At 50.1% G+C, this 244,437-nt stretch overlaps 1 protein-coding gene and 3 long non-coding RNA genes across 20 annotated transcripts, besides 13 other annotated features; 3 read left to right on the top strand and 1 right to left on the bottom strand.

Moving 5' to 3' along the window:
• Positions 1-17,818: 17,818 nt before the first annotated feature.
• Positions 17,819-205,381, bottom strand: ADGRD1 (adhesion G protein-coupled receptor D1). 16 transcript variants are annotated; one of them, NM_001330497.2, is made up of 26 exons: positions 204,757-205,381; positions 204,628-204,664; positions 192,742-192,825; positions 190,216-190,311; positions 187,708-187,830; positions 177,225-177,404; positions 171,939-172,193; positions 168,210-168,274; positions 166,896-167,051; positions 158,846-158,905; positions 155,986-156,103; positions 154,992-155,102; positions 153,241-153,316; positions 144,948-145,089; positions 82,414-82,487; positions 74,625-74,748; positions 54,354-54,457; positions 53,423-53,534; positions 50,411-50,564; positions 40,837-40,903; positions 38,375-38,441; positions 27,472-27,563; positions 23,125-23,251; positions 22,274-22,315; positions 21,059-21,151; positions 17,819-20,120 (listed from the first exon to the last, which is right to left on the bottom strand). In NM_001330497.2, exons 1-26 carry the CDS (start codon positions 204,820-204,822, stop codon positions 20,025-20,027), a joined length of 2,721 nt encoding a protein of 906 aa, NP_001317426.1. In that variant the 5' UTR covers positions 204,823-205,381; the 3' UTR covers positions 17,819-20,024. The 16 variants fall into 16 exon arrangements, with proteins under 16 accessions (NP_001317426.1, XP_011536506.1, XP_011536507.1 ...); XM_011538204.2 differs by lacking the exon at positions 21,059-21,151; XM_011538205.2 differs by lacking the exon at positions 177,225-177,404.
• Positions 26,502-27,134: an enhancer, noted in NCBI's record as "H3K4me1 hESC enhancer chr12:131616699-131617331 (GRCh37/hg19 assembly coordinates)". NCBI's record gives its function as "activates a minimal SCP1, AML or CMV promoter by ChIP-STARR-seq in naive H9 embryonic stem cells {active_cell/tissue: H9 hESC(naive)}" and the evidence as "EXISTENCE:reporter gene assay evidence [ECO:0000049][PMID:30033119]".
• Positions 54,184-54,253: an enhancer, noted in NCBI's record as "active region_7357". NCBI's record gives its function as "activates an Ori minimal core promoter by ATAC-STARR-seq in GM12878 lymphoblastoid cells {active_cell/tissue: GM12878}" and the evidence as "EXISTENCE:reporter gene assay evidence [ECO:0000049][PMID:35858748]".
• Positions 67,190-67,349: an enhancer, noted in NCBI's record as "active region_7356". NCBI's record gives its function as "activates an Ori minimal core promoter by ATAC-STARR-seq in GM12878 lymphoblastoid cells {active_cell/tissue: GM12878}" and the evidence as "EXISTENCE:reporter gene assay evidence [ECO:0000049][PMID:35858748]".
• Positions 67,810-67,909: an enhancer, noted in NCBI's record as "active region_7355". NCBI's record gives its function as "activates an Ori minimal core promoter by ATAC-STARR-seq in GM12878 lymphoblastoid cells {active_cell/tissue: GM12878}" and the evidence as "EXISTENCE:reporter gene assay evidence [ECO:0000049][PMID:35858748]".
• LOC107984452 (uncharacterized) lies at positions 85,053-85,651 on the top strand. The gene is made up of 2 exons (XR_001749406.2): positions 85,053-85,163; positions 85,549-85,651. It is a non-coding gene; the product is annotated as an uncharacterized LOC107984452 (long non-coding RNA).
• Positions 87,471-87,972: an enhancer, noted in NCBI's record as "H3K4me1 hESC enhancer chr12:131555861-131556362 (GRCh37/hg19 assembly coordinates)". NCBI's record gives its function as "activates a minimal SCP1, AML or CMV promoter by ChIP-STARR-seq in naive H9 embryonic stem cells {active_cell/tissue: H9 hESC(naive)}" and the evidence as "EXISTENCE:reporter gene assay evidence [ECO:0000049][PMID:30033119]".
• Positions 101,599-101,768: a silencer, noted in NCBI's record as "fragment chr12:131542065-131542234 (GRCh37/hg19 assembly coordinates)". NCBI's record gives its function as "represses an EF-1alpha promoter that drives an FKBP-Casp9 reporter gene in an ReSE screen in phorbol 12-myristate 13-acetate-treated (for megakaryocytic differentiation) K562 erythroleukemia cells {active_cell/tissue: K562(+PMA)}" and the evidence as "EXISTENCE:reporter gene assay evidence [ECO:0000049][PMID:32094911]".
• Positions 110,929-111,433: an enhancer, noted in NCBI's record as "H3K4me1 hESC enhancer chr12:131532400-131532904 (GRCh37/hg19 assembly coordinates)". NCBI's record gives its function as "activates a minimal SCP1, AML or CMV promoter by ChIP-STARR-seq in naive H9 embryonic stem cells {active_cell/tissue: H9 hESC(naive)}" and the evidence as "EXISTENCE:reporter gene assay evidence [ECO:0000049][PMID:30033119]".
• Positions 130,453-130,954: an enhancer, noted in NCBI's record as "H3K4me1 hESC enhancer chr12:131512879-131513380 (GRCh37/hg19 assembly coordinates)". NCBI's record gives its function as "activates a minimal SCP1, AML or CMV promoter by ChIP-STARR-seq in naive H9 embryonic stem cells {active_cell/tissue: H9 hESC(naive)}" and the evidence as "EXISTENCE:reporter gene assay evidence [ECO:0000049][PMID:30033119]".
• Positions 147,617-148,816: an enhancer, noted in NCBI's record as "CDK7 strongly-dependent group 2 enhancer chr12:131495017-131496216 (GRCh37/hg19 assembly coordinates)". NCBI's record gives its function as "activates an origin of replication core promoter dependent on BRD2, BRD4, P300/CBP, MED14 and CDK7 cofactors, with strong dependence on CDK7, by STARR-seq in HCT116 cells {active_cell/tissue: HCT116}" and the evidence as "EXISTENCE:reporter gene assay evidence [ECO:0000049][PMID:35650434]".
• Positions 156,683-156,892: an enhancer, noted in NCBI's record as "active region_7354". NCBI's record gives its function as "activates an Ori minimal core promoter by ATAC-STARR-seq in GM12878 lymphoblastoid cells {active_cell/tissue: GM12878}" and the evidence as "EXISTENCE:reporter gene assay evidence [ECO:0000049][PMID:35858748]".
• ADGRD1-AS1 (ADGRD1 antisense RNA 1) lies at positions 165,312-168,662 on the top strand. Of its 2 annotated transcripts, NR_131950.1 has the most exons (3): positions 165,312-165,468; positions 166,820-166,939; positions 168,151-168,662. It is a non-coding gene; the product is annotated as an ADGRD1 antisense RNA 1 (long non-coding RNA). The 2 variants fall into 2 exon arrangements; NR_131951.1 differs by lacking the exon at positions 166,820-166,939 and having other exon boundaries at positions 165,312-165,380.
• Positions 169,331-169,500: an enhancer, noted in NCBI's record as "experimental_25923 CRE fragment used in MPRA reporter constructs". NCBI's record gives its function as "activates a minimal promoter by MPRAs in K562 erythroleukemia cells, with activity observed for the non-introgressed 12:131474418 variant allele {active_cell/tissue: K562}" and the evidence as "EXISTENCE:reporter gene assay evidence [ECO:0000049][PMID:34662402]".
• Positions 178,752-179,742: an enhancer, noted in NCBI's record as "H3K4me1 hESC enhancer chr12:131464091-131465081 (GRCh37/hg19 assembly coordinates)". NCBI's record gives its function as "activates a minimal SCP1, AML or CMV promoter by ChIP-STARR-seq in naive H9 embryonic stem cells {active_cell/tissue: H9 hESC(naive)}" and the evidence as "EXISTENCE:reporter gene assay evidence [ECO:0000049][PMID:30033119]".
• On the top strand, positions 187,830-189,112 carry LOC124903054 (uncharacterized). The gene is made up of 2 exons (XR_007063527.1): positions 187,830-187,920; positions 188,190-189,112. It is a non-coding gene; the product is annotated as an uncharacterized LOC124903054 (long non-coding RNA).
• Positions 200,270-200,564: an enhancer, noted in NCBI's record as "tiled region #4789; K562 Activating DNase matched - State 6:EnhF". NCBI's record gives its function as "activates a minimal TATA promoter and a strong SV40 promoter by Sharpr-MPRA in K562 cells {active_cell/tissue: K562}" and the evidence as "EXISTENCE:reporter gene assay evidence [ECO:0000049][PMID:27701403]".
• Positions 205,382-244,437: the final 39,056 nt, after the last annotated feature.

The following is a 244,437-nucleotide window of genomic DNA, read 5'->3' as shown; positions in this document are numbered from 1 at the left end:
TACTGCTAAAACAGAATACCACAGACTGGGTAATTTATAAAGAACAGAAATTTACTTCTCGTAGTTCTAAAGGCTGGAAAGTCCAAGATCAAGGTGCTGGCATCTTGTAAGGTCCTTCTTGCTGCATCCTAACATGGCAGAAGGCATCACATGGTGGAAGGACAAAGAGAGGGTGAGAGAGAGCAAAAGGGGACCAAACTCCCCCTTTTATAATGAACCCATTCCTGCAATAATGGCATTATCACTCATTCTCCCCTTGGGGCCTAATCACCTCTCACTACACCCCACCTTTCAGCACTGTTGCTTTTGGGATTAAGTTTCCAACATGCTTTTTGAGGGACACATTCAAACCACAGCAGAGCCATTGACTCTTGTCCCCTCTCTAGGACCATCCAAGCGCTTAGGTTGAACGTATCAGGAATTCTACCCCCAGCTGGAAAGCATCTGTGGGGAATATTTTTACATATTTAACCTTTGACAATCATAGTGCCCATCAAGTATATCCCCTACAGGGGAGGGCACAAGACCCCAGGAGCCCCCATCAGAATTTCTGACCAGGGGTTTCAGACCAGAGCTATGGGCCTCTCTGCAATGGTGTTGGCTGGCTAGGCCAGGAAATGCCAAGCTCTGTAGGTTGATTCTCACAGAAAAAAATTGGTCTGAGAGTCACATTGACATAGAGAAGAGGAAGGAAGAAGGCCTGGTGAGTTTGTGGGTCCCTTCCCATTGAGGCCCCATAGCTTAATGGCACCCCTGCCTCCAACAAGTTTTGGTGAAGTTCCTGTGTCGGGAATCCCCAAGACCACCCTCAGGTTTAATAATTCACTAGAAGGACTCACAGGACTCAGAAAAGCTGTTATACTCTTAGTTATGATTTACTTTCATGAAAGGATACAGATAAAATCAGCAAAAAGGAAAAGTGCATAGGTCAGAGTCCTGGAGAAGCCAGATTCAAACTTCCAGGTGTCTTGTTCCAGTTAACTCAGATGGACAGCACTTAATTCTCCCAGCAACAATGTGTGACAACACACATGAAGTACTGCCACCCCGGGAAGCTCCCCCAAGCCTTGGTGTGTAGAGCTTTTGCTAACAAGGCCCAGTGCAAAATGAAAATGCAGGGCCCCTCACTCAAAAATGAATGAAAAAATGCATTTTCTTCAAAAATGAGTAAATGTTAGTAACAACAGAGCATTAAAGCAAGCATGGATCTCTTCAAAATGCAGGGCCCTGAGTGTATGCCCATGAAGCTGGCCCCGCCCTCATGAACACAGCCGTTTAGGAGTGGATGTTGTTGGAAACAGCATGTGCAAAGGCCCCGAGGCAGGAGCCTGCCTGGAGGGTGAGGAACTATGCATTCAAACAGTGTGTGCAGAACAGAATAAATGCAGAGAAAAAGAGAGCTGAGGCCAAGAGAAAATGGGAACCAGACCACATGGCCCTGTAGGCCATTCCCAGGAGGCAGGCTCTACTATGAGACGCAGGCCAGCTGCTGGAGCATTGGGAGTAGAGGGGTACCATGGGCCTAGCTAGCAGGGCCCCACTTCACCAAGGCATGATTTACTTACAGTAAAATTCACCTATTTGAATGTACCTTTGATGAACTGTAGCCACTGTAGACAGTCCCCATTCCCATGTGCTCTCCCTCCTGCAGACCAGTTGTTCCCTCAGACGCTCCCCCTCTCCAGAGTGCAGTGAGTGTCAGCTCCTTAGGGAAGCCCATGCTGACCTCCTCGACCAGGTCAAATTGTACCACAGGTTCCCACAGCATCACAAATCTCTCCTCATAGCTGTCCCAGCTTCCTTCACATGAGTGTTTGTGGCTATTGGATTCAAGCCCATCTCCCACTAAACTGTGAGCAGCACAAGATCAGGGGCTGTGTCTGTCTTGAGTCACCATAGAGGCCCTATCACTTGAATGAACATGGCCCAGAGTGGTTGAGCAAAATAGAATTACTGAATGAGTGAATAAATGACTGAACCTACAAAACTGGAAGATAGTAAAACCATTTAACACCCAATGCTGGCTAAGCTGTGGGCAGATGGGCATTGCCACTCCCTACTGTGCACTGCTCACTGGTCTCTTCTTTCTGGAGTGTCAGTGACAGTTTGCATTAGATATGATAAAGGTTCTTTGGCCCACTGATGCAGTTTCCAGAATGCATCCACAATACCTGACGTATACAAAGATATATCTATTAGTATGTTATGTACTTATAAAGGCAATCATACTCCATAGATATCTATAAAGGTGAAAATACCCATTTCCAATTACGTGGCCATGGTTAAAGAGGGACTCAGACATCCATAAAATAAGATGCTATTCATTACCACATCAGCATGACTCTATCAGCCTCCTGGGAGAGCCCAGGGTCTGGGTGTACCCTTCAAGCCTCCTCAGGTGACTCTGAAGTTCAACCAGAGGACAACTCATGCTAGACTGTATTGTTACATTGTATTGTTAAGAAAAAAGCCCAATATTTTGTAGCCTTTAACCCCATCTCCCCATTTCCCTCACCCCCCAGCACCTGGCAACTACCATATTATACTCTCAGCTTCTATGGGTTTGACTATTTTTGATTCCACATGTAAGTGAGGTCATGTGGTATTTGTGTTTCTGTGTTTGGCTTATTTCGCTTAACATAATGTCCTCCAGGTTCATCCACGTTGTCACAAATGGCAGGATTTCCTTCTTTTTAAGGCTGTATAATATTTTGATGTGTGTGTCTAGATAGAGAGACAGAGATAGAGATAGTTTATATTTATCCACTCATCCTTTGAAGGACATTCATGTTGTTTCGTATCTTGGCTATTGTGAACAATGCTGCATTGAACATGGGAGTGCAGATCTCTCTTCAAGATCCAGATTTCATTTCCCTTGGATATATACTCAGAAGTGGGATTGCTGGAGCATATGGTAGTTGTGTTTTTAATTTTGGAGGGAACTTCTCTGGCAACTTTAGTTAACAACTTCTGTATTGTATACTTGAAATTTGCTGAGGGTAGATCTTAAGTATTCTCACCAAATAAAGGGAGGGAAGGAAGGAGGAAGGGAAGGGAGGAGGGAAGGAAAGAAAGAAAGGGAAAGAAGGAAAGAAGGGAAGACAGTAACTGTGTGAGGTGATGAATATGTTAATTACTTTGTGGTGATCATTTCACAAGGTAGACAAAACATCAAGTTGCATACCTTAAATATATATAATTTTTGTTTCTCAATTGTACCTCAGTAAATCTGAAGAAGACAGTTATAATATAGGATGAATCCATTTTCATGAAGACAATGCACAAATGTGTAAGTGTATACACAAGCTCTCACATGCACAGAACCTGAAAAGCTATGAAATATTCACCACAGTTTTCTCAGTGGCATAATCATAGGTGGTTCTTTTCCTTCCTTTTGGTTATCAATAATTGACATATTTTCCATAATAAAAAAATTGCTTCTAAGCTTCCAAACACAGTTGTTGGCACGTGGATATTTCAGAATGGATATGTAAGATATTGTCAATACTAATAATACTATCACAAGAGGAAAAATCCCAAAACTCATGATTTTATAGACTGATATAAATGATTAAGAGTTGGAAATGAATAGAAGCAAATATGTATACCTGGAGTCAAACCGCCAAATTTTTTTCTAGTAGTTGCTCAAGAAAATGCTCTTTAAAAATTAATAAATGCACACCAATAAATAGATGATTTCCTGGAATAAGGCCAAAACTTGATTCACTGTTAAAAAAAAAAGTGATGAGTGGAAATGTTTCATTCAGGAAGGGGCAGAAATCTTTGAGCAATCAGGGGAGACTTCACGAGAACAAGTGGAAGGTCTGAGGGTTCATCATGAGAACCAGCTGATTTCCAGGCTGGTTCCTTGCAGGGATGTCCTAAGAGAGGACACTGAGGATTACTGGGCCCAAAGAGAAACCGAGTTGACAGTTCCTCCAAGCCTGGCCCTCCAGCCCAGCACTGCAGCTTCCCCGTCTGCGTTTATAGCAAGAGTCTGTGCAGGAGCCAAAGAAAGGATGGGAGGAGGTGTGGGAGAGTGATCCCTTCTGATTGCGGGCAGACGTGCTGCCTTGAAGAGTGCTTGGCATCCTCAGGTACAGTCAGGGTTCCTGTACCACAGCCTCCAATTTCTAATCAACCTTCAGAAGACAGAAGGGAAGCCAATCTTAAAACCCAGCAAAATGGCTGATAAAACCTACTTCACAGACGCGGAGAAGCATGAATGGAGACTATTAACTCATCATCTGGATCTTCCCCAGGCCTCTGATATCACAATGGTGCCACAGTCTCCTGCTATGGAATGAAACTCACAGAGCAGCCAGGTGAGGAAAGGTAATACATTAACTGTCACTTGCAGCTGAAGAGTAATGGGGCGGTCTCCAGGACTCACAACATTGCAGAGCCCTCACTCTCTGCCAGGAACATCCATGTTAGATTCCTTTTTGCTGATTGCTTTTCTCTGAAGGCTGTTCTTGCAGGTGGAGCTGGACAGAAAGTGTCCTAGGTGGGGAATGTGAGACGCCTGGGCTGAGACCCCAGAAAGCATGTAAGCCCCTGCTACTCCAGGTGTGGAGTAGGACCTACAGCACAGAATCCTCTGGGAGCCTGTAAGAAATGCAGAATCCCAGGCCCCTGCCCAGACTTAGGAATCAGCAATTGCCATTTAACTAGTGCTCTGAGGAACATGGGGCTGAGCCACAGCCAGGAGGGAAGCTGCTTTCTCCAGTAGCAGCACCGCACAGAGGGTCAGGAAATGCACATGCTATGGCCATGTTGGTTAAGGTGGGATCAGCTGTGAGCCACGGAAAACCACAAACACAGGAGCTTAAACAAGACGGGAGCATACTTATCTCTCACAAAACAGTCTAGAGAAGTGTAGTCCAGACCTGGTGTCGTCATTCATCTCCGTAAGGGAGGGGGACTCCTCCATCTTGCTTCCCACACATCCTCAATATTTGATCCTCCTCACGTTCCATTATGGCTGCTTGAGCTCCAGCCCCTGCACTGCACTCCATCAGCCTGGGACAGGGAGGCCACCATCCTTATGTGACTCTACTCTCCCACGTTCTCCAGTCACCTCCACACTTGGGCTCAGCTTCACACAAAGCAGCCTTCACACAAAGGCAGCCATGGCCTGCATCCTGGGATGAGCCCTGGGAAAGCCTAAGTAATTCTGCCGTGGGGCCAGGCAGGAGGAACTTTGTGCCCTGTGTCCCCCACCCCACATGGAAAGAGCCTGACCAGCATCCGTCTACAGGACCCACCGGGGAGGAGAGAGAGAGTCACTTCATTTAGGAAACATCTCTCAAAACCCAGGAGATCTGCAGGACTGGGAATAGAATGGAGGGAAGGTACTGTTTGCAATCTCACTGACAAACACAGCTTGTTAACCTAATAGGAGCAGAGGAGTCTCCAGAATATGTGAGCAGGCTGGGCAGCAGGCATCAGTCTGGCCATTATCTCACTCATCTAGACAGACTCCATTAGACCATTGCTCTTTCTTTCTTTCTTTTTTTTGAGATGGAGTCTTGCTCTGTTGCCTAGGCTAGAGTGCAGTGTCGTGATCTCGGCTCACTGCAACATCCGCCTCCCGGGTTCAAGCAATTTTCCTGCTTCAGCCTCCCGAGTAGCTGGGATTAAAGGTGCGTACCACCCTACCCAGCTAATTTTTTATTTTTAGTAGAAATGGGGTTTCACCATGTTGGCCAGGCTGGTCTCGAACTCCTGACCTCATGATCCGCCCGCCTTGGCCTCCCAAAATGCTGGGATTACAGGTGTGAGCCACCGCACCCAGCCTCCATTGCTCTTCCTTGATTAAATCTTCTCTAACGATGTCTGTCCAGGGAGGGAGAGAATAACCACATCTGCTGGAGGAGATGTGAGGGTGAGGGTGGCAGGTGGTGCCCCTTCCAGACCTGCCCACACAGCACCTCATTCTCCCTCAGCCCTAAGTCAGAAGCAACCAGTGCATGGGCCTTCCTGCTGTGGGGGGACATCCAGGAGACCCCCAGCTGTGAACAAGAAACACTGCCCTGCTGGCTGAAGGGAATGAAGGAATTGTTCTCGTCCCGCAGTGGCCCTAAGGGGGTTTCCAGGGCTGGTCCATAAAGCAGCTCCACCCAGAATCAGGAACCTCAGCTCACTCCAGCTCCGGAGCCATTCTTAGTAGTTAGCTGTAGCCTGACTAGATCTCCTGCATCACATGATGGTTCCTGACTTCCTGGGTAAACACCACGGCATCTGGGGGAGAGACAGCGAAGATACCCTTATATTGTCATGGGATCCTTGGAGTGTCACTTCACCAGCCAGAAACCTCTGTGACTGGTAGCACCTTCTGCCTGAGTATTGTTCATGCTCACTGGGCTTATTATGTCCACTCAGCCCAGCAGGCTGCACCCGGCTGACACTACTGACCCAGATCCCACACCTGCCAAGGGCGAGCCAAACGTAGAGCAGCAAAGGATGTGTTAGCGAGCAAGTGTGGGGTCTGGCCACTGTGTACAACCAGGCACACCAGCTGCTGCGGTGGGGTGGGCAGCTCCAGGTGTCAGCTCCATGTGAGGCAGCAGCTGGACCAGATGTACCACATGTGGTTTCCATTGCAGGCACCTGTGTCTGGACAAGGAATGTGGTGGTGTTCAGAAACTTGGAGACACCAGGAACTACAGAGCCACAAAGAGGGTGTCACAGCCCTGGCTTGGGGAGCTCCTAGGTCTGCACTCCCCAAAGGGCTACAGCTCTTCTCTCCTCATCCTCCACAACATGGCAAGTCGGGGGGGTGGCATGTTTCAGCCCTGTTTGTGTTACAGCTCTTTCAGTTCCACCAATCAGCAGGACTGAGTTCTGGTCCCGCCAGGAAGCATTAAGTACTCAGACAACTGGAAGGTCAGCAAGGCAGAGATGAGCTTCATTGAGTAACAGAACAGCTCTCAGGAGACCTGAAAGGGTAGCTTCTTTCTGCAGGCAGGTCATCCCAAGTGTCCAGCTCTCAGTAAACAGGAGAGCCACAGTGGGTAGCTCCTTTCTGCTGGCAGGTCATCCCAATGACTGTACAGCTCTCAGCGGAGAGGAGACCCACAATGGGTAGATCCTCTCTGAAGCTGGTAGTCCCAACATCTGTGTGAGTCTGACGGAGTCAGGGGTTTTTATGGGCTCAGAAGGGAAGAAGTGTGTGCTGCCATGGGCAGGCCCAGAAAAAGCACCATGAGTTCTCACTCCAGGCCACGGACTCCACCCGGCACTGGCAGCCTGGACCTCATGCTTCAGGCCGTCCATCATTTTTCCAGAGTTGAGTCCAAGTTCCAGGGAGCTTCTGTAGCACCAAAGTATCAAGAAGTGGAATCGGATCCCCACTTCTGTAGCTGAGAGCCTGCACACTGCTCATTCCTCTCTCAGTATTCTCCAAGTCCCTAGAAAGACAATAAAGAGGGAAGAGAATGGGGGAAGAGAACATTTCCAATGTAGTTAAAGCGCACCTTGGTGACATGCCAGGAGAGAGCTGGCAGCCAGAGAATGGGAACTGTAGCTTGTTCCTGCCATGGTGCCAGCAGGCAGCCTATCTTCCAGGGTGAAGTATTCACCAAAGCTTCACCCCACCTGGGGGAGGGTGGTCCCTCCTCCCAGCTCCCTCAGGTCTTTTTATCTACACTAAGCGGGGAAATGCTGTCACTGGAGTAACTTGTGAGGGTTACCACCCTAGACACAAACCCACTAAAAGGCTGAGATTTATTGTAAGATGATAGAACATTTCTCCTACCCCACACATTACCCCCATGACAACGAGAATACAGAACAACAGGAACTGACTACAGCTGGAAGAGATGCAAGATGCAGACTCTATGAGGAGTGTACAGGAAAAGTCCGAAGTCAAGAATAAAGACAAAAGCAAGGACACTAGAGGAATTTGAAGCCTCTGGCACCTACAGCTACAGCAAACATTAAACAGCCCAACTCCTAGCCAGGTAACGTAAGCCTTGATGTTAAAGTCCTCGTTACCTCAGTTCCTGATACCCAGTACAAAATGTTCAGCTTCTAACAACAATAACAACAAAAATTGCAAGACTACAGATGACAAGAAAAAAACCAACCAAGCATTAGAACTAGGTTCCCATATGACACAATGTTGAAATTATCAGACAGGGAATTTAAGATAACTAGGATTAATATGTTAAGAGCTATAATGGAAAAAGTACACAACATGCAAGAACAGATGGCTAATGTAAGCAGAGCTGTAAAGACTAAGAAAAAATCAAAATGAAACACTAGAAATAAAAAACCCTTTAACAGAAATGAAGAATGCCTTTGATAGGCTCGTCAGTAGACCAAATGCCGCTGAGGAAACAATCAGTGAGCTTGAAGATAGGGTCATAGAAATTTCCCAGACATAAATGCAAAGAGAAAAAAGATTGGAACAAATAACACCCAAGCCTGTGAGGCAACTGTTAAAAAAAAAGTAACGTGTAATTGGAGCATCAGAAAAAAATTAGAGGAAAGGGTTGGAAGAAACATCTGAAATAATAGTAACTGAGAACTTTCCAAAATTAATAACAGATACTAAGCCACAGATCCAGAAAGCTCAGAGAATACAAAGCAGGATAAATACAAAGAAAATCTTGATGTTTCATATTAAAATTGCAGAAAGCAAAGACAAAAAGAAAATCTTGGTCAGAGGAAAAAACGCCTTACTTATAGATGAGCAAGAATAAGAATTATAGCAGATTTCTTGTCACAAACCATAGAGGCAAATAAAGACAGTGGAGTGAAATATTCAAGTTATTGAAAGAAAAAAATCACCAATGTAAAATTAACATAATAGCCAGCAAAATGATTCTATAAAGGTGAATGAGGTTGGATGTGGTGACTCATGCCTGTAATCCCAGCACTTTGGGAGGCTGAGGCAGGTGGATAACTTGAGCTCAGCAGTTAGAGACCAGCCTGGGCAACATAGTGAGACCCCATCTCATAAAAAAATAAATAAAATAAAATAAAATAAAATAGTGAAGGAGAATAAACACTATTTCAGACAAAACTTGAGGGAATTAGCCAGCAGAACTTCCCTGTAAAAAATGTATAAAGAATTTCTCCAGAGAGAAGGAAAATGATACAATCAGATGTAAACTTAGATCTACATAAAGAATGGGAGAGTATCAGAGAAAAATAAATGGAGGTGAAAGAAAATGTTTACTTTTTTTTTTTGTTCTTGATTGATCTAAAAATAGCTGTTTAAACTTATAGCATCAATGTATTAGATAATTATATACCACATAGACAAGTGAACTGGATGATAACAGGGCATGGGGCCAGAGGGAATTGAGATACAGTGTTGTAAGATACCTGTATATCTGTGGTATACTCTTATTTGAAGATGGATTTAGATTAGTTAAAATCTATATTACAATCTCTAGGGCAATCACTAAAAATAAAATAAAAACTAGTTAAAAATAGACATTGGGCATGGTATCTCATGCCTGTAATCCCAGCACTTTGGGATGCTGAGGTAGGAGAATCACTTGAGTCCAGGAGTTTGAGACCAGCCTGGTCAACAGAGTGAGACCTCATCCCTACAAAAAAAAAAGGTCAAAACTTGCCAGGTGCAGTGGTGCACACCTGTAGTCCCAGCTACTTGGGATGCTGAGGCGGGAGGATTGCTTGATCCCAGGAGGTTGAGACTGCAGTGAGCTGTGATCATGCCATTGCACTCCATCCTAGGTGACAGAGTGAGACCCTGTCTCTAAAAATTAATTAATTAAAAGTATACACATTGGAATTAAAAAGTAAGTCTAAATTCTACCAAACATTTAAATAAGAAATTATTCTAATTCTAAAAGTCAAAATAGATGGAGACATATTCCATATTCATGGATGGGAAGACTCAATATTGTTAAGAAATGAATTGTTTAAGATTGACCTGTGGATTCATTGAAATCCCAATCAACATCTCAGCAAGGTATTTTGTAGATATTGACAAACTGATTCTAAAATTTATGTGGAAAGGCAAAAGGCCTAGAATAGCCAATACAATTCTGAGGAAGAACACAGTATGGGGACTCATACTTCCTGATTTGAACAATTACCATAAAGCCAAATAATTAAGACAGTGTGGTATTGGAAGGAAAACAAATAGACACATATGTCAGTGGAATAGAATGGAGAATGCAGAACTATAACGATACAAGTATAGTCCATTGATCTTTGATGAAGGAGCAAAGGCAAGTCAATAGTGAAAGGAGAGATCTTCGAACAAATGAGGCTAGTACAACTGGATGTCCATTAAGACATCCACAGGCAAAAAGAATGTGTCTTGACTTCAGCTTCACACCTTATGCAAAAGTTATTTTTTAAAGGATTCTATATTTAAATTTAAAGCTGAAACGATAGCCCTTTTAGAAGAAGATCTTTTGGATCTAGGTTTTGCTGAAGAGTTCCTAGACATGATACCAAAAGTACAATTGACAAAAGACAAAATTGATAAATTGAACTTTATTAAAATAAAACTTCTCTTTGGCAATTTCTCAAAAGAAGTCAAAGCAGAATTACCATTTGACCCAGCAATCCCTTATTGGGTATATACTCAAAGGAATATAAATTGTTCTACCATAAAGACATGTGCACATGTATGTTGATCACAGGACTATTCACAATAGCAAAGACATGGAATCAACCTAAATGCTCATCAGTGGTAGACTGGATAAAGAAAATGTGATAGATATACACCACAGAATCTTACGTAGCATAAAAAAGAGTGAGATCATGTCCTCTGCAACAACATGGATGGAGCTGGAGGCCATCATCCCAAGTGAACTAACAAAGGAACAGAAAACCAAATACCATATGTTCTCACTTATACGTGGGAGTTAAACACTGAGCACACATGGACACAAGGAAGAGAACAGACAGTGGGGGGCCTACTTGAGAGTGGAGGGAGGGAGGCAGGTGAGGAGTGAAAAATTACCTTACTGGGTACTATGCTTAATAATCTGTATATCAAACCCCTGTGACATGCAGTTTACCTGTAACAAACCTGCATTTGCATCCCTGAACCTAAAATAAAAGTTAAAAACATAAATAAATAAAACTTTTGCTCTGTGAAAGACTCTGTTAAGAGAATGAGAAGGCAAGCCACGGACGAGAGGAAAATAATTGCAAAACACATATCTAATAGAGGAAGTGCTCCTCTCTCACACACACACACACACACACAGTGGCATGTCAGACGGACACAAGATCCAACTGAGAAAGCTCTCAATGGCCAAAGCTGGAATAATTTGAGCAACAAAATCATTAAAGTAGTATTGGATAATAATCCATCAAGTAAGTATCCATGAGTCTGTACTGATATCAATGGCTGAATTAATTAATAAATGGGGAAGAATAGACATGTCCCATGCAGAAGAATTCAAAATAATTTATGCAGAGCCTCCTTCCTTGAGGAGGTAGAACATAACTCCACAATCCTTTAGTGTGGGCTGTGCACAGTGGCTTCCTTCTAAACAGGATGGAATGGGGAGACAGGGAGGGAGTAATTTCCCATTGGAGAAACCAGACAAACACTACCTCAGCTCAGTGATTAAGGTCATCATCGACATATAAGTCATATGTCAACATACAAGTCAACATATAAGTCATGTTGATAGTATGTACATACCCTTGACATGATGCGATGAGAATGACACTTTACCTCTATAGTCTTCCTCCCCAAAACCCATAACCCAAGTCAGGCATGAGAAAAACATCAGATCCATCCCAACTTAAGTACATTCTACAACATACCTGATCATTAATCCTTAAAACTGTCAAGGTCATCAAAACAAGGAGAGACTCAGAAACTGTCACAGCCAGGAGGACTGTAAGGAGACATGGCTACTAAGTGTAATGTGGCATCTGAAATAGTATCCTGCAAGGGAGAAAGGATACAAGGGAACACCTGGAGAAATTGGAATAAAGTACTACTTTAGGTGATACAGTATCAATACTGGTTCATTATCTGTAACAAATGTGCCATATTAACATAAGATGTTAATAATAGAGAAAACTAGGTGTGGGTTACATGGAGACCTTCTGTATTATTTTCACAATTTTTCTATAAACCTAAAATGTTCTAAAATAAAATGTTTATTTTTTTAAATGAGACACGGAGAACGAAACACAGGAATCCAATCTGTGGACAGCAGGAATTCTTTATGGAGACAAAACCATCAGGTCAATAATGGGATCGATATGCAGCCAAGTCTCACCTTTTGATTTACACAGAGCTGATTTTAATTGCTTATGCTGGAGGGCCCTGACTTTCACTAATAAAAATGACTGGTTGAACTCTCTCTCCTTCCCATGAGAGGAACTGTATGATAAATATTCACCAGTTAAAAAATACACAAGGTCAATCTACAGTTATGACTGCAATGAAGCTTTTAAGTGATCTTCTTATTAATTACAGCATGATCTACATTTGGAAAGACAGGCACCTAGATGTAGGAGACACATTGCTTATTCAAACTGTAGACAATGCTTAGGGTAGATATTGATTAGCAGATACCCTGTTTAAAAAAGCAGCTCTGCATGGCCCACCACAGGCTGGGAACCACGGATCAGTACCCTGGAGGTCTGCCATAGAGTTATTTCCACTCAACCCACAATCTAGTCCCATCCCTGTATTCCAGAAAGTCTAATTAATAGCCACCCTAGCCATGGGAAAATCCACTGAGATTCAGGAAAACAATCCTGATCTCCAGAGTAAACTCATGAGTAAGAAAAAAAGTACTGGCACTGCAAAAGATTTGCAACGCAAACACATCATAAAAAGAAGAAAATGTTCTTCTTGGAAAAGATTTTCTTGTGAAGCAAGTAAAATTCACAGCATGGCTGTTTTCTTTTATCAATAAGATAAAAGAACACACTGCATCACATCAAGAAGAACCCATCTGGATAAAATGTGCTGTGCAGCAGAATGAAAACCACAGCAGACTAAATAAAACCTTTGTTGAAAGCAGGAAATGGAGAACTGACCCCGAAAAAAGTATAAACTTGGTAAGTAACGATTATTTTATAAAATATATCCAAAATATCAAGAAAATGTAAAAATAAAATAAAGAAAAATAGGCTGGGCGCGGTGGCTCATGCCTGTAATCCCAGCACTTTGGGAGGCCGAGGCAGGTGGATCACGAGGTCAGGAGATCGAGACCATCCTGGCTAACACGGTGAAACCCCGTCTCTACTAAAAATACAGAAAATTAGCCGGGTGTGGTGGTGGGCACCTGTAGTCCCAGCTACTCGGGAGGCTGAGGCAGGAGAATGGCGTGAACCCAGGAGGCGGAGCTTGCAGTGAGCCGAGATCTCGCCACTGCACTCTAGCCTGGGCAACAGAGCCAGACTCCATCTCAAAAAAAAAAAAAAAAGAAAGAAAAAAGAAAAATAAGAGATGATGATAAACACAAAGGACACAGCACAGATTCCCAACTCGTGAACAACGGGAGTCCCTGATAGAGATGAATGCACATCTCAAATATGCCATCGGAGCTGCAACTCAGAAGGGATAGCACAAAAGGCCTGGGATTCGAAAGAGTGGCATGTCTATATTCTACTAAAAACTGAGAATGAAAACAATATCAATACATAATCTGGTTAAAAATTAAACTAAGGGAAAGCATCTTGAAATTTTCCAAAGAGATCAGACGAGGGTAAGTTGACTTTCACATAAAATTATATTATTAACTTCTGAATTTCTCTTCATTAAACAATCATACCTACAGATGTTTCTGGGGAAAAGGATGTGACATCAGAATTGTGTATCTTGATTTACAAAGAAAAAAAAACAAAAGATACTCTCTTTTTTAATAAACTTAAAATGTTCACATGGCAAGTGTTCACTCAGCAAAGTACTTCAGAACAAATTTCAGAATCACCAGAGAACCAGTGAACAAAGAGGGTGCAGAGATAAGGAGAGGCATTAGATGATAAAGCAATCAGTTCTCCAAGGAGACATAACAGTCCTCACTGTGTATGCACCAAACAACACAACACCCCAATACATGAGGCAAACTGATGAACTGCAAGGAGAAATGGCCAATTCAGATACTGACTGGATTAGAACAAATACCCAAAACTTGGGGAGTAGTGCTCAATATCATATGCCATTAGGGAACTGATAATTCAAACAATCAGATGTCACTACACACATATTAGTATGGCTAACATTCGACACACTGACAACACAAAATGCTGGTGAGGATGTGGAACACAGAAACTCTCATTCATTGCTGGCAGGAATGCAAAATGGTGCGGCTACTTGGCAGTCTCTTATAAAACTAAACATTTTCTTACCATACAATCCAGCAATCATGCTCCTTAGTATTTATCCAAATGGGATGAAAACTTATTTCCACACAAAAACCTGCACACAAATGCTTATATTAGCTTTACTCATCACTGCCAAAATGTGGAAGCAACTAAGCTGTCCTTCATAGGTGAATGGATAAAGTGTGGCACCTCCACACAATGGAATATTATACAGCAATAAAAAGAAATGATCTGTCAAGCCATAAAAAGATATGCAGGAACCTCAAATGCATATTGCTATGCAAAAGAACCCCATCTGAAAAACATACGTACTGTATGATTCCAACTATATGACATTCTGGGATAGGCAAAGCTATAGAAACAGTAAGAAAAAAAAAAGAAAACAAAACAGTGGTTGTCAGGCTTAGTTGGGGAGAGAGAGATGAACAGGTGAAGCCCAGAGGGTGTTTTAGGGCAGTGAAGCTACGTGATGCTGTAAGTCAATACTTTTGTCAAAACCCATAGAACAGTACAACACAGAGTGAGCCCTGGTGTAAACTATGGACTTTTGTTAACAACAACGCATCAACATTCATTCGCCAATTGTGACAGATGCACCGCACTGATGCAAGACATTGATAATCGGGGAAACTGCAGGAGAGGGATGGGGAAAAGGAGGTATGAGGGAGCTTAGTTGTTCTATAGACTTAAAAGTGCTCTAAAAATAAAGCCTATTAATTTTTAAAAAGTAGATTAACAATTTAAATTTGCTTAATTTATAAATAAGATTAAAATAGCATGAATGTGTACAACTTTTAAGAGTAAAAACACTAATATGAAAATCCTTTTATTTTTTATTTTTTGAGACAGGGTTTTGCTCTGTCACCCAGGCACAGTGGTAGGAACATGGCTCACTGCAGCCTCAACTTTCCAGGCTCGAGCGATTCTCCGGCCTCAGCCCCACAAGTAGCTGGGACTACAGGTGCACACCACCACACCCGGCTAATTTTTGTATTTTTAGTAGAGACGGGGTTTTGCCATATTGCCCAGGCTGGTGTCAAACTCCTGAGTTCAAGTGATCTGCCTGCCTTGATCTCCCAAAGTGCTGGGATTACAGGCAGGAGCCACTATGCCTGGCCGGAAAATCCTTTCTTTAAATACCAAACAGAAACAAAGTTGCCAACAGTAAGTGCACACTAAACACTAAGCTTTATGGGCCTGTATTATGGCATTAGTGCAGATGTAGTCAGGGAAAAGGCAAGATAGCGCTGAAGCAAATTATTGTAAAAGATTGAAAGATTGCAACCCAGACACCAAAAAGCAAAACAAAAAAGAAATAACAGAACAACACTCCCCACAACCCCTCTACCACAACCCCCCACCACAAAAAAACCCAGGAAGCATGAATAAAATGACGGATGCAAAATGTTACAAATAGATCACATAAATATCAAGATGTCAACTCCCCAATTAAATGCAGAGATCCTCAGACTGGCTTCGAAAGCACAGCCACGAATACGCTCTTTAGAAAGAATCATCCTAGCGCAAACTGGCATAAAGGCTAAAAATAGACGCTGGGCAAAGAGGAACCAAATGCCATTCAGAAGCAAGCAGGGAATCAGACAATGGTGCAGACTGCCCACATCTTCTTTGTTCACATCCAAACTCCCTGAATTTAGCTGAAAAAAATATTTTTAAAGGCCTGTTGGAGCACGAAAATAATGACTCCCATTTGTGGACTGTAATTTCTGATGCCTCTGAAGGAAGTCAGAGGGCGGCAGGAGCAGCTCGCTGTGGAGGAGGGGCCGGGATGCAGGAGGGCACTTGGGACGCCCTGCCTTCCAGAGTGGCCCCTCTGCCTCATGCTTGCAGCTCCACCAACCTGACTCGTCCCCTCATCCCCGGAGGCTAAAGGGAGAGGCCTGGCCAAGGCTGGGCGTCCAGTGGCTTGTGGGAGAGGGAGGGCCCTGCACCACCCTGGATGGGTGGCACCGGCTGAGGCATTTCTCCAAGCACCCAGGACGGCCACAGCTGCTGGCTCCTGTCACCATGTGTGCGGCTCCGGTGGGACCTGGTCCCACCATCACCACAGGAGAGCGCAATGGGGATGGTTGCAGGGCAATGAGTGATACTGTAAACAAATGAAACATCTCCCCTATATATTCAGAATTGTAGCCACCTTCCTAAGAAAATGTAAAGACATATGAAACACTGTTCAAACTCAGTAGTAATCAAGAAAATACAAATGATAAATTTCACACATACTAAGCTGGTGATGAGAACACTGCTCACCTTTCCTGTAAAAGTTTTGAGAAATGAGAGTATCAATAAGTTCTCACTGAGAATATTAATAAGTTATCACCAGCAGTGAAAACTGACCCGATAACTCTTTACCAAATTCTTTTGGTAAAGAATTTGGCAGAATGTTTCAAGAGTCATGGAATTCTTTACTTTTTGACGCATACCCATTTTTTTTCAGATTTTTAACCTAAAAAATAATCAAAATAAAAAATAAGGAAAAAAGTCATAAGCACAAAGACATTATATCTATTCCTCTATTATATATTATGGATATAAAAAATATTGAAATGTTACATAAATAAAAATATATATACGATAAATATGTAAATGTTAATGTATGACACAGAAGCATAGAAACAATCCAGTTATAAAACAGTGCAAGATTTTTGGTAAAATATAATATGTAACGGAACACTTTATATTACAATCATAATTATGAACAATAGAGTAATATGGAAAGTGGTTTATGAGTGCACATTAAGTTTAAAAGCAGACGGTGGGCCTGGTGCAGTGGCTCACACCTGTAATCCCAGCACTTTGGGAGGCCGAGGCAGGCAGATTACCTGGGGTCAGGAGTTCAAGACCAGCCACGCCAACATGGTGAAACCCCATCTCTACTAAAAATACAAAAATTAGCCGGTTATGGTGGTGTGTGCCTGTAGTCCCAGTTACTTGGGATGTTGAGGCAGGGGAATGGCTTGATCCTGGGAGGCGGAGGTTTCAGTGAACCAAGATGGCACCACTGCACTCCAGGCTGGGCGACAGAGAGACTCTGCCTCAAAAAAAAAAAAATAAATAAAAGCAGACGGCTGCACAGCAGAGACAATGTAGGACCATGTAAATTACATCCCTGTAAATTCTGTAAAGAGTGGAAAAGCAGCATGGGTAAGGAATGAATGAGTATATCTGGGGGTGTGGCATGTGGCTGAACTCCGCCTCCTTTGAAGCAGCAGCCGTGTATTTTGCAGTAAATTACCCTGGGCAGACAAAGGCCTGTGCACGTCCCTCCAGGCCTCCTTCCCACGCTTCCTCCCCAGGCATGCTGCTTGCCCCCGGTTTGTGTTCATACCCCATCCCTGGGACACAGGCTCCCGGGGCATCCCCAGAGCAAGAATGTGTGGGGCTCACAGCAGGTGCTGAGTGAATGTCTACTGAGTAGATCCCAGCCTGGGATTTCACTGATGCGTTAAGAGACTCACGGTCCTGTTCACATTCCACCAGCAACAGATTTTAAGGAGCACACTTTCTTTTCAGGACATGAGTTTATTTCATAAAAATCACAACATATTTTCACAACTTAGTGTCATCATCTTTCTTCTACTATAAACTAAACATTTCATTCTTTCCAATTTCTTATTTTTGGCCAAATTATGTATAGATAATAAAAGTACTGCAGAAGCCAAAACATAGAGCCTATAAATAAAGTGCATGACTTTCATTCATTGGAAACAAAAGGTTTAGACAGGTTTTGTTCATTACTTATCTTGAAATATTAGCTATATAGATGAATACGGCAACAATTAAAAACAAATAATTCCATCTAAACTAAAGATAGTTCCTTACTTGATTTGTTTCACTAGAAACTAAATAAGGAGAAATATCCAAGTGTACATTGTAGGAATACAGTGTTCTCACTTCTAGGTGCTCACCGGCGTGATGAGGATCTGGCACTGTGGTCCATGTGACCTGGTTTCTGGGGTCACGGGAGCCTGGGGCAGTGGCTAAACATGGGACTTTAGTCCATACTAAACATGGGACTCTTCACTGAACAGCGGCCTTGGCCTGCAGCAGCCAGGTGTGCCCGCCAGAGCACGGTTGCAGGGGCCATACGCAGGGCCCGTGGCACTGTCACCATGTGGCAGGTGGCTGGTGCAGCCTGGGCCTCGCCTGACAGAAGAGCAAAGGTTCACCCCTGCAGACATGCTGCTCCCTGCCTACCCTCCCCATGCAGGAGAGGCCTGCAGATGAGTGGTCCACTCCAGGCGACCAGGGGAAGAGTTACATTAAGAAGCCACCAGGTGGGCTGCAAAAGGGCCACAGGCTCCATAGAAAACTCACTCTGAAACAAGGCAGACATAGGGGTGTGGAGGGGCTGAATGAAATCATGGTCACAGTTTTAAAGGAAGAGTTTCCAGTATCAAAACCAGGTTTGAATGTCTTACCCACATTTCACAGACACCACGAGTGCTATCAGCACAGTATGAACCTCACAGCCCGTATCTCGGTGGTGTCTTAATTCACATCTATGATCCCAAACCTGTGTTCCACAGGATCATGCCCACACATGGGTCCATAACAATTATCCCATCTCCTCTGGGGCTGAATCTGAGTCCATAAATTTCCCTCAACACAGAAGACACGGCTGTCACCAGCCCTCCCTCTCCAGGTCAGTGGGGACTCAGCGCAGGTCGGTCTCATGGTGACCAGACGGAGCGCACTGTGCTACCTGCCGCGTGGTCTGCCCATTAGAAACTTCGTAGAGTGCCTGTGAGCCATGAGGAAGCCTCTGGGGAAAGCAGTGCCCTGGAAAATGCCCTCCACTTTCCACCTGGACACCAGGCACTGCGGGGACACGGCCAGCTCCTGTGGCCCAAGAACAACCAAGGAGGCTGGCACACGAGGGAGGAGGGCATCTTAAGGCCGAATTGGGGTCCAAAGAGGCAAAACTCACAGCGGATGGCCGAGAAGCTCCCCCAAGCACAGGCACCATCAGGCAGCCTCAAGGCCCAGAGCGGCTCTTCACGTGAGCAGAGGGGACCCCCCCAAGGACAGGGCAGAGGGGTCGCCCTCACCTGGAGAGTCAACGACTCCCGCCCACGGCTCGAGCTCGGCTTGGGCAGGGGCCCCCAACTGATGACACAGCACAGGTTGGCCCACGCCGGCACCACCTACAGAGACACACACCACGGCTAGCGCCGGCTGTGGGGAACTCACCACTCAGTGGATTCAGACACTGGGGACTCCGCATGCTCTTCCCCACACACCCCCAGCTGCCTGCGCCTGACTGAGGGTGCGTGGGGACCTGAACCACCTCTTTGGCCCTGAGTCCCCAAGCCCCACCAAGGCACAGAGGCTGAACATCCCCTCCTGGTGCTGCGGGACCGGCCCCGAGTGTCCTGGCCTCGCTGGGTCTGATGCTGAGTGATGAAGGGAGGCTCAAGGGCACCATCACAGTCAGGCCACTGTGTCCTGGGAATCCCCCGAGGAAGTCACTCAGCCCACGGGTGGATGCAAGGCAGGAGGGCCCACGCTGGCCTGGGCATCAGGCTGCTGGGCTGAGCAGTGTGCTCCGACAGCCAGAGTCACAGGGGAGGACAGCTGTCTCGGGGCCACAACACCCATGTCCAGACAGCAGCAAGGAGAGGGTCCATGGGCAAAGGTGGGGCATTTCATTCTGTTTGGGGGGGTGTGTTCTGAGCGCAGCCTGGCCTGGTTGGCAGCCTCCCGGCTCACACGGCTGACAGGTCGACGCGGTGGGCAGAGTGGCTGCTCTTGTCCCAAGGGCTGAGCTTGGTGGAGGCCATGCCTGGCCGGGTCCCATTCATCTGCAAAGCATAAAGGGATGAGCAGTGAAGGGCCTGCTCCCAGGGGGAGAGCCATAAGCCCAGTGAGTGCGGGGAGCATTGGGCCCATAGCTGCCCGAGGATTCTCCCTGCGGGAGGAAAGGTGCAGAGAGAAGGGAGCCCCCATGCTCCTGGGGGAGATGAGGATGTGCGCACTGTGGCGTCTCCAGCCGCACGGTTCTCCACGCTGACTCCCCTTAAGGGCACTGCAGGCGTGCTGTGCTGAGCGCTCACTCCCTCCTCTGCTCACCCATCTGCCCGGCACCCACGCTTTCACCCCCATGCATCTGTCCACGCTGCGTTCATTCCACGGTGACTCATGGAGCGTGCCACACACCCGGCGCAGCTGTAGCCGTGGGGCTAGAGCAGCCCATGAGCCAGCCAGCTCCCATGGAGCAGGGCAGACGTGGTCCCTAAGCAAATGGAAAATCACACAGCTGCGGGCGGGGGCGGAGTGCGAGAATGGGTGGGAGCGCCTTCATTGAGCACCGTGTGCGGGGAAGGACTTCCTGAGGATGGGACACCTGAGCAGGGCTCCAGCAGGGGGGAAGCAGCGGCACAGTGAGAACCCTAACAGGGCCTGCTCCAGACTGCCTGGGGGCCTGCCTGGGCTCTGGAGGGCGGCGGGGATGGGCCACCTCACGGTCAGTTGATCTCTAAGTCCTTCCATCCCTAAGTGAACACAAGAAGCCCTGACTCTTCGGGGTCAAGGGGTAGGGCTGTGGTGACTTCATCAGGACACAGGGCACTGTGTGGGGGACACAAGCCCAGAGCACGTGCAGCCTGCAGGCATGAGAGGGGGACAAAGACTGCTGGGCACCCGAAGCCACCTCTGCTGCCTGCACACCCCATCCTGCTGACAACCGAGCCTGGGGAAGGAGGATGGGCTGGGACCCTCGGTTTATGGAGGCTGCACTCACGAGGTCCGAGTGGAAGGGCTTCGCGTTGGAGGTGCGGGCAGAGCTGCTCGTGAGCGACCAGACCTTGGTTTTGTGCTTGAAGGCGGCTCTCACCTTGAAAGCGGGGAAGGGATCGTGAGAGCAATTTCAGAGGCTGCAACAGCCGTAACCAGAGGAGTCTGTGCCGGTGCAACTCCGGAACCAGATGTGCGAGGGAGGTTGGGATTTGGAAATATGAGTCGGAGCTGCTGGCTCCACAGCTGAGCTGTGCATCGCTGCTCTGTGGGGCAGAGCCAGGTTGTATCGCAGGCCAGGGAAGCTGGGTGTGGAGTGGCCTCTGCTGGGCTCCTCACACTCAGCAATGAATGTCCCGGGGTGAGTGTGAGAGAGAAGCAAATAAACAAATGCGTGGTGGGCAGGCAGGCGGGTGGGCGGGCGGGCTTCCATGGCTGCACTGCCTTCCTGCCACCGGGATCCACCTCAGGCCTTGCAAGGGGTCACTGGGCGTTGCGATCAAGGGGTCACTGGGCTTTGTGATCATGCAGCCCTTCTGCCCGGCCACCATCCTGCTCAGCGACTCTGCTCTGCCCTCCTTGGCCCACCTGGCCTGTCCTTGCAAACGGACACCGCCACTGAGATGGACCGGGCAGGACGGCCCCTCTGCCCTGGGCCCATTCCCCATCCCAAGGCAGCTCCCACAACCTCAGCCTGGTAGGGGCTCAAAGCTGACTTGGGAAAAGTTCTCCCACAGGAACAGAAGTCCTTGGGGCAGCCCCTACCTCCCCCCAGCCAAGTACATGGCAGGTGCCAGGCCCAGAGCAGCACCGAAAGAATAAGCCTGCGCTGGCTGCCCCAGAGTCCAAGGAGGCCACATCACAAAACTCCTCTTCCCAGCTCCCGTGGACAGAAGTCCTCCTTCTCACAGCCAGGCCAGCTTCCCCAAGGCCCTCGAGGAGGACTGTGGGGAGCACGCCTACATCTCACTCTCCCTAAGATGCAGTCGCCAATTCTCCAGGGAGAGAGGATGCTTGCATATCGCTTAGCAACTAGGCGGGGAGAGAAGAGCTGCTCAGCAGCAGGCCCCAGGGCACACAACTTGGCATCAGGAACGTGGCTGGCTCAGGATTTGAGTCCCAGACACCACCCTGACAGGGCAGCGCTGTTCCTGCTCCTGTGACCTTTCGGAAAGGAAAAGCCAGCTGCACCTGCACCTGCCAGCAAGCAGAGCGGACGTACCTCTGAATTCAGGAGACAATGAAAGAGGAATATGAACAGTCCCTGGGAAGAAAGGGAAGAAACGCAGAGATTAGAGCCCTTTGCACGTAGTTAGGAACACTGGAGGTTCCTCCCATGCAGCCTGGGAGTGGCACTGGCACCGCACACTGTGACACCAGGTCCCATGACCTGGGGCCCGTGAGGACGGAGAGGCGTCCTGGGTCCCACCATGATCCAACCTAGAATCAGGCAGCTGCTCGGACCGAGTTCAGAGAGGGGGTGCTGCGTGGGCATAGGTGCGGCAGCAGGTGGGTTCCCAGGCAGGCTCAGCGTGGGCAAGGGCAGGCACTTCCGGAAGACGTGCCACTGGCCTGCAGACACAGACGCAACTTGAGTAGCCCAGGGAGGGCTGGGAGGGCCATGGATGGCGATGGGGACCCATGCCTGCCCTTCCTTGGGGGCCTGTGGGTCTGAGGGCCCTGACCCTGCGCATCCCAAGTCTTTGGTTCCCAGATGACCCTCCCTGGCCCTTCACACAGAGGGCAGCACCTGGGGGACCGCCCTGGCCACCTCTCTGCCTTTCTTTCCAGAGCTGCCACAGGCAGACTGTCTTACTGTCCTCCATTCCCAGCCAGGACATGCCAACTACAGATGCTGGCCAGAAGCATAGGCAGCCCCGCCCTGAAGGGGTCAGGATCCTGCAGGCCCCACTTTCTGAGAGTCCTCAGGCTTCGGGGATGCCCCGCATTACAGGCTCCTAAGGTGTGGCCGGGAGGGCAGGCCTCCCTCCTGCCCCTGCAGCCCTAGCTCCCTGCAAGCCTGCTCCTGATGGCTGGCGGCCCTGCCTCCCCGCCAGTCCCCGCGGCTCTCACCTGCAGGGAGTTGAGCGTGGCAAACATGTACTGGAAAACCACAGCACAACCGTTGACAGCAAGCACGCCAAAGACCCACGAGGTACCCAGGATGGGCAGCAGCACGGCCACTGCCTTGGCTGTCAACCTGGAGAGAAACAGTGACAGTCACCCTGAGTGGCAGGAGGGCAGGTGCAGGCTGTGAGGACTGCCCTCGAGACGCCAGGCTTCCAGATGGGTGCAGGCACCGCCCTGCCGGGAGCAAGACCTGGGGTCCTCCCTGCAGGTAGCCCTGGTTGAGGCATTTACCTGGGAGGAGCCTCGGTGTTTCCACACCTCCATCCCCTTACAGCTGGTGGGTGGGAGAGAGCTCTGGAAAAGTTCAGGTAGCACCCAGGGCTCACCTAGGCCATAGGGAGAATCTGTCCAGGCCCAGGGCTTGCATTTGAGCTGTTTGCAAAGATGAGGAGGAACCAGGACGGAGGGGAGAGATTCGGGGGACTGAAGCAGCAGAGCATCCCCCGCAGCGTCCAGAACCCAGGCCTCCTGTGAGACGCTTGGAAGGGTGCAATGAGGCCTGGGCCTGAAATGAGGCCATGGCCAGGAAGATTTCTCCAGGCCTCACTGGGCTGCAGCCCGCGTGTCCCCCGCTGATCACCCGAGCCCTCCTGTGACACTGACGGTGAGTTCTCAGAGGGCAGGGCCAAGTGGTCATCTTCATGGCCCTGCTCATGCTCAAAGGACGTGCTAAACAAGGGCTTGCTGAACTGCACTGTGAACTGACAGAGCCCCATCGCTGAACACACCAGCCCCATCAGCATGCGTTTTTATCTCCCTAGAGCCCATGGGCCCTCTTGACACAGGAGAGGCAGGTTATATATTGACCCCATTGTATAATAAGGAAACTGAGGCCCCACAGCCCCTGGTAATGGCTAAGGTGATACAGGGTTTCATCAGGGGCAGAACCAGAGGGTATGCAGACGTCCCCACCTGGGCCAGTTAGCACCTGCTCTGACTGGGCACACCAGCTGCCTGCCTCAAAGCCATTCCTGATGTGCTGTGTCAATCATGGCCAACTACCTCAAGCCCAGTCCATCCTGACTTCTGAAACAGCTGGGCTTTCCACAGCAGGGACCTTCTGCCTTTGAGCTTTAGAGAAAAGTCTAGAGACTAGCGGAGTTCCTGCTGCCCAGGTCAGCCACTGTCACATGCCTCGGTTTACCCCTCATCACTCAGGCCAGTGACTGAGATTGTCTCCCTCATAGACTGTGGGTTCCTTAAAGGCTGGAGCTTGGTCTTTTTGTCTCTGTAACCCCAAAGTGCATCCCAGCACCAGGACTCAGAGGCTCTCAGGAAATAAACATTGAATGAATGAATGAATGAATGAATGATGAACAAGTGGACGGCCATGCAGCAGTGCTGCACACAGATCTGGCACCTCCCCGGAGGAGGTGAGATGCGGCCATAATGAGCTTCCTTGTCAAGAGACCAAGAGCCTGGCACTGACAGCTCCGGGCAACCGGTGCCTGTAAAACCCAGAAGTGTTCCAGCACTTCAGCTCTCAGAGAAGCCGCAGCCAGCTTGTTCTCATAATGCTAATGCAATAAAAATAAAACACCTGTTTCTGGGAAACAACAATATCATGCATTATTCAGCTACAATCTTTAGGTCCCGGGAAACCGTATCTGAAAGGATCAATCACTGAGAAATAAGTACCAAAATGTGCTACTTTTAAAGTGATGGTTTGACTTTTCTTAAAATGAACAATAGAAGAAGATCTTGGGGGAAGACGCTGAGCTGAAGCTCTGCGGACTCTCAACACGGCCAGAGCTGTCAGTGTCCCTGGTCAAAAGCAGAAGAAGAGGGGTCCCTGGATCTGAAGGAGGCTCTAGGCAGGGGGTGTGCTTTCCTCTCTGATCTATGACCCCCTTCTGCTCCCCCAAGGTTGGCCCTGGCCTAGGGGGCTCAGGCCCTGAGTCTCCAGGCCCCACAGCCCACCTGCTCGTGGGTGCACTTCTGTGGGGGTCTCACCCTCACGCCCCCGCCCCCAGGGTCCCACTTGTAAAACCTGACCATTCTCTGCTTCTTTTTCAGGAGTCTGGAATCACAATCAATAAACAGAGACTTTTTTAAAAAGTGAAAGCCAGGCTTCTCCCCCTGCTCAGACCTCACTTATTCTATTCTCCACTTTTCTTGGGGTAGGGGGGTGGCAGGGAAGTGAAAGCCAACCCTGTGGAGGGCCCCTGAGGAAGAATCTTATCTTGTTATTCACTGAGTACTGGGCTGCTTGGCACTAAGAAAATCACTAGAATAAAACCAGAGGATGAAGAATAGCAAGGTGCTGGGGAAGCTTCCTCACGATGCAGTGACTGCCTCTTCCTGCCTGGCGCCTGCTCCCTGGCTGTGCTTCCTCAGCCCTGGGAGTCAAGTGTTACACAATCCACACTAAGAAGATTGTGAGGAAGCATCCCTGAGGGGCAGACCTGGCCGCCCAAAGGAGAGGAGCTGAAGGCATTGGGAAATGTGCTGGGTTGCACAATGGAGAGGGACCCAGAGCGGTCTGTCCCCAGAGATGCCTGCCTGCACCTCCCCGGAAGGGACGCATCCCTGGGCTGCCAGGTGCAGACGCAGGTGGGAAGGATGGGCAATGCCTTCAGCTGTGCCCTGCAAAGACCTGGGCATGCTCTCCCGGGGCACGCTACCTCGAGCCTTCACAAGAGCTGCAGACACAGTGCCAGCCTGTCGCTTGGAGGACATTTCCATGGAGAAGCAAAGGCAGTGGACAGAAGCTGCTTCCTGGGTGGGCACTGATGGGAGGATGGGGCGCAGTGGGGTAGAGATGGAAGGCGGTGCACAGGTGCGGGGCAGGTGCACAGGGGTGTTCTGGTGACAGTGGAAGTAGTGGCCTCATGGGGCTCAGACAGGGGATTGTGAGCTTTTGCTGGAGACAAGCTGGCAACAGACTGGCTGACCCTGAACGCTGAGGTGAGGGCCTGGGGAGCTGAGGGCTGGGGTGAGGAAGGGACAGGTCCCTCCCCAGCCAGGCCATGAGAGGTCCAGGAGACCATCCTGGTCTCAGCAATGGAAGAGGAAAGGACGTGATCTCTGACCCCACGAGCATCTCTTCTCGCACGGGGCACAACCCTTGAAGGTTTCCAGGAGCTGAACAGCCCAAGGAGGCTGCAGCCTCTTGTCAGGTTAATTTATGGTGTTTGGAATTCATTACAGACTAATTCTCTCATAGATTCGCTGCTGACATATTTGCCACTTTTGCTTTCACATCAGAACAGATACGCGGTGGCTGAAGTAACAGTACAGAATGTCAGCTGCCTGGTACCCACGCCCTGCTTTTCACAAAGCCCCTGAATTCCCTGCGAGGGACAGCCTCCCCAGCTTTCAGCCCTGTGGTTTGGGGGTGCTAACTGAACAGTCACACGGTCATATGAGTGAATCCCCCTCTACAGGGTCTGGCTCAGGGAGGGCACAGGTCCAGCCTGAGTCCCCATCGTCCTCCAGGCGCAGGCCTCCGTCTCAGCAGGTGGGACAGGGACTCCCCCGTGGGCCTGAACCCCTGCCGCAGCCATTCGGCCACCAGGGGGCAGAGTCGACCTCGGCCTGAAGCCAACACTAAGGATGCGAAGGCGAGCTGGGCCCGGTGCTGCAACTGCCAAAGAATTCCTGCAACGCCAGGGCTTCTGAGCTCCGGACTTCACAGTCAGCTGCGTCAGTGAGTCCCCCTTCTGCTTAGGCCAGTGCATGCTGGGATTTCTGTCACCTGCAATCGGCTGGGCCGTAAGAGATGCAGGTCAGGACACCCCCGATGGCAGTGAGTTGTGTGGCTGGAATCCCTCCCAGAGACCCCGCCCCTTCTCCAGGCGGGGCAGCCCAGAGCACACCAGGACACTGCTCTCCCTTGCACCTTCCCTGATGTGCCAGCTGAGGGGGAACCTGTTATCATCCCGTTCTGCACGTGAGGAAGGCGAGGTGCTGAGGGGCTAAACTCGCTGAGCCCAGCAGATGGCCAGGGCAGATGCGGGACTGGCAGGGGCTTTCTGGCTCTAGAATCTTCCCCGTTGCCGCCCCCCAGCTGCTCATCACCCTGGGGTGAAGAAATCCCTAGGAGAACTCCGTAGACTCCGTTCTTCTACACATGGGAGCTCTGGGGCTGGGTAAAGGCCCTGTCCTGGGTCACGAGAGCCAAGCGAGGGCGTGAAACCAGAGCTGCCCTGAGATGGCAGGGACACGGAGCAAGTGGAGGACTTTGGTGCCGGCCACAGGAGGCAGGAGTGGCTATCTCTCCTGTGACCTCAAAGCATCCTCTGGGGGCAGAAGGGCCGTGGCACTGCTGGCAGCCTGAGGTCAACTTACTTGAAGGCACTGGGGTCTCCATGGATCTTGTAGTTGTCGGCGCTGATCTGTGAGATGACTCTGGTCACAGCGATGAGGATGCCAATGTTGACCTGCACAAGAAACCATGGAGGAAGGTGAGGGGGGCCTGGGCTGCACCTGCAGGAGAGCTGCGTCCGCCTGGCCACTGCCCTCACCACAGGCTACCCCTGCCCAGCCAGGGCTCCTGGGACACAGGGGCATCACTGGGACAAATCTCACCCTGTTCCGTGGGCTTTTACCAACACACACAACATGCAAGCTTGCCTCTGAGAGCACCTGCACTGAGAAGACAGCAGAGACGAGTTCTAGTCCCAGGAACACATCCGGGCATGAGGGCATGAGCCTGGGCCAGACCTCATCTTAGCATTTGCTTCGTTAGTGTGACCCTGGGCAACTCACCCAGGTCCTCGGAGCCTCAGTGCCCCAGGTGATGAGAAGGATAGTGCCCACTGTGCAAACGACTGCTCAATGTGCCAGGCCCCGGCACAGGAGCTGGCTCTCATCTCCCGCCCCGGCCCAGGCCTGCGGCTGTGCGAGCCACAGAAGCTGCGGCAGAGGGGCATCATCTCCTGCCAGCACCCCTCCTTGCTGGGAAACTGCTGGAAGGCTCCTGTTGGGACCTATGGGGCTGGGCGGGGCACTGAGGGGCCCCGGCAGAGGCTTCAGCACAACCTGCCCCTCACCTGGGCAGCTCCCTCAGTAGGAGGCTGGCGAGGCAGGCACAGCATGGGGAAGAACCCCCTAGTGTCCTCTGGCTGCGGGGTTAGGGTGAGGGTTAGCCTTCTCCCTTGTGTCTGAAAAATTCTGAGGCCGTGTACAGAGTCAGCAAGGAGTCCAGTTCCAGGATAAAGTCCTCTGTGTGAACTCTCAGGCTCGAACTTTCAGGCAATGAACAGGGCTCTACCTCGCCGGCCTCACAGGGCAGCTGCTGTCCCCACGCCAGCCTGGGCGCGGCCAGAGCCTGGCAGTCTCTGAAGGGAGCTGCAGTCGGAGGGCAGCCACTGGGGCCCCGCACGGGATGGCCAGCTTCGCTCTCCCCCCGCACGGGATGGGCCGGCCTCGCTCTTCCCCCGCACGGGATGGGCCAGCATCGCTGTTCCGCACACCTGCACCCCTCGCCTAGGTGCCCGCGCCAGGCCTTTCTGAAGCAACTGCTGAGCCCGCCTCACCCTAGGGGCCTTGAAGCCACCTTCTGTGCCCAGGACTTTTCCACTGTGAGCCCTTCCCCTTCCTCCTCGCGCAGCTCCCGAGCCCATGAATCAGCAGGAGCCCTCCGCCCAGGGCTCTCTCAGCAGGAGACCGGCCCTGTCTGCACGGAGGCTTCAGACCCTCCTGGTGCTGTTCTTTGGGAGAGAGTGGTGCGTGGTGGGGCCGCCCCCTCCTGCCTAGCCCCTTAGGACACTATTGTGGCAGTGAGCACCCCAACTGTTCCCTCCTCGGCTCCTGTCTTCACTGACCACCTCAACACCTGGAAGCTCAGCTCACGCCCAGCTCAGCTGACAGTCGGATGCACCTTAGTTGCCCTTATTTTCCCATCTGTAAAGTGAGGCTAATAACAGAAGTGTCCAAAGGCCAGGGAAGGGAAAAGAAGTCAACACATTAGCCACCCAGCATGGTGTCTGCACAAAGAGCATGTCCAGAAACGCTGATGCCCCCCAGCCAACCTCACTGTGTAACGACGAGAAGAAAGCCACACTCAACTAGGAGCAGCAAGCGGGAGCAGCGTGGATGACAGGTCAGTGGTTTTCAAATGCAGTGATGATTCAACTAGGACAGTGACAAACGCGTGACTAATGTGCAGTTATTACTTCGAGTGGGGATTTCAATTGCAGATGGCTGATGGTCACTGATGTGTGAGTGCGGCCCATGCCCTCGGGGCAGGCTGGCCTTGGCCATCTGCCTGGGAAGCACTTTCGTGCCTCCAGTGGTGGCTACAGCATCACACAGAGAGGGAGGTGGAGATGGAAGGTGCCCCAAGTCAAACTGCCACAGACCCTGCCTGCTCTTACTGAGATTCAGAAGTTTTTCTTGAATAAATGCTTTTAGTGTGCATGCCTTTGTTTCTAGAATTCCGACTATTTTTTCAAAACAATTCTTCCAGTTCTTTCCTTGTTTTGGGAGTGGAGATTTCCCCAGGTCCTGACTCTGCCATTCTGCAACTCCTGCCCCTTTCCCTTGAGGGATTTCTATTCCGGGTACCTCACCCACTGACACAGGCGGGGGCCTCATCTGTAACAAGATTGGAAACAACCTGAACGTCCACACCGAGACAGCAGGGCGGGGCTGTCACTCACACCCAGACAGCAGGGCGGGGCTGTCACTCACACCCAGACAGCAGGGCGGGCCTGTCACACCCAGACAGCAGGGCGGGCCTGTCACTCACACCCAGACAGCAGGGCGGGCCTGTCACTCACACCCAGACAGGAGGGCCAGCCTGTCACTCACACCCAGACAGGAGGGCAGGCCTGTCACTCACACCCAGACAGCAGGGCGGGGCTGCCACTCACACCCAGACAGGAGGGCCGGCCTGTCACTCACACCCAGACAGCAGGGCGGGCCTGTCACTCACACCCAGACAGCAGGGCGGGGCTGTCACTCACACCAGACAGCAGGGCGGGCCTGTCACTCACACTCAGACAGCAGGGCGGGCCTGTCACTCACACCCAGACAGCAGGGCCGGCCTGTCACTCACACCCAGACAGCAGGGCGGGGCTGTCACTCACACCCAGACAGCAGGGCCGGCCTGTCACTCACACCAGACAGCAGGGCGGGCCTGTCACTCACACCAGACAGCAGGGCGGGGCTGCCACTCACACCCAGACAGGAGGGCCGGCCTGTCACTCACACCCAGACAGCAGGGCGGGGCTGTCACTCACACCCAGACAGCAGGGCCGGCCTGTCACTCACACCCAGACAGCAGGGTGGGGCTGCCGTCCACACCCAGACAGCAGGGCAGGGCTGCTGCCCACACCCACTCTATGGAACACTTTGTGGGTCTGAGACAGACTCAGGCAGCTCTTCCTTGGCGAAGAAGCCACACCCCACATACACTGAAGGCCGCCATGGGGTGGGTATGTAGTTACAGTCCCCCTATCTGCACAAAACCCCAGGATACCCATGAAACCAGCATCACGGGTTGCCTGTTTGGAGGGAGGGTGGAAACCAGGGAATGCAAAAACATACATAGGCAGACACATTTATGCATAGATTCTTAAGCTTTTCCTGTAAATTTTGTGTTGCCATTTCATAAATCAGATTCTTTAAATTTTAGTTTTAAACAATTATAAATTAAAAGGAAATAATATGAAACCCATTTCCTGTGAATGACGGAGCAGTGTCCTTGGGGTCAGGTGGAATAGAAACTCAGCCATGCAGTGTTCCAGTGATTCAGGGGATGGAGAAACCGTGAAGCCTGGGACCCATGAGAGGGATGCCTGGAGATGCTGGAGAGGATCTCGAGCAACTTGAGTGAGTGCAGAGTTCCCATCAACCAACACCCCACCTGAGCTCAGGGTCCCATCACAACCAACCCAACCAACACCCCACCTGAGCTCAGGGTCCCATCACAACCAACCCAACCAACACCCCACCTGAGCTCAGAATCCCATCACAACCAACACAATCAACACCCCACCTGAGCTCAGAATCCCATCACAACCAACACAGTCAAACACCCCACCTGAGCTCAGAATCCCATCACAACCAACACAACCAACACCCCACCTGAGCTCAGAGTCCCATCACAACCAACCCAACCAACACCCCACCTGAGCTCAGAGTCCCATCACAACCAACCCAACCAACACCCCACCTGAGCTCAGGGTCCCATCACAACCAACCCAACCAACACCCCACCTGAGCTCAGGGTCCCATCACAACCAACCCAACCAACACCCCACCTGAGCTCAGGGTCCCATCACAACCAACCCAACCAACACCCCACCTGAGCTCAGAATCCCATCACAACCAACACAACCAACACCTCACCTGAGCTCAGGGTCCCATCACAACCAACACAACCAACACCCCACCTGAGCTCAGAATCCCACCACAACCAACACAACCAACACCCCACCTGAGCTCAGAGTCCCATCACAACCAACACAATCAACACCTCACCTGAGCTCAGAGTCCCATAACAACCAACCCAACCAACACCCCACCTGAGCTCAGGGTCCCATCACAACCAACCCAACCAACACCCCACCTGAGCTCAGGGTCCCATCACAACCAACCCAACCAACACCTCACCTGAGCTCAGGGTCCCATCACAACCAACCCAACCAACACCCCATCTGAGCTCAGGGTCCCATCACAACCAACACCCACATGAGCTCAGAGGTCTCATCATCACTCCTGCTTTGCCTCTGGAGGCTATAAAGCGTGGTTCTGCCCCGGACCTCTCAGCTGTAAAGCTGAAAGATGCACACATGACTGTTCCCAGACTTTTCTGACAAGGCCACCGAAAGGATGATCAACTTGCAGCAAAATGTTTTGCCAACATGAAACACTACGAGTGATTAATTTGAGATTTCAAGTCCTTTACTTTATCTTGACCGCTTTGCGTTAAGATGCACTCTAAGTGTTTCATAACAGTTAAGCTGATCACATTATTACTTGTCAGAATTCATCATCTTTCCTTTTTCTCCAAAGATTTTGCTGGGTCTTTTTTTTTCTTTTAGCCTGGGTCAGTCTGGTTTCATTTTCCAGGCACATTTTTTCCATCTTATCAGGATGATACATTTGCTGTGGCTTCCTAAGAGGAGGAGCGGCTCACCATGGCCTCCAATCCTGCATCGGTGCGGTGGGGGACTTTGGCTGCGAGTGGCACAAATCTGACATTTCATGAAAATATAATACAGAATCAGGCCTGGCCCCCCTCACTCCATTTCACTCATCCTCATCCATGCCTTGCTGTATGGTACACCCACACTCGACTACAAATCGGAAAATGCCCTGGGACTGAGGCATGTACAGTGTGAGTACCATGGATATTCCAGCAGCTAAGCATCTCCCCACTAAAGGCAGATGTCAAAGAAACAACTCACAGGCCTCACTGCAGAAGAAAAACTGGAATGCACATGGAGGCAGTAGAACTGTAAAGCAAAGGTCTCGTGGCTACTATGAAGGCCAAGATCACGGTGATCTCTGGTGGGAGGAGGGAGGCAGGACTGCATAGGAATCCTGGTGTTCTGTTTCTTGACCTAGCTCAGGGTCACCAGAATGTTGATTTGTGAATAAACACTGAGCTGGACACCACTATTTCACAATGAAAGGGCTATACAGGTACATACACACATACAAATAGCTAGTTTACACAACAGTGGGTGCCTCAGTCTGTTTTCTGCTACTATAACAGAATACCACAGACTGGGTAATTTATAAAGAACAGAGATTTATTACAGTTTGGGAGACTGGGAAATCCAAAGTTGAGGGGCCTGCATCTGGTAAGGGACTTCTTGCTACACTGTCCCATAGCAGAAGTCGGAAAAGCAAGAGAGCACAGAGAGAGAGAAGGGGGCAAAACTCATCTTTTCATCAGAAACCCACTCGTTCAATAATGAAACCACTCCCACAACAGCAGCATTAACTTATTCACGAGAGCAAAGCCCTCACAACCTAATCAGCTCCTAAAGTTCCACCTCTCCGAACCTGTCGCACTGGAAATTAAGTTACATGAACTTTGAGGGAAACATTCAAACCACAGCAGTATGTCTCTGTCTGCCTGTATTTAGGTATCCGTATCTATGTATCAGTATCTACATGTATCTACAGGCAGTTCCTAACTTAGGAAGGTTCGAGTAATAATTTTTCACCTTTTCAGTGGTGTGAAAGCAAGACATGTCAGTACAAACTGTACTCTGCAAACCTATACAACTAGTTTTTCACTTCCAGTATTCAACTCATTTGATATTCAACATTGCATTATAAAGAGGCTTTGTGTTAGATGATTTTGCCCAACTCTAGGCTAATGTAAGAGTTCTGAGAATGTTTGAGGTAGGCTAGGCTATGATGTTCTGTAGGTTATATGTATTAAATGCATTTTCAATTTATGGTATTTTCTGCTTATGATGAGTTTATCAGGACTTAATCCCATTGTAAGTTCAGGAGCATCTGTATATATCTGTATCTATATTTATGCTTATCTGTACCTATGCATCTATAGCAATGCATCTGTATCTATCTCTGTATTTGTATCTGTATCCATGTATCTGCCTATATCTGTATCTACATTTCCATCTGTGTATCTGTCTCTATGTATCTGTTTGCATCTATACCTCTGTATATATATCTGTAACCATATCTCTGTCTCTATGTAGACACATAGCTACCCTGGCTTCTCCCCAAGGGAGACAAAGATTTTAAATCAGAGACTCCTTCTCTTCCCCAGACCTGGAGGCACTCTCCTTCTTTCCTCGGTGGGGCCAGCACAGAACAAGCCATTTTGAAGGCTCAGGCTAAAGTGCCCCTGACATCCAGAGTCCCTGTTCTTTGGGGGAACGGGGTGTCTAGGCTCTGTGGCTTCTGGAAAATCAGGCGTTATGGGCTGAACTATGTCCCCTCAAATTCATATGCTGAAGCCCTAAGCCTCCGTACCTAAGAACAAGACCACTTAGAGACAGGTTCTTTAAAGACATAATTATGTTAAAACGAGGTCACTAGGGTGAGCTTTAATCCAATGACTGGCTTAGGCAGTCACTTATTTTAAGAGGAGATTAAGACGCAGACATGCACAGAGGGAAAAGCATGTGAGGACACAGGGAAAAGACAGTTATCTACAAGCTAAGGAGAGAGGCCTCGGGAGAACCAACCCTGACGACACCTCGATCTTGGACTTCTGGCTTCCAAAACTGTGAGAAAATAAATTTGTTTAAGCTGTGCAGCCTGTGGTCCCGTGTTACAGCAGCCCTATAGACTAAGACACCAGGGAATAACGGGCCTATGGCCATGTTCGCATTTTGTGTAACTAGAATCACCGAGTGAATGAAAAGCCATTTCCCTGCCTTATAGCCAAGAACAATTCGAGAAGGGGCAGTGGGCAGTGTGTGTTAGAGCCGAGAACAATTCGAGAAGGGGCGGTGGGCAGTGTGTGTGTTACAGCCGAGAACAATTCGAGAAGGGGCGGTGGGCAGTGTGTGTGTTTGGCTGTAGACGCCTGGTGGGGGGTGTTACTGGAAGTGGCTAGGCTCTGCCCTTTTCTCCTCAACCCTAGGCCCAGCAGGCCCCACAGTGACCCTTTACTGTCTCCCAAATTCTTGCCTTTTCAGGATGAACCTTGCCAGGACACAGGGAAGCTGATGTTCTAATGTAAACACACAGCTTCCTAAAAGTTTTTAATTTTCAAATTATGCAGGCAATACATGGGTGTTTTTAGGTGCATATAATCTTGAAGCACATACTCCCCAAACCCAAACCTCTCCTTAGGGAACCATTATTTTGTGTGCATCTGTCTGGGCATTTTCTTATTCAGTTATATGTTCACATGTGGGTGTGTACCCATATAGAGCTTTTAACTTTTTAAACAAATGGGGTCATGCTATACTTGTTATCCCAAAACCTGCTTTCTTCATCTGGAAATAAGGCTGATGACTTGTGGGTAAATGAGGAATTGGCCCAGATGGCACAAACCCTGGGATCCTCTGAAGACGTGAGAGGGACAAGACCCCCAACTCCCCTCCACGGCACTCCCCGCAGGGGTAGGCTGGAACCTCCACGGCACCCCCTGGCCCAGAGGTTGATATGCCTTCTGCCAAGAGCCAGTTAGTATTTTTGGCTTTGCGGGCCACGCAGTCTTTGTTGCAACTATTCGGCTCAGCTGTTTTAGCCTGAAAGCAGCCACAGACAATGTGCAAATCAATGGACGTGGCTGTGTGCCAAGAAAACTCGATCTACAAAAGCAGGTAGTGGGCCACACTGCTGCAGTTTGCTGGCCTCTGCACTTGAACCTGGAACCTTTTTTTTTTTTTTTTGAGACGGAGTCTCACTCTGTTGCCCAGGCTGGATGGAGTGCAGTGGCGCAATCTCGGCTCACTGCAAGACCCGCCTCCCGGGTTCACGCCATTTTCCTGCCTCAGCCTCCCGAGTAGCTGGGACTACAGGCACCCGCCACCACGCCCAGCTAATTTTTTTGTATTTTTAGTAGAGGCGGGGTTTCACTGTGTTAGCCAGGATGGTCTCGATCTCCTGACCTCATGATCCGCCTGCCTTGGCCTCCCAAAGTGCTGGGATTACAGGCGTGAGCCACCGCGCCCAGCCTGAACCTGGAATCTTTTAAGGCTGCCCCATTCAGCTCTTGCCTCCCTTCCAATCTGCCTGTTGCTACCAATGTCCCAAGAGGGCATGAGGACCTCAAGCCAGCTGTGCTGAGAGTCACCTGGAAGATTCTAAAGGCCAACAAGCCGAAACTTCAGGAGGTGGAGCTTAGACAGGAATACTCTTAAAGCTTCCCAGGGCCGGGCGCAGTGGCTCACGCCTGCAGTCCCAGCACTTTGGGAGGCCGAGGCGGGTGGATCACCTGAGGTCAGGAGTTAGAGACCAGCCTGGCCAACATGGTGAAACCCTGTTTCTACTAAAAATACAAAAATTAGCTGGGCTTGGTGGCACCTGCCTGTAGTCCCAGCTGAGGCAAGAGAATTGCTTGAACCTGGGAAGCAGAGGTTGCAGTAAGCCAAGATCGTGCCACTGCACTCCAGCCTGGGCGACAGAGCGAAGACTCTGTCGCAAAAAAAAAAAAAAAAAAAAAAAAAAAAAAAAAACTCCCCAGGTAATTCAATTATGTAATGAGTTTGAGGGCTCATTCTGTCCTCCAGGAATGATGGCCACTGACAACAAGGAGTGGGGTAGGGGGTGGGGCCCTGAAGGTAATGTCCCCTCAGGAATGACAAAAGGGACTCTAGTGAAGCTGGGAGACACAGGGGTGCTGGGTTCCTGGCGCTCGGCCCCACGCCGTGTGGGTGGTGAAGGAGCCAGGCAGAGCCACCTCGGAACCCCAGCTGTCACTGACCACGGTCAGACATGAAAGCCAGATGACCAGGACAGTGTCTGACACAGGGGCCTGTTCTGCCCAGGCCCTGCGGTTCTAGAGGGTTTAAGTCAGTAGAGAGAAAGGGAGAACAAGGAACAGCAGAGACTTGAATACAACTTACCCTTCCCACCCTCTGTCACTAAACGTCCTTTAAAGCCCCTCCCAACTGGCCATGCTCCGGCCAGGAGTTTGATGACTGGAGTCCGCTCTGAAAGCGTTTTTGCATGTTGGTTGGCAAAATGAATGGTCCTCCCAGACCCCCAGAGAGCGCGGGGACCTCTCCCTGAAGCCTCTGACACTCTTTAAAGGGTAGAGTCGGTAAAGCGATGGCAGGTGATCCTCACGCAGCCCCGGGGAGGCGCTGCGGCCCCCAGACCCTAAGAGCTCAAGCGCGCAGCCCCAAAGGCGTCCCCTCTGCAGCTGACAGCGATTCACTGAAAGAAAAACCAGCCCTGCTCGGAGCTCTGTAGACGCTGTGAGGGAGGCTCTGATGCCACAAGCCTTTCCCTCGCGACCACCTCTGCTTGCACAAAGATCCCTGCCCTCGGCTCGTGGCGCCCCGCGCAACACCCCTGGGCCCCTGACGCCCCTCAGTCCAGGGAGCTGCTCCAGTTCACTGCGGGGCCCTGACCCAGCCTGCAGACGGGAAGCCTGGGCCAGGACGCGCAGCCCGGGCCCAACCAGCCAGGGCCCTCAGAGACAGGCACGTGGAAGTACCGAAGGGAAAGCACAGACTCTGCTGAGGTCACACCCTCTGATCACGACCCCACCATACCAGCAGCTCCTGGTGTCCACCGGTGCTAACTGCACAAAGAAATCATGGGAGGCAGCCCTGACCAACATTCGACTCCATCCCATTTCCCTGATTGGTTCTGGGACGGACACATGACTCACCGCAGCCAATGAGAACCAGCCTGGGACTTGCGATGGGAGTGCTGGGAAAAAGCCTCCGTTTCCATCCGGGGAGGCAGAGAAGATGAGGGACGAGCCTCATGCCAGTGCAGGTGCAGGAGCCCTGGGCCCAGCCTCCCCACAGATGGTCCTGACTCAGGAACCTGTAAATCCCCATCCGTGTTTAAACACTGAGTTGGGGCCAGGCACAGTGGCTCACGCCTGTAATCCCAGCACTTTGGGAGACAGAGGAGGGCAGATCACCTGAGGTCAGGAGTTCGAGACCAGCCTGGCCAACACGGTGAAACCCCGTCTCTACTAAAAATACAAAATTAGCTGGGCGTGGTGGCGCATGGCTGTAATCCCAGCTACTTGGGAGAGTGAGGCAGGAGAATCGCCTGAACCCAGGAGGCAGAGGTTGCAGTGAGATCGCACCACTGCACTCCAGCCTGGGAGACAAAGTGAGACTCCGTCTCAAAAAAACAATAACAAAAACAACAACAAAAAACTCTGAGTTGGGTTTTCTGTCACTTGCAAACCACTGTAACTGTAACTGTTATGTGTGGTTCCCAGGAGGCTTCTGCTGAGATTCCCCTCTGCAGCCTTGGAGTCCTGGTGACTCCTGAGCAAGGAGCTAGCCGGTGGGTGAGAAGGCACCGGAGGATGGGGAAGGACGAGCCCGCGCCTGTGCTGTTCTCAGGGCTGTGTGCCTGCACCTGCCGCCTCGACTGGAAGAGCCCTGGGGCCTCGAGTGGACCCGCCTGGAAAGCACCGCCTTCCTGAGCATTCCGGGAAATAAGACCCTCAGTCACTGGCCCAGAGGAGCCCTAGCGAGGAGTGACCGAGGAACGACGCTGCATCCTTCGGAAGCTCCTCAGGGAGCCCCCCGCCATCTCCAGAGCCCCACACCCTCTCCTCCTGCCCCTCCCCAGCCCCGCTCTGCGCCCACAAGGGTAGGAAACGTACCACGATGACAAACAGGGCAGGGGCTACAAAGGCCCAGATGGCGCCACTCGCCAACGACAGCCAGCAACTGCGGAGGGAAGCAGAGCCGTTACTTCAACAACCTCGTTCCACCTGCCAGCGTACCTTCATCCAAAAGTAGTTGCTAAGGTGATGTCTTTCTCAGCTACAGGGTCCACCTGGGGCAGTCATACAACATTCCTAATCCCTGCAAATGTATTTTTATCCATGATGATCCCACGTCTCATTCTTGGAAAGGATTTTCCAGGTTTGAAGACCAGGACAGCAACCTCTGGAGAGTTTAGCCAAAATCCAGAATAGATTTCAATTTCATTAGGAAATAGACCTTTGCTGGGGACTGGCTTTCCTGCAGAGCACTTCAAGTATGACCCAATAGGGGCCTTCTGTGAGGGATTCCCATCCTGATGAGTCGTCAGCGATGCAGCACCTGACCATTCCCATATGCCCAAAGCTCGAGGTCAGTTCCCCTCTCTCCGTGCCCTCCAACTGAGAGGAAAGGTTCCAGAGGGTCCTAGTGATTGCTCTGATGTCCTGAGAGGAGGGTCCAGTTTGAGGATCTGGCCTCTGAGAAGTGACCCCAAGAACTCGGGCAAAAAAAAGCCAGCTCCTCCACAATTTTATCTCCAGAGCCTACGGCACTGTCAAGAGCCGAAGAGTCCCTAGGACCTCTCATCTTGACTCCTGGACACTGTTTCCCAAGGACCTGGAGTGCCTTTAATTGGATCTGGGCAGGTGCGTGGCGCAGTCCTCACTGGCACCCAATGTGGTGTCTCCCCGGGGCTGGCTTATTTCATCCCTCCGTGACTGCTCACTGAGCAGCAGGTCTGCCCCACAGCACAACAAACTCCATCATCTCATTTAATCCTATGCTGCCCCTGAGGTGGGCGCTATGATCACTCCAATCCTGCAGATGAGGAATCTGAGCCCTAAATAGCTCAGGTGACTTCAGAGATCACTGTCAGCACACTGCCTCCCTGCCCCCATTCCTCCCCAAAGCCTCCCGGACCAGGAGATGGCAAATGCCCCAAAACAAGAGACAGCACCTGCAAGAGGCTCATTCATGGCTGCACACCCAGAGCACGGAGAGGAGAAACCTCTCATCTGAGGATGCACTGTTTAAAAGGAAAATGCACTGCAAGTCTGAATGGTACCTCTGCAAAGGTGCGATTCAAACCAGGCTCTCCGGAGAGTAGGATGCTTCTGCAAAGAGAGAGATTGTGCTTTCCAGCACTTCATGCAGAATTTTAAGTCGACGAGGGGCTTCTGGTAGATACTCTATCCTGTTCAGAAACCTGGTGAGCTTCCTGAACCTGGCTGGTGCTGCCTGGCTTTCGGGCATGAGTGTGGGAAAAGGCTTGTATTACGGTCAGACCCCGGGACTCAGGACTGTGGGTCCAGCATCCCCAAGCTCCAGATGGGATAAAAGGGAACAAATGCCATTGAGCTGTGTTTGAGGAGAACATTCTTCTTCTAATTAGTCCCTCAACTTCTAACAGCATCCAGAATGAAAGGAAGGCCAGAACAGTGGTCTGCGTAACCATGCTTGTTTCACTGTGCGCTCAGACACTGCCTTCTACAAATGCTTCGCCTTCAGGGAACCTGCACCAACGTGGAAAAGGCTGGATTTCTCCCAGTTTCACTATTCGTCTGTACTATTATCTCATTCTGAAGCTGTGAAAATGCTCAACTTCCTTTCTGTTTGTAAGCACCGTCAATATTTATTTTCCATGTTTTCACTCAGTGGTTTCTCAGCGTGGCTAGGACAGGTAGCAGCTTCCAAGAAACATTTGAGTGAAAGCTCTTTTACTTGTAAGGAAAGAAAATCATCTTTCTGGAACGTGAACAGCTGATCTGGTCCCTCAGCACCATCCCATCCTCTTCCTGACACAACTGTGGACCCATGAGCTGCATTTCAAGTGGCAACAGGAGATACTGGACATCATAAGGTCCATCCCCTACTACCCAAGCAATGGGACCCTCAAGACCACCTGCCTGGTGCACAGCAGGCCCCACTTACTCCAACATGCATGTGTCTGCTCCCTGTGAGTTACTGGGCACACGGTCTGCACAGTGCGCTTGCTGGCCACCCCAAGAAAGGGTGAAAGGGCCACAATTCAGCCTCCGTGGATGACCAGAACTGTGTCTGAGAAGACCACGTGGGTGAAACATTTCCAAGCAGAAACTCCTAGCAGGCCCCCTGCTATTCCTGGAGGCGCTCTGTGGTCTTTGTTGCTAGTTCCGAGGCCCCAAAATGTCCAGAGCACAGCTGGGTTGTTTCTCCCTCTCCCTGGACCACGACTTTCTCACCGGCTGGGCCTGTGGGAGCCAGCTTTGCACAGCACCCCTGCACCCAGAAGAGCACAGGAAGGCAAGAGCCACGGGGCTCTCGCCACAAGCTGTTCCATGGAACGCCTGCCAAAAGCAAGGCAAAGCCCTGCACTTACTTGTTGCTTGTTCCGTAACTGTCCATGGCAAATGACAGTGAAATGATGCAGATCAGAAGAGGAAAACCTGCAGAAGATTGGAGAATATCATGTTCACTTGCTCCAGTTTTCTTCCCTCCCTCCCGCCTCCCCCATCCCTCCCTTCCTTTCTTCATTCCTTGTACACCTCATACATGTATACAGAGGGGGAACTATGTGCTAATTGTTGGGACACAGAACAGCCCCTATCCTCAAAGAACTTTTAGTCTAAACAAAGGAATAACACACACACACTCATACTCACATGTTCACACTTCTGTACTAGACAACAAAGTGTATGAGTCTTCATCAAAACAAACCATGTGGGTGAGATGTGGCATTGTGACTGGCAGGAAGGTAAGCTCAGCTTGGTCTATCTAGACCTGTGGTTCTCAACCAGGGCCAAGGTGGCCCCACAAGAGACAACTGGCAATGGCTTAAGTCATCTAGGGTTGTCATAACGGGATGGAATCAGGCAGGCAGAGGCCAGGGCTTCTGTTAAACACCCTACAATGCACAAGACTGCCCCACAAGAGTCACCCAGCCCAAGTATCCATAGTGTTGGTTGAGAAGCCCTGTTCTAGAGCGGCGGTGGAAAGGTGTGAGATCAGCTGGGACTGAGGGGACATCGGACATGGCTGACTTTGCCATGCACACAGTCCACATTCTTACAGTATTTGAGCCCATAATTTCCTTAGGGAACCTATCACACTCCATCTTTCCATGAGGTCCAGGTGGGCTGGTTCCTTCCTGGCTCTGAGGCATGTGACCCAGGACTGGCTGACTGGAACATCAAATCCCCCAGCCACAGCTATTGGTTCAAAGATGGGCATGTGACCCTGGCTGGCCCAATGAGACTCAATCAAGGGCTTTCTTCGAAACTGCTGAGAAGAAACTCTCTTTTCTACGGAGCCCCTAAGAGGATAAGGATGTCAGTGAGCTTGGGGTCCAGGCAGCCATTTTGGCACCACAAGAGATCAGATCTGAGAGACGGAAAAAGAAAACAAAATCTTGATTATATTACTTAAGCTCATGGATCAAGCCATATCTGAAGTCCAGCATCTTAGAACTTTTTTGTTATATGAGCCATCACATTCCCTTTTTGCCTTAGCCAGTTCAAGTTGGATTTCTATTACTTGAAACTGAGTGTGACAAATTAAATGTGTTTAATATTTGACAAAGCCAAGTGAGACTTTGGGGGTGGTGATAGAAGGGAGGCCCACGAATGAGGTAGAAAGCATCTGGATCACAGCAGTCCCCAGAGCTTCATCATTCTGCAACGAAAACACTCTATGGCCACACTACTTGTAGGAATTGACCTAACCCAAATCTGAACTGGCCTCTACTTTCACTTTTAAAGTGCAGAGGTTTTGTATGCTAATGTGTCTTATGACTCTCCAAAAGGAAGATCGCATTGCAACACTCCTCAAGCTCAGCCATCCACGGAATTTGTCTGGAAACATGGCTCTGCTTCCACACGCACGTGTGAGCTTTGAAACAGATCCTGCACGAATGGGAATCTGTTTCTGAAAAGAACACACTTCTCGTTATTCAGAAAGTGGGGCATCATCCACGGGGCCTGCTCTAGTGCAGCCACCCTGAGCACAGCAGCCTCTGTCCTCTGCTCCCTCTGCAGGGAAGGATGGGAGAGAGATGAGAGACTGCAAAGGACCAGCTCCTTACTCCACACCTGAACCTTTTCCCCAGGAGGATGCTCAAGAGACACAGCTCCTGGCACATCTCGGATCCCTGGGATAGCAGGGTGGGGGATGGAAGTGCACGAAGAGCATGTGGCTCTCTGCCTCCGTAGCTGAAGTCACACAGGTTCTGGGAGATTTCTGCTCCAGAGGAAGGAGGAGGAGGGAAGGTGGCTCCTGGCACCCACCCGACCGCCTCCAGGCCGCAGCCCTCCAGTGCCCTCTGGGGGCAGAGTACACGCCGTGCCTGCCCTTCCAAACATCAGGGTTTGGGTTTCAAGTTAATTACCCTGGAAAGACATTTCCTGGACAGTCTTGTCTCTGAAATACTTGGTTTTAAATGTCAAAAGGACTTAAATGCATTGCAGAATGTCTGGGCAATAAAGTTGTCCAGAAGGAGACCAGGCAGCCTCTGTGGAAGAGGCGCACAGTTGGGGCCCAGCAGTGACTGTGGGCCTTTGTCATCCTGTCACTTTGAGTTTCCCTATGTGAGCTCCTCTGCCATTTCTTCCCCTGCATCTACCCCTGTGTCCAGCAGAGGCCAAGCCATGGGTAAGGACAAAGGGTCTGAGAACAGGGTGGGGCCCACTGTCTGCTTTCTCCAAAATGAGCTGCAGGAGCTATGAAGTCTGGGTGAGTGCGTTTGTGGGGCTTTTTAAGAAGAAAACATTCCTAAGTGGGAGGATAAGGAGAGGGGCAGTAAGATGGAGAAGACAGTGAGTGGGAAGAGCGTGGGCTTTGGGGCCAGAAGACACCTCGTTCTATTCCTGGGGCTGCCCGGGACCAGCTGTGCATCTACAAGGAACCAGCCGAAATTCTGTGCTCAGACCATGGGAACGTAATGAGTTGCCTTCCTCACTAGGCTGTGAGGATGACATGAGCTGTCTATGAATGATGAGCCCCTCGATGATGAAGCTGATCTTGCAATAATCTGTATCATCAACCAGCTCAGACCTCACCCCTTTCCCACCACTGCTGTCATCTGAAACTCTCACACGGTAACCTGGGCAGACCTGGAACATGCTTCTGCGGACAATGTGAAGTCCCTCTGGCCCTGTCATCAGAGACATTTACTTTGGGTGCTCCTCTTTGCAACACGGTGACCTTCAGAGGGACCAGACCGGTGCTGTCCTTGGCATCTGCCCCCTAAGATTGAGGGGCAGGTGAGGAGCATGGGTTATGAGAGATTAACCGAGGTGGGTGAAGCGAAGGCCTGGGAGGATGGGCGCATGGGCAAGGGGTCTCGACAGATGGGGTGGAGGGAGACAATACCAGGGAACTGTGGAAGTCACTGGTGCCACCTATTTCCAGATGCCCCACACGCGGGCACAGGGGAGGTCCACACCCCTGCCCCTCGGGGCTCTTGAGGCCACGGGGCTGGTTCTGGGCACTGAGTTGTGTACAGAAGGGACATGTGTCTTATGGGCTGAGCACATGATTTCCAGTGCAGTGTCCTCTCTGACCCCTTCCCTCACATAGCTCGAGGCGGTGCCTTCTCCGTCAGCCTGGGCTCTTCACTGTCCACCACCACGGGCCACCATGGACATGTAGCGTGCATAGGAAAATGACGTTTGTTCTTTAAAACCAAAGAGGGATGGAAGCTGTTTGTTATTGCAGCCTTGCCCGCCTACCCTGACGGATCCCCCTCCTGTGATCATGGCATTACGCAATCTCTCTGGAATGAAAGTGCAGCTTCAGAGAAAGGGGGGGCCTGGAACTAAGATTAAGTTTTGTCCCTAGAGGAACAGGAGCTCACAAAAGAAACTAAGTTGCAATAAAGAAAAATAAAACGAGTTACATTCTCTTCACCTCTGAGTTTGCAATCAGAGTTTCTTGTCTGCTTCAGTGATGTGTAAACTCTCCAATGCTTGTCACTCTGCCCTCCTGGCTACCTTGTGGGCTCCTTGAGGACAGAGGTTATCTGTCCCTCCCTTCAGAGTTCCTAGCACAAGTCTCGCAGTCAACAACACCTTAAGGTAAGGTGTGGATTTGATGCCCCCCCACCCCACCTCAGTTTCCAAAAAATAATATTGCTCAAAAACTAGAGTAAGGCCAGGATGAAATCTGCAGGAAGAAGCCACCTCCCAGGGGCTCCCCCCACCATGCTCTGGGTGGGCCTCCAGCTCCTTAATTAAAAACTGAAGGTCGAGAGAGCCCAACTGCCTGCAGACCCCCCCGACTTCAGCTTGTAGCCAGCTCCAATCCATTTGGAATGAAAGACACAGTTCTTGGGCTCCTGATGAAATTAATTAAGGGAAAGCTGACAGGGAGATAGATGGAGGTTGCAGGACTCACAGAACCAGCCAGCGCTCCATTTGCAAGAGCTGTGTCAGGGACTACAAGCTCAGTCTCCTACTGGGGCTGCATTGGTATCAGAAACCACACAGTTCTGGCCACTGTTGTCAAGGAGGAATATAAACTCAGGGCGTCGGATCTCCTCATTTTTCAAAAGAACTTTGTAATCTTGTGTAAAATCCCTCAATCTTAAAATATTGGCAAATAATTCATTTTTTCCCTCCAGCATTGTGCAGATCAAATAAAACATCCTTCCAGGCTGGATTGGTTTGGCTTAGATTCTCTGTCTGTCAAACACACACACCCCAACCCCATCCTATCGGCGACACAGACAGCCCCGCTACATACATTGCTCTCACTCTAGCAACAAATCCTGCAGACACTTTTCGTTCACCCAGCTGTCTTTTCTGTGGCTTATGGAGAGTGTGAGTGTGTGTGCGTGTGTGTGCGTGCACACATGCACGTATGCCTCTAAATTACATGACTGTATCCATAAAGAAACTATAATAAACTCTAGATAGTTGGCCATCAGTCAGCCTCTAAATCCTCCCTGATGAGGTCAGATATCATCAGAAGGAGCAGCTCTCCTCTCTGGGGCGTCACAGAGGCCTGAAGAAGCAGGTCATGCGTGACCTGGAGGGAGGGCAGAGGACACGGGCCTCAGGACCAGCGTGTGCAAAAGCATCCTCGTGATGATACAGCATGAGCAGTGAGGCAGGACGGAGGACGTCCGTGGTGACTCGGGGAGCTCCCTGCATGACCAGCCGCAGTCTGGAGGTGGCTGCCCAAGTGGCCTCTTCAGTCTCCCCAGGGAGCCACGAGGGGAGCACAATTTACCTCCACTTAATCCTCAGATAAATTACATTTGCCAACTCAAAGCACAAAGTAAGCCTGTTTACCTGCTACTTGCATAACAAAGACTGTGAAAATTAAACGTATTTGAAACAAGTAGCAGGTCCCTCATGTCTGGTCAGTGTTTTACAACAACTGCGAGAATGCTAAGTGTCAATGCACAGCCCAACCTAGAGCCTCCAGTGCTCACTGGGACCCCTTGGGATGGGCAAGGGCAAAGCTCAGCAAAGAAGCCACATCACTGGGGAGCTGACTTCTAGAATGACAGCACAAGTCGCTCAGCAGACCCCTCCCCAGAGACAGCTATCACTGAAAAAAAAAAGTTTTAAAAAACATAATCATTTAAAGTCTCTGTACATTTTCCTAAGGGTTTACAGCAAATTGAGAAAAACTGGCTCAAGAAAATCTACTAAATCTTGTTAAGAAGACTGAGTCTGTGGCACTTCAGCCAAAACCTGCTTCCCTGCCCAGCTTGGTGTGAGAGAGGCTCTGCTCCAAGTAGGTGTGGGCAAGAAGACAGGGCTCCACTCCCTCCAGCTCCCAGTCCAGGGCTACGGTATCTCCCCAGGCTGGGGGAGGTGGGGAAGGCTGCCCGCATTTCTCATTCCCCCCAACTTTGTGCTTTAGAAGCTCTACTCCAGATAAAAGCAGCTGAAAGGTTGGGACTCCCTTCCTCCTCCAACTCATAGTATGCAGGGTGTGGCAGGCTCAGAACACTGGGGCCTCACTGCCCTCATCTCTGTTGACTCATTGGGCAGAGGTTCTACACTGGGAGAGACAAGCTCTGAAGATTCGAAGCGATTTCCCCCACCCAGTGCCCTGCATGAGAGGCAGACATGTCACTCCACAAAAAGTGGGCCACTGTCCTTGCCTGCAGCTCCAGAGCAGTGCCTCAGGAATTCTTCCCAGGAAAAGAAGCTACCCATTAGGTTAGAGAACTCCAAAGTGCTCCCCATGGGAACTGATTTAAAGCAGAGTGGAGAAGTTCAAGCCTAAGGTAGTCTGGGAAAGAACGGAGCTTTGCAGCAGGGAACGAAGAGGAAGCTGGTGGCTCCGCGACAACACCAAGATAAACCATATTCCGGCTGGTTTACTGGAGACAGCCAGGGAAGAGACAGCTCAGAAGAGCCTTCCTGGGGTCAGAACAAACCTCAAAGACTGGCCTCAAAAATACCCCTACGAAGGGGCCTGGATTTAATCAGATCAAGCTGTAGAGCATCATGTGCCCCAAGCTATTGTTGGGAACAACAGAGCCATAGGCTGGCAATGAGTGGAACCTAACAGATGGTGTCATACAAACATAAGTAGAGAGCTTGAGAGAGAGGCCATGGAAAGAGACAGAGAGAGCCCTGCTAAAACCACTGCCATCCCAGGGTGACTGTACATGCCTAAGACTGCCCTCTGGGGAGTGATGTCAGAGGAATCACACCACAGGAGAAACAGACTGTGCTAAATAGTCCAGCCAAGTTACTAAACAAATAAATAAGCAAGCAAGGAGAAGCCATGGAAGGAGGGAATCAGAATCAAGGGTGGCTACAATGTGTCATCTAAGATGACAAGTCTTCAACAAAAAACTATGAGATATACAAAGAAACCAGAAAGTGTGACACACACATGGGGAAAAATCCAGGCAATGGAAACTGCCTGTGAGAAGGCTCAGTTGTCGTATTTATCAAAAAAAAAGAGACTTCAAAACAATCACTATAAATATGTTCAAAGAACTAAATGAAACTGTCATTGAAAAAGTAAAGGAATGCATAACGACCCTGTCTCATCAAACACAGAATAGCAACAAAGAGATCAAAATTCTAAAAAAAGAGCCAAATGAAAATTCTGGAGTCGAAAAGTATAATAACTGAAATTTTAAAAATCCACTAGAGGGGTTCCAAAATAGATCCAAAGTGGCAGAAGAATCAGTGAACTTGAAGAGAGATAAAGAAAGATTACGCAATTTGAAGAACAAAGAAAAAAAAAACAATGAAGAAAAATCAAGAGTCTTAGAAGCTGTACTGTAAGTGTACTCTAAATGTGGAACACCATTAAGCACACCAACCTACTCATAATGGGAATATTAGAAAGACAGGAGATAGAGAAAGGAACATAAAAAGTATTTCAATAAATAATGGCTGAAATGTTCCCAAATTTGATAAAGAGAATTAATCTACACATCTAAGAAGCTCAATAAACACCAAAAAGTGGGCCAGGCATGGTGGCTCACGCCTGTAATCCCAGCCCTTTGGGAGGCTGAAGTGGGCGGACTGCTTGTGCCCAAAAGTTCAGGACCAGCCTGGACAACATGGAGAAACTCTGTCTCTACAAAAATACAAAAATTAGCCAGGCATGGTGGCCTGTACCTGTGGTCCCAGCTACTCAAGAGGGTGAGGTGGAAGCATCACTTGAGGCTGGGAGGTGGAGGTTGCAGTGAGCCGAGATGGTGCCACTGCACTCCAGCCTGGGTGATTGAAACCCTGTCTCAAAAAGAAAAAAAAAAAGTAAACACAATGAGATACACACCCAGACACATCAGAGTTAAAATGCTGAAAGACAAAGAGAAAGTCCTCAAAGAATCAACAGAAAAACAATTCTTCAAATACAAGGGACCCCAGTAAGATTAAGTTTTGACTTATTATGAGAAACAATCGAGCCAGAAGGCAGTGAGATGACATAATCAAAGAACGAAAAGCAAAAAAGAATCTTATATCTAGAAAAACTACTTTTTAAAAATGAAGGTGAAATAAAGGGATTTCCAGATAAACAACAAATGAATCTGTTGCTAGCAGACATGCCTTACAAGAAATAACAAAGAAAGTTCTCCAGGCTGAAAGCAAATGACCCCAAAAAGTAATCTTAACACACACAGAAACATACATACACATAGCAAGCAACACCACCAGATGGAAACTCAAATTCACAGGAAAAAATACAGAGAACCAGAAATGGAAATCAGAAGGTTAATGTAACTCTATAAATATGTACTTGCTCTCCTTTTATCCCAGCTTCTTTAAAAGATACAAGATTAAAGAAATAGTTACAAAAATGTATTATTGAATTGTGCCTTATACAGATGTAACATGTATAGCAATAATCAGAGAACAAAGGAAAAGAGAATATGCCTATATAAAAATAATGTTTATATCTTATAATTTAGTATAAATTTGGAATAGATTCTAATATGCTAAGATGTATATAGTAAGCATTAGGTCAATCGCTAAGAAAATAACCAAAAAAAAAAAGTGAAAAAAATCATTAAGAGAATTAAAGTGTTACACTAGGAAATATTCACTTAATTCAAAAGAAAGAAGTAAAGGAAGAATAGAGAAACAAAACAGATAGTAGACATATAGAAAACAAAGAGAAAAATTGTTGATGTGAATCCACCCTATGTGTCATAACATTACATGGGAAAGGATTAAATGACCCAGCCAAAAGGCAGAAATTGCCAGACAATTTTTTAAAAATCCAGTTGTATTCTGTTTACAGGAGATATACCTTAGGTTCAAAGATACAAATAAGTGGAAAGTAAAAGGATGGAAAATATATATGCTCTGCAAACAGCAACTGCAAGAAAGCTGGAGCGAGTCTACTAATCATATGGGACGAACAGACTTTAAAACAAAACATAATACTAGAGATGAAGAGATGTTTTATAAATGTAAAAGGGTCAACTCATCAGAAAGATGTAAGTATAAACAGAACCCCAAGCAACAGGAAACAACATCAACAAATTGAAGGGAGAAATACACAATACAACAAGTGGTGACTTCAATACTTCAGTAATGGACAGAACAACTAGAAAAAGGATCAGCGATGAAATAGAAGACTTGAACAACACTATAAACCAACTTAGGCCTAACAGGTATCTGTAGACCACTCCATCCAACAGCAGAATATACATTCTTCTCAAGGGCATATGGAACACTTTCCAGGATAGATACTTACTAAGGCATAAAACAAACCCTAATACAGTTAAAAGGACTGAAGTCATACAAAATATGTTGTCTTTCCACAATGAAATAAAATTAGACATCAATAATAGAAAAAAGTGAGAAACTCATGAATATGTACAAATTAAACAACATAAATAATCAATGGGTCAAATAAAAATTAAATAAATTTGAAAATACTTTGAGATGAATTTAAAATGAAGACACAAAACATACAGGATGCAGCTAAAGCAGTGAGTAGAGGGAAATATATAACTATACATGCCTATATTAAAAAAGAAAATCTCAACTCAGTAACCTCAACTTTCACTTCGACACACTGGAAAAGAAGAAGAAACTAAAGCTAAAATAAGCAAAAGAAAGGAAATAATGAAGATTGAAGCAGAAATTAAAGAAACGGATAATAGAAAAACAAAAAAGAAAATCAAACCAAAAGTTGGTTCTTTGAAAAGATCACCAAAATTGATAAACCAAGTCAGGAATGTTGGAAATGTTTCCAAGTGATGGGGACTTTTTGCCTTTGATTAGCCAGTGGATTCTCCTTCCTATTTGGGTCTCTAGGAGGCACCAAGAAGGATAATATGAAGATGAAAGCACATCTGACTTTCCCTGTCCCATCCGATCAAACCCCATTCCCACCTCCCCCCATCCCCACCTGCCCCTTCTGTCCCCACTTCCACCTGTCTCATCCTGTCCTACCTGCCCCATCCCCACCTGTCTCTTCCTGTCCCTCCCGCCCCGCCATCCCACCTGCCCTGCCCCACCTACCCCATCCCATCCCATAGTAGTAACGGTGCTTGCTGTCCTCCGACCCAAAGACCTTGATCACCATGCTGTAGAGGTGCAGCCCCTCCACCAGCATCCATGCGAAGGCACTCAGGAAGAAGTAGTGTAGGAGCACGGCCATCACTTGGCAGGGGGTCTAGGATTTAACCAGAGATGGGAAGTGAGACAGCTCTGGGGTGGGCCCTGGGCGTGGCTATGATCCCAGCCTCCCAGTATCCATGTCCTGGGTGGTCTTTTGGTCATGTGACCATGTTTCTTCCCAGGGTATCTTCCTGTTGCTCAAGCCCAGGGATTTGGGTGTAGCGCTTGACTCAGGGCTAGCCAATTACAGCACCATGTTGCCCCCAGGGATGGTGATTGGTTCAGGAGAGGGCACAGGACTCAGGCCCAACCAATCAGCAAAACTATCCATTCCTTGCAACAGGATTGGCTCAGGGATGGGCACATGACTCACCTGGTCCAATCAGGGTGGATTCTGGGGCTAAGGCAGGGACTATGGAAGAGTTTCCCTCCCTTCAAGTGAGGACTGGAGCAAGGAACTTTGGAAGCCACGTGGCTCCCAGAGAGGTGTGGAGCCTGCCGCCTGCCATGTGGCTGAACCCTACATGCTGGGACTTCTAGTTCTAACTAAATTGACTGCAGCTTCCAAGTTGTAGTTACCCAGAACTGAAAGGGGCTCAGGCGACCATGCTGCTCCATAGGCTTCCCCTCAATAGGGCTCAGGGACAGAAAGGCAGGGCCTTGGGAACCTCTCCATTCCTTGCCTGGGGCCTGGAGGCCCCAGGTGCCCAGGACGGAGAGAGTTGGGCCCTGCACAGTGCAGCCTCAGATCCTCCTGGGGCTCCACTCCTCTGCTCCCTGTGAGTCCAGGTGCTGGGAACAGCCAGGGCGTGTCCCTTAGCTCTAGATAAAAGGTCCAGGAAACCAGAGCCCAGGAAGGAACACAAACCAAGGACCCCAGGACAACCCAGCTCTGCTGGCGCTCCAAGTTCTGTCCTTCAGATACGCCCAAGGCAGTTAGTTCTCAGAGAAGAAATGTACAAGCCACTAAATGTGTTTCTTGTCATCATGATCTGTTATATCTAGATACAAAATAAGACATACCTATTATTTTTGTTGGCTCAGCAACCCCTGGCCCTGTGTCTTCCAGGACCAGCTGCCCCTTTTCCTTGGGGAGCAGCCCCTTCCTACCCCAGAGGCTCTGGTGGGACCAACCATTACAATCATCCTCTCCCATCTGGGCACAAAGGTTTACCCTGTAGGCATATCACTCAAACAGGACCAACTGGAGCCCTTCCCTGGGATTCTGACCCAGGTCTCTGGGAGAGCGGGACCCATCAGAGCCCTTCCCTGGGATTCAGACACGGGTCTCTGGGAGAGCGGGACCCATCAGAGCCCTTCCCTGGGATTTAGACACGGGTCTCTGGGAGAGCAGGACCCATCAGAGCCCTTCCCTGCGATTTAGACACGGGTCTCTGGGAGAGCGGGACCCATCAGAGCCCTTCCCTGGGATTTAGCCACAGGTCTCTGGGAGAGCGGGACCCATCAGAGCCCTTCGCTGGGATTCAGACACAGGTCTCTGGGAAAGCAGGACCCATCAGAGCCCTTCCCTGGGATTCAGACACAGGTCTCTGGGAGAGCGGGACCCATCAGAGCCCTTCCCTGGGATTCAGACACAGGTCTCTGGGAAAGCGGGACCCATCAGAGCCCTTCCCTGGGATTGAGACACAGGGTTCTGGAGGAAAGATGCTCTCCCAGTCCCCTAGGGCCACCAGCTGGGATTATAGACACCTGGAGCTGCTGCAGACCTGCCTCCCCTCCTGCTGCCAGCACACAGTGGGACCTTGCTCCCCAGTATGGACTTGAACAGGCAGCGTCAGCATCACCTGAATGATTGATAGAAATACAGCATTCTGAGCTCCACCCAGAGCTCCTAAACCAAAATCTGCACTGTAAGGAATCCTCATGGGAGGTTTCACACCGGAGCCTGAGAAGCGTCCAGCAGGAGAACATGAGGCCAGTGCACACCCCATCCATTCCACGGTGCATCCAGGAACTTCTCAGATGCTCCCGAGTCTGAGGTGGGGTGCCCTGTGAGGGAGGTGCTTGCTGCCACATGAAGGTGGGTCTGTCCATAGGCAGCAGCCCCAGGACATGCATGGGGACAAAGGGCTCTGCTGGGCAGTGAGGAGGAGAGGCTCTGCTGACCCGCTAGGCATGGGATAAAGCGTTCATCTTCTGTTGGCCAATCCTGATTGCACCCTAAGACCACAGGCTTATCCTGCTGGGTTCCTAAGAGCTTCTGCCAGAACCAGCTCCCTTTTTCCTCCCACACATGGAGCAGGCAGCCCTCTGTTTTTCTCTTCCATCAACTAGCTTACAAGCCCACATCATTCCACTGCTGGGTCACTTCAGAGAGTCTCAGCTCTTTGCCTTCTGTGAGGTCTAAGACTTCTTAGGGCCCCAGAGAACCCCCCACTCCATGCAAAGGGCAGGGAAAGATGGCATCTAGGTCTGCAGGTCTGCTTCGCTGAACAGAGGTGGCACAACTGTTTGCTGTCAAGCAGCTGATGAAGGGCACAGCCTGCAGCCAATAAGAGTCTTGGTCTGCCCACACCAGGCCGTCAGCTTGGCCAAGGACTGTGAGCCCTGTGCCCCAATTCCTTTATCTGTAGGCTGAGAGGATGACAGCTGGTTAGAGGGTGACATGGCTTCACAGATGCAAGCCCTTGTCATGGTGCCTCGCGCGTAGCTGGTGCTAGGCAGTGTGAGTGGGTGGCGGCAGCGGCAGCTTTACCCGAGGCTGGCGTGCAGCACAGAAACCAGCTCATGCACGTCACGATCTCTGCTTCCCCCGAGAAAACCACAGCCCTGGTTGTCTGGGGAGATGGGTTCTGAAATTTGAGTTGAAAAAGCTAGCAGAAGGTGCCACCCGGTGACATCCGAGGAGGCAAGGGAAGGACAGCGCAGGAACACGGAGCTGCGCCCACTCACCGTGCCCGGCTCGAGGCGGAAACTAATGAGCAGCAGGACCTGGGCCACCAGCACGGCGAAGGACAGGTTGGCGTGGATGTGGTAGCGCTGGTTCCGGATGGTGCTCACGGAGCTGAGGACAGAGGCAGGGTGTGAGGCCTGGGCCCTGCGCCGACCCAGTCCCCCAGGCTGGGCTCCCTGGCCCCACGAAGTCCCTATATCCATTCCTCCAAGAGCAGCCAGAGGGGTTGCTGTCACTCCCTGCTGTGGACCATCGATGGCTCCCTATTGCTCTTGGATCTGACCCCAGCTCCTTCCATGCCCACACAGCCCTACACAGTCTGACCCTGGGCCATGGCTCTGCTCTGAGTTCCTTTCTTTCCCAGCTCATGTTCCTGCTTCTCAAAGCCCCAGCTTATTCCAGCTGTGGGGCCTTTGCATAGCTGTTCCCATGCAGTAAACCCTCTCCCAGGTCCCCGCATGGCGGCCCAAATGTCTCCCTCAGCGTAAGCTTCCTGACCACTGCTGGGACCTAGCTGCACCCCTCGCTCTCTGCCCTGCTGCCTCGTGGCGTGATCACAGTGAAGATGTTTGTTCTCGCTTTTGTTTACTTGGTTATTGTCCAGCCCCCATCCAAGCATGTTCTCATCTCTCTTGGGCACAGTCGGGCCCTCAAAGCCGACCACACGCCTGTGCTGAGGAACGTGGGAGCGAGAGTGAATATCTGAGCACAGGGCTGAGGTGTCCCCAGGCCCATGGCCATCCCCTTTTGCCTGGCTCGGGTTCCACCAGAATTCCTGTGCCTGGGCTGGGGGCCTTTCCAGACCTTTCCAGCTAAGCCTGGTGCTCTTACCTCCACAGCCCCTCCCCTCTCCCGTGTCTCTTCCATCTTGAGATCTGGGTGCAGGCAGGGGCCGAGAGACTGTTGGGTGGATTAGAAAAGGGGACTCACGACAGCACGGCGAAGGTGACCAGCGTGGCCACCAGGCAGAGCACGGAGAGGGAGCAGCCCACATAGCTGATAGACGACAGCGCCACCTGGTGTCCGCGTGCAAGCTGCGGGGAGCAGAGCAGAGGCGTCAGCAGCAGGCCCAGGCACCCCATCGGAGCCTGAAGCTGCAGAGGGCCCAGGTGGGTGCACAGCTGGTCCCCTGTGAGTGTGGTGCTGACCACCAAGCCTGCCTCCCAGCCCAAATGTCTGTTGCTGCCACCGACAGAGGCCGGTGCTGGGGTTGCAGCCCTGGTTCTGTGCGTGCATGTCCGGTGCCCCGAGGTGCCCTACAGAACACTGAGGCTCCCTCAGCCACAGTCTCCAGACTGTGGCTGCCTGGCCCGGGCAGGCGCTGAGCCTCCTGTCTACACTGCAATACACAGGGCTGCAGACTAACAGTCAGCCCCAGAGCCAGACCTCCCGGGTTCAAGTCCCAGCTGGGCCACGTCCTGGCTGACAATCTGGGCCATGTGACACTCGGCTGTGAAATGAAAATAATGACCCCTCTCCATTCCCACAGTGGCCGCAAGGACTCCATGAATTTACAAACATAAAGTGCTGGAGCAGCTAGGGAAGAGCTGGTTACCGCCCCGGCCTGAGGCCACGACCCTCCCAGTCCCCGCACAAAGTAGTGCTAGGGAAGAGCTGGCTACCGCCCCCGCCTGAGGCCACAACCCTCCCAGTCCCCGCACAATGGCTGCCGCCTGCACACTGTGGGCCTCAGGAAAGCTCTCTAAATGGACACGGTGGTGATCGCCAGCACCCGTGTCTGCTGGGTCCCAACACCTTGTGGGAATGAGGCAGAACAGAACACACCTGGGGATTAAGCGGCTGCAGGGCCACAAAGGATAGAACCGAAGCCGCAGTTCACCGACCGCACAATCCAGACGGCGCCCCCTCGGTTCTGAAGTCGGGGCCTCAAGCTCAGACACATGTGACCCTGCGCTCCAGGAGGCTCCGGGCTCCTAAGCCACAGGCCTGGAAGGGCAGCCTCCCAGCTGCTCACGTGCAGGAGGGCGCCACGTGCTTCCTCCTGTGGCCCATGGCTCTTGTCAGAGGCCCAGCTGAAGCCTGAAGCCTGCATCATGCTGTCCCTGTCCGGCACTGAGGCCCCAGACCCCAGACCCACGTCCCCCCGTCCTCCGAGACGCCTGCCTCCAGCTTCCTCCTGTGGCATGCGGGTAGGGGGAGTCTAAATGCCTTCTCCCCGATCACCAGGACAAAGGAACAAAAGGAGGCCACTCTGAGTGTGTAAGGAGCTGTTGGCAATGAGGGAGGAGATGCCGCAGGCCCAGGGGGCCCCAGCTCAGGGTGAGGCAGGTAGTGCACTGGACCACGGGGAGCAACCTGGGGCCAGGGGGCCATGGGAAGCCCGAACACTCAGCAAGCACCGCCTTCAACTGTGATTCACAGCGGAGTGGGCTCACGCCCGAGGGGCTACAGACGTGCTAGATTCCTGGGTGCGTGGGGCTGGGGTAGGGGCAGCCTGGACGCCACAGCCTGTGCCTCCCATTTTAGCAGGAGCTCATTTTCACCCTGCAGGCCCTGGTATCTTCTCTGAGAACCAGTGCTTGCAGAAGGCAGGGCCTTGGCCTGGCCCCCTTCAGGAGTGAAACAGCTGTTGCCATGACACCAGCAGCATTTCCCCTGGAGGGGCCCTTTTGTGCTCTCCGGCTCAGGGACAAGGCAGAGAGGCTGAGGGCTGGGCAGAGCCACCTGTGCTGAACGCCGGCTCAGGCCTCAGCAGGCAAGGACCTGCGCACAACTTCCAATTTCCCAGGGGCTGGACTTCCCTCTCCACGGACGTTGTGGCTATCACGGGAAAGGTGGGCACTGCGTGGCCAGGGCCAGGGAGACGGAAGAATCCCCCTTCCAGGTTCATGATGCCCCAGGGAGAGAGGAGGGGCAGTCACAGGGGAGCCCATCAGTATCCCTGAGGATGAGAGGGAACTTTGAAGAAATGGGGCCCCCGTCCCCTCAGGAGAATGGCTGCGGTTTCTTGTTCTTGTTTCTGGTTATTGCAGAATCATGCAGTTAGGGGTAGGAGAGCCCCACTACTCCTTCTCCCATGGATAAACCTTTTTCCTTCAACTCCTGGGCCTGGCCTCCCATATTTGAGAAGACCTTCAGGCTGTTGACCTCTGACCCCTGGGAATCACAGCCATGCCCGTGGGCTTCCCTGCAGCAGGTGCCACGATGTCCCCTGGGTGTGTGCCTCCATCTTGGCTTCCCCTGACCCTCATGGGCTCTCCTGCACTGGGCTTGAGGAACTCAAGGTGGAGACTTTGGTGAACTCACACCGACTCTGCCCAGAGCCCACTCCCTATCGCTGCCTGGCAACACCCAGGGCACCTGGGACGCTGTGGGCGAACAGGGGCCTCCCGGGGGCCCGAGGCTGCCCAGTGCTGCCCATCTCTGCTCCACCAGGTGGGAGCTGAGGTCACAGGCATCTTCTGCCAGCAGAAGGGGCCTTGTGGGAGGGGTAGGCACTCATCAGTCACCTGCCGAGTATGTTTGGCAAAACAAGTTCCTCAACAGGCGGGTGCTGCCAGTGCATTCCCACCGCAGCATTCTCGGCAATGGAAACAAACATCTCCACCTGCAGACCGACGGGCCAAGAGCTACTCCCATTAATCGCATAGCCGCGGTGGGTGAAGGGAACTCAGTTTCTAGGCCACATTCCCCACGCTAAGTGTGTGACACTCCAGTTTCCGCATGACATTATTAGCAAATTGTCCATGAAATGATGTTTCTGCTTTCAGATAAGTTTGGAAAAAGCTCCATTCTCTGCACCCCTTAAAAGACTTTTTGGATGAATATAAAGCCACTTAAGAGTTCTGAGGATTCTGCAGGTAAAATAAACCCCCCTGTTCAGCTATGTTCAACTTGGCATCTCTTAAACTCTTTGGAGGAGGAAGGGAAGAGACCCAATGACAGCAATAGAGATGTGGTTTAAGAAGTGCTGTTTTAGAGGAAGTGAGATGTTTCAGAAACTAAGAATAAAACCAAATACAGGACACACTGACATTATACTGGATATGCAATCTTTCTAAGACAACTGAAAAGTCTTGTCTCTCACACTGATCTCTGCCTAGAGATGGAAGTAAGGGTCAGTTACAAGAGTTTTGGGCCTCAGCAGAGGGAATGGTTCTTGGAAACGAACGTCCAGCTCTTCAGCAGTTACCAAACTGAATTCAGTTAAAAACCAATGGAGGCCAGACACAGTGGCTCACGCCTGTAATCACTCTGGGAGGCCGAGGCGGGCAGATCACCTGAGGCGAGGAGTTTGAGACCAGTCTGGCCAACATGGTGAAATCCCGTCTCTCCTAAAAATACAAAAATTAGCCAGACATGATGGCCCACACCTGTAATCCCAGCTACTCAGGAGGCTGAGGCAGGAGAATCACTTGAACCCGGGAGGTGAAGGTTGCAGTGAGCCGAAATCGTGCCACTTGCACTCCAGCCTGGGCGACAGAGCCAGACTCCATCTCAAAAAAAAAAAAAAAAAAAAAAAAAAAGAAAGAAAGAAAAAGAAAAAAAATAAAAGAAAGAAAAGAAGAAAAATCAGTGGAAACACTGCTAGTAAAGGAAAGAAAGCAGTGGTGTCCAAAAGCCTGCCTGGCCCACTGCCCTGGGAAGCCCCCCAAGAGATGCACCCCACACAGGTCTCCACCCCACAAAGCCCTGGCTCCTCCCCACCCCTGATCATCTCTGCTCTACCCAAGTCATCTCATGTCCCACCAGAGGGATGCATATCACTCTCGGACACCATAGCTGCATTTCATGGGGCATCGTCTCTCCCCCAGGGACACGGGAAGCCCTGAGGATGCATTAGGGAAGCTTTTCCTACCTCATCTCGCAGCTCTAAGAACAGCAGTGAGCAGTACTGGGAACAATGGTAACCAGAGGTATTTGCTGAAGGCGTCAGGGGAGAAAGAGCCCTCACATCTACCCATCTGACTCTGCCACTGATTCAACAGACAGATTTCCTAAATCTACATCACTGATTAATATCTTTTAAATTGAGAAAATAAAGCTTTAGCTCATCTATTTGCAAATGCAGTGAGGTTCCAGTGGGCTGACATGAGAGTTCGCTGCACACTGGGCTGCAGTTGGTCAGCCAACTCTCTAAAACATCTTAATCTCCGTTCTTGGCCACCCATTCTACTGGGAGTTTCTGACAAATGGGAGTCTAGCCCTAGCCCCAGACCCACACCTACCCACTTATGCCTTAAGCCTTCCAACCATATTATCGATCAACCTTATCGCCAACCAACCATGCCATCAACCAACCCATTATCAATCAACCCACCATCAACCAACCCATCATCAATCAACCTTACCATTAACCAAGCCTACCATCAACCAACCTTACGTTCAAACAATGCATCATCAGCTAATCTGACTATAAACCAACTCCACCATCAACCAACCTTAACATCAACCAACCCATCATCAACCAACTCCACCATCAACTGACCTTACCAACAACCAACCCATCATCAACCAACTTCACCATCAACCAACCTGAACATCAACCAAACCGACCATGAACCAACCTTGCCATCAACCAACCCATCATCAACCAATCTACCAGCCAATTCCACCATCAGCCAAACCCACCATCAACCAACCTTACCTTCAAGTAATCCACTATCAACCAACTCTACCATCAACTGACGCATCATCAACCAAACTCATCATAAACTCACCTTCAACCAACCCACTACCAACTAACCTAACCATTAACCAACCCATTAACCAAATGCATCATAAACCAACCTATCAATCAACCTGATTATCAATCAAACCCATCATCAACCAACCCATCATCAACCAACTTTATCTTCAGCCAATCCTACCCTCAACCAACCTACTGTCAACCAACCCTATCTTCAACCAAACTTACCACCAGCAAACCTCACCATCAACCAACCCCACCATGAACCAACCCCACCATCAATCAAGTCTCTTTATCATGTACTTTTATCAAACCCACCCAAAGCCAGCATCATGCCAGGCACAATGGGGAGTACTAAAAAGAAAGACATATGGCTCTTCCCTTGAACTGAGCTAATAGCCTGACCAGGCAGCCTTGAAATGATTGTAAGAAACATAAGGCCAGACATATTGGAGGGTCACATGGTACATGGTGCTTGAGTTATAAGGTGAGCCCATAGGTAAAAATGATAGATGATCAAAATGACCTTTGAAAACTCCTGAGATCTCCCATAAACTGGAGTCTCCATGGCTTCTGCATGTAACGTTATACATTCTTCTTCCACACAATGGTCTGAATAATGAGGCCGACTTCAGGAGGGATCAAGAAGAAATGGCATGCACACGTCAGGGTCTGCAAACCTCACTGCTTCAACACAGCTTTCAAGTCCACAGAGTGGACTGAGGCAGAAGGTGACAATCTAGGTGATCCTGATAGTGGCTCACTGCCTTCTCTTTACTACAGGGACTTTCTAGTTGTAACACACATTCAGCCATGGATTTGTCATTGTATTACTTAACCCTGCAACCTGTGTTAAATGTTGACTCCACCACGACCTGCACACAGCCTTAGGAAACTGGAAGGGAGGGAGGGTGATCTGAAGGAGGGGGAGAGAAATACTGAGTGGGCGTTAGGAGGGAGAGGGCTTCACACAGGCCTCAATGCTTGGGCAGGAACCTGACAGACAGGACAGGAGACAGCCTTCTAGACCAGAGTGATGTGAGCTCTGACGGTAAGTTCCATGAAGACAGGTCGACTGTCTTGTTTAATTCTGAATCCCCGGGGCCCGACAGAGGATCTGGCAAACTCTAGGCATCATGGAGAATCACAGAAGAGTGGTTGGAAATGACAGAAACGAGGCACCTGCTGCTTGAAGGCATCGACTCCTCAGAGCAAGCCTGTGAGTGGACAGCATGGTTTCCCTTTACAGATGAGGACACTGAGGCAGCCGCAGTAAATGACTGCCCACCACCATGCAGCTGGCGAGAGGCAGGGCTGGGGCTGACCCGTGATGGCCCCTGCTACAGCAGCAAGCATGTATTCAGCACCTACTGTGCACCATGCACGGAAGTCTCATTGCAGTGGGGAAGCGGGTGATGAACAAAGACGTGGATGTGTAAACGTGAATAAATACCTAAGGCTGCCAGTGTCGTGTTGATGAGGCTGTGATGGAAACACACAGGGGCGGTGGCGGAGGTGACTGCAGAGGGAAGAGGGATGGTGGCCCTCACACGGCCATGATCTGAGAAAGGCCCTGACCCAGGCCCTTCCCTCTCCCTTGGAGCACCCACCTCCGAGTCCTGCTGGCTTCTCACCACTGGCCATCTGTCCCAATCCTCTTTCTGATGGATTTCTAGAGCCTCTGCCTTGATCTCTTCAGCCTCCTGGGCTTCCCTGGTCTCCCCACAGCACCAGCCCCATCCTCTACCATGTCCCTCCTGGCTTGGGTTCCGCTGTACACTGGAGCCTCGTCCCTCATGGCTCACCCCCTCCATAGCGCCTGAGTCTCAGACTCAAACCCCCATTCCCCCACCATGGCTTCTGAGGCCCCGCATGCTCCAGCCCCAGCCCGTGCCTCTGACCTGCCTCCATCCACCCTCTCCCTTCATCATGGGAAAGCAAGACCCTCCCCGCTCGGGATTGGACTTGGGGAGCTGGTTATGAAGGTGAGGGAAGCCCTGAAAAAGCAGAGAAGGCAGTGAGGCAGCCCAGACAGCAGCCACTGCGGGAGAAGGAAGTGAGGCCCAGACAGCGGCCACCGCGGGAGGACAGTGGGAGAGGGGACAGCAGCAGAGCCAGGCCGGGCCACCAGCAGAAACTGGAACCAGACCAGCCTGCCCAGGTGAGGCTGGCGCGGGGGTGCAGGGGAGGGTCTGCATGCAGGCGCTGGAGCCACAGGGGGACGCCCATGCCAGCAGGAGCCCAGGCAGGAGGCTGGCCCCTTCGCCCACCCCAGCAGCACCATCTCTCCTTGGTTGGACTTGGCAGGAAGCCAAGCGTAGGGCAGAGAGCAGGGTGAGCAGAGGATGGGCTCCCGGGCACAAGAGCAGGAACTCCGGGCTAGGTCCACACTCCACCCCCACACCAGCCCTTGAACCAACCATCTGCTCCCCAACCTTTGACGCCCACCCTGTCCCGGCCAGGCTGGCTCCTGCCTGTCTCTGGTCTCTCCGCGGCTGGCATCCAGGCTCTCACGGGGCCTGTCTCCCCTCAGGGCAGCCCTCAGCCCCTGGCTGGGCTGCACTCCTGCCCTTGGCTCCTGGACAGCACGAGTGACCAGGCCCTGGCGGATCTGTGACTCCAGGCATCCCTGGTTTGGCGGCCATCCCTGGCCGTAGGCAGCCGTAGCATGTGCCAGCAGCATGCAGCCAGCCTCCCCCGGGCTGGGTCCAGTTGCTGGCACATTTCACGTCCACTGATGGAAATGAACCGACAGCCCGGGGACAGGTAGAAATGAGCTGCTTGGCCACTTGAGGGGTGCTGCAGGACGGGAGAGGACTGGCCACAGGCAGGAGATCTTCCCCGAGGACCCAGCTGGGCTGCTGTGTGTTTGAACAGATGCTGGGACTGGCCTGCCTCGGGTCACAGTGACCTTGTTGAAAGTGTCAGCTGGGGGGACCATCACCCTCTTGTTTTCCAGACCAGGAACCCTGGGGGCTCCTGCTGTCTCCCCTGGCCGCACAGCTTGTGCATCAGTCTGGGGCCATCTGGGAAAACAGAAACCACTCCAGCCTTTCAAAGAGTGGAACATTTGACTCAGGGAATTGCTAACCCTCGGGAGGGGAGAGAAAGGGGGACCTCATAGGGGTAGTGAGGTGGCCCAGGAATGAGCCTCGCCACAAATCCCCCCGTGGAAGCCAGATCCATAGACTGTCCAGCAGGGCTGCAGCCACAGCAGAGGCGTGGCCACTGCCCAAAAAGCCACGTGTAGGGGCGAGAGAAGAGCTGCTGGGCCTCCTCCCCTCCCATCACCTGCCCCAAGTGACAGACCTGCAACTCAGCACAGTGGTCGGCCGTGGGAGGCAGAGCCGGGCAGCAGGAGGCAGGTGGATCTCAGAGCAGAACCCAGGACTCAACATGACTGGGAACTCAGGGCTGAGTCCCCACTGTGCCCCAGACGATGGCTGCTTTAAACAGTTGTGGCGATGTAAACCTGGACTGGCAGTGCCCCACGGGAACCCATCCTCACAGATGGAGGCGGGATATAAAACTGGACCGGCAGTGCCCCACGGGAACCCATCCTCACAGATGGAGGCGGGATGTAAACCTGGACCAGCAGTGCCCCACGGGAACCCATCCTCACAGATGGAGGCGGGATGTGTGCATAGGATGCTGGTTATTTGCTGCGGCCAAAGACCACCATGACTTCAGTGTCCACCCGCGGGAGAGCTATGCAGTGGTTAACACGGGAGATGTGGCTCTGTGTACCCTGAGAAGGAGCAACCTCCAAGATACGTGCATACATTTTTTAAAGTGTGCTATCTTGCCAGGCATGGTGGTGCACACCTCTAGTCTCAGCTGCTTGGGAGGCTGAGGTAGGAGGATCTCTGGAGCCCAGGAGGTCAAGGCTGCAGTGAGCCAAGGTGGCGCCACTGACTCCAGCCTGGACCACAGCGTGCAACCTTGTCTCTAACACAAATAAATTGTAAATAAAAATAAAGGGTGCAGTCTTTATGCTTCACTACCCTTTGTTTAAAGGAAGGTTTGCATCCATTGAGGTACAGAAAATTTTAAAAACAAACAAAAAAAGAACAAAGAGCAAAGCGGGGCCCCAGGCTCAGCAACTGCGTCTGGAATGACAGAAAAGCAAGCGCGTGTCTAGGCCGCTGCTCTGGGCAGGGCCGGGAGGCAGGAATGGTGGCCGTGACCCTAAGCCGCTGCTCTGGGCAGGGCTGGGAGGCGGGAACGGTGGCCGTGACCGTCAGTTTCCACACTCTGCCTTCTGTGTTCTTGCATTTTCCCACATGCGTGTATCATCTTTACAAACAATTCAACCTACAGAACCCCTCTGTCTCCTGACACCCCAGCTTCCTGTATGTCCCAAAAAGAACCCTCGAGCTCCTGTCCCACTCCTAACACGGGGGCTGGCGGCTTCTCAAAGACGGCCCACATCCCCACTCTAATTCCCAAGATTCAACACACTCATGACAAAAAATACGTGTTGACCAGAAACCTGGCCTGCTTCAGACGTCAAGCCCTGACCACAGCCTTGCAGCCCACAGCTGCCCCGCAAAGCGACCCGATCCCTCGGCCGGGCTATGCGTCCATCTGCCCTGGGAACGTCCAGTCTGGCCCCTGACCATGTTCCCAGTCCTGGTCACCCGGCCCACCCTCAGCCCCACAGAGTAAGACCCCAATTCTGAGGGTAGCCCCGAAAGAAGATCCCCCAAGACAGGACCACCCCAGAGGCTGCTGCAGCTCCCTCTGCAGAGCGGCTCCAGCCCAGCACACTCCAGAGCAGACACTTCTTCAGGAGAATTAGGGAATAAATGAAGCAACATATGCTTCTCCTCTAAAAGGAGCAGCCTGGGTCTGGTTGGAGGAGGCAACGGCAATTGAATTTGTCAAGAGGGGCAGGGGTGGAACCCTCAGAACCTTGAAGCTACGTCTCCCTGCCCCCAGGACTGCAAGGTGCCCAGGCAGGGCTGGGGCTGAGCTGACAGCAAAGCTGAGTCCCGGCAGCAACTGGCTGCTGCTCCACCTCGAAGTGCAGGTTTTTACCTCTTAGGCCCATTTCCCAATGTCCCAGGTGGCCAGCAGCCTGAGAGTCGGGGGGACTGAAGGGAGAGATGGGGGTGGCAGGTGTCAGCCCTGTTCCCAGGGCTCACTCAGCTCTCCACTCAGAGAGGCACAGGCCACAGGGTACAGGGGAGGGCCCTGGGGGCTGAGAGGGGGCGTCTCGAGGGAGACTGGAGGGGCATGGGAAGGGGTGGGTAGGGCAGGAGACGGGAGGGGGTGGAAGGACGCATGCCCCTGCGCCTCCCCCGGGTGAGCTCCCAGCTCCCATCCCCAGCCCAGCTCTCAGCAGCCCAGGACAGGGCTCAGGAAAACTCATCTGTAAGGCGGGGCGGGAACAGCGTGCACCCGTGCACCTGGAGGGCTTGCTGGTGGAATGGTAAGGAGCCCATGCAGAAGGACCCAGCAGGCTTTGCCCACCACCCTCTCCTTCTGGAAGAACTGCACAGGCTGGGAAATCAGAAGGGATGGTGACAATTTTCTGGGTCTCTAAGAGGATGGTACTGAGGATGCATGCCCTCCCCACTCAGCCAGAAGACACTGGTGAACCACAGTATTGCTTGGGGAGTCGGGGGGGCGCTGCTGAACAAACCAACTTCCTTGTTACTCCTGGGCAAGGCAGGACCCTCTTCTGCCTCCAGGATTAGAGGGGTCCAGGGATGGGTGGAGGGGCCTCTCCTTGGAGCCCCTCCAGCCTCCACAGTTACCCCCACCCCCATCAACAGGGCAATAGACCGTCCTGCCCCGGTGCCCACAGCCACAGGACTGAACCTTCCTTATGAAGAGTGAATGGAAGGAGACTTGTGGCCATGAACGGGTCAATGCTGGGATGGCTGCAGTCCCAGGTGCAGTAGCCAGGCCTGCTCCACCCCACCCCACTCCCACTCCACTCTCAGGGGTCCTCAGGGCCAGGACATCCCTAGGGACCTCATACTCATGGCTCACTGTGACTTCACTCTGTCAGGCAGTGTTTGGGGCTGGGTGCTGAGGCTGGGTACTGAGGCTGTGTACTGAGACTGGGTGCTCAGGGCTGGGTACCGAGGCTGGGTGCTCAGGGCTGGGTGCTGAGACTGGGTGCTCAGGGCTGGGTGCCGAGGCTGGGTGCTGAGGCTGGGGACTGAGGCTGGGTGCTGACGCTGGGTGCTGAGGCTGGGTGCTCAGGGCTGGGTGCTGAGGCTGGGTGCTCAGGGCTGGGTGCTGAGGCTGGGTGCTGCTGAGGCTGGGTGCTTGGGCCTGAGCTGTGCTTACTTCTGCCTCCTCATCACCACCACAGCTCCACAAGGAAAGGGTCCCACCCATGTCACAGCGGGGAAACTGAGGCTCAGAGCAGGCACCTGCCCAAGGCCACCTGGCACATCACTGGGAGGGACCTGTGTGTCCAGCTGGCTGGGAGGCAGAGGGGCCACTACTAACCCCAGCTGCATGCAGGAGGTGTTATTGGGAGGTGGTCTGGCTAACATTCACACAGAGACCCCGTGGAGGGAGCCTGTTTCTGACTTGAGCTGTACATGCTGCGGCTGCCGGCACTGCAGTTGGCACAGTCCCGCCTGTGACACACCCTCGGGACCGCAAATACAGCTCAGAGTGGTTCTCACAGCTCCCAGCAACACCGTGTAATTCAGGCCCCTGCCACTGCCCGCCCTGTGCCCTTCCCTGGAGCCAGGGCCCATCTGAGAGGCTCAAGGCTGCACCTGGCTGGGTAACCGCGGGGCACGGGGCCTAGAACCATGGGTCTGGGCGGAGGCTGCACTGCCGTTCCTGCCTCAGGAAGGCGTGGTGTGCCCCCACGGTGCCCTTCCTTTCCCACCCATAGCTAGATTTAGAAATGCCCAGAAAAGCCTGCAGTTGGTTTCAGGACACGGACTCCTCTGACTCAGAAACTACAACCTCAAATGCCTCCTGAGAGGCAGGGCATCAGCTCAGGAGGCCAGTGGGGGCCTGCAGACATAACCACCAGGTGGGACTGTGCTGCCAAAACAAGCATCCTCCCTCCCACAGTTCTAACCCAAGTCCTTCTCAGTGCATATGTCACTTTCCCACCAAGACAAGAGCAGGAAGCATTTCACTGTCTCCTAAAAGCAGAAGAGCGATGCGAACGTGATGAGGAGGGGCAGCTGCTTGTGGTACGGGGAGGCCATGGGGACCGGGGGGCCCTGGGGACCTCGCCCTGAGTGCAGGGGTGGTAGCCACTCGCCTCCAGCATCGTTTCCAGCCAGAGGGGGAAGCCCAGCGTGGCCACATCTTCCTCTTCTTGTTTTATTTAAAAAAAAAAAAAAAGAAATCCCAAATTTTAGATAAAATGTCTGTGTTTTGGAATACTGACAACCAATTTTTAAAAATTTAAGCCTCTGTGGGCTAGGAGAAGCCCAGTCACTGGCCAGAGTCAGCCTTCAGACCACGGTTCATGACCGTCCTATTGAAATGCTTTTTCCCTGTGACCACCAGGCCCCAGGAGCGGGTGCTCGGGGACTGGCATTCCCAGGTGCTCCTGTACTGGCACAGGGCTCCTGCACCCCCCAGGTCAGAGCCACCCCAAGGCAGGTGCCCATGCCTGGGACGCTTCCCATGCCTGAAGCCTGGGAAGTGGCCGCCTGGGAGGAAGTGGCCACCTGCAGGAAGAAAGAGCGCACCGTGGCGGGCCCTGGGACTCCTCCCAACCTCCCACACGCTCCTCGACCACTGCCCTTCCCACTGGGTGCAGCCTTGGCAGGACTGTCTATCAATATCGGGGGCTCTCCCACCTTAGACAACCAGACCACCTCCCTGGCCTGCACACCCTGAGCGGGGAACACAAGCGCCAGGAGTAGGTGCAGCTGAATTTTCCCTAAGGCCAGGCCCAAATGCCTTCCACGGCACCAGTCCCCATGCCCAGCACCTTCATTGGGTGTGTGGCTTCAGCAAGAAACGCTGAGTAGTGCACGCCTGAGCCCTCCTCTCGGTCCCTGGCTGAGCCAGCCCACACCTGCATCCACCCCTGTGTTAACCTCAGGTCCTCACTCCCTCGCACCCTGCCAGCCAGTCCTTAGGGAGGACAGAAAGTTGAGCTCCCACCTACCTGCGGCAGTACAGACCAGTTGTGCCAGCATGACTGGGATCCACCGACTAAACCAGCACGCATGTGGCATTCTGGCCTCCAAGGAGAACACATCTCTTTCCCTAAGTTCCTCTCCTCTTGTGGAACAGACTCACTCCTCCATACCCTCATTCATACAGCAAACACAGGCATGGGCGTGTCTCAGCACCCGGACATCAGGAAGGCGCAGTGAACATGAAACACCACCCCTGGGTAGCAGGCCTCAGAAACACCTCTGCCAGCAGGCTGACTTTACTCATTTGATCATATCACACAATTCCACACAAATACACACCTGGGTCAGAGCCCACAGGCTGGTGTTTACAGTCCTTTCTCTCCCCAGCTCCTGCCACTGCCTCACCTCTGTGGCCCCCTCCTCGCCCCGGCCCACTAACAACCTTGAATGCACTGCCCGTGCCTTTCTGATAATCACATACCAAGATACAAATGTTGCATATTTAAACACATATACAGAAACACACCCACGCATAGGGGATTTTGGCGTGGCTTTACAAAAATGGGATATGTATCACTCTAGTCTACGTCTTGTCCTTTTCACACAATGTTACCTTGGAAATCCCTGCAAACGCACTGGCATGGTGACAACCCCATTCTTTCACAGTTACACCGCGTTTCGTGACTTCATCATTCCTCTTTTAGTATAGAGATGAATAATCTCCCTTAGCGTGGATGTATTAGAATTTACACAATCATTAGTGTTATGTTTATTCATGCTTCTGTTATTTCTACTATAAATAATGTCAATATTCTGATTTTATACTTTTTTATGTCATCTTACTTGCTGATTCTTTTAATTCTCTGACATAGATTCTCATGGGTGTACTGAGAAGTTACAGGGTCTGTTCTGGATGAATTCTCTATCTGTTCCAATGGCCTACTTTTCTAGGATAATTTTATCCAATTAAAAGAAAAACTTGCCTTCTCTGGGTTCTTACTGGATCTGGGGTTGCTAATTTCAAAGGGGCAGAAATCAGGCCTGGGGAGTGGAGCAGTTGGGGTGGTGAAGGGTGGGTCTGGATGCAGATCTACTGGACAGCCCAGGGGTTCGTTCCCCTGCTTGAACTGCACTCAGCAGGAGAAGTTAGAAGCACCCAGAGATGACGCCATGTTTCTGTGACTCACATGTAAAGCAAAGCTACCCATTCTTGACCCTGGCTGGAGGAGCAATAAATTGGTACACGGTTCCCAGAGTGCAATGCGGCAATGTCTTTCAAAATCAAAATGCCTGTGCCCTTTGCCCACAGATTCACCTGCCAGGAATTTATTCTAAAGAAGCATGTGCAGGGTCATGCACTCCGGAACCACTGGAAGTCGCCAGATGCTGGAAGCCATCGCAGTGTCCATCAGCAGATGCCTTGACATGGCTCCTCAGGGCCTGGGCCCTAATCACCATGTTGACAGCAGCATGCAAAGACAGAGTGTCGTTTTGGGGTCTCCCTCCCCTGGACAGCAGCCCTGGAGCCCACCCCAGCTAGGTCCAGTTCACTCAGGTGAACTCTGTTGTCTGATAGGCTTTCCACAAAAAGGACACTGCCCACTTAGGAGGAAGAGGGCTTCCCGAAACAACCGCCAAGGAGGAGGCTGGATATGGAGAAAAGCCAGGGGAAAACCTCGGAGAGAGAAGGGACACGATGAGGATGTGAGCTCCTGAGCAGAAAGCCTGCACCAGGAACCCAAAGACCAGCAGTGCGAGCCCAGGGCCCCGTGGAAGACATGACTCCAGGTCACAGAAATAAGGTCACTGGTGCTATTTTTATTAATTCTCTGAGTATGCTGCAAATTTGGTTTCTACTTATGATATCAGCCTTAACTTTTTTTAATGTTGATGAGAATGTTCATTTTTAGCACAGATAATTTTAAACCATTTTCAAATCAACCTTTTCTGGCAATGAATAGATGCGATTTGCTCCCACGAAGACACCCACAGACTGTCAAAATCCAGTGTCACTGAGAGGGAACGGTGACGGATCGAGACCGTAAGTCGTCTCTGTCCCAGGTTTTTTACTCGCTGGACTGGGCCCTTCCCTTCCTTCCTCTACCACAAACACACAACACACAAAAACACAGTTTTCAGCTGAAAGTGTAACTCCCCCTCTCTCTGGCCATGCCAAGAAGGAAGTCACACTGGGCTTTAGTTCTCAGCCTATAGAGGATCCAGAGGAGGAGGCTCTGCTCCCAGGCAGCTGATGCTCCAGAGCATGGGCACAACCCCAACATTCGGGATTTGGCTCAAGGCTGGGCTCTGCCCCCTGATGTGACCTCAGGGAATCACCTATGACTCTTGTCTGTGATGGCCACATGACAGCACCTCACTCGTGTGGTGTGGACTGAAGGAGAGGGCAGGCCTGAATGCAAGCCCCAATGAGGCAGGGAGCATCCACAGGCAGGGAGCCCCCATAGGCAGGGAGCACCTTCCAGGCAAGGAGCACTCACTGGCCGGGAGCACCCATCAGGTAGGGAGCACTCACTGGCCAGGAGCACTACCAGGAAGTGAGCACCCACTGGCAGGGAGCACTTGCAGGCAGGGGGTATCCAACAGTTAAGAGCATCTACAGGCAGGGAGCATCTGAAATGGTGCCTGTTACTGTCTTCCCCTTACTCCCAGGTGGTCGGCTGTGTGAAGGCCACAATCACCAGCCAGCATTCAATAAATGGCTCCCGGCAGCCAGTGGGGCCGGTGCCCACTCTGCAGAGCTGTGCATGAAGGAAGACGTTCCCCGTTCCCTGAAGGCAATGCCTGTGTCCAGAAGCCCCGCCCACTGGCCCTTGGTTCGGGCTCCTTTTTAACCCATGGTCTATTTCTTTTGTCTCTGAATCTTCCAGGTTCTCTCTTCACTCACTTCCAGGCTGAGGACCTGTCTCTCCAGTTCCCCCCTCAGCTCCTGCGACAAGGGAAGTTCTTCACATGCCAACGAGCACACATGTGGGGCCGGACTATCCATCCTCAGATTTGGTAACAGTTGCTGCAGCCGGGTCCCATGACACGAACAGAAATGCGAGCTGATGTTTGCAGACTGGGCGCCTGTGCCTGGGGCTGCTCAGAGGGTGGTCTGGGACCGGTGGGGCCTCACTCCACCCGGGCCTTGTCGGAAATGAGGATGCCAGGCCCCACCCCAGACCCCCTGAATGTGGGGTCTGCATCTTCACAAGACCCCAGGCGTCTGGTCAGCACACAGATGACCTCTCACATATGGCTCAGAAGTAATAACTGACGACACCTCTAACAGTCAGAAGATTTCGTGGGAGAAACAGATCGCCAGCTTTCTTAGTCGAAGATGGGGCAACCCTGGTCATCTGCAGTGGGACTCGTGCCCCTCCACCCCCGCCACACCAGCGGGCTGCCGCTTCTCGAGTCACCGCAGCAGCCTCCGCCACCTCTCCTGCTCCCCGCCTCCTGCCCCTCACGACCCCTGGGCCTGGAGCCCCTGCCTCCGCCCTGGCGTTTCCCCGAGGACCACCCCTGGCTGCTCCCTCCTTGCCCTCCGTCCCCACCCTGTCCTCTGCCCGGACTGTCCTTGCTCAGGGCCGGGAGGCTCCATCCTCTCCACCCTGAGATGTAAAATCCACCGCCACCTTCTCAGGCAGGCCCTCCTGGGCTTCCGTCTTTCAAACAGCTCCGGCATCACCAGGACTGCGTTTTAGAGCCTAATTATCCACAAGTCATCCGACATGATCTCCCGCGTGGCCCTTACGGGGCAGGACGTGGCGTGCACTGACTTGCTGTGTCTCTGTGCGTGCCACAGCATCCTCACTGCCAGGTCCCCATGGCCCGGGTGCTACCTAAACAGCCCAGGCTCTACCGGTAATTCAATAACACGCTGTTGAACGACGGGCGACCACCAGCAAGCGCCCCCCTCTCTCTGGGGCTCAGTTTCTCTGCTGGTAAGACGAGCAGCCTTGGCCACAGCACCGTGCAGTCCGCCCATCTCCAGGAACGAACAGGTGCTCTCCATGGGGGCAGCTCTGCGCCTTCTCCCCTGGGCTGCTCCCTACGACACCACGAGGGAAGCCCAAAGGGAGCCCTGTGGGCCGGGCCCTGGCGGGAGGGGAGAGGAGAAACGGAGCCCGTGGGAGGAGAGAGAAGGCGTCACGGCCGTCCGCAGAGGACGGTGCTCCTCAAACTGAGGCCTGGTCCATGGCAAGAAATTTAAACCCAGGAACTGTTTCTACGTTCACCGCCCTCTGGTGTGGTTTCATTTACTCTGTTTAATTTTCTTTAAATTGCCGCCAATGATCCAGGTCATGGCCCTCCCCAGCCGCGAAGGGCCCACCTCCACATGGAGGCTGTGGGGTCTGCAGGCCAGGAGAAGAGGGGCCACTGGGAAGGCATGGGGGGGGCGTGGGGACTGGGAAGGGGCAGTCGCTGGCGGGGCAGCTGCTCTAGGGGAAACACTCCTTAAGGAACATCCCCTCGGGATTATCTGGCGGGTCACAGCTGCCTGCACAATATTTACCACTGAAGGGTGCGGGCAACGGGTGGGCTTGGGTCCCACCAGCCTCACAACAGAGCCGCCCCTTCGGAACCTCTAAAACCCCACGGCCCTGAGCCGGAAAGCCCCGGCACGCAAGGGCTTGGCAGTTCCACTTGCTTCGTGGCCGGCCCTTCTTGGGGGACCCTGCGGCATGGAAGCTACTGAGGAGGCTGCCGGTCCCCTGTCACCTGACATTTCATCTCACGCAGCGCCAAGGGCTCCTGGGTCCAGGCTCCAAAGCACGTAGGTCTAGGATGCTGGGTGTGTGTCTGTGCACGAGGGACCCGAGGGTGAATGGTGCCCCCTCCTATCCACTTAAGATATGTCTCAGAGCCTGGGCCACAAAGTGAGGCCCCATCTCTACAGAAAATTAATACATGCACATAAAAAAGCTGGTGCAGTGGCTCACACCTGTAATCCCAGCACTTTGTAGGCTAAGGTGGGAGGATTGCTTGAAGCCAGGAGTTCAAGACCAGCCTGAGGAACATGGTGAGAACCCATTGCTACGAAAAAATTTAAAATTAGCCAGGCGTTGTGGCATGTGCCTGTAGTCCCAGCTACTTGGGAGGCTGAGGTGGGAGGATAGCCTGAGCCCAGGAGTTCAAGGCTGTAGTGAGCCATGATCAAACCACTGCACTCCAGCCTGGGCAACAGGGTGAGACCCTGTCTCTAAAAATTAATTTATTTAATTTAATAAAAATAAAATATGGCTTGGACATCTCTCTGCAGTCTCCATAAGTAATTCACAGTGTGACATCAAGCATGCATTTTGTGAAAAGAAAGGGCCTTCTCTTTGGAAACAGGAATAGCTGTTTCCCTCTGGCGTCTTCTGCAGAGTGAGGCTCATACGCGCTCACGTGAGCAGCTGCCCGTCGGCCAGTGAGGCCGGGATCACACTGGCTGCAGGTGCCACGTGCGTCTTTCGCCCTGTGAGGGGCTGCAGCTCAGGAGCATCTGCCATTTTATTTTCCATGGAATTTAAAGATGAGGTTATCTCCATCTGCCCCAGCAGCATTACAAGTCACTTCCAAAAACCAGGGCCCTGTCTCCATTGATCTGAGAGTTAACTGTGGTCCATCAGGCCTCTGCACACAGAACCCCGTGGCTTAGGTTTGCTGGTGGTTTCTGTTAGGGAGCGAGGGGCGCCTGGGCTGAGCGCTGGATCCGTGACTGTGTCGCAGTGGACTCGTGTCCTTCCCACAGCACCCCTGGGAGGCTGCATTCCTGGGCCCTCTTTCTGGAATAGGAAAAGTCTCCCAGGATGGGAGAAGGCGAAGCTAGGATTCTGCCTCCGTTACACCTTGAAGAGTTCTGTCTCCTGGTCAACAGGACAGTGGAAGCCCAACCCATTCAACACCCCCAAAACCCACACAAAACCACGCAGGACACGCGGGGCAGCATCACCCTCTGGCCCAGTGCAGACACTGCGGACGCTGGTGGATTCAGGTAGATTCTGCCTGTCCACAGCCTTGATAAATGTGACCACAGAGGCAGGCAGTGACCCAGGCAGGGACGGGTGTTCAAGCCCTGGTGACAAAGTGCCTGCTGGGAACCACCTGAGCTTGGTGCCCCCTCCCGGGAGCTGCTGTGATCAGAGACATCCTGACTCCTCCCAAAGCCACCCTGAAGAGCCCTAGACTGGGGACGAGCCTCCAGAAGTCAGTGGCCACGATGAGCACATGAGGCTCTAAAAGACCAGGGCTCCGCACGGAAGATGAGTCTCGTGACAAATCTGTCCGGGAGACGCTGGAGGCGTCACTGCTTCCCTGCCTGACTTACCCTCCAGCCTGGCCCTCTCTCAGGCCCCAAAATGCCCAACACCAGCCACAGGTTACAGCCCAGCATCCAACAGATCGCCGTTTCCCAACACATCTGCCAAACCCAGCCTGGCTCGGAGCAGCCACATCTATGCTGTCCAAACCAGCCCTTCTGTGAGCGCAACCGACAGACGTGAGTGTGGGTGTGCAGTGTGCAGTGTCAGCAGCAACACCTCCTTCCACTCCTGGTTTCCACCTACATGAGCGTCTACGTGCCCCACCCCAAACCCAGGGTAGCTCAGACCAAGCTGCTCCCAGGCACAGCTCTCCAAAGGCTTCGTATGCATCTAGAATGAAACTCACGCTCCTCCCTGAGGCCTGGATGCTGGAGCCGAGCCTGCTCCTCCCTGCCTCCCGCCTCCCCAGGGCCTTGGAGCTCAGGGTGCTCCATCCACGGCCATGCCAAGCCCCTTCCTGCCCCTTGTCCTGTGCACTTGCTGTTTCCTGGCCTAGAACATTCTGCCCCCAGGCCTTCAAGACATCAGCTTCCTCTGGCCATTCAGACGCCACATCCCGGAGACACCTCTCCTCACCGCTCCGTGAAGACGCCCCGCTCCCCGCTGTCTCCTCACCACTCCGTGAACACAGCCTCGTTCCCTGAGGTCATCTTCTACTGGGCTGTTCTCTTCCACTTTCTTCCTCCACTGATTCAAAGTGACTAATTTATCTGCTGGTTTGTTTATTATCTGTCTTTCCCACTAGAACACAAACTCCTCAAGAGCAGGACTGTGTTGTTTTTCTTGTTTACAGCGGAGCCCCCAGCGCCCGGCTCCCAGCAGGCGCCCAGTGAGAATCTGCCAGAGGGACAGATGGAGGGATGAGGGGTCCCTCCTTGGATCCCCCCAGGTGCAGTCTGGGCGTTGCTGTGCGAAGCACACCACACTGGACTCGATTTACACAATCATGGGCTCCTCGGATATTTGCTGGCACCCAATACATGCAGGACCCTGGACTACAGAAGCCAAGAGAATGGATTCCGTCTGTAAACACAGGCCCCATGGAGTAATGTGCCCAGGGCCCGTGGGCACTGGCGGGCAAAGCATCCTCCCGCCCCCACCTGCAGCCTCATGGTACGTCCCCCAGGTCCCGCGACCCCTGAGGCCTGGCTCTTACCTCCAGCGGGACCACCTGCATGAGGATGGCAAAGTTGGTGAGGTGAGTGCAGCGGCAGACGGAGTAGGTGAGGTTTCCTCTCGTGAGCGCACAGCCGTGGTTCGACCAGACCCCTTCTCCGGAGCTGAGGACACAGGAGAAAGGATCAGAGGAGGTAGCACCGCACCCTTGGCAGGCAGGGGACTGAGAGCAGCACCCCCCATAACACATGGCCCCGTGAACTCATGGCGGCGCCCACACCTGCCACGCCAGGAATGCACACCCAGACCGTGGTGTGGGGGTTGGGAGGAGAGATTCTGGCCATCAGGCTGGCGAGAGCTGGAGAGTGTCTGCTGCTGGTCAGGCCACAGGAAGCAAGGCCCTCCCTCTGGGACAGGGAAGGGGGAGCTGCTTCGCACAATCACCCTGAAAAGCACCTGGACCAAGCCCAGCACAAAATGAAACGCACATGGCCCACAGCCCTGCGCCTAGAGAACGGGCAGCGGCACACGCCAGGGACCACATTCAAGCCCAGTCACTGAATCATGAGTGACGGTAACATAAATGCCCATCGGGGGAAACGGGTGAGTGCAGTGTGGGAGAGAGAAATATGATAAAAGACCTCGCATCGGTTAAAAAGAACATCCTTGACCAATGTGCACTGATAAGGATAAAATACCAAAACACAACGTACAGTGACTAACCACGACGCAAGGCCCGTGGAGCCAACAGCACCACACACTTCCCACGAACACAGCTATGACCGGCACAGAGACTACAGAGAAAACGCTCACACAGAAACTCCCCACGGTGTTACCGCCAGAGACAGGGTGGCGAGATCAGGATGAGACGTAAAGGTCTAAGGAGACCCTTGCTTTTTTATGTTTTACTTTTTACGTGAATAACGTGTGGATATATTACTTGCGTAACTTTATAAAATATAAAGCCAGACAAAAATGACTGGAAGCAAACGTGCTCTCGGTTAACTGTGGTTAAACCTGTTGGTGTGAATATTGGTGAATATCATTTTCTTCTCTACATTTCTCTATATTTTCTTTTTTGTTTGTTTGTTTGCTTTGAGACAGGGTCTCAATCTGTTTCGCAGGCTGGAGTACAGTGGTGTGATCATAGCTCACTGCAGTCTTGACCTCCTGCGCTCACGTGATCCTCCCACCTCAGCCTCCCAAGTAGCTGGGACTACAGGTGCATGCCACTGTGCCCAATTAATACTTTTCTTTTTATTTTTGTAGAGATATAGTCTTGCTATGTTGCTCTGGCTGGTCTCAAACTCCTGGGCTAAAACAACCTTCCTGCCTCAGCCTCCCAAAGTACTAGGATTATAGGCGTGAGCCACTGTACCCTGTCTTCTATATTTTCAAATTAAAAAAAAAAAAAGATTTAAATGGTTCTTCCCTGAAGTTGGAACCTCAAGTTATCAGTAAAGACAAATCCTTACTTCAGCCAAAGGCAATGGCCCTTGGGGGAAAGCATTCATAAAGGCGAATAAATTAAAAGGCTCTAGTTTGTATTTGCTTTGAATTCACTTTCAACTGCGGTGTCAGCATGGATGTGGCAGATGAGAACTGTGGCTGTCCGATGGCATGACCGATGAAGACCCCAGCTTGTACCTCTCTGGCCAATGTCTACCAGATGGAACACGCACCAGCAGCCTCGGGCAACGGTAACCCTGCGTTAGCCCTGGGCGACGTGGAGCGCGAGGGAGGGGTTGGGACGGTCTTTCCGACATGACCCAGGGGTGGCTCTGAGTTTGAGGATGGAGACTCAGACAGCAGTTCAGTGGTGATTTTCATGATTAATGATCTGCTCTTCTAGGGGAGGGAGAAGGCATTTAGCAGAGAGCAGAGGACAAAGCGAGAGCCACTCAGACGTACCAACTGAGAGGAGCAAAACCCCATTAATAACTTCAGAATTGATGGGACTTAAAGACAGGGTCATGTCCTCCTCCTCTCCCTCCCCACCCCTTTTGATCTAATTTTCCCAGGACCTTGGAGGGAGTCAGCAAAAACCAGCTGTTGTGTTATATATTGCGCCTTTGTCTGTCAATTGGCTGCATAAGTACCATACTTCAATTTGAGGGGGGGGCCTGAACATTAACAGGCATTGGATTAGGTGAACGTAGCCACGGGTATGAGCTGCCCCTTCTGCTTACACAAAGGGTAAGCTAAACAATATGAAAGTCACATCGCTCAGATGGAGCTGCAAAGGTGTGACGATGACCTAGTTAGCCAGAGGAGTAGAGCCTTCAGTGGCATCAATGAAGATCTACTTCCCAGGGACTCAGCGAAAACAAAGAGGCAGGCTTGCAGCTTGTGCATAAATAAATCTGCTATGGAAGCCAGATGAAGCAGTATCAATAGCATTAAAGATATGTACGGCCCTATGACCCAGGAAGTCTGCATCTAAACAGAAAAATGTTCAGTCATGCATACATAAAATGTAACATGCATAAATACGGTAAAAAACATGTGTGTCCACACAGGCAAAACACAGAAACAAAAGGTGGAGGAAGGATGGAAGACACATTGAATTAAGCAACACCATATATTTCCTATGATTATAAATATAAATTATATATAAATTATTGAAAAAACACATAAAAAACCCTCCCACCGTGGTTATTACTGGGGAAAGGGGTGGAGATCAGGATAAGAGGTAAAGATCAAAGGGAACACTTGCTTTTCTATAATGTTTTACTTTTGAACAAAATAATATATTGATATATTACTTGTATAATTTCTTAAAGTATCAGTCTAGAAAAAAAGTGGCCCAGAATTCTAAGCCCAATGAAAATCTTTCAAGACTAAAAGAGAATACTTTTTCAAATGGTAACTGAATCTATTGCCAGTGGACCAGAACTGCAAGAAGAGTTAAAGGAGTATGATACTAGACAAAAATCTACACAAAGAAATAGAACAGCTGGAAGTGGAATAAGTGAAGGTAAACAGGCAATTATTATTGTCTTAATTTTAATTGCTCTAGAAGATAACTCATTATCCGGGGGAAAAAATACTAGCAATGCATTGCGTTTATGGTGTCTGTACAAAGGTGAAATGTACTACAACAACAGCACACAGAACGGGCAGGAGGAAGTGTGAACCTATTGTTACAATGTCTTAGAATATATTTGGAATGATATCATAGTACTTGAAGGCAGGCATGAATGAATTAGACATATATACACTGTAAGCTTAGGTCAACCACTATCAAAAAAGTTAAAAGGATGTATACATTAGAAATCATTTATAGTAGAGATAAAATAGCATCATAAAAGATATCCAACAATCCAAATGAAGTCAGAAAAAGACAACATTTTAAAAAGATAGAAAAGTTAGAAGACATCTAGCAAAATGGTAGATTTTAATCCAGCCACACCAATGATTACATGAAATATAAATTGTCTAAACATGTCAATTAAAAACAGAAATTTTAGGACTGGATTAAAGAAAAGACACGACCCAGCTACATGCAGTCTAAAAGAAACTCACTTTAAATATAAATATATAAATAAGATAAAAGTTAAATTATGGGAAAAGATACAGCACTCAAACACTAATCAACAAAGCTAGAGTAGTTTTATCTAAATTAAACTAAGTAGACTTCAAAGTAACGCATATTTCCCAGGGTAAAGAGGGACATTATGTAATGATAAAAGGGCTAATCTTCCAAGAAGACATAACAATCCTAAACATACATGCACCTAATAACAGAACTTCAAAATTCATTAAAGAAAAATTCATAAAACTAGGCCGGGTGCAGTGGCTCACGCCTGTAATCCCAGCACTTTGGGAGGCCGAGGCGGGCGGATCACGAGGTCAGGAGATCGAGACCATCCTGGCTAACACGGTGAAACCCCGTCTCTACTAAAAATACAAAAAATTAGCCGGGCGTGGTGGCGGGCGCCTGTAGTCCCAGCTACTCGGGAGGCTGAGGCAGGAGAACGGCGTGAACCTGGGAGGCGGAGCTTGCAGTGAGCCGAGACCATGCCACTGCACTCCAGCCTGGGTTACAGAGCGAGACTCTGTCTCAAAAAACATAAAAAAAAGAATAAAACTAGAAGTAGACATAGGTAAATCCACCACTAAAATTGGAGAATTCACACTCCTCTCTCTTTAATTGACAGAACAAGTTGACAGAAAAGTAGTAGTAAGAATATAGAAGACATAATCTTAACTATCAATCGACTTGGTGTAATTGACATTTATAGAACACTCCACCAAGAATATACTTTTTTTCAAGTGCACATGGGACTTTCATCAAAGACTGAACATATATGGGGGTGTCATAAAAACTTTTAACAAATTTAAAAGAACTAAAATTATACAAAGAATATTTTCTGATCATAAAAAAACTATTTACAAATCAACAGCAGAAAGCTCTCTGGAAAATTCCCAACTATTTGGAATTAAACTACACACTTCAAAATAACACATAGGTTGAAGAGGTTGAAGAGGAAGTCACAAGGAAAATTAGAAAATATTTTAAATTTAATCAAAATAAAAACATATCAAAATGTGTGCAATGCAGCTAGATCAGTGCTCACAGAAAAAATATAGCATTAAATGTTTATATTAGAAAATAATAAAGCTTCATAGTAATAACCTAAACCTACATTTTAAGAACTTTTAAAATGAAGAGCAAATTAAACTCAAAGAAAGCTGAAGGAAGTAAATTAAAGACAAAGAGGATAAGCCAATGAAATTGACAACAGAAACACAAGAGAGAAAAATCAATGAAGCCAAAAGTTATATCTTTGGAAAAATATCAATAAAATTAATAAACCTATAGTAAGAGTGACTCAGAAAAAAGAAGACACAGATTATAGATAAAAAAGTGAAATGGGAACATCACCACAGACCCTTCAGGCATGAAAAAGGCTAACAACGGAATACCACAAAAAACTCTGTGCCTATAAATTAAACAACTTTGATGAAATTGATGAATATTTCAAAAAAACATAAACTGCTTGAACTTATTTAAAAAGAAGTAGACGACCTACATAGTCCTGCATCCATAAAAGAAACTGAATGTGTAGTTGAAAACCTGCCAACATTGAAAATGAAGGCTCAGGTGACTTCATGGTGAATTCTACTAAAATGGAAGAAATAATATCAATTCTATACAGACTATTCCAAAGTGCATCCCAAAATGTAACTTTTATAAAGGTATCATTACCTCGATATAAAAACAAAGACATTACCAAAAAAAGAAAACTGCAGACCAATATCCAACATGCACGTAGACACAAAAATTCTCAACAACTGTAGCCAATTAGATTTAGCAGTATACAAAAAGATAATACATCATGACCAAGTGTGGTTTACCCCACAAAAGCAAAGCTGGTGAAACTTCCAGCTTTAATCATAATGATCCCACTCTGAAAACTACCCAAATGTTCCTCTACTCGGGAGAAGATAAATAAACTACGGTACATCCATGTAACGGAATACCCCCTCAGCAGTGAAATGTGAAAACAAGATGTTGATATATCCAACAATACATGTGTGGTGACGCTCAACACACTATGCAAAATTAAAGAGGCTAGACTCCAAAAGGCTTCCTGCGCCATGATTCCATCTATGCACACTCTGGCAGAAGCAAAACTATATAGGAACAGAAGACAAATCGGTGCTTGCAGGAGCCGGACGTGAGAGGAAGGGATGACTGCAAACAGACACGGGGGCATCTTGGAGGGTGATGGATTGTTCTAATCCTGATTACGGTGGTTGCACAACTGTATTCATTTGTCAAAACTCACAGAACTGTACAATCATCTACAAGTGTGGATTTTTCTGAATATCAATTATATAATAATAAGTAATAATTGCACAATGGACAGGAAGGATACAGATACTATATTCATGATGGTGGCTGCCTCTAGGAATTGAGGGAAAAGAACAGAAGGAGGTGGAGGGTTCGTTAACATCATCTGTGATGTTTTAGTTGTTTCATTCTTAAAAATACAAAAATATAAACATGCTAATAACTATAAATTTGGGGCAATGGGTACCTGCATTTGTTATATTATTCTCCGTACTTTTCTATGTTCTTAAAATTCCTTCAAAAATAAGAATCAACATGCCAATTTAGTTCTTACCAAATCCCATCCCGTTTTCTAGTCATAATTTTTTTCTCCAAACAGTGCCCCGGAATTGGAATAACTATTTCTAGGAGCACATGCTTCCAAATTTTCACAATTTACAAATAAAGGAAAAAGAGCTGCAACCTGCTGAGCCTGACCAGGGCAAAATCACTGAAATTACAGAGCATCAATCCACATTGCAGAGGCATGACGCCAACGGTCATAGCCAGACGCCGACGGCCATAGCCAGAGTGAGGCATCCCGGGGGTCAAAAATGTAAGCAGTGTTTGCTGGAGGTGACAGGAGCTGGGCTGCACTTTCCTCGCTGTTCACAGAACAGAGATAAAGGGAGATTATGCCGACCTGCTGCTGCACCCCCAGCTCAGCGTCTTGCAATCTCCTGGCCCTCTGGGTGCAGGGAGCAGAGACGCTTTCTCTGACGGGGACCATACCAGCAGAGGTGGCACAGCCTGTGTGGATCCTGCCCTGAAGCAGCAGGAGGAGGGAGCTGGGGAAGTGAGTCCAGGCACAGGAAGATGCCCAGGTGTTGGGGAGCCCTGACAACATGCAGGGTGATGGGCCACTAGGCAGGGTGTGAACTGGATGTCCCAGATGTGTTCCAGCTGCCTGTGCAGTGTTTTAAACATTGGGACAGTTCATATAATAATCTAGCCATAGCCAGGCACAGTGACTCACACCTGTAGTCCCAGGACTTTGAGAGGCACTTTGAGAGGCGGAAGGATTGCTTGAGCCCAGGAGTTTCAGACTACATTGAGCTAAGATCACACCACTGCACTCCAGCCTGGGTGACAGAGTGAGACCCTGTCTCAAAAAAACAAAAACAAAAACAATATCCAGCCATGAAAACTGATGACCTGGCAACACAGGACCTGCAACCTGCATCCCACATGGAACAAGCCCCAGGGGCCACAGCTGAGCAGCAGCTGAGGATCCGGAGGCCCCACCCCTCCCTCCACTCCCCGGCCCTGCGGGGAGCTGAGTTTTCAACACCGCTGTGACTGTGGGAGCCATTCACGGTGGGCTCACGTCTAGAGGAGAATTGTGATCACAGCGATGGTGGGAGATCCCCCAGACATTGGGCAGGTGAGCCGTGGAGGCGAGCTGGGGCAGGGGCTAGGAGGGCGGGAGGAGACTGCATGTGACAGGTGTGACAAGTGGACATGGGAGATGCTGGGGAGGACGTCCCAGTCAGGGCCCAAGTGGCAGAGGCTGAGGCCTCAGAGTTTTAGGCAGGCCTGATGGTCAGCCTGCTCCAGTGGAGCCGGCAAGGTTTCAAACAGGAAAATGCCAACGTGGCTAGTCAGAAGCCACTCCCCCAACCCCCTTCCTCAGCTGCTCCAAGACCCTCGAGGGGGACAGCCAGGGCTGTAGGGCCTGCTCCAACGGACAGCATCCTCCAGCTCCCCCGAGCATCTGCTGCACTGGCTTGAAAGTTGCCCTGGGCATTCAGAGGCTTTGTCCAGACACATCGTGCAACAGCAGGCCCCTCCTCGCATGGTCTGGAGGGGAGGCCTCCACCCAGCACTGCCACCAGGCCCTGCCCACATCTCCAGCATTTCCAGCATTTTCGCATAACGCAACCATGTCAGCTGCAGAAATGGGTGACCCAGATCCTCCCCTGGGCTGGCATGGGGCGGGCCTGGGCTTGGACACCTCATGCCCACCTGCTCTCCCCTGTGCAGAGGGTACCTGAAGTCCAGGAAGGCGCAGTACACGAAGACTCGGTTGCTGCTGTTGGTGGCCTCACTGTGCTGCTTACGTGTCTGAAATGAAAGAAAGCAAACACGATGCATGACGCTGCTGAAGAGGCCCCTGGTTCTCAGCACTGATGTGAGAGCGAGACCCTTACAGCTGGGCGACCTCAGGTAGGGACAGGCATAGCCACTGATGTCTATCTCCATCCATTGTGGGTGTGGTCCCACATCACCTGGCCCAGGTCATGCTGCCCTCTGCTCTGCCCTCCCCAACCCACCCAAGGGCCCTGGCAGGTGCCGGGCCCTCCCTCTAGGACACTCCTCCTCCTAGGACGTGCCTCCCCATAGGGTGCTCCCCACCAGGCAGCCACAGGCTCCCTCCCCACTCCCCACCAGGTAGCCACAGGCTCTTCCCCACTCCCTACCAGGCCTCTGCAGGAGGAGCTCCTCAGAGAGACCTTCCCTTCCCTACCTGTTCTAAACAGCACCGGCACCCTGCCCACTCTAGCTCCATTCCACTCACTGATGTTTTCATAGTCTTGATCACCATGTGGCATATTACATATCCACTGTCCACTGTGTGTGTTTGCTACCTTCCCCTCTACAATATCCACTACAGAAAGGATAGAGCTTCTGTCTCATTCACGGCTGCATCCCCAGGACCTAGAGGGCATCTGGCATACAGCAGGTGCTTACTAAATATCTGTTCAATGAATGAACAAAAGAATCAGTGAACAGGTCCATGAGACCACCTTGTTCCGGAGACTGGCGTTCTCTCCTGGGCTGCTCCTGGGTGCCAGCTCGGAGGACTCTGCAGCTATGCTCTACCCTAAATGAAAGGCACAGACACCTTCAGGAGCCATAGTTGGAGGCTCAGGAGGCCAGCGACTCCACCAGGACCCAGGGCTGCTCAGAGGTGGCATGGCTCCGGGATAAATGGTGTCTGATGGATTCCCAGTCAGTCAAGTCAAGCATCTCTTATTTGTCCGATGCCTGCTCTGTTCTGTGACCCATTCCTGAGCCATCATTGCTCCAATGAGACCCTTCCCCCATTTCAGGGTGACCAGCCCTCAGGAAGGCACTGACTTGTGCAGGACAGAGCCACGAGGGCAGCCCCCCTCATGAGCGCCATCCTGGCCTCGACCAAAAGCCCCTCCTTTCCCAGGAAGCAGCAGCTCTGGTGCCCCTGACAGGCACCTCGGACCCCACTGCAGAACCAAAGGACTCACAGGGCTATCATCGCAGCATCTGTCTGACAGCTCCTCCAGCCTCAACCCAATTATCCTAGTGCTGTCTACTACTAATGTTTTGGCAAAATGGAACGTTTACTCTTTTTGCTTTGTCCCCCACCCCTGCCGCCCCGTATCTTAGGGTTATTTTAATCCATCACAGGGTCTCTTAAAACCGCCTGGAAAAGACATCTTCTCCTCTGTCTTCCCAAAGCCACAGCCTGCTGTGAACTCTTGCACAGACAACAGAGGGCCCTGTGTCCTGCAGCCACCAGGACCACAGAGGGGCATCAGCAGGAAAACTGCAGCACCAACCTCACATAATAGAAAAGATGAACAAAAACCTGGTGGCCACAGCCTGGTTCTCGGAGGGGTGTAATGAGGCTTCCTTGGGCCCAGGCTACACCAGGGCCAAAGCCTCCAGCAGACAGCGTTATATGTAATTTTTTAACAAGGAGGCGTATTTGTGTGTTACCTGAGTAATTTAAAGGAAATTTAAAAAATAAGTCGGTGACCTGGGGAAGCCAGCAGCCAGACCCATACACATCAACACGTGGCAAGGCTTCTCAGGAGTGAGGCGACGCCTCTTCCCATCACCCCCTCACCCAGTGCCAGCCCCCGCCTCTGCCCCACGTGTGGAAGCGCAGTCCCAAGGGAGCAGAGAAGAGGCTGCTGTGGCCTCTGGAAGTCCTGACACTCTGACTTCAGATCTAAATCACTCTTCAAAGGAAATGTAGAAAACAGCCACCACCGCAACAAGCCAAGCATGTGTGTGGTCGGAGGGTGGGGAAGGCAGCTAGCTTCCTCTTGGATCTGGAGCCAAGATCACGCCCTGAAACGGGGAAACTCCCTCCCCTCCATCGTCAGAGGTTCCATCACAGCCTCCACTCCTGGGATGAGAAAAGCAAATTGACTCTTCATGTGTGTGGAGTTCCCCACTGACTGGGAACAAATGCTCTCAGCAAGTCTCCAGAAAAGGGGGCCTCCCGGGCTCCCAGGGGTGTGACGTGGGGTGGGTGTGTTTTTGATATGGGAGTGTGGTGGTGCCAGAATGTAAGTCATCTGCATACAGGCCCCATCTCATGCAGAAATGTGGGAGGTGCTCACAGCCCACGAGCCTCCCTGAGGCCTGGGTGAGGCACAGAAGCCAGTTCAGTTCGTCACCAGGTGGCTGGGGAATGGGAATGAGGCGCTCCCTCCCTGTGGAGTCTTCAACAGTGTTGGGGGACAGCCGCATTCACCTGAGCGTCCTCCTGAAACCTCAAGCCAGGGGCTGCTGAGCTCTGCTGGACAGAAGTGAAGGCCTCCTCACAGGGCCGGCTCCATGGCAAGTAACCTAATTTCCCACTAGACACACTTCACTTGGGTATGTCTAATGGGGAGTGCCTGTGAGCCCTCAGGAATATCTCCCACAGGATCTGAGATGTGCTCCAACAACCATCATGATCTTTCCAGTCAGGGAGAAGCAAACGGGATTAACCAACTGCTTGTTTATTGCCTACTGTTCATGAGCAAGGTACACCAAAGTGTCTCCTTCTAGGAGATACATGCAGAGAGAAGAAAAAAATTTGATACTCATGATAGCCTGTTAATGCCCCTTGTTTAGAAATGTGCTGGCTTTTATGTAAGTATTGCTAGGGTTTGACTGTGTCCCCCAAAAGCTCATGTGTTGGAACCTTAATTCCCAACGCAGCAGTGTTGGGAGATGGGGCCTTTAAGTGGCAACTGGGTCATGAGGGCTGAGCCCTCAGGAATGGATTAATGTCACTGTTATGGGAGTAAGTTAGTTCTTGCAGGAGTGAATTTGTTCTCATGAAATTAGGTTGATACAAAAAGCAAGCTCGACTCGCTCTTGCAGTCTCTTTCACTCACACTGGCTTTCCTTTCCCTTTTCCACCAAGAGGTGAAGCAGCACAAGGTGTTCACCAGACACGGCTGCCCGAGCTTGGACTTCACAGCCTCCAGAACTGCGAGCCAAAATAAACTTCTTTCCTTTATAAATTACCCAGTCTCAGATATTCTATTATAACAACAGAAAATGGACTAGGTGTACAGTTTTACCTGTAAATAATTTGGGGAGCTACGTGTCCAACATTGTCCCAAGCAAAAGAGAGATGGCACCATGGTCCTTAAATTTGATGGTAAGTAAAGCAATATAAGGAGCCGAAATACTGACCCCAGAGCAGTGGGTCAGGTGCAGGTGGATCTCAGTGGAACATCTGGGGCAGCCCTCTGTGCCACCCTCTTCTCCAGCCCATCTCACAACTAAACAGGGTTCAGGGCTTTGAATGCTTGAAATGTCCCACCTTTAGGGAAATCAAGGATAACAGAAGTAATGGGAGAGATACGACAAGGAAAAACCTTGAACCAGCCTCTATCTCTTGGTGCTTTCTGAGGTTTCTTGCTTTCAAAGAGTCATAAGACAGTCCAGCATGGATGAGGCAGCCACAGCCTGATAGAGGCTAAGACAGGACTTTCAGAACCTGGTTCCAGCACAGGAAGAAAAAGGTGGGAGGTGGGCAGGACCCTGAATGAGGCATTTCAGGACAGGTTGATGAGCTGGGCCACCCCAGTGCTGAGAAGGAAAGGTTAGGCCAGGTGAGACCCTGGGACAGATGGCCCAGTAGAGCAGGGGCACATGGTGGGGATTTACTACTCTGCCTTCACCCCACTAGTGCCATCTGCATGTGGGCCTGTCTGGTTAAGTCACTCTCCCCAGTGCTGGCTCCTGGGCAGAGGTGAGCAGTGCCTTGGGGCGCCAAGGATACCCACAGATGCTGCTCAGACCCTTAGGACATCCCACTCAGCCCAGGCTGCTTCAGAAACCAGAGGCATCCTTCTTCCAACATGTGATCAATCCATCTGAGGACAACAGCAGAGGCCCTGGAACATGACACCCCCAAGTCTTCCCTCTCCAGGCCTCCCAGGCCCATGAGCCTGCAGAGATCTCTTTGGCATTAAGGCAGCTTGAAGGGGTCTGTCCTTTCAATGGAATAAGTCCTGACCACAGAATGCAGGCGCCACCCCCCACACACATGGTGCTGACATGTGCACGTCCTTATTTTGAGATCATGGGGCCAGATCTCAATCCTAGAGAGCAGCCTCCCCAACCTCACAACCTACTGCTTCCCTCTTCAAAGGCAACTGAGCACAGCCAAGAAACACCAGGCAGAGGGGTAGACTTGTGCAGACAAGCACAGCCCATGGCCACCTGGGACGCACCAGGGTCAGAGAGACCCACCGATGCCCCCTACTTCAGAAGACCCCAGGAAACATGGTTTTTGCCAAAGACCAAGAAGCTTCAGTTTGCTGTCTGTTCATCGTCAAGGTGGGATGCTGGTCTGGTAAGAGACCCACCATCCAGTGTGAACTGGACTCTAAACTGTGTCCCTCCCTCCAAGGTCCCCAAGTCCCTGTCTCCTCTGCGAAACCTCAGGAGTCCCGTTTGAGAAGAAAGGGGCCCGCAGACACCTGATTCTCACGCTCGGTTTGTGCACAGGTGCCAGCCTGCAAGCCGGAGAGGCATGCAGAGAGGAAACTGCATTGCTGTTTCAAAACCCAAAGAAAAGAAAGTACTCTGAATTGCGTGGGGATCTGGAGTTAGGGCAGCTTGCCCCGAAACTGAACAGAAAGTGTTTTCACATCACCCCCTCGCCCCAGGTAGCACCCAGTCACGCGGCTCTCAGTGGAAAGCGCGGCACACGAAGCCAGGCCGGGACCCACAGCCCAGGTTCTGCATTTGGCATTTAGCAGCTGCGATGTCTCCGAGAACCCTGCAGAGACGGAGCCCACAGAGGAGGGTACAGCGTGGACCAGAAGCCACCAGAAGCCGGGCGAGGCGGCTGAGTTCAGTGCTGTCAGCCAGAGGCTGGGGAGGGAGCACCCTGGTGCCCGCATCCCTGGTGAGCCTTGAACCCGGCATCCGGGTCTCCACTCTCTCCTTCCTCGGGCCTCCTGGACACATAGGACCCGCCAGTGCGTGCACAAGTTGCCCTCTGTGGCCCAGCAGCACTGGGGTCACCTGCACTGTGGCCATGGTATGTGTGGAGAGGTTCCATCCTTGGGAAAGAGGTCCTGAGTGTCCTGGGAGCCAGGAGGAAGAATCTCCAGAGACAAACCAGAGAATTAACCACAGGGACCCCGCCCCCTTAACTCCACCCCACTCACATTACCCTTCCCACTCACATGACACCTTCCCACTCACATGGCTCCTCTTCTCCCAGTGGCCTCGCCCCACTCACTTAGCCCCACCTTCCTTGCACATGGCTCCACCTCCTTTCACTTAGCCCCACCTCCTTGTACATGGCTCCACCTCCTTTCACTTAGCCCCACCTCCTTGCACATGGCTCCACCTCCTTTCACTTAGCCCCACCTCCTTGTACATGGCTCCACCTCCTTTCGCTTAGCCCCACCTCCTTGCACATGGCTCCACCTCCTTTCGCTTAGCCCCACCCTCCTTGCACATGGCTCTACCTCCTTTCACTTAGCCCCACCTCCTTGCACATGGCTCCACCTCCTTTCACTTAGCCCCACCTCCTTGTACATGGCTCCACCTCCTTTCACTTAGCCCCACCTCCTTGCACATGGCTCCACCTCCTTTCACTTAGCCCCACCTCCTTGTACATGGCCCCACCCTCTATCAAGTGGCTCCAGCCTCTCTTACATTCCCCTGATGGTGCAGCCCACAGCCCCTTCTCAGGCCCACTCTGACCCCAGGACTCTTCTCCACCATCCTGGATGGCAGACTCACCCGACTCTCCAGGACGTCCCGTGCAGACACTCCATGACCACATGGGCAGGGCACTAGAGGCCAGCCAACCTATAAGGACACAGCCTGAAGTCACATGTACTCCACAGTCCAATCAGCTAAGGCTGTGGGTGGGGCCAGGAAGGTTCCGCCCAGGATAGTGCTGTGGGTGGAGCCTTGCAGTGATGGACACGCCCTCATCTCCGTGGCAACCAGCTTTCCTCCCACCTCTGCTCACTGCGCACCTGGCTCTCCTCTCACCTGGATGACGCAGCAGCCTCCACTCGTCTCCCGCACCGAGTCCCCGCAGAGCAGCAGGTCAACTTCTAAAGCGCGTCTCAGACCGCCTCTCCCTACAGAAGCCCCAGGGGCTCCCAGCCTCCGAGTACAACACAAACTCCTACCCACCTGCAAAGCCGGCGCCTCGTTTTCCTCCTGAGCTGCGGTCACGAGACCCTCCCACTTCAGAAAACAAAAACGCTGTCGCTGCCCTTCGTCTCTGTCTGTATAAGCGGACTCAGCACCAGGGGGTATTTGCGGGGGCTGCGGAGCTGCCTGGAGACCCCCGCCCAGCCACAGAAGGCTCTGGAAGGAGGCGGCCTCTGCTGAGGGCCTGGTTTTGCGGTCATCCCCTAGAATGCTGGAGTCTCGCCTCATACAGGTCGCGAGCCCGTGGTCACCCCACTCGGGTGTGACAGGTCCCCCAACGCTAAGCAGAGATGTGGCCCAGAAGGGCTCCAAGGACCCAAGGGGTGCCCAGGGAGGCTCTTCCCAGAGGGAGCATTTTCTCTCTGGGACAGGATGTTCATGCTCAGGACAGACCTGCACACGGACAGGCCTTTGCTTGTGGCTTCATCTCCGTGGGAATAGGAACCTCCACATCGGATCGTCGTGGATGAGTGACACTGAATTTTCTCAGGCCCATGTTATTGGAAAGCAAGGGACTTTGGCATTTCTATCGCAACAAGGCGACCTGTATTCTTTCATACATGCAATAATAATTAACACGTTTTAAATAATTTTCACTCATTAGGCTACTCAAAACGTTTTTATACAGTTGTCTCATTAGGGCTTATTTTTGGCCTGCCCTTTTTGTGCCGAATACAAAAATGATATAATAATACCATATAAGATATTTTCTAAGACCTTGGATTTTGTCTTGTTTTCATGACTTCACTCTGATACATTGTGCTCCCCTTATCCTTCCAATAAACTACCTTTCTGCTCAGGAGAACCAGAGTCAGCGTCTGTTGCTGGCATCCAGACATCTCTAACACCCCCTCACAGGCTGCTAGAAGCCTCCACTGAGATCATGTGTGTGAGCCCCTTGATGGTTCCTAATGATGGCAATAGTTAACCTTTTCCACGGACCTGCCCTGCGCCTGGTCCTGCTCTGTTTTACATGAGTGAAGTCATTCAATTGCTCAGCCCTTGCCAGCTGCGCACACTCTTGCCCCACTTTACAAATGAAGCCACGAAGCCACATGGTGGTTGGAGGACTCACGGCAAGTGACGGAGCTGGGAAGGGGCCAATTCAGGACTCAGGTCAAGACATCCTGGTTCCAGAGCCCCACCGTGACCCACCATGTTACTCAGCACAGGTGAGTTACACTGATCTTTATCTGTCTTTTCATGCCCTGGAGATGGAATTTTCCTAGAATAGCCACTGGCTCCCCCGCCTGGTACATCATGGACTCGTAGTGCATGGCCCTGCCCTCAGATGCCTGTGACGTCAGAGATGGAGGATGGGCCTGCTGGGCTCTGTCAGCTCCAGGAGCCTCAGGGTCGGGGGGACGATCCACAGGAATCCACGAGCCTCCCAGAACATGGAAGGCCATGGCCCCAGAGCATCCAAATTCCATCTAATGGCATCTTTCAGGAGTAAAGAAAGAGGCAGAACAGAAAATCCATATAGCTGCTGTGCTCGGAATGAACACGTTTACCTGCCGAAGGGCACTACTGCCTAATCTCAGTGCTGCAGTCAGTCCAGAAAAGCAATACCTATAAACGTCTATAAAAGTGTTACAGCTTTTCAATTTGGCTCCTGGGCCATGGCTACTTGAAATCTCAGCTAGAATTTAAAGGTTGTTTCTTTTTTTCTTCCCTTTGTTCTTCTTGTCATGAAGTTGGCCAAATGGTTTCCATCAAAAGATCCAATCCATTCATTATCCTTTTATTTATTTTGTTATAGCTGGCCTCTACCCAAGAAGAATTTTGGATGACTTACAGAAACAAGGGGAAAGCATTGCTAATGCCAGAGTGTCTTTAAACTTTCAGGAGAAGCAGATATGCTGTGGTTTTTCGCATGAGAATAGTCAGGGGTTCATAGAGGCCTGTATGTGGAATCATGTCAAAATCAGTGCGGAGTCAAACAGCCTCAGCCACCTGGACCCTCCTCACGTTGGAAAAGTCATCATGGTACCAAGGCCTGGAGTGGCCAAGCTCATCCCACTCCACGCCTTCCCTCCCCGCCCCTCTGTCTGGTGGGGAAGATGAACATTCTTTCATTCCTAGTAGAATATCTGAGATTCTGGTCTGTCTAATGTTGGGCCAGAGGCAGAGAAAAAAACCCAAATGCCCAGAGTTGACCATTCCAGCGCCACCCATGAGACACAAGCGTGCATCATCAAACCCAGCAACACGGGTTTCCAGAACAGAGCAGGCTGAGGTGTGCAGCCACTCAGCCCCACTCGGCCCCAGACCTCTGCCTGTCCGGGATTCCAAGTTTCCATGGGGTTCTGGAACCAGCCCCTGGTCCCCATGGTGACCGATCTGGTGGCCTCAGGAAAGTGGCTGAGGTCTTTAGAGCTTGGTGGGACTTCTCTGAAATCTCCCTCCAGAAGGATCAGGGGCACAGCGATCAGACATACAGGAGGCAGAGGGCAGCCCCTGCTCAGAAGAAGGATCAGGGGCACAGCGATCAGACATACAGGAGGCAGAGGGCAGCCCCTGCTCAGAAGAAGGATCAGGGGCACAGCGATCAGACATACAGGAGGCAGAGGGCAGCCCCTGCTCAGAAGAAGGATCAGGGGCACAGCGATCAGACATACAGGAGGCAGAGGGCAGCCCCTGCTCAGAAGAAGGATCAGGGGCACAGCGATCAGACATACAGAAGGTAGAGGGCAGCCCCTGCTCAGAAGAAGGATCAGGGGCACAGCGATCAGAAATACAGGAGGCAGAGGGCAGCCCCTGCTCAGAAGAAGGATCAGGGGCACAGCGATCAGACATATAGGAGGCAGAGGGCAGCCCCTGCTCAGAAGAAGGATCAGGGGCACAGCGATCAGACATATAGGAGGCAGAAGAAGGATCAGGGGCACAGCGATCAGACATATAGGAGGCAGAGGGCAGCCCCTGCTCAGAAGAAGGATCAGGGGCACAGCGATCAGACATATAGGAGGCAGAGGGCAGCCCCTGCTCAGAAGCCAGGTCTGGAGGAGGCCCAGAGAGGCCTGACAGAGCCAGGCACACCTCCTCCAGGGCCTGGGCTGACCCTGATGACGCCTGACCAGTATTCTTTCTCCAGTTCTTTCTCACTAACAGAAGCAGTTTTTTGCTCGGGGTGGCAACGTGCCCAGCTAGACAACTGCAAAATCTGCATCTCCGTCCTCCATTCTAGCTCCAGCTCTACCACCACCAATGCAGCTTCCCCACCTGGGCGTCCACAGGCCTCCCAAACGGAGCATGTCCAAACCTCCCTCCTGACCTCACTCCCAGCCCTGGACTGTCCCAGAGTCATGCCCTTGTCAGTTAGTGGCCACTCTGTCCTTCAACTTTTTGAGCCCCCAAATCCTTGACCCTGTCAGCAAGCCCCCCATAGCAGACCTGAAGCTAACATCCTCCACTCCTATCCTGAGCCTGGCGGCAGCCCCGTCTACCTGCTCACCCTGCCCTGTACAGGGTTTGTGAAAGCCCAAGTCCATCGCTTCGTCCCTCTGCTCAGACCCTCCGGGGGCACCCACCTTACTCAGGGGAAAGCCGAGGCCCTTAAAGTTGCCCCCGGGCCCGGAAAGATCTGCCCGTAGCCCCTGACCTGCCTCCTCCAGCCCCTCGGCCTCCTGGCCGCTCCTCAGACTTGAAGGTGTGCCCCCGCCGCCAGCCAGGTGTGTGATGCCTCTCCCCCGATGCCCCACGATCCCCCCATCCACGTGGCCACTCCTCAGGGCAGCCTCCTGCCAGCAGGCCTCCCACGTGCTGCTCCTTGGGATCTGATCTTGCATGTACCTGTCACTGCCTGTCTGTCTGCCTGCTTGTCACCTCCCCAGGTCCCCAGCACTGGGATGTGAGAGTCACAGGGCAGGATTCGGTCTGTCTGGCTCTGTCCTCTCCCTCACAGCCTGAACGGGGGCAGGCATGCAGGGGCACTCCGTGAACTTCGGTGGGATGAACCCACACAAGGTGGCCTGCGGTAGGGAGGGTACAGGGGGCCGAGGACAATGGCCCAGCCAGGCATCCCTGCTGGGAGTGAACGGACAGGGCCACCGCCCCACAGCCTGGAAGGTGCTGACAGGCCACCCGAGCCCTAAACATCCTGATGGAGTCACCCCTCGGAGTGAGCAGCAGGTGCAGATGCGTCGGCGGGAAACCCTAGGGAACCAAAGCCTGCGGTGCTTGCAGACGTGAGATCACATCCTCCGCCCTCCCCGTGGCAGAGGATGAGCGGCCAGGATTATTGTTTTCTAAAAATATTCAAATCTTGTAGCGGTCACAATCCTATTGTGGCTCCTATGACTGCTGGAGTCAGGGTTTATTTCTTTACTGCCTGCTCATGAGTCTGGAGTTGCCCCACAAATTTGCTTCCAGTTTGGCTCAAATGGACTAAGGGCCCCTGGCCCGGCCCTGGGGCTCTAAGGTTTAACCTCAGCCTCACCCCTGCCAGAGTTCACCACAGAGACATCAGGTGTCCCCAGAAACTCCACAGGGACTGGGCAGCTCAAAAGGTCCCCAGCGTTCCTGAGAGGCCCAAAGACCAGGGCTGAGCCAGGTCTCTTCCTCCACCCCCGGAGAGGGCCCTAACCTGGGAGATGGGGGCTTCCAGCCAGGAGCAGAAATTCAGAGTCTGTGGTAAGCAAGTCACAACAACTTTTATCCTACCTTATGTGGGGAAGAGAGAGGCAAACCTCTCCCTCATCTACTGATAAAAATACCCCCTCTCCTTCATGCGCACAACTAACAACCGAGGAATCACACCTTTAAACACACCTGGCCTCTGGCAGGGGCCTTCCCTGCACTCTGACCCCCTCCCTCCCATCACAGACTCCAGCCTGGTCTCAAAAGGGACCCAGAGCCTGGGTGCCTCTCGCCTGAGATCCGTACAAGGGAAGCTGCCCAACCCAGGACAGATCCGTATCAGGAAACACAGACAGTGACAGGCAAGGGCCTGTCTCTGACGCCTCCTCCCACGGGACAGGGGTGACTCCGGTTCTGTCTCCAGAGGGAGTGGGGTCCTGGCACTGCATACCAGCCTTGGTCAGCGGCTCCAGCAGACAGAGCCGAGGGTCCACGCTGCTACAGCAGGGCCCGAGCGTTCTCATGATGGTTTGCTTTTCAGACAAGGTTCACTCTTGTTCAGAAATCAAACCTGGCAGGAGCAACACCAACAGGTGTGTTTTCACTCTGGTCAATCGCTTCCCAAGCCACCCTGTCACTCCGTTTTCTCTCACCTCTACTGAGCCACTCACCTGGTACAGAAAAAAATCAACCCTGAACCCCCGGCACCATTTAAGATTTGCAGAGCAGATGTTTATGGCATCAGTGTGGGGAATGGGATGGCCACGTGGCTTCTACAAGGACCAAGGAAAGATTTATTCGAAAAGGACTTCTGAGAGTGGAGAAGGGAGTAGAAGGTAAATACATACAAAGAGAGAGGAGAGGGAGAATCTGATGAATGAGGGCTGAGATAACAGCCTGCCTAGTGCTGCTCATCCTGTTCAGTAGGTCTGGCTCACTAGCTCAAGAGCTGGGCAGTTTGATGGAATTAATTTACACATCTATGCATCTAGGCAGGAACGCTCACCCAGACCAGTGTACCCAAAAGGAGCATCTCAGCACTTGAGGATTCACTGATTCCCAAAGAAAACTCTCCTTTCCCTTTGCTTTCTAAAACAACATATGAGAGTGGGGAAAACATTAAGGTTTCTCTGAATTAAGATAAACTCACTTGAGTAGCGAAAGGGTCTTTTCTATAGAAGATATGGGATCCTCAATTGAGTCATTTCCTCCATTTAGAAAATGTGCTCCTTAAAGAGACCAAGTGCCAACACTTTTCCTTACAGTGTTTCATAAATTATGTGCCCATATATTCACATGGCCCATGAAGCAAAAGATGATAGTATTCTCCTAATACACAGAATGAAGATTTAGAAAGAAAATGCACTATATAAATATAGCCCCAGTCTTCAATTGGAATGCTGTGGAATACAAGGCTGACTCAATACTTGAAAATTAGTGTAATTCACCATATTATCAGGCTAAAGAAGAAAAATCACATGATCATATCGAGGCAGAAAAACCAACAAAATCCAATATCTGTTCATGATTAGGACTCTCAAAAAACTAAGAATAAAGGGAAACTTCCTCAAATAACGGACACCTATAAAAAACCTAGAGCTAACTTATTAGTCGAAGACAGAATGGTTTCTTCCTAAGACAGGGAATAAGCAAAGATGTCTGGTCTCATTACTGTTGTTCAAATAGTACTGAGGATTCCAGCCAGCACAGAAAGGAAGAAAAAGCACACAGATCAAAAGGAAGAAGTGAAACTGTCCCTATCTGCAGATGGTATGAGCATTTATGTCAATAATTTCAAGGAATCCAGAAAGAAACTCCTACAATTATTAAGTGAGTTCATAGTCACTCAAAAAATGTACATTTAGGTGTAAATTTAACAAAACATGCATAGGACCTGTATGCCAAAAACTACAAAATACAGATGAAGAAAACCAAAGAAGATTTTAAATAAATGGAGAGATACGCCATGTTAATGGATTGGAAGACTCAACACAATAAAGATATAAATTCTCCCAAAATTAATATACAGTCTTAATGTAATTCCTAGTCATCCCAGCAAGAATTTTTGTAGACACAGAAAATCTTACTCTAAAGTTCATCTTTAAAGGCAAAGGAACTAGAAAAGCTAAAACAATTTCGTAAAAGAAGAATAACGTGATATGAATCATGTGCTCAAGCTGATTTCACTCTACCTGATTTCAAGACCTACTACACAGCTACAGTAATCAAGACTGTGTGGGACTGGCACAGGGACAGGCAATTAGATCAATGAGACAGAGCCGAGAACCTGGGAACAGCCCCACACAAGTACAGCCAACTGATTTTTGGCAAAGAAACAACAGCAATTCAATGAAGGAAGGAGAGTTTTTTTCCCCCTCAACAAATAGTGCTGAAACAGCACCTCATACAAAAAAATTAATTCAAAATGGACCATAGATTAAATGTAAAAAATAAAACCATAACACTTTTAGATAAAAACAAAGGAGAAAATCTTTGGGACCAAGAGTTTGATGAAAAGTTCTTAGTGATGACACCAAAAATATGATCCACAGAATTAGAAAATCAATAAATTGGACTTTACAAAATTTAGAAGCTTCAGCTTTGTGAAAAACTCTTGTTAAAAGGATAAAAAGATAAGCTGCAGACAAGGAGAAAATATTTACAAACCATGTAGCTGACACAGGATTCATATCTATAATAATCCAGATCCATAACTCATATCTATCTATAATATCTATAGATTCTATCTGTAATTCATATCTATAAAATAGAAAGAATTCTTAAAATTCAATGATAAAACACAAAAAGAATCCAATTAGAAAATGGGCAAAAGATACTAAGAGACATTTTATTGACGAGAATATCCAGATGACAAGTAAGCACAAGAAAAAATTTTCAACATCACTCATCATTGGGAAAATTCAAATTAAGACCATGATGAGAACAACTAAAATAAAAAATAGTAACTATACCAAATGCTGTCAAAGAAACTAAATCACTCATACATTGCTCATGGAAATGTAAAAAGGTACAGACACTCTGGAAAATAGTTTGGAAGATTTTTTTTTAATATTAAATATATTTACCACGTGACCCTTGTATTAGTTCATTTTCACCTTGCTAATAAAGACATATCCGAGACTGCATAATTTATAAAGGAAAGAGGTTTAATGGACTCACAGTTCCACATGGCTAGGGTGACCTAATGAGGAGCAAAGTCCGGTCTTACATGGCGGCAGGTAAGAGAGAGCTTTCGCAGGGCAACTCCCCTTTATAAAACCATCAGATCTCAAGAGACGTATTCACTACCATGAGAACAGTATGGGGGAAAGTGCTCCCGTGATTTAATTATCACCATCTGGCCCCCCCTTTGATATGTGGGGATTAGTTCAAGGTGAGATTTGGGTGAGGACACAGTCAAACCATATCAGCCCTGTAATAGTACTCCTGGGCATTTGTCTCACAGAAACGTAAACTTATGTCCACACAAAATGCCGTCCACAATTGTTCACAGCAGCTTTATTAGTAATAGTCAGAAGCTGGAAACAACCAAAACATCCTTCAGTGGGCAAATGGTCAAACAAATTGTGGTTTGGTCAGGCGCGGTGGCTCACGCCTATAATCCCAGCACTTTGGGAGGCCAAGGCAAGCGGATCACAAGGTCAGGAGTTCAAGACCAGCCTGGCCAACAGTGAAACCCCGTCTCTACCAAAAATACAAAAATGAGCCGGGCTTGGGAGGCTGAGGCAGGAGAATCGCTTGAATCTGGGAGGCGGAGGTTGCAGTGAGCTGAAATTGCACCACCTCACTCCAGCCTGGGCCACAGAGTGAGACTCCATCTCAAAAAAAAAAAACAAAAAACAAACAAACAAAAAAATCAAACTGTGGTTCCTCCATTCCATGAAATACCACACTAAGCAATGAAAAAGTATAAACAACTGACCTATACAACCATGGGCATTATGCTGAGTGGCAAAGTCCATCTCAAAAGGTCACTTACTGTATGATTCTATTTACAGACCACTGTCATAATGACAAAATCATAAATACAGAGAACAGAACACTGGTTGCCAGGAGTTAGGGATGGTAGAAGGAAGGCAGGATAGCAACGAGGAGATCTGCTGGCTGGTAAAACGGCCTGTATCTTCATTTCAGTGGTGATTCCATGAATTTACACCTGTGTTAAACTAACAGAACTATATACATACATAGCACTGATGTTAGTTTCCTGGTTTGACATTGCGCTGTATTTCTCTCATTTGTAATCACTGGGGGAAACTGGATGAAGGGTGCACAGGACTTCTTTGTAATTATTTTTGCAACTTCCTGTGAATCTATCATTATTCCAAAATAGAAGTTTAAAAAAACAGTTAAATCAACATCAGATCAACTATAAATGAGTCAAGATTTCTAGCTGGGGGAAACACAAGCGTGGGCAGGCGAGAAGAGGATCCTACTATTAAGCCAGAGGCTTGAATATTTACGTCTCATTTTGATTTGCTGAGTTCTGCACAGGAACAGGGAAGTCAGTGGTAAGCCTGTGACGGGGACGGCAGGTGACAGCTGGCTACTGATCCCAAGAGGACCCATGACTAACGTTCTCACGAAGCCAGGTCAGATGGGTTGTGGTCCCTCCTCCCCTGCCTTCAAGGCATACTCCCAGCCTGAGTCACTGGGGGTGGGAACACAGGGACTTTTGGGGGCCATAGGCATCACCTTGAGAGGCTGGGCGGGGCTCCTGACTGCAGGTCCTGATGTTATAAGCCTCATTATACTTATACCGCTGACCTGCAGGATTTGTTCTGAGGCCTGCAGTGGGGGCTGGGGGAGGGAGAATATGACGCCCTGCATGATCCTGAGCTCATTCACAGGGATGAGTCTCACGGGTGTCCAGGTCTGAACAGTGTTACGTAAAATGCACCCCAGGAGGAGGGACCTTCAGGACTCTGTCCACTCTGTTCTCCATCCAGGTAACATGGGCGGGGTGGACTGAGCCCCTGGGAGGCCAGAATTACCACAGCCCATGAGCTTGGCCCAAGGGTCAAGGAGAAGAAGGGTTGCCTGAGAATCCAGGCAATGGGATCTCCAGGCAGTGAGATCATAAGTGATTTTACATTCCGCATCCCAAAGTTTTTGATCAAAAGAATCCAGGGGTAGCTACTGATACGTGAGGGAAGATGGAAGACACAGAACCATCAGGTGTCACAGGCAGGGGTAACTGACTCTGATGTTGTTGGACAAAGAGTAAGAATCAGAATCCAACTCCTCTGGTTTAGTGGTACGGCTGCTGATGCCCCTGGAGAGGCTGCTGGTGTCCGTAAGGCCCCCTTGGCCACGGCCTCTGTCACCCAGGACTGACTTGGCCAGTCTCTGCATGGTGTGACCCAGCCAGCAGTTAACAGCCAGCATCGCTCTGACACAGCATTGTCCATGCTGCTGGGTCTTTTGAACATGACCCCTGCTGTCGCTGCCTGCGTGGATTATTTGCCTCCTGAGCTATTTGATCTGATATGTCCAGTAACCACAGAGGACCAGGAAAGGGGCCACCTAGACAGGCAGTAATTAGCTACTCCAAATACCACGGGAGAAAGTGTGGCCCCACCCAGCCTCTATGAGCAAAGGCTGAGTGGGTATCAGGGCTGTGGCGGATGCCCCGAGCATCCCCAGGGAGGTGGCACTGGAGAAGACCGAGTGTGAAGCCATGGGGAGAAGCAATGCGGGGCATCAGCAGAGCCCTGGGGGAACCCAGTAGCCATGCGGCACCCAGCCCTCACCAGGACTCCAAGGGACACAGAGCAGGCACTCGGACTTTCACCCCCACGCCGCAGTACTGCGGCACATGGCCCTTCCCAGTGGTGGGTATCAGAGAAGGACTGCTAAAACAGATTTAAATAAGATCCAGAGTGTCATAACATAATAACCAAAGTGTCCAGGATGCAACTGAAAATCATTTGTCATACCGAGAACCGGAAAAATCTCAACTTGAATGAGAAAAGAAAAACAACAGACATCAACACCAAATGATGCAGACAGTGAAATTAACTGACAAGGATTTTTAAAACAGCCATCATAAAAATGCTTCCATAGTTACAGACACTCTTGAAACAAATGAAAAAGAGTCTCAGCAAAGAATTAGAAGTGCTTCCAATTTTGGACTTTTTCAGATTTTGACATTTCTGCATTATATGTACCCGGCTGAGCATGCCTAAGCTGAAAATCCAAAATCTAAAGTGCTCCAGTGAGCAGTTCCTTTGAGCGTCATGTCAGCGCTCAGCAGATTTGGAGTTTTGAAGCATTTCAGATTTCAGATTTTCAGATTAGGGATCCTCAACCTGTATAAAGGAAAACCAAATGGAAAATTTAGAAGTGAAAAATAGAATAACTGAAATCAAAATCTCAATGGATGGGCTGGGCGTGGTGGCTAACGTCTGTAATCCCAGCAATTTGGGAGGCCGAGGGGGGCAGATCACTTAAGGTCAAGAGTTCAAGACCAGCCTGGCCAACATGGTGAAACCCCATCTCTACTAAAAATACAAAAAAATTAGCTGGGCATGGTGTCTATTAGCACACCTGTAGTCCCAGCTACTCAGGAGGCTGAGGCACGAGAATCACTTGAACCTGGGGGGCTGGCTGCAGTGAGCCAGGATGGCGTCACTATACTCCAGCCTGGGTGACGGAGTGAGACTCTGTCTCAAAAAAAGAAAACAAAACACCTCAATGGATGGCTCAACAGCAAAAATAAAAATAGAGAGGACAGAGGAAAGAGTAGTGGACAGAAGGATAATTTGAAGAAAAACAACATAAATTACCCAATCAGAACAACAGAGATAAAATAGATTTTAAACAATTAACAGAGCCTTGAGGACCCGTGGGACAACAACGAAAGATATAATATCCGTGTCACTGCAGCCCCATAAAGAGAAGAGAAAGGGAGTGGGGTTGGAAAAACAGTCCAATGGCCAAAATTTCTTAAATTTGGCAAAACATATAAACACACAGATTCAAGCAGCTGAGCAAACTCAAACCGGAAAACCTGAACAAATCACTGCCAGACACATTATAGTCAGACTTCTGAAAACCAAAGACAAAGAAAACAAATTGTTGAAAGCAGGGAGAGAGAAAGGACATCTCACCTACAAGGCCAGACAATTAGAATAGCGTGGATTTCCCATCAGAAACTGCTGAGGATGGAAGGGAGCGGCCTCTCTCAAGAGCTGGAGGAAATGAACTGTGCACCCTGAGTTCTATGTCCAGCGAAAATACCCTTGAGGGATGAAGAAGAAACAAGAACGTTCTCAAAGGAAAACAGAGAATTTGATGCCAACAGGCCGGACATAAAAAATGTCTAAAGTACATTTCTGGAAATGGAAAGGAAATGATAAAAGAAGGAATCTTGAAACATCAGGTATGAAGAAAGATCAGTGGAAAATAAAAATATGGTCCCAGCCTGCAAATGTGTACGGTGGTACCTTGCTCAGCAACTCAAACCCAGCACATTCCAAACAGATCACTGAAAGGGCATGGAGGTTTCTGTTAGGCCAAGCAGCCGACCCGCCCTGGGTCACATCCTCTTGAGGAGCTCCACTGACCCAGGACGCTCACGACGCTTCCCTAGAATCCAGCAAGCAACAGACACAGCTACTGAAAATGTGTTCTGTAGGATCTGGAATCTGAGCCCTCTGGAGGGATGCTATGAAATAAAAAACCCAGACTCTGCCATCAAAGAACTTCTAGTCTCATGGGGAGGGCAAGGCCAGAATCCATGAAAAAAATATTGTCAGAAATGAAAAGCACAAAAGAGTAACCTCTGAAACCCCTCTTGCTCTAAACTTCTGGATCTAGGAAGTTGCTGTCTGCTTCTCTTAATACTTATTTCCCAATAAAGTTACAAAGGTTAAAATAACAGAAGCTCATTCTCCCTGGTGCATAGACAAGGAAAAACATGAACAAGAAAGAAGCGAGATGAGCACGAAGACGGCTGCGGTCAGTCCTGCAGGAAAGCACATGGGGTCCTTGACTAGGGAGGTACCAGTGAAGGCAGAGACATGCAGACCCATTTTCTGCCTCATCCCAGCTCCACCTGTGTTGTGGGTTGAACGGTTTCCCCACAAAATTCATGTCTCCCCAGAACCCTCAGAATGTGACCCTATTTGGAAATGGGGTCCTTGCAGATGTCATTAATGTAACGTTGAAGATGAGACTGTGCTAGATGGGGACGAGCCCTCAGTCCCATCTGAGTGTCCTCGTACACTGCGGGAAAGGACAATGACACACGGAAGAGGAGGCCGTGGGGAGACGGGGCAGAGACTGGAGTTGGCTGCCGCAGGCCAGGACTACTAGGAGACAGGCAGGGGTGGACGTTCCCGCTGAGCCTCCAGAACGAACTAGCTCTGCCAACGCCTTTGTCTCAGACTCGTGGACTCAAGAGCTGCAGGAGAACGGCTTTCTGCTGTTTAAAGCCACTAGCCATTTGTCACGGTGGCCCTAGGAAACGGCCACAGCAGCGCAGACTCGGCTCCGCTGCCATCTGGCCCCTTTTCTCCACCGTTCCCCTTCCAAGCATTCTCTGGTCCGCGGCGTGTCTCAACACATTAGGAACCACTGATGCCATCCAACCCAGCTTCAGGGGTGAAGCACAGAGCTTCTCTCAAACACCAGCAGGCGCTCGCCAGGCAGCGTTCCGTGCAGTTCTTCAAACCTGTTTATCACAGCGGGGGTAGCCTGTGATTATTTCCTGCAACAATTTCCTCCACTTCAAAAATTACACCCAAGTCGTTGCCACAAAATCATCTCTCTAAATTTTATCCCGTTACTCTAATCATTGTGGACAATGCTACCATAATTAGTAATTATCCTCCCCCTCCTTCCCAGCATCCTAAATCTCATCTATTTGTCGAATGTCAACACACGTGAGTCCAAGACCCACGGCACAATCAACGCCTCCACAACTGGCTCCTGGGACATGGGTGTCTTCAGTTCTCCCCAGGGACATGGCTTCCTTCGTCGTCCTAGGGCCCTGGAAGCTGTATTAACACCTGCTTGCATCCAGAAGCGTGTGCTTTGTTTTCTCTTTCCAACACAAGGATCTCTTGTGTGGTCCACGCTAGAACCAGGGGAAGTGATTATCCCCACGGGGTCTTCCGCCCTGTGTCAGGTTCCATGGTCCACCCACATCAAAGGTGCTGGCTCTGCCTCTAGGTCTCTTTCCAGACTATTTTTCTTCTCAGATGCCTCTTGCTCATGGAATATTCATGTTATAAATTATTTTTCTCCAGACACTTGGTTAGAATTTTGCCAAGTTCTCCACAACTTCATGTTAATGTTATCGGTGCTGTGATATAGCACAGTATCAGAGGAAGAAAAGAGAAGCCTAGCTTAAAATACAGCCTCAGCAATGATGGGCTCCATGTTTCCCAGAGGAACCCTCCACCTTGGCCTCTTGTCCCCGAATTTTGACAGAGTCAGGGCCCCAGTGTGGCTAGACCTGAGCTTTAGGAGAACATTCTTTATAAAGATCAAAAGAATGGGCAGTGGTCCTTGCATTGATCATTCTCACTGGTTCCTGTTTCCAATGCCGCAACTTGGGATTTTCCCCTATAGCCGGCAAACTTTCCTCCTGGATTGTAAACTAAAGTACAACCTCTAATGTGTGTCTGAAAAAGCGTTTACGATCAGAACAAGTTAACACTGCCTCTATGCATATCAGTGATCCTCAACCAAGAGGAAAAAAATAATATTTTCATAACACAATCTACAAAACAGGACTCTCAATATATTCCTTCAGGGTAGAAGATTTCAGATGATGGGAAAATTTCCATCATAGGTTTGCCCCCAGGGGACCATATCAGGAGCTCCCAGGGGTGTAATCCTCACTCCTGTGAAAATAATGGTGTGGGTTTCAAAGTTTGTAAAATTCTGATCTATTTTACAGCCTAGCTCTGTGGCTGTTAATAATAACCGGTCATGTTTGTGGTCTTGAGCCCTCTGATATGCCACATCAAAAATGATGTTATTTTCCATGAAAGATGAGTGGTTTTACTTAGAAAAGAATGGGGGAATCTGACAGCCCACAGTTTGCTTCTAGAACCGTCTAAGGAGAGATATGCTCTGTGAAGCTCTGTGGCTGTCCCCAGAGTCTGTGCTCGTTCATATTTCTGTTCGTCTGCTTTGTCTCACAGTTTCCCTTGTTTGCTATGCTACTTTGTAAGTTCACAAATGAAACAGTTTAAACCAGGTTTTCCCAGGCCTGGAGCACACAAACGCACAAGAACTCTGAAGTCAACAACATAGAAAGCCTTCCCCTTGAAATTCTCCCCCACATATTAAAGGATAACTTTTAACAAGGTAAATCGTGACTCTCATACAGAGATAAAATGAACACACATCAAAGATATTATTTAACGTGTTAATGGGCAAGGGAACCTGTGAGATGTGACCGTCACTTCAAAGGGAAATTCAAAGAACCATATGTACATGAGCCCATCCCGAACGCTGAAGTCAGTGTGCTTAATAGACACAAAACTGGCAGAACTTGATGTCCAGGGAGAAGAATCAACTGAATCAACCAGACGAGACCTACATGTCAATGGCCAAGGATCACGTGAATCCGTGGGCACCCTGTCACTCACAGGGTTGTGAGGTGGCTCAGGGACATGGTAGGGAGCACAGACTCCCGAGAATCAGGTAACCCAGATAACACCCACTTCCCATGAAACGCATTCAGCAATCTTTTTGGTCTATTTCAAAATCTTCCATAATTTTTCCCTCCACAAATTAAGCGTATTTCTTAAAATCTAACTTTCCAAACTAAAAAGATATGGCCAAGTTCAAAACTTAAATAAAATTTCCATGCACCAGAAACAGGATAGAAACATAAAGTAACAAGCTCAGTCGAGACTTGTGCCCAAGACAGTGTAACAAGACCGGACTCACCGCCCGTTGGCACCAACTGAAACCTAAGGTGAGTTTGTGAATTTGTGCCTTTCACAGCACTGGACATCCATCAGGCAATGAAGGGGAGGGGTGCATGAGGGACAGGAAACAGCGCAGAAGCGAGCTCTATAACTGCCCCGGAGCTCAGCCTTGAGACAGTTCCCAGACGCTGCAGCAGCGAGGGGAACCTAGGCAAGACCCGGCAGAGACCCTGGTGCTCAGATATCCAAGACCAGTGACCGGAGAGGAGAGAGCTGCATGGAGTGGAGGGCCCCTCGAGTTCTCAGCGCAGCAGAGACTGGCACATGCAGGAAGGAAGCGCCCAGAACAGGGAAAGAACCACCCAATGGATTACAGGGAACCGAACTGGAGCTCACACAGGGCCAGGAATAGCCTGAGTCCACACCTGCCGGCCTGGAAACCTTGGAACTTCTAGGGCACTGGGTGGAGCGCACAGAAGGGTCTTGGCTCGCTAGTCCAGTAAGCAAAACTGGACTTAGCTTGACACTAATGGCTTAGCAAAACAATAATGCTGAGTGGAAAACGCCAGGCCAGAAAAGAGTACATACTATACAATTCCATCATACAAAAGTTCTAGAAAATGCAGATTAATCTATGGCGAAAGAACAAGTATTAGCGGTTGCCTTGGGACAGGGGAGGGAGGTGGGAAGGAACAGGGAGGGGACAGGGATTACAAAGGGGACCCAGGGAACTTTCGGGGTGACACACACGTTCATCGTCTTCACCATGGTGATGGTTTTATGGGTAAATGCTTTGAACACTTTACACATGTGCATTTATTTTTTTGCCAGTTACACCTCAGTAAGTGTGTTTTTGTTTTTTTTATTGTTTGTAACTGTGCAGGTGAAGCAGCTCTAGGCCTGGGGACTCTGATACAGGTTTGGGTTCTTGTGGTGAGGGGTTAAAACCCAAGGTGAGGGGAAGCAGAAACTGGGAGGGAGACAGTAAATGGGACGGGCTATAACCAGGTGAGAGATGCTCACACTCACAGGTAATCAGGGAAATGCAAATTACATCTTCAGTGAGATCCTGTTTCACACCAGTGAGGGTGGCAAGACTTTACGTCTACTACACTGGTGGGCTATCGGTGCTGCTCTGGACAGAAATTTGGCAAAAATCAGCAAAACTGAAGTGTTTCTCACCATGTGACCCCATTCCCAAGCACACCCCCTAAGTAAACGACATGAATAACCATCAGTAGAGTAACGGCTGAGTCAGTGGTGGGGTTGTCGCAGCACACTACCGCCCTCCCACTTTGGATGTTTGTCTTTGGGTTTACTTTCTTGAGATTTATCCATGTTGATTAGCACCATTCTGGTTCATTGACTTTGACTGATGTTATGGAAAGTCTAAAATTCTTAAAAACAGCCCTGTTTATGGGGTTACTGTGGGGTGATGGCCGATTACTTCTGAAATGATCACCTGTCATTCTCAGGCCACAAAAATCATGTCAGGTCCTCTCTAAATCACTATGTTTGCTTCTACAGAAAACCCTTTACTTAAAAGATACACATTTTCCTGATTTAGCAGAGCACTTCAGCAGAATTAAGCAGCCTTGATCGAATGAAGACGGGTTTCCAAGAAAATAAAACATTGACAACATGCCACAGCACATGCACGTGAAGAAAGCAGGGTGCAAATGTTCACAGCACAGGAACGGGGCAGGGAAGTGGAAGCAGACAGCAGAGGGCCCAGGCCATCACCAGCCTGCACTCCGTCATCACAGTGACTCTGTGGGCACTGTCAGAGAAAGAGCTACCAGAAGGACTGTAAATTATGCTTTAGAAACCAGCATGCCACCAGGAGTGACTTGGGAGGTCCCAGTGCCCCGATCTGACCGAGAAAGGCCCAGGCCTGTGCAGAAAGGATCATTTGGCCCCACTGTATGGCAGAGGGAGCTCATGTTTTCTGGATCAGGCAGAAAAACAGCCATGGACATATTCTGTGCTATAAACTGGGGCTGAGGTGCCTTGGGACCCAGCTCTTGAATGCACCTGGCAGACAGTGTCGTGTTCTCCACAAGCAGAGATGTGGGACTGGCTGGCCTTCAGCAGGTCTAGTGGCAGATGCTCCCACCTGCCCTCTCCAGGGTCCTCACCCCTCCAGAGCTACCTACGGCTCCTCAGGGGCTCATGAAACCACAGCATCCTCTTGGAGTCAATGCCATGAGGCCAACAGGAAGAAATGGAGTCCTAGAGGTGGGTTGTTTTGGCTACTCAGAAGCTACTCACACTTCTGTCCATTTAACCCTAATTTAATTTCACTCTAGTGAGCCTCTCATTCCTCCCCCACAAAGACCACTCCCCATTCCCTAGGTCTAAGCCAATCCGTGCATTTTATGCCCCCCCGACTGCTCCTGAATAAAGCAGACCGTGCCAGCCCTGGCGGAGGCAGATGCCTGGTTGCAGACCTCCAGGAGAGCCCTGGAAGCACCTTTTAATTCCTCAGTGAATGTGAAGCAAGAGCCCTCAGGAAGAACAGAGCTCTTGCCCTGAATGTTCCAGCTATAGAAGAAGAGCTCGCTTTGGGGACTGAGTTCGGGAACAGGTGAGAAGACGAGAAGTGATGGTGATGTGGGCACAAGGTCGGAGTGAAACAGCAGGAAGCCAGCAGGTGCCCACCCACGCCAGCCTCAGGACACGGCCCTGACCAGGGTGGGACTCGGTGCAGGGGTTCTCATCTCAGAGAAAATGAGCCCCGGGAGTGGCTCGCACAGCCCAGTGTTCCCAGGCAGAGCTTTTCCAATTTGTGGAGCAGCAGCAGCCTCCCCTTAGCTCGGCTCCTGCAAGCCCTTCTCTCCAGGACAACCTTCTTGGGGTAATAAAGGAGGGTCCCGTGCAGGCCCCAGGAGGAGCTGGAAGTTTTCAGATCAGAGCTCACCATGCAGGGTTATGAAAGATGTGATTTCTGAAGCAGGAGGAGGAGATCTCAACATAAGCCATTTAATTAAGAAACACAGAGCAGGGAGATGCGAGTTTGGAAACATCCTTTGAAGCAAACTTGATCCTCTCCATATGTATGTTTCAATTCATATTCAATTCAATTCAATTCAATTCTCCACCACTCTGGAAACAGAATGTTTTCTCCTTCTTTAAATAATTGCCTACTGGTAGAGAAATGCTAAGAAAGTGTTAGGAAAACAGCTATCGCCTGGGCGCGGTAGCTCACACCTGAAATCCCAGCACTTTGGGAGGCCAAGGCAGGTGGACTGCCTGAGGTCAGGAGTTTGAGACCAGCCTGGTCAACATGGTAAAACCCCGCCTCTACTAAATATGCAAAAAAATTCGCCTGGCGTGGTGGCGGGCACCTGTAATCCCAGCTACTCAGGAGGCTGAAGGACGAGAATAGCTTGAACCTGGGAGATGGAGGTTGCAGTGAGCCAAGATATCGCCACTGCCCTCCAGCCTGGGCAACAGAGTGAGACTTTGGCTCCAAAAAAAAAAAAAAGAAAAGAAAGAAAGAAAGAAAACAGATATCCACTGCTCTCTCAAGGATCTTCTCCTCCAGAACATTATATGTTGTTCCTGAGATTCCCAATTTGTTTAAACAGGAATTTTGATGGAAAATTACCATTTGAATACAAACACCCAAGTTCTGTTTCAAATCAAACAGCAGAAAAGAAGGAAAATGAAGCAGGCCATTGGCTATTGTTGATGTCAATCAAAAGAAACAAGGAATCGTTCCTGGGGCAGCATAATCCTGAACTTCCCACAAGCACGAGCACCCCGGGACATGGGCGAGACTTTGTGCATCTTCCTCCCCCAGCTGGGCAGGACAGTGCCCGTCTGAGGCAGGACGTGGTTCAGATCTGTGTCCCCACCAAATCTCATGTTGAACTATAATCCCCAGTGTTGCAGGCGGGGCCTGCTGGGAGGTGACTGGATCATGCGGGCGGTGTTCTCATGAATGGTTTAACACAGGGGTTCCCAACACCCGGGCCGTGAACCGGGACCAGCCCGTGGCCTGTTAGGAACCGGGCACACAGCACACAGAGCGGTGGGCAAGCAGGCATTCCCACCTGAGCTCCCCTCCTATCAGATCAGCCGGGCGTTTGATTCTCATAGGAATGCAAACCGACCGTGAACTCTGCTTGTGAGGTATCTAGGTTTCAAGCTCCTCATGAGAGTCTAGTGCCTGATGATCTGAGGGGGAACAGTTTCATCCCGAATCCATCCCCCACCCCATCCGTGCAAAAATTGTCTTCCACGAAACCAGTCCCTGGTGCCAAAATGTCTGGGGACCGCTGGCTTAACACCATCCCTCTTGGCACTGTCCCCACGATCATGCGTTCTCGTGGATCTGGTCGCTTAAAAGTGTGTGGCACCCCCCACCTCTCTTGATCTGCCCATGTAAGACGTGCCTGGTTCCCTCCACCTTCTGCCATGACTGTAGCTCCCGGAGGCCTTCCCAGAAGCTGAGCAGAGGTCAGCACCATGCTTCCTGTTCCCCCTGCAGAACCGTGAGGCAATTAAACCTCTTTTTTTAAAATAAATTACCCAGCCTCAGGTATTTCTTATAGCAATGAACAGACTAACACACAGGGCAACACACGAGTGGCTCGTGATCTTGGGAAATTTGGGCTAGAAAAACACAAGTCAAATTTTAGTTCCAGCAACTCCAGAGTACTTGGCCTGCCCAACTAACAGCACTTCCTGGCTATGAATAGCACCGGATGTCCTGACTGAGAATCTCATTGATGATGATGATGATGATGACGATGACGATGGTGATTTCAACTTGAGACAGGAAAATGTGTTATGTAACAGGCCACCAAGAGGCGATGAGGTTTGTGCTGGCCCAGGAGGACACACTGAATTCCCAGCTTCCTGCACGCATTCCTGGACCCCCGTGTATCCAATCTATGTGCCAAGCACTATGCAAGAGAAGCATTCGTGCCCAGTTTCCCAGGTAGAGGGCCAAGCCCAGGCAGAGGACTCTTCCTGGACCACCAGGGTGACATCTGCAAGCCACAAACAACTGTCCTGCTTGTCCAGGTTTTAGATGCTCGGTTCCCATCTTTTCCTGCTGTGTCTCCCCCGACGCCCTCTCCAGCCAGAGACCTTGACTGGGAGTGGCTCCGAGTCCCCCACGGACCCCACTCACAGGCACAGCTGGTCCTGCTGGACGGCTGGGCCCATGCTCTCCCCCGCTCCAGGAAAGCCATTCCTAAAGGCAGCCCCACTGCCCGGCCCCAAACCTGCCCTCACTCTGCAGCCTACACGGCCGCCCCTGCTCGCACCCCAGACGGCAGCACACACTTGAAAGCACATGGTTATGATCCTGTGGGGCAGCCAGGGAGGCCGGCAATCCCATTAACCAGTGCTCGCCAGGAGACAAGTCATGAGGTCACTGCTGATCTACAAGGTCACTCTGGGTGGTGCACGGATGAGCACTTTATTTCAGTGACATGTGCATTCTAAGGCATATTAGGAAGTGACATAGTCAACACTCTGTGTCCAGAATCTCTGGCTATAATGGCTTAGAGTGAGGGAAAAGTAGGCATGGAGATCGAAAAGACGTTTCTCCACATCGAGTGGAGGAAGTGCATGGGGCATGAGTGTGCAGGAGGCACACAGGTGGGGCGGGAGTGAGAGGAGCAGAGGACGGGTATCAGGGCCATGCCTGACAGCGCAGGGCTCACAACCTGCCCCCCAAGGCCAGGTCCCACCATATGTGCGGCATGCAGCCCTTGTGCCAGCCCTGGGCTCAGACAGTATCCAAGGCCCCGCCTGATAAGGCAGGAAGCTGAGACCAGAGACCCCAGGGACTCGGTCACAGTCACACAGCTAATCCACAAAGGAGCAGGCACCTGAGCCTGAGGGTCCAGCTCCAGAGTGCTCGTGACGTACAGCATATGAAGTATCATCCGCTTTTCCAAACTCCCTTCCTCGGCCTTTGGCCTCGCCCTCTCTCCCATCCCTTAAAACCCATTCTCACCCTCTCTCTCTCTCTCCCATCCCTTAAAACCCATTCTCCTTGTGCTTCCTTTCTTTCTTCCTTCTCAGACCCCTCCTCTTGCCCTGAGTGTCAGGAAGCTAAGCAGGCTTCTTCCCCACCAGCTGGAGGCCCTTTCCCTGCACAGTCTCGGAGAGGGGAGACAGCAGGCCCTGCCGCCCAGCCCTTCAGGAGGGACCTGGCTCCTGGAATGTGGGTGTAGCCCCGTGGTGCACAGGAGGGCCACGCCAGCATCTGAAAATTATCCCTGCCCTGCCCACAAATGAAGACTGGTTTCTCAGAACACAAGAGTATTTCTGTGAACTATAAAAAGCTACTGGATCGACAACCTATTATCATTGTGGAAGAAATTACTGATCTGCACGTCAGCTGGGAGGGTGCCTGGCTGGGCCGTCCGCCCCGCAAATCCATGGAGCCCCGGATCACCAGAGACTCCCTCGGTGGCCACGCCCCACATGCACACACCCATCTCAGCGCTTCCCGTAGGCTGTGGGCTCAAACCCGGGAAAGATGGGCAGGCCCCTCTGCACATCTGGGCCGCCCCACAGCTGTAGCAGCGGGGGTGCAGGAAGACACCCGAGGATGGGCGGCTGCTTCCAGCTCTCCACGACAGACATAGGTGCACTCCTGGCCAGCTGCAGGATGTGTGAAAGGAAACGTGCTCCCTGGGGAGTGCGAGACTCACAGATGGTGCGGGGCTGCCCACCCACCGTGCCGTCCGCTGCTGGATTCACAGTGTCAGAAGCACTGCTGGCCCCGGCTGACCCTGCGCCCTCAGCCTTCCACTCAGCACACTGTGTGCATAAGCCCCAGTGCTGGGGCAGGGCCAGAGAGAGCTCTGTGACCGACAAGCATCTGCTCTCCCTGTTTCAGGGTTGAAGGGCCTTTGACCACCAGCAAGTCCAGCTGGTGAGAGGTCAAGAGCACATGTGAAGCCCCCAACCCCCTTCAGGGGAGCCGACACTCTGCCTCTGCCACCCCCATCTCACCCCTGTGACATGGGATGTGGAGATGACTGGCAGAGCCCCATCCTGGGCTTGGAGGAGAAGGGGCTGAAAGTGGGGGCCAGGTCCACAGGGCCTGGTTCTGCAAGTATCAGATGTTCATCTCAGACCCTTACTTGAGGGAGAAGCAGGCCATCAGCAGGGCTGTCATTCTTTGGGGGTGGCTGTTGGTGATGATGTCTTTACGCTGAGCCAAGCCTCCTCCCACTGACCCACGTCTTCCAAGAAATGCTGAGGTGGGGAATTTATGGCTTCACCCAACCCCCAGAGCCACGCACAGTCGTGACGTCCCTGGCACTGACAATGGCTGGCTAACTCTTGTCTGGAACGGTCACAGCCATGGAGGAGAGTCCCAGCCCCAGCCCGGCAGAGGAAGTGTCCCCACGTGAGCTCACAGGGCGGTGCAACTGTCCTCACATTGCACATTATGTCACTGCCTCTATGGCTCCTCTCACCAGGCTGCTGACCTGACTCTGTATCTGCCCCTCTCCTCCCGACAGGGGGCTCCCTGGATGGCTGCGGAAGGGGTGCAAAAGGGGGCCCGGGGCTGCCTGCTCCTGGAATGCTCCCACCCATCTGCCCTTCAGAGCTGTCCCCCCATTGTCCAGGCTCCAGGTGCGGAGGACACCGGAGCAGTCTCCAAACCACAATGTCTCCTCGCCGTGGATCACCTGACTCCCCTCCTCCAGGCCAGCACACAAGGACAGAGACTGGCCACACCCAGGGCTGGAGATCTTCACAGGACTCGCCCCTGCCCTCAATGGGCTCCGTCCTCCCTGCCTTAGAGACAAACCAGGGAAGACACTGACCAGGAAAGGAACACTGATTAGGGGGGACACTGACCAGGGAGGCCACTGACTAAAGAGGGAGCAGTGACCAGGGAGGGAGCACTGACCAGGGAGGAGCATTGACGAGGGAGGACACTGACCAGGGAGGACACTGACTAGAGAGGGAGCACTCACCAGGGAGGACACTGACCAGGGAGGGAGCGCTGACCAGGGAGGGAGCATTGACCAGGGAGGACACTGACCAGGGAGGGAGCACTCACCAGGGAGGACACTGGCCAGGGAGGGAGCATTGACCAGGGAGGGAGCACTGACCAGGGAGGACACTGACCAGGGAGGACACTGACCAGGGAGGGAGCACTCACCAGGGAGGACACTGCCCAGGGAGGACACTGACCAGGGAGGACACTGACCAGGGAGGGAGCACTGACCAGGGAGGACACTGCCCAGGGAGGGGGCACTGACCAGGGAGGGAGCACTCACCAGGGAGGACACTGCCCAGGGAGGGGGCACTGACCAGGGAGGACACTGACCAGGGAGGGAGCACTGACCAGGGAGGACACTGCCCAGGGAGGGGGCACTGACCAGGGAGGACACTGACCAGGGAGGGAGCACTCACCAGGGAGGACACTGGCCAGGGAGGGGGCACTGATCAGGGAGGGAGCATTGACCAGGGAGGGGGCACTGACCAGGGAGGACACTGACCAGGGAGGGAGCGCTGACCAGGGAGGACACTGACCAGGGAGAGAGGACACTGACCAGGGAGGGAGCGCTGACCAGGGAGGACCCTGACCAGGGAGGACACTGACCAGGGAGGAGCACTGACCAGGGAGGACACTGACCAGGGAGGGAGCACTGACCAGGGAGGACACTGACCAGGGAGGGAGCACTGACCAGGGAGGGAGCATTGACCAGGGAGGGAGCACTGACCAGGAGGACACTGACCAGGGAGGAGCACTGACCAGGGAGGACACTGACCAGGGAGGGAGCACTGACCAGGGAGGGAGCATTGACCAGGAAGGACACTGACCAGGGAGGACACCGAGCAGAGAGGGAGCACTGACCAGGGAGGACACTGACCTGGGAGGGAGCATTGACCAGGGAGGACGCTGACCGGGAAGGACACTGACCTGGGAGAAGTGCTGACCAGGGAGGACACTGACCAGGGAGGACACTCACCAGGGAGGACACTGAGCAAGGAGGGAGCACTCCCCAGGGAGGACACTGACCAGGGAGGGAGCACCAACCAGGGCGGGAGCACCACCAGGAAGGATATGGACAAGGCAGGGAGCACTGACCAGGAAGGATATGGACAAGGCAGGGAGCACTGACCAGGACGGGCGCTATCACCTTGGTCACATCTCAGCCTGTGCCCGCCCTGAGGACCGCAGGGCAGCTCCCTCGCTGGCCGCCTGGTGCCGGCAGCTGTGGTGCTTTGTCCCCCAAGGAGAAAGCATGATCTTCGGAATGAGACTCAACTCTAATCCCAACTCCGCTGTGGATTTGGGCAGCATGGTGACTTCCCTGAGCCTCAGTTTCCCCAACTGTAAATCCCCACATCCCTCTCAGCTGTTGTAAGAAGGAACCCGGTGGGCATGGGCGTGATCCAGGTACAGCCGTGTGCTGAGCGAGGCTGGCCTGTGGGCCGGATGTGCCCGGGCAGGGAGGCGGGGGTGGGGGGGGGTCCCTGTACAGCACTGCCCTGCCGCAGCTCCCGGGCGTGCGCTGACAGAGGCTGCCCCGCTCTTCTCCTCCTGGAGCCCCTTGTGAACAGAGTTTCAGGATCCTCCTGTCGCCCTCCCTGCCTGGGGCTGATGCCCAGAGACCAACATGATGGCACCAGGTTTCGGGAGAAGACGAGATCCCTGCCTCCCGAACACTGTCCCGCCTACGGCGTCCACATGAAGCAGTGCTGGACGGAGGGCTCAGCCCACATGACGGCCGCGACCTGGAGACCCACAGGTCCTGCGGGCTGCCCTGGGGACTGGGGGACGAGGGCCAGGCTCATCCACGCTCTCCCGGATTTCGGCATGCCCAATGCGCCCGCGGGTGGTGTGGGAGGCGTGTGCCTGCCTGGAGGCCCCCTGGACAGCAGCCATTCGCATTCGGATCCGCTCCTGGCGCTGCAACACCACTGCGTGGCACACGCCGCAGAAACCCACCGGCACGCGCACCACGGCCTGCGGAGAAGGCGCTCCCGAGCACCACGCACGAGGAACAAGAGGGCGAAGCCTGAACATCGGTAACAGAGCGGCCCCGCAGGGACCAGCCACACGAACCGCGGCGCAGCCACGCGGTGGAATACGGCGCGAGGCGGGCGTGCTCTTCGGGTTTCGGTTTCATTTTTGTCCTTTAATGAAGTAGCTCTGTGTGCTGGAAGGAAGTCTCCCAGAGCGCCGCTGCGGCTCAGAACCACACTGGCAGCGTGATGCCGTCGTGTGTGTGTAAAAAGAAACTCGCACACCCAGAGCTTTCCAATGGGTGCAAATCTAAACACGAGGGGAAATCTGGAAGGACAGCCGTGGGAGGGAGGGCAGCGGGGTTCTCAGGGGAGGGGAAGATAAACCAGGCCTGGGAATCGTGGTGAAAAGGACACTGCCAGCATTTGGAATGTTTCAGGTTCTTAATGGAGATGTAATTATGTTTACAGAATTACAAATAAATATTTTCAGAGGGCCACTTTTAAAAGAAAAAGGGTGCAGAGCCAGTCCTCTGAGACCAGGAGCTGCGAGTCTCTTGTGACCCCACCCAGGACCGGTCCCCTCAGCCCCCTGTGCTTCTGCCTCTCCTGTCAAGGGGGGAACTCGTGGGTGGACGGGTTCCTGGGAGCCGGACAGCAACACGCGCGGACCCAGCTCTGCAGACACAGCGTGGCCTCCTCGGCCCCGATGCTTTTGTGCACACAGGACACAAGGGCACCCATGTGAGGACGGCCGCTTCATCCTTCTAACAAGACTCAGCGATCATTAAATGGTCCTAACACCACTTCCCACATAGCTAGGACTTCACAGCTGCCAGTGAGAAAGCGATGCTTTATCAGAACCTGTTCTAAGTCCCCACAGAGGTGTGTAGAGATTCAGTTCACTCTATGGAAACCCAATTAGAACCTCTATTTCTTGTTGATGGAGTTCCTACACGGTGTGAGGCCTGAAGTTAACACCCAGTCTTCCCTGCTGTCTTGACGCCTGGTAGAACCAGGGAACCTCTAGTGGCCCGGCCAAATGCTTCCCTCCCAACTCTGCTCCTCAGAATAAGGTCCCCAAAAGACCCCCCTCCTCATGGGGAACAGGTGCACTTCCCACTCATCCCAGGGTGGTGGGTTTCAGTCCCACCCACCTGCAGAATTATCCAAGAAGCCACTCACATCCTCCCGAGGGAACCAGGGCGCCCCGCCCTCCAGTCACTATGCCCTCCGGTCACTACGAGCCTGCTCCCCAGCCGCACGAGCCCGTTCCCCAGCCCTGCGGGTGCACTCTGCCCCACGTGCATCCCCGTGTGGCCCTGTGTGCGTGCGCAGGGCCCTCCATCCCGGGACCCGAGCTTTGGCGTCTTCCTCTGTCCAGTGCTGGGCACCCCATGGCCCTCAGGCAGCACTGCCTCCCTCACCAAAGGGTGTAGAGAAGGAGAGCCAGCCTCCTGCCCACACGCAGCCTGCAGGGGAGAGGCCTGCATGGTGTCTGCAAGGACAAAGCCGTGCGTTCCACACGCCCACAGCCAAGTCATGTTTTGCCAGGGCAGTGAGCGTGGCTGCTGGAGGAGCCCAGAGCTGGTATGCACCCAAAGGGATGGTTTTCACCCCTGTCAGTCCAGGGGCCCAAAGATGCGGTTCCTACTCCCGTTTCCAGTGCTTAGTGGCAGGTCTGGACTCACAGGACCTCCACAAGTCTCAGTTTCCTCATCTGCAGAAAGGTAGTAAGGCCTCTCCCCAGCTCTTCACCAGAGCTGTGGGAGGAAGCAATGAACCCGGACAGGAGGCCATCTGAGAAAATGCACGGCATGCTCAGCCCCGGGCCGGGCTGCTCCAGGGTGCACAGGACCCTGGCCTGTCTCGCTCCCAACCCCACCCTGCACTTTGCTCTTTGCTCAGCTTTGGGTTGATGTACTTGAGGCCTGCAGGCTCCCAGCTGAAAGCAGGGGCAACAACTCACCTGCCCACAGGGGCCAGGCTGGGCCCTGCCCAGGAGGGCACAGGTTGGCAGGGCCGCAGGGCGGGGAGGGCCGCAGCCTCGCATGGGCAGACACTCAGCTGCGGACAATCCGACAGTTACCACTGGGGAATGCGCCCAGCTGTGCCCGCAGGCCCTAGTGCAGATTTCATGTGAAATCAACCAATTCGTAACTGTTGCCAGCTAAATCAAATTATTCTGCTGGCCTAAAGCCATCAATTTCAAACTCTGGCTCGAATGCTGCTCCCACACGCTCAGGAGGAACAGCCTTTGTGTTGCAGACGCCATGCCGGGGTTGGAGGTCGGCGTCCCCCTCCTGGCTCACCTGGGCTGCGACAGACAGAGCCGCAGCGCCTGTGACCCCACCGGGACCGAACACGGAGCTGGGAGAAGCCAGCAGCAAGGCTGCTACCTGGTGGGAGTTTCCTTTAGAAACCAAACATCTGAGCTGGGAGAGTGACGAGTCCTCAAGGTTTTCAAGTGGAGGACGTATAGACATGAAGTCAGGAGCGGTGTCTGCTGGATTTTCTTTAACTCACATGTAATTTCTTATGTCTACTTCATTCATTCATTCAACAAATATTTACTGTGTACCATGAGGCTGTTTCTGGAACATTCCTCTTGGCTCATCAGTGTCGGGGCAGCAAGAACGCGGCTCAGGGGGCTGGGGGTAGCGCTGGGCAGGCTCCGGAACCTGAGGCTCACTGGGGAGTGGGAGGCTTGTCGGGATGATGCCAACCAAGGGCTCTGGGAGGTCCAGGATGTGGCCCCATGGAAGGGCTGGGTTTGGCCTGTTCAGCACTTAAGCTGTTTTGAATCACTTGCTAACATTTTAAAAATTGGGACAGTTCATAACTTTACCAAAAAAATCTGGATCATCAGTTCTGTAAAAAAATATCCCTGTGGGCAAGTGGCAGCTGGGGCGCAGTGGCCCCCTTTCCTCACCTGCTGGGCAACTGCCCCGTGCAGGGGCCTGGGGCGCAGCCGATAATAAAATGTCCAAGGACACATGGTGCCTTCTCCTCGGGGACTCGGATAACAAACCCGACTGCGAAGGAACCCTAGGTCATCGGCGCCTTCTCCTCGCAGGGGGACTCGGATAACAAACCCGACTGCAAAGGAACCCTAGGTCATGTCAATGTCAGCAGTGGCATCTAGAAAAATAACCCAGGAAAGGAGGACCGTGGGGAGGGAATGTGACGTGGGCAAAGACCCCAGAAGAGGGAGAATGTGCTTCCCAGGCGGGTGCAGGCAGAGGCGCCAGGCAGGGGGAGGCTGCGGCAACAGCGTGCAGTGTGTTCCCCGGGAACTGCTCCCTGATTCATGCATGACATGTCCACTCTGGCACCTGGTGTCCCTGAGTGGATGGCCAAGCCCCTGGGTCTCTGCAGAGCCTCATTAAGCTGCACACCTTCCTCTCCAGCTATAACTGGATGTTTGCTTTCCTGTTTCTTTGATTCTGAATACATGCTGTCCTGGCCACCACAGTCTCCGTCTCCCTGCGGAGGTCACAAAGTGGTCTCGGTCTCGGTCTCCCTGCCAAGGTCACTAGTTATACCCTCAAGGGTGGGGTGGGAGGCAAAAGCCGCTTCAGGTGGCTGGGTCAGCTCCCCATCGAGGCTTTCCACTGGACAGGGAAAGGGCGGACCTCTGCCCTGTCCACACCTGCTCTTCTTCTCCCCAGACAACTTCCTCCTTCCAGGGCTGGTATCCTCTGCAGCTCCTTTGCACCCACATCCCCCACCCACACCCTCCGGCTCCACAAGATCATCCAAGAACCAGGCCCTGGAGGATCCTTCTGGGTGCCTCCCCACATTCTCTGCGCCAGTGGCCAGCACCAAGACCCCCGATTTTCTGTGCTCAGTGAAGTCCCTGCTACCCTTTCCTGGTAAGAGCATCGAAACATTCACCCCAGGACAAGTGAGGGCATCAGAGAAATGGTGGCATCATCACCACAGGTCACAACTCAGATGTCCCCAGGGACCATCCAGGTGGGGATGATGGCAAACTCCGGGGGGGCCACCATTCAGCCCCACTGTCCTGCCACACAGCAGGTCAGACCTGCACCGCGAGAAGTTCAGGTTTCAGGAAGAAGCTAGCAATTCTGATGCTAAGGTAAGAATCGTCTGATGTAAATATTGGCCACTGTCTTGAAACTGAAACAGTGTTTGGGTCACCTGCAGGCTGAGTGGTGCAAAGACCACTGCCCGGCAGGCTCCGGTCCAAGAGCGAGCAAGCCTGCCGTTTCCCAAATGACTGTCGCATGCGATCTGGCAGCCAGCAGCCCCTGAGGCTGGCACACACAAGGTTGTTCTATCCCTGTCTTACAGATAACAAGGCAGCTCTGGAGGGCGGGTGGTTTACCCCAAAATCACAGTTCACCTAGGTGTGCACCTGGGGCTGTTTCTGAGCTGCCCGGCCCAGGCCTCTATTAGTTCCCTGCCCTGGCTCAAGGGGCAGGCTGCCCACGGTGGTGCTCACAGGACGATCCTAGGTCCCTGCAAGTATGAGAAGCGTGTGAGTATTTTGTTTAATAGTTAAGTATATAATGCATTTTTAAAAGGGTGTACCAAACACATGATTTTATGGAGATTACTGCTTAAGACTTTGCCCTTAAGAAATAATATACATTTACTTTAATGTATAAACATATGTAACCACACATCAAAACCATGATTCACCCTGTGTTCTTTTTAATAAGAGAATGTCAGCTCCTTCTGAATAAGGAGAAGAAGGGGAGGATGAAGAGCAGGAGGGAGAGGAGGAAGCCACTGACTTCTCCGCACCAGTTGCACGTCTGGTTGACAAAACACCTCAAATCCCTGTCCTGTTAATGACAAACCCCATTCATCTCCTCCAGACTCCTGGGAAAAAGCATCAGAGATACAATAAAGCGGCCCCTGGGAGCAGGAGCCAGTTCATGGGTCTCAAACTCAGGCTCCTACAGGGGCCGGGAAGGTCATGCCTGAGGGTGCCGCTGGTGGGGTGGGGCTCTGGAAACAGAGCAGCCAGGTCCCTCTGTGGCCCTTGGTGTCTGTTTTGTTCATAAAACAGGGACAGAATGATCCTATCTGCGCCGGCCTCAGGGACCGCCGGCAGGGCCACCAGCACAGCTGGCCGGCAGCACCTTCTCAGATCCTCTATTTGCCAAGGGAACATAGAACTCCAGGTTTTTATGTGGCATCTCCCAGCTTTGAAATGTCTGCAAGTAATTCATTATTTTAAAGCAGAAAGCCCTGTTTGGGCCCAGCTGAGTCTGGGCCCTTTCCCAGCGTGAGCCTGGGCTTAGCGGCAGGGGCGTGGACCAGCCACCCTCCTCCAGGGAGTGCCACCCCAGCCAAGGCGCCCCAGGGTTGGGTTCGGGTGGGTGCGCCCCATGTTTGAAACGGCAAAGCACTCAGAGAGGAAAGCCTTCAACAAACAAGTGACCCCCTCAGAGTCCACACAGCCAGCCTCCAGGACCAGATGTTCAGAGCTGTCCCTTGTCAGAGCTCCCTGCAGGGAACAGGACTCATTTGTCTTTGAACAATCTTTCCATCTCAGGCACGGCCATCGTGAACTCTGTGTGACTTTTTCACAACTTTCTGAATAATGACCGAAGATGGTCTAGACCGGGAAATCTATTTTTATGGAAACCCTCCTCTCAGGCTGAGCTGGCTTTTCCCCCATTTCCCCGGCGTTGAAAGGGTCACCCCGTGAGGGTCCTGGTGGGACTGGGGGCTGAGCTGGAGCCTGCAGGGGCCAGGAGCACAGGGCTCTCCGCACCGTCCCGGCTCAGCGGGCAGTGGCTGGAGGAGCACAGGGCTCTCCGCACCGTCCCGGCTCAGTGGGCAGTGGCTGGAGGAGCACAGGACTCTCCGCACCGTCCCGGCTCAGCGGGCAGTGGCCTGGAGGAGCACAGGCTCCATGCGTTCCTGCTCCGCACACAGCTCGGGGCCTTCGACAGAGGACTAGACTCAGCAGTTTCCTGGCCTCTCCCGCAGGCAGTTCCCTCTGAGCTTGGCCTGGAGAGGCTCTGGGGAGATGACCATAGGCTTCCTCCTCCCTAGGGGGACAGCCTTGCTCCCTCCTCCACTCGAGGCCGTAACCACCCTGCTCCATCTGCCCCAGGTGTCGGCCTGCGACCTAGTCTTTTCCCTTTTATGTTTTGCAATTATTTAAAAATCAGAAGTTTCAGGCAAACAGTTCTTCTGGGAAAATCAGCAGGTTGGGGGACAGGACGGGTCTAGGGGACCCATCACATCAGGTTTGCTTCTGACCCTGATGTCAAAGGTCAGCCTACCTGTCACTGCCGTCCCCCTCACCTGCACCCCGGCTGTGCTCTCGTGGCAGAGTCAGAGGCAGGTTGCCCCTCCATCACCTCTGCCTCCAGCCATGAGGAAACAGCCCGTGCTGATGAGTGTCCACCTACCCCACACTGTGGGCCACTCCAGTGGCTGAGCCCCAGGGGCATTTCCACTTGCCATGTCTGCCCCCCGACTGTAGTATCGGCCCCTCTGTTGTCTGGCCCCAGTCACAGAGAAGAAAGATGCTCTCAGCTGGATGGGCCTGGGTGGGAATAAGCAGGGCTCGTTCCCTTGTGGGAGGAGTGTCGGCTCTGCGATACCAAACCAGAGTGGATGCCTAACAACCCGGAGGTGGCAGGCAGGCGAGATGCAGGTTTGAAGGTTGAGAGGAATTCTAACACATGGCTGCCCTGCGCCATCTGCCACCTGCCCTGGCTCAGCGCACAGGCCCTCCCGGCACTGTGGAGACACTGGGCTATGTGGATGGGGGAAGTCCAGGGCTTCCAGACTGCTGGGTCATCTGAACCCCTCCACAGGGGCCTGGTGATGGTCCCCACACGTCTCAACAGTTAGAGCAAAAATCAGCAGAAAGGGGCCAAACCCCCAAATGATGCAGTGAGTGAGACCCAGTGTAGTGAGTAAGACCCAGTGCAGTGAGAACTGGTGTAGTGAGTGAGACCCGGTGCAGTGAGTGAGGCCTGGTGTAGTGAGTGAGGCTCCATGCAGTGAGTGAGACCCCAGTGCAGTGAGTAAGACCCAGTGCAGTGAGTGGGGCCCGGTGCAGTGAGTGAGGCCCCATGCAGTGAGTAAGATCCTGGTGCAGTGAGACCCGGTGTGGTGAGTGAGGCTCAGTGCGGTGAGTAAGATCCTGGTGCAGTGAGTGAGACCCGGTGCAGTGAGTGAGGCCCCATGCAGTGAGTAAGATCCTGGTGCAGTGAGTGAGACCCGGTGCAGTGAGTGCGGCCCCATGCAGTAAGATCCTGGTGCAGTGAGTGAGACCCAGTGCAGTGACTGAGACCTGGTGTAGTGAGTGAGACCCAGTGCAATGAGTAAGACCCAGTGCAGTGAGTGAGACCCGGTGCAGTGAGTGAGGCCCCATGCAGTGAGTAAGATCCTGGTGCAGTGAGTGAGACCCGGTGCAGTGAGTGCGGCCCCATGCAGTAAGATCCTGGTGCAGTGAGTGAGACCCAGTGCAGTGACTGAGACCTGGTGTAGTGAGTGAGACCCAGTGCAATGAGTAAGACCCAGTGCAGTGAGTGAGGCCCGGTGCAGTGAGTGAGGCCCCATGCAGTGAGTAAGATCCTGGTGCAGTGAGACCCAGTGCAGTGACTGAGACCTGGTGTAGTGAGTGAGACCCCAGTGCAGTGAGTAAGACCCAGTGCAGTGAGTGAGGCCCGGTGCAGTGAGTGAGGCCCCATGCAGTGAGTAAGATCCTGGTGCAGTGAGTGAGACCCAGTGCAGTGACTGAGACCTGGTGTAGTGAGTGAGGCTCAGTGCAGTGAGTGAGACCCAGTGCAGTGAGTGAGACCTGGTGTAGTGAGTGAGGCCCCATGCAGTAAGGCCTGGGACAGTGAGTGAGGCCCGGTGCCGTGAGTGAGGCCCGGTGCAGTGAGTGAGGCCCGGTGCCGTGAGTGAGGCCCAGTGCAGTGAGTGAGACCCGGTGCAGTGAGTGAGACCCGGTGCAGTGAGTGAGGCCCCATGCAGTGAGTAAGATCCTGGTGCAGTGAGTGAGACCCGGTGCAGTGAGTGAGGCTCCATGCAGTGAGTAAGATTCTGTTGCTGTGAGTGAGACCCAGTGCAGTGACTGAGACCTGGTGTAGTGAGTGAGGCTCAGTGCAGTGAGTAAGACCCAGTGCAGTGAGTGAAACCTGGTGTAGTGAGTGAGGCCCCATGCAGTAAGGCCTGGGGCAGTGAGTGAGACCCGGGGCAGTGAGTGAGACCCAGTGCCGTGAGTGAGGCCCGGTGCAGTGAGTGAGGCCCGGTGCAGTGAGTGAGGCCCCATGCAGTGAGTGAGGCCCGGTGCGGTGAGTGAGGCCCGGTGCAGTGAGTGAGGCCCGGTGTACTGAGTGAGGCCCCGTGCAGTGAGTGAGGCCCCGTGCAGTGAGTGAGGCCTGGTGCGGTGAGTGAGGCCCGGTGCAGTGAGTGAGACCTGGTGTAGTGAGTGAGGCCCCATGCAGTGAGTGAGGCCCAGTGTAGCAAGTGAGGCCTGGTGCAGTGAGTGAGGCCCGGTGCAGTGAGTGAGACCTGGTGTAGTGAGTGAGGCCCCATGCAGTGAGTAAGGCCTGGGGCAGTGAGTGAGACCTGGAGCAGTAAGACCTGATGCAATAAGACCCTGGTGCAGTGAGTAAGACCCAGTGCAGTGAGTGAGGCCCCATGCAGTGAGTAAGGCCTGGGGCAGTGAGTGAGACCTAGTGCAGTAAGACCCGGTGCAGTGAGTGAGGCCCAGTGCAGTGAGTGAGACCCAGTGCAGTGAGTGAGACTCACTGCAGTGAGTAAGGCCTGATGCAGTAAGACCCGGTGCAGTGGTTAAGACCCCGCCTCCCGTGAATGAGACCCCCTCCAGTGAGTACAACCCCCTCCAGTGAGTAAGACTCGCTGCAAGGCTGAACCCTGCTGTCCCCATGCCTCTCCAGGGGCCTGATATAAAGGGGCCAGGAACAGGAGCAGCCTCACCAAAGTTAATTTCTTTTTATTTTTAAACCCAAATAAGCTTTGTTGTTTTTAAAGCAGGTAAACAAAAAGGAGACCAGGAGAACCTTAGTAGTGGTATAATGTGACTCGGTTTTGGCTTGGGTGTGAATCAATCTCCAAGCAATCATCTTGCCTTTTATAGATATAGTGAAAATAATTAACTAGGAGAATAACATTTTTATCTACATTATAATTTCCACTTATAAAACGTTCATGTCTGTGTGCATAAGGCATAACAGGTCTATATCTAGGAAAATGGATCCATTTTTCTCCTTTTGATTTGGCTCCTATTAACATTGTTATAATACAGTTTCTTCGATAAATAATAACAACATCATACTATGTCAGTGATTGACTGCTGCCCTGTTTCTATTTTCAAACAGACAACCAGACATCATGTGTGGGGGCAGCTGCTAACACCCCATCATCAGTTAAGCACAGAGAAGCTGTGTCTCGGCTCAGTGGATTTCCTTCTTGAGGCATAAAATGCAGAGGCGGTCTGAAGGTGCAGACTGCAGTCTCAATTTATTCTACGTAGAAAACAGACGCTACTGAAGTCGCACTTGCAGTCAGAACTCCGGGCCCCTCGGGGCGTGACTGCCCAGCTGTGTCACCCGGAGCAGCTCATGCTGCTTCTAAGCTCAGCTTCCTTGTTGGCAAAGGGCCCTACTGTGTGGCACACGCCGTGCACGTCAGGACAAGCACAACGCATGGCGCACACCACCTGCTGGGAGAGGCAATTGTGCACTCTACAGCCACAGGGACAGGACACAGCGCGGTGAGCCCACCCGGTCCAGGAGCGCTGGGAAAGGGCCCCAGGAGAGGCAGCAGAGCTGAGACAGGACGACGACCAGGAGCGACCAGGAAGGGGAGGAGGAGAGTGCTCTGGGCAGAGGGGACAGCGTGTACAAAGGCCCGGAGGTGAGGGCACGGACAGAGGAGGAGAGAGGTTCAAGATGAGGCTGGGCTGACCACACAGGGCTGTGAGTCACAGGTCAGGGTCTGTCTTCACTCTGAGTGACAGGGGCCCAGAAGACTCCACAGCAGAGGAGGGAGTGACCAGATTTGCTTCTTTAAAAGGCACTCGTCCTGCTGTGGAGGGGAGGGCTGAAGGGGGCGGAGGAGCAGCTGTAGGCGTGGGGCACCAGTGAGGAGGTCCTGCAGGCCCCAGGCAAGAGCGGCCCTGTGTTCAGGTGGAGGCTAAGGAGCGGGAGCCGGTGCAGTGACATTTCCAAGGTGACGTGACCAGGTTGGTGAAGGAGAGAGCCTCAGGTAGAGCCACCTTCTCCAGAGCTGGGGGACACATGGCAAGCCCACCCTGCCCAGCGAGGGGCCACCACCGTGTCCTAGCCTCAGTCATTCAACAAACATGTTTATGGAGACCCTGTCATATGCCAGGTTCTGTTCTAGACTCAGGAAATAGCAATAAACATGACAGCCTCTCTCTTCCCCAACTCCCTCTCTCTCCTGCTCTTCTCTCTCTCTGTCCCTCTCTCTGCCTCCCTCCCTTCCTTCCTCCACCCCATGGAGTTTACTTTCTAGTGAAGGAGACAAAGAAGAAAGAATAAGCAAACACACAAGTAAGACAGTGCCGCCTTCCAGGAAAGAAAAGGAGCCAGCTGATGTGGCGAGTGGCTGGCGAGGCTGGGCTGGGCAGTGGAGGACAGTCAGGTCGGCAGTGGCGACTCTGGGAAGGTGTCAACCATGCGGGGACCCGGGGGAAGAGCATTCCATTCAAAAGGACAGGCGTGCAAAGGCCCTGGGGTGGGAATGCACTTGATGTGGCGCAGAGCAAGGCAGACGCATGGCGGGAGCGGAGTGGAATGGGCGGGGAGTGGCCCAGAGTGCGGCAGGGTGGGCAGGGGAAGAAGGGCGTGTAGATCTTACTTGAAATGCAGAGGAAGCCCCGAGAGGGTTCGAGCACAGGGTGACACCACCTGACGGCCACGTCGAATATTACTCTGGCTGCTGTGTGCAGCTGGGGGCGGCTGGGAGGCTGGCGCTGGCCTCCGGGGTAGACAGTGAAACCAGGGGCAAGGCTGGTGATGGTGACGATGGGTACCGGTGGAAATCGGACGTGAGCTGCAGGTGGAGCCGGCATCCCCCGGGGAGGACTGGCAGAGGGTGGAGCTCTGTCCTGCCAGGAGTGCCGTGAAAATGCACAGACGCTCACACCTAGATCCTGCAGATACCACGTGTCCCCAGCCTTCACCCACGCGGCTCAGGGAAGCTGCTTCCCCCTAGCAGACGCAGCAGCCGTGGAAATGACCACAGAGGACACACGGCTGTGCAGCCCTGGTTGGGCACCTGCTCCAGGGACCTGGCAACCACCACATCCCGTGCCCCTGCAAGCCCCTGTGGCCACCCAGGCCCACGGCCTGCCCCTCCAGGGCCGGCTCCAGTCCACTCCACCGGGACCCAGGCCTGTCAGCCAAGGCAAGAGGGACACACACTCCCGTCTTCACTGAGAACCTGCCTGGCTGCCTCCGTCACTGCACACCTGCGCAACCCAGCCCAGCAGAGGACAAGAATTCCCTGCGTTCAGGGGGCTCCGAAAAGACATAAGGAACCCAACCCTGCATGCCACGCTCTGAGCGGGAAGGAAGGCCGCATGTGGACGCCTGTCCTGCTCACTGTGCCTCCAGGGCTCTGACGGTGCTGAGCACAGATGTGGTGCTTGGGCAGTGCTTGTGGGGTGCATGATGGAAGGGCACCCTGGCCCCAGCAATGACCAGCTCTAGAAACCCCTCCGGCCTGGAAGTCCTTCCTTCCCACCCCACCCCAGCCCCTGCCACACAAAAACAAGACAATCCCATCTGGACACAGCTACAGGGGACCCACCCAACGGCCCTGCCCGCACAAAAAAAGAGCTCGGGCAGGGCCAGCCTGGTCTGCACACGGAGGGTGGGCATGCAGGAGACCCAGGGCACTGCCTGGCACGAGCCATGAATGTCCTGGAGGGCAGGGCGGGGCTCGTCGCGCGCCATTTAGCTCGGGAGGAGAGGAAGCTGCAAATGAAGTGGTCTCTGTGACGGGGTGGCGATTTCTCTAATAAGCGTCACCTCTGTGACGGGGTGGCGATTTCTCTAATAAGCGTCACCTCTGTGACGGGGTGGCGATTTCTCTAATAAGCGTCACCTCTGTGACGGGGTGGCGATTTCTCTAATAAGCGTCACCTCTGTGACGGGGTGGCGATTTCTCTAATAAGCGTCACCTCTGTGACGGGGTGGCGATTTCTCTAATAAGCGTCACCTCTGTGACGGGGTGGCGATTTCTCTAATAAGCGTCACCTCTGTGACGGGGTGGCGATTTCTCTAATAAACGTCATCTCTGTGATGGGGTGGCGATTTCTCTAATAAATGTCATCTCTGTGACGGGGTGGTGATTTCTCTAATAAGCATAATCGTCACTGCCCCACCATAGGGAGAGGAAGCAGAGGGGCCCTGGAGGAAGCACAGTGAGCAACCACGTGGAGCTGCAGAGCCCTCTCCGCTCACTGCTGTCCTAAGAGGGCAGCCGAGAGTTCGTGTGCAGGTGCTGGCACCCGGGCCTGCAGCAAGAACACTCGGGGAAAAGGCCACACAGCGGTGGGGGACGTGTCAGCGGAGGCATCGCATGTACTTCCAGGGTACCAAAGTGAGTTGTGAAACCTCCTACTACGCTGAATTTTCAAAGCAGGCGTCAGAACCCGTGAGATGATTCGTGCTCGTGGAGGATCTAGGCGGGGTCGCGAGTGGCACAATAAGCTGTGGACCTGTGAGACTGTCTTTGAATAGAGCTGTTTTGTGAGCTCTGCCTCCACCGCCAGGGTGGAGAGGGAACGTCTGCCGCCTACTGAATGCCTGTGTAGCCTAGGAGAGGGCTTCAGTAGAGCCTGGGGGAGCCCTGTGTGCCCCTTGCGGGGGACAGGGTTGGAGCTGGTGCCTGACACTTGGAGAAGGACATTTGGGCTGTGTCTCAGGGCTAAGGGCTGCATTTTGGAAAGCAATGTCACCCCCTCTATCTGTGGGGCACAGCGGCAGGAACCCCAGAGCCAAGGGTGGAGGCTGCGATAGGAGAGAAGTCAGGCTGGTTCATCTGAAGGCCTCCCTTCCGGGGCAGCAGTTCACCAAACAGACACAAATGGCTCCCCAGCTTCCCACAGGGAAGGCAGGTAGGCACCTGGCATGTGCGGGGACGAGGCAATGACACCTCTCAGGGTTTCCGAGTGTTGGCAGAAGTGACCCGGATGTTTGGTATGCAGAGCTGGCCCCTGGGGAGAAGCCAAGTCACTTCCTGAGGTTTTGGGGAGACAAGGTGTTGACACCCAGGCCCAACCCTGGGGGCACAAGAATCAAAGACACAGAGATCCATGGAGGTGGCCCTGGGGGTCCAGTACAATGGGATGGTGGAGAGGGGCCCCAGAACTCCTGCAGCCTCAAGGGGAGGGGCAGGTGGGTGACCTGGTTTAAGACCAGGCCTGAAGGAAGGGTGGGGGGGCCGTGTTTGCTAATCCTGGAACCTTGGGAAAACCACCGACAAACGCAAATCTGAGAAGCTGTGAGCAATGGGTGACTCGTCGACAGAACCGCATGGGTGAGGGACTGCATTTATGTCTCAAGCTGTGTAAATGGTCATCCCAGCAACAGGTCAGAACTCACCCCATTCCAGTCATGCCCCACAGTCTCCCCGAATTCTCCTGCACCTGGGCTCAGACCTGCAAGAGGCTAAGCCAGGCCTAAAGGGATGAAGGCCACCGTCCAGTGTTTGAGCCGCACCAGGGCAGCACGCAGTACCCAAGGCTGCCCCAGACGTGAGTGGGCTCCGCTGTCAGAGCCCCCAACAAATGACATGGCGCAGGAAGGGAGGGTGGGAGGCAGGGAGCAGCTTCGACAGGACCCCCCAAGGCAGCAGAGCTTCCGGCAGTGGAGCTCAGAGTTGAGACCGCCCAGCCCCTGGCTCCCCGGGGCCCAGTGTGGTGAGTTGGGATGAGGTGTTGCCCTTCCTGCGTTCCGGGCTCCCATGTGGCCTGTTCAGAAACCCTGGTGAAAAGAGCGGCCCTCGGTGGGGGCCCTGGCTGTGGGCGAGTGCTCCTCTGGAAGGAGACTCCGACACACTGCACATTGTGACAGAGGTGGCTGTAACCAAGGCGACCCCAGAACAACAGGCTGCAGATGCGGCTCAGTGTCTCTCCTACACAATAGCTGACCTGTGCTCTGCACACCCCGGCGTATTCAAAGCGATGAGCCCTCAGCCGCGGGTTAAAGTACTGGTGTCTTCTGTTCTTTACAGTCTCAGTGTGCCACATTGAGGTGTCACGCGCCACACTCCATGGCATCCACGCTACAGATGCCAAAGGCCACGGGAAAGCGAGTTCGCCATTCTGCTGAGGTGGGCAGGCTACTATTCCCCGGGACGTGGCTGACACCCCTCACCTGCCCCGATGTGCAGCTGAAGAGACCCCTCGTCCGGCCTTGGCCTCAGGGGAGGGACGATGTCCAGCAAGCTTCTGTCTGACCCTGTGTCTGCCACATCAACTGGAGCAGAGACAACTGGATACAGAAAATCCCATTCACCAAGGTGGGTGCCCTCAGGAGGAAGGGCCTGCGCACGCTGCAACGTTGGGGATGCATTCTGAGATCTAGCTGCATTCTCGGAGATAGAGCCACTGCCCCAACAATTTCAGCGGCACAGTCTGGAAGGGCTCCCCACAGATTCTTAATTTACCCTCTGCAGCTGACAAAACACAATCCCCACCCTCCACCAGAGGGGTCCACAACCTAACCCCAGAGCCTGGGAATGTCACCTACGACGGGTCCACAACCTAACCCCAGAGCCTGGGAATGTCACCTACGACGGGTCCACAACCTAACCCCAGAGCCTGGGAATGTCACCATACGACGGGTCCACAACCTAACCCCAGAGCCTGGGAATGTCACCGTATGAAGGGTCCACAACCTAACCCCAGAGCCTGGGAATGTCACCTACGACGGGTCCACAACCTAACCCCAGAGCCTGGAAATGTCACCATAAGAGGGGTCCACATCCTAACCCCAGAGCCTGGGAATGTTACCATAAGAGGGGTCCACAACCTAACCCCAGAGCCTGGGAATGTCACTGAACGAGGGGTCCACAACCTAACCCCAGAGCCTGGGAATGTCACCGAACGAGGGGTCCACAACCTAATCCCAGAGCCTGGGAATGTCACCGAACGAGGGGTCCGCAACCTAATCCCAGAGCCTGGGAATGTCACCGTTAAGAGGGGTCCACAACCTAACCCCAGAGCCTGGGAATGTCACCGAACAAGGGGTCCACAACCTAACCCCAGAGCCTGGGAATGTCACCGAACGAGGGGTCCACAACCTAATCCCAGAGCCTGGGAATGTCACCATACGAGGGGTCCATAACCTAACCCCAGAGCCTGGGAATGTCACCTACGACGGGTCCACAACCTAACCCCAGAGCCTGGGAATGTCACCACATGAGGGGTCCACAACCTAACCCCAGAGCCTGGGAATGTCACCGAACGAGGGGTCCACAACCTAATCCCAGAGCCTGGGAATGTCACCGTACGAGAGTCCCACAACCTAACCCCAGAGCCTGGGAATGTCACTTTACATGGCAAAAGGGACCTTTCTGATGTGGGTAAATTAAACGTCTGGAGGTGGGAGGTGATCCTGGATTAGCCACATGTATCCAGTGTGATCCCAAGGATCTTGACAGAGGGAGGCAGGAGCAGAGGAGGGGGAGGCACAGAGGCTGGGGTCAGGGGAACGGATTCGCACTGCAGGTTCAAGTGTTCATCCGCACTGACTATAATAGTCAATATAAAAATAAGCCTGGTAGATTACAGCAGCAGGCAATGAGTTAACGTTGGAACTACATCGAGAGCTCTCAGAAGTCACTAACAAAACAAACACTCCACTGGAGAAATCAGGAAAGAAGGTGGTTACAACATAAAGAAAAATGCAGATGGCCAGTTCACTTAGGAAGCCTCACCAATAACCAAAGCTACGCAGCTATGAATGACAACCAGGTGTGACTTCCTGTGCATCAGAGTCTGCAATGGCGTGGGAGAGGCGGCACTGCCGAGCCCCACCCATGGCTGGATAAATGGTTACGACCTTTCTGAAGGGCAGTTTCACGACGCGCATCAAATTTTTAAATGCGTCTCACCAAAAATAGCCGAGGCCGCCTGGAATAACAAGCTGGAGGGTTTACACGAGCCGGTCTCAGGCCTTGGCATAGGACGTGGCAGTTGCAATCGTACCGGCATGCAAATGGGATGACGGACAGAGCAGAGTCCAGAAACAGCCACGTCGCCCCTCCCGTGACTGACGGCAAAGGCGGCACCACAGCACTAGGGGAGAGGTTGGTCTTCCCACACGTGGAGCTGGGTAAATTACATATCCGTCTGGGGACAGTGGTCAGTCTCAACCCCTACTGCACTGCAGACACAGAAACAAGCAGAGAAGGACCACAGGCCCAAACACGAAAGTGAAAACAACAAATGTTCCAGGTAACACAGGAAACTACTTTCATGGCCTCGGGTTAGGCAGGATTCCTCCACCAAGACATAAAAGCACTGAATACAGAAGAGCTTGATAAACCGGACTGCACTGACGTTGAAAACTGCTGTCCACCAGCAGACACCATCGAAGTCAAAAGGGAAGACCCCGTGTAAGAGATATTTGCAATACGTATATCAAACAAATGACTCATACTCAAAATACACAAAAACTCCTTAAAAAATCAGTAAGAAAGAAAAGCAAACAGCACAACAGAAAAATGAGCAGAAGTCTTGAGTAGATTTTTTTAAAAGGATATTGATATCCAATAAACATAAAAAGGTCACCAACATCATTCAAGAAAAGCAAATAAAAAACAGAATGAGACAACATTAGCCACCAGAATGGCGGACCTGGAAAAGACGGGCCACACCCAATGCTGGACACTGGGCTTCTCACGCTCTGCCAAGGGGAGAGTGAACCAGTGCCCGCTCTGGAGAAGGCACCGGGCACCAGCTGTTCATGCTGAACATGCCCCTCGACCCAGCGACGCCATCCTGGGCAGATCCCACAAAGAAGGGCACAGTCAGGTTCACCAGCAGAAACGCGCTCACTAGAACATCCGGCAGCTCTGTTCTGCTGGCGTCTGGAAAAGGCATTCCATGGTGCTGGCCGTGTGCTGCTTCTTGACCTGAGGGGTGATTTCTTGGGTATGTTCGCTTTGTAAAAACTGTCATACCATACACACATATACGTGCTTTTCTGCAGGCATGTTATACTCCAATAACACGTTTGCTTTTAAAACATGGCTGGCAGGGGGATGCAGGGTGATGAGAAGTTTGGTCTGAGTAACCCTGAACCCCTAGCTCTAATTTGTTTCTCTGTGACTCTACAATTCTACCTGCTCCCCTCAGTAAATAAACACAGATCTGGATTAAACATCCAAAATAAATTTTAAAATGAGAAAAAAATGTGTAGACATTTAACAGAGCAATTCTACCTCTGAGAATTCATCCTACAGAGATAACCCAGCAAGAACACAGAAGATTCATTACAGCATTGTGAGAATGCAAACCCGAAGCCAGACGCACACCAGCAGGATGACAAACGTAGACTATTAAGCAGCCGTGAGAATGATGATACAGTCTGAGCTACTGGCACGGAAATATAGACATGGTAAATTTAAAAACTGAAGCTGCGAAACGGCACGGATAGCAGAACCCCATTTATATAAAATTGTGTGCACACACACACACACCTAGAGAAGCCCCGAAAGAAGTCACCACAATGTTGACACTGGTCATCTCTGAGGGATGGGATTTCAAACGATGTTTGGCTATGTGTGTGTGCATGTGTGTGCGTGTGTGTGTGTTATTTAAACAGCCTGCAGAGTAGGAATATCCTGGATCTACAGTGCACCAAGGAATGACCATGGGAAGAAAATGAACCTTGCTTCATTCACAATCAACCGTTTTTCCCTCATTCACAGCAAATCCTAGAGAAATAACAGCTGTGTGCCACAATCCCTACGAGAAAGTACCTGCCTCCAAGAGAAGCCACCCGCCTGCTTTCATCTCCCTCAAATATGGTTCTGAATCTGAGAAGCACAGGAAAGTGACTGTGTGTAATAGTCCGCAACTGGAAACAGCCAAATTATGGTTACAAGGACGAGTCAGCGGTGGCCTATTCATATAATGGAATATGGAATAGTGACGAGTAGCATCCAGCCGTGAACACTGCAATATCCCCTGGGAGACTCTCACCTGGGAGTCTCCCGGGTATATTGGCGATGCCTAGAGACGTATCTAGTTGTCAAACCTGGGGAGGGGCTGCTGGCATCAAGTGGGTAGAGGCCAGGGATGCTGCTCCACACCCTCCCTGCAATGCCCAGGCCAGCCCCACAGCCACAGTGCCCCAACACCAATGCATCTCAACACAGCAGAACCAGTTCCCTTGGAAGATTAAGCCCCAGAAACACAAGCCAACTTCAAAAGGCCAAAGTCTGGATTCCACTCTATGCCTGGGAACCTCCTCTGTTCCGGGGTGACATGGACGCTGGAGCTCCACACGGTCAGAAAGCGCTCCGGAGCTCGGCTCCACGCGGTCAGGAAGTGCTCTGGAGCTCACTCCCTTCCAATGCCCTGAGAGATCGGACAGACGATTGCTGACGTCAGTGGCAAAGGGCTGACGTCAGTGGCAAAGGACTCCCGCCCCCCCGCAGACATTAAAATGAGCCCTTTGGGAGAATAAGGGATTCCATCCAGCTCAGAAGGGCAGGAGTAATGAGGCCACCCAGCCCTCTGGAGGGCACCGGGAAAGGCTGGAAGCAGGGTCTGTGCCCTGAGACACAGTCCACTGAGACACAGTCCATGGCCCAGCCACACCCGCGGCTGCCCCGTTTGTCTGTAGAGTGCAGGCTCCCCAGCAGGGGAGAAGCACAGATGACACCTCACTGACCATTCCCACTTGCCCTCTGCAGCCTGAGGGCCCAGACACACTGATGGCACTGGCGCAATTGACATGAACCGGGCACAGTGACACAGTCACGTGTCCCAGGACCTCCGTGGGCTTCCGTGGTGCAGCCCTGGGGCATGTGGAGTGCCCAGCCTCACCCCCAGGCTTTACCAGGTGCCCCCTCAGAGCCTCCAGGATGGGCCTGCAACTCTGTCCCTCACACCCTGGGGAGCTTGCACCCCATTCTGTGCCAGCAAAAGAAGGTATCTCAGGCCAGGCACAGTGGCCCACGCCTGTAATCCCAGCACTTTGGGAGACGGAGGTGGATGGATCACTTGAGGCCAGGAGTTCGAGACCAGCCTGAACAACACGGTGAAACCCTGTCACTACTAAAATTACAAAAATTAGCAGGGAGCATGCCCGTAATCCCAGCTACTCAGGAGGCTGAGGCAGGAGAATTGCTTGAACCCAGGAGGTAGAAGTTGCAGTGAGCCGAGATCGTGCCATTGCACTCCAGCCCGGATGACAGAGCAAGACTCTGTATCAAAAAAAAAAAAAAAGAAAAGAAGGCATCTCAGCCTCGGGCCTCAAGACCTCAGCCCATGTTGGGAGAAAATTCCTGCAGCCTCCATGTCACGGTTCCCTGACAACGATGTGGGGGACAAATGTGTGACTCTCTTCTGAGTTCACCTCCTCCTCACGGCCCGTGACAGAGTGCCGCCAGGGGAAATCTTCCCATCAGACAAATCACTTTAACTTAGAAGAGCAGGCCCCCGCAACATCCTCAGAAATATAAAAGCAACCTTCAAAAGAAAAACCCCAAAACCCTAGAGAACGCTTGGCTAAGACAAGCCTTAATTACCATCCTCTTTCGGTATGATAAAAATTCCTCTCCACCTCTCTTCAAGACAGGATTCCTTATTCAAACACTTTCTTTTTTTAAAAATAACTGCAGTAACCAACCATTAAAACGGGGACTGCATTTTAATCCACGCTTTCTTTTTCTCTGGTTTTCAAACTGGCACCTTTCATACTTCACAGAAGACACAAACATGGCCTTCTACAAAACTTCCATCCACGGCATCAAGCCCCACAGGGCCTGTAATTCACTGGAGCCGGGAGGTGAGAAGTGCCTGCAGAGACGGTTCCCCCAGGCCACCATGCCGTCCCTGCCCTCGGGCCACAGCCAGCAGGCCTCAGGACCAGTGAGAAAATGGCCCGGAGAGCCCTGCCCGAGCTTCTCACACAGACACGCCTGCTGCATTGCTCCCTTCCCATTGCTCCCTTCTCGTGTCTGGGAGGCCTGAATGGTGCCTCAAGGAAAAGGAGTACAGTCTTGCATCACTTAATGACAAGGACACATTGTGAAAATGCATCATTAGGCGATTTCATCGTGCTGTGAACATCACAGAGGGGACTTACACAAAGCTAGACGACGCAGTCCACCACACACCTGGCTGTATGGAGTAGCCTATTGCTCCTAGGCTACAAACTGTGCCCACTACTGTACTGAATGCTGCCAGCGGCTGTAACACAATGGGAAGGATCTGTGCATTGAAATACATCAAAACATAGATGAGGTACAGGGAAAATCTGGTCTTACAGTCTGATGGGACCACTGTGGTATACGCAATCTATCACTGACCGGAACATGACTGAAATGTTTCCAAAACACACAGGATGCTCGGTTGGGTCTGCTGCAGCACCAGCCACACTGGAAACCCTGGTGGCTTTAGGGACCACTAGAAGCCACGCTCGACCTCCCCTCTGCCAGGAAAGCCAGCACACTGAGGAGCTAGCCATCAGGCACCAGCACCAGGCTCCAGCCCTCCATGTGGGCCTCTCTGACCCTGACGTCACAGAGAACCCCAGTGACCCGGCCAGCGGGGCTGCCTGCACCTGCTTCCTGCACAACTCCCCCCAGGCCGCTCTGCCGGGGGCAGGAAAGCACTGTCCCTCAGGGGTGGCTAATTCTAGGCTTTGCCTCTCCCAAAACCATTACTCGGATCATCCAGATGCTAACCCCAGATACATCATTCATCTCTCAGATCCGTTCTGTCTTCATCTGTGGTCGACAGCTCATCAGGTTGAATCTTCAGAAATGACTTAAATCCACACACCAGGGTCAGGAGCAGAAGGCGGCTAGCTGGGGACCATTCTGAGTTGTCTATTTGCAGAGACTGGTCATTTTCTCCCTGCTGTTTGTCACTTCATTGCCCCTCAACACTGCCCGAGGGTCAACATAAGGGGAAGAAGAAGGTCCATCTGCAGGTAAATAGAAACTTTCTGGGTTTCCAGAACAGAGGCTGGACCGCCCACTGCAGGAATATGCAGGTTCACAGGGTCATTTGCTGCAACAAGTTATTTATACAAAATATGGGTAACAACTTAAATGCCCATGAGTAGGAGATGAGCTGAATAAGCCGGCGATGGTTCAGTAAACCCACACAGTGGGGCTCTGCGCAGCTGAGAAGCTGGAAGGCCTCTGCGGATGGGTTTGGAGTGACTTCCAGGATAAACTGAGTACCAAAGAGTTTCTATGGTATACCACCCTTCACAGGAGACAGAAGGGGCTATTTAAAAAGTACATGTATCTGTTCATTTGGCACAAAAGAGATACAAAACACACACACACACGAATGGGACCGGCTTACCTGGGGAAGTGGGTGGGAACAGGGTGCAGGGAATGGAGGATGGAGACAGAGCGGGGGTGCGCCGTGGCTCGGAGGAAGCCTTCAGAACCACACGATGGTTCACATACCCCTCAAATACATCAACACTGAAAATCAACCAACCTGTGGGGGACCCAGAAGAGAGTACCAGTGACAGCAGATGAACTTGACTGTGTTCTAAGTGACACTACAGGAAGGGAGGCAGAAGAAAGGAGCCAGCTATGGAACGCAGAGAAATGGTATCTTAACTACATGGTGTAAGGCTAAAAGCAGAGAGGGTGGGAACAAACACTGTCCCCTCATCAGGACATACGTTTCCCACAAGGGTGTGGGTTAGCAATTCTGAACCTGTGTGTGCAGCACATTTATACAAATAAAATTATTGAGAATAATGAGAGACAGGTTTCCTACTTTGGGAGAAAGAAGAACATACAAGGAAAGGCTAAATGAATCCCACAGTCTTAGACCAGAAACAGGTATCAGAATGCAATCCTAGTTTGCAACACAGACACACATACAGACACACAGAAAAATGCAGGAAGATGCAGGTGCATGCGTGTGCTTCTGAGAGCACACACACACAGATTTCCCGGCTCTGTCCACCGAGAGAGGACTGAGAACAGTGACGCTCCAGCAGAAATGAGCACGCCTGTCCCTAATCCTGCTTTCTAAACGCCATTCTCCAACCAAAGGCACCAGGGCTCCTTAGGGAAAGAGCCGATTCCATGAGCCCAGCATATCTTTAATGCCTGAATGTAAGGAGGGACTCAGAAAATGAGGGAGGCATCAAAGGAGGCAGAAACCAACTGGACAGAGCTCCCGACGGTCACGGCCGCGACAACGGGAGCAACAGAATCCGTAATGATAGAGCCGGACAGCGCCCTGTGGGATGAAATAGTACCCCTGAGTCATAGCAACACCAGCAACTGAATAAATAAATCACGGTTTGTACTTATCACAGAATTCCAATTAATAAATGCAGAAGGAATGGTGGAAATAGAAAGTCATCATTAGGCAAACATTACAGTCAAAATTTTTGCAGGCAAGAGCAATCAAAATGTAGAAATTCATGAAGGAAGATGAGCTGAAGGAAGGTTGTGTAGTTTCACGGTATCTCCCCACCACCAAGATATTTATTCTAGGCAAAGGGGAAAACCATCCCTTTACAGTGGGTTCATCTGGCAGACACCACCTCACTCATGCCATCCACGTGAGCGTTACCGGCAACAATGAGCATTCACATCCCATATTTGCTATGCTGGAGCCGAATTGCTCCCCACTAAAGTCACCTGTTGAAGCCCTAACCCCCAAGACCTCAGAATGTGACAGTGTTTGGAGTCAGGGTCTTTGAAGGGGTGATTAAGATAAAATGAGGTCATTAGAGTAGGCCCTAATCCAACGTGACCAGTATCCTTATAAGAAGAGATCAGGGCCGAGCGCGGTGGCTCATACCTGTAATCCCAGCACTTTGGGAGGCTGAGGCAGAATCGCCTGAGCCCAGGAGTTCAAGACCAGCCTAAGCAACATAGTGAGATCTCATCTCTACAAATAACTGAAAAATGAGCAGGGCATTGTGATGCATGTCTGAGGTCCCAGATTCTCAGGAGGCTGACGCAGGAGGATGGTTTGAGCCCGGCGATCAGGGCTGCAGTGAGCCGTGACTGCACCTCTGCACTCCAGCCTGGGCAAGAGAGAGAGACTCTGTCTCAAAAAAAGAAAAAATGGAAGATCAGGACACAGACACGCACGAGGGACGACCATGTGAGGACATAGGGAGAAGACACTGTCTGCAAGCCGAGGAGAGAGGCCTTGGGAGAAACCAAACCTACCGACACCTTGATCTTGGATTTCCAACCCCTAGAACAACAAGAAAATAAATGTCTCTCGCTTGGTAGCCCACAGGCCGACTCACACAGCCTGATGCTGCGATAAGAAAGGACCATTTCACTTCCCTGGCGTTCTTGTCAAAGACGCACAGCATCGGCCTAATCAGGAGGAAGCATCGGACAGTGACCAGGGATGCTCCACAAAGCACCGGCCGGCCGCCGCGAAGTGTCAAAGTCATGGGAGACAACGGGAAGCTAAGAACCCGTACAGACTGCAGTTGCCTAGGAGACGTGACAACTAAGCGCTCTGTGCCAGCCGAGATGAGACCCCGGGACTGAAAAAAAGCTGCAAGTGAGGAAACTGACACCATTCAAAAAACGTCTGTCGTTAATATCAGTGTCAATTTACTGGTTTCAATCATTGTACTTAAAAATACCACCATCAGGGAAGACGGATGAATGATCTGTATGTCTGTAGACATACAGGGGCATTCTGTACTATTCTTGACATTTTTTTTCTGTAACTTTAAAATCATTTCAGAATAAAAAGCTTAAAACATTGAGGTTGTAAACTGTTGACCTCCTGGCTGAATGCAACCCACACATAGGGTTTCTTTGACAACACTGGAAACAAATTTGAATTAGCTGCCAACAAGACACATCCAGGGATATAATTTAAAGCCCAAATTCTGGGCTGCTCTTCGAAAGTCACAAGCTGTGGTGACGGTGACACCCCAAGGAGGCCAAAACCCAGCCCGAAGGCACCCTGTGTCCAGGGCTGCTCCTCACACTGGCCATCCCGGGCCTGGCCCCTGAGAGCCACACCTAGAGGAGGGCCTAGTTTGAGGAGGTGCCCAGTCCTGAGGACACAGGTCCCCCGCACTGCACAAGGACAGAGCCTGAGGGCTTCTTCACGGTCCAGGGGCCTCGGATAAATGTCCAGGGTTCAGCCTTACCCAGGGCTTCATGTGAGGGCATCCACAGCTCGGGCAACTGCCTCGTTCAGACCTGGCCCATGTCCAGGTGGGCATGGCCAACATTTCAGAGCACTCAGCTTACAGACCTCCTTTTGCCAACAGTGCCTCCGTTTCCCTCCTCAGATCACCAGTGCCCCACTGCGTGTGAGCCTGGGGAACCAAACCTCTTCCCTGACCTCAGCCCTGGGGTGCTATTAGGCATGCATGAGGGGCAGAGCCCTGCCCTGGCCGGAGCTTGGGGTCCTGGCCTGGAACATCTCCCTGAAGCACCCTCTGCCCTGGCCGGAGCTCAGGGTCTTGCCCCTGGAACATCTCCCTCGAGCACCCCCTGCCCTGGATGGAGCTTGGGGTCCTGCCCCTGGAATATCTCCCTCAAGCACCCCCTGCCCTGGATGGAGCTCGGGGTCCTGCCCCTGGAATATCTCCCTCGAGCACCCCCTGCCCTGGATGGAGCTCGCGGTCCTGCCCCTGGAATATCTCCCTCGAGCACCCCCTGCCCTGGACGGAGCTCAGGGTCCTGCCCCTGGAATATCTCTCTCGAGCACCCCCTGCCCTGGACGGAGCTCGGGGTCCTTCCCTGGAACATCTCCCTCGAGCACCCCCTGCCCTGGATGGAGCTCAGGGTCCTGCCCCTGGAATATCTCTCTCGAGCACCCCCTGCCCTGGACGGAGCTCGGGGTCCTTCCCTGGAACATCTCCCTCGAGCACCCCCTGCCCTTGATGGAGCTCAGGGTCCTGCCCCTGGAATATCTCTCTCGAGCACCCCCTGCCCTGGACGGAGCTCGGGGTCCTGCCCCTGGAATATCTCCCTGGAGCACCCCCTGCCCTGGATGGAGCTCGGGGTCCTTCCCTGGAGCATCTCCCTGGAACACCCTCATTACACTCAGTCCCTTCCAGAATTTGTGGTAGCCTGAGCGATGGCCTGGCTTTGGGACTGACTGACATTCAGGTGGAGCTGAGGCCGTCTGATGAGAAAATGTTTGACAACAGCCATCAAACTGGCAGCACTGGGCTCTTTGCAATACGTATTTTTGGTGCTTATTCTAATTCTGAAATTTCCCAAGACTCTGCTTCGCTCATTCCTTGCTCCCTTCTAAGGAAAAAGCTTTCATCTTCATTGACCTGGGAAACTGACATTTCAATGTTGAATTAAAACTTCAGCTTTTGGTTGAACGCAGTGAGCAATTTTGACTGAAGAGAACACTGCAGATTCTGACCGATCGTCGTGTCGAAAACCCCTGGCGTCCCAGGGTGGTGTGTGGGTAGCATCCCTGTCCAGAGCCTCAGTGGAACTGCTGGAAAGGCCTCCTGCGTAGCCCTGGGTGAGGCACCCTGGAGACCCGCTCTGCCCAACAGCATAGCCTGAGCTGCCGAAGGTCTCAGCCCACTGGGTGCCCCTAGAGCCGGGTGGGACAGTGGCCAGAGGTCAGGGTGACCAAGGAGGAGCAGCAGGAGCCGGTCCACCAGAGGCCACTGCTGAGTCGGCCCAAGGTCAGGGTCTGAATCTGGATTATTTGATAGTTTGGGGAGCAAACAATGTTAAAAAGCAAAATCCTGCAGAGGCGTCTGTGCAGGGCTCTGAAGTGTGCACACCCGGGCACAGGCTGGGCCACCACGGCTGTTCTGAACCGGAGGCCTACGAGTCTGTGCCCCGGCCTTGCTGAGACGCTGCCTGTCATGTCCTCAGGCCCCAGCTGGGCTCCTGCCCCCACCTGCAGGACCTCACAGAACCAGAACAACCCGGGAGCCAAAAGCAAAGTCCCTCTCAAACACCTCAGTCTGTCCTGAAAGAAAATGACTGAGCGTACTGAGAAAGGGTGGTGGAAATGAAACGGCTGTGCTTTGAGAAAGAAGTTCCACGAGAATGTCAACACCTCTGCTAACAGAAACGATCCAGGGGTGCCACTAAACAGCGTTAAGCAAAATACATTGATTTGCCCTTTGTGTGTAAAAGGCAAAACCCTCCATATCAGGGAGGTGGGCTCTTTTCTATTTTATTTTGCACCGGTCATAACTGACTCAAGCTGGTTTCCTAAGAAAATAGAAGAGCGGGATTGTTTAACATACGGGTCCTCGTGGCCTGAAGTCAGTGAATGATGGGGCAGCACGAGGGAAGCGCTGCGTGAGGCGGCCGACCCGAGGTGGAGCTTCCCTCCTGTCTCACTGGTGGACCCTCTCGGTGGGAAACCGCGGGGATGAACCGATCTCTAAGACTAAGGTTCACCAGGCACCACAGGGGGCGTCCTCCACAGCAGGGGCAAGGCGGGATTTAACCAAAACCCGAGCCGATGCCCCTCATCCCGGCGTGAAGGGTCAGACATGCAGACACCTGGGAGAATGCGGGCCTCAGCCCTGCAATCTAACCACGTGGCTGTGATTCAGTTTACTGCCACCCTGCCTTCCTGGGAGCTGGAGGAGTGGGAGAGGAGGGGGCTGCCTGGGCGGGAGAGCGGATAGGCGTGAGGCCCCTGGGTGAGGCACCCTGGAGACCCGCTCTGTGCACGAGAGGGAGAAGCCATACCAGACAAAACAAATCACTTTCCACTTTCCAAATTCCAGAGCTCCTACCTGCCGGCCCTGCAAGGATGGGATGTGGGTGTGTGTGTCGGTGTGTGTGGTGTACTGAGGCTGGGTATGTGCACATATGTGCCTATATGGGTGCTGGATGCAGGTACATGCACTGGGTGTGTACTGAGTGTGTGTCTGTGCTGGGTGTGTGTGCACTGGTTGTGTGTGTCTGTGCTGGCTGTGTGTATACTAAGTGTGTGTGCCTGTGCTGGGTGTGTGTGCACTGAGTGTGTGTGGACTGGGTGTGTGCACACTGGGTGTGTCTGTGTTGGGTGTGTGTGTACTGAGTGTGTGAGCACTGGGTATGTGTGCACTGGGTGTGTCTGTGCTGGGTATGTGTACTGGGTGTGTGAGCACTGGGTGTGTGTGCACTGGGTGTTTGTGTCTGTGTTGGTGTATCTGTGTTGGGTGTGTCTGTGCTGGGTGTGTGTGCACTAGGTGTTTGTGTGCTGGGTGTGTCTGTGCTGGGAGTGTGTGGACTGAGTGTGTGTGGACTGAGTGTGTGGAGTGAGTGTGTGTGCACTGGGTGTGTGTGTCTGTGCTGGGTGGGTGTAGATGGGGTGTGTGTGGACTGATTGTGTGTGGACTGGGTGTGTGTGTGTCTGTGCTGGGTGTATGTGGACTGGGTGTGTGGGGACTGGGTATGGACTGTGTGTGGACTGAGTGTATGTGGACTGGGTGTGTGTGGACTGTGTGCACTGGGTGTGTGTGGACTGGGTGTGTGTGGACTGTGTGCACTGGGTGTGTGTGGACTGGGTGTGTGTGGACTGTGTGCACTGGGTGTGTGTGGACTGGGTGTGTGTGGACTGAGTGTATGTGGACTGGGTGTGTGTGGACTGTGTGCATGTGCATGTGCATGTGTGTGTATGCGTGTGCATGTATGCTGTGTAACCTCACTGGCTGTGTGGCTCTCCTGCAGCCCTGGCACTCAAGCTGTGCTCTCATCTCCTGCCTCCCCTCTCTGCCCGTGCCCTCCCCTCTCCACTTGCCCCCGCCTCACCTTCTGGGATGATCCCTGACTCCTGCTCTTCAAAGTCCCTCAGGCCCTGTGGTCGGCTGTGCTTCACAGTGCCCACCTCACTCACAAGGACAACTTCAACCTCAGAGCACACAGAGGTTCCAGAGTCCTTCAGAACAAGCCTCCTGCCTTTACAGACTTTTTTTTTTTTTGAGGCAGAGTCTCACTCTATCGCCCAGGCTGGAACGCACTGGCCCGATCTCTGCTCACTGCAACCTCTGCCTCCCGGGTTCAAGTGATTCTCCTGCCTCAGTCTCCCAAGTAGCTGGGATTACAGGCTCGGGCCACCATGCCCGGCTGATTTTTGTATTTTTAGTAGAGACGGGAATTCACCATGTTGGTCACGCTGGTCTCAAACTCCTGACCTCAGGTGATCCGCCCACCTTGGCCTCCCGAAGTGCTGGGATTACAGGCTGAGCCACTGCGCCCAGCTACAGACTCTTGACTACAGGCTTGACACGCCGCGGGGCAGCACTGCCCTACCCTCAAGCCCAGAAGCTCCAAGTGTCTCTGCTGCATGTCGCAGCCACATTTCCAAACATAGGCTGAGCCTGTGGAGTGCACCCTCACTGACATCACGGCAGAGGGGACAGCCTGTGCAGGGGACCAGGATTCTCTCCACACAAAGAGAAGACACAAATGTCAACTGCACAACTGCAAGACAGGGCACTGACTCCGGCACAGCACTCACTCAGCAAGCGTCTCCTGAGCCTCCACGCAGTGCCAAGGCCACTGCGGGCAGGGGGGAAGGGCAGTGGGCTCCATGCTGGATCTGGCAGCCTCTGAGAAGCTGCAGGCCATTTAAGGGATTACTGATTAGCATAAATGATTATAGCATACAGAGCTGAGACTCTGTGCTAATACAGCGCAAAGACCGCGTGGAGGGAGGTTCCCTTCTGTGCAGGCCGCAGAGGGCTTGGAGGAGAGAAGGCTCCTCCTGAGATGGGTGAACTCAGACAGCAGATGGGTGAGACAGGCCCACCAGGCACAGGGAACGACACCAGCAATGACAGCAGCTGTCTGCTGGGCTTGGAAGGAGAGCCAGAGGTGCATGGAAAGCCGGGCGGGAAAGACCTGCTAGACATCTGCCGACAGGCCCAGAGTGTAAATTCTCCTGCAGGGAACCTTGAGTCCCAGAAGGTCTTTGAATAGGTAAGTAGCACCACCTGATCTGTGTGTTTGACAATAAGTCTGTAAACTGTGGGGAGAATGGAGCAGACAGAACACGCGGAGGCTGCTGGTCCAGGTGAGAAGTCACTGGGAAGGAGAGGGACACCGGGAGGGGCGGAGGAAGCAAGGCAGGGGACACACTGAAAACAGGCTCACGGCTGGTCACATGCAGAGAGGAAGGGCAAGGAGGCTGAGGTGACCAGTCTCATCTCCAATCCCCTCTCCATCTCCATTCCCATCTCCATCTCCAACTCCATCTCCATCTCCAACTCCAGTCCCCTCTCCATCTCCATCTCCATTCCCATCTCCATCTCCATCTCCAACTCCAGTCCCCTCTCCATCTCCATTTCCATCTCTATCTCCATCATCTCCAGTCCCCTCTCCATCTCCATTTCCATCTCTATCTCCAACATCTCCAGTCCCCTCTCCATCTCCATCTCTATATCCAGTCCCGTCTCCATCTCCATCTCCATTCCCATGTCCATCTCAATCTCCAATTCCAGTCCCCTCTGCATCTCCATTCCCATCTCCATCCGCACCTCCATCTCCAGTCCCCTCTCCATCTCCATCTTCCACTCCAGTCCCATCTCCGTCTCCAGTACCATCTCTTGACTGCCCCAGCTCACCCAGCAGCACAAGTGTGTGGGCCCCTCCCAGGTGGGGCAGAAACACAGTCACCCTGGAAAGAACAGAAGCACCCACCCAGGTATGCGCACAGAGTCGGCCTTGGCCATAGAGCAGAGTGAAACAGAATGAAATAGAAAATCCTGCCAGGAAATGCCTTTAGTGTTAATTCTGACCAATAACACAGTGAGTTCTTGAATAAACACTTTGAAAAATCTCACTCTTTCAGTGTCACATCAAACACCATACCTCCTGACATGAACCTGGCGTGGGGAACAGCGCACGCGTTTTTTAAAGAACGGCAGCATTATACTCTGGTTTCTCCTCAGATTGTATACATCTTTTGCCTTTTACTAAAGAATGGCAGTGCATCGGTATCCCCAATGTCTCTGTCAGTCCTACTCACTGGCAAAAACAAACGACATGTGGAGAGGAGAGCGGTTATGAAGCATCAGGACCAAGAGCTTATCACGCAATGCCTGAAGCGTAAAAATGGTTTTGCCTGAGCTCTGAAGCATGTTTCTCTCTAACAGAACACAGTGCTGCATCTTGCTGATGGCTAATAACACACATGGTAACTGGGATGGCCAAGGTACCCCCCTCCTCCAGTAAGGACACTTGTTATAAATGAGGAAGATCCGTGATCGCTCCACACGTCTAGGAGAGCCACCTCGACGCCTCTTCCCCAACATCGACACCGCGTGGCCAGCCCAGGCACTATGCGAGGGGCCTCCCACTGCAGCTCAGAAACAAAGGCCCAAGAGAAGGAGCTCCAGGGAGAGGAAGATTCCAGTTCGGGCCGGCACCAAGGCTGTTGGAGATTCTTTATGCAAGCACACAGACAACCCAGCATTCCTCAGTGTGAAACCAGATCAAAGGCGGCGACAAGGGTGAAGGCACCGCCACTCACCAATCTGTGCTTGAGGTGGACCGTAATGAGTGGAGAGCCCGACAGGTTCTGAGACAGGGTGGGTGGTGGGGACACCTCCAGGGAAATCAGGTGGCTGGTGGCGAACAGCAGGCAGTCCTGGTGATGCATGGCCTCCGCGATCCTTGGGAAGAGACGGAAATCATTACAAAATGGGAAACGCAGGGGAGCAGCACACAGCTAGAACCTAGGCTGGGAGCCAGCGTTCCACCCAAAACTATTGAGACGGAAATCTTCTTTGGATGAAGCTTTGATTTCTTTCATTCAGCTCCCGCTGCTCTCCTTCAAGATGTGAAGCTGGTACCTGCAGGCGAGTTCAACTATTCTGTGTTTTAACTCTGTCCCTTGAATTCTTATCTTCAATACCTGCTCTCGTTAAGGTGTGACGCCAGGACCAAGAGGTGAGACAGAGCCCTCGACCTCAAAGAGTTTATAAGAAAAGTAAGATGGCCCAGGAAGCATGGATGAGCAGAAATGCTCAAAATAACAGGGCATGAATCTCACCGATTCCACTTAATCAGCTGTGTGACCTTGGGCAGGTAACTCACCCTGTCTGAGTGTCAATTTCCCTGATTATAGGATGGTGCAGTGGCCATCTGCTGTTTTGCCCACCCAGTATTCATTCATCGTTTTCCTGATCAAAGCACCTGCCTTCCCCTCTAGGTGGCCATCCCCTTCCCCGCTCACAGCCCACACAGCCTGGAGTTGACTCTATCTTGGCTCAGGAGGAAGCCCTGGTATCTGGGTCTGGATCAGTCAGTGCACCGCAGCCCTCAGGCCATGGGGACCATTTAGGAATGACACCCAATCCAGTCAAATCTGAGGAGATGCCAGAAGGCGAGGTGGGGGGAGAATGAGGGCTCAAAGACCCTCATTCTCCCTGCCAGACTTCTCCTCATGCCCTGAGGCACGAGGCCCTGGGAGCTGCTTGCATTCATGAGGAGGGAGACTGATTGAGAAGGGAATTGCTGAGAGATGGAGCCCAGCAACAGCAATGGGATGCTGGATCGAGCTGCTCCTGAAGCCAGCCCTCTGCAGAGCTCTCGGCTTACGTGATCCAATAAACTCCCCCTTGGCCTAAAACTGTTAAAGATGGGTTTTCCGCCCCTTGCAGCCCAATCTAAAGAAGCCTAACTGATGTCTACAGTGGCTGTCTCGTGGGGTTATGAGCTTGAAAAGATATTCAGGGCCAGGAGGAGGGTGAGGGAAGCCAGGTACCTGAAGGGCAAGATTGAAGAAGGTGCTCACACTGGGCACGACCCCAAGGATGACCAGCTCCTTTAATTTTGTGCCCTCAGCCCATTTGCCTGATTTGATCCCAGCCCTGCCTGGCACACAGCAGGTCACCAAGTATCTGTTCCATGAATTTGAATTTGGGGTGACTACACAAAGATGCCTGAGACGTGCTGTCACCGGGCCCCCCGCGGTCACCCAGCCGTCTGCTTCTGTGTGGGCCTCACCCGGGTCCTGTGCACCTCCCCCGTCCACCATCCAAAGCGCTGACTGACTGAGGAACCTGCAGGTCCCTGTTTCGACACCCACTGAACCACCTTTGGGACATCCCACAGGGCTCTGGGAGCTGGGGGCACCATATTTTTCCTCCCTCAACTTGTTTTTCCTTCTAACTAGATTCAAACACCGTGTTCAGTGACCCTGCCTGGGATGGGCGGTGGGGCTCATGGAGCAGGAGCACGTCCCACCTCACCCCCGGCCTCTGCACTGTCTCCTTACACACATCCCTGAGAAAGAGCAGGCCTCCAAGAAGCACGCAGAATTATTCCTGGAATTGTAAATACAAAGTGTTTACAAAGATGGCGCCATAGAGAATGAACACCCTGTCTGTTCCCGCAGAAGCGACTTCCTGCAGATCATCACCAGTTCACAGGGTCTGGAGCAAACCAGGGTCATCGATTCTCAGGCCTGTGAGTAACAACAGACGCGACTGCTCGACCCGGCAATTCCTCTATGTGACCATGTTATTGATCCAAGCCCAAAGTCCAGATGACACACATGGAGTAAAACACAAACTTAAAAAAAAAAAAAAATGAAAAGAAAGCATCACCCTAGGTCCACGTGTCTCAACCATTTTTTTCATTATAGCCCCTCTGAAGAGGCTTTTTAGACATTTTTTTCTAATAAACTTGCCCAGAAAGTTTTAGTCCCACAGAGATACAAGCTGTACGTACAGAACGTACATAAACATTCCACTCTGCAGAGCCGCAGACCCGGGTAGTATCTCAGATGTTTCCCCGGAAGAACAACATTCACCGTCTGAGAACATTCACCACTGGGCATGCGTGGGCTCAGTCCCCACCGCAGAAAGTGAGGGTGGGCTCGAGGCCGCAGAAAGTTGGGGGGGACCAAGGCAAAGCCCCGCGGCGCCCAGCCTGACTCACTCAGCAGAACCTTGTCCCCGCCCCGCACGCGACTCCAAGGCCCTAAGACGTGTGGTGTGTTCGCTTCAGCCAGGAGCCTGGTTCTCACTCTCTGTGCCCAGTGCCCCGATGCTCGTGGCCTTTTCTGCAGAGCTCCATGAACTCAACACGTGTGCAATTCCACCAAACGCGCTGGAAAAACCACGTTGCTAGCAACACTTAGGGCTGTGCCATTAGCCAGAACAGAAAGTCGCAGCTGTGGGCTTCAGGCCCTAAACACGCAGCATGATTTGTCCCTTGACTTTCCCTCCGTGGACATTTCCTGATGGTGCAACCGGTGGTCATCATCTCCCTCCCAGAACAGAAATTCCCCTGGGGCCCGGATGCTTTCCCGTTTGGTTCACTGCTCTCCCCAGCTCCCGGAACCACGCCTGACACAGTGGGTGCTCAGCACACACGTGAGTGAGTGAGCGAGTGGATGAATCTACTCACAGGCAAGCGGCGATGACTTAGATCCATTTCTTAGGAAAAACATAAGGAAAACATTAAGTGAGAACCTTCTATGAACACAAATGATATGAGAGCAAATCTGGAGTGGTTTCCTGGATTCCGCTCCGGGAACACGTGGCCTCCACCAGGCCCAGTTTGGTAATCAGTGCGACGCCAGATGTCGGCCAAGTCAAGATGAGAATGGGGCCAGACGCCTCCTTAGGAGCATTTTCCTCCAGTAAAGGTGGGGACAGAGGTGAGGTGGGGAAGGGTGGGGCAGGGGTGAGGTGGGGCAGGGTGGGGAAGGGGTGAGGTGGGGCAGGGTGGGGAAGGGGTGAGGTGGGGCAGGGTGGGGCAGGGGTGAGGTGGGGCAGGGTGGGGCAGAGGCTGTGCTGGCTCTTCCTCTGCCCCTTATACCCTGCCTCCACCCGCCCCGTCCTGTGCCCATCAGCCAGGCTCTGGGCTCTCTCCCTTCATGTGCTCAGCAAAAGGGAAGCCCCAGAAGGTCAGAGGGCATCGGAGCAGATAGTGGGGCCAGGATTCTTTTCCCTCAGCCTACCAGGGCACAGTCGCTGCCCCGGGGGCCCCTCCATCTCTGCCCGGGGAAAGCCATCTCTTCCAGGGCCTGCCTGGCTGGCCCTGGGGAAAGCAGCGTGCCCCCATTCTTGTTCCTGGCCCGTGACTGTGCTGTCCCCCAGAGCTCTCCACTCCTGATTGCACCTTTGCAAATCCGCCTTCCTTCAATGTGCCCCAAGTTACTACCTGGCCCCACGGAGCCCCACCGATGGTCAGGCTCTGCGTCCTTCACCCCACGCAGCACATCTGAGCCAAAGCCACGCTGCTGCTCCGCCTTCCGTTACACAAAGAGGGGACTTAAAGTTACATGAGGCTTCAGAGGAGTGCTGAAATCTATGAGGAGACACAGAGACTTCCCAGCCTGTGCAGAAGACCGGCTCAGGAACTCAATCCAAAGAAGTCAGACCAAGTGGAGTAAGAAAAAGGGCTGTTATTCGGTTATTTGGAGAATTATCAAGTCCTCACAGTTACCATGTCACATTGGGGAGTGAACAAACATCGCAAATGAAAATATTCCCTGGTAAAGGAACTCCTTGATAACTGGCTCCTGCTGACACATGCCTGTGTGCTCAAGGAATCCCCTCACCCATCCGTCACACACTGCTTGTCACCTTCCCTCAGCGCGAGAATTCAACGCCACCCTGGGAACACAGTGTGAAGGAAACTCCAAATCTTGCCAACAAGGTGGCACATGGCAGCATCTCTGAGTGTGATCTTGGGTGATGGTGAATTCTTGAAGGAGACTGAGCCCCTGACTGACGCAAACAGCAGAAGGAGACAGCATCGAGGGTAACAGGCGACTTCCTCAGCACCGATGCTGCCCAGGTGACGTTGTTCTCTGTTTCGAGCAGCACTGCAGCCAGGGCCTTTCAGAAAGGACGGCAACAGCCACAATTCCTGCCCATGCCAGGAGCCCCCGCAGCTTTGCACTGTTAAAAGTCAAACCAGCAGGAAATCTGCCAGAAAACAGTACAACGCATAGGCTTCACCTACACTCTCAGCTCTTATCATTTGCCATGTTCACTTTATCTGGCAGTGGTCACGCTCACACTTGACACACACATACCACACATGTACACACACACACGCACATGTATGCACATACAACACACAAATGCACACACGCGCATTTGCATGCCCACAGCACACACAAAACACACATGCACATATGTGCACACATAACGCACATACACCACACAAGCACATACATGCACCTGTGTGCACACACACAACACACAAATACACGCACACATGCACATTTCCTTTCTGCTGAAGCACTAGCGGTGTGTTGCAGGCATCACAGCATACTCCATCTCTACCACGTGTCTCCTAAAAATGGAGACTGCCTCCTATATAACCATCAAACAATGATCACACTCAGAAATTTAACGAGGACCCTACAAGATGCTCTAATGCACAGTCCAGAGTCAACTGCACACACCCCCCACCATCACACACGTCCTCCAGAACTCCACTTCTCTCAACCCAGGAATGTGCATTAGCTCAGGCACGAACCTCTTTAGTCTCCCCCAATCCGGAACTGCCCAACTTCTTCTCCCTTGCAATCGAAACCACAGCAGCACACAACATCGCTTAGTTCAGGTGTGTCTGACTGCTTCCTCGTGAGGGGCGTGAGGCCATGCATCTGACAGGAGTATGCCACAGGAGGCATGGACGTCTCCCATGACGTGACAGCAAGAGACACGGGCCCACAACGTGTCCCACGTTGATAATGTTGAGTGTGGCCACCTGGCTGCAGGCGTGCGGCAGACATCCCCATCACCAGGCACCCTCCGACCTGGTACAGCTAGGACTCTGCAGGTCGGTGAGGTCCCCCGCCCCGCAACCCTGCTCCCGCTGGTGTGCACATCCACTGATAGCTTCTGCCTGGGTCAGTTACTGCACTGAGGGCTGCAGAACCGTGACCTACTGGTTCCATCGGTGCTCCGTGTCACTCTATAGTGACTAAGGACACACGCTGAGCCGGGTCCACCTCCCCACTCATCTTTCTCGAGCACCCGTGAGTCCCTCACAGCCTGGGGAGAGGCCCTTCCCTCTGTGGGCTGTGGCTTCCATCTTCACAGGAGGACTGGGAGCAGGCCAGTCTCAGCCCCGTCCACCTGGAGGAACCGGCTGTCCCGGTGCTGGCTGAGCCTAGCACGAGCACCCGTAAAAGCTGAACAGTCTCCATCATTGCGGGGCCAGGCAGCGAGTGAGACTCAAAGGATCCTAGGGGTACAAGCAGCCGGGCAAGAAGCAGCTAAGCCCCCACCGGGCCGTGGGTGGTCAGATATCATCCCCTCCGTCATCACAGGAGCCCTGGAATGGTCTGCCTGGGGCTGGCTGTGGAGACAAAAGTTCCTTCCGGCCCAGGCCCCACCCTTTGTGCACTGAGACTCACGTACTGACTTAGACCCTCACCCTCATCCCTGGAGAAGAAATTAAAGGACACTACGGCACCAAAGCATCCTTTCATCCTCACAACACACTGCGGATGTATGAGGATGACAGCACACAATACAAAGACAAAGACGGAGGGAAGTCCCCTGCAGGCTGGCAGGAACCCGGCATATGTGCGCACATAAACGTGCTGCCCGCACGGCAGCTGCACTAACCTGCTTCTCATCGTGCCCAGGATTTGATAATTACCTCAAAGGCAAAATGGCACAAATGCCCAATCAGCTTACAAAATCACAAAAGCAGGCACTTGTATGTCATGTTTAAGAAAACCAAGCCCTACTTACACCATTAACTCATTCAGTCCTCCTGGCAATCCTCAGAAATCAGTGCTATTATTACTCCTGTTTTAAGAGGAGAACACAGGCCTCCAGGCTCAAGTCACTTGCCCAGGGTCACACAGATAAGGAGGGCACCTGTGAACCAAACTCTTTGTCCCCTCCACTTCCGTCCACCTCTTCTGCTACAGGTACAAGGTACACAGGTACAATGTAACAAGTACAGAGACTTTACTGGATGAGCTGTTTGCATGATTTTTTTCCAGGTGAATTTTGATGACAAGGCATCTTTGCACTAAGTGCTGAAGAGAGCTTCACCTGAGCTGAAGATCCAACTTCACTGCAAATGAAAAACATGTTCCATCGCTGCACAGCCAGTTCTGCTTTGGCTTCAGCACGTAAATGTGCTGCTCATGGAACATGTTGTGGGGCTGGTGTCAATGCTGACGAACCAGGGATGACTTGGCTGTCCAATTTCCAGGCCCTCGGTTTGCAGGGGGACGTCAGAGTTAGCTGCATTGTTCTGGGACACAGTGGCCTGCATCCTGGGGCTCCAGTGTCCTGTCTGCAGACACCTGGGTCCGTGAGGACAGCAGAGGGAGAGTGAAGGCTGAGGCCCTGGGGACAGGCGAGACAGACTGTCTTCCATCTGCAAGGCTGTGGGCTCCCCAGAGCAGGCCCCGCCGGCCTCTCCTCTGCCCATCCCTGCCAGCGCTGATCTAATAGAGGGTCTGGCAAAGATCTGCAAACTGCAGCTCTTGGGCTGGCCGCCTGGTTTTGTAAATAAAGCTGTATTGGAAGGCAGCCACTCCCCCATTTCCCCACGTAGTGTCTCTGGCTGCCTTCACCCTGTGAGGGCAGAGTTCTGGAAAGCCAAGCCGATTTACAAGCTGGCCCTTCATGAAAGAGCTGGCTGACACCTGGCTGGAGTCAGATTCTGGTGGTCACAGTGAATTGCCCCTGAAATGTGTGCACCCTGCATCTGGAAGCAATCCTCCCGCCTTTGTGACGTTGTGGGCCGTGGCACGGATGCCGCTTTCCCACGCAGGTTCTCACTGTGGCCGCACAAGACACAGCGACACCTCACAAATGCACGTCTCATATATTTCACAGCAAGGCCAGCTTCCTGGTGGAAACTTCAGCAGGAGGGGCCAAGGAAGGGTCACCTTTTCATTCACTATCTTGGAAAGATCTCCCCAAATAACTGAGATGGCATCTTTTTGAGGAAAATAGATTGCATTTTTCTTTGACCATTTTCCTGAAGAATTTTGGAAATCACACATAAAGAGTGGCAGGCCCCCCACTTTCTTTCATTAGGAGGAAATCGGTAAGCATGCAGGCTTTCCCCAAGAAATCTGACGCAGAAGACGGTGTTTCCTCCAGATCACAAAATTTAGGACTACATTCCTCAGGAAAGAGGCATCCCCTCCCCTCCCTCCTCATTTCCCTCATCCTCCCCAGCCTCGCCGCCCCCCTCATGGTCCCCACCCTCCTTGCTCTCCTTCTGGGTTCTCAGGACCCAAACCCACATGAGGCGATGCTGCAGGAGCCAGCTCTGCTCCTATGGAGGGGCCTGTCTGGAGGACAGCAGAGGCAGGGGGCAGACAGAGCAGGTCTAGACGGCGTCCTCGGGGTCCCCGGGTCCAGCCATGACTGAGGCCCACCTGCTCCTCCCTTTTCAGTCCCCTGAGCCCTCAGTTTCCTGGCCTTCCACTTAAGCTGATGTGAAATGGCTTTGCCCATCTGTGTGTTTGCCCATGACTGACACAGACAGGTCTGTTGTCTTCCATTACACAGCAGTGGAAACTGAGGCTCAGAGAGGTTAAGTCCCTTGCCCAAGGTCACACAGTTCTGTCCAGGCGGGTGGGTAGGGTCTTCTGGCCCGTGCTCCTGACCTCCACTCCACCAGCCTGGCCCCAGCCTTGCAGTTCCCAAGTGGCCTTCAAAACGCTTCACGTTTCCTTGCCCGAGCAGTGAAGCGCCCGGTACTCGTGTCCAGAGTTCTCAGTGTTGTGCGTGTGGGGCGGGCATCCCTGTGGCCAGCCACCCAGCAAACCCACGCACACCCACGCCCCTGAGCTGAGCACCCCCGAGACTCACTTGGTGTGGGCGGGCCAGATGTTGTTCAGGTAGTAGTGCATGCTGTGGTACAGCAGACCCACGACGGTGCTCCAGGCTGCAGAGAGAGCAGAGGGGCAGGCGCTGTCAGCGCTCCAGGCCACAGGCAGGAAAAACACAAAGCCCCACGCCCCGCCATGCATGGTGCTGCCCCTCACTCCTAAGAACCCTCTGGGGAGAAGGAAGTGAAGGACACTCGGGCAGAATTTGCAAGGACAAAGACTCTGCAGCAACTCAGCAGCGTGACGGTGGATCCCTGCTCCATCCCCTGAGCCAGCTCCAGACATGTGGAGGCTGAAACCCCCCAGGGAGGGCCAGGCTCACCCAGGGCATCACACGGTCTCAGAGCCCCTGCAGGGAGAGCCAGGCTCACCCAGGGCATCACACAGTCTCAGAGCCCCTGCAGGGAGACAGCTCCTGCAAGTCAACAGGGGGCAGTGCCAGCCTCCAGCCTTGCCCCACGAGTGCATCCCGTCTGCCCTCCACACGCAGAGGATTTAGGGCAACACTGAGTGAGGCAGAATGCAGGTTTTCAAGGGGGCAGCAGCCACTGGGAAGTCTGTATGCCTTCACCTGGTCACACCTCTATTATAACCAGCCATGAAGCAGGGTCACATGTGCTTTTGCTATTTCACTCCATGGCTCGGCCACGGCTCTGCCAGGATTGGAAATCAGGGCACTCCCAGCAGATCATGCGGCCAGGAGATGCTGGTAGATGTCGGCACCATCCCTGGGCCCTCCCTGCTGATGCTGGAGGAAGGTGGCATCGTCCCTGGGCCCTTCCCTTGGCTTCTGGGGTAGGGACATCCCTGCCTCTGCCCTAGGAGCAGGGCACACCTGACATCATGCTAGTTGAGGACAGGGCAGAGAACCAGTCGGGGCACCTTTCCCACAGACAATCAAGATGGTGGTGGGTGCAGAGACAGGCTCCCCACTGCAGAGAGAGATGTCTGATGAGGGCTGTCCTGGTCCCCATCCCTAAGGCAGAACCCTGGGAAGGGGGCGTGGCCTCTGGCCAGGGTGGCAGGGGCAAAAATCTGAGGCTCTCCCCTGCTTGCCCGAGGTCCCCAGGGAGGGAAGGAGAGGAAGGAGATGTCTGCAGAGTCATATTCGCTTTTCCAGGAACCAGAGAGGGTGACGGTCATTGTAGCAAAAAATAGCCAGGGCCATCTGGGCTCCCAACAGGGCTCCCTGGTCAGAGGCAGGGGGTCCCCTGAGCCTCTCATTTTTTATTATGTGACTCGACTGAGGCCTGCACAGGAGTGGAACCCCAGGTTCCTGAACAGATGAACCCCTCACCTGGCCCACAGCTACCTGAGCAGGAAGGGGAGGTGGCCCCATCTTTTTATCTTCGGCTGACCAGGTGTGTGCCGATTTAGGAGGATGTAGGTAGGATGACTTCCCAGTGGGCCGGATTCCCCAGGCGAGCAGGTTGAGATGCTCCCAGACCCCACCCCAAATTCCAGTTCAGTGGCCTGGAGTGGGCACAGCATTAGCATCACTAAGGAACCTCTCAAGCGTGTCCATGAGGGTGGCCTGAGGACACGCTTTGAGAACGGCTGCCCACAGTCCCTCTCCTGCAGGACAGGACAGGCAGTCCGGGGGAGCACCGCAGGCGGCCCGGGGGAGCACCGCAGCTCCCTGGCGCGGTGGGCACCCAGCAAAGCTTGGGGACTCTTCAGAAAGACTTGAGGGAGCCGCCCCGGAAGGGAGTCCAGCGCAGCCACACTCACCGTGCCTGTGGAAGGCCTCGTGGGGGATCTGGATGAAGCTCTGCCCGTGGGCCGGGAAGCGGTAATGGGAGGAATTCACGGTCTTGGGCAGGATTTTGGCCACGGAAAACTCTGCGGTGGAAGGAGCGAGAGAGCGGAAGTCCCGTCAGAGCTCACAGGCTGCAGGAAATCAGACTGCAAAACCCCGTCTGCTTTTCTTTTTTGACAGGACAAGCTCCCCACGGGAAGTATAATTACCTTTAGAAAGCATGGCCTCAAAAAAAAAAAAAAAAAGGGTAAAGCAATGAAGAGCCCAGGCAGTGACTGCCACGGGGAGGCTCAGCATTCCGGCCCACGGGCGCGCGGCTCCTCACCTGGGGCGCCCTCCGCCCCAGCACAGCCCCCAGCTCTCAAGGCCGGTGCAAGGATGGGCTGTGCTCAGCGATGCGGTGACATCGGCTCCTCCCCAAGCGCAGCAGGCGAGGGCAACACGGCCAACAAACTGCGACTAAACTAACCCCTGTAGCTTCAGCCCATTTTCCCCAGCTCGGCTCTTGCAGCGAAGTATCAGCAGGATAATGCACTCCTGGTAAAGACTTTTAAAATCGAAAGGTCATCACCTCTGCCTCTACAATTAGACAACTGTGACAATTACCCTGGAGCCCAGCTGAGAGCAAGCTGACGCCAGAAACCCGAGGCCACCCCTTTTATTCCACAGACTCTTGCAGGCACTGCTGCTTCTGCCTCCTGCTCTGAACCGAGACCATCATCCCAGGGCAGGAGCTTGGCTCCCAAGTCACTGGGAAAAGCTTATGGGCCCCATCTGCATATCATGGCCGAACACACCTGCCCTCATCTGACCACGGGTTTTCCTTCCAAATGTGGTTTGTGCCAGGCAGAGCAGTCAGGGAGACAGAGCATGGCTCTCTGCTAAGGGTGTAAAAAGACAGGCAGTGAAACGCAGCCTCCAGCCCCCGCCCCTGCCATGTGGCTCACCCTTACAAGCGACAGCTACCTGCCATGGCAGAGGAGCCCTCCACGGTGACCTGGGGCGTGCTGCCGTGCAGGTTGGAGGATACATGGCCCATGACGGTGTCAATAGTGTCGATGAGACTCAGTACCACGGCGCTGTCCTGCAGCAACACAAGCACCAGGAGCCATGAAAATCCACCCCACTCAGCCAGGGCACCAGGCAGGTGCACCAGGCACACAAAATCAAGTTTCCCCACGTTGGCCACGAGGGAGGAAGAAGTCACACAACTGCCCCTTCCCATGGATCAGGAGGGGACCACACGGAGGCCACACACCCGACTGAGCTCACGGAGCATGGACACAGCCCAGGTGGACCCATCACCCCAGCCATCGCCGGCTCCTGCATTTCTACACTTAGACACGGGGACTGAGGGGACCCAACTCCTGGTCCTGCCTCCTCCCTGAACTCACAGAGGGACCCTCAGCACATCCCAGACCCTCCCCCTACCTCCCTGTGCTTCACGAGGAGGGGCTGATCGCCCCCAGGTCCACTCTGGGATGGGGACACCAGCAGCTCTGTCCCCTTCTCCATGAAGGGTGGCTGCTTCCGAGGTGCCGGCACCCAGAGCTATCTCTGGCTGCCTTGACTTCCCAGGAGCTTGCCTTCTACTCCAAGAGCCCTCTTTCCTTTCTGAGTTCCAGAGCAGAGGATCCTGGTAGACACTGCCCCCAAGAAAGCAGGGGGCCCTCATCCTCAGACACACATCACCAGGGGAGAGGCCTCTCTTAAGCCCTGCTGAGCTGGGCCAGTGAGCTCTGCCTTCACTGCTTCTCTTCCTGCCTTTCTGGGGAAGCACCTGCCTGCTGCTAAGTCCTCAGCATTCTCCCACAAACACGCACTTCAGAAGAGCCTCATGAGCTGGAAATAGAATGCTGAGGCCAATTTTAGATATTTGCTTTTAGGCCCATAGCCTGATTTCAGTCACCAGGCCCAGTTAAGCACATGGAAGTCTGTGTTTCTGGCATGCAGTTCTGTGGGGTAGAGACCGATTCATGCATTCTCTTTAATGCATATTGGACCCTGCCTGAGTCTGGACAGTTTCCTGGTTATTCATATTTTGTAACAGATTTGCATATTTTGCATTCAAAAGCAGTTAATTAAAATCATGCACAAAATACGTCTGCCTGGATACTTCCATTGGCTGTCCTCTGGGTGTTCCCAGCCTGCAGCTTTGGACACAAAGTCCCCTTGAAATCATGAAAGAGGTCAAACCTTTTAAAAAGGAATTGTTTTCTAGGTAAGACTGTATCCATCTTACATTCTTGAGCCTTTTTTTCTCCCTTTGCCACTGTTAAACCTAATCTCATTCCACTTGAAATTATTCAAACAAAAGTTTATCAAATGTAAACTCTAACGCAATCTTATTAATAATGAGAGAATAAAATGCCACTTCTGCCCTCAAACTGGCAAACATTTTCAAATATTATCAGGGCTTAGGAGAATGAGCACTTTAATATCATGGTGGTGTGGTTGGGACCCTTCTGGGCCAAGGCAGTTAAGAGTCCTCCTCACCCTTCTCTGCCCCTGCCTGGCAACCTTGGAAACCACATATTGAGAAGCCAGCACCGGAAGACAGATGGAGCCAGGATCCCTGAGTATCTGGGTGGAGAAGAGGCTCCTCTGACTCACTCTGGACTTTGCATGGCAGAGAAGTAAATTTCTACTGTGCTGAGCCACTGAGATGTAGGGATCTATTTGTTACTGCAGTGCACCCTGGCCTGTCCTGACTAATACAGTGTTGCAGGTGAATACTTAGTATCATTGGAAAGTGTTATTGACATAATTAAGGAAAAACAAATTAAGTCAAATATACAGTATATCTGTTGAATACATATATAAGTGAATTGAAAACTAGACTATAAGGAAATATACAAGAATGTTAATAATCTCAGTTTTAGGATTTGAAGTGATTTTTATTTTGTTTTTTATTATCTGCATTTTCTAACTTCTCCACAACTATTTATTTGTTTTCTTTTTAAATAAGTACAATCAAGTTATTTTCAGAAATATAGGAAAAATTATTTCATTCTCCTTTCTAGCTATTTTGAGTAAAGAGAACAAGAGAAGCTTTTTTTCTGCACCTTAATCATGAAGTACATATTGTCATGTATTCTCCTTTTTCTTACTAAATCCAGTGACTTTTAACATAAAAAGCTTTCTATTGTCATTCAAGAATGATGGGATGGTAAAGAAAAAAAAAATACATATTACATGAAATGACCAGGATGAACCAAGTACACATTTCTCATGGGGAAAAAACCATCATTTCCTTCTTCCATGTTTAGGACAGTAACACATTACTGACACACGTGCATTTCTTTTGCCTTAGAGGACAAGGCATTCTGAATCAGTTGCATGTCTACTCAAAATGAGCTCTTATATCCCAGATGTCAGGACTGGGAGATACATCATTCTTTTTGTGGATGTGACTGGGCCATATTATGCCACTTCTAGGAAGACAAAATGGTTCCCGAGGCACATACGTTTTGAAGATCAAAATGTTCTTTTCTCTCTCTCTCTTTTTTTTTTTTTTTTTTGTTTTTTGAGACAGAGTCTCACTCTGTTGCCCAGGCTGGAGTGCAGTGGCACAACCTCGGCTCACTGCAACCTCCGCCTCCCAGGTTCCAGCAATTCTCCTGCCTCAGCCTCCTGAGTAGCTGGGACTACAGGTGCCCGCCACCACGCCTGGCTAATTTTTGTATTTTTAGTAGAGATGGGGTTTTGCCACATTGGCCAGGCTGGTCTTGACTCCTGACCTCAAGTGATCCACCCGCCTTGGCCTCCCAAAGTGCTGGGATTATAGGTATGAGCCACCATGACCGACCATGTTCTTTTCTCTTACCTCTGACAGAGCAATCCAACCAGGCAGTAGAAGGATCTCTCCCACGGCTTTTAAGAAGGTCTAAAGGTGGACAAAATGACACTGCTCAGCACCTGTCCTTAGGCAACAAACTTGAAGACCTTCAGTTTTCCCCGCATCTTCCAATGGGTCTCTATCAACCACCAGTTCAGTTTTATGCACGGCAGTCAACAAAAATAGCTGAGTCATGGACCACATGATATGTTACGAAGCCCTTTTATGGACGTTATCTTATTTGCTCCTGTGGCAGCCCTGTCGAGTCAGTGACCAGCACCGGAACGTCAGAATGAACACTGCTCAGTGACGGCAGGGGCCCTAGCACAGCGCCTGGGGGACACGGCAGGCCCTCAGTGAAAGCCCGTGGAGTGGAGAGACGTGTGGGAAAATCATGACCTGCTGGATGCGCTTTTCTTGGGGCGAGAAACCAAACTGACGTGGAAGCACTCGTGTTCACTGAAAATGACCTCTCTAGAAAGCAGAAGCTACTCAGGCCCTTGGTCAGGTCACCTTAAAACCATGTTTGGTTCGGCTCACTATTATTCTAAGGAAACAATGAAATTAATTTCTACTGTTTCCTAATCAGGAGACTTAAATGAAAACGTGAATTTTCTACTTCGTTTTAAAAAAGCAGACTCTTGGACACCCCTTAGCCCACATTCCCATAAAACCATAATTGACCACAGCTGAGCGGCACCGGCTTAGTGGATGTGTCCCCAGCCCACTCCAGACCCCGCCATCCCCACTGCCTCATACGCTCATGTCCGTTTCACTCATCTGCATTATTCACACACAGTCTTAACTGTTTGTCTCCAACTATCAGCATCAGAATTAAACTTAGAGGCTGACCGAACTCTCCCATATTTCCACCAAACCGCCATCTCCAGAATACTCACGTTCTTCCTCACACTCTGAGACACTAAATTCTTAGAGCACATCATCAAAACTCATCATGCATTTGTTTATCTTTATGAGATAAATGCTTTTTGAGACCTTAGAGTGCAAGGCCTTAAGAATTAATGAAATAGGGAATAATCACCATCCTGCCTTCACTGAGCCGGAGCAGGGGCAGCAAACTTCTTAAAGTGTCACACAGGAACGAGGTCAGGCCTCATGGGTCACGCCCTGTGTCACAAACACTCAACTCTGCCATGGCAGTGCAAAAGCAGCCACAGACAATATGCAAACAAATGGGCATGCATGAATAAAACTTTATTTCCAAAAGCAAGCAACGGGCCAGATTTGACTCGAGGGCCATAGTTTGCCGACTCTTGATCCAGAGCAGTCTATCACACAGAAACATAATATGGGCCACATCTATCATTTTAAATTTTCTAGCAGCAAGCACATTTTTAAGAAGTAGAATAAAAAAGGTGAAACTAATTTTAATAATGTATTTTTACTTAGCTCAAAAACCTAAAATATTGTCATTTCAACACAGAATCCATATGAAATTACTAATTAGATATTTCCCTTTTCTTTGCACAAAGTTTTAGAAATCCAGTGTGCATCTTACACTCACAGCACATCTCTAGTTGGACGAGCCACACGTAGCTAATCACTGCCTCACGGTACAGTACAGGAAATGACCCCTTGCCATTTTCCCGTCCAGCTGCTAGTGGACAGGTGAGAAGCCAGGACACCATGGAAACTTGTAGAATGGGGCCGGGCGCAGTGGCTCACACCTGTCATCCCAGCACTTTGGGAGGCTGAGACGGGTGGATCATTTGAGGTCAGGAGTTGAAGACCAGCCTGGGAAACATAGTGAGACCCCATCTCTACTAAAAATACAAAAATTAGTCAGGTGTAGTGGTGCATGCCTGTAGTCCCAGCTACTTGGGAGGCTGAGGCAGGAGAATCGCTTGAACTCAGAAGGCAGAGGTTGCAGTGAGCCAAGATCATGCCACTGCACTCCAACCTGGGTGACAGAGCGAGACTCCATCTCAAAAAAAGAAAGGAAAAGAAAAGAAAAGAAAAAAGAAAGAAACTAACTTGTATAATGGATGCCAAAAACTTTGACTTCTCATCAGGTCAGAGATCACTGGGGTTTTGGGTAAATCTGCATGACTCATCCCCAGGGTCCCCAGCCAGATACCCCAAAACAGGTCTACACCAGGGGTCCCACAGGGATGGCACACAGGCTGAGCCTGCCTCGTAGATGTCTTGTATTTGGTCTGCACATAATTTCATTTAAGATTTCTGCTCTCCCTCTCCCTCTCCCCCTCCCCCTCCCTCTCCCCACGGTCTCCCTCTCCCTCTCTTTCCACAGTCTCCCTCTGATGCCGAGCCGAAGCTGGACTGTACTGCTGCCATCTCGGCTCACTGCAACCTCCCTGCCTGATTCTCCTGCCTCAGCCTGCCATGCCTGACTGGTTTTCGTTTTTTTTTGGTGGAGACGGGGTTTCGCTGTGTTGGCCAGGCTGGTCTCCAGCTCCTAACCGCGAGTGATCCGCCAGCCTCAGCCTCCGGAGGTGCGGGGATTGCAGACGGTGTCTGGTTCACTCAGTGCTCAATGGTGCCCAGGCTGGAGTGCAGTGGCGTGATCTGGGCTAGCTACAACCTCCACCTCCCAGCCGCCTGCCTTGGCCTCCCAAAGTGCCGAGATTGCAGCCTCTGCCCGGCCGCCACCCCGTCTGGGAAGTGAGGAGCGTCTCTGCCTGGCCGCCCATCGTCTGGGATGTGAGGAGCCCCTCTGCCTGGCTGCCCAGTCTGGAAAGTGAGGAGCGTCTCTGCCCGGCCGCCATCCCGTCTAGGAAATGAGGAGCGCCTCTTCCCGGCCGCCATCCCATCTAGGAAGCGAGGAGTGTCTCTGCCCGGCCGCCCATCGTCTGAGATGTGGGGAGCGCCTTTGCCCCGCCGCCCCGTCTGGGATGTGAGGAGCGCCTCTGCTCGGCTGTGACCCCATCTGGGAGGTGAGGAGCGTCTCTGCCCAGCCGCCCCGTCTGAGAAGTGAGGAGACCCTCCGCCTGGCAACCGCCCCGTCTGAGAAGTGAGGAGCCCCTCCGCCCGGCAGCCGCCCCGTCTGAGAAGTGAGGAGCCCCTCCGCCCGGCAGCCACCCCGTCTGGGAAGTGAGGAGCGTCTCCGCCCGGCAGCCACCCCGTCCGGGAGGGAGGTGGGGGTCAGCCCCCGCCAGGCCAGCTGCCCCGTCCGGGAGGTGACGGGCGCCTCTGCCCAGCCGCCCCTACTGGGAAGTGAGGAGCCCCTCTGCCCGGCCAGCTGCCCCGTCCGGGGGGGGGGGTCAGCCCCCCGCCCGGCAAGCCGCCCCGTCCGGGAGGGAGGTGGGGGATCAGCCCCCCGCCCGGCCAGCCGCCCCGTCCAGGAGGTGAGGGGTGCCTCTGCCCGGCCGCCCCTACTGGGAAGTGAGGAGCCCCTCTGCCTGGCCAGCCGCCCCGTCCGGGAGGGAGGTGGGGGGGTCAGCCCCCCGCCTGGCCAGCCGCCCCATCCGGGAGGGAGGTTGGGGGGTCAGCCCCCCACCCGGCCAGCCACCCCGTCCGGGAGGTGAGGGGCTCCTCTGCCCGGCCGCCCCTACTGGGAAGTGAGGAGCCCCTCTGCCCGGCCAGCCACCCCGTCCGGGAGGGAGGTGGGGGGGTCAGCCCCCCGCCCGGCCAGCCGCCCCGTCCGGGAGGTGAGGGGCGCCTCTGCCCGGCCACCCCTACTGGGAAGTGAGGAGCCCCTCTGCCCGGCCAGCCACCCCGTCCGGGAGGGTGGTGGGGGGGTCAGCCCCCCGCCCGGCCAGCCGCCCCGTCTGGGAGGGAGGTGGGGGGGTCAGCCCCCCGCCCGGCCAGCCGCCTCGTCCGGGAGGTGAGGGGCGCCTCTGCCCGGCCGCCCCTACTGGGAAGTGAGGAGCCCCTCTGCCCGGCCAGCCGCCCCGTCCGGGAGGGAGGTGGAGGGTCAGCCCCCCGCCCGGCCAGCCGCCCCGTCCAGGAGGTGAGGGGCGCCTCTGCCCGGCCGCCCCTACTGGGAAGTGAGGAGCCCCTCTACCCGGCCAGCCGCCCCGTCCGGGAGGGAGGTGGGGGGTCAGCCCCCCGCCCGGCCAGCCGCCCCGTCCAGGAGGTGAGGGGCGCCTCTGCCCGGCCGCCCCTACTGGGAAGTGAGGAGCCCCTCTGCCCGGCCACCACCCCGTCTGGGAGGTGTACCCAACAGCTCATTGAGAACGGGCCAGGATGACAATCGCGGCTTTGTGGAATAGAAAGGGGGAAAGGTGGGGAAAAGATTGAGAAATCAGATGGTTGCCGTGTCTGTGTAGAAAGAAGTAGACATGGGAGACTTTTCATTTTGTTCTGTACTAAGAAAAATTCTTCTACCTTGGGATCCTGTTGATCTATGACCTTACCCCCAAACCTGTGCTCTCTGAAACATGTGCTGTGTCCACTCAGGGTTAAATGGATTAAGGGCGGTGCAAGATGTGCTTTGTTAAACAGATGCTTGAAGGCAGCATGCTCGTTAAGAGTCATCACCACTCCCTAATCTCAAGTAATCAGGGACACAAACACTGCGGAAGGCCGCAGGGTCCTCTGCCTAGGAAAACCAGAGACCTTTGTTCACTTGTTTCTTTGTTCACTTGTTTATCTGCTGACCTTCCCTCCACTATTGTCCTATGACCCTGCCAAATCCCCCTCTGCGAGAAACACCCAAGAATGATCAATAAAAAATTAAAAAAAATAAAATAAAACAGGTTGAAAAAAAAAAAAGATTTCAGTTCACTGCCCATTTCTTAAAATTGGGAGATGTTCCATTTTAAAAATCCAGGTCTGGGGTTTTTCTTGCAAAATCAGAATCAGTCACCCTAACGGTTACAGACAGGTGGCCTTGAGTTGCTAGCAACTGCTGGCTGCAGAGGAGGCGGTGCATTCAGGCTGCCACTACCTCTCTCTACTCCCCACTGTTGCTCTGTCTGGCCCATGCCATCCATTTCCTTTGGCCCCTGAAGCCACATGAGTTTGCAACCTCTGACTCTCAGGTATAGCTGAGGGAGAGAAGGAAGAAAAGCAGCAAGGAAAGTAAAAGTGACCAAGCTTAAAAAGAAAGTGTTTCCTGTGTAGACCTGCATTGCCTTGTGTTGCAAACCAGACAGCCAATAAGGATACGGAGCTGCCTTGGCCTCCACCCACCTCACTGCGCATACGCCATCCCCACCCAACAACCCCAGCCCCCACACCTGGGCTCCGCAGAGGGCAGCCCTGCCTGGCCTTTTCTGGGGTGCGTGCCTGTCTGGCCTTGGCCCCAAGTTCTGCTTGTCCTACTTTGTCCCTGTCTCACTCCTGCCAGCCCCACCACCAACTCTTCCCACAGACCTGCCAGCCTGGCCACACCCTATCACACTCAGTTCAGGGACCTGCTGGGTGGTGTGGGCCACAATGACACGGCTAACTGCTGCCACTGCAGTGTCAGGTGCGAGACAGACCCTTCTAGCCCGTGATGAAGAGATCACAGAGCCAGGCAGGCGGTGGGCCACAGTGGCTCCGGCCTGCCCTAGGGCAGGACACACACTTCTAGAAGGTTCTGAGGAGTGACCTTTAGGACCAGCATCCCACAGGCAGCTTTCCAGCTAACTGGACATGCCCCTGGCCACAAGCCCCACGAGGGCAGGGGCAATGCCCGGCACATCCATCACACATCCCCAGCACCAAGCCCAGCATCTGGCAGAGAGCGGAGGCTGCACAATGTGCTTAATTAATAAAGTCATCAGTGAACCCACTCATGAGCATGCAACTGTGGCTCATTAAGCCATCCATTTTATAATTAATGAAGCAACCCACCCACAAGTAGGTGTTTAATCAACATTCGTCTAATTAATTTATCCTCACTCGGACTCCCTCCTTCCCTAGACACCCGGAAACACAGAGGGAGCCTGCTAAGTGTCTGCTGCACATTCCTGAGGATGCTGCAGGGTACCCATGGCTAGTCAGACGGGAGGGCGCCCGTGCCCAGAGTGGGTGTTTATTGAGCGCCGACTGTGTACCACGGCTAGAGGGGAGGGTGCCAGTGCCAAGTGGGCATGAAGCCCCGACTGCATACCTTAGCTACAGGCAGGGCACTAGTGCCCGGAGTGTGAGTGTTTACTAAGTGCTAACTGCATAGAAGGCACCGCCTGCCACAGTCACCCCTTGTAGCCCATCTCAACAAAAACAAGAGTGTTCGTATTAATAAAGCACTTACTGCATACCAAGCCCTGTCTCGGGGCCTCACGCCCGGTCCTGTGCATACATGCATAAGGACCTTCCAGCTTGTCTATACCCGCTCTTTCCACCCAACACCCCGCGGGTCCTTCCCTTCGGAGCCCGGAAGCGCTCCCACACTGGGCAGCCTTGGCCCCACCCTAGAGCTCCTTCATGATTGGCTGAGCTGGTTGCTAATCCCACTCCCCTTGGTTAGTGATTGGCCCAGGTGTGGTCATGTGGCCCAGCTCTGGCCACTGAGATGTGAGGGGGTGTCTCAGCAAAGGGAACCATGGGAAAGATTTCCCCCTGACGAGGAGGGAGTCTCCCGACCCGTTCTTTCCCTCCTGGACGTGCCAGGGTAAGGCGAGGGTGCTGGGGGCCTGCAGCTGGGCGAGAAAAGGGCCGAGTGCCGAGAGAATTGTGGCGGTGCCTATCCAGCCCCTGCTGTGAGTGAAGACTGAGTTAGTGACTCCTAGGATTCCCGCCTCTGGGCCTCTTGTTGCCTGAAGCGAGTACATGGCCTGAAGTCTAAGTCCGCTAAGCAGAGGGCCCTGTTTCTCACAGCCAGAAGTACCTGAGACACATGGGCGATCTCACTGTCCCCATGTCACAGTGGGAAGCAGGTGTGCTGAGGTTAAATAACCTTCCCACGGACACAGAGCCGGGAGTGGTGGAGCTGGGGTCAAAGCCAGGTCTCTGTGACTCCAGGACCGCTGAGTCCCGCAGCTCCATGTAGTTCCCTTTAAAGCCCCTCTCAGACTCCATGACCTGTCATCACTCCCTCAACCCTGAGCCTCTTGAAAGCAGGGAGTATTAGCACTTGGTCATCCTGCACTCCCAGAATCTAGTATGGTCTATGAATGAATGAATGAATGAATGAATGAATGAATGAAATCTGAGAAGTCTAACTTCTCTTACGTGGACAGAAAAGCTGAGGGCAACCTCCCTCCATTCCAAGATGTCTCAAGTCCCTGAACACATGGCTCTGCATGTGCTTCTTTGGGTGTGACTTCAGCAAGGAAATCAGTAAGAATTAAGAACCCTTGAAAAGTGCTCACCACGTACCCAGCACTGTTCTGTGCACATAGGAACCCACTTATCCCCGATGAAGTGGGCGCTGTTATTATTTCCTCCACATCTCAGGAGCCAAGTGAGGCAGAGATGTTAGGTCACTTGACCAAGGACACAGAGTAACTGCAGATCAAAGGTCAGTGCAGCCGTGGGACTTCATATACCCTGCTCCTAACCCATATGCTGTGCTTTCAAGGTGAGCCAATCTCAAAACCCCTTCTGTCTTCGCATCCACCAAGATAAGCCCTAGCCCTAAAACAGAAGACAGCAAGTCCACGAGAGCCCACGATCCACCCTCTGCCTTCACCTGGAAACTATTTGGAGGAGCAGAAAGAGAAACCATCTTGATTTTAATGCCATAAATGTTGCATTCTCTAAGTGTTTAGATAGCTTTGGGGACTCCCACTGTGCACAGGCTGTGGCCCACGCCCCACGGCTGGATCTGCCAGTGAGGCCTCTCCACCTTTTACCTGTTGCCAGGAGGCAGCAGAGTTTATTTAGTCTAGGAGTTGCCAACCACACGCCCGCGGGGGCCAGGTGGCTGCACAGGGGGGACCAGGCAGGTTGGGCATTGGGAAACCACAGCAAAGACTCAAGTGCCCATAAAGGAAGCTCCGCTGAGCTGTACAGAGCTGGCCAGGAGGGCCACACCAGCTGGTTGTTCATGAGAAGCCTGAAACCCAAACGTTTCAGTAAAAGTTCCTGCTTTTTTTAAACTCGATCTAGGTCAAACAGAAACATCTATGGTCCCGGTAAGGGTGCCACGCCCGGTCCACCAGACACAGACATCAAATAGCCTTACCTTGGTGAGATTCAAGGCTGTCTGCTCCGAGAGGGACTTACTGGGTAAGCTGAGGGATACATTTTGGAGGTAACTCAGTATCACTCCGGGACTTTGGAAGGTTTTTCTCTCTTCTGTCAGGTTGGTTATGATGGGATGGTAGGCATCTGTGGGCATCTGAAAGAAATTGGCAACATGAGTTTCTACTAAGAACTAAAACCAAAATATTATACAGAAGTTTAATGTGTCCTACTCTGGGTCGAATGCTTTTTTTAATTTTTTTTTTTTTTTTTGAGACTGAGTCTTGCTCTGTTGCCCAGGCTGGAGTGCAGTGGCGCAATCTCGGCTCACTGCAGCCTCTGCCTCCCGGGTTCAAGCGAGTCTCTTGCCTCAGCCTCCCAAGTAGCTGAGACTACAGGCGTGCACCACCATGCCTGGCTAATTTTTGTATTTTTAGTAGAGACAGGGTTTCACTGTGTTGGCCAGGCTGGTCTCGAGCTCCGGACCTCAAGTGATCCTTCTGCCTCGACCTCCCAAATTGCTGGGATTACAGGCATGAGCAACTGTGCCTGGCTGCTCTTTTTTTTATTTATAGAGATGGGGTTTCACTGTGTTTCCCAGGCTGGACTCGAGCAGTCCTCCTGTCTCAGCTTTCTGAGCAGCTGGGACTACAGGTGCAACCACCACACCCAGCTGGTCAAATGTTTTTATACCATGATAGTAATATAGCTCCTACCATGTATCTGACACTTTTGTGAATATTTTGCTTATATTAACATTTCATCCTCACAACAACCTTACAAAATAAGTCCCCATTTGATGGATGACACTAAGCGCAGAGAGGCTTACTCAAAAATAAGTGGTAGAACTTGGATTTGAACCCAAGCAGATGGGTCAGAGTCTGTGCACTCACTATTATATTAACGTTCTCAAGAAAGGACAGTTCTTTAACTACAAACACTAATTCCAGACAAGAATTTTTCTATATGAATTGAACTTTTCTCTAACATCAAACGAAAAGGGCATAGAGAGAAGCCAAGCAGGGCAGATTCCTCACTCCCCACTCACGGCGCCCACGTCCCATGAATGAGCCCGGTATTTCCTTTTGGGCACCTGAGGTTCCTGGTGGCAGGAGTTGAGAGTTTTCCCTTCAGTCACTCTTAGCACCAAGAATTAGTACTGCAGTTGGCTTCCCCTCCATTTGTTATTTCTTCCCAGACAATGTACTGCCGATAACAGAGAGCCCAGACACCTAATGGAATTTTCTCTCTCCCAGCAAACAGCCCAAGCAGAAGAACATCAGCAAGGGGGACCAAGGAAGATGTGTCTGCTCACCACGGGGCTTGCTGTGGATGTCATGAAGAGGCTTGGCAGCGTTGAAGACAATAAAGCATGCTTTCCTGGAAGAAACAATGCTGGATTAAGGACTAAAACATGGTCACTTTTTTCACCACGAGGAAGACCTGTCCTTGTTAAAAATGTACTGGCTTCAGACACATGGAAGAGAGTCTGAGAATGTTTTGAGTAGGAATGTTGCTGGAGATAAATTATGGGCTAAGAAATCAGCTGACTGAGTCGACCGTATAGATTTTCCCAGGTCACATTACTTTTCCATTTGTATTCTCAATCGCTTTTGAACACCCTTCATGCAAGTCAGCATATCAAAAGATGATTTTATACAAGGATTACCGATTTCAAATAAATAAAGAACCAAAAGAAATAGATTTCAATTGCATCCAGACTGGTTGGAGATAAAATGAGGAGTGCTACAACTCGCTGGGCCAGCACAGACAGGAGCCCTGGGAGCGCTCTCCTCTGAGATCGATGAAGTGAGAATAGGCCCCAGTAAAGCAGTGGAGAAAACTGTCTTCCTGAGCCCCCTCTAGCCCAAGGATTCCAGCTATTCTTTGCACTCAGCCCCCATGGGGTTAATGATGAATTATTACAAACAATGAAGACATTTAAGGCTGAAGACTAAGCCATGATTTGCTGTTCTCTGCCTGTTCACCCCCAACTATTTCTAATCCCACTATTTCCTGATGAGAACACACACTTAACCAGATATTCTACTTCATTTTTGGAAAATCTCTTGAAGTTGCTTTGGATGAGCTGAGGAAATGACATCATCACCCCTTGCTGGCTGCAGGAGTGACTGAGCCCTTGGGTTTGGGTGGGGTTGGGCTGCTGGTGAACGCAGAAGGTGTGGCGCTGCCGAGAGAACTGGACCCCAGAACCGCTCTGTTCTCCAAGTCAGAGTGACATTCACTCCTCAGGTGCCAATGAGTTACAGAGGAGTCATGTCAAACTCACATTTAACTCGTGTGTGTCCACAAAGCAGAGTGAGGGATAGTGAAAATCGGTCCAGCGATCCTGCCAACGCTTGCAAGCGATGACCATGGAGACTGGGGTGAAAATGAGAATCTGCCAGGTCCTCAGTCGGTCCCAGTTCCCACGTGTTGAGTGTGTTTCCAGTGCCCAAAGGTACATGCTTTCCGATTACACGTATCTGAACATAACCTTCTTCCTCCTCTACAGAAAGAGCTGCTGTCCATTCCAGTGGTAAGGGAGAGGGGACACCTGGCCAGGGTGACAGACGGTCAGCACTGTGCCTTTGTATCAGGAAAGGCCACCACACCTGGACGGACCGGTCAGCAAATGGTGCCAGCTCTGGCTCATGAGATTAGAGGAGGTGTCACCTCTGCCCAGGTCACTCAGAAAAAAGCCCCCTCTGGGCACCTACAGCCCCAGCACAGCTTCAAATGCAGACAGGTCTTCATGTAAAGAAAGACTTCTACCTACTTGTGTGGCCATGTCCCCACCGAGGCCCGGCCTGGCTGGGAGCAGACTGGATTTCAGTTCCAGTTGTCACTCTGCATGGCTGCCCTGAACTCGGCTGTGTCAGACTCACTGAGCAGTGGTACACGGGGCCCCACACAGGCCTTCCAGGGACTTCAAGAGCCATTCTCCTATACATGCTTTACGTCGTATGCCTTGTCTTCAGACCAGGTCACCAGGTGCAATGGGATTCTGGTCGATCCAGTTCTGGTTCAGTTCTGGTTCTGGCGATGAGGGTTTGCTCTGACAAGAACAAGAACCAGAAACAAGGGCACCTCTTTCCAGTGTTACTAAAACAAGTAAACTGTCAGGAGGGCAGGCTTTGTTTGAAGCTTTTCATAACATAAATACAAGTGATATCTTGGTTTCAAAGTGACAACTCTAAACCCTAGGCAATAAAATGCAGTAGATTGGTCCATTTTTTTCTTCTGAAGGATGCTATCATTTGCCCTCTGTCAGTGCTAGGAGAGGGAATGCATTCCGTTTTCCTGGGTGGAAGCTGGAAGATGTAAATGTCGAAGGCTGTAGTGGACACAGGCTGTTTTGCCTGCACAGCATCTGTTCCTTCTGAGACCAGCATACCTGATTGTCCCCTGGGAGTCCCCTCTCCTCCACATGTTCTGGACAAGGCTGACCTCACTGTCATTTCAGGGGGGCTGGGGATGGGGGACTATGACAGAGACCTAAGCCAGTCAGCATATTCTGCACTCCCAGACACAGAAAATGACTCATGGAAGGTGCATGGATAAATGTGAGCCAATGTGAGTCCTGCCCAGCCCCAGCATGGGAAGTGATAAGAGAAAGAAGCTCCCTCTTTTCCACAGAGGCTGCTGAGGGCAGAGGATGCAACACTAGAAGCATGACAGCCACCTTGGCACCAGGAGGAGGCTAACAAAAGAGGGCAGGGTCAAACGCAGAGATTCCCACTGACATCATGTGAGCACCTGGACCAAACCAGTTCTGAAGCAGTTTCCCCTAGAGCTTCCATTGCAAGAGATGAAAAAGAAACACATGGCTTTCTTGGCTAAAGTTATCTTGAATTGGGTTTTCTGTCATGCAATCAATAGGGTCCTAACAACTGAGGGACTCAACGTCAGAAGCGGAACGAGGGCAGGCAGCGTCTGGAACTCAGGCCTTTCTCTCCTGGTCCTGACATCCGCTGTGCTGGGTCCCAATGAAGCAGCAGCCACATGTTTGTGAGTGCCTACATGGGGTCTGTCATTTTTTAGCAGATTATTTTATGTGGAAATAAAGAAACCCATTGGGGAAAAAATGGTGCATTCACTTGTGGGCAGCATGAAAATGGAATTGTAGGGGAAAGATGAATATTAATTTTAAAAACAGCTAAGAACCACTGGATTCTTGCCATATGCCAGGCATTGTGCTAATGGCCTTTATTATCAACACCTCCCCCAGAAAGGGAGTATTTTTATCCATTTAACAGAGCAAAAAAAAAATCTGAGAGATTAAGACAAAAAGGTTATACGTTACACATTTCCATTTATGTGGAATCTCCAAAATAGGTAAAGACAGAAAGTAGATTCGTGGTTGCCAGAGTCTGGGGGAGGGGAAGGCGGGGAGTGACTGTACTCACCGGGTGCGGGGTTTCCTTTTGGGGGGATGAAAATGTTTCCAAGCCAGGTAGAGGTGGCAGCTGCATAACACCGTGAATGTGCCAAGTGTACTGACTTGTTCATTTTTAAATGGTTATGTTTATGATATATGAATTTGACCTCAGTTTTTAAAAATGACTTCCCAAAGTCTCACGGCTCATTATGGCACAATGAATATTTGAACCCCAGTCCACCTACCCACAGGCCCCTGCCCCGAACAACTGCCCTGTGCTGAATAGGAAGAGGTATCTTCGGGGCTTTCCAAGGGCCCATCCCCTGGGAGGCACACGGCTAACATTTGTTGATCAAAAACACTAATGGATCTGGAATACTTGCTCTCCAAAGCCTTCTATAATCGTCCATCACATATACCTTGAAACCCCGTGATGATCAACAGAACAATATTCATCTCAAAGCATCTCTAGTAAATTATTAACTCCTCTATCTCAGGGAACAGGTGTTCTAACACACAACTGTGTTTATAAGGTTCATTAGGACACATCTCACGCCTGCAGTGCTGATAGCTGCAACGGGAGAGTGGGGAGAAAGGAGGCCGATACCAGGGTGACCCTGGGAACAGACAGCGGATCTGCCCCAGCCCTTCACACTCACTGACCAATGGCAGCAGTGAAGTACATGGCGATCTCATCCGGAGTCAGAGCCCGCTCCCAGATGATGAACTCATCGAAAGCACCGTTCTCATAACACTTGGCCTGGTCCTGCTCAGACCCTATCACGAGGTTGACGTTGGACTCTCCATAGTCACGAGACACTTTTCCACTCGGATCAGAGGTGCTCAGGGTCCCGTTGACGTAGACTTTCAGGCCCTCCTTGGATTTCCATGTAAATAGGACATGAGTCCAATAGGGGCCTGGAAAAGAGTGAAGATCGCCATTCTGAGTACTGTGGGAATGAGCTCCCCATGCACAGGTTTTTCCTGTTTGTAGGCACATCCTTCTTTCTTAAGGTGATCAATCACTGTTAACTGTGGTGCGTCCTAATACAAGGTATAACACAGACCTGACTTTCCCCAGTCCTTTGGAGCACAGGAAGGATGTTATCTTTTTGTCCTTATGCCCTAAATTCCAGAAGCAGTTCAAGGAGACTCCTTGTTATTTTAACATAGTAGTTACAAATTCAAATGCCCACAAGCAAGTGTGATTAAAATATTTGAAAAATGGCAGGGCACAAGTGCCAACCAATCAGACCATAAGCTCAGTTAAGAAAAAATGGTCAGGAGCGAGACAAGGATGTCCCCTTTTACCACTCCTTTTTAACATTGTACTGAAAGTCCTAACTAATGCAATAAGGCAAAAAAGGAAAAAAAAGGAAATAAGAATATAAATATTGGGAAGGATGCAATAAAACTATATTTATTCACAGATGATGTGATTGTCTATGTAGAAAATCCAAAAGAATCAACAACAAAGCTGAAACTAATGAGTGAGCATAGCAAGATTACAGGCTACAAGGTTAATATACAAGTCAATTGCTCCCCATCTGCCAGCAACGAACAAGTAGAATTTACAATTAAAAAACACATTACCATTGTCATTGGTGCCAAAAAAGGAAAAAGAAATACATATATTATAACAATACATTTATAAGCTATATATAAAGAAAACTATATAACTCTGATGAAAGAAATTAAACAAGAACTAAATAAATGGAGAGATATTCCATATTCATGGACAGAAAGACTCAATGTTGTGAAGATGTCAGTTCTTCCCAAATTGATCTATATATTCAACACAATCCCAATAAAAATCTCATCAAGTTATTTTGTGGATATTGATAAACTATGGAGAAGGAAGAGAGCCAGAATAGCCAATACAATATTGAAGGAGAAAAACAACATTGGAGGAACAACACTACCCAATTTCCAGACTTACTATAAAAAGTTACAGTAGTCAAGACAGTGTGGCATTGGAAAAAAACAGATGAATAGATCTGTGGGACAGAATAAACAGCCCAGAGATAGACCAATAAAAATACAGTCAACCAATCTTTGACAAAGGAGAAAAGGCAGTACAATGAACAAACAGAACCATTTGTTGCAACAAATGGTGCTGCAACAACTGAATATCCACGTTCCAAAAAATAAAAAGAATCTTGGCCGGACGCAGTGGCTCACGCCTGTAACCTCAGCACTTTGGGAGGCCGAGGCAGGTGGATCACCTGAAGTCAGGAGTTCGAGACCAGCCTAGCCAACATGGCAAAACCCCGTCTCCACAAAAATACAAAAAATTAGCTGGGCGTGGTGGCAGGTGTCTGTAATCCCAGCTACTCAGGAGGCTGAGGCAGGAAGAATTGCTTGAACCCGGGAGGTGGAGGTTGCAGTGAGCCGAGATCGCCCCATTGCACTCCAGCCTGGACAACAAGAGCCAAACTCCATCTCAAAAAAAACAAAAAAAAAATCTTAAACCTGTCATAAAAATTAATTCAAAATGGACTATAGGTCTAATATAAAATGCAAAACTATAAAACCCTTAGAAGATAATATAGGAAAAACATCTAGATGACCTTGGGTTTAGTGATGACTTATTAGATCCAACACCAAAGGCACAATCCATGAAAGAAATAATTGACAAGCTGGACTTCCTTACAACTAAAAATGTCTGCTCTGTGAAAGACACTGTCAAGAGAATGAGAAGACAAGTCACGGATGGGGAGAAAATATTTGGAAAAGACATGATAAAGGACTATTATCCAAAATACACCCAAAAACTCTTAAAATTCAACAGTAAGAAAACAAACGACCCGCATTTTGGGAGGCTGAGATGGGAGGATCGCTTGAAGCCAGGAGTTTGAGACCAGCCTGGGCAACCAAGTAAGACCTCACCTGTACCAAAAAAAAAAAAAAACTAGTGAGACATGGTGGCACATGCCGGTAATCCCAGCTACTTGGGCAACTGAGGTAGGAGGATCACCTGAGCCCTGGAGTTAAACGCTGCAGTAAGCTGTGATTGCACCACTGTACTCCAGCCTGGATGACAGATCCTGTCAGAAAGAAAAAGAAAGAAAGAGAGAAAGAGAGAAGAGAGGAGAGAGAGAGTGAGAGAGAGAGAGAAGAGAAGAAAGAAGGAAGGAAAGAAGGAAAGGAAGGGAGCAAGGGAGGATGGAAGGCAAGAAGGAAGGAAGGAAGGGAGGGAGGAAGGGAGGGAGGGAAAGAAGGAAAAGAGAGAGGAGGGGAAGAAGAAAGGGAGGAAGGAAAAAAGAAAGAAAAACAATCCAATTTTTAAAATGGGCGAAAGATCAACCTCACCAACCCATAGAATGTACAACACCGAGAGCAAATGCTAATGTGAACTATGGACTTTGGGTGACAATGATGTGTCACTGTAGGTTCATCACATGTAACAAATGGATCATTCTGGTGGGGGAATGTCCATAGTGGGGGAAGCTGTGCCTGTGTAGAGGCGGAGGGTAATGGGAATTCTCTGAACTTTGCACTCAATTTTTCTGTGAATCTAAAACTGTTCTAAAAAATAAAATCTATTAAAATCTAACAGCAATACAGGCACTCCATGGCGCCCACCAACCCAGTCTGCAGAGGCCAGGGAGCGGGTAAGCACAGTAACGAGCTTTCCCTGAGGACGTGGCTTCTGTGCTGACTGCAGTGCGTGGAAGGGCGGCTGCCCCATCACGAGGTGGCCCCTACTCACCTCCCCCATCAGTAACATGAGAGATGAAGAGCCTGCCTTGCCAGTCTTTTTATTTCCAAAAGAAATTGGAAAATCTTAATTTTAAAATAAAATCATAACTAATGATCGTAAATCATTCCAAATATTTTTCTTACAAACTTGGCCTAGGCAATCACAATATAGGACCATAAAACCCATCTGAGGACCCAACTCAGCCCACAGGCCATTGGCATCAGCCTGTGCTCTAAGCGAGGGCGTATAATGTTAACCAACATGGGAGTGAGTTGGTAGAGGGAAGACCAACCTCCCTGCTCATTCAGGAACCTCCATCAACCAGCATTTGTGTTACTCTTCTCTCTGGCACAAGAACCACGCTCATCAACAAGAATGTTCATCAGACTTTGACTGTTGATTCCCCCACAAAGGTTCCCTTTGTTCTGCCAGCATGTGTGGTAAGCTGTCCTCCTGAGCTTGCTGCTGGAAGGAACAGGGCAGCCCTTTTAAAGGACACACATCACCTCTAGCCAGCTATGCATCTTAGATCACCCAGAATGACATCAGGGCTTCTTGCTCAAGATTGTGCAACTTTCTGATAATTTTGAGTCTCTGGAGCACGCTTGGACCCTAGGTTGGTCCAAAGTATTATTGCCCCTGAGTTTGAAAGTAAGAATAACAAACGCCTTCAATGCACAAAAGAGAGCACATTGCCAGCCAGAAGTGTTTCTAATTCTCGCCCTTTCCCTGGGTGGAAAAGCAGCCAGAGTTGAGCATACTTTACCTTTGTTCAAGGTCAAAGAACCTAATGGATGCCTGAAACCACGTTCCACCAGCCCCAAGGAGCAGAGAGATAAGCTGCTTACAATCGGACTCTGATAGCAAGTGGAACAGGAAGGTCACGGAAAAGGTTCAGATGGTTCTGTGTCAGGGGAGGGAGGCAGAGATTATTTCTGACCTTAGGGATCACAGAGGGCAAATTTGAAGTAGATGTTTGCTGAACTGCCCCACTTTACAGAGGTGGAGGTACAAGCTGGTCCGAGCACACCGAGCATCCACAGAAGAAGGCAAACACCTTCTGGGCCCACTGTGCCATCATTCCACGCTTTATGCCTAGCAGCCCACTTAGTTCTCACAGTCACCCTATGATGTGATACTGCTATTACTGCCATATTATGAATGAGGAAACTGAGGCATAGGGCAGTTAGGGAAGGTGCCCAGGTTCACACAACTACCAACGTCCAGAGGCGGGATTTGATCCAGCCTGTTTGGGTCCAGAGTTCACGCTTTTTAATAACTGGGCCATGCAGCCTCCCTTAAGAATGAGCCAGAAAATGGATTTCCCTTAAATACATCAAAGATGTTTCCTACCGGAGGAGATCATCCTAGGCTTTTGTGCTGCCCCCTCCACCTCTGCCCTTCCCTTGTTGGGCTCCAGTCCTGACTTGGCCCCCACTCCATGCCACCCTGAGTCCTTCTGTGTCCCCAGCCACCTGTTCCCCTTCTCCAGCTTCCACTTCAGACCTTCGTCAGCCTCTGCAGCCTACTGCCCCACGTCCATGTCTCAACACCCACCTGCAAACTCAGCCAATGTGCAGGGACTCCTGTTCTCTTCCCACACATCCAGGGCCCCTCCCTCCTCCAAGACCACGCACAGTCCAGTGCTTCATGCGCTCTCCCCTAGCCCCTTCCTCTGCTCCCCGATTCTTCAGCCTCTCTCTCCAAAAGCTTCTTCTCGTCATGCTTTAAACAATTTCAAGTCTATACCACTAAGAAGAAGGAAGAAGAGGAGGGGGAGGAAGAGAAAGAGGAAGAGACAAAGACTGTGAGAGAAAAAGGAGGCAGATGAGGAGGAAGAGGGAAAATGAGAAGGAAAAGAAGGAGAAATGTAACCACTGCTTGCACTTTGCACACCATATCTTCAGCTTAATGTCCTGGAAACCGTGAGGTAAGTACTGTCAATATCATCTGCACATCACAGGTGTGATCACTGAGGTCAGTGTGGTCAGGTAACCTACAGCAGGCACACAGTGCACGGGCAGACGGAGCCCAGGCTCTGCACCAACCAAAGGCGGCTTACCAAGGGCACCTCCTTGCCTCTCCCCATGCACCTCCCCAACAACCCTTAAAGGAAAGGAGCTCGGGTGCCAGGAGGCAGCAGCATCCCTGGGCTCCTTGGGCTGCGTTGGGCTTCTCAGCGTCCATTCTCAGAGAAGACTCCACTCCTCCAGGCAGAGCCTCCCGGGACCGATGCTGTCACTCACCTGGGGGGCTGAAGGAGGCCTCCCATGTCATGGAATTGTCCCGCGTATACAGCTCCACAGAGCCTCTGCCACCGCTGGAGCAGACTTTGAACCCATTGGAGATGACCTGTCCCCCATACGCAGAAGGGATTGGTCTAGACTGTTCTCCTTGTGTCTTCCAGAAAAAAGAAAACGTGACCCCTGAGGAAAGTCACAAGATCAGTTATTCACAGAGAGCAGGGGACTTGACTTCTCGCAAGCACATGGTTCTCTTTGCTTTTTATTTTTCATTCGAAAAGCATTTTGTCCCCATTCTAAAGGCAGTGTATGTTCAGTTCAGAAAATCCAGACAGTGATATTTGCTCATGTTTATTAAGGGCTCACACAGTGCCAGGCACTTTTCTAGGAGTTTGAAATGAATTCTCGCCTTTTAAAAAGTACAAAAATCCTGCTTCATCCCCACTATACAGATGAAGGAACTGAGGCTCATTCACTCAAGGTCACCAGTGACTGATGAAGATCGCTGCAGCCCCAGGCAGTTCCCCGCCCCCACTCCCCGGGATCATGCAAATGTGAAGACCTACACCCTCCAGGTTTCTCTCCTATTCCTCCAGAAATGTGGTTAGGGCGGCTCCTTCCTAAGCCTCTTCTATAAATAGATTTTACAAAGACACGAACCATCTCAGGCACACTGGTTTATAAACAACATTTCTATAAAGTTTACTCCACCGTGAACTTCCTCCGATGTCCATAAATACACTGTCACGTTGTCACTTTTATGTCTGCACAGCGGCGCATTCTAAACAAGCACCACAGTCTTTTTTTTAAACAGCAATCCCCTGTTGCTGGATCTTAAGGTTTTCTTCCACTTTTTGAAGAAATTTTCAAACAGAACTTGAAGCAAATTCTTTTGCATATCTCAGACTATATGCCTTTAGGATACATTCCCAAGAGGGCATTTCTTGCCAAAGGGAAGCACACTTTTAAGGTTGTTGATATCTTCAATTGTTCATTTCCCGCAGTTGGATACAGAGGGGGCAGCAGCTGAAACCTTTTTCAAGACTCTAGTCTGCACATTCGTGGTAAGTCCTGACCCCAGGCCCACGCTGCGGGGGAGGAGGGATTGCACCTGGACTAAATGGTCTGAGCGACGCATGTTAGCATGAATGAGCTGGCTCATTAGTTCATGTTGCCTCCGCCACCAGCAGCAGATAGGACATACCTCAAATGTGTTGTGGCAGTATATTACAGTAAATTATGACAATTAGATATTGTACCTTTGTGGGTGCAAAGTCCTACTGTGATCAATGTAAACATGGAAAAACAATGTAATTTTTATGATCCTCATGTGGGATTTCTCCATGTTTTTACTATAAGAGGAACTGCAGGCCGGGCGCGGTGGCTCACGCCTGTAATCCCAGCACTTTGGGAGGCCGAGGCAAGTGGATCACCTGAGGTCAGGAGTTTGAGACCAGCCTGGCCAGCATAGTGAAATGCCGTCTCTACTAAAAATATAAAAATTGGCCGGGTGTGGTGGCATGCACCTGTAGTCCCAGCTACTCAGGAGGCTGAGGCAGGAGAATTGTTTGAACCACGGAGGCAGAGGTTGCAGTGAGCCGAGACCACGCCATTGCACTCCAGCCTGGGCAACAGAGCAAGACTCTGTCTCAAAAAAAAGAGGGTCCAGGCATGGTGGCTCACGCCTGTAATCCCAGCACTTAGGGAGGCCGAGGCGGGTGGATCATGAGGTCAGGAGATCGAGACCATCTTTACTAACATGGTGAAACCCCGTCTCTACTAAAAATACAAAAAATTAGCCAGGCGTGGTGGCAGGTGCCTGTCGTCCCAGCTGCTCAGGAGGCTGAGGCAGGAGAATGGCGTGAACCCGGGAGGCAGAGCTTGCAGTGAGCCGAGATTGTGCCACTGCACTCCAGCCTGGGCGACAGAGCGAGACTCCGTCTCAAAAAAAAAAAAAGAGGAACCGCAAAAGCCCAGCTCCTGAGCATGCCCCGCACCCACCCCGACCGCTGTTCTGCACTCACACCCACTGGTCTGGGGGCCGGGCTCTCTGCTGAAGGGGAAGTCAGGGCAGGGCCTGGCTGGAGGCTCTGTGGAGCTTGGGCCTCTCTGGCGTTGCATTTTGGAGCTCTGGTTGTCTCTATTCCACTTCTCTGCCTCCAGTAGCATCTGCCCACCTGGCCCTTCTTTGTGTGTAAACTCCAGTGTGTGTGTGTGTGTGTGTGTGTGTGTGTGTGTGTGTGTGTGTGAGACACTAGCTGCCTGTCTGGATTCTGCCCCTGACAGCTGGAAATACATCCAGCTGCCTCACCCCCGCCAAGCCTGGCCCAGGCACATGGGTAAGAGGGTTCAGTGGTGCTGAGAGAGAACACGTGCCCAGAACTGGTCCAAAGAGGCCCATGATGGGACGGTGGGTGCAGGGGAGAGGCAGAAGGATATTTGCCCTGGGCTTTATTTCTATAAATGGTGCCAAATTTAGACTTTAGACCTTACCTTCACATGAGGTTATGGACACAGTCTTAGAGAGTCACTGAATTCAAAGAAGACATTTGTCATTCGTGTATAAGGCAGTGTCTCATTGCCCACCATGCTTTCTGTGATGCCTTATGAATTAACATATCTGTTAGAAGTCCTTCAAATGTCTTGTGACAATATATCAAGACAACTATACCTTTGTGAGTTCAAAGCCCTCGCAGGATTCAGGAAAAACACAGCATACATTTTATAACCCTGGTATGGAATTTCCCCATTTTATTTTTTAAGAGAAGAAGAACCTCAAAAAAATTGGAAGAGGCCTGGACCTTTCTGGACCTCTGAGAGGCTACGGGGTACAACTCCAAGCCCTGCGGCATCTGTCCTTAGGGCTCCTGGGAAAGAAAACAGCCTTCCCGAGTGCCCAGTAATGTGGGTTACCGCAAAAGGGTGCGACTGTGGGGGTTGCACAGAGGCCTGGGGCAGCTGACGCTGGTGTCCCCAGACCTGGCTGGCACCACCCACACCCACCTCATGAACGGGCTTCCTGCAACACCTGCCTTGGGCGCTGAGGGGTACAGAAGCCAGGACAACCCCCCGAGCCTCCCGCCACTTCCCTGCCTTGGGCGCTGAGGGGTACAGAAGCCAGGACAAACCCCCAAGCCTCCCGCCACTTCCCTGCACACTCAGAAACAACCCGTTTCACAAGGAAGTCAGCACAGTGCGTTGTGAAATTTTTGTTATGAAACAAATTCCCAGTAGGATTCATGGAAGTTAATTTTTTCCAAAAACTTTGCTGCATTTTAAAATTTCTTTCACTCAATTCAAAATGAGCCTGTCTTGGCCAAATGTCTTTCTGTTCAGGAAGAAAAATAAAAATAAAAAAATTCCATGTGGTGTTAGGTAAGGGTAGATCGAAGGCCATCCATGGTGCCGGTAACCAAGCTTTTCATTTAGTTAACTCAACGCACAAAACAATGACTTCTACCTGAGCAACAGCTTATATTTAAGTATCAATTCACGTCTTCATAGAGTCATAACAAATTCACAATGTGCCTTCCATATTAGCCTTTTAAGGAACTTTGCCTCATGGAGTTGGGCCATCAATACAACAAGGAAAAATCTGAAGGAAAAAGAAACAAGCACAATATTGACAAACTAATTTGATAATTTTTTCTTGTTATAAGCACTGAATCCTAAAACATCCAAAAAATAAAATGAGGAAAGATCTTTTTTGACAAGACAAAAAAAGGAAAAATAAAAATCTAGGAGTCATAAGAAAAGACTAATAAATTTAAGTGCATAAATATAATATTCTGCAAGGCAAAAAAAATTACCGTAACAAACTCAAAGACAGACAACCATCCAGGGAAAGAATATTTGTCACAGATTTACTAGATGAGAAGTTAATTCCCTTCATATGTAGAGACCACGGCATAAGACAAAGGATGATTTCTAGCAGGTGAGGAGAACTTATATGGGCTGAGGTTAAATCCTCCCAACAACCTGTGAACTAGGGGTCATTACTGTCCCCATTTCACAGGGGAGAAAACTGAAGCACAGGGAGGTGCGGTAACTTGCCCAAGGCCACACAGCTGGTCTGGGACGAGTCAGGATTTGAACCCAGGCAGCCTGGATCTGGAGTCTGCGTTTGTAATCACTGTGCTGTGGCTCCCGCCCTTCCCTTGGAGATCATGCATGCAGCTGCCCTTCCCAGGCCCACAGACTCAGCACCCTGCAAGAGCATGATCAACACATGCCAACAAAGCAGCGGCCCAGGAGGGCGCGAGGTTATACAGGCATGCGGGCCCGCCTGGCGTCTGTACCCACACCCCAGTCACCACAGACCACACAGCTGAAGGCTGACTCGGGCTGGGCCTATCAGAATCACCAGGACTGACCCAGGCATGGGCAGGCTCACCTGACAAAACCAGAACTTGGAGCTTCTGAGCGGATGCTGCTCCCACACCAGGAAAGCAGCCTTGAGAACAGAGCTGGAGCAAGGCAGGGACAGGGTCTGATGGCCGTTCTGGCACCCGGACCAGCCTGTGGCCCACCACGTTTCCCAAAGAGCCACGAGGATGCGCGTCCCATACGCTTTCACGCAAGACTCAGAGCCCGTTTCCCGGCTGCCTCATGGGCCCTGTGCCTGGTGTGGCCAGGAGGAGACACTCGTTTGCATATCGAGCCTTTAAAATTCTCACTCCACACCCCCACCCCAAAGCCCCACTCTAATCGCTTCCTGAAATGACTGGGGCTGTAGGACACCCACTTTCCCCATGGGAATAAGAAATTCTTCCCTTTCCCCTTTCCCTGCTCCTCTAACAAAGCCACACGCAGGCCATCCTGGGGAATGGCCACCACCTTCAGTCACAGCGACAGACAGCAGAGAGTCCTGCAGGCTGAGGAAAACTGGAAAATGCTGGCCCTGCCTTAAGGGGCAGTCACTCCTTACCCCTGACCAACTGCTGCCAGTGGGGTGCAGGGGAGCAGTTCTCATATTTTAAGAGAAGTCAGAAGTGTAGATTTTTAAATGAAATTTTCCCATATATAAAGGTTGAATTTTTTTGAGACAGTGTCTTGCCCTGTGGTCCAGGCTGGAGTGCAGTGGTGCAATCATGGCTCACTGCAGGCTTGACCTCCTGGGCCCAAGTGATCCTCCCACCTCAGCCTCCTGAGTAGCTAGGATGACAGGTACACACCACCTCGCCCTGCTAAATTTTTTTTTTTTTTTTCATTGAGACAGGGTCTTCCTGTGGTGCCCAGGCTGGTCTGAAACTCTTGGGTTCAAACAATCCTCCTGCCTCGGCCTCCTAAAGTGTTGGGATTACAGGTGTGAGCCACTGTGTCCTGCCAGAATTGAATGTTAATTTTAAAAGAAAAACACTGAAAGCACCGGGAGAAATTCCATTTCTGGAAACCTCGTGGGCTGGGGTATTTGGATCCACCCACCTGGCAGGAGACAATGTAGAAAGTCTCACTCTAAAAACAGAAGATCAACACGGCGCCCACCAAACCAAGCACGTATAGTCAGCCGCGGATTCCGGGATGTGGTATCACATGAGTTGCGAGAATCACCTGGAGAGACTGGCTAAAAATGCCGATTCCCAGGCCTTGTCCACTGAGACTCAGAATCAGCACGTCCTGGTTGGGGCCTGGGAACCTGCAGTTGCTGCCACCCAGGGCCTACGAGCTGTACTTGGAGATACACTGTGCCACAGCATCGTGGCAGCTCAGGCTCATCTTGCATCCTCTCTGGGCCTCAGTTTCCCCATCTGTTCAAGGAGTGTGCTGAATGAATGCTTCTCTGAGGATCATCTGCTCCACAGGCCTCCAAGCCCCCTGACCCCAGATCGCCTGAGTAAGAGAGTAGCTAGATCCCTGCCAGGCCCGTGTCCCCCAGGCCCCTCTGGAAATTTCTATCCTAAAACTCCACCTGCAAGTATCTTAGCAAATTGTTGACAGCGTTTTAAATTTAGGAAACAAATGCAAAGGGGGAAAAAGTCAACTCAAAGCTGAGAAGAGGGAAATGGCCGTGCGGAGATGCTCCAGCTGCTGCCTCGGGACCTCAGCAGCCTCTCTGGGGTTTATAAGCAGAAGAAGTTCTTAATGCATGTGAGGAAAAAGCAAAGGAAACATTCACAGAGGGAGGAAGGTGAAGCTGAGGGGCTAATCGGGGAGGCTGCCTTTCCCAGGAGCTGCCAAAGCCATTCACAGGAGAGCTGGAACTAGAAGCAATGGGCCGAAGTTACTCGAGACGGAATTTAGCCCAATATCAGAAATAACACACTAAAAGTCAGAGGAGTCCAATAGCGGAATGGGCTTCTTTTTCTGCCGTTGTCTGTGTTTTTACTTGTTATATCAAATAACATCATCTTAACCGACACAGCAATAAATCAGAGGTAGAAATGAGAGTAAGCAAGGAAGAATTACCTAATAATCTGCACCTTGATGCTGGAAATGACCTTTTTTGGATTTTATGCAATCAGTTCCCTTTCATTTAACTTTATTATGGTCACAGACTTCACATGAGATCTACCTCCTAGCAACATGCTTGAGTGTCCAGTCAGTATTGACTATAGGTTCAATGTAGGGGAAATGATTTCTCTAGGAGTCGTGAATGGCCCTTGTTCAGTATTCAAGTGAAGGTGCAGCAAACCCTGGATGGAGATGCATTCAGTGTGCAGTATCTATGGTGTGCCAGGCACTGAGAACTCATCACTGGCCAAGGCAGACTCAGTCCTCGTCCTCACTGAGCTGAAGACCAAGTAAGGGAGACGGAAGTGACAGGCCATCGTCGGCCGTGCAAGTTGTGGGAAGAAATGTAGGGGGAGCAATAAGGGCATGAGACAGAGGAACTCACCTGGACTGGAGCTCATCCCCGTAAAGTTTACACTTGAGCTGAGCCTTCAAGGTCTCCAGGTAGGTGAAAGAAGGTGCCAGAACATTCCAGCAAGTGCCCCTTCCTATTTTCAGCTTCCCCACCTGTGTGCTCACTGGTCAGGGGAGTTGAAAGACAGAATCCTGAGTATTGAGGGAACAGACTGTGTTTTCTAAGCTTAACATTCAAGAATGGCCAGGGATCCAAACAGCCTTTTTCTCTCCAATGTCCTCCAAAGCTTGCCCCATTAGCAGCAAGTGACCTTAAGAACATGTCCCCAGAAGGCACCATTTGCCAAAAGACAGGACCCACAGTAGCTCCTAGAATGAAGGCAGGCAGACAAGCAGCAGAGAGGCTCTGGAAGAAGCAGGGGTGGAGGGAGGGCCGGGAGCGGGGGTCCGGAGCAGGGCCACAGCAGGGACCTCTGCCTTCTATGGGCACCCTCGGGGGACAGCCACATTTCTCAGCATCAACCCTGTCCCCTAAAACATTATTTGTTAAAAAATCGCTGAAAATATGAACAGAGACCACATCAGGATTTGGAAATCAGAAATATAAAAGCAGTGGGCCTGTTAGGCAGGGGCTGGAGAGCATTTCTCTATTTAAGCGTTGTTTTTCGTTATAAGAATAACAGGTTATAAGTTTGTGCCCACACCAATAAGTGTGGCGGAGGACTCGCTGAACACATCTGAAAAGGCTAATTCAATGCTTCCCACGTTCTAATCATTCACAATTTTTATGAGATCTGAATAACACCTGAATTATGATTATTAGGGAATATTTTCCTTTAAATCTACCCATTTTTAAAGCTCAATGCTCACTGAAGTCTCCTCTTAAATAATATATGTGAAAACTCGTTTCTGATGCGCCCAGTATATTAAAATAAAAACATAACCATTGATTTTTGTTTTAGTTGCTCCAGGTGCCCCCTGAGAAGGCCTCCTCTGCCTCCTGCTACAGGGACTTTAATTTGGAAAATGCTGGGCAGGTCTTCCCTGTTCACGGCTTGTTTTCCCGCACACAGAAGTACAAGCTCATCAGGGCCCCAGGAGAATCCGCCTGAGCCAAGGATACAGCAGAGGAAAGCGGGAAAGGCATGCCATGGCCCTCGCACAGGCTCATGGCCCGGTCACCTTGTGAGGCTGAACTCAAGACCCAGGGGGGCACAGTGAGAAATGCCCCACCTACCCTCTGCGTCTGCATCAGGCCTCACGAGAGCAGCCTCTCACCGAGCCAGCGTTGATTGAAGGTTTCCTGACTTTGTTTCCTTTCTTTTCTTTTTCTTTAAGTTAGAGACAAGATCTCACTGTGTTGCCGAGGCTGGTCTCGAACTCCTGGGCTCATGCAATCATCCTGCCTCTGCCTCCCAAAACACTGGGATTACAGGTGTGAGCCACCGCACCCCCGGTTTATATCTGGCCATGCTCTAAAGAAAGTGGCCACATGAACAGTATCTTAAAAGTTCTGCTTAACCATGACACAAAAGAAATTGTCAACAGCGGGACATGAAGCCCGAGTTCATGGCTCTTTCTTCACCCATGTTCTTGTGTGTCTCATGTTGGGGGCATGAAATGAGTGAATACATGTTTGGGATTAGACCAAGGATTGGTGCAGAGTCGGGGCTCAACAAGGGTATGCAGCTATTATGATCAGTTCAACCACAACGGCCCGTCTGTCAGAAGTCACCCTCCAAGCAGGCAAAGTGGTGTTCTTAGAAAAGATACCCTAGTGATGAAGGGGAAGTTTGGAATCATGGACACATGAGCGATAAACCCAAAAGGCCTCCCGACAGCTGGACCAACCACATGCCAGGAACATGCTGTAATAGTTCTTCCAGTCTTCACAGCAACTGTATGGGAAGGTCCTTTTATTCACTCACTTTACAGATGAGGCTTTTCAAAGGGAAGCAGTGGTTGCCCAAGATCCCCACAAACAGGTCGGAACCGGAAGTGGAACCCACGCCTTCTGGCCCCAGAGCTCATGCTGCGGACAGGCTCTGTTCGACCTGAAGATTATTGAAGAGTCGAGAAGTCTGGTGGGGACTGAGGGGAACTGGAGACGGAAGTCCAGGGCCACCGCGACTTAGCTCCAGCCAGCCAGAGAAGTCAGGAGAGATTTATCAAGAAAAACTGGAAATCTGTGGAAATTTCCTATTTTTCAGTGTTGACAGCTAATTTTAAAATTTTAACCCGATGCCCGTCCAACCGAACACAGCCACAGGCCAGAATCAGCTCAAAGGCCTCTCATGTGTGACCTCGGCGTGCAGATAAAACTTGTCCAGTAGCTCTGATTTCCCGCTGGTCCCATCACTGTCTCCTTTCTTGGGTTCATTATCTGTGATAGTCCCAGGCATTGGAACCCCTGGCACCTGCACCATCCTTGTCCTCAAATGAGATCAATTCCAGTGTGGTTGCTGGAGCTTTCTGGATGCCTCTACTCCAAAGAGAAGCCGTTCTCTAGAAACCCAGAAAAAGCCACCACAGATATGCCCCCGCCCTTCCCGAATCCAATGCAAGGAAGGAGCACATATTACTCTCCCGTCCTCCTCGCCCCTGCCACCGAGCTCACGCCGAGCCCATGGTTGTTTTTTACTTTGTAAAAATAAATAAGCCTGGGATGTTTATGGAGCTGCTTGAACTCAGGAACAGCATAAACTATGAGTTTGTAAACCTGACCGTGGTTTTGGGCCTCATAACCATTGCTCAAAATTCTGGTTTCCACAAAGCCCAAGATGTGTCCTCCCACATGTTTTTGCCTTGCTAAGCTGTTGTTTATTTTTACTGGAACAAAGTCCATTTTGTCCTACAATCATGTACAATGAACTCATCACAGAAGGCCATCTGATGTCCAAAATGCCTTAGAGCTTCCTACGAGGACTGCATTAAGCTTTGTTCCTCCCTAGAAATCATAACTTTCATTTTGCCTAGGAGAAAGGAACTTGAAGGCTCCAAGCTGGTTTGGAAGGCAGAGAACAATTTCCCAGAAAATTTGCAATGTGATCCAGACGTGCATTGCCTGAAGCCTAGATACGAGAGAGCAGGTTACACTTCACACGGTAAAAGCAAACGAAAGCAAGTCGATTGCCAGTTTTTCTTTTGCATCTCTGCTCTGTCCATGGCATGACTTTAGCCACAAGCCTGCGACCGCTTGCCGGGACAGTTCGAGCCACTGCCCAGCCCCTCTCGATGAATGTAAAAGAACCAAAACCAGGCGCAAGTGTTCTTGGGTATGCCCTGCCCGCTCACCGTCAACATCCCAGAGCCAGAAATCACACTGCAGGTGCCATGCCATCAATTTCCTTCCCACAAACGCCACGGCCCTGTCCAGTCCCCACTGTGACATCGCTGTGTCTGTTTTTTAGGAAGGTTTTTTTTCATCCTTTACAAGATTAAGTATTTTGATCTCACATCTCTGTAAGAGGATGTTATAACTTCCAGCCACCAGGACAAGTCTCTGCTTAGTAACCTCCTTGCCTGTATTCCTCCCTCCCCTGCCCTCCGATCCATCGTTGACATTCTCACGCATTCTGCAATTGATGAGAACCTCAGGTTCACATCTTCCAGTCACCAGAGGAGCAGGTGCTCCCTGAGAATGAAATGCTTGACAAAGATGCCGCAGGGATCAGCCACTCACCTTCAGGGCCACACTGCTCTGGCTTGCTGATGCAGGAGCTGTTGTACCTGCCGTAATAGAGAAGCGTGACTCCCTTTTCCTCTTTCAGGTAAATGCCTTTGTTGACCTTCCCTTCCACAATATCTAAGGAAGAAAAATGACAACATCATATGTTAATAACCTTCCGAGATTAAAAGTCTGAAGATGTGTGTCAGACCTACAAATAACTTATGTGTAAGTATGCATTATTATTTATCTAAGTATATATTTATAACATCATATATTATTCTATGATAATATTCATAGCATCAGTAATATTATTAGTAATTAAATTGTAAATTATTAATGTGTATGTCAGATAAAAATTTAATATTAAATGATATTAATGTATTTGTATATAATATGCATGTATTATATACAAATGCATACAGACCTTTGCATATGGATTTCATATTGCATATCATATCGTATGATGATGTGATAATTGTGATATTTGCCAACAGATGGGTTACCAAGCGTGGCGTGGCGACCGCCTCCTGTCCTGGACTTTGTGCCGACCTGCTTTTCGAGCCCTCCCCACTCCCGTCCTCATGCTGAGTGTTCCAAGTGGAACGTTTCAGTGCAAGTGTGAACGTGAAGCTACAGCTGAACTCCTTCTCCTTTTGAGTTTTAATTGAAATCCCCTGAACCTGGACAGGTAGATTCGGGATTTTAGCAGAACCCATTTTCAGGCGCCAGGAGGAAAACCCCGAGCAACATTTTGCATAGTCCCAGGAGAGCCTGTGGGTGACAAGCCCAGCTGGCCGCAAATCCCGAGGGGCACTGCCCCGTCCAATCATCTTGTGTCCCGTTCCCATGGCCAGGGTATCTGATGGTGAGTGTGTGGGGTAAATCGTTTACAGAATAAATAAGTGAAGACTGTAAAAATCAGGAGCGAGTAGGATTTACTGTTAACTGGGGTCATAATCGCTCAGAGATCTTTGCTACCACATGGGTCAGGGAGAATGTCTGAGCCCCCGGCAGCCGTCAGCCCAGCTGAAGACACACGGGAGAGCTAACAGGGTCTGTGGACCTGACCCCAACCCCAGCTCAGGCTTTCCAGCTATATTGTCACATGGATAACCGACTCAAGGGACCTCAGTGTTTTTCCTTACTGCTTTTAAACTCATTTTTAAATTTTATCCCATTTTTGCTGAGGGACACCTATATATTGCAAGGTTAAATGGATCACTAGTGGTTGCGTAATTGAGCTAGGCTGTATAAACCCCTAAGTCAGACTGCTTGACTGGAAACATTAATTTTGGAAGCCAATCACCTTACAGTTGAAAGAGCAGTCAGTTTTTGTGTTGAAAAGGATCACAGGGTAAGATTGACAGGGTCAGAACTGGCTTCTATGCTGATCTAATAAATGCCTCAGTTGCTACTACCCCTTTTGCTTTGAGCTTCATGTTGAGCCATGTAGGCTCTGGAGGTTATCAGATAAGACAATAATTTAACTATGATTCTTGTGGGTATATGTTTCACAAACAGCTTTTAATGATTTTTTTAAAGTCCAGCTACAGACGAAATGCTGATTTTAATGTTTATAAGAAATCAAATGTTTGATGAGGTATTTTTAAATTAACTTTAATTTTCCATTAAAATGGCATGCTTTTCCTCCCCCAAAGAAGACAATTCATTTAAAAATCCAAACAATCTCTATGTCTAGAAAAGGTCTCATCTTGGGTCTGTTTTGTTCTGAAAACAAGCAGCTGGCTTAGACAATCCTGGGAACTTGAAAGAATATATATACCTTCTAGTGCAGTGGTCCCCAGCATTTTTGGCACCAGGGACCGGTTTCATGGAAGACAATTTTTCCATGGATGGGTTGGAGAGGTTGGTTTCGGGATGATTCAAGTGCATTACATTTATTGTGCACTTTATTTCTGTTATTATTATATTACAATATGTAATGAAATAATTGTACAACTCACCATCACGTAGAATCGGGGGAGCCCTGAGCTTATTTTCCTGCAACTAGACGGTCCCCTCTGGGGGTGATGGGAGACAGTGACAGATCATCGGGCATTAGATTCTCATAAGGAGCATGCAACCTAGATCCCTCACATGTGCAGTTCACAGTAGGGTTTGTGCTCCCAAGAGAATTTAATGCTGCTGCTGATCTGACAGGAGGTGGAGCTCGGGCGGTAATGTGAGCGATAGGGAGCAGCTGTAAATACAGGTGAAGCTTCACTCACTCACCCACCACTCACTTCCTGCTGTGCAGCCCAGTTCCTAACAGGCTACGGATTGCTGCCAGTCTGTGGCCCAGGGACTGGGGACCCCTGTTCTAATGTATTGCAATCTTCCTTTAGACTTAACCCTAGTGGTTATTTTTTAACACCTTGGATCTGCTGTCTTGACTGGGACATTTGCTCACTTGCTAGCCAAGACATAGTGAATTCAGATACTACCAAACAGAATTGGCCTTAGAATTCATCGTAGATCCAAACTTGACAGAACGAAGAACAAAAGTACATAAATGCTCACCTACAGTTGCAGAGAGATTTGAGTAGGCAGAATCATTGGAATACACAAAAGTAGCATTACGGGAAGGAAGCACAGTGAGCTTGTGGGTTCGGGACGCTGGGTGAAACAACAAAAAGAAAAAGCACAGCAAGTGAGTGAGACAAAAGACAAATGGGACCAACATATCTCTCAACCTGCAGCAGGCACCAGGAGGGGCTCTTTCATCCAAGAGCACCCTGGACTTTCTCTTCGGACCTCACATCCCCCAGCCTCCACCACCCTTGTTTACTTTGGTCAGCAGCTCGGCCACTCCAGTGGCCCCACTCAGTTCCCACACCAGGGCGTGATGGCTGCTGAATTTGGCCGCAAGCGATAGTTCTAATTTTCTGGCTCCAACACATAGGCAGATACTTAGTTGAGAGATATGAAATTGAACTTGGCCACTCATAACACAGGCTCAACAAAAGGATGAATGGTTATGATGTCACAAGAACTGATGAGACAGACACTCTGCATGAAAATGACTGCGTGAGATGATGACAAATGGACAAAACGACGGAGAGTTCGGCAACAAACGACAAAGCCGCACATCCTCAAAAGGCTTGCCAAAGCTATTCACCTGTTCCCCGCAGCAAAATGTGCTGATGGGGTCTATTCTTTTCTTTTCTCCCTTAAGAAGGCTGTAATCAATTCAAATATGCCAGCATAGCATTACAACCTAGAGAATGCATCCAGTAGGGAAGTGCAGAGAAACCTTCCACATTGCAATGTTCCAGGACTAACACGGATATATTAGTGCTTTACTGGAAGTCAATATATTCAGGGAGCAAAATTCAGCCACAGTGTGTAACTGTATCTGTGTGAATATATCACCTTAGGAGAAGAATTTTTCATAGGTAAAGGTTTCAAAGCACCAAGAGTTACTGATTTAAGCCACCACAATGAGTTCAGGTATAGGGGTGAAGAGAGAAAGACACTGACAGTTATTCAAGCTTTTGTTTGAAAAAACTCCTAGCATTTTAGTTGCTGGGTCCTGGAACAGTGAGCTGTTTCAAGAAGGCATTTCCACTTGGTGAAATGACCCCCTTTCCATGGCTTTAAAATAAAGGCCTTGAAAAAAGAAAACTGGATGCCAACAAGGGAACGTGGTTCGTTTGAACCCGAGCCAGTGGTGAAACAAACTTGCACAAGGGCTTTCTCAGCCCTGCCAGGCCGACCCTTTGGAAAAGACATCTGGCTGTAGGGTGGTTTCCAAATGTGGCCATGTTGCTGCCCTACAGGCAGGCGGATGAGAGCGATGCTGGGCAGGGAGCGCGTGGCACCCACGCAGGTGCCCTTCACGGAGCGCGTGCTCCTCAACGGCGCCCCAGTCTGAGAACACCAGCAACAGAGGCAGCACCGATGGGTCTCAGTTTGCAAATTTTAAGGAAACATTTCAGAAGCTTCAGCGGTGATGTCCAGCAACACATTAAATCACAGGAGTAAGGAAAATGCCAGTGTGTCAATGTGGAAATCACAGTCACCAGCAATACATGGTTTTAAAAATAAAACGCCTCCCACGGAACAGGGACGACCGAAGCACGTGCTAGGATTGCTGTACGGTAAACCCTCGCCGCCCATGTCAGCCATCTGACATGATCAAGAGCAATCAGTAAATAAAAATAAAAATGGAAAACTGTCATACAAAGCTTACGGTTTTTAAAAAGTCCTTATTAGAAAGGGGAAAAAAATACCCAGAAAGATGTGAGGTTTCTCCTACCAGCAAATGTCTGAATGAACTCAAACAGACTATTTGGAATTGGGCCTCACTGGAAACGTCTTAGGCGATGCTTAATCTTTTCAAATGGAGCTGATGTGTGGGGAAGCTGACTGGTAGATGGGGATGCGTTTGCTGAATGAAACGGGGGCCCTTCAAACATGTGAGTTGGTCTTAGTTGGCATGACCTTTGACATCTGCTTCATCAATAGGCCCCTGCTGTGGTCAGTGTGCAGATGACGCTAGTCCATTCAACGTAGAAAACAGACGCCTGACTTGCACATAGAGGCATCCTCAGGCCAGCTTCTGTTTCAAGATTGTTGGGGAAAATGCACATTTTAATCATATTTTGAATCAGAAATTCTCCCATTCAATACGCAATAGCTCTCTCTATAAAAATTCTAGTAAAATGCTTCGTGGCCTGGCACAGTGGCTCACGCCTGTAATTCCAGCACTTTGGGAGGCCAAGGCCAGAGGATTGCTGAGGCCAGGAGCTTGAGACCAGCCTGGCAACATAGCAAGACCCCATCTCTACAAAAAAAAAAGCTTTGAAATAACTATTACGGGAAGTTACACAAGTATTTGTTCATCTCTATCACCGTGGCTTCAAAGCAGATTGTGTCCACATCTGCTCCCCGATGGCCCTGGGATTCCCCGGCCCACAGTCACTCTCAGCACCCACGTCCCCCAATGGCCCTGGGATTTCAAGGCCAGCCACTCTCAGCACCCACGCCTCCTGATGGCCCTGGGATTCCCGCGCCCACAGCCGCTCTCAGCACCCGCGTCTCTACCTCCAGTTGTATCCTGAAGTTCATGGATCCCATCCACATTCTCCAGTGGCCAGTAATGGGAAGCAGACGCCAACACCTGAAATCCTTGGGGAAAAAAGAATAAAAATTTTAAATCATCATTAGAGAGGAAAGAACCAGAGGGTAAGAACCGCTTAGCACACACATTATGGGGGAAGAGTAAAAGGATCCCATGTCTGTGGGAGATACTGAAAGCATATTTAATAAAATTCAACACACACTCTTGGTTAGAAAAAGAAACTCTTAAATTAGAAGTTGGTAAATAGTTCCTTAACTGGACAAAACAGGGTAAATAGGAATAGATGCCTCTTGTTGCATGAAAACAGAAGCCACTGCATTTACTGGTGACACACTAGAAGCTTGCCCATTCATGTCAGGAAAAGATAAGAATGTTCCATATCCCGCTGTTATTTACCATTATTTTAGAGTTAATATCAATGCAATCACACTATAGAAACAAATAAGGGTAAAATCATTTTAAAAGAGGAGAAAACTAACATGAATGGTATGCCAGACACTGAGGTCCTTAACAAGCACTTCCTCACTTCATGCTAACAATAATCTATAAGAAAATTGAATTCTTAGCCTATTTGTAAAGACAGGAAATGAAAGTCTTGCACAAAATCACACTGCCAGCTCATTGTAGACGCAATACTCACTTTCTCAATTTAATCCTGGTCATTCTATTTTCCCTCTATGCTTCCTCCACACTAAGCATTACTCAGTTTGAAATTTCCTTCGTGATCCTTATACTTTGAGTAAACATAACTTTATGCAGGTATGTTATTTTCTATTCTGCTCTTCTCATTGAATGCTATATGAATTATTTCTTTGTTTCTATCTAACCCTCATAATTGAGTTTGGGTAACAGTCTCTTGAGTGGCTGCCCCATAACATGTTATGCCATTCTTCTGTTAATGAACAATCAATAGCTTCCATCCTTATTCGTACAGGTGGCGCTGACATGAGTGGCTTTATGCATACAATTTTAGTCTTCTCGGGGATTAGTCCTCTGGGATTCATTCACAGAAGTGGAAATAATGGTTCAGATGACTAAACAATAATCAACTGCCCCAAGCGACTGCTAGATCATAGAAAAGGACAGACTAATAGTCTCTATGTTAGTCCTTGTTTTTTTAAAAAAAATACTTTTTAAAGAGGAGATAATAAGATCATTATTTTCAAATGATGTATGCCTGATAACCAAAGTGGAAAACGATTACAAATAAGAAAAGAATTTCGTCAGTGAAACACTATTACAAACAACAAAAGAATTTAGCAAGGAGGCTTGTACAAATTTAATATACAAATGTCAATTGCTTTTCTGTATTCCAACAATAATGCTACAAAAAAAGAAGAGTTCTCCTAAGTGCAGCCAACAAAAAGAAAATATTTATGAAAACAAGAATAAGAATTGTACAAGATTTTCATGAAGAAAATAAAAAATAATAATTCTGAGGGATGTGAAAGCACCCTCGAATGCATGAAGGATTCAACCTATTCTTGGAAAAGCCGACTCAATGTCGTAAACTATACTTTAATCTATGAGTATTAGAAAATTTGTTGTAAAAATGCTGAGAGAATTTTGTGGGGGACATATCTGATTATGGAGTTTATATAAAAAATAAGAAAGAAAATCTGGAGAAGAAACAGAAGAGGATAAAGAGAGGAGATTCACACTCAATGATAAGGCACAGCATGAAACTACAATAAAGATGGCTGATTGTTACACGCGGATAGACAGTTCAGCGGGAGAAAAATCCACAAAGATGCCTAAGTACATATGGAAATTCAGTTTGTGATAAAGAGGGTCTTTTATTTTTTATTTACTTATTTATTTTTTGAGATAGAGCTTCGCTGTTGTTGCCCAGGCTGGAGTGCAATGGCGCGATCTCGGCTCACTGCAACCTCCGCCTCCTGGGTTCAAGCAATTCTCCTGCCTCAGCCTCCCAAGTAGCTGGGATTACAGGCACCGACCACCATGCCCGGCAATTTTTGTATTTTTAGTAGAGACGGGGTTTCACCATGTTGGCCGGGCTAGTCTCGAACTCCTGACCTCAGGTGATCCACCTGCCTCAGCCTCCCAAAATGCTGGGATTACAGGCGTGAGCCAACGCGCCTGGCCCCAAAGCTGGTCTTTTAAATTAGAGGAGAAATATTATTCAACAAAGACATTGGAACCAGTTCACCACATGGAAAAAATTAAGATCCCAACCTCACTCTTTATACCAGAACAATTTCCAGATAGATCAAAATTTACATGTAATAAAATAAAACAAAACACAATCAGAAAACAAAGTTTTCTGTGCATATTATATAATATGTATTATATAATACATATTACAGAAGGGTACTGATTTCTTTTTAGAGGTATTAAACGTATTATATTAGTACAACTCCTACTATTAAAAAGAACCAACCGAATATTGAGGCAAAGGAGATAATCAAATAGTTCAATGAAAAAGAAATAAAAATTACGTATAAATATATCAAGTGATGCCCAACCTTGCTCATAAGTTTAAAAAGTATATTAAACAACAATGAGCCTATCAGAGTTCACCCATCAGACTGGCAAGCAAAAAGTTAGCTATACTAAGCTGGCAACTTCCACCACATTTCTGATGGGAGTTCAAATCAGTACACCCCTTCTGAAGGGTAATTTGGCAGTATCTATCCCAATTTTAAGTGTACATTCCCTTTGATCTAGTAATTCCACCTCTAGGAATTTATTCTAGAGATACACTCATACATATGATCAAAGACCTCTGTGCAAGGCTTGTTTGTTGTAGAATTTTTTAATAGTATCAGAAACCTGAGAACAGCCTAAATGCTCATCTACAGAGCGCTGGCTAAATAAATATGGCACATCTACACTCTGGACTGGAATACAGCTGGGACGAATACTAAGGTTCATAAATGAACTTAGATGGCATATTCTTTCATTGATATTGTCTAATTTTTAAAAAGATGATAAAAATGTGTACACTATGAGCTATTTGTGTAAAATATAGTTGGTTCAGGGCAGGGATGGAGAGAGAAGAAGAGAGAGAGATGTCTGGAGAGATACTGCAGAAACCAATACTGCTGTTTTGGGAGTGAAGAAATCGAAAAGCTGAGTGCGAGATGTAAGAAGAAGATTTACATTGCATTATCTTTCTGTTCTATTTGAATTTGAATTTTTCTTTCTTTTTTTTTTTTTTTTTTTTTTTGAGACGGAGTCTGGCTCTGTCGCCCAGGCTGGAGTGCAGTGGCGCGATCTCGGCTCACTGCAAGCTCCGCCTCCCGGGTTCACGCCATTCTCCTGCCTCAGCTTCCCAAGTAGCTGGGACTACAGGCGCCCGCCACCACGCCTGGCTAATTTTTTGTATTTGTAGTAGAGATGGGGTTTCACTGTGTTAGCCAGCATGGTTTCGATCTCCTGACTTCGTGATCCGCCCGCCTCGGCCTCCCAAAGTGCTGGGATTACAGGCGTGAGCCACCGCGCCAGGCCTCTATTTGAATTTTTCAATCTGTATTCCTTTAGAAATATTTTAAGGCTTGCTTTCACAATTGAAGTGCCATAGGTAGTTATGAACATACCATCATTTTCAGATAACTGACGCACCCCATGTAATATCTGAATTTTTGTTCACAGGGCGCCCAACATCCACACGTGTCCTGTTCCTTGGTTCCACTTTTCAATTTGCATCTGTCCCTCCAGTTTTATGTACACAAGCTCAAAATGTAAGCCAGGAACAAAGTTAACTCTGTAATATGAGCTAAAGAGAAGTATCTAAACAATAACTTAAGTGTCTTGTTACTCTCTAAATAAAATAGCCCTATCTAGATAAAGTAGCACATTAGAAAGTAAGGCCTGACTTCAGTTGATTTCCAGTGGGGATAGTTCTACTATTGTAATGCAATATGAAGAATCTGAAATGCAAAAATCAAAAAGATTCATTTTCATTCCCACTGTGCTTTTTTTCCCCCTAAAGTCTAGGATATTCATTTTGAAGAGGACAAAACCTCATTGACTTGTTATTCAAGTCATCTGGGAAAAAAAATTGTAAAAGGAAATAACATCTGTTATACAAAGAACAGATGTGTCTTCAGAATCCTCATCTTTATAAAATAAACCCTGTGGACGATAAAGCCCTTCCCATTCTTTCCATTTACAAATGGCCACAATCAGTCCTGGCAGAAAGGCTGACAGAGTAAAGTGATGGTGTCTCGTTCACCCCAAAGCCAGCCAGAGTTCATAGGTGGCCAGTGATGAGAAGAGCAGGGTTGAGGCCAGAACACTGCCTTCTCTCCACACCACTGCACTTCAGACAAGTGTAAAACACCTCAGTTGCCACAGATGTTTTGCAACTAGCAACACTGACTGGAAACAAGCAATGAAGGGGCTGCAAGCTGTGACACCCGCAGGGGACGGCGAGTCCTGAGAAGTGACTGGACAGAGTCCAGGGATGGCATCCAAGGTAGTTAACAAGCTGGAAGGCACAGGCCAGACTCATCAGAGCAGATGCTGGAAACCATCAGCTGGCACCACTGCAGTCGTAGGGCAGGAGAGGCGGAGGCGACGTGGAAAACTGTGCCCTGTCTAAATTAAGTAGTGCCTCCTGATGCCGAACGAAGCATTGCGGCTCTGCAGGAAGCTTTGCCCAGGATTGTCAGGTCTTCATTTTTTAAAGCAGAGTCAGAAATTCAGATTTTTTTTTAAAGCAAAATCTATCAAAATTTTAATGTTAGCAATTTTTTAAAATAAAACATTGTGTGGTGCTAATGGGATGGGCTGAATTCAGCCCACAGGTTCCTTTTCCAACTCAAGGAGTAAAATAACTCATAGTCCTACAAGTTTCATCAGAGCAAGAAAGTCTCATTCTTTCGGGAAAAAGGCACTCTGTGGCATTTTTCCCATTGAGAAGGTGGCATGAGACCACCTAACTCTGCAACCACCTTGATTTTCACCAAACTCTTCTAAAGACTAAACGTCTTCTTAGGCAGGTCAGCCAGCCAAGCAAAACCATGGCCCATTTGAGGACTCCAAAACAACCCCAGCCTGCAAAACAAGTAGCAGGGGACAGAGCCAGAGAGAAAATGGAGGAGGGGTGGGGAGGAAGAGAAAGAACGAGAGAGAGAGAGAGGAAAGGGCAGAGAGAAAAAGGGGTATTTTCAGCCCACATCACCACAGTTCTTCAGAAATAATTTATCATCCATATGTAATGTTTTATTAAGTTTGGTGTGTGCGTGTGTCAGAGACAGACATAGGAGAGAGATGAAAGACAGAGTATTAATACTCAAAACAACTTAATAAAACCTTTAATTTTTCCTTTTCCATTTTTCTTCCAGATTTCCCTATTCTTCTTCCTTCCCTGTTACTTACTCCTTGTGTGCGTTCAGGGAAACCTTTATCCCTTGGTTTCCTGCAGGGAAATAATCTTCAGTGTTGCACTGACTTGGTCCAGCTGGAATCTATATCACACAGAGGAATGCCGGCCCCTGCCGATGGTCGGGCTGGCTTCGTGGCTCCATCCTCCTTGGCCTCCAACACATGGAGCTCATTTTTCCTGCATAACTTTGCCTGCTGTTCCCACTGCCTGGAATGCTGATCCCCACGTTTTGTGTAGCTCATCCTGATTCAGGTCTCAGTTCACAGGACCCCTCCCCTCATGCCACCCCTTCGTCGCCACCACCATCCACTCTTTCTTTCAGGTCCTTATTTGGTTTTCTCATGGCATTTACTATTGTTTGGGATTTTTTTGTTAGTATATTTGTGTGTTGTCTCCTATATCAGACTCTGTTCCTTGAATGTTCTATTTACATTGTATCCTCCATGTCTAAGACAAGGGGCCCAGGAGGTGTGTGTGTATGTGTGTGTGTGTGTGAGAGAGAGATTTTTGCATTTGAAATCTCCCAAATTTTTAATGTTAGCAATTTAAAAACTAACTATACAGGTAGAATGAATGATAAAATGCAAAAATAAATAAATAAATCAATAAACATAGAATATAATTATCTGTATAATTCTAGTATTTAGAAAATCTCTATTTGCCAAATTTCCATTTCTTCAATCGGATATAAACATTGTTTTTTTAAAATTCTATTATAAATACTATGAAGATGAAGAATCCAGTTTCTGCCATGGCCTAGCAGTTCTGACAGTTCTTTAGAAACTCTAAGGCATGATGGAGATCTAAGGAATGATAATTACTGTAATTATCTGCTTGGCCTCCCAGACCCCTAAATAGAGCGGGTGAAGTGAGCCGCCCCAAACTTCTGGAAACGGCTGGAGCCAGCTGTGCCATGTGCCCCAGGACCAGGAAACTGCTGGGTAATGACATGCTTTGGGTTTGTTTTAAGTTCTCTTTTCCTCATTACAAATGTCATGTATAAAATGGCATGCTTATAAACTTTTTAAGAATGGCCTGCAATTTATTGGCCAGTGCCATTTATGGATTCAGATTAATCAACCATCACAGCTTCATAAGGCTGTCCCCTGGGGAGCAGAGGCAAGAAATTGGGCCGCCTGAGGCCCTGGAAAAGCTTCCAGATGTGGGGAGGGGCCCGGACTCTGCCGACCCTGGATTTCCCTCTCCAAACCTACCTCCTGGCTTCCCTGTAAAGTGAGAAGTGGCTCAATAGTCCCCACGGTCCCTCAACTACGACATTCTATAATGCCTCCAGAATGACCATCTATGGTCACAGATAAGCACAGAGTATGCAAAGGCTTAAAATGATTTCAAGTTGTTTGGCAATTACTTACAAAATGAAACACCTCTCTACATGGTAAAGATCTGGCAAATATCTGGCTACCTCTGCCAGTGTAGACAGGCAAACCAGGTAATACAAGCCAAAACAGCCACCTGTGAGCCGAATGCATGCTGGTTGGCTAGCTTTATTGACGCGGTTTACCAGATGACTAGCAAATCTTCAGTGACTGTGCACAGACAAGTCAATAAATATATAGATATTTTTTGAGACAGGGTCTCACTCTGTCACCAAGGCTGGAGTGCAGTGGTGTGATCACGGTTCACTGCAGCCTTAAACTTCTGGACTCAAGTGATCCTCCCACCTCAGCCTCCCAAGTAGCTGGGACTAGAGGCATGCACCACCATGCTCAGCTGAATGTTTATTTTTTATAAAGGTGGGGTCTCACTATGTTGCCCAGGCTGGTCTTGAATTCCTGGGCTCAAGTGATCCTCCTGGCTCAGGCTCCCAAAGTGCTGGGATTCCAGGAATGAGCCACTGCGCCAGCCCAACAAATATTTATTGCGTGTCTCCTATGCATAAGGCACAGTGCTGAGTGCCAGAATCAGAAAACAAGAAATGCTTAATAGTTCTGAGAACCTTTAACAAAATACTACAGTTTGGTGTGGCCGTGGTGGAAAGTAGGCTGGCGTTTGGAAGATCAGGCTCTCGCTCTATACTGGAGACTCCTCCTTAAGGCTCCCCCAGCACCTGAGCGAACCTATGTCCCGGTACTGACCACTCGGCTGCTGTTTTCCAAGAATCTCTGTCTGTGTCTGTCTCCCCTAATTCCCCTCACGCTGTGAGCTTCTTGGGCTTAATATTGTGTCCTCTGAGCCCTGTGACCTTGAGCAAATCGCTTGGTCTGTCTGAAAGACACGCTTCTCCACCCGCGGTGCGAGGGCGTGACACCACCGCAGGGCTCTCGCAAGGATGATGTAAAATCATTGAAAGGCCCAACGTGCAGACAAACTGGCCGCTTTTCATAGCTGTTTAGCACTCTTTAGAATGAAATGCTACGTGTTAAGGAGCTGTTCTCTTGCGATGGAAACAGGTTGTTTCTGTTGGTGTGTTTGTGACGCCCGTGCCCGTCATGAGCGCTCCTGAGGAGACGCGCCAGGGCCAGGCTTCCTCTGCCAGAGCTGCCCGGGGGCAGGCGAGCCTCAAGGATGGAAGCTGGAGCATGAAGGAGGCCCCTAGATTCTGCTTCACACAGACAGCCAGGGATGCGGCTTTTCAGCAGGAAACGAGGTGAGCAGAGCCTGAGATGTCGGAAGAGAAGACAAAAAGGAAGGACTGGGGCTGGGTGCGGTGGCTCACACCTGTAATCCCAGCACTTTGGGAGGCCGAGGCAGGCGGATCACCTGAGGTCAGGAGTTTGAGACCAGCCTGGTCAACATGGTGAAACCCCGTCTCTACTAAAAATACAAAAATTAGCCAGCCTTGGTCACGGGCGCCTGTAGTCCCAGCTGCTCGGGTGACTGAGGCAGGAGAGTCACTAGAACCCAGGGGGCAGAGGTTGCAGGGAGCTGAGATCACGCCATTGCACTCCAGCCTGGGCGACAGAGAAAGAGTCTGTCTCAAAAAAAAAAGAAAGGATTGGATAGGATGGAGGGAGGGGGGAGGGAGGGAAGGAAATGAGGGAGGGAAATGGAAAAAAGAAAATGAGACAGGAAACAAAGTGAGAGAGAAGGCAGGAGAAGGGGAGAAGGGGAGGAGGGGAACAGTGAGGAGGAAGGGAAGGAAGGCAGGCAGCAGGATGTGTTGTTCATGGAGGGCACCTAAATATTCAGCAAATGTGTCCACCTTCACCATTATTCTAAAAAGGAAGGAAGGAGGAAGGAAGAGAAAAAAGGAAAAGTTCAAAAACAATTTGCAGTGAGAGGAGGACGAGGAAGGACGAGGAGAAAAAGAGGGACTGCTAGAACCTGGAAAGCTGAGGAGAGAGAAACCTTGCGGTTTCAAGAGCTCAGGAGGCATGGCCGCCTTCACTGTGCTTTTCCACACAGACTAGGGGTCACCACACCCTTCCGTCCCTTTCTACTGTCATCAGCATGGCCGTCGTTTCTCTAAGACAGTGCCTTGATCAGGAAATGTTGATTTCTACCCTAAATCCAGACTTGGAAGAACAAAGCTTCTATATGGAACAAAGACTGAGTTCAAACTGCTCCTTCAAGTTTAGATACAAAAATGCAAGTGCACATGTGCATGTGTGTGTACATATGTGTACGTGTGTGGATATGTGAGCTGTGTAAATAGGTGTACATGTGTGTGGATGTGGGATGTGTGTGAATGTGTGAGGGTGTGTGTGCATGTGTGTGCACACATGTGAGTATGTGAAGATGTGTGTGGACACGTGCATGCATATGAGTGTGTGTGGACGTGTGTGGGGTGTACGTGTGTGAGCATGTGTGTATGTATGTGCATGTGTGTAGAGATGTGCGAGCATGTGCAGATGTGTGTAGACACGTGGACTTTTGTGAATGTGTGTACGTGTATGCATGTGTGTAGAAATGTATGGATGTGTGTGGATGCATGTGGATGTGTGTAGTCTGTGACTGTGTGGTCATGTGTGTAGACACGTGGATATGTGTGGACATGTGTGAACATGTGTAAATACATGTATGTTGATGCACGTAGACATGTGTTGGCACATGTGGGTGTGGGTGTGTGCATGGATGTGTATATATGTGCATGTGTGTCTACACATGTGAATTGTGTGGACACATGTGTGGATGCATGTGGACACATGTTGATGCATGCAGGTGTGTGCATATGTGTGGATGCTTTTGCATGTGTATGCATGTGTGTCAACATGTCTGATGTGTATGGATGTGAGTGGTGTGTGGACATGTGATGTGTGTTGGCACATGTGGCCATATGTTGACACATGTAGACATCTGGTGTGTGTGTGTATGCATATGTGTCACCATGTGTGGATGTGTGTGATTTGTGTTGGTGCATGTGGGCATATGTTGACACATGTAGACATGTAGCATGGGGGGGCATGTGGACACATGTGCATGTGTGAGAATGCGTGTGGGCTCTGTATCATAAGCAGAAGTCCGGGGAGAACCCGCACAGCTTTTCTCCAACACTGAGCAGCAGTGAGGGCCATGCTGGGGCCTCGGGGGCCACCTGCCTGCTGCAGGAGCCGGGTGCACAGCTCTGCCTGACCGCCCTGCAGTTCGAGGGGCTACCCCTCTCCTCCTCTCAGTCCTCTCCCCTACTGGAGCCCAGCCCAAGCCATGAGGCCTGCATTCACGAGAAGCAAGGTGTCCAAGGTGGACACGTCCTCTCTTTAACGCAGCGCTGGGCATGTTTATTCGTTCCCAAGCCACAGGAGCCCTTGTTTCATTCAGCGATTTGGCTGAGGAGAGGGGAATGTGTGGAAACTCACAGCTTCCACACCTTTTTAAAAGGAGCTCCCTATGCATGTGGACGAAACAGAAGTGGCAGCGTCCCCACCCCCGAGTTGGTGAATGGAGGTGGTGGCGAGGCGACGATGCCTGGAACATCCTGGCATGGGGCTGCCGGGCAGCCGGAAAGGAGACAGAGGCTGAGGGCACAGCCCCTGGCCCTAGACCCCAGCAGGCTCCTGGTGCTCCATCCAGGAAAGGGGCTCTCCCTGGAGGCCTGGGTATCGCCCTGGGATCTGCCCACAGTGCTGGCCTGAGTCCATTTGTGGTTGATCATTAAAGGCTGGTTCCCAGCCAGGCCCAGTGGCTCACATCTGTAATCCCAACACTTTGGGAGGCCGAGGTGGTTGGATCACCCGAGGTCAGGAGATCGAGACCAGCCTGGCCAACATGGCAAAACCTTGTGTCTACTAAAAATACAAAAATTAGCCAGGCGTGGTGGCATGGGCCTGTAATCCCAGCTGCTTGGAAGGCTGAGGCACAAGAATCGCTTGAACCCGGGAGGCAGAGGTAGCAGAGAGCCGAGACTGAGATCTCACCACTCAACTCCAGCCTGGGTGACAGAGTGAGACTTTGTCTCAAAAAATAAAAACAAAAATAATTTTTTTAAAAAGGCTGATTTCCCATCAGAGACAGGCAGGGCCATACAATAGCGCTCGGGGGGGTGCCCAGCCAAGCTCTGGTGGGGCGGGGGCAGAGGCTGTGCTCACAACAGGCTTCCCAGCAGGGGTTCAGGCACTAGCAGGGTCTCCTCCCCACCTCCTGCAACTTCCAGCAGGGAGCAACAGCCCAGTGACTGCCTGCTGCTCCCAGAAAGCCTCGTCTTCCCATCCCTGCCCCTGGCTGACCAGAACGTGTGCCCACACTCTTAACAGCGAAGGGTGTGTGCCTCCCTGTCTTCCCGAGAGAAGCCCCGTCCTGATGCTTCCTGGTTGGGTGTCACAATGGCCAATGGAATGTGGCTCTGGGGCTGGAGCAAGGGTGGCCCTCTATCCCGAGTCCCACTCATCGGCTGCTCCAGGCTAAGCTGGTCAGCACTCTGAGGCTGGAGGTCCCGAGACCCTGCTATGGGCCAGAGCTCCAACTCCCCACCAGTGAATCTGCCCTGAAGACATGAGATGGGTGTGGTGGCTCACATCTGTAATCCCAGCACTCTGGGAGGCCAAGGCGGGCGGATCACCTGAAATCAGGAGTTCGAGACCAGCCTGGCCAACATAGTGAAACCCTGTCTCTACTAAAAATACAAAAAAAAAAAAAGCTGGGTGTAGTGGTGCACACCTGTGATCCCAGCTACTCAGGTGGCTGAGGCAGGAGAATTGCTTGAACCCGGGAGGCAGAGGTTGCGGCCACTGCACTCCAGCCTGGGCAACAGAGCAAGACTCCATCTCAAAAAGAAAAAAAGGAAGAAAGGAAGAAAGAGAGAAAGAGAGAAAGAAAGAGGCAGAAGGCATTCAAATGAAGATCATATTTCCTTAATCACAATGTTTCATATGACCCAGCTCAAGGGGCCCAGAACCACTTCTCCATCCACCGCTCAGCCGGTGAGGGGTAGCAGAGCTGCCCAGGGTCACAGTGTGTGGTGAGGCAGTGAGGTCGGGGACCAGGAGCCCAACAAGGGCCATTCGCTGATGCCTCAGAGATGAACAAGTGGGCTGTTCCTGAGATACCTGCACTAGGCAGGGGGAGAGCGGTGCTCAGAGTGAGAAGGAAACACTCTTACCTGGATGGTCCTGCGATCTGGAGTAGACGCCACGCACCTGCGCACAAAAGACCACAGTGTGAGACACACTCAGGGAAAGCCTCCGGAGAAACCAAGCCTGTCGCCATCCTGGCCACTTGGGGACATTACCTGAAAGTTGTAATAAAATAGCAGCAGCCAGGAGTACCAGCAGCACAGCCGCAGCAGCTTTTCCATGGCTCTCTCGGAGGTCAAAGCTCGGAGCCAAGTGAAATTCCTGAGGGTCTGTGAGAACGGGACCTCTTAACCTTCACTTCCTTGGAAAAGGGACATTTTCACAGGTTCCAGGGGAGAAAATTTCTGTCTCCTTAAAGTTTGTGAAACACAGCTGTCTTGGAGACCTAATGGGTGTTTCTTCCTCGTCTCAAAACTTGAGATTCTTCAGTGATCAATAAACACGTTGCGATGACCAGAGCAGCTGTGGAATGCAGGGAGGAGAAACCCAAACCCGACTCGCAGTCCTGGGAAAGCAATCCCAGGTCACCACTGTGACCGCGACCTGCGCCCGGGGACGGGAGGCTGTTTGTCCTGCGGTATTTTCTTTTTATTTCAAGAGCCTCCGTTTGTCTCAGTCAGGTTTGGAGCTTCCCTTTTCTCTGAAGAAGGTTTTGTGCGTGGTTTTCCCCTGGAGCGCCCGCCTGCTCCTCGGGCTTGTCCTGCGGCCGCTCTCGAGCTCCTTCTGGTCTGGCTCAAGTTCACACCTCCGTCCTGCTCTCTGGGTGGAGGGGGAGTGAGTGATGTAAGTCTCTCTCCTCAAACTTTGTTCTGTTCTCCTTTTCTATTTATATCCCCACTGCTGTGTCCTTCCTGGGTCCTAACTCCAGCCTCTTAACAACAGCTGAAATATTTCCAGGATCTCAGGCTCAGAATCAAACCAAACAGACATGGTGTGTGGTGTGTGTGCGTGTGCGTGTGTGTGTTACTGATGCCTTCTGGTCAGCACCTTCAAAGTCGGCATAAATATTAATAAATACAAAATGCAAAACAAACCATAAACTCTGTTTAGATCTGAGTCTTGTTTGCCCCCAAAAGAGAATGAAGTTGACAGAGGGATGGAAAAGAGAAAGCAGCACACCCACTGTGCCCTCCATATTAAGCGCTGACCACATTTTTCTCTCTAATCCTTTCGGACGTCAGTGAAAGCTACGGAATTAATTACAAGGTACGCTGCGCAATTACACCATCCCACATATACCCCCACCCCAGCACCAGGAGGATGTTCTCAATGGGATAGAAAAGAGTCAGCCCCTTCGCCAGACATGCCTCAGTTTACCCAAGACCAAAGTTTATCCGATCTACTCCAAATACACGTGGACACACAGAGACACACACCCTAGAATTGCAGTCACAGCTATATTTGCTATGTGATTTAAGTAATATTTACCGCTTCATACTTTCTCCAACATTCACCAGCTGTGCTCCTAGGCAAATTACTTGATCTCTCTTAGTTTTCGAATTCCTCATCCACAAAATGGGGGTTAATAGTTCCTCCTCCTCAGGGCTGTAACAATAAATTAGAGGACAGATCCAAGGCTCTTCAGGCAGTACTTGGAAAATATGTGGCACTCAGTAAATGCTGCTATTTTCTATTAAGAAAAATTATCACTCAGTAAATGTTAGCTATGATTATTATTAGCAAGTATAACATAACACCCAGTAAATGTTAGCTGATACAGTTATCTCAATTGTCCTGACTTTAAATGGGAATTAAGAATCCTGAATCCAACATACTTCCTAAAGAGGATAAGAAAATGACTTCCAATCTCTGTGGGACAGAAAAAAAGAAAGTGCTGTCAAAACGTTAGGTGATTATTTTTAACTTGTGCCTGCAGCCTACAACCGCTCAGATCCTCTGATAGCCTGAGCCTCTCTGTGGAGCTGGAGAAGGGTTCCAGAGAGTTCCATCTCCTAGCAATGGAGAAACTGTGAACTCCAAAGGCCGGGGGCTGTCTGTAATAACGACCTTTATCCTGTTGCTCAGGCTGGTCGGCTTCAGGGAAAACTAATTTACAACCTTTATCTCTGCCATTTCATCAGCTCTCCAGTCCCCCACTGCCTCTCGCTGGAAGAGGTGAAGGGAGGGACAGGCAGCTGCAGGTTTTTCTCAGCTCCAGTTTTAACCTGGAAGAATTCAACAGATTGCTGAATATGCGGACCTTTCCCATCTCCATGACCGAACAAAGCCAGCATGGTTTCTTTTCATCATAAAATTGTCATCAGATAATGGGAGACACCCCGATTCAATGACTGTAATAAAAACTAGATAGCAAAGCAATTCAGCAGAGCTTGCCCTGCAGGCATCTGCACTCATCCTCAGACTCACTCTGACTCTCCATCCCGGACTACAGTCTCGTGCCTCATGCTATTTGCCTGCGTCCTGTCTCAGGCCTTGTTCAGAGGCCCAGATGAAGAGCCCGCCTCCATGTAAAGCAGCGTGTCCTGAAGCCTGGAGATTTGAGACAGGGCCTTGAGTGGTCCATGGGCCTGGAACCAAGCAACTCTGATGTCTCTGAGCATCTCATTCCATCACCCAAACGTCGGGGTGTTCGGCACCCAAACATCACCTTGACAGCAGGTCTCCCTCCCCCTAAAGCCCTCCCCTGCTGTATTTTCTCGATCCCACTAACCACGATCCAATGTACTTCATATCTTAGACGTTTATTTCATTTATTGTCAGTCTCTCCCCACCGAGGCGTAGGCCCCATGAGAGCAGAGACCTTCTTTCTGCCTGTTCGCTCTGCACCCCAGCCCCGAGAACAGGGCTTGGTACTTGGTGAGCACTCAGCGTTTGTCACCAAACCCAGCCTGGCTCTGCCCTCCCGCAGCAAAGCCAAACATGGACGTCGGGATTGCAGTGAGAGGAAGTGAGGCATTTAGAGCAGGGCACCAGGCGAGCAGAACCTGGCAGCTCACACTTCAGACCTGAACTCCCCGATGGCTGATGGGGGAGGGTTTTTCAAGGTGGAGAGGCAGAGGTTACAGGCTAAGTCCCACATGAATAATACCTGGAGGCTGCACATTGGTTTGACCTAAAAAGCTAGGACATCTTGAACTGGGGGCCCACAGGTCATATAGGTAGTAGATTCAGAGGTTTTCTGATTTGTGATTGGTTAAGAAGGCAAGGCTTTGTCAAAAAATTTGAGATCAGCAAAAAAGAATGTTAGCTCTGGCCTGTGGGCATGACCTCCTCCAGGCCCCTCAGGAAGAAATTTAGAACAAAGAACAGTGGTGGGCCCGGAGGGGTGGATCCCAACACTTTGGGAGGCTGAGGCAGGTGGATCACCTGAGGTCAGGGGTTCGAGACCAGCCTGGCCAACATGGCGAAACCCCGTCTCTACTAAAAATACAAAAATTAGCCGGGTGTGGTGGTGCATACCTGTACTCAGGAGGATACTTGGGAGGCTGAGGCAAGAGAATCGCTTGAACCCAGGAGGCGGAGGTTGCAGTGAGCTGAGATTGAGCCACTGCACTCCAGCCTGGGCAACAGAGTGAGACTCTGTCTCAAAAAACAAAGAACAAAGAACGGTGGTGGAGTTCAGCTCTCCGCTCCCCCATATCAGAGGTCTGTAAGTCAACAGATCCATTTGGTGGGGGTCCAGGTTCTGAAAAACAACTCCGGGTCGTTTGTTACGATGTTGTCTTTAGTTTCTACAGGGAAGCAATGAATTCCTGACTCTAACTCTCTTGACTATTGTTTCTCGCCACTATTAACTTCTTGCTTCCCAAGTTGCTCATGTATTTCTCAGGGCTAGCTAGGTGGCTGGAATTCCCCTTCAAGGAACCCAAGATTTTATTGTATTTATTTATTTATTTTGAGATGGAGTCTCATTCTGTTGCCCAGGCTAGAGGGCAGTGGCACGATCTCAGCCCACCACAACCTCACTGAGCTCCCAGGTTCAAGCAATTCTCCTGCCTCAGCCTCCTGAGTAGCCAGGATTACAGGCACCCGCCACCACACCCGGCTAATTTTTTTGTATTTTTAGTAGAGGCGGAGTTTCACCATGTTGGCCAGGCTGGTCTCGAACTCCTGACCTCGTGATCCGCCCACCTCAGCCTCCCAAAGTGCTGGGATTACAGGTGTGAGCCACCGCGCCCGGCCCGATTTTCTTTTTTCTATGCTTGGGTGGGGAGTGCCCGGCAGGCAGCCTCACATTCAACATTCAAGTCATAGTTTTGGGCCACATGCATGTGTACTTTACTTAAAGAATGAAAAACATTGTTACGCTTTGGTAAAATATTTCAGACTTTACTGGGAGGATGCTAATTAAACATTAAAAATGAGACCTTACATTGTGATTAGGCTCCACTCAAAATTTTACAAGGACATAAAGTGTGACGCCAGCTACCAATGGGAACGTAACTGGATTATTTGCAAAGCTGATGCCCTGCGCACAACAGAGCATGTTTCCTGGTGCTGAGCAGCTCAGATGTCCCAGGAGGACAGATCGGGCCTGAACAAAGAATTCTGTGGAGTGGCCCAAATGCTGAGGGAGAGCTGGACAAGCTGTGAGCACAGGAGTTCCTGATGCCTGATTCACACCAATCCAAGGTGCGCCTCCCTCCAGCTCAGACCCTCCCATACGCCGGCATATTTGTGAGAGGCAGCAAGAGTTGTGTGTCCATCACGTTTACTCCTGTGTAGATAAGCAAGGCGGAGCAGCAGTTCGTAAGCAGTGTGCTAGGAGGGGTGTGCAGCACACAACGTACATGGAAATGAACGGTGTTAGAAGCCTGGGGGCGAATTCACTGTGAAAGTCACACGAAGGAGTTCAAGAATTCTTTCTCTGAGTGGTTAAGGGATGGGACATTCTGGAAAGAAGCTATGGAATGGGCTAAAGCTCCGATGCAGCATGCCATGGACCATGGGCGTGTGTTGTTTCTACCAGCCCAGCCTCCCCTCCGGCTCCTGTCGGCTTTCCTTTTGAAGGACGTTTCTTCCACCGACCCGTGAGCTCAGACGGGACTGTCAGAAGCTGCAGGTGTTGCGGGGGAGTTGTGACCCAGTGGGAACACTTGCAGCTCCTCCATACCACAGGCACTGTGAATGGCCCAAAGGTGTACATGTGACCCACTCAGAACCAATCAGTGTCTTCCCCGGGATCAATAGATTGACCATGGGAGAGAAAAGACTCCCTCCGCCACTGCAGTTGCTAATCCAGAATGGTCTTCAATCAAGGCTGGTGATGCCCATTTTTCCCACAACAAAGAAAAGAATTACACAGAGCTGAAGATAACAAGCAAACATAGAGACTCTAGCCGCCTAGCCTTGGAGAGGGTCAAGAGAAAACCTGATGCTGTCAGCTGAGCCCTTGGATCCTACAAGACCTAAAGCCAGCATTCCCTGACAGGCACCGAGAAATTTATGTTAGGCTCAAGCAAGTTTGAGCTTGGTTTCTGTCCCTGGTCATTAAGAGTCCTGGTCAGTGACACAGATTTGAGAAACCACAATTAATTATATATTCAATGAAGAGTAGGCACAAGTAGGGAAAGTGGCAGGGGCTGAGGCTGGAGAGAGTCAACAACATAATCAAGAGGGCCTGTGTACGGGGCCCCTTTCATTCACCTCTTTAAATCTTCTCTGCCCTACTTCTTATCCACCTACCAGTAGGATGATCAGCTTCACACTGGCTTCCACCAGCGTTGCTCCTGATGGCGATGCCCTCAGAAGCCAGAGCATGCTCCACCCTGGGGTCTCTGACTCAGCAGATGGGAGGCCCGGGAAAGCCCTGCAGCCTCAGGCATAAGCACCCAGAAACGTGAGGTACTCGAGCCCATGAAGTGCAGGATCCAGTGGACAAACCCGCTTTTCTCCCTCCAACCATCATGGTTGCAACACGGTAGCATTTCCCTGCATTGCCGCTTCCCCACTTCTGTGTCTGTTGCCCCCGTCCCCCACTTTGGCCCCCTGGACTCACACTCTAAAGCACTGCTCACACGTGAGTGTTGGCACTGGGCTCTGCTCTCAGAGAACCAAGAACGAGACACTCGCGTAAGTTAGTCCCAATGAAGCAGCATCGTTTGTCTGGGGAAATCCCCGGGGTTTGTTGTCTCCTGCTAAGGAAATCAAAGACATGGACACACAAGGAGTAGGTTTAAGAGCAGAAAGTTTAATAGGCGAAAGAAAGAAGAGCGCTGCCTTGTGTAAAGGGAGGGGGACCCAGCGGGTTTCTGGGTTTGGGGTGAGATGTGTTTGATTTCATAGATGAGCTTGAGGAGGCGGTGTCGATTTACATAGGGTGTAGTGGATTGGTTGGACCAGATATGCCATTTACATAGCCCGGAAGAGGCTGGCTATCCCACTCTAATCTTTTATTATGCAAATGGAGTCTTTACTTGGCTGGCACCATGACGCCCGCACACGTGGCGACAAAGAAAAGGGAAGAGGGAACCTCCATGTTGAACATACCTGGCTTCCAGGTTTCCCTTTTCTATTGGCACAGCTGCCAGCATTCCCCTATGCAGGCTTCCAGCTTACTTATCTACACTGGCAGCTTGATTTTTCAGGCTGCTTTTTGTTAGAAAAGAAATGACTTGGAGGCTGCTTTCTTATTAAAAGGAAACCTTACCAAGGACTCCCGTACCTTCACTAACCACCTAAATCATTTCTTTTTAGCTCCTGTATCACCAAGGATCCCAAAGGCATTCACGGATAGACTTCAGGGATCAGGAAATGCTCTGGATCACATATACTTTTTTTTTTTTTTTTTTTTTTTGGTGACGGAGTCTCACTTTGTCACCCAGGCTGGAGTGCAGTGGCATGATCTCCACTCACTGCAACCTCCACCTCCAGGGCTCAAGCGATTCTCCTGCCTCAACCTCCCAAGTAGCTGGGATTACAGGCACCTACCACCACGCCTGGCTAATTTTTTGTATTTTTAGTAGAGGTGGGTTTTCACCGTATTCGCCAGGCTGGTCTCGAACTCCTGATGTCAGGTGATCTGCCCGCCTCAGCCTTCCAAAGTGCTAGGATTACAGGCGTGAGCCACCATGCCCGGCCCACGTGCACATTTTGAATGTGCATATGTGAATTTTGGGGGGAGAAGGTCCATAGCTTTTATCCAGTTTTCAAGGACAATGAGAGCAAGGATGAAAGTGTAACAAACTGCTTAGTTGGTAAGGAGTGTTTTCAGCAAGAATATGCACAGAGGACATTGCTAATTGCCTACTCAAATCTGTTCTCTTCTTTCTCTGTATGCAGAATTGCAAATATATTTGGGTGCCAATATGCACAAGTAAAAAGGTTACTTCCCTTTCAGCTAGGGGTGGCCATGTGACCTACAGGCAATGAGAGACAGGCAGAAGTCTCTTGAATGGGCTTCTGAGAAGACATTTTGAAAAGGCAAACTCCTTTTGACCTTTGTTCTTCCTGAAGGCTTCTGACCTTGACCTTTCTGGCTGGAATGTGGAAATGCTAAGCTGAGGTGGAGCAGCTGTCCTCAACCATGAGAATGAAAACCACAAGCTTTTCCTCCTGGGATGTAAAAAGCTGGAAAGAACATCACTCCCATCACGAGAAAAAGCCAGGTAATCTACAAAATCTTAACTTTTCTTGAACCCATCAGAGAGCTGAGGTTCAAGGAAATCACCCTGCCCGAAATCTAGGGGAAGATAGGTCTAAGGAGAAATGGGACATGAGCGTCATCTCGCAGGTGGCAGAGCGTGAGCTCAACAGGTAAGAAGCATTCAGCAAAAGCTTTTGATGGATTTCTAAAGGCTGGTGTAGGCTGGAGAGAGAGCATAGACTGCTGGCAGCTGCACACCAAGGAAGTTTGTTCCCATCTCGGCCTCTTCTCCCTGGATGCCCAGCAGGTACAGAAGAAGGACTGGGGGCAGGCAGGAGGCTGGAGAGAACCACTCTGCACAGCTGGAGAAGTGAGTGGCCATCACTGTGCAAGGGCACAAAGCCCTGCCTGGACCTTTCTCCCCAAGGAACAAAGCACAAGCAGTCCTTGTGCTGCTGGGGGAAGGACAGCCAGCCCTGCCAGCCGCAGGGCACAGGGAAGAACCTCTGGGATGCAGTGGGGAGAAACTACCCTCTATTCCCAGGGCAGAGGCAGAAACTCTCCTGGGTCCAGATCATCAAAGATCTCCTTCAAATGGGAGAGGGGCAGGGCCACCAAGAAAATCCATCTCAAGACACAGAGACACAAAGTCCACCTAAGACTGAGGCCGGGCCTCAGAACCTTCTCTATTCCCCATGCCCAGGCTTGCAAGATCCAGCGTTCTAGGACTGAGAGGGTAGGAGCCAGAGGAGAGCCGCTCTGACATTCTGGCACACAAGAAACACTTAAAACTGAAAGTAGAGCAGAAACACTGAGAAAAACCTTCTGCCAAACCAAACCCCACCCAAAGCGCAAGATTCTGCCAGAGGAATGTGAAGCTACCAGTGGACTGAAGGCAACCATAGCAACAGAACCCAAACCCAGCTCAACTCGCCTGATTGACTTAACACACATATCACACACACATGCACATATACACACCAACACACATACCTTACACACATGCACATAAACACACCAACACACATACCTTACACACATGCACATAAACACACACATCTGCACACACCCACACATGCAAGGACACACATGCATTAATGACCTAGCAGAGAAGACTTTTCCCCATTTCCTGGCATAAATACTACTTATCTTAGTCTCCACTGTCCTATGTGTGATGTCCAGCACTCATTCTAAAATTATGACACACACAAAAGAGAAAGAAAAACAACCCACTGCCAAGAAACGAAGCAATCAAACTAGAAGATAGACCAGTTTAAACAACTATGATTAATATGTTAAATGTTTTACTGGAAAAATGATGACAACGCTGATGAATAAATGGAGAATTTCTGCAGAGAGATGGAAGTTATATGAAGGAGTCAAATGGAAATGCTATCACTAAAAAAGAGCAGATAACAGATGAAACATTCCTTCTCTGGGTTCATCAGTACACTCCACACAGGCAAGGAAATGGAAATGCTATCACTAAAAAAAGGTAGATTACAGATAAAACATTCCTTCTCTGTGTTCATCAGTACACTCCACACAGGCAAGGAAAGAATCCATTAACATTGTGATAGGTCAATTAAAATTATCCAAACTGAAACACAAAGTGAAAAAGAAAATATATATATTTTTTAAATCAGAGCATGAAAGAGCAATGTCACAATAGCAAATAATCTAACATATGTGTAATTGGAATTGTAGATGTAGACGTGAGAAAATAAGACAGAAAAAAGTTTGAAGACATAAAGTCTAAGAATTTAAAAAGAAAGAAAGAAAGATATTCAATTACAGACCCAAGAAGCTCAGACAATCCCAAGCAAGATAAATATCAAACACACATACCCCTAGAAACATTTAGACACATTATCATCACACTGCCAAAAATCAAATATAAAAGCAAAATCATGAAGGCAGCAAAAGGAAAAATATACACTATGTACAGAGAAGAAAAAATCAGAATTACAGTAGACTTCTTATCAATAACTATGTAAGCCAAAGGATGATGTCATGAAGTATCTAAAGTGCTGTGGGGTCAGGAGGATGAGGAGGGCCCTGTCAACCCAGAATTCTATATCCAGTAAGAATATCTTTCAGAAATGAATGACAAGTCTGGGAATGGGGGAAGGGGGGAGTGACTGCCACTGGATACAAGCTTCCTTTGGGGGTTGATGAAAATGTTCTGAAATTAAATAGTGATGATGGTTGCACAACCTTGTGAATATACTCAAAACCACTGAATTTTACACTTAAAAATGAACTTTATTGTCTGTAAATTATATCTCAAAAAAAGAAAGAGATATAAGCTATTTTTCAAACAGAAAGTGACAGAATTTATTATCAGAAACCAGAACTACAAGAAATGTGAAAGAAGCTCTTTAGACAGAGCACTATGACACCACACAGAAACTTGGATCTACACAAAGAAATGAAGACACTCAGAAATGATTAAATTTGAAGTAAGTATAAAAGGAGTTTTTCTTATTTTCAGTTGCCATGGAAAGAAAACATTGACTGTCTAATGACAAAAGAGTAGAAGGTGCTGTGGGTTGATAGCATTTGTAAAAGTAAAATTTACGACTAAATGTAATAAAATGTGGGAGGGAGGAAGTAGGAGTACCCTGTCCTGAGGTGCTCACACGATACATGGAGTGGCATAATATTATTGGAAGGTAATTTGAAGAGATAGATTTTATGACAACCACAGGGGGTGGGAAAAAAGCATTTGGTAAGCCTTAGGACAACCCCTGGGAGAAAATGTTATAGAGGGATAAATAATAAGCCAATAATATACATGAAAAGGAATCATACATTCTGAATTAATCCAAAAGAAGATGGAGAAAGAAGGAAGGAGAGAACAAAGGACAGATGGAACAAATAGAAAATAACTGGCAAAGATGTCCAATTTTATTCCAATCATATCAATCATTGCACTGACCTTTAATGATCTGAATACACCAAAGAGAAGATAGAGATTCCCTGGATAAAACAAAAAGACCCAACTATTTTCTATCTACAAGAAACACATTTTAAATATAAATACTTAGTGAGGTTAAAAGTACAAGCAGAGTGAAAAGACATACCATGGAACACCAAATAGAAGAAAACTGGAGTGGCTGTCTGGAGTGGAAAAAGTAGACTTCAGAACAAGAGAGGCCATTAGGGATAAAGAGGGTCATTACATAAGGATAAAGGGGTGAATTCACCAACAACACATAGCAATCCTCGGTAGGTATCGCTCTAACAAAAGAACCACAAATACATGTCAAAAGCCACTACAGCTGAAAGGAGAAACGGACAAATCCAGTTATATTTAGAGACTCCTCTCTCAGTAATCAATAAAATAAGTAGACAGAAAATCAGTAAGGATACAGAAGACTGACTAACATTATCAACTTACTTGGCTTAATGACATTTGTAGAACGCTCCGTCCCACAACAGAGAAATTACATCCTTTTTCAGTGCACATAAAATATACACCGATTAGACCATACTCTGGGCCATAAAATAAACCTCAGCAAATATGAAATTTTGAAATTCTATAAAGTATGTCCTCTTAATGGTAATGGAATTGAACTAGAAGTCAAAATGAAAGAACGATAACTATTTGGGTGATAAAATGTTCTAAAATTAGATTATGATGGTTTTTACATGACTGTCAACACACTAAGAAACATTGAACTGTGCACTTTAAAGGAGTGAACTTTATAATAAATAAATTACTAGAACTAATAAGTGAGTTTAGCAAGGTCACAGAAACAGGTTCAACATAAAAAAATTAATTTGCTTTGATACAATAGCAATGGATGATTGGGAATTTAAATTTTTAAATGCTATTTTAAATATCATTTTACATATGATATTAAATATCTAAAACATTACCATGTATAATAACACCACCAAAAAATTAAATATTTCCCTTCTTAGGGAAATTTTTTGCAGTGTTGGACAAATTTTGTGTCTTGTAATGGTAGTGGTTACATGACTATGTGTTTGTCGAAACTCATGGAGCTGTACTCTAGAAAGAGTGATTATTTTCGTATATGAGTTACACCTAAATACACCTGCCTGAAATATCCCATAAGCTAAGAATGACAGAGCCACAGGCTAGAAGGTGCTCGAGTCCCTGGTGACATTGCAGAACTGCCATATTGCCCCTCTACTTGCCTAAGCCACTGGAATCTTGTGTTTATTACATGTACTTGAAAAATAATCTTGGCCAGGTGCGGTGGCTCACGCCTGTAATCCCAGCACTTTGGGAAGTTGAGGCAGGCAGATCACGAGGTCTGGAGTTCGAGACCAGCCTGGCCAACATGGTGAAACCCCATCTCTACTAAAAATACAAAAAATTAGCTGGGCATGGTGGCGCATACCTGTAGTCCCAGCTACTCAGGAGGCTGAGGCAGAAGAATCGCTTGAACCCGGTAGGCGGGGTTGCAGTGAGCCGAGATTGTGCCACCGTACTCCAGCCTGGGTGACAGAGTGAGACTCCATCTCAAAAAGGAAAGAAAAAATAAAAGAAAAAGAATCTCTAACTGACACAGTATGACAAGTGGATTGGGGCCTCATCTTGATTACTCAGGTGGTTTCTCAGTCCAGAGTGGCTTTTTCACTTTGCCTCTGAACTCAGCCAAAGTCATGGGATACCTACCAATGAGTCCATTTTTATTTTCACCCACCTGTAACTGAGGAATAAACAACTCTAGATATTAAAAGGTGGAATCCTATTAGACAGTGAGGCACTACATTATCATCTGTCATCACCACCACCATCATCACATGACCAATTAACAGACCGTCCAGCAAACAGTATGATTTGTCATTTGGAAGCAAAATCAACTGCAGGGGAAAAGACAATCAATTACCTTGCACCTTTTAGAAAGTCATGCTGAACCACTGCAGCAAAACTAGCCATTAATTAATACCTCAACTCACTGTCTCAGTGAATAACAATGTCAAGCTCGAAAAAACCTCCAAAAAGAGAATTGCATGTCAAGGGACGTATTCTGGGGAAATCCTATACCAACAAGTGTTCCAATACTTAATTTTGTGAAGGCCCTAGAAAGAATTAAACTAAAAATCAAAAAAGATATCTGGTTTGAAAATCAGTTGAATTGTACCACAATTTTGTGATGTATGAGGTACTGTAACTTCACCCATAACAATAAAAGGAATTTACCATAATGTCCTTCCTCAAAACCTTCTTCAGGACAATATCAATCAGGGTGCTCTCTGTTGCAAGAAACAGAAAATACAACAGACTTAACCAAAAAGGAGGAAAGTATGTATTTACACTCAAGCTATTAAAATCCCAGAGGATGGTATGGCCATCTTCAGGGCCTAGTCAATGGCATTGGGAATTTTTTTTCTATTTCTCAGTCTCCACTTACTTCCTGTTGGCTCCATTCTCTATCAGCCTCATGCCTCACTGTCACAAAACGGCTGCTGAAACATCTTTCTACACCCTAGCATCTGCAGAAAAATGTCCACTGCATTTCACTGGGTCGTGTGCCCATGCCTAAACCAATCCCTGTGATCAAGGGAATGTGTTGAGCTGACTGAAGCAGCATTGAGTCAGGCGTTCAATCCCTGGGTCCTGGGGAAGACCCACATTCAGGCTGTAAGGATTGATAGGAAATAGAGCAGTCATTGATGCTGTTCAACAAATGTCTGTAGTTCTACTTCTAGGCACGTGCAAGGATTTCATTTCCTGCTCATTTGAAGTTAGTGTGACTATATGCCTTGCTGTGCCTCACAGCAGGTGAGTGGAAGTGATACATGTCACTTCCATATGGAAGACCATACTCAAGTTTTCACTGCCTCATTGACTGCAGAAACTTGTGAGTGAGTGGATGAAACCTTCAACTGAGTGACTCCAATGAGCTGACCCCAATGAGCTGACCCCCTCCAGCAGTCCAAGTTTTATACATAATGTGAGCAAAATTAAGATGAAATTTTGTTGTCTTAAGCCACTAAGATGTTGGAACTGTTGTTGCTATAGCATATACCTACAACCTATACTGACTGATATAGTGGGTAAGGAATAGAATGAAAATCAGAATCTGGAACTCAAAGAAGGGTGAATGAATGTTGAACAAGCAATCAGTCAATTTCCACTCCACAGTGCTAAACTGCTGGTTAAGCTTTCATTCCTAGCCAGTGGTACCTCTATTCCTCATGTCCCTGGGCTCAAAATATCAGAATTATCTTCCCCACCCTACTCTTCTTTGCTGGAAAACTTCCAGCTGGTCACGAAGGCAGAGCCCTCATGTGTGGAATTATTCCCCTTACAAGAAGAGACATGAGGGAGATTATCTGTCTCTGCCATATGAGGACAAAACAAGAAGGCATCTGTCTGTAAACCAGAAAGAGAGCCTTCACCAGAACCTGAGTATGCTGGCACCTGATCTTGGACTTCCCACCCTCCAGATGATGAGATATAAATTTCTGTTGTTTAAACCCCAGTCTATGGTACTTTGTTATGAAAGCCCAAGCTAAGCTGCCATGCTCCAGAAACACTGCCCTTTATTCTCTACCTCATCTTGGTCATTCCCTCCTGGAGGACTTTGCCCATCTTGTTTCCCCTGCCTGGGATCCTCTGTCTTTATTATTATTACTCAGGCTTTAGTTCAGTTACCACTTCTTCAGAGAGAACTTTTCATGACCAATAATAAGATGGTATAGACGTTGAAATTATCCGACAGAATGTAAAGCAGCTATTATGAAAATGCTCAAATGAGTAATCACAAACACTGTTGAAACAAAAGTTAAAATAGAAAGTAGAAAAGGTCTCTAGGATTAACATCGAATCTGCTTTTAGTCTCATTTGCTTTTGCAACAACATCAACTGTACCTGTACCATAACAAATGTCTCTCATAGAAAAAGTTAAATTGTGTTTACAATACGATTTGATAGAATTGGAAACACACACACACACACAAGTGGAAAAAAATAAAAATATAAAGAAAAAACAAATGGAAGTTTTAGAACTAGAAAATACAATAACAAATAAAAAAAGATGTTGAACTTGAAGCTAGATCAATAAAGATTAAGCAGTCTGAACAATAGAGAAAAATTATTAAAAGAAAAACAGTAGAATATCAGGGACCTCTGGGACAATAAACACAGCCTAACATTTATGTCTTCGATATTCTGGTAGAAGAGGAGAGAGTGTGGGGCTAAGACAATCTTTTTAAGTAATAATAACCGTAAACTTTGCAAGTTCAATAAAAAACATAAACCTACGTACTCAAAAGCTGAGCAAATCCCAAACAAAAATCCATGCCCAGAGACATCATAATCAAACTGCTGAAAACTAAAGGCAAAGGAAAAGTAGCAAAAGTAGGCAGAGAAAAAGAGCACATTACCTATAGGCAGACACTATTTAAAATAACTGAAGATTTCTCATCAGAAACCATGGAGGCAAGAAAAAAAACATTTTTCAAAAACTAAAATAAAATAACTATCAACCCAGAAGTCTACATCCAGCAAAAATATTCCTCAGGAAGACCAGACACGGCAGCTCACACCTGTAATCCCAGCACTTTGGGAGGCCAAGGCGGGCAGATCACAAGGTCCAGGAGATAGAGACCATCCTGGCTAACATGGTGAAACCCCGTCTCTACTGAAAATACAAAAAAATTAGCCGGGTGTGGTGGCGGGTGCCTGTAGTCCCAGCTACTCGGGAGGCTGAGGCAGGAGAATGGCGTAAACCTGGAAGGCGGAGCTTGCAGTGAGTGGAGATCATGCCACTGCACTCCAGCCTGGGCAACAGACCAAGACTCTGTCTCAAAAAAAAAAAAAAAAAAAAAAAAAAAAAAAAATATATATATATATATATATATGTTCTTCAGGAAGATGATAAAATGAAAACATTGTGAGATAAAGAAGAGCTAAGAAAATTTATATCCAGCAGACATGCTCTAAAAATATACTAAAAGGGCCAGGTACAGTGGCTCATGACTGTGACCCCAGCACTTTGGGAGGCAGGAGGGTAACTTGAGGCCAATAATTTGAGACCAGCCTGGACAATAAAGCAAGATCCCATCTCTACAAAAAATTTAAAAATTAGAAGGGTGCGGTGGCACACACCTCTAGTCCCAGCTACTCGGGAGGCTGAGGTGGGAGGATCACTTGATTCTAGAAGTTCAAGGCTGCAGAGAGCTATGACTGCACCACTGCACTCCAGCCTGGGCAACAGAGCAAGACCTTGTATCTTTAAAAAAAAAATAGATATGGTAAAGAAAGCTCTTCCGATACCAGAAGGAAAAAAAATGGAACATCAGGAATAGAGAAAGAGTAACAGAAGTGGTAGATATCTGGGTAAATACAATAGATTATTCTTCCCTTCCAGAATTTTAAAAAATATGTTTGACAGTTGAAAGGAAAAAATATAACATCATCTAGTGGAGTTTTTAATATATGTAAATGTAATATGTAAGGCAACTATTGCATAAAGACAAGAGGACAAAGGAACTTTAGAGTGACAAGATTTCTACATTCAAATTGAAGTAGTAAAACCAGGCATGGAGGCACAGGCCTGTAATGCCAGCTGCTTGGGAGGCTGAAGGGGAAGGATAGTTTGAGCCCAGGAGTGCAAGACCAGCAGCCTGGGCAGTATAGCAAGACCTTGTATCTAAAACAAACAGAAAAAACAAATTGAAGTTATAAAATATTGATTCTATATAAACTGTGAAAAATTAAGACTGTATTTTGTAATACCAAGATTAACCACTAAAAAATATATACCAAAAAATACTCAAAATCAAAACAAGTTTAAATGACCTGCTAAAATATGCTTTGATAAACCTAAATAAGTTAGAAAAGGGGAAACAGAAGAACCAAAAAAAATCCAATAAAGAGACAACAAATATTAAAATGATAGACCTAAATCCAAACTTACCAATAATTAAATTTAATACAATGCCAATTAAAAGATACAAATTGTCAGATTAAATTTTATATAATGATGTAAGTATAAGCTGTTTACAAGAAACTCACTTCAAACACAACAATAGTGGTAAGTTAAAAGTGAGAGAATGGAAAATGTATATATATATATCACACAAACACTAACTTTATTTATTTTTTTTATTATTATACTTTAAGTTCTAGGGTGCATGTGCACAACGTGCAGGTTTGTTACATAGGCATACATGTGCCATGTTGGTTTGCTGCACCCATTAACTCGTCATTTACATTACGTATATGCTATCCCTCCCCTAGCCCCCCACCTCATGACAGGCCCCAGTGTGTGATGTTCCCCGCCCTGTGTCCAAGTGTTCTCCATGTTCATTTCCCACCTATAAGTGAGAACATGTGGTGTTTGGTTTTCTGTCCTTGTGATAGTTTGCTCATAATGATGGTTTCCAGCTTCATCCATGTCCCTGCAAAGGACATGAACTCATCCTTTTTTATGGCTGCATAGTATTCCATGGTGTATGTGTGCCACATTTTCTTAATCCAGTCTACCATTGATGGATATTTGGGTTGGTTCTGAGTCTTTGCTATTGATAAACACTAATTTTAAAAATCGGACTGGTTATATTAATATCAGACAGGATAGACTTCAGAACACATAAAATTATAAAAGATAAAGAAAGATAATTTATAAGCCAATTCATCAAGAATATAAAACAATACCAAATGTGTATGCGCCTAACTACAGAGCTTCAAAACACATAAACAATTGACAAAATTGAAAGGCTTAATGGACAAATCCACAGTTAAAATCAGAGACTTCAGCATTTCTCCCTCAGTAACTATGATGGTTAATTTTATGTGTCAACTTGACAGGGCAAAGAGATGCAGAGATAGCTGGTAAAACATTCTTTCTGGGTGTGTCAGTGAGGATGTTTTGGGAAGAGATTAGCATTTGAATCAGTAGACGGAATAAAGAATATCCACCCTCATCAATGTAGGTAGCCAAGATCCAATACATTGAGGAAGGAAGAATTTGCTCTCTTCCTGAGTTGAAATATCCATCTTCTCTGCTCTCAGACATGGGAGCTTTTGGATCTTGGGCCTTCAGACTCCTGGACTTATACCAGTGCCCCACTACGTTCTTAGGGCTTTGTACTTAAACTGGGAGTTACACCATTGTCTCTCCTGGTTCTCAGGCTTTCAGACAAAAACACACCACCTGCTTTCCTATTTCTCCAACTTGCAGAGAGCAGATAGTGGAACTTCTCAGTTTTCATCATCACATAAGCCAATTTCCATATCAATCTCTCTTATTTACAGAGAGGTAGGTAGATAGGTAGACAGATAGATAGAAACATATCCTATTGGTTTCGTTTCTCCAAAGAGCTGTGACTATAGACTAATAGACCAAACTATGAGGCAGAAAATCAGCAAAGGACTTAGAAGAAATGAACAGCATGATCAACCATCTGGATCTAATTGACGTTTATGGAACACTCCACCCAACAACAGCAGAATACACATTCTTCTCAAGTGCACATGAGAAGCATTCACCAAGATAAAACAGACCTTAATCAATTTAAAAGAAGTAAAACCACACAAAATATGCTCTCTGGACATAATGAAATTGAGCTAGAAATCAGTAACAGAAAAAATAGCAGGCAAATCTCAAATCACTTTTTGATTAACAAACATACTCCCAACTAATCCATAGGTCAAGTATGAACTCTCAGCAGAAATTAGAAACTATTTGGAACTAAGTGAAAATGAAAATACAACATATCACAATTTGTGGGGTATAGCTAAGGCAGTGCTTAGAGGGAAATTTATAGCACCAAATCCATATATTAGAAAAAAAAAGCCTCAAATCAATAATCTAATAACTTGCCACATTAAGAAACTGGGGAAAATAGAGCAAAATATATTAGAAAAGAAAAAAGAGCCTCAAGTCAATAATCTAGTAAGTTGCCATGTTACGCAACTGGGGAAGATAGAGCATAATAAACCTAAATCAAGCAGAAGGGAAAAAATAAGTTTTATTACATTATTATATGTTGCAAATGATTTCTGGGGAAGATAATTGTTAGAGAAACTAAGCCATCTCAACATCTTTCCTGCTTAGAGATCTTCGGTAACATATAATCATTCACCAAAAAGAGAATGGTTACTAATGTTCTTCCCCATTATGATCCCACATAACTTCCCAATATTATCATCTTCTCCTTCCCATTTTCTCAAGTAAACTGAGTATTTCAGCTACTGCCAACCATGCTTTCTTGCTCCTCATGCTTCTTTTGTTTACATGGTTCCATTTGGAAGTTCCTTGCCCACCTTTATCTTACATTTAAATTCTATTCAACCTTAAGATAAAATGCCTCTATCCTTAGTGCTACAAATTGAATATTTAGCAGTAAGATGCTGTTTTATTTATATCTTATGCGCATCATTTTATCTAATATTTCTGATAATTCTAAGAGGTGGGTACTGATAGTTTCTATATCTTTAGAAAGTAAGGAAACCGAGGCACAGAACTATTAAATAACTTAGCAAAGAGTACACAAGTAGTAAAAAGAGAAACAGAAAATTGAACCCGGACAGGCCTCCTCCTGCATTAATGCCCTAATCACTTCAGGGCCCTGCTTCCCTTCTCTGAACTTCCAAAGTATCACGTCTACACCTATCATGGCACTTACCAAGCTCTGCCTGAAGTTTCAGTCTTTGCGTCCTTATCTCAACTCCCTTAATAGACTCTTAGTCTCCAGAGCACAAAGACCAGACCATATCAACTTTTTATTGAATTAAATTAAGGATTTATACATATTTGTGGGATGGAGGAGGGAGGGAAGGCCACCAAAGCCTTCAGGTGGTGTCCTAAGTGCTTTAAGAGGACAAGTGAGGCTGACCCTTATCCAATGGAGAAAATTCTCTGAACTTGCACAAAATTTTAGAGATCTGATATCATGAGATTGTTCTCAGTGTCAGCCTTTCTTCTCACCATCACCACCTCCCTCCCTGAAACAAAGCATGTTTTAATAGCATCTGTGTTCTAAAGAAGCTTCAGCTATCACTGGGTAACAACAGATCAGCAAAGAGTTACACATCACCTGTCTGCTTATCAATTTAGTCCCTTTAAATTTTAAAACTTGTAAAAAGCAATCAACCTACAAAACAAAAGAAGGAAGGAAGGAAGGAAAGAAAGAGAGAAAGGAAGGAAGGAGAGAAAGAGAGAGAGAGGTGGAGAGAAGGAAAGGACAGGAAAGGAAAGGAAAGGAACTGAAAGGAAAGGAAAGGAAAGGAAAAGAAAGGAAAGGAAAGGAAAAAAGGAGAAAGAAGCACAGCTTGGTGTTCGTGACTTGGGCGAAGGGAAGTGTTACTGCAGTTTGAGGGCCAGGGAAGACTCTGCTGAACAGATAATATTTGAGTTGAGCCTGGGCATGCAAAGATCTGAAGAAAGAGTGTGCTGGCCGGGCGCGGTGGCTCACACCTGTACTTGAGGTCAGGAGTTTGAGACCAGCCTGGCCAACATGGTGAAACCCCATCTCTATTAAAAATACAAAAAAATTAGCCGGGTGTGGTGCTGCATGCCTGTAATCCTAGCTGCTCTGCTCAGGAGGCTGGGGTCAGAGGATTGCTTGAACCTGGAAGGTGAAGGTTGCAGTGAGCCGAGACTGCACCACTGCACACTCCAGCGAGACTCCATCTCAAAAAAAAAAAAAAAAAAAAGAGTGTGCTGGATGAACAGATCTTCGCATTCCCCATGGCAAGAATGAGCCTGGTGCTTATGAGAACTGTCAAAGCTGGCATGACCAAAGCAGTAGGCAAAGGGGGAGGCTGAGAAGGGGCTGGGGGTGCACAGGGGCCAGGCACAAGCAGCTCCACAGAGCACAGGAAGGAGGCTGGAGTGGACTCAGAGGGTAACGGGAAGCCCGGATGCATTCGCCAATGGACACTGCCAGAAGATTGCTGTGGCTGCGCTATAGATCCTCAGTTCCCGGGGTGGAGGGCAGCAACCCTGGAAGTCGAGCTGAGACGCCTTTGAGGACATCCAGCCACGAGTGATGGCGGCTTGGACCAGGGAAGTGGAGGTGGGAGTGGGGCAGAGAGATGTGGGTAAAGTCAAGGCATCCTTTTGGAAACAGAGCTGACAAGATGCGATGATGGAGTGGACAAGACCAGGCGCAGAATCTGGGGAGTGGGACTGACTCCCGGGCTCTGGGATAAGCAGCTAGTGGGGGGCAGCCGGCGTGCCCTGGATGAGAAGCAGGCCGGGGAGGAGCAGGCTGCGGCCTCAGACGGCAGAACCTGGAGGAAGGAGGTCCTGACCCCACAGGGAGTCAGCATCCGAGGTCCTGCCCGCCCGGGTCCGTGTGGGTCTCGACAGGCACCTGCTGTGACTCATGAGAGCAGGTTGCAGTCATCCCAAGCCTGCCTCCGTGTCGGGGACCTGAGGAGCGCCCGGACACCGGGAGCCTCATGGGTGCAGCGATCAGGTCAAAACCTGGGGAGTCATCCTGGGGACAGGCTTGACCCCAGGGATCTGACGTGGGGACGCCCCGAGGGGCCTGGATCCTCCATCTCAGGCGGGCTCCCGTTCCCCAGCTCTCTGGTCTATCCCACATCGGGGACTGTGAGGCTCCGGAGAATTCCCGCAGTGCCCACAGGAACCACTTCAGAAGCCGCTTGCGCAACCAAAAACGTCCTCGTCTACTGTGGGGCTTGTCATTGAAAGGGGTTGGTGACACCCACGTCTGGGCTCGCGTCTGACGTGTGTTTACGTCCACTTCAGTGGTGAGAATCTCCCCGCCTCCCGCACCCCGAGCTGCAAACAAAAGAGCCCTTCATGCCCCTTAGAGGTTGCCTTTGTATCTTTTCTCCAGGGCTCACCCATACTTATTTGTTTTCGATGTGGTGTTTTGCTAAGTGTCCTTGGAATGTGTCTCGGTGGCCAATTGAGCTGGAATAGAACAGAGAAGGAGGCGGCCATCAGTGCCGTTAATTCCTTAAAAATCATTTCTTAAAAAACAAGGAAGTAGCAGCACCCTGTTGGTTTCTCCATCAGTTTCTCTTCTGTCCTCAGCTGTCATTCATCTTTCCAGAATGAAAGGCACCTGCTGAGTCCCTAGAGCACAGCTAGACCCCAGATGTACCTCAGAGCCCTGAAACCCCAGCCACGCTCTGTCCTTTCATGATGCCACATGGAAGGCAATAGATCAAATGTCACTTTTGACTACAGTTATGATAAAAAGGAGGGGAATGAACTTAGGAGACTCTCCCTGGCTGGCAGAAAGTTCATCAGGGTTGATGTTTTTATCTTTCACTTTAATCTATAGTTTCATTTTACTCGGAGGTTAGTTGATAATATAGCTAAGAGATCCCTGTGCTGTCTCTGGTGCTAAAATATTTAGTAAATCTGGAAGAAAATGGTTTCATAAACTTCCCAGCTGTTAGACTGCATTTCTAGTTGGCCTCATTTCCCAAAAAGACTTACAACCCACAGAAACTCCAGAGGAGCTGGGTTATCTCACATCGGCTGTTCTAAAATAAAGTGGCAAAAGCTATTGGCTGTTTAATGAGTCTGAGACTTCTCTCATTAGAAGGGGAATAAGAGAGATGCCATAACGGAGAGGATTTTGCGGTTGGGGATTTTGGGTTTAGGGGAGCACGGTTTGCAGAGCCAGAGGCTCTCCTGGTATATCTATGGCTCAGGGTACAGGGGACAAGGAGGGGAGCAGGAAGAGTGTAAGTGTGTGTCCCAGCATCCCAGCGTTCAACCTCACTCTCGAAGTTGCAGCCTCCCAGCCTCAGGGGGAGAGGGACAACAGAAAACATATGTGAAGGGATGAATAATGATTTCTGTGTCTCAATGATTTTATTTATTTCCTTGACCCTAAATTTTGGATGTCTATAAACCACACTTTAAAAAAATTCTCTAACTCAGAATGTGAGGAATTTGGGAAATTGAAAATGTTTATGCCCTGAGCTCATTCGTTTGCCTCCCATTTACCAACAGCATGTGGTTCCACATCACTGAGGGAAAATACGCTATTTAGGCAATTACCAAGTATCATCTTTCCTGAACCCTGATCCGGAGCATAACCTCTTGCATGTCACTTTAAACTCATTAATTACCATTTTTAGTAAAAATGCAGTGACTGCAGGGGTGTCGCTTGTGTGCCTCACTCCTTTTTTTTTTGGAGAAAGAGTCTCACTCTGTCGCCCAGGCTGGAGTGCAGTGGTGTGATCTTGGCTCAGTGCAACTTCCGCCTCCCGGGTTCAAGCAATTATCATGCCTCAGCCTCCTGAGTAGCTGGGATTACAGGCATGCACCACCACCCCCGCTAATGTTTGTATTTTGAGTACAGACAGGGTTTTGCCACGTTGGCCAGGCTGGTCTCAAACTCCTGACCTCAGGTGATCCACCACCTTGGCCTCCCAAAGTGTTGGGATTACAGGCGTGAGCCACTATGCCTGGTCCTCACTCCTTCTCTGGTTCTTTGTCACATTATTCCTATAATGGTATAAACTATTCTTTTTTCTGTTGTTTTTGTTTTTCAGACAAGGTCTTGCTCTGTTTCCCAGGCTGGAGTGCAATAATGCAATCATGGCTCACTGCAGCCTCGACCTCTCAGGATCAAATGATCCTCCCACCTCAGCCTCCTGAGTAGCTGGGACTACAGGCACGTGACATGACATCCAGCTAATTTTTTAATTTTTTTGTAGAGATGAGGTCTCACTATGTTATCCAGGCTGGTCTCGAACTTCCAGGCTCAAGGGATCTGTCCACCTAAGCCTCCCAAAGTGCTGGGATTACAGGCATAAGCCACCATCCCCAGCCCAGAAACTATTCTTTTTAAATTTATTTCTTTTGTACATGTGCTCAGAGATTATTAAACACAAAGCATGCCAAGTGGTAATGATAAATGTAGAAGGTAACAGTTTGTAATCTATTTACATGAATCATATTAAGCTACAGAACAGCACATTCTTCTGACAGCCTTTGGCCTAGGATCCCGATCATATCCTGTTATGGGTGATGGATTTGCCAAAATCCCTTTGAGAACTGGGACTCCCAACCTGTACACTGACAATTTCAGGAAAATCTTTTCAAAATTATTTACAAAAATCAGAATAAAGTATTTCTAAGGAGTAAAAAGCCCTGGGAAAGATGTTGTGTGTGAGAGAGAAAGAGAGGCCAGGCAAGGTGGTTCGCGCCTGTAATCCCAGCACTTTGGGAGACCGAGGCAGGTGGATCACCTGAGGTCGGGAGTTTGAGACCAGCCTGACCAACATGGAGAAACCCTGTCTCTACTAAAAGTACAAAATTAGCCAGGTGTGGTGATGTGCACCTGTAATCCCAGCTACTTGGGAGGCTGAGGCAGAAGAATTGCTTGAACCCAGGAAACGGAGGTTGCAGTGAGCCAAGATCGCACCAGTGCACTCCAGCCTGGGCAACAAGAGTGAGATTCCGTCTCAAAAAAAAAAAAGAAAGAAAGAAAGAGAGAGAGAAGGCTGAACCATTGATTATAACCAGCAGAGCCAGTTGGCAGCTACTGTGCAGCCAGCCACACGTCTCATTGAGACCTGCAGGAACAGCCAGTAAATGAGTGGGAATGGATGACCCTTGCACACGACCCTGCTCCAAAATCAGAACTGTGTCTGCAGCCCACCTTGTTTCCCTCTGGCAGAAAAATAACCTTGAGCTGTGCAGCTGCTGAGCTGAACATCCAGAGGACTGAGCACACCCAGACCTGTAAGTGCCACAGAGGAAGCATGGAATGAGGAAGCTTTAGCTCATCCTGGAAGATGAGAACGCACACCTGAAACCATGACCTTTTTGAGATTTTTAATAACGAGCATACTTTTAGACTGCTCTTAGGCTCTGTGTCTCTGAATTTATAGAGAGAGAGACTCCTCAGTCAGGCAGGCTGTCCAGTGGGGCCAAGTCTTAATAAAGGTTAAATCACCATCCCCTTCCTTCACCATCTTCATCTCATGATCAGAGACAATGTCATCCTCATCCTCAAAGTGATCACTGGTGGGGCAGCCCCCTGTGCCAACCCTGCCCCGAGTGCCAACCTGCAGGCATCTGCTGATTCCTTAGGACAACCCTAGGAAGTTTATGCTATTTTATTTTTACTTTTTGGAGACCAGGTCTTGCTCTGTCACCCCCGCTGGAGTGTAGTGGTGTGACCACAGTTCAGAGCGGCTTTGATCTCCTGAGCTCCAGTCATACTCCTGCCTCAGCCTCCCAAGTAGCTGGGACTACAAGCATGTGCAACCATGCCCAGGGAATTTTTTAAAATTCTTTTGTAGAGTGAGCCACTATTTTTAAAACCTTCTTTTAAAGATGAGGAAACAGAAGTTCTGAGAGGTAAAGTAGGTTCCCCAAGGCCAGTTTGTGAGTGGAGGATTAAAGGTTCCAATGCAGGGAGCCTCACTCCAGCACCTGCGTTCTTAACCACTCCACCACGTCCTTTCCGTATGTCTAAACATTCTGAAAGAAAAATATTTTATAACAAAGAAGTGCACAGTAGAGTTTCTCATTACCTTGATATTATATTCTGTGGTCCGTGAAGACATTATCATCACCAGACACGTGACCTGTGGTCACCTCTAACTCAATTCTCTCACACTCGCATCCCAGACAGACACAGAGGCTCACAATCACGTGCACCACAAAGAGGATTATTTTTACGTTTTTATGATGAGTTCATGTGCAGCTATTCAAAGGCTTTGGAAACCTTCCCATCTCATAGCATCTTCAAGAGAATGTTTCTTTCTTTAACCCATGGAAAAAAAAAAAAAAACCTTCCTAGTCCGACCTTGCTCAAGTCTTTTTGACAATAGTCCCTGTTCCTCGGTCGCAGTAACAAAGAATAAAAATGGGTGGCCAAGACACCCAGCCGTGTCCTCGTGAAGAGAGAAACAGCACCACTCACACTCCACTCTGCCTGATACAGTCAGAAGCATCTTGGGAGAATTTCCAATTTGACAGTCGTGTGGAATGAGAAAATAAATGTGCAGGGAACAGGTTTGTAAGAATTTACATCCAGCTTGTGCAACATGGCAAAACCCCGTCTCTACTAAAAATATAAAAATTAGCCAGGCATGGTTGCATGCACCTGTAGTCCCAGCTACTTGGGAGGCTGAGGCAGGAGGATCGCTTGAGCCCAGGAGAGGGAGGTTGCAGTGAGCCGAGATCGCACCACTGCACTCCAGCCTGGGCGATAAAGCAAGACCCTGTTTAAAAAAAAAAAAAAATTCCAGGACTCATTGTTTTTTCTATTTGAGGGGAAGGAAGGATGACGTCGGGGCAATTAGATGTAAACTTTTGGCAGGAACTCAAGAATGACAAGTACAAGAAAACTCAGGAAGGAGTGAAACTTCTCCATATGCCACTCCCCACAAACTAGAGTTAAAACCATGGCAAAAATGTGTTGCCAAATAAGTGATGCTATTGCTGCATAAATACGAAGCATTGCTGGGTTTGTTGTTTTCTGTGTGTGTGTGTTTTGCTGTGTTACCTAAGCCAAATATGAACTAATACACAAGGACACACAGTAACCATGAATGCAGTCAGACAAGTAATGATTTACGCTGTGTACAGATTGTGACGTTTTTGGTTCTTTGCAGGGTCGGAATAAATAGAGAACAGAGGCAGAGCATCCAAGAAGGAAAAACAGAAGCTCCTGGCAGATGCTGAAACCGGAAAGAGGCATGAGAAGACAGCAATGGGATCTGACACTACGGCCCTGTCTGTCAGGGCTATGTCAGTTACCAACCCATCTGATAGAAGCAGAAGGAAAACAAACTGGTCCGTGGAAGGAAAGGCCAGTGGTGATGCTGGCTGCAGGCACAGCTGGATCCAGGTGACATCCTGGGGTTCAGCTTTGCCCTTCTATTCAGACCCTTTCCTTGCTGCGGATGTTTACAAATAGTGCCAAGCCTGGAGTCACTCTCTGACTTGTCTTAATTATGTCATTAGACCAGCTTTTCTTTTCTTTTCTCTTTTTTTCTTTTCTTTTTTGAAACAGGGTCTCCTGTCACCAAGGCTGGAGTGCAATGGTACAATCACAGCTCACTGCAGCCTCAACCTTCTGGGTTCAAAGAATCCTTCCACCTTAGCCTCCCCAGTAGCCAGGACCACAGGCGTGCACTACCACACCCAGCTAATTCTTTTATTTTTTGTAGAGACAGGGGTCTCACTATCTTTCCCAGGCTGGTCTCGAACTCCTGACCTCAAGTGATCTACCCGCCTCTGCCTTCCAAAGTGCTGGGATTACAGGCATGAGCCACCACGCCTGGCCTATTATTACTTTTTTGAGACAGGATCTTGCTGTTTCGCCCAGGCTGGAGTGCAGTGGTGTGATCATGGCTCGCTGTAGCCTCGACCTCCTGTCTCTACAAATTTTTTAATTTGTAGAGACAGGGTCTGGCTATGTTGTTCACAGGGCTGGTCTCAAACTCCTGGACTCAAGTGATCCTCCCACCTCAGCCTCCCAAAATGCTGGGATTACAGGTTTGAGCCACTGTGCCAGGCCTCATTAGACCAGTTTTCTGACAAACGTGATAGAGAAATCATAATCATTTTCTTGTTGGTTAGTAAGGAATAGAATAGAAAATAGCAACTCATTAATTCAAGCAAGTGAATATGTAGAAGAGGGGGTCCACATAGGGGAGAAGGCGGCCATTTTTCCAAGAAGGAACTCTGACTTGCTGCAGATATTTAGGGGAAAATTCCTAAAATAATGGGGATTTTAGGAAGCTTGGAGAAATTCAAGATGACCTATTGCCAGGTAAAGGAAGCAAGTTGTCAAAATGTATGAATTTGAGGCTCTAGAATTCTCCAAAAGCTTTAGAGTGGCCTAAATAACCTGATTAATATTTTTCAATCCTGGGTGGCAGTATATAGAATACACGCCACTAACATGGGAAGAGTTCCAAGACATGCCACATGAAAACAAAAACAAAACAAAAGAAACAAGTTACAGAACTATTAAGATCATGCGATATTATTTACGTACAGCATATACATAAATGACATCTGGGTACATATTATGCAAAGGCATAGGGAAAGTTCTGGAAGGATAGGATGCAAACCAAAAGAGAATATACTTCTGGAGAATGGAGAGAAGGGCCAGAAGTCACAGGTCTTTACTGCCCAGGGGTGTACCTGGGACTATTCTACAGTCCCAGCTGCTTAGGAGGCTGAGGTGGGAGGATCACTTGAGCCCAGGAGTTCAGGGCTGTAGTGAACTGAGATTGAGCTACTGCACTCCAGCCTTGGTGACAGAGTAAGACATTGTCTTAAAAAAAAATTAAGGCCAGGTGCAGTGGCTCATGCTTGTAATCCCAGCATTTTGGGAGGCCAAGGCGGGAGGGTCACTTGAGGCGAGCAATTTGAGACCAGCCTGGGCAACAAAGTGAGACCTCATCGCTAATAAAAATAGAAAAATTAGCTGGGTGTGGTGGTAATTAGCTGAGTAGCTGTAATCACAGCTACTCAGGAGGCTGAGGCAGGAGGATCGCTTGAGCCTGGGAGGTTGAAGATACAGTGAGCCAAGATCGTGCCACTGGCACTGCAGCCTGTGTGACAGAGAAAGACCCTGTCTCAAATAAATTAATAAAGTTTAAAAAAAGAGCTCTCTAGCCTTGTTGCGACATTTTACATCTTCACAAGAAGAATGTATCCAGCCAATGACTTAAATAATAAAAATTCTTTTTTTTTTTTAGATGGAGTTTCACTCTTGTTGCCCAGGCTGGAGTGCAGTGGTGCGATCTCGGCTCACTGCAACCTCTGCCTCCCGGGTGCAAGCGATTCTCCTGCCTCAGCCTCCCGAGTAGCTGGGACTACAGGCGTGCACCACTATGCCCAGCTAATTTTTGTATTTTTAGTAGAGACGGGGTTTTACCATGTTGTCCAGGATGATCTCTATCTCTTGACCTTGTGATCTGCCTGCCTCGGCCTCCCAAAGTGCTGGGATTACAGGTGTGGGCCATTGTGCCCGGCCAAAAATTCTGTTTTATAAAAGTTTCAAGCACATCTTAAGGCTTCTCATTTTAAGCAACCAGCCTGTGGCACTCTTCTTTATTATACATTCAATTCTTCATCCATCTTTTGTTTTTCCAAATCTGTGTAATTCACCCTTAACAACATCTCAGCATTTTGCAGAGCGAGAAGCCCGGCGGGAAAGCACGCTCCTCCCAAACCACATCAACCAAACATATCCCTTACTTTCACGCAGAACTGTAAAACAAAGAGTATTCTTTACTAAGTTAGAGACTTTAAAATAGCAGATGAAAGAACGCCGTGTTCTTCAAGATTCCGACCTCTCTCCTCCTCTATCTTTAGCATGAAGTTCCTAGGATGCTGTGAATCACTGCTTGTTTGGGACCAGCGTCAGCTGACCTGTCGAAACAGCTGCCTTCTGTAGTAAGAAACCGGCCTATGTTTGGAAAACCACAAGTCTCTTATTTTTCATTGCCTGGTTGGCACTTGTTGCAATTAGCTGTGGGTCAGAAATAAGGATCAAGGATGGTACCTGGTCTCTTGCTGAGAGCCAGAAGGAACAGAGATCGCATGGTCTCTGACCCAGAGAATTCTCAATCTTGCTGGAAACACAAACCCACAGGAAACTCCAGTTAAGAATGAACACAAATGTGGTGTGTGATGAGCAGCCACAGCAGGCACTAGCTGTCAGCTGGAGGGCATCTCGGCCTCACTATAAATTATCTGCAGGAGGAAACGGGACAGATCTACAGGCAGTGGGGACGGGCACTGGGTCTTCTCATCTGCTCTATCCACGAGAGTCTAGTGGGGGTTTCATCTGCCAAGTGAGCCCAGTGCTTTGGTGAGGTCACGCTTGAGGCATTCGTTGGTGTGTTGTTCCCATGGCTTCCCTTTTTAGCCCCTCCATCTAAGCGGTCATTTGGGGTGTGAGGATCTTCACTCACTCACTCCTGCCCCGAGCCCAGACTCGAAGGCTCACATCAGCTGATGGAAGCCAAGATCAGACTCACACACGTGACGCCGCGCCCTCCCCTGCACTCTGTGCACCAGGAGGCTGATCTCGCCCAACGCCGTCGACAAGGAACTCTTGCCCTCTAGCTTCTGGTTGGCTCTGCTTGGAGTCAGACCTCCAGGGAGTGGGGCCTGCCTCACCAGGGCTGGGCTCTCTGAGATGGGGGTTAAGAAGACTGGTTCAGCCGAGCGCGGTGGCTCGCGCCTGTAATGCCAACACTTTGGGAGGCAGAGGCGGGCGGATCACCTGAGGTTGGGAGTTTGAGAGCAGCCTGGCCAACATGGTGAAACCCCGTCTCTACTCAAAATACAAAAATTAGCCGGGCGTGGTGGTGGGCGCCTATAGTCCCAGCTACTAGGGAGGCTTGAGGCAGGAGAATAGCTTGAACCTGGGAGGCGGAGGTTGCAGTGAGCCAAGGTCACACCACTGCACTCCAGCCTGGGTGACAGAGCGAGACTCCGTCTCAAAAAAAAAAAAAAAAAAAAAAAAAAAGAAGAAGAAGAAGAAGAAGACTGGTTCTATAAAGGCAAGAAGAAGCTGAACATACCAGGATAGTGACCCGTTTCTGGGACAATGACACTTCACGGAAAAGAATTCCAAATGGCCAATAAGCACAGGAACAATTGCTCAACGTCACTGGTCATTAGGAAAACAAAATCACAATGATTTTCCACTGGACACATCACACACACTCTGAGCAAGGCTAACATAAAGACCGAGGACCCCAAACGTCGATGAGGGTATGGAGGAGTCAGAACTCTCTCTCGGTTGCTGGGAGCCCTGAACGTTTCTGCTCCGGAGTGCTCACCGGAAGAGAAGACAGTTGGCTCTGGAAGCCAAAAAGTCATCAGTATCTGCTCTAGGGGCACCGCACACGTGTGGGGATCTTGGGAATATAGTCCCTTCTGCCAGGCAGAAATGAGGACTCAGTTTGGTAAGATCATCTGATTTCTGTGGGGTTTTTTGGAGAAGCTGAAAATTCAGAATTTTGTTTAAAATCTTTTGATGTTTCAACACTGACCATTCAAGTGCCCTGAAAAGATGTACTGGGGCCGGGCACGGTGGGTCATGCCTGTAATCCCAGCACTTCAGGAGGCCGAGGTGGGCGGATCACCTGAGACCGGGAGTTTGAGACCAGCCTGGCCAACATGGTGAAACCCCGTCTCTACTAAAACTACAAAAATTAGCCGGGTGTGGTGGCGGCCACCTGTAGTCACGGCTATTCTCGGAGTCTGAGGCAGGAGAATCACTTGAACCCAGGAGGCAGAGGTTACAGTGAGCCGAGATCACGCCACTGCACTCCAGCCTGGGCAACAAAGCAAGACTCTGTCTCAAAAAAAAACAAAAACAAAAACAAACAAACAAACAAAAGGATGTCTTGGAGCCACGTAAGTCCTGGGGACATCCAGTCCTCTGACCTCATAAAGATAGTGAAGCTGACCTACATACAAAATGGATTTGACAACGAAAATAATAGCAAGTGGGTCAAAGATCGTTTTAGTCCATCCTGACTGCTATACAAAATACCACGAGTGGGGTAGGTTATAAACCGCAGAAATGTGTTTCTCACAGTTCTGAGGGCTGGAAGTCCAGGATCAAAGCATGACAGATTTCATGTCCGGTGAGGACCCCCTTCCTGGTTCATCGAGGGCACCTTCCCACTGTGTTTTCACCTGGCGGAAGGGGCGAGGCAGCTCTCTGGATCCCCTTTAATAAGAGCACTAATCCCCTTCTTGAGGGCTTCACCCTCGTGGCCTCATCACCTCGCACAGGCCCCCACCTCCTAATACCATCACCTGGGGCACTAGGTTTCAACATACGAATTTGCAGGGAGAGCAGTAACAAACATTCGGACCATAGCAAAGATTATCGCGGGTGTTTAAGGCCAGAAGAGGCATCACGATTGTCCCCCATCTCACGCCCATTTTTAAATAATTGTTATTACAGCTGAATACTGTGGACCATGGCTGCCGGTCAAGGGATCTGCCTCAGACGCTTTTTCTAAGATCTATTAACCAGCAGGGAGTTTTGGAACTTTATAAGCGCTGCCCCATAATCTTGCTAATGATACAAAATGGTGTTCTGTGAACCTTAAAACATCTATTTTCAACTAGGAAAACAGAACTTTCAACTCAGAAGAAGACTTTTTCTTCTTTCAGCTTGCTTGATAATTTTGCATTCCCTAGTGGTGTTAAATGTTACTTAGATTTATAATAGAAAGCAATTACCAGACAAATTCACCATCTCCAGCTAATATGGTTTCCTTCAAAATGCAATGTTTCTGAAGAAACAGATAAAAGCCAGGCTTAAGTGATCACATTGTGTGAGGCAATTCCTTTTATATCTTTTTAAGAGTGATTACAGACAAATCTGCTTTGCCAAAAAAGCCAACGCCTAGTACACTTGTACTTTATTTTTTTGGCATCCCTAAGTCCCTTATTTTTTTGTAATTAGAGAAATATTTGGTGACCATAACTTCTCTCGCTTGGATGAGGTTATCCCCCTTCCCTTCTTCCTCCCTACCCGGCCCCTCCAAACTGTACAGCTTTTCCCAAAATTCTGTCTGTGGGAAATTCCAGCCTCTGGCCCCTGCAGCTTGCTTTCACTGCCTGTGGTTTATCTTGATCCAAATTGTAGCGTTTCATTCCAAACCCTCCCAGTGCAAAGTAGACTATATTTCAAGTCAAGGTTGCAGCCCAGCGACCCTTAAGGTTGGGTGGTGAATGGAACGTGTGAATCCTAGCTCTGTCACTGCCTAGCTGAAAAAAATCCCTCCACCGCCTGTTAATTGAGTTTTCTCATTCGTAAAGTGGAAAGAATAGTATTTACGCCAAAGGGTAAATTAGCACCCCTAAGGACTGAGTGAGCTTACATCTGCAAAGTTCCTATGCGTAGTAGCCATTCAACAAATATTAGCACCCATCCCTCTCTCCTCAAAGCTCAAGAAAGGACCATATTCTCAGGTTCCCCATCCCCACATATATTTAGCCCTAGGAGCAGATATCAATTACTTTTTTTATCTGTCCAGAAACCAAACATCCTCTCTTCCTGTAAAGGCTTATAGCAGAAGTGGTTGGCACCACCCAATGTCCTTCTGCTTCTATGTCTCTCCCATCATCCCTTATAATTATGTTAGCCTTGTAATGAGTTATGGGAATATGAGCAAAAGTAAAGCATATCATTCATCCCCTCCCCTGCTCTATCCAAGCCAGGGCATTTAAGATGCACTGGAGGTAACTCCCCTCCTTCTTTTCTGCTTGAAGGCAGAGGACTCTGAAATGGAGCCCCAGGTTGGAAGAGCCTGGATCCCTGAGTCACTGCATGGAAGGGAGTACACTCACTAGGAACACCTGCATTAGACTCTGACACAGAAAATGAACTTGTATCAGCTGAAGCCCCTGAAATGTTTGGAGGAATTTGCATGTGGATGGAGTAGGAGGGAACATTTACACCTACTGTGAAAGCTGAAGTGGGTAAAATCCTTCCTTTCCTGACTGATATGGTTTGGATCTGTGTCCCTGCCCAAATCTCACACTGATACGGTTTGGATCTGTGTCCCTGCCCAAATCTCACGTTGAATTGTAATCCCCAGTGTTGGAGGTGGGGCCTGGTGGGAGGTGATTGGATCGTGGGGGTGGCTTATCTTGAATAGTTTAGCACCATCTCCTCCGAGCAGTTTTCATGATAGAGTTCTCATGAGATCTGGTTGTTTAAAAGTATGTGGCATGGACCCCCTTCCTTCTGCTCCCACTTTGCCGTCCTCCATGAGTAAAAGCTCCCTGAGGCCTTCCCAGAAGCAGGTGCTGCCAGGCTCCCTGTAGAGCCTGCAGAGCTGTGAGCCAATTAAACCTCTCTTCTTTGTAAATTACCCTGTCTCAGGTATTTCTTTACAGCAGTGTGAGAACAGACCAATACACCAGCCTTGGCACAGCTGGGAGCAAGCCTGTGACTCAGGCTCTATGCAGATGGCCCTCTCCCCTGGCACTTTGAATCTCCAGCAGCAATGAACAGTCTGTACCTGCATCCTGGCCTCAGCTGTGATTCCTGCTGTCCAGCCTTCTGAAGTGCCCTTGGTTGGTTCCATTTTCCAAGATAGACCCTCTAGCTCCACAATGATGCTGTGAACCCCTGACGTCCTTTCAAAAATTCCCTTTTTGCCTAAGAAAGTCAGAGTGCTTGCAATCGAGAGCCCTGACTAATACACTTGATATCAGTGGAGAAAGAATGTTTACACATACTTCGTACATCCTCGGCCAAGCTGGCCACCCCGATCTCCCCTCCACTAGCTCTGATGCAATGGCTGAAGTGGCCACACCCTTGGCAAGATCTCCATGAACATGTCTTGTGAATTTACGACAATCCAACCAACCAGTCCTGGTCATTCGTTGGCCATAAAATGCACATTGGCAGAGAAGGATCCATGAAGCCAGTGCTGAATTCCAAGAGCAAGCTCAGATTTCTGAGCGTAAGTGATAAAACTTGATTCTGGGAGGAGAAAGGTCAGGATAATGCCTCCTCTGTCTGAGCACATGGACCTCCACTCTGAAGAGAGAAGAACAGGAGAGATGGCCAGAGTGAATGCTCAGGGGACAGAGTTTTGTTCCCTCCATTCAGCCCTGCTGTGGTCTCACCAATGCCTGGGCTCACCAGGCAGTTCACACAACTTCTGGATCTGTTAACTTTCCTCCTACGGTGGCGTCCCTAGATCGGAATGAAAATCTAATGCTGTGGCCGCTGCTGCAGCAAACAAACCCAAACACCGAATGGCTCACACGTGATGGATGTTTCTGTCTCATTCTCACAAGTCCAAAGGGTGCTTCCATGTAGCCAGCAACTGTGTCCTTCACGTGGTGACTCAGGGACCATGGTCCCTTCCATCCGTGGCTCTGTTTGTAATGTGTGGCCATTGAAGCTGCCTTGTTAGTCACCTCAAGCCAGTAGCAGAGAAAGGGAATGGCTGGCCGTGTGGCGGAAATATTTGCGGGTCACGACTGCAAGTGTCACGTACGGCTTCTATTCACATCCCATCGGCCACATCTAACTGTGAGGTGAGGCCAGGACATTCAACCACATGCCCAGAGAGTGAGGTCGTTTGCCCAGGAAGAGGAAATGTGTGGCAAGTGCTGACACTCGGCCACGCAAAGACTCAACTTGGAGGCTGAAAGTGCAGAAAACACCACAAGCAGCCATATTCCAACCCAAATGATCAGGGCAGGTGTGTATTGAAAGAAGGCAGTTCTCTAAATAGGTTTGTGTTTCTGATGACTGCCTGGTCTGCCCCTGGGAACTAAAGTCCAGGACAAGATGATAAAAGTGTGACCCCAATTAACTGCTCCAATTTCAACATGGGAGAATATGATTCCAACATGGAGAAATATGACTTCAACATGGGGGAATATGATTTCAACATGGAGAAATATGACTTCAACATGGAGGAATATGATTTCAACATAGGGAAATATGACTTCAACATGGGGGAATATGATTTCAACATGGGGAAATATGATTTCAACATGGGGAAATATGATTTCAACATGGGGAAATATGATTTAAACATAGGGAAATATGATTTCAACATGAGGGAATGTGATTTCAATGTGAGGAAATATGATTTAAACATGGGGAAGTATGATTTCATCATGGAATATGATTTCAGCATGAGGGAATATGATTTAAACATGGGGAAATATGATTTCAACATGAGGGAATATGATTTAAACATGGGGAAATATGACTTCAACCTGGGGGAATATGATTTCAACATGGGGAAATATGATTTCAACATGGAGAAATATGATTTAAACATAGGGAAATATGATTTCAACATGAGGGAATGTGATTTCAACGTGAGGAAATATGATTTAAACATGGGGAAGTATGATTTCATCATGGAATATGATTTCAGCATAAGGGAATATGATTTAAATATGGGGAAATATGATTTCAACATGGGGAAGTAGATTTCAACATGAGGGAATATGATTTCAACATGGAGAAATATAACTTCAACATGAGGAAATATTTAAACATGGGGAAATATGATTTAAACATGGGGGAATATGATTTCAACATGGGGGAATATGATTTCAACATGAGGGAATATGATTTCAAATAGAGAAATATGATTTTGACATGGAGGAACATGAGTTTTAGGTGCTAAGTATGAGCAACAGAGACGTTAGACCGGCAGACCCTTTGGAAATGGGCTGGCCCTCGATGCTCTGAGGTCATGGGGAAATCTTAGCCTCAACCAAAACAAACAAAAGAAAATAAAAGAAAACCACTCTTCTCGTGCCCTGGTTCAAACAGTTCCCTTTACAATTCTAAGCTGATGGCAGCATTGAGTAGCCGCACCTGACAGCTACTTTCTCCCCTTCTTCAAGGCCTGTTTGCCACCAGCTCCCTTCTCTGAGTGCAGAAAGCCTGTGAGGCTCACAGAGGCGAGGGCCGCCAGCCCGATGCCTGCAAGGTGGGGTGAAACCATAGGCACTCCATAAACTTGGCCACCTGGCCCCCAAACCACCTGCCACCCCTGGAGTCGACGGCTCCTCCTGCACCACCTCATAGCTAATGAAGGATGCAATCACGTTGGCCGTCTGGCAAATCTACATGTCTGCCAGGGCCCCGCCACAGGGCGCGGTGGGAATTAATACTGGGAGGTTGTGCCACGTTCCTGACGAGTGCAACGCGGGTCAGGGAGGGGTGACCTTTCCCTCTCCAGATGCCGTTCTCGCCTAGACACCAGCCACCCTGAAGGAACTGAAACAGGACCCCTGAAGTGAGCAGGCGCGTGTGGGCCGCTGTTAGCGCACAGCTTCTATCGAGACATCTAGAATATGTCTAGATGTCTAGAATATGTCTAGATGCAGAACTATCAATTCTAGAATTCCACGACGAAATCTTTCTCAAGGTTCAGACTCCGAGCCTCAGCGTTCTGCTCTGCTGCCCCCCTCGTGGAGATGGGTGTCTACTGAGCTCGCGGAGCAGGTGGGTGTCACCTGCGCTAACAGGTACTTAGTAAGGGGGTCCGTTCGTCAAATGGAAACACGCCACCCTTATCGTGAAAAGGGGAGCCGTCAGTCCCCACTTTCCCCTGATATCCACTATCTTTACCATCATCTAATGACGGAGGATGACCCGGTGTCCTAGCGGGATTACCAGGATCCCACCAACGCTAGCCTCACCTCCAGATACTCCACGCTCACCCAGCGTGTGCCCACCATGTTCCAACCACACAGACCAGCCGGGTCCTCCAAAAGCCCGCATCCCTCCTGCCTCAGAGGCTTTGCACACACGCCCCCTTTCCCTGGAATATGATCCACCCCACCCCACCTGTGGCTCTCTTGGCCAATGAACCCCGGTTCTTCCTTGAACCTCAGCACTTCCCCGACTTCTGAAGCTCACAGCCCCCGTTAGACACGTTCACAGCTGCCCGCTGCGCTTCCTCGCTGACAGCATTTAAAAGTTAGGAATTACCAGTCTCTGTGCTTGTCTCCCAAACTAAAATAATAAGCCTCAACAGGAGAGGTACCAAGCTGAGTCTGACTCACCCTTTGTCTCCAGCCGCTAGTGCAAGTCAGGCCTCCCGCACAGGGCTGCCCAATTTTCTTGAGTGAAGAGATGAGATGAATCCTGCAGGTGGTAAACAGGGTGGAGGTAGGCTACTGCCTTCTGTGGAAGTGCCTTCCTCGAGCTACGTACTGCACAGCACCCTAATACCGACGCGTGGTTCAAGAACCACTAGCCTCAGTGTCGGCCGGGAGCCGGTTAGAAAAACACAGAGTGCCAGGGCACCCCAAATTTCTCATGAAAGTTTGAGAGGTGCTGCACAGTGAAACTGAGGAAAGCATGCATGGACGAACAAAAACCTGTGGCTTTTGTCTCAGAGTCCCTTTGCTAAAATCTTGCCGATTGCCTCTTTCCAAGCATCAAGACCTGATATCCTCTGAAATCTCAGAAATCTCTAAAGCGATGATATTTGACAGACTTATGTGGCCTTACGAACCACCTGGATACCTCAAAGGACTTTTCCAGCTTAAATTGATTTATCTGATGCCCCCACAATTGACAGAGCTACTGCAGCTGGCGTCACGACGTTAAGAGCTGCCACAAAGTCTCCCTGTTTTCTTGAGTGTTTACGTTATACCTTCAATGATTGACCTTCCAGAGACACGATTTCACTGAGGCTTAGAACATTGAATTATTTCAAGACACAGCTCCACACACACGTATTAGTTCCCCTAAAAACCTGGATATTAGGTGCATCTGAACTACCCTAGGTATTCAGTGGCACAGCGTCTGCCTCGGCTTAAAATATGACTTCCCAATAACGTTGTTATTTCTACGATTCCTTTGCTGGCTGTGCATGCAGATATCTGCGGTTTCATGTGCCTCTTTGCAAAGGCAATCAGCCCAAGCAGCCGAGCGTAAACGCATTTCTAGTCGTCTGTGCTGCTCAGGGCGTCTCAGAAGACACACCAGTCTTTCCTCCCCTAAGTTGTAATGCTCTGAAGCACTTAAGGATTTCATTAGCAATGAACTAATCGCTGTTCTGCAAGACCTGAAAAGAAAATTAAAATGTGACCCAGAAAAGGACACCGTCCTTTGGTACTGCTTAGGCAGCCGAATCTCTCTTGTTCCAAACGACACCTGCTTGATGTGGCTTTTCTTCCGTAATAAGTTACAAATCCGTACTGCGATCATTAATCATGAGAGCCTCATCCACGTCCCCTTTTTGAGAAGGTGAGCTGGAGGGGTGATTACCGCGGACCATTTGAACAAAGGCGCGTAAGAGTGTGGCCACAGCGTGGAGCGTGAGCGTCCCCATGTGTCGCGAAGGGGAATTTATTCCATGAATGTCGCAATCGCCAATTGCACAGCGATTCTGAGAGGCGGCAGCCCGGCCGGGTCCTGCGTGCCGGGGATGCGGAGGTGCATTAGACAGTCAGGCGCCCTACCCCATAGCACATATTTCAGCTGGACAGCAAATATCTGTGTGCCCCACAAACAAGTCCCAGAGGACAGGGACCTCTTGCTTGGTTTACCAAGAATCACTGAGCGTCTAGAAAGGGTTTGGCACAGGTGACCAATAAATATGTATCGAATGAACAAATACAAATAAAAAGACAATTACGCATTTTGGGCAAGGCATGTTGGCTCACACCTGTAATCCCGGCGCCGTGGGAGGCCAAGGTCGTCTTGAGACCAGGAGTTTGAAACCAGCCTAGGCAACATAGTAAGACCCCATCTCTACAAAAAATTAAAAAATAAAAATTAACCAAGCATGGTGGCACGTGCCCGTAGTCCCGGTTACTCAGGAGGCTGAAGCAGGAGGATGGTTTGAGCTCAGGAGGTCGAGACTGTAGTGAGCTATGATCACACCACTGCACTCCAGCCTGGGTGACAGAGCAAGACCCCATTTCAAAAATTAAAAAAGAAGGAAATTATGCATTTTAAAAATGTGGTTGCATGGGCCGGGCGCGGTGGCTCACGCCTGTAATCCCAGCACTTTGGGAGGCCGAGGCGGGCGGATCACGAGGTGAGGAAATCGTGACCATCCTGGCTAACACGGTGAAACCCCGTCTCTACTAAAAACATGCAAAAAAAGTAGCTGGGCGCGGTGGCGGCGGCCTGTAATCCCAGCTACTCGGGAGGCTGAGGCAGGAGAATGGCGTGAACCCAGGAGGCGGAGCTTGCAGTGAGCCGAGATCGAGCCTCTGCACTCCAGCCTGGGCCACTGAGGGAGACTCTGCCTCAAAAAAAAAAAAAAAAAAAAAAAAAAAAAAAAAGTGGTTGCATGTTTTTCTTCTTGAGTTTGAAGAGTTCTGGTATATTCTGGATACAAGTCCTGTATCAGATATGTGACTTTCAAGTATTTTTGCCCATTCTGGGATATACATACATTTTCATTCTCTTAGCATCATTTGAAGAGAAGAAATTCTTGATTTTGATAAAGTACAATTTATAATCTTTTTTTATTTATAGATCATACTTGTGTCATATCTAGGAATTATTTACCTCACCCAAGATAACAAAGATTTTCTCCTATGTTGTCTTCCTGAATTTTAGCAGTTTTAGGTGTTACAGCTAATTCTATTACCTTTTTTGAGTTAATTTTATAGATGATACAAAATATTAATTGAGGCTTGCTTTTTCTGCCTATGGATGTCCAATTTCTACAGCATAATTTGTTGGAAAGATTATCTTTTCTCCGTTGAATTTCTTTTGCAGCTTTGCCAAAAATCAATTAACCATATGCCTATGAGTTCATTTCTGGACTCTCTACTCTGTTCCATTGATCTTTTTGCCTGTCTTTATGCCAATACCACACTGTCTTAATTAT

Source organism: Homo sapiens, chromosome 12 (assembly GCF_000001405.40).
Source record: "Homo sapiens chromosome 12, GRCh38.p14 Primary Assembly".
NCBI classification, from domain to species: domain Eukaryota; kingdom Metazoa; phylum Chordata; class Mammalia; order Primates; family Hominidae; genus Homo; species Homo sapiens.
Note: the sequence above shows the minus strand (reverse complement) of the source record. Positions and strands in the feature narration are given on the sequence as shown.

What these genes read in the sequence shown, in the direction of transcription:
- ADGRD1 (NM_001330497.2), bottom strand. Translation starts at nt 204,822, where the DNA reads ATGGAAAAGCTGCTGCGGCTGTGCTGCTGGTACTCCTGGCTGCTGCTA. An exon ending in TGCAGGTGGTCCCGCTGGAG is followed by an intron (nt 54,458 to 74,624) that starts GTAAGAGCCAGG and finishes TGCTCCCCGCAG; the next exon opens with CTTGCACGCGGACACCAGGT. An exon ending in AGTTACGGAACAAGCAACAA is followed by an intron (nt 38,442 to 40,836) that starts GTAAGTGCAGGG and finishes TTCCCTCCGCAG; the next exon opens with TTGCTGGCTGTCGTTGGCGA.